Raw genomic sequence first — 288358 nt, forward strand, 5'->3', positions numbered from 1 at the left:
CCTTTTCTCTTCATTTCCTCTCCCCTTCGCCAAAGACAGATCATTACAAGAGCGGGAATGTGTTGCTTGAGCATGGTATCCAGCAAACCGCTCTTTAACCCCAAAATTAGATTCTGATGACCATGGAGATGAAGATGTAGAGCGGGAGGAAGACGATATACACTCTTTATAGTACTTATCTTTAATTCCATCCCAGCCACCTTCCTCCTTTGTCCTATTCTTGACTGTTCTGTGGCCAGTAGAATGGGGCAGTGGTGTAAAAAACTTCTCCATAACCTCAAGCTTCCCAGCTGCTACCTCAGCACTGCTCTGATCTTCCCAGGATGTCCTGGTTTCTGAAAGTCTGATTCTTCTGGCTATTTGATAACTGTTCATGGTCTCTCAAATACACGGTGACTCCACCAGAAACCAAATATGTTCCCCCTCCTCTACAGTGTCTCAATAGGAGTAGAGAGCTAAAGTGTGTTGACGCAGAGAATGTGTTTGATAAAGGCACAAGGGTGGAAAATGTAACTCAGCACAGTGAATAATATTGACTCGTTCCGAAAAATAGACCTTCAGCTATAGCTAAACTAAGACAAAATCTATAACATTAACAAGAGCAACACAAAACGCAACCGACTGTGAATGTCCAAACTGGCATTTAATCAATTAACCATGGACCAAGAGTGTGTAACAAGCAGTTATATAATGCCTCATATGATGATTATTGTGTGGTGGAAGTTTTTAGCAGGAGAAATCATTATTCAGTATAGTTGTAACGTTGTGGGCTCAGCACTAGCACTACAAATTAAAGGAACGTTGACCCAATTTAAAAAAAAAATCCATAATAGGGTTATAATAATACATTTATGTGCATATTATACAAAAGAGCTTTAAAAAAAAAATTTGTTTGTGGATGCAAAGGGAGAGGGCAGGGGAGCAGAAGGAACATTATAGCCAGTTACGTGTGGAAAAAACAAAGGCAGGTTTATTTAATAATGTGCAAGGTGTCATTTTTTATGTTTAACCATAATAATCAGCGATTTCATATCTTAATCTAATTTGCACTAAACCGATAACAATGGCACAGATTAGCACATTTTAGTAAAGAAAATAATACGGTCATTAGGTCGACATGGGTCTAGGCCATGGGTCCTCAAACTGCGGCCCTCCAGATGTTGTGAAACTACAAATCCCAGCATGCCTTGCCACAGTTTTAACACTCCCTTATAGGAAAACTGTGGCAAGGCATGCTGGGATTTGTAGTTTCACAACATCTGGAGGGCCGCAGTTTGAGGACCCATGGTCTAGGCCGACAAGACGTTGGGTCGACACAAGCATTAGGTCGACATGGGCAAGGTCGACACTCAAAAAGTCGACATGGGGTTTTTCAATGTTTTTTGAGCCAACGTGCCGAAAGGCGTTACTTCATGACCTACCATCCACTAGGGCGGTGCTACGTTTTAGTGTTCATGTCGACTGTGTCAAAATTCAGGAAAAATAAAACTGTGAAAAACTCCATGTTGACCTAATGCTTGTGTCGACCTAATGACTTGTCAATCTAGACCCATGTTGACCTAATGGTGTTGACCCAATGCTTGTCGACCGTTCTCTTGTAGACCTAATGATCCATACCCATCTTCACAGTAGTCTTTTTAAACTGAACCAAACATATTTTTTGCAGTTACTTGTGGTCACATAACATAAATGATGTAAAACGGATGATATAATCCCTTTAATCTATATTATCAAAATTGAGTCCATCATCCCTATTAAGCATATTAATAGAAAAACTGTCATACTTTTTTTATTTATAAGTTTTATAAAGGAAATACACACGACCTGTCCACCGGATTAGCTGCAGTCTTTTAATTAGTTACTTGTGTAGCCAGTTAATTAGACATAAATATGGCTGACAGTCACTCAGACCATGTCATTAGTAAATGAGTTGCTGGGGGAGTAACACTAACTCCCATACAGGATAGAGTCACTAGGTCGACACTATGAAGGTCGACCACTAAAGGTCGACAGGGCTTAGGTCGACACATGCAATAGGTTGACATGGCACACTATTACATTATCCCTCCACACCCTAGTGGATGGTAGGGTATGAAATACAGCCTGTTTTGGTAAAAGTAAATGTTAAAAACCTCATGTCGACCTGTTGACTGTTGACCTTCCCATTGTCGACCTAATGCGTGTATTGACTTTCCGACCCTGTCGACCTTAGCCATGTCAGCCTAATTTATGTGTCGACCTTTAGTGGTCTACCTAATGTATGTCGACATTCATAGTGTTGACCCTATGACTCATACCCCTCCCATACTATAGCAGACACAGGTAATGGACCATGAAGGTTCTGTTATATGGCAGCACTAGGGTGGCCAATCCTGGGATCGGCAGGATCCTGGGATTTGGCCCCAAAATGTCTGGGTATCCAACCTGGGATTTCAGATTAGACTGCACATGCGCAGTCTAATGCCGGGCAGCGTCTGAGCACTTGCTCAGACGCTGCCTGGCTGTTCCCGACCCCGGCGTGCGGCCAGCGCAGCGTGATTAGGTCATAGGTCACGCTGTACTACCGAAGCCACCAGAACCCTCTTGCAGCCCACTACCGTCTTCACATAAGGAGCTCAGCCGCCCGTTGCAACATCCACCCACTGCCTCCACATGACCCACCCACTGCCTCCAGCTGCTCCCCCCATGTAAGTTAGTGTGGGGGATGAGGAGCATTTTTCTATTAGGGATGCCAATCCCGGGATCCCTCAAATCCCAGGATTGAGCAATTTCAATCCCAATTCCCGGGATTGAAAAAAATGCCCCGGGATTGGCTACGCTAGGCAGCACTTCAAATTTATTCATTTAGAACTTGGAGAAAATGTAAGTGCACATTTTAATTGCTAAACAAGGCTAATCAGAATAATTATAATACAATCTGCCATATAAAAATCAATTTGAGGTGCTTAGCATAATATTGCCCACAAAAAAAGGGTGGGTCCCTAACACTAAGGTTCAAATCCATGGCACCCTTAGGCAGGGCCGGCCTTAGGCATAGGCAAATTAGGAAATTGCCTAGGGCATTTGGAATGCCTAGAGGCATCAGCAGCTTCTGCTGATTAAAATGATATGCAGCATGCCTATATTCTGTGTGTGAGTGAGGCTGCATCTGCATAGGAAATAGTGTATTCATGGAAATCACTGTAACATAGCATTCCGTATGCAGGTACAGCCACAGTCACACACAGAATATAGGCATGCCACATATCATTTTAATCATCGGAAGCTCCTTGTGTGTACTGGTGATATAACAATGCAAATAAGACGAATTTTCAGCAAAAAAAGGCACCCAACATTAGCAGAACTGGCCAGGAGCTGCATGGTCTATTGAGTCCAGATGTATGAGGAAACATCTGTATCCAAGCAGAGGCAGAGGTCACAGTGTTAGTGGCTGTGTGAGTGCTGTCTGTGGGTGGGTTGGTTGTGCAATAGTGTTCGGCATATGTGTAAGGGGCATTATGTGTGTCATGTATAAATGCATTAATAATGTGCGACATATGTGTAACAGGCATTATGTGTGTCGTGTATAAGGGCATTAATAATGTGCAACATATGTGTAATGGGCATTATGTGTGTCATGTGTATAAGGGCATTAATAATGTGCAACATATGTGTAAGGGGCATTATGTGTGTCATTATATGTATGAAGGGCATTAATAAAGGTTGGCATATGTGTAAGGGGCATTATGGTTATAAGGACATTAATAATGTGTGTCATGTGTAAGGGGCATTACTGTGTGGTATTATCAGGGGTGCCAAGAGAAAGGGGTAGGGGGTACAAATTACCCAGGCCAAAGTCTGATGGGAGGGCCCAGTGGGGGCCCCGAGCCCCTTCCCCTTAAGTGACAGTAGCAGCTGCAGCTCTTCTCCTATGCCCAGCACACACTGCTTTGTGCTGGGTTGCAGTGTGGCCATGGAGGTGGTTAAAATACAATATTTTTTTTAGAATATTTTTCTAAGGGTATAATGTGAATAATGTGAGGAGTAATGTATATAAGGTAAAGTGGTACTACAGTGTGATGTAACGTGAATAAGGGACACCATCGCATGATATAATGTGAATAAAGTTGCACTACTGTGTGGCATAATTTGAATTGGGGGTAAAATTGTTTGGCCATGGCCCTTCCCAGCAAGAACACACCCCTGTTTGGGCTGCACACCAAATGTGTGCACTGTTTCTATTTAAAATATTGCGGGTAGGAGCACCAAAATGATGACTGCTATGATGAGGGTTGATGGTGCTGAGAAAGGGGAGCAGGGTCAGAGGCAGAACTAGTGGCGGTTCTAGGGGGCACCAGACAAAATCTTGCCTAGGGTGTCATTTAGGCTAGGGCCGGTTTTGCCCTCAGGCCAGCACATGCCAACCGCCCCATGACATTACAACAGTACTCTTGAAGGCAGAGACTACTACAGCTTGGAATAGCATCATTCCCACCTGACCAAGATGTCTGGCATATGCAGACTGCATACTGGAAAATGCGCTATGGATATATTTGGTACTTATGTAGTAACTGGGCTGCCGATTTAAAAATCGGGTCCATCGCATGCGATGCGATCGATGCGATAGACCCGATTTTTTCCATAGGATTCAATGTTAAAATGGACTGAGTCCATTTTAACATGGAATTCAATGGGAAAAAGGGGTCCTTTTCATACCCCTACTATCCAAGTGGGCATGGAGTTGGATATAAACCTGTGGCGAGTGGACACAGAATACCGTCCCCTCGTGGGGCTTGCTTCGCTCGCCACGCTTCGGGCTCGGTGGCTCGCTACGCTCGCCACAGGTTTATATCCAACTCCATGCCCACTTGGATAGTAGGGGTATGAAAAGGACCCCTTTTTCCCATTGAATTCCATGTTAAAATGGACTCAGTCCATTTTAACATTGAATCCTATGGAAAAATCGGGTCCATCGCATCGATCGCATCGCATGCGATTTTGGTCGCATGCGATGGACCCGATTTAAAAATCGGCAGCCCAGATACTACATAAGTACCATATATTTGGGGCGTGGCCTGACCGGGATAGAGAGCAGACGCATCTTGCTGAAGCTCCGCTACTCCATAGCTCCAAACAGCCACTTTGGGGTGTTTCATACCCCCTTCTTGCATACCAGCCGACCTCCCTCACCCCACAGAAGCAGCGGGCATCGAGCGGGCAGCGCAGCGGAGCCGGGGGACGTTATATAACGTCCTTGCGGGTTGCGGCCTACCCGCCGGAAAAGCCGGGGCCTCAATTTTCACAGGCAGCCGGGACGCGGATACCGCGGAAACGATCGCGGGCTTGGAAACCCGCTGGAGGTGACCAGCCTGCCTCCCACACCCTGTACTACCCCTCCTGCCTCCGTGGACGCTCCCAGCAGACACCTGCAGCAGTCTGCGTGAACTGGAGGGACAGGAGACGCCGCTGAAAGCCTTTCACTTCCACAGGCTGGCAGCCATTTTACATACTGCAGTGTCTCACAGAGAAGCCTCATTATAAAACAGTGAGTACAACCCTGCCTATGCTGAACAGCCCCAGCACATCTGATCTCTAAACATACCTGATTATTACTACCCCTCAACTATCAGACAAAAGCTCTACATATCTATTACTGGCAGCTAACAGACTTTCCCCAGCTTTTTGGTGCAGTTTCACACTAATACTCTGCCCCTGCTCCCTGTCCGGTCTGCAGCCACAGGTGGAAGTTTCCATCTATCCTCCATCACCCCCCAAGAAAAGACCTCTATGGCCTTTTGCTGAAACTATATGCTACCCACCTGAAGACAAGTTTTCTTACATAAAGGATTGCAGACATGCTGGTCGTTCTGCTACCCATAACCTACAACTAGCTACCTCCATTTGAATCTCACTTGCAGCTGATTTTGTCTATTTTATTTTTTTATGCTGTTTGCCATGGTCATATACTGAACACTCCTTAAATGAGCCTCACCTAGTCCTCTGTCTCTGATACGCTCTGATACAGACACCGATTATATATACTTCTCTGCTCTGACCCACATACTTCTAAAATATCTTTCATAAACAATCCCCCTGTGCCCGCCGCCACCATGCAGTCCCTCCCGCAGCGTCAGGAGAAGAGACGAGCAGAACCAAATACGACAACCGACTCTGAGAGTCAAGATCAATCACCTGTCCATAAAAAAGCGGTGGCAGCTCAAGACTCTTATGTTACATACAATGTAGTAGTAGATGCAATTACAGCTACTATGGGTCCACTATTATCCAAAGCGGTAGCAGACATCACAGCTCAGCTACATCACCTCACCCACAGAGTTGAGGAAACCGAACACAGAGTCGGTGAAATCTTCCAAGATGTCTCCCGCCTGAAAAGGGATGTACCACGACTAGATAAAAGCAATTACCAGCTCTGGAATAAAGTGGATGATCTCGAAAATAGGTCACGACGGAACAATATCCGCCTGGTAGGCCTTCCAGAAACAATTAAGGGCCCAGCACTAGCTCACTTCGTCCGGAACACCTTGCCCTCCCTTTTAGGCATAGAGGCGGACTGTCGAGACATGGTAATCGAAAGAGTCCACAGGGTGGGTCAAAATCCCACATCCACATCCAACCGCCCTCGAGTGGTCCTGTTTCGTTGCCTCAACTATCTCCACAAACAAGCCATCTGGTCAGCCTCCCGGAGCAAAAAAGAAATTCTCTGGGAATCCTCTAAACTATTTCTATTTCAAGACTTTTCCGTGGAACTGTCTCGTGCCCGGAAAGCTTTTTCCCCGATCTGCTCCCGTCTGGTGATGGAACAGAAAAAATTTGCAATGATCTACCCAGCCAAATTGAGAATCTTTGACGGGACTTCCTTCAAAGACTTCAACACCCCACAGGATGCCGAGTCGTTTCTCAAGGAGGAAAGACAGCACATTGATCATTCGCCAGATATATCTGACCCTCCACCAGGACATGGATGAACTTCACAGGTTCCCCATATCTAGCGAGGCCTAACGGCATAGCCTAATGTGTATAAACAGTTGTTATGTGTTCATTTAAAAAACGCAACTTAATATGTTAGGTTACTTTCACAATAAGTTCATAGCCAGTTTTCAGAGGCCTATATGATTCTTTAATTGTGTTGAATGCCACAAAATTGCTCTTATTGATTTGCATTATCATAGAGTTAAACTAGTGTCAGAGCGTATTTAAAAATTTAAAAGTTTCAAAATTTAAAAATTTAAATTTCATTCTATATGTATCAATTACTCAAAGTGATTAGGTTCGAGGTTCATAACTTTAACACCCCTCACTAGAGTAATTATGTTTGGTTTTATAGCAAGGGTAAATGGTATAGTCATGCTCAGTTGCTTACTTCAGATTATTCAAATTGGGCCACCGTGCCCTTCGTTAACTTTGTTTTCTTACGTGTTGTATTGTCCCCCCTTGTATGTCTCTCACCTCCCTCCTGTTCTGTCCCACCCCCCCCCCCTCTTATAAACCGAAATCTTCTAGGTTTAGTATTTTTATCTTACACTGGTGCGATTGCAACCCTCCTATTACTTAAATGTCTTTAAAAATTGGAACCTGGAACGTGGGAGGTATTAACTCCCCGGCCAAAAGAAGGAAAATTATTACCTATATTGCCAGGTTGGGATTGGATGTGGCTTGCCTCCAGGAGACGCATCTGACTGCAGCTGAACATCTCAAATTACAGATGATGGGCTGGAAATTACTGGCGGCCGCCCCATTCAATTCCAAATCTCGTGGTGTGGCTATTCTTGTTAAACGCTGTTTAAATGTCTCCATCACCAAGACCGATATTGACCCCGAGGGTCGATACCTTATAGTTGACATATCAATTGACAATGTTCCTTATGTTCTCTGTACGGTATATGCCCCAAATGTATACAAAAAAGCTTTTTTCACATCCCTAATTGCTAGACTGCTCCCGTATGACCCCTCCACTCTAATATTACTGGGGGACCTCAATTTAATATCCTCGCCCATCCTGGACAGATCCTCCTCACAAAGAACCCCCATTGCATTACCAAAATTAGGTGTACCTGCCCTAGCCAAACAACTCCAACTTATAGATGCGTGGAGGGCAATTAACCCTATAGAAAGGGACTACACTTGCCTCTCTTCCGCCCATCAAACTCTATCTAGAATAGATTATATCTTGCTGGCCTCCTCACTTTTCCCTAATATCCAAGAAACTGTCATCGAACCAATTTGCTTATCCGATCATGCCCTAATGTGGATATCCCTCCACACCAACACTAACAAAGGCTCTTTTAGACTATGGAAATTCCCAAACTATCTCTCCCAATCTATCTCTTTTCGAAATAAATTAGACGCAGCCTGGATGGATTTCCAACACACAAATGCAGAAAGCGCGAAATCAAACCCAGCTTTGTTCTGGCAATCAGGTAAGGCTGTCATGCGCGGAGTAGTTATCTCCTACGTTGCAGCTGAAAATAAAAAAATGGCCAAAGCCTACCTTGATTTGCAGACAAATCTCACAAACTCATTCCAGGCATTTAAATCAACCCCATCCCCTAGCAATAAAATAGCCTACGACACGGCTAAAATTCATTTCGATGAATATCTAAAATCAAAAAGTGATAGGTATATGTTCTCATCTAATTTCAAATTTCACCGCTATGGAAATAAAACGGGCAAACTCCTATCTAATATATTAAGAGGCTCACAACCAACCACATTAGTACACCCTCTACGTAACACAGATGGAACTATGGCATCGTCAAGCAGCCAGATAACCGATGTGATGAGGACTTTTTACTCTCAGATATATGCAGAACCACCCCAGAATATAAATGAAACCCCGAGAGAGCCATCCCCCTCCTCCTGGGTGTTCCCAACCCTCCCCCAATACCCTGAAGAATATGCTGATAGGTTGGAAGCCCCAATCACACTAGACGAGGTCACGAGAGTGATCCAACAGTCTAAACCTTCGAAAGCCCCTGGTCCGGATGGCATGTCCGCGGAATTCTACAAGATTCTCCTGCCACGGCTTGGCGACTATTTGGTTAAATTCTATAATCATATCATCACTACTCAATCCATTCCGCTATATTTCAATTCTGCGGTTATTAGGCTGCTCCCCAAGCCGGGCAGAGATCCAGCTCAGCCGGGATCCTACAGACCCATTTCACTACTTAACTTTGACTATAAAGTATTTACGAAAATCTTGGCAGATCGATTAAAATTCCATTTACCGCGGATCATCCATCCGGACCAGACAGGGTTCATAGTGGGCAGACACTCCGTAATAAATGTTAGGAAGTTGCTAGGAACTATCCATCAAATGTCAAACACACCCTCTTCATCCCACAAACTAATTGTTTCCTTCGACGCCGAGAAGGCATTTGATTTAGTTAATTGGGAATATCTTTTTACAACACTACATCATTTTGGTTTTACTCCTGGATTCATTAATATCTTACGCACTTTATATACCTCCCCAGTATCTCAAATATCATGTAATGGCTCTATCTCCTCAGCCTTTACAGTGTCAAGGGGCACCAGGCAAGGCTGCCCATTATCCCCTCTCCTATTTGCCATCGCCATAGAGCCCTTAGCGATCGCGATCCGTAATTCCTCCCTAATCGAGGGGATCTCTGTCCAAGATTATGTACTCAAAGTATCCTTGTATGCTGATGATATGATTTTGTTCCTTTCTAACCCATCTACATCTCTTCCCGCAGTACTAGAATTGATAGATATTTTTGGCCGGGTCTCGGGATATAAAGTGAATTTAAGCAAATCAGAGGTCCTCCCGATTCAGGGTACACCATTATACTTCCAAACATTACCGTCACTCCAACCCTTCCACATCTCTTTCACTTCCATTAGATATTTAGGCATTAATGTTCCCTCGAACCTTGCTGACCTATATAAAACAAATTTTACCCCAATAATTGAAAAAATCAAGAAGTACTTAGATAGTTGGATGGCCTTGCCCATCTCCCTTTTAGGACGAATGGCGGCGATCAAAAGCGTACTGTTCCCCAAAATTTTTTATATAATGCAGATGCTACCCATAACACTCCAACCCAAAGATATAAAGATCCTTAACTCTCTTTTCTCTCGCTTCTTGTGGCAAGGGAAAAGACCCCGAATAGCCCTCGCCAAACTGCGCCTACCCCGTAACAAAGGAGGACTGGGTTTTCCAGACCTGACACAATACTCCAACGCCATATTTTTCAGATATATTGGTGATTGGCTGCTTGACAACAGTTCATATACAGATACCCATCTAGATTCCGCTCTCTTTGCCCCGTTCTCCCCAAATGGCCTGCTTCACACTAAATGGTCGGAACTCCCAACCTTTATTAAAGAACATCCTTTATTTACTGATACATACAGAGCCTGGATAAATATCTCAAAGAAATTTCATGGTAATCCCTTATACTCCCCGTATATCTCTTTATGGGGCAATCCAGCATTTCCCCCGTCACTATCTAACTCCACCTTCTCCCAATGGAAAATGAAGGGCCTGGCCTCTATTAATAAAGTGTTTGACCCCGGAGGGGAATTGCTTTCATTTGCCGAACTCCAATCGCGATACCAACTCCCCTCCCAAAATTTTTTCATGTACCTTCAAGTGAGGCACTATGTCCAATCACTCCCTAAACCTAATAATTCCGATAATCTGACATGCCTTTTCCAATCCCTTCTCAAACTTATCCCCTCTGTCCCATACAGAATTAGCTCCTTGTATGTACCATTAACCTCTTTAACAGCGTCCTCTAGTTGGTCTACAACCCTACAAAAATGGTCCACAGATACTCCAAATATTTCCGCACTGCCCGATCTTCTGTCCCAATATGACTCTACCCTCAAGTATCTACACTCCTCCTATTTACAGGAAGTCCATATCAGAATGATCCACAGAGCATACATCTCTCCTGCCCAGAGGAGACACATGACAGATTTAGAGACAGGGGCGTGTGTCAAATGCACATCATCGCACGCAGATTTCTTCCACTGCATTTGGGGATGTGGGAAGATACGGAAATTCTGGAACAAAGTGATACAATTTATTAATTCCATGCTCTCCCTGCACCTGACCCCTGACCCATTGGCGTGTATCTGCGGAAATTTTAAAAATTGGAATTTAGGATCCGATACACAAAATAAACAATATAAAATTCGACTACTAGCCACAATAATCACGGTAGCAAAAAAAATTATCCTTATTCATTGGACTACCCGGTCTGCCCCTTCACTTATAGAAGTTAAACAGAAATTGATCCAAATTTTATACTGTGACAGACGTTCTACGATTCCTGATATAGAGACAGGTGTAGAGAAATTCTACAAAAAATGGGTGTACTTTATTAATACTCTAGATACCCAATCTCAAGATCACATTATGAGGCTGTTTGAAAATACCTCCTGGAGTCTGCTGCGTCGGATTGCGACTGGCAATTGAAATTCCTGATTATGTATGATATTTACTATTTGTATTTTATTACTGCATCACCAGATTTGCTGACCTTGATTTCTCATTCTACACTCCCCTACACAGTCTTCCTAATGTGTGTCCCCCCCCTGTATGTCTGTATTCCCCCCCCACACAGCTCTTTTGTTTTCAAGAATGGGTTTATCTCATTCTAATTTATTTTTGTATTTTTTCTTAGACCAGATATAAGTATATATTTTTTTTTTTTTAGGATCTCCATTATATTATTTCTATTGAATTAGAGTAATGTTATTTGTGTGTGACGCTGTCAGATAGGACTGTTGTATACCTTGTCTCTGTACCATGATCCTGCCATGTCACGCTTATATCTCATCGGTCATTTGTTTGACAATTGTTTCTTTACTTTGTATTGAAAAAACCCAATAAAATATATTCAAAAAAAAAAAAAAAAAAAAAAAAGTACCATATATTTATACAATTTGTCGCTTTTCGGGATTTAAAGGTGTGGGTTTGGTGTGGATGCTTTGGGGCATCATATTGTAACACTTAATCAAGCACCTTTTTTAGAGACAAATAATCTTTTCCCATTGTAACGTTTATTAACACTCTTATTATTACTAACCTATGTAACATTCTCAACATGGTATGTGGGCATTAGGTCGATTGTCTAGGTCAACACACAAGAGGTGGACACATGAAAATGGTTGACATGCTTTAGTTCAACATGAGCAACAGGTCAACACAAGCAAAAGTTTGACATATAAATGGTCGACATGGGAAAAAGGTAGAGATGACTTTTTCGTGATTTTTTTTGTTTAAACTGATTTGTGCATACTTCACCATCCAAGTGAGCATAGAGGGAGAATATAAAAGTGGGCCAGGCACAGCTAGGCACTGTGCTCGAAGCATGGCGAGAGCAGCGGTACATTTATACGGTGCCAATATCAACTTAGACACCCAAAGATTAGGTCAACTGGCTGCGGTTGGTGGACCCATATTTTTTTGACAGAATTATGCATACGCCTCAAATATGATGCATTATTGTTTTGTACGTCAGTGAAATACACGATACAGGTAAATAAACCGTGGGTAAGAGATTGGCTTGGCATCAATTAATTGAAATAAGTGCCAGACAAGGAATAAGAAGTCTCTAAATGCTCCAATTCCCTAATACCCAGATCTAGGGTTTGCATATGGAGGAAACAGCATCTTCACTCAAGGTGAAGCCTAGCCATGACCGCAAACAGTTGGAAGACACCCACTCAAGGTAAGCCCCTAAATCAGGGATGGGGAACCTTTGGCCCTCCAGTTGTTGTTGAACTACACATCCCAACATGCCCTGCAACAGTTTTAGGATTGCCAAATAGCTAAAGTGTAGCAAGGCATGCTGGGATGTGTAGTTAAACAACAGCTGGAGGGCCGAAGGTTCCCCATCCCTGCCTTAAATTAAAGATGTTTATCATAGGCTCATACATCAGGAAGCTTTCCCAGTTGCTGAAAGAAAAACTTGGGCATCCTCAAGGGGACATTATCGCAAAACTGGAAAGCCCAATTGTCCAAAGTGTAGATGCATTGTCAATCCTTTGGTGATCCATGTGTATTTCCTTCCCTTGCATTCTGAGAAAGATAAATGAAAAAGGGAAATGTAGAAGTTATATCAATACAACCATTTTGACAACAGTGGCTGTGGTTCTTGATCGCCTGTTACTCAGTTTAGTCCTTAATGGGCTGATGAATGCACCATTTGAACCAGTCGCTTTGGGATTTTACTATACATTAAGAAACCCATCTCTCCTAATCCATTTATTAATCACTGGCCATCCTCTTTTGGGAGTATCACAGAGCACCAGTAAGCTCTCCATTTATGGAATACTTCATCAAGAATGTCCAGAGCATCCCTCCTTGTCAGAAGATGAGCTGTTAAACAGCCGGAATCATACAATTCTGGTTAAGATGAAACTGAGAGATGACCTTGGCTGAAAAGATCTGTAGTGCAGAACCACCCTGTCTTAGTGAAAAACAACGATTTTTTTTTGCAAAATCGGGCATTTTCCGAAAATCGCATATTTTATAGGGTGCAATTCGCACATATTGAAGTGGCGATTTTTAGTCACACTTCAATTCGCATCCAGATGTTTTCCCATTGGAAAGCATCTAACACGCACATGTAATAGGGTGCGATTTTTGGTAAAGGTTACCATTTATAAAGGTTACCAAAAATCGCCAAAAAATGAGACCAGGTTCTGGCTGGCGAATTTGACAGAACCATGCACAAATCATCGTGATTTGTGCATGGTTCTGTCCAAATAAAAGGGTTAAAAAAAAAACGGGGAAAAAAACTGCGTGGGGTCCTCCCTCCTGAGCATAACCGAGCTGAAAGAGCCGGTCCTGGTTTCATAAAATCACAGGAACAAACAAGTTGGGGTTCCGTGGATTTTATAAAACCAGCACCAGGCTCAAGGGCCGGTCCTGGTTCCCAAAATACGGGGGACAAAATGACTAGGGGTCCCCCGTATTTAAAGAACCAGCACCGGGCCCAACCAGCCAGCAGGGTAATGCCACAGCCGGGGGGAGACTTTTTATACAAGTCCCCCCGACAAAGCATTCATACCCCTGACCGGTCAGCACGGGGGAGTGGGGATTTCCCCAAAGAAGGGGTCCCCCCCCTCCAGAATTTACCTGCCCATGCTGAAGCTCGGGCTGTTCTCGATGCCCCTGGGCGGTGGGCATCGAACTGATTTTGTGTTAAAAAAAAAATAGATGATAAACTATTCTCTTATACCGTGGAACTATGAGTCCCAGCAAGCCTCCCCCGCATGCTGGGACATGGAGAACCACAAGTCCCAGCATGCGGGGCATTAAAGGGCCTGCTGGCACTTGTAGTTCCACAGTAAAATAAATAGTTAAATAAACACACTGACACACACTGAAAATAAAACTTTAATACATACAAAGCCCATACATACTGATACTTACCTATCTTAAGCCCGTCGGTAGGTCCCAGGGTCCGGTTCCAGTGCCTTGGTTCCGGTGCTGGTCCGGGGCTCCAGGGCTCCAGGGCTAAAGAGTCCGGGGTCCTGGATCCGAAGAAATCCATGGGGGACCTGTGGAAGGAAATCCTACTCACCCAGGTCCTCTGGCGAAGATCCCCTCATGTTCTCCGTCTCCGCCTAGAAAGTCGGCTCCTGATTGGCCACTAGGCGGGCAATAGAATCATTCGGATGAGAGGCGCGGAAGATGAAACATCTCTGCGCCTCTCAAAGTTCGATGGGTACCGGCAGCTGACTACGGCGGAGAGGACCTGGGTGAGTAGGATTTCCTTCCACAGGTCCCCCATGGATTTCTTTAGATCCAAAACCCCGGACTCTTCACCCCTTGAGCCCCGGAACCAAGGCACTGGAACCAGACCCTGGGACCTACCGACGGGCTCAAGATAGGGAAGTATCAGTATGTATGGGTTTTGTATGTATTAAAGTTTTATTTTCAGTGTGTGTCAGTGTGTTTATTTAACTATTTATTTTACTGTGGAACTACAAGTGCCAGTGGGCCCTTTAATGCCCCGCATGCTGGGACTTGTGGTTCTCCAAGTCCCAGCATGCAGGGGAGAGTTGCTGGGACTCATAGTTCCTCACTCACCGGGGACAGCACCATGCTTCAGCCTGGTCAGGTAAGTCCTGGAGGGGGGACACCCCTTTATTGGGGGGTGGGGGTCCCCACTCCCCCAGGGCCCCTGGCCATGCTGACCGGTCAGGGGGTTAATGCTTTGGACGGGGGGACTTGTATAAAAAGTGTCCCCCTGGCTGTGGCATTACCCTGCTCGCTGGTTTGGCCTGGGGCTGGTTCTTAAAATAAGGGGGACCCCTACTCATTTTGTCCCCCGTATTTTGGGAACCAGGACCGGCCCTTGACTTGTTTGTTCCTGTGATTTTATGAAACCAGGACCGGCTCTTTCAGCCCGGGGCTGGTTATGCGCAGGAGGGGGGACCCCACGCAGTTTTTTTCCCTTCCACAAAATCGCATGTTTTAAAATGTGCACATTTTCATAAAATCGCCCGAAATCGCACTTTTTGCCGCAAATTCGCATCTCACTACATATGCAATTTTTTTTTTTATGTGCGATTTGTTTCTTACGGAAAAAATCGCACCCTATTACATTTCGCCCCTGGTCTGTCACTGTAACTTTCTAAGTTCTGCAACAGAGCACACCATGTTGGCCGACTCCATATCTCAATCAATGAGAGACAGTGCTGATTGCCTTTCCAGCCGTGGCCATGGAGCCTCAGTCTATTGCACCCACAATCTTGTGACCCCTCACACTAGATCAGTGACCAGGGAAGACCATCTGGGATTCCAAGTTTACCGGTTCAGGCAGAGAACCCACTGAAGAAAATCACGTTGCTTGGACACTGTATGATTTACTGAAGTTCCTTATCATCATTCTCATCCAGCAGGCATAATACCAAAGGGGTTGATGCTTATGGATGGCTTGGCATTTTTAATGTTACTTGTATTTTGTCAACATGTGGGTGATTTAATTGTAATGAATTACTCCATGTTTTCGAGTCGCACTATTGTACACCCGTTTTTGTTTTCCCATATCTGAGAAAAGTGACCAATGGTGAGACTAGACAACGTCAAGGATGGAATGATCACAATACGATTTGAAGTAAAGATGGAGCATTCAAAAGGGGATCTCCATCTATTAAGTAGGCTAAAGGGTCTCTGAACATTCCCATAAGGGTGTATGGATGAAAATGGACTACACCACAGGTTCTCATACTAGTTCCTCAGGACCCCACAAAATTCTTGTTATCCAGGTCACCTGTGGATTTTTAAAATGGGAGTGATACTCAGGGCACCTACCAGGTTACCTGGAAAAATGGGACAGTGATACACAGTGCACCTACCAGGTTACCTGGAAAACATGGACTATGCAAGGTCCTGATGACCTTGCTGCTGTGTGAATTTGCCAACGTCTGCAATCCAGTCACCGCCCAGGAAGAGTAAAGACCTGCCCTGTGCAAGTCTGCAAATGACTTACGAAAATATCGTAATGATTTTCTCAGTCTGAGCAAATGACTCTGACCCTTCCACAACTATGCGACAGATACAGGCTGATTGAGGTCAGAGCTGACGTCACATGCCCTTCCTTAAAATGCTAGGGAATGTCTGCGTTTTTCCTTACACTCACAGAAAATATTAGATTACCACCCACAAACGGCAGCTTCCTGTACGTCAAGTTGCGAGGGGATTGCGGAAAAAAGTAATCGCTGTTTGTCTCACGCATGGATACCGCAATCTGTATGCATGCGCCATCTTTCAATGACCGCTTGCGAATTCAAACAAAAGCAATCCAAGTTTGAGAACCACTGGACTAGACGGTTTGTTTTGAGCTTTAGAACTTTCCCCGTGCATTGAAGAACACATGTAATTTGAAAAAGAGCCATAGCAAAATTACACAAATATGTATAAACTAGTAAGCCTGCTTCAAGCAAATGCTTCGAAAGCTAGTCAGCTACCTTGTGTTTGTGTGACAGAGATGTGGTTTCACTCGCTGCCAATAGATGGCAGTGTTTCAGAGACACACACAAACACTAGACATATATAGATGATAATCCTATTAGGGAAGTAAGGAGAACCTATCTTATTGTTTTTTTCTGTCATATTTTTGTTTCATTGAGTGCGCTTATATTATTTTTACATTGTTATTTCACATTGTGCTGTAGTAATCTTCAGCTACAGAAACAGCCATTGGTTTAGAAAGTAGTTAATAAATGTACCCCCAAGTCTCACCTACAGTATAATTCATTGCAGAGTTGGGAAAATCAATCACACAGAATCTTCATATACCCGCGTCTTTCACAAGCGTCACCAAGTGTGTAAGAACTTGCCGATGACAGGTCCCCGCTGACATCGTACGCACTGGGTGTCACCCAGTCCCGGGTGTACGCACCACGAGTTGTATATTGCTTACAGATGAAGGTCATTTCCTCAATGACACTTTAGTATTTCCATGATCTGCATTTCATAAAAAGCTTTTTCGGTACTCTTTACCTAGAAGGGCGCCCGTCGCGGGCATCGCGGGTACATTTATGTCTGGCCGCGACGCGACCGACGCGATGCCCGCGATTTCCCATTGAAACCCATGTTAAACATGGAAATCGTGTCGGTCGCGTCACGGCCATAAATGTACCCGCGATGCCCGCGACGCTCCCGATTTCCCATAGGAATCAATGTTAAAAGGCGCGATGGACCCGATTTTACTGTTAAATGGCTCAATGGATCCGATTTGGCCATAGAAATCAATGTTAAATGGGCCACAGAGCCCATTAACCCTTAAATGTCCCCCCCAATTTTTAACGCCACCCCACGATCCACGCGAACCCGAAGCGTGGCGAGCGCAGCGAGCCCGCGAGGGGCGGCGGTACGCGTCCTCCGACCTTTTCATGCCCTACTATCCACTAGGGCGTGGAGTGAGAATATAATAGTGTGGCGAGCGCAGCGAGCCCGAAGCGTGGCGAGCCCCGCGAGGGGACGTGGATACCTTCACAGGTAGACGCGTCCCCTCGCGGGCTTCACAGGTGTCGGCGTCGCCACGGACACCTGTGAAGCCCGCGAGGGGACGCGTATAACTGTGAAGGTATCCGCGTCCCCTCGCGGGGCTCGCTGCGCTCGCCACACTATTATATTCTCACTCCACGCCCTAGTGGATAGTAGGGCATGAAAAGGTCGGAGGACGCGTACCGCTGCGCTCGCCACGCTTCGGGTTCGCGTGGATCGTGGGGTGGCGTTAAAAATTGGGGGGGACATTTAAGGGTTAATTGTGCTTATTTGGGCTCTGTGGCCCATTTAACATTGATTCCTAGGGCCAAATCAGGTCCATTGAGGCATTTAACAGTCAAATCGCGGTCAATCAGCCTTTTTAACATTGTTCCCTATAGGAAAATCGCTGGCGCCCTTCTAGGTAAAGAGTACCGCTTTTTCTATATTTCATGTTGCTGTACTGTGTAAGATTCATTCTTCTAAGCTCCTTGAATCCTATTTAAGAAAATAGGACTCAAGGAGCAATATATAAATAATTGTTACAGTATTAGGAATAGATTTATTTTGCACTGAACGGTGGACAGAAAAATACATCAAGAAAAGGGTCTGTGCCTCTGCGGTGTTTTGCCAGCATATTAATCAGATCACTCCATGGCATCAAGGAACCTTGTGATTGAAACAATCGTTTCTTTATCACCATAAAATGTACATTTTTAATCATTTTCATGCTTAAATGACAGAATTGCATAAGAACATATTTTCATTTAAACATGAGAAACCTTAAATAATTCCCCCCCAAAAAAGCACCTACATTTCTACCTTTTGTTATAATAGGTGGAAAACAGCAGCCCAGCAGGGATAGAGCAAATAGGTGAGAGTGCGCTCCATTCCCACCAACCACCACCTTGCCCAGACCTCAGCCTGGTGTCACAAGGAACACTCATAGGTTTGGTATATGGCTGTAGAGACTGTAGTTGTGTGAAAAGGAACATGTACAGATCTTCAATCATGAGACCTGAGTTAAGAGCAGTGTTGATAGTAGACTTGTCCTAAGGACAAGTCGGACCTAATTCCCCCTGAGGACATCGGCAGCTCCCCGGCAGGGCTCACTTAGGATTTGGGAATTGCTGTTTTGTCTTACGCATCCATTCAAAAGAACGGGCTGACAACTTCAAGCATCACTGGTTACATAAATAACTTATCAATTTATGCTCACAACACTGACATTTATCCTCAATGTGATTTACCAGAGATGATTGACATTTGATTTCATATTATTATAGGTCTCTCAGCTACAAAAACACAGATCTAGCATTATGTCTCAGCAACTAAATCAATAAACTTCAGTTTGTTCTAACATTGTCAATTGCAAAAACAATCTGTACCAGGCAAGCAGATGGTACTTTGAAGGCACACAAACAAAAGTGTGTAGCAACGCTGAATATAAAATAGGAAGCTATTGATTGATACTCGCCATATAAAGCCCCCCCCCTCGCTGACAGACCCCTATGTATATATTCTGCACCACGTGTATTCTAGTACTATACACACTGTAGTACCATGAAATGGCTTTAGTATGTGTTCACATGGATGCAGTACGGTAGAATACTATGGGGGTTATTCTAGTTCATTCTTTCTGACAAAATCCTTCTTAGATGGACAAAACCATGTGCACTGCAGGTGGGGCAGATGTAACATGTGCAGAGAGAATTAGATTTGGGTGGGGTTTTTCTTCAGAGTGAGATTTATATTGCAGTGTAAAATAATGCAGTCAGTATTTTCCCTGCACAGAAACAAAATAACTCACCCAAATCTAATTCTCTCTGCACATGTTACATCTGCCCCCCCTGCAGTGCACATGGTTTTGTCCATCTAAGAAGGATTTTGTCAGAAAGAATGAACTAGAATAAACCCCTATATTCTAATTAGACCATTTTATTACACACTGACAATTGCCTTCTAGGAAAGACCTGCTGATAACATCACTCACATACAGATGCCTCCTTGTTGCAATGCAAGGATATTATGACATAGCAGAGAGCGGCCATTTTCATGCTCCCGTTATACCACTTAAGTAAATGTGTCCACCTCCCATTCAATAGAACCCATCAGTGATGCGAAGGAGTGTGGCATGTCGCGCTGCATTCGCATCAATGTAGTGGGACACATCTCTATATATGTAAACATTCCCATACCGTTTGCTGAGTTATAGGCAACTAAATAGCTATACTTCTTGCCATCAGCCGCTTCTACGTGTCAGGGTCAAACGTCTGGCAGCTCATACAATGAGCAAAAACACAAACAATACGATATAGGAGATTAAAAAAAATAGTTGACAGACTTTTATATAATAAAGTAAAATTTCATAGCACGGATTTACTATCCTCATTGAAAAGCATATAAGCTGGTCACAGATGGCGGACAGTCACTCCTGCTGCTGGGACACTGCTAACCAACACTTCCCTACATTATAGAAGCCTAAAATACAATATACCCCCTCCTCCAGCATGAGACACATAATAAGAACAAAAAGGAAAACATTTCTTGTCCAACTGCCTAACTTTTGCTTGGATGACTTCCCTTGCATGTTGTCTCCTTTATAAAGACCAGTAACAAATCTTTAACATTAAACATTTAATAAACTCTATTCTCAAATAACCCGATAATAATTCATTTCACAAGATATGACCTTATTAATATAGCTTTCGGCTAGAACTTTTTTTTTTTACCCCAAAATGGGAGAGAATGATTACATATTGTACATAAAAACAACCAGACACTACTTAGTATAAAATACATAAAAAGGTGACAGCAATAGAAGGAGCAGGACAGTAAGTCTATATACAAGTAGCCATTCTTGGGTGGTTTAGTCCACAGGTTGGTCACTCCACTAGAAGATCAAATTTTTCTGCCTCTTCAAACTCTGCATTCATGGTCGCCGCCCAATCGTCCAGGTCGCATTTCTGAGGAAGGACAAAAAGAGAAATAAAAACGTAGCCTAGTTTTTTGTCAACTCGTTTTACTTGGCAGTACAATGGTTGTAAAGCAGTGACTTACAGTGTGAGGTGTTAGGTAACATATTACATGTATGGATTACCATTGTACAAGCAGAAGATGGGTATGGGGGTCATTTGGTTGACCGCATGAAGGTCAACATGGCTACATCTAAGTGTACCGCGCCCCGTCGCAACTATCGCTGGTTTAAACCAAATATTTTTATTATTATTATTATTATTATTATGCTGTGACTTCTTGAAAAAAAAATTCTACTAAAAGAAAAAACCCTAGTAATTATTCAAAATGTTTAATGTCAGTGGCATCTGAAGTGCTAACTCTTAATCCCTCTTTTTGTCCGCATGTGTGTTTCTCTGAAAAGTGCTTTTGCATTTTTTTATATTCCAAAAACATGCATTTATACATGGTTGGTCAAGGTTTCGAACACATGAATCAAATTTATTTTTAATTGTATCTTTTAGTTCACCGACAACTCGATTCCACTAGTGTAGTGGTTCTCAAACTCTGTCATCTGGACCCCACACAGTTCACATTTTTCAGGTCACCAAACAGGTACCCTCTTTATGGACTGACACATTTTAAATTATTTTACTTGATTCTGTGCGAAGACCTGAAAAGCATGCACTGTGTGGGGTCCTGAGGACCGACTATGAGAACCTGTGCATTAGTGGGATAGAAGACTATATCAGTAACTTCATGCTATTTCTTGTCCAACACTAAGGGGGGGTATTCAATGTTTAGGTCACGGCGGTCAAGCTTGCTCGACCGCCGTGACCCTGTCCCGTTCTTGGTCAGCTCGACAGAACATGCAGGCGGGATTCAATGTCCCGCCTGCTGGGGAGCGAGAGGGGGCGTGGCCGCGAGTTGCAGCCGGGAAGAGGCGAACTGCAGCCTGCAGCTCGTCACTTCCGGGCTGTTCTCGGCAGAACGAGCCAGACAGCTAATGAAGTCGGCCTCGTTCCGCTGAGAAACCCTGCTCAATGCGGTCGGGGAAGACAGCATTGAATAGGGCCCAGAGACCATCTCCCCTGTAAGGAGATGGTCGCCGGCGATTGAATACCCCCCTTAGAGGGCCTACACACGTAGCAATGCCCCTACATCGCTCCATGTTTAGGGGTATAACAATAGCGATGCTTGGCCCCGTTCGTCATGCACTGGCCCTGAAAGATCGCTCAGCACACAGCGCTGACACAGATGTGTGCTGAGTGATTTACCATGGCTCAAAACACTCAGCAGGGTCGCTACATGTGTAGGCCCCTTTAATGCTCTGGTTTCAGCTTAACTTACAATCTGATTAGGGGTACATTTCTGTATAGTCAGGGAGGATGGTGTCTGTCCTGCTTTTGGCTTGATCTATCGGAGGCCCTATGAAGGGACTTAACCCTTTTGAAAAATCTACATGCACACAATGAGGGATTGTTGCCATCCTGTGGCTGCCTGTACTGCTCAGATGTACATTAACCTACAGTGTGCATTTGGTTATTCATAGACGGGCAATGCCAATGTTGTCATACATAGCGTGTAGTACTAGCTTTATGACATGTAGTAAATTCCATGAGGTCACCGACTTAAAAGCCACAGGTACAGTTTAACAGACCTGCAGTGGAATGTTCCATTATCCTGAACAATCTTTATTTTCATGGCTGAAATGTTATTTTGAGGTTTAATGGTTCTCTCACTTTACGGCAAAGGCTGTTTGAAGAAAAACTAGAAGATGATGTATCTGCAATGAACATTACAGTAGCTTACTAGCATTTCTGTTGGGTACAGATTGGGCCGGCAGATCACCTACATCACTGTGTATAGGCGATACGCTTCCATGGGACTATATAAGGGTGATGCGCTGCACATCAAATCACTAGGGACACCGTGCATGTTAATGGAGGCCAGGAAAGTGAACGTTCAATCCTTCATTAGCATTGCTCCAGTGTGTACGGAAATGGGCAATCCGGGCAGATGGGGGCTCGTTTGGATGTCAGAACAAATTTACATTCATCCACTGTATATCAAGCTTAACAGCACAGAGTTAACCTGGTTTAAAAAAGGAGTACACTATGATGCACGATTGTTAACAGATATTATCTGTTGACCCCGTGCAATAATATATACATTACAAGCAACAGAAACTTAAGGGAAAGGGTCATTCAGATCTTCACCACTATTCGCTTTCCCCGTAAAATATTGTGCAAACTTATATTTCAATAAAAAAACAAAACAAAAAAAAACCATTCTCCAGCTGCTGAAAGCAATAAAGCATTAAAGTCTGGGGCTGTGGCAGCAGGAAAAGTGTACTGTGCCTTACTGGTCTACCCATATACACTACAACACATTTTCAGTTTGCACTAAGTGCTTATTTTATTAGAAAATCATAGGTATAATCCTAAAATGATTGTTTTGAAAAGGAAAACGGATAAAAAATCTTTCATTTAGGGCAGGCATGTCCAAACTATGACCCTCCAGCTGTTGTGAAACTACAAGTGCCATCATGCCTTGCCACAGTTTTACTATTAGGGAATGCTAAAACTATGGCAAGGCATGCTGGGATGTGTAGTTTCACAACAGCTGGAAGGCCACAGTTTGGACAGGTCTGATTTAGGGTAATTTATTATTTATTAACAGTTTCTTATATAGCGCACACATATTCTGCAGCGCTTTACAGAGAATATTTGAACATTCACATCAGTCCCTGCCCCAGTGGAGCTTACATTCTATATTCCCTACCACATGTCCGCGCACACACACAGACATTCTAGGGTTAATTTGTTGGGAGCCAATTAGCCTACCAGTATATTTTTGGATTGTGCGAGGAAAACGGAGTACCGGAGGAAACCCACGCAAGTACAGTATTCAGCACTGTGAGGCAGTAATGCTAACCATTACACCATCCGTACTGCCCAATGGGTAATGTGTGGGGTTGTCTCTGCCCACAACATATTTGCAGCTCATTCTTGCAATACTGATAGAATAAGCCACTAGGCTTGACTGTTATGACAAGCTCTTGAGAATAAAGGCATTTATGGGCATTATAAGTTATGAACACACAGTGCGATTTGGGCTATCGATTGTAACTATAGTGTCAAAATCAATAACAAGTTAGTGCAAATGAACCATGTTTGCCCGCATCCGATCCCAATGCAGGGCATCGGAGTCGAAAGTAGGTATAGACTGTGCAATACAGTCTCTCTCGTTCCAAGATACTTTCCCTGACAGCCAAAGCTGGAACCTCCCAAAATTGGCCCATGTGTACACACCAAAACTCTTTAGAAGAAAAAATACAAATGCCTCACACACCCGTCAGAAGGTGATTCAATAGTCCCCCTTCCCCCCCCCCACCCCTTTTCACTGTCTGAGGGGCAATGAAAGAGCATGTGAGGTGGTGTATAGAAGTCGGTATATTTTGGTTGGGGACTACAGCCTGGCTTCTAGGTTTTAGAAAGATGTGTTAAGCCCTGGTGTAAGGGGTGTGGTATCCTCAGTCTGTAATTAAGCCCTGGTGTAAGGGGTGTGGTATCCTCAGTCTGTAACAAAGCTGGAGGTTTGCGTCTTATAGGGACACTGAATATACTTGGGTATAGTGCGCTGTGACAGCAGCATGGGAACTTCAGATTTACCAGCAACCATTAAAGTCCCAATGAGTGCTGCCTCCCCCCATTCTCCATCCCTGCAATGCTATTCCGCCAGCGGACAATATATTATGGCTTCTATCCAATAGGTGGATTTATATGGAGTAGACGTTCTATACATATGAACACTACAGAAAATGCGAAGTAATTATGGATATACGCACACTGGCACGGCCATTTTATTTTTTTTACGCCCACCTCCCTTTATATAAATGTTGTTATCACCAAAGTTCCCGCTTTTCCTAATAAATAACGTGTAATAAGTATTCTTACCTTAATTTGTACTTGTTTAGGTTTCCTCCGCTTCTGTTTGACCAGGGTCACCCCAGGAATATTATGATCCGGCTCCTCCACAGAGAGTTTTATTGTTTTGCCACTTGTGCTTTCATTATTTGTATGGCTAGTCTCCACATTTTTCACTGTCCATATTTCTTCTTGTGCTTCGGAGTGAAGAAGGTTATCAAACCCAAATAGTGTCTTCCGGCCTGTTTTTGGGAGGACCTGTGGTGTGGAAGTATCCGATGAATCCTTATTTCTGGTGGGACTGTATAGAAGAGAGCTTCCATTCAATGACATTTCTAATCGGCTGTAGGAGCGACGCACTTTCTGAGACATGACTTTTTCTCTGTCATCGAAGGTAGGCGACTGAGGGATGTTCAGCGGGATGGGAGACAGGATGTCTATTTTGGAGGGTGTGCATTGGTTGGTTTCGCCTTTAGTGACAACCTGGGACTTCTGTACTGCATTCTCTTTTTCTGAGTTTGGTGAAACCTGAAGAGATTGCTGAAAAAAATAAAATAAAAAGTTAAACCTAAACGTTGCCAAATATTGTAGCCAATGTATAAGTACTCACGTTACGGTGTGTTCACACGGTGCGATTTTGCTTGCGATTCAATCCGGATCAACATCACACAGCAAGCAAAACGCATTCGATTTGGACTATATAGTCTTGTCTGCCCAGTCTATTTTACTGTTAGATTTATACTAAACAGAAGTATGAACCTGGATAGGCTGAAAACTGTTAAATGTCCATTCGATTTGATTTTGTCTATAATATAGTCAAAATCGACCACAAAATCTCACCGTGTGTACACACCATAGATACAGAATTAGTAGGTCTTTCCACAGTTTTTTTCAGGTTCTTAAGCCGGGTACATAATACGGTGTGTACTCAGCAATTTGGTGGTAGGGACGCAGCGCAATGCCAGCATTGGCAAGCGCATACACAGGGGACAAAGATGGGAGCAGGGGCCGTTAACTGTGCACACCCTTGTGTGTATCACCTTTGCCAATCCAATACCTAACATGCACGGATTCTTTAAATACAATTTGCATTTGTGTGCATGTAAACAGGTACGGAGCACCTTTACTTTAAAGGATAGTGTAGAATAGGCATGTCCAACGTTGGCCCTCCAGATGTTGTGAAACTACACATCCCAGCATGCTTTGCCACAGTTTTGCTATTAGAGAATGCTAAAACTATTGCAAAGCATGCTGGGATGTGTTGTTTCACAACATCTGGAGGGCCAACGTTGGTGTAGAACCTCTGGTAAGTCCCTCCCATTTAACCATTTAAGACATTTGCATTTTGAGTTGCATTTCTCTAACAATGTCAGTGATCTGGGACATGTACATGACGGTGTTACATTGGTGGGAATGAAGTTTATGATCTTGAAAGAAGAAATGTTCATTCCAAGTTTTAACAAACTTGTATAAAACAGCAGTCTATATGGTCCTGCTATCTCAGCTGTCATTTTTTGGGGTTCAGGATAGTTTCCCCACTTTCTCATGCCACCAATACTATGAATTGCCATTTCTAATTGGATCTCACATTTTCGTGTGCTCACGTTCGTGCCGTGTATAAAATGTTCCATGAAAAACTTTTCCAAGCTCAAAGTGGATTATCCCTTAAAATATTGAAAAGGAACTGACTTCAGTATGGAAGTCCCAATGGACTAAAGCACAGGTCTTCAACCTGTGGCCCTCCAGATGTTGTGGAACTACATGTCCCAGCATGCCCTGAGGTTTTTGGGCATGCTCTTATAGGAAAAAATGTGGCAATGCATGTTGGAACATGTAGTTTCACAACATCTGGAGGGCCACAGGTTGAAGACCCATGGACTAAAGGATAATTCACTGGTGGCCTAAATGTGTCATAACCTTTAAGGTTGGGTCATCTGCTTGGCTTTCCTGCCATGGCGCTAGCAGCCTGAAGTCAGATGTGCTATCTAAGAAAGGGGTGCCGAAAGATGTGCTGGAAGTGGACTCAGGACCACACTTCACACTAGTAAGGCGCAGGGGGACAGATGCACTAAGCCTCCAAAGTGATAAAATGGAGGGTTAAAGATCCAGCAAATCAGCTCCTAACTGCCATGTCAGTGTTTGAAAAAATGTCAGTTCAGGAGCTAATTGTTTGGTTGTTTATCACTTTCCATTTTATCACTTTTGCTGAAAAATTAAGTGCTTAGGGCCAGATGCGCTAAATTGTCTATTGGGTCATTAACAATGTGCAGGAGTATATTGTTAATGATATGGAGTGGAAACACTAGGTGACATTGCTTGCATTGTGATTAGGCGATATTGTTCACAGACAGACGATAGAAATCGCTGCTGATTAGATCAGCTTTGTGCTGGAGCTGCCAATTATTAACCTTTCACAAAGATAATGAAGACAGTGGTAATTGCCAAGTGGTAAAGTGACTGCCCTCACACCAAGAACAAGAGACCAACTCAGTACAGCTGCTGGATCCACAGTGTTTCAGTATCATGGCTGCTAGCCATCTCTGTTCCCTCTCAGGTGAGGTCAGCCACCTCCTTGCTGGCATCAGCAGAAACCATAAATCGGAAAAGATAAGGAAGTGTATTGGATCTGGGTCCAGCACATTGCAGGATGCCAAAATGATATTCTCCAGCTTGCAGCAGCTGTGTACAACTACAAGAGTACTATGCAAACTAAAGCAGAACATTTGCCAAAAATCAGGGAAAGGATCAATTTAATATAAATAGTGAAGGATGATGTTCTACTGGCAACCATCACCTGCTTAAGTTTGCTACAATGACTGGCTGACAATGCTCCTGCATTACAGCAAATGCATACTTTCCCCGATGATGGCTATAGCCTGTCTAATCAACACAAAAACCACAGAGACAAACATGACCAACCCATATATAACAACATTTGTGTGGTTTAACTTACCCTTGAACTTCTTCGAAGAATGGCTGTAAACTGTGAAACCTAAAAATGAAAAAGTATGTACTATTAAAATAGATTCAGAAGAGTTATTTCCTATTATGCACAATTTACTTCTGCAATGGTGTAAAATCTCCAGCAGTGACCCCCCCTCAGTCGCACCCTGGACTATTGGATTTCGCATACAGCGCTATAGGACTGAACGCAAGTCAGCAGGTATAGAGGTACCATAAGTACAGCATGCATCTGCAATTAAGCCGAGGGATTCGCAGCCGCTAGATTAAAACCAAAGTCACTGATCAATTAAAGGTTGCTTTAAGTCAAAACATCATTTTTTATATGCAGACTAAGCCTGAAGATATTATATTGGTACTTACCATGAAAACTAATTTCACATAATGGGAAAAAAATAAATCTATGCGGATTTTATTTCATTTTAATAAAAATGTTTAGTGTTTAAATTAAATCTCTGGATTTGCCCAGATTTTCCTCCACCCATTAAACAGGTATTTGACAGTTTGAATCAAATAAAGATGGTGCACGTGATTTAAATGCTTAGAAATGGCTAAAATATAACAAAGCTGGCTTAGCTACACAAGTGTAGAAGGTGAAAAGTATGTGCAACAACTTCGTTGCACATACATGGCCAGTGTAAATGTACAACACTGGATCTATGTGCATTTCATTTGTTCTCGTCTAGTACTGGCAATGTTATTTATTAGACATGTTACCAAATGCTGGATAACAGCATCCCAGCATTAACTATAATTACCAAGTAAAAACTCTATTAATAAAGGGCTGGATGTAATAAGGTGCAAGTCTGGTGTCCAGGAGGGATGCAAGACCCTTTTTTTGTTTTTTAAAGGGGCAATCAATTACAAGGCATGGTTTTGCCTTGTAAATGATTGTCTCTTTATTCAAAATGGGACATTCCGCACTGCATTACATCCTGACCAGTCTCTGAAAACCATCGCAGTGAAAAGCAGGAAACAGCATCAACTTCTTCCTTGACTTGCCAGAAGCACATTCCAAGCTTAACATCAAAGACAGAAAGATATGTCACTATGCGGTGCACCAAAGAGGATTTATATTAAAATGTAACCTTTATTATTATTGGTTAAAAATAGCGAAATAAAAGGACACAAAACATGAAAATACACATAGACGCTTATTTAAAAAAGGATATAAATTACCCTTACAACGTGGGACCCCTTACTCCTTGTATATGATTAATACTGTAATAGGTTCCTATGATCAGTCTAGTTCTGGGTTAAGTGAAACAGATAATCTGATATGCGGCGGTATGGTGAGCTGATGGGACTTCACACAAGTCACTTTAGTCACTTTCACATAAAGGGTGAATCTTGCGGGTACTGGTGCGACCCTAATAGTAGTGCACTAGGCTCACTGAGGGTGCATTAGGTGGCGCACGGTTAGGGTGAATAGATAAGTGATCAATTTCACCACTGTGGGTGGCGTATGCACCAGAGATTGCTGTATTTGGGTAACAGCAGCTCTCTGTGCAAAACCCTCACACGTTAAACGGCGTTCCAATGCTGCCGCTCACCTCCGAGTGTCCCGGAGCACGGTGCGCCTGGTAATGACACGCCGTCTCACAATGCAGGACACGGAGGCAGCGGTCTCGCGCTCACGACTGGCAGGGTGCACAACACAGCCAACGGGCTGCGAGCTACACGCACCGCTAGGTATTAATACGTTTAAACTAGACAGATCAAAATCAATACATTTCAATAAGGGTAGGGGAGTTGGGGTAGCCCACGAAGTGTACGGTCGGCGTACGCTTCGCTAATGAGCTTCGTCAGGTCCTGATGAAGCTCATTAGCGAAGCGTACGCCGACCGTACACCTAATGCACCCTCAGTGAGCAATGTGAAAGGGACTAAAGTGACTTGTGTGAAGTCCCATCAGCTCACCATACCGCCGCATATCAGATTATCTGTTTCACTTAACCCAGAACTAGACTTATCATAGGAACCTATTACAGTATTAATCATATACAAGGAGTAAGGGGTCCCACGTTGTAAGGGTAATTTATATCCTTTTCTAAATAAGCGTCTATGTGTATTTTCATGTTTTGTGTCCTTTTATTTCGCTATTTTTAACCAATTATAATAAAGGTTACATTTTAATATAAATCCTCTTTGGTGCACCGCATAGTGACATATCTTTCTGTCTTTGATGTTCAGTATAAAACTGATGTCCCGTGGTAGCACACCCTCAGCCAGATACGTGAATTCACAACACTATATTTATTGAGGGGTCAGCTGTTAATTAGACTCAATTCCCTGTGCGATTGCCAGTCCTTTCCCCTCCACCCTCTCTTTTTTGTACATTCCAAGCTTAATGCAGGAGTGTACTAAGTGAAGAGTGTTCCCATAAACTCCAGTGTAATTTACATAGCAGTAATGCCTCTCTACATTGCAAGCAATGTTATCATTAACAAATAACAGCAGAAAGCAAGCATCCACTTACAATAAAACACAAGTCCTTGCAAAGCGGATGATTAATGTGAATACAAACAGCTAGGGGGGGGGGGACGGGGGACAGAAGGTTACAGTAGGTGACAGGATTTGGCAATTTACACACGATCGGAGAGATGCTATATTTCCACTGACTAATTGGTCACCGTGGGGTAGATGTATAAAGCAGCGATAAGCCTGGAGAAGTGAGCAAGTGCAGAAGTTGCCCATGGCAACCAAGCAGCGGCTTTGTATAATTTTATATTATGCAAATTATAGAGGTTACTTCAGTGCTTATTGGTTAACATGGGCAACTTCTCCTCTGGCTCACTTCACCTCCCTTATCACTGCTTCATACATCTGCTTCATCAGGGTTCGTAAATACTCGTTATAGTGAGTATTTTACCCGCTTTTGAGCACTAGGGACTCAGTTTAGGTTTATGGCTGCGTACACTGGGATGCGCTCTGCCCATATTGGCGTGCCTGCTGTCTTAATTGTATCTTGGACAGAAGGTAATGTTGTTATGCGGCCGCAGAGGTGAGAGCGTGCTGGCTACGTCACCTATAAGCCGTGCGCGACCGCCAGGGGGAACTCAGACTGAAGCTCGCAAGGAGAAAATCCTTGCGCAGTGTGTCCAAGTGGCTCTAGCTGGTGTAGTGTGTATAAGTGGCACTATTGTGTGGTGTAATGTGAATTGGTACTTATATGTGGCCTCGCCCCTTCCCCACAAAGCCATGCCCTAAATTTTTGCCACTAGCCTTAAAATGTGCATTGTCCCCATTTTATGATTATGGGCCAGATGCACAGCTTCAAAAGTGATAAAATGGGGAGTGATCAACAACCAATCAGCTCCTGTCTGTGACATGGCCGGTAGGAGCTGATTGGCTGGTGGTTTATCACTCTGTACTTCACTTTTGAAGCTTAGTGCATTTGGCCCTATCCCTTTTCTAGTATACGTGTTTCTTGCTTTATGCGCGCCAATTGATACTTCCCACCCAACCCACAATGAGAGGCGCTCAAATCTATGTTTGCTTACCACAAAAAGTCTTGGATCGGCCCTCGGCTCAGGGTATATGCCATGTGGGGGAGAGGAGGCTTTTGTATGTGCCATGCTGGGGGGAAGGCGAGAGGAAGCTTTATATCATTGGGACCTAGAAAAGGTGGGGTAGGATGTCAATTTTTTTTAAGTGGGGGGTCCCACTATTTGTTTGGGTTTTTCGGGATCGCTGCCTATTGTTGCATGTAGTTAAACTTGCAAACCTTGTTCTGCCCGAGCCATCCAGAGAAAACAAGAGATAAGCATAAAGCACACCTACAGCCCTATTCGTAGTCTATATTTTACATATCAAACTGTAGATCACAATGTGGAACTTACAGTAGGGGTAGACTCGGCTGCAGCAGAGGTAGTGTTGGGTTGAGCTGCAGCAGAGGACAAGGCAGGCTGAGATTCAGCAGAGACAAGCGCTGCCTGCAAAAGAAAAATACAATTAGATTATTTAAGATGTTGTTTTCGCTCACACAAAAATTTCCATAAGTCTCCTTTTCATATGGATAAGAAGCCGGATGCCGAGTGCCTTAGGGATATGGTTGCTAGGTCGACATACATTAGGTTGACCACTAAAGGTAGACAGGGCTTAGGTTGACACATTAAATAGGTCAACAATGGGACGTCAACAGTCAGGTCGACATGTGTAGTGTTCATTCTAGCACCCGCCATATTTGATAACCCATGCAGTTTCTCTTCCCTGCCCGGGGTGTTGCTGTCTGCTGTGGTGTTTCTAGCAGTGTGGTCTGTATATCAGCACTGATATGCAAACCAGACCTGTGCTAGAAACACCACAGCAGACAGCGACACCCCGGGCAGGGAAGAGGAACTGCATGGGTTATCAAATATGGCGGGTGCTAGAATGAACCCTACATGTGGTATTTCATACCCTACCATCCACTAGGGCGTATGGGCATGTGTAATGAAGGCATCGAGGCACCACGTCTGAAGCATGGCTAGCGCAGCAAGCCATGCAAGGGGACGGAGTACACCAATACGGTGTCCATGTTGACTGAACAATTCGGGACAAAAAAAAAAAAAAATCATGTCGACATATTTCATGTGTCAGCCTTTAGTGGCCAACCTAATGTACATCGACCTTCATAGTGTCGACCATTTGACCAATATCCGTGCCGTACAGGCTGGTATAGGATTACTTGTGACAGGTCCACAATTAAAGTGACCCTGCCACTGACAGTTTTGCTGGACTGACCCAGTGGTCACAAGAATCCTGCATATCCATATACTAGGAATCTACACCTCATAAATGTTACATGCATTTCTCACAACATGATAGGCTGCACATTGGCCCAGCCCACAGTATGGCTTACCCACTAAACAGGTTCCCCGTAGTCAGATTTCAGCCTTTACTGCACACAACACATCACTTTACAAATTCCATTTACCCATATATACAACAGATTTCGGCATATAAATGCAATATGGTACACAAACCCATTAAGAAACATAGCATGGATCATTCCCTAACTCCAAAGCTCCTGGGGTAGATGGACTCCCGATCGAACTATATAAAACTCACATAGGTTATTTTGCCCCGAAGTTACTCCTGCTTTTTAACTGTCTTCTGCAGCAGGGCTCCCTTCCCCCGTCCATGTCGGAGGCTCTGATAGTGCTAATTCCTAAACCTGGGAAGGACCCGATATATCCGGACTCCTACCGGCCTATATCTTTATTGTCCACAGATATCAAGGTGTTGGCTAAGCTTTTGGCCACACGGCTAAATGCGGTGGTGTTGGAGCTCGTACATGCTGACCAAACCGGCTTCATGCCAGGGAGGTCAACGGCTCTTAGCCTGCGCCGCTTATTCACCTATCTGCAGTGGGCCGGTGAGGGAATGGAGGATGCGGTGATTGTCTCCCTGGATGCAGCTCGCGCCTTTGACTCGGTGGAGTGGGGTTATCTATGGGCGGTGTTGATTAAGTTTGGGATTGGGCCGAATTTTCTAGCCTGGGTTAAACTGTTATATTCAAATCCGGCAGCCAGACTTAGGATCAATGGTTATACAACAGGTTCATTTGCCCTGGGCAGGGGTACCAGGCAGGGATGTCCCCTGTCCCCTTTGCTATTTGCCCTCGCGGTGGAACCACTGGCATGTCACATTAGAGCTTCCCCCCAGGTGGGTGGCCTCTTGATTGAGGGTAGAGAGGAAAAGATTGGGTTATATGCCGATGATATGATACTTTACCTGGCCAACATGACATCTACACTCCCCTTTCTCCTTACTCTAATGTCAGAATTTGCCCGCTTCTCTGGGGTGGGCATTAATTGGGATAAATCTGTGGTGTTTCCCTTGTTGCCCGGTGTCCCGAAGCCCTCTGCCTATGACTACCCGCTTCGATGGTGCACTCAATTTAAGTACTTGGGCATCCAGGTCTCCCACTCCCCAACGGAATTTATGACCCTAAACTTGATGCCGCAGATAGATGCACTGAGACAGCGAACTCGGATCTGGCAGACGCTTCCCCTATCGGTTACTGGTAGGGTGAATTTGGTCAAAATGATTGTCCAACCCAAATTCCTGTATATTTTGCAAAATTCCCCAGTATATATCCCTGCCTCTAGATTTCGCCTTATTATGAGCTGTATAGCTACCTTTGTCTGGGGCGGGAGGCGAGCCCGTATTGCAGTCAAGACTCTGTGTAGGTCCCGGTGGGATGGGGGGCTGGCGCTGCCTGATCTGAGACTATATTATCTGGCCACTCAGCTCGCTCAGTTGGTGGAGTGGGTGGAGCCGGCTAACTATGGCTATTTACCTACTGCACTGCTGGCCAAGGCGGGAATGACTTTTTCACCCTTGCAGTTTTTATTGGCCAAAGCACCCTTGGCGACCCTCTCCCCTCTCCTGCAGCAGGCTCGTAGGGTCTGGTTGGCGGCGGGGGTGGTGAGGGGCGGTCAGGTCACGGACTCCAGATCGCCCATATGGCGTAACAGGGATTTCCCTGAACTCTGCAAGTTGGGAACGGGTAGGGAATGGGTGGAGTATGGGGTCACTGAAATTGGACACATTTATCGGGAGGGTGTGCTATGCTCCTTTGAACAGATACAAAACTCGCACGGTATCCCAAGACATTTTTTCTATAAATACCTACAGTTGAGGCATGCGGTAAACACACAGTGGAGGGGTACTGCCCCTGACCTAGCTGACAGCCCGGTTCACACGCTGGTCCGTGAGCTCCCAGACCGGAGACGGGTCTCTGCTCTATACTCCATTCTCCTCACCTTTGCCGGGGTTGGCCAGCTAGATGCTCTGAGGGGTAGATGGGAGGCAGATCTGGGACCCTTGGATGACGAGGACTGGTCACATATGTGCGGGTCACCTAGGCGAGCCACGGCATATGCCAGATTCCAGCAGATCCAAATGTATATTTTGCATCGAGTCTATTGGACCCCACATAGGCTGCTTCAGCTGGGGGGTGCTGCAAGCTGTGAGTGTCCCAAATGCGGGGAGGAGGGGGCGAATTTCTGGCACCTTCTCTGGAGCTGTCCACAATTACAGATTTACTGGAGTCAGGTACTTGATAAGATCAGAGGTACAGAGGTGCAAATACCTACCCTAGACCCCCGTCTGTTTATCTTTGAGTTAGGAATGGAGGAGACTTTCCCCAAATTTCAGAGGATTTATCTGAATAATCTCTTCATGCTCGCCCGGGTGTGTATTGCGAGGGCATGGATGAGTCCTAATGCACCCTCTATACAAATGTGGATAGCGCTTGTTAACACTACTATCTCACATGAAAAATTCATGTATAAGAAGCGTAAATGCCCAGCTAAATTTGAAAAGGTCTGGCATCCCTGGACGTCTTCTCCGTTATATATTCAAGAATCTAGCACATAGCCTGTCATACCTTATACAACGGGGTTTATTTACTGTAATAAGGGCTTGTTTCAATGCTTGTCTTATTAATGTTTGCCATGATGATACTCCCACGGATCATATTATTTATGTTTGTCATTGCTATTACCTACTAATATATATGACATGATCTGCTGCCGTGATTGTAGAGATTCCACACACACTTGAACCTTATTTGTTTTCTTTGCTTTACTGTATTGTCTTGTGTTTTATTTTATTTTTTATTGTTTAATGAAAAACTTAATAAAAATTCACGATTCAAAAAAAAAAAAAGAAACATAGCATGGGAATTACAATAGCTGCTCAGGAACAATTGAATTCCCCCAATCATCTGTAGCCACAAGTCTATTTGTGGCACAATAAAGAGCAGACATATACTGTACTTACAGACTAACAGATTTTTGTTCCCATCCCCATCATGCTATGTGCAAAGACCTGCAAGGCCTAGGACCAGGCCAGGATGGAGAAGAGTTGTGGTGCCATTACCAGCATTTCAACAGCAAACTTGCTCCTACTAGGATCCATCCCCAAGTACCACTTTGTAGAAGATATGAATTTATAAGCATTTAAAAAATGTGTGATAGTTATTCAACACAGAAACATTAACCCCTCAACAGGACCTTAATCCTGTGTCTTCATGCTGCAGCTCTGCACTCCATCCCACACAACTTAAATCAGGAAGTGAATTCAAGATCACTTTATGCCTGACCACTGTGGGGGAGGGGCTGTCAGATTTAAAAAATACTCTTGCCAACAGTGTGACCTTTGCTTTGTGCAAAAAAAGGTCATGAAGTTTTTAATGTATCCAAAGCTTTTGAAAAAGGAATTTGTTCCGAAAAGCGTTTGCTGCTGGCCTGGTATCCTTTGTCTCCTCCACTGGACATGACGCTGTAAGAGGACTCGAACATTTAGTGCCTACCATCAGCCTGCTGCATTTTGATATATCCATCATGCGATTTTATTTGTCGTTATAATATTAGTGAAGTCTTTTATTAAATACATGTTGGTTAAGGAGTTATTTGCACTTTTCAGTTTTCTTAATCTCCCAGGGCGCCGTTGCACGGGGAAGCGTAAGGGGGTGGACCAGGCTCGCTGACGTCGCTATTTTGGGCGGGCCTGGGCTGCCAACGTCACAAAAGGGGCGGCCCCGGCCCCTGGCATCACTGTAGGGGCCGGGCCCGGCCACCCCGAAGGCTCTACACTGCTGGGGAAGCGCCGGGCATCGCTATCTACAGCGGCGCCAGGCTTCCCTGGTCACACCAGAGGGGTCGGAGACAGGCTGTTTTAGCGGGGCGCTGCCAGAGGGGCAGGGCGCATTTTGCCCTTTCAAAATCGGGCATGGCACAGCGCCCCGCTTAAACAGCCTAGAGGGAACACTAACTTTGGGAGATTATTTCATGCAGGTAATCCAAATATTCAACCTACTGTGATTTGGGAAGTTTCCCATATATCTGAGGCAGATCCATGAGAATTGGGACGCTCATTCAATAGCACTACTCCTCAAGGAAGGACTTTGAAGATATGTAGCATTAGATGGTTATATCTGTGCACACATGTGTCTGTGCCCTTTTTTCATGTAACGTGGAAGCCAGCTGCTCCTGTCAGTCCAGAAGAAGCCATTTGGGGGTCACAAGGCTGCGTAGGTGGTGCTCCACTTTGCACCTAGTCTTGCTACTAAGATTCAGCTAAAATTGTGCACTAAATGAAATGTACAAGCAGTAAATGATCTCTTCAATATATCCCTTATTAAATGCATACTTGCAGCCCATGTCACTTCTATATAATGAAAAATAATAGTTGGGTGTTATAAAGGTAGGGGATGTGGCTGGGTATAGTGAGATATGATCGGTATATTCCTGAAAGATACATTAGCAGATTAATGAGCAAGCACCCCAGGAGGCTATACTTACCAGTGTCTTCCTAGGCATTATTTTCTTAGCGGTGATTGATCGTTTCATGACTTGTACAGGTATCTAAAATGAAAAATAGACTTGATAATCTCATTTTTTTTAAAAAACGTTTCAATTCAAATATGTCTACGAAATAAATCCCCCCCCCCCCCCCCCCCCAAAAAAAAAAAAAACACACACCCTTCCTCAGATATCATCCAACAGTGAGCTCTGCCACAGACAGCACACATTCACCATCAGCAGGTTACACCCCATATCCTGCAATGCCAGACAATATGACAGCTCTATTTAGCCACTCATCCACCGTTCTACACATTACACAAGTAGACAGGATTTCATTCACTTTGACTTCTTTCGAGTCTCACTACAGGATGGCCATTGTCAAGGCCTGACAATGTGCAGATCATCGGATGCAATGATATTTATGAGACGTATTAACAATTTCTATTAAGGTGCTTTTTGAACTCTACTACTAACAGGATACGTCACTAGGTCGACATACTGCAAGGTCAACATGGGACATGGTTGACAGGTCATTAGGTCGACAGTCAAAAGATCGACATGGGGCTTTTCACTGTTTTTTGAGTAGACATGTGCCGACGGACGGTATTTCATGCCCTACCATCCAGTAGGCGTGGTGGGAGAATAACGTGAGGGGAAGCGGCGAACTTGATACTGTGTCCATGTCGACATTCAGGTAAAAGAACAGTGAAAAACCCCATGTCGACCTAATGCATGTGTCGACCATACAATCCATACCCCTACTAACGCCTTATCTGTAATTGGCAACTTTGTACAAATGTGTCTATTGTAGCAGCAATGTGGTAACATTGTGCTTTTGTATAAGTGCACAGACATTAAGATGTGGGATAGCTACAATTGTTACCATCACTATGCTACTGGTGCAATACATTCCCACTGTATGACTTGGGACTGTAATAATATTCTGTGGGCAGTGGAATCTCATTACCATGTGCTGCTCTTACTTGAGGAGAAAATAATTCTACATTTTGTTTCAACAATCACAATCCCTAGAATACAAAGTAGAGCAATTGAAAGAGCCCATTACATAAACCTATATTATATTGCAGAATTATCGAATGCCATTTAAGGTCTGATGTGTGTGTATTTCTCCTTATTATTGAAGGAAGATACATAATCATTTTTTAAAAATAATTAAAAAGGATTAAACATAACTGACTGATGTGAATGACAAATAGTCTATACAGTATGTGTGCGCTATATAAATGGCTTAAATATAAGTAAATTAAGAGCTAAAAGAATGTCAGCTGTGGCTCCATATTTAATGTTCACTGAAAAAAAGGAGCAGGGTGTCTAATATGACACTTATATGTGTCTGTGAAAACGGGGAGTGGCCTTGTGACAGTCCTGATCTATCACTCTTGGGGGCCTGCCCAGCACTTATGGAGATGTCCAGCTTTCCCAAGCTCTCCTCATTCTGTTAATACATGCTGGACAGCAGCAGACAGGCAGGGTGCATTTGTCATGTTAACCCTTTGCAGTCCAAATTATTATTATTATTATTATTTTCATAATCAAACAGTTTGGTTTAAATGTTCAAATTAATTATCTTTTTTTTTTTTATTATTATTAAAAAATGGTCTACATTGAATGTTGAGTGATGTTAATGTTCTTATTTTAAAGTGGCCCACCATTGGATCTGCTACTAGAGCTAGGGCTGTTGAGCCTGACTAGACGTTGGCCCTGAAAGGGTTATGCTGAAACAGCCTAGAGCAGGCATGTCCAAACTGTGGCCCTACAGCTGTTGTGAAACTACACATCCCAGCATGCCTTGCCATAGTTTTAGCATTACCTATTAGCAAAACTGTGGCAAGGCATGCTGGGATGTGTAGTTTCACAACAGCTGGAGGGCCATAGCTTGGACATGCCTGGCCTAGAGGGAAGGCAAATAGGTCAGAGTTTAATCCCTGCTCCAACAGCAGACAAATGAAAATTGTATGGTAGGATTTGCTGTTTGGATAGAACTCACTGCTGACTATAGGACCACTAGGTTTTGAAAGAGTGGTAGGCTTTGGATTATACTCTATTTATGCTACGGTATTGTAGATTCATGTAAGCCTGCACTGCCATCCAAACCATGGGTGGATAAAAAATAAATCCATGAACATACAATAGCAGTTAGTGTGCTTCGTTCATGCTGTCTACAAATTATAATGTGACGTACTGGACTGCCTGCGGACTTGCTTGAGGAGGCAGAGTTTCTCTGAGATCTTCTGGCTGGTGGTGTGGAGAGTCCTGCAAAAGAAGGAAAAATTATTGTACTGCAAATCACCACCAGGGAAGGTAGCATGTGACAATTCCGGTATCTGTTCGAAAGGCTGTCAGAAATAGGGAGCGACACAAGCAAAGGGTCGGCATGTCACTGGTCAACACGAGTGTTCAATGAATTTGTTTTTTAAGCGACTTGTTACTTCATGATCCAAGCGAGCATAGAGGAAGAAGTGAATAGTGTGTTGAGCGCAGAGGCACCGTGCCCAAAACATGGAGTGCATTGAGCTACGTGGTACACTAATACAGTGTCCATGTCGGCATAGACCCCTAAAACCTGAAATAAAACTCATGTCGACCTTTTCCTGCGTCAACCATTTCCAGGACAACCTTTTTCACTTGTCGACCTAAAAATCGATTATGCGATATGGCAGCTTCGGCCTGCGATGTGAGTGTATTAGTACTTAGTAGCATGCCCGCAGTACTCACCTTCCCTCCTCCAGGTGACCGCGGCCCCCTTGCTGCCCCTCTTCTTCCGATCAGACATGGCTGCGGATCTCCAGGCCCGGACTCCCGGTCTCCCCGTTAAGCAGTGACGGTACCGCGCTCGATTTGTCTGACAACGTGCACTATAAATGCTGCTACATAACAGGATAGGCTGCAGAACAGGCCTCTGATGATGATAATGCAGCAACTTCCTAATGCCCGGCACAGATCTCCATACCACCCGGATAACCTATAGCGCCGCTACCGCAGCTTCTCCCCGGGCGAATCCGAGAACACCCAAGGAAATTGTTCAAACGTCCCGCGCCCGCTTTCTCCCCGGAACCGGAAGTGAGGCGTCATCAGTTCGCCAGTCGCCATGTTGGGAGTGGCGGAAGTGACGGTCCTGACGCTGCGCGGTGAGATTGGTGCTGTCAGTGTCACCCGGAAGAGACGTGGCAGGCAGCGCTTAGGCAGGAAGAGCAGAGAAATGCAATGAGAGTAAAAGGACGAGTATAACTTATTGGCACAGATTCGTCTTATACATACACACATAAGGCGGGGCGAAGTACAGACAAGAGGGATCCTGGCAGGAAGGTAGGTACATGGCCACCCTGATAAGTTATATATGTGTTGTGTGGCGGATACATAACGTATGTCACTGGGTGGTTTCCAAACACTGACAAAAAGAAAAGACAATGGTCGGTCAGAAGATTTGGCTAAATCCATTTTATTTACCAAACTTACTCTGAATAATTGTTTTTGCCCATTTCCCAGCGTTTGGGCACAAATGGTTGATTGTCATTACCAGATATTTGTTATCACCAGATAAATCTGTAGGTGTGTACCCAGCTATAAAGATCACTATATACAGTATATTATATACTAGAATCTTATTGGATGTTATGGGCAACATCTCCACTTCTAAAAATCTACACCTTAGTAAATACACCGTTTAAAGGTGCATGCACACGATGTGAATTTGGGTATGGACTATTTTGACTGTACTAGAAATAGATTGTATGGTACTTCCTCAACTTTGCAGCAACAGCTACGCCAGTTACGTTAGCCGCTACCAGAATGGTACTTCCTCAACTTTGCAGCAACAGCTACGCCAGTTACGTTAGCCGCTACCAGAATGGTACTTCCTCATCTTTGCAGCAACAGCTACGCCAGTTACGGGGGGGGGGCGCTGTGCATGTGGGGGGCGCCGGAGGCTGCGGTGCTATAGTTAAACCCCCCCCCAATCCCCCGCAGACTTACCTATCTCGCTGGTCCCGGCGGCTCCATTCTGCTGAGGACCACCACAAAATGGCCGCCCCCATATAGCACACAGTTCTCTGAAACTGTCTGCTGTATGGGGGCGGCCATTTTCTGGTGGTCCTCCGCAGAAGAACGGAGCCGCCGGGACCAGCGCGATAGGTAAGGCTGTGGGGGATTGAGGGGGGGTAGGGGTGCTTGGCGGGGGAGGGCGCCCAAAACGTAGCTACGTCACTGCAGTTACGTTAGCCGCTACCAGAATGGTACTTCCTCATCTTTGCAGCAACTGCTACGCCAGTTACGTTAGCCGCTACCAGAATGGTACTTCCTCATCTTTGTTGCGTTAGTTACGTTAGCCGCTACTTAACCGCTACGAAAGGATTTGCAGCATCATCATCATCATCATCCAACAGGCCAGAACAAAGGTTGCAGCACTCCAGGTGGGCAATGGCCATTGATGAGTTTTGGAGGCATCCAAATAATTGTCTCAAGGTGGACATTATCACTCTAAAATGAATATTGTACCCAAACCATGTAAAGTAAATGTGTTCCACCACATAACCGATTGACCAGAATCATTCACAGTGTGAAACAAGCGCTTGTGGATGTATTCTTCTGTAGGTGGTGCCAAACATGTAACTTTTGGTTTGTTTAGAGCATGGGTCTTCACAATTTATAGCGATCCCTTCACAATTTAGCAAGCAGTGTTTTCTCTTTCTTTCTGGGTGGCAGCTTTCTCCTCACAGTCCTCTTCGAGTTCTCACATTGCTGATTCATGCTGAATTAGGCCCCTTGTCTCCAAGCTGTCACACTGGTTACCAGAGCTCAGTAATTTAATAAAACAGCTGGTCCCCTCCCTGTATATTTTTAGTTTACACTTATCAGTTCCACTTTTTCCAAGGTTGGTTAATTACCTGAAACGGAATGCTTCTAATTTGTTGGCATAGCAGTACATGTCCTGCAGGTTGGAAAGATCTGATGAATAAAGTCAATGGGCCAGCAGGACCACGTGTCAAGTATGATTTTTTTACATCCATACTTTGTAGGTCCACCAGGTGTTGTGATTACTGCAGACACCCTTCTTGGCAAACTGCCCACAAGTTCCTGGACAACAGCAGGTGGTATGTTTTGCCATTCCAGCTTAAGTATAGTGACCACTTGTGATGCTGAAGAAAGGCCAATTGGTCTAGACAGCACCAGTCATTCTTCCTATAGGTTCTCAGTGAGGTTAAGAACTGGACTTTGATCTGGCCAGTCCATCTGGGTTACCAAATTTTAATGTAGAACCAGCTGAAACAGCGCCACAGCTTAACGCCACCTCCTCCATGATTTACTGTATCTACTGTACACTCTTGCATCAGACGTACTCCTGGAAATCTCCAAACCCAAAGGCATCAGTCTGAAGTTTTATACCTTTTGAATGTCTTTGTAGATGCCAGGAAAACATCTCATGTTCATGCTGTTCCTCATGTAGTCCTAATGTTGTGTGTGCCCTATCTTTTCTGCAGGTGTCTCTGTCATCATGGGTCTCTGCAAATGTCCCAAGAGGAAAGTGACAAATTTATTCTGCTTTGAACATCGTGTCAATGTGTGTGAGCATTGTCTGGTAGCCAATCATGCAAAGGTGAGGATTGTGGGTGGCAGTTGGAATTCTAATAGCACCTCCTTGCTTATAAAAGGAAGTGTGTAGTAAGATTTACTTTTGTTACCTGATGTTCTGTGACTTTAAATTTTCTTTTCTATGTTCTACCGCTGTCATTCTTTTCATATGTGTATACAATATCGATGTTCTCTCTGTTTCAGTGTATTGTCCAGTCATACCTGCAGTGGCTTCAGGACAGTGATTACAACCCAAACTGCCGTCTCTGTAACACTCTCTTGTCCTCTAAGGAGACTGCACGCCTTGTGTGTTATGGTATGATATTTTGCACCTCTTTGTCAGAAAGAACAAATTGCTTTCTTTGCTTCTATTGGGCATTTCTTGTTAGACAAAATTCAACCTTGGAAGCCCCAGATTGATTCAGTTGTCTGCTTTATTTCTGGGAATTGACTCCATATTTTTCTTTACTGTGTTGCATCAGATTTATTTCACTGGTCCTGTTTGAATGACCTGGCTTCACAGCTACCACCAAACACAGCACCTGCTGGCTACCAATGCCCAAGCTGCCAGGGTCCCATCTTTCCCCCCAGCAATCTGGTCAGCCCTGTGGCCTCTACGCTGCGGGAGAAACTCTCTACTGTCAACTGGGCAAGAGCTGGGCTGGGCCTCCCTTTGGTAAGTGACTATTAAGTATAGACAGGGAATATGTATGTATGCATTGTACCAAAACCATGCTTCTCTCTTTTACTGATTGTGTCTGTTATATTATTATCCCTTTATTTAAAAACATTCACATTGAGTTCTTTCTTTCTTGGTTTTTTTTTTTTTCTCATCATGTATTTCCTTCTGTGTGTTTTCCATTTATCCTCCTAAACTTTCATATTCCAGTTTGTGCTCCTAAAGGCCCATACACACTGGGCAACTTTGAGTTGAAAATAGCTTAGTAGACTCATTTGAGCTGCTTTCAGCTTGAAAGCCGCCCAGTGTATACGGTAACACCATCAGATTAGCGGCCGGGCCAGCGATGATCGACGCGGTGGTCGGCTTTCCTTGGCGTCCTGCCATGGAAAGTTATTCACGCCCAGGAAAATCACTAAAATGGGTAAAAAAAGCTCAATGTGTATTCACTGAGCATTTTTCAGCAAAGCGATTTCATCGGTCAGCATACACGCTGGGCAACGTCGCTCAGTGTGTATGGACCATTACTTTTAATGTTTTTCTTCTTTCCATTTTCCACTTTGATTTCTTTGCTACTTTACAAGTATTGCTCTTGTATGACGCTGTTTTTCGGCCTAGATTGAAGAACAGGAGTCTGCAGATACGGTCACACAACATGATGTCACAGATTACAGGGACTGGACAGTAGTTAATTGTGAGTTTTGTCACATTTGTATTGAGTCGTGACATCATCGTTTTATACCTACATGTTTACGTGTGTGTGCTTATATATTCTGTTTATAGCTTCCTCTGATAACCTATCTGAAAGCCCAGAAGCATTGCAGCAGACAGGGTATCTGTATGCTTCTGCCCCCACTTCGCCCGCACAGCATGGGATGTCACAAGATCATGCTGTGATGATTGGAGACACGGAAGCTGATAGTGTTACCATCAATGCAGGTGAGATTGATGTGAAGATCTGAACAAGGGGGCACAAGGGTTAATATAATATATGGATGATCTTGGAATACAGCGGGTTATTTTAGACAGGACACTGAGGGGTAGATGTATGAAGCGGTGATAAGGGAGGAGAAGTGATAAAGTGTCTGGTCTGGCCAATCAGCTCCTGACTGTTAAGTAACAGGCTGGGTTTAAAAAGGGACAGTTAGAATCTGATTGGCCGGTGATAAAGTACCAGTCACTTTATTACTTCTCCTCCCTTATCACTGCTTCATACATCTATCCCTGAGGGTCCTTGTATAGCAGATATTTATTTACTTCTGTCCTACACTATTGGATCACAGAGAATCACTGGCTGAAGATGTCCAGGTATTCCGGTTACGGAATTGCACCACAATCAGGTTACTATTGTAGCCCAAACAGCGACCTCTACTTTAAGAAAGGGAAGAGTATAGGTCACAACAAGCGACCTCCAATTATTGACATAATCAGAGCAGTAAGGACAGAGACATCGCATGCTCATGGCAATTGATGTGGTTAAAATGGACAAAGTAGAAAGTTCAGGATGAAACTGATTTTTACTCCTTTTTAGCCTCAACCCCTAGAAAAGTGTATGACACTCGAGATGTTGCTGGTTCCCAAGACACATTGATTGACTTTGATGATGACAAATACAGGAGGAGACCCACTTTGAGCTGGTTGGCGAGGATACTCCGGTTAGTTCTGTAATGTGTTATATCGCCGTATTTTGCTAATCTGTATACATGTATGGCTAATGTTTGACCTCTATTGGCCCTGTGGTAGAACTGGTATCATGGTAATAGCCACTGTTACAAAAAAATAAAGGGGTTTTACAGCATATTCAAATACGCTAAAGCCAGCAGTATACGCTATAGAAGCCCACCGGCTTCTCTCCGCAGCGCTGTTTAAGGGATCCATCACTGACCCGTGTGGCCGGTTCTGTCACTCTGCACATGCTCAGAGGGACTCCCGGGGCTCAGACCTGGAAGTCCGGAGCCGCCTCGTAAAAGACAGGTCTTATCGGAAGAGCTGTTCCTGCATTAATAATTGCATATGCAATGTGTTCGTGCATATGTGATTATCAACAATACGGTACCCGGCAATGTGGGGCAGCAGATGTTAGTACATCCCCCTCCTTAAGCCACTGTTTGAATAATAAGATGGCTGCTGGAAAGAGGAGGAGGAGGTGGTACCAAGCCTCTGTGATGCCGACCCGCCGAATAGTCTGCAGGTATCACTAGTAATTGTAGCAATGATGCAGGCGTCCCCAACCACGGTCCTCCAGGCACACTAACAGAGCAGGTTTTCCTGATATCCAGACTTTACCACATCAAGTTAGATCAAAATAACTGAGGTACTAATTCAGCCACCTGCGCTTTAGTGGATAGCACTAAAACCAGGACTGTTTAGGGTTAGGGATTTTACTATCACATTCTAGAAGATAAAAGCTAGAATATGATTGGTCGCTTTGGGCAACACCTCCACTTCAATATCCTTGAGTACTGATGTGTGGAATGCCTGGTATAGAGGCTTGAGGGGAATGTAGTTTCTCATTAACATATAAATGTGTGGCGTTCTTCCCCCGATAAGGAATTAGGGAATGATTATGCTACTGGTGTAATGTACTACTAAATCATACATTTAAGCCTCTTTAAAGGGAAAAAGTTGTTACTAAATTATTCAAGTCCCATTTACCCATCCCCCACTACACCAAATTAAATGTGTTCCATTTTATTACAGCAACCGCACCGGCTCGAAATCCCAGCCAGCTTCCAGCACACAACGGTTCCTGGTCATCCTAATTATCGGTGTCTTGGGTTTTCTAACCCTCATTTTACTCATGTCAAAATGGGGCAGAGCATCAGCTGACAATGACCCGAACCTTGACCCGCTTTTCAACCCTCACATTCGAGTTGGGCAGGAGTAGATTGCTACACCATTCCAGGGGAGAGTAGACGATTTGAACTGTCTCCCCGTTGCAATTTCAGACTTTCTCATAAGGTCTAAGACATCCAGATGTACCAGGTAGAGCAGTAATTTGATGGCCTCACTTGTTTAATCAACATTATTTACTCAAAGCCCCTGTGATGTATGCGCTGTGAAAAACAGAAGTAAGTTGGGCCACTTGAGATGGCTGTGGTGTGATTAGTTGACCGGAGAAGAGATTGGACTTATGGATACAAGAGCCGGTGCATTGGCTAAGGGGTCCTTGTGCCTTTTAGAAATTACATAAACAGCAATCTGCCACTTCTACAGTATATGTGTTGTGTACATACATAGTCTTTATTTCTAAATTTCATTTAACCGTAATGGTTTTCTATGTTTAGAGGAACACTCAGATTTGTAAATGGAGAATAACTAACTTAACATAAACTAGAGTTATGACTCGTTGTAAATGTCTGGTTTTTAGTGACAATCTTACAACATTTCCCAGTGTGTTTTTTACATTAATTTGCTCACATCTTCAAAAGTACTAAATTATCCCCAATTTGAGTATATATATATATATATATATATATATATATATATATATATATATATATATATATATATATATATATATATATATATATACACATGGTGGGCAAGCGTTGCATGGTTTTTGTAACTTGAAAACTTTGTGCTCTGGATCGAAATGTAACCGTGATGTAAAAATATTCTGGAGCATAGCGTCACTATTCTGAGAGGAAGTTAGGTGAACAATTATATTAAAATAGAAATGATCTCATTCTACAAACCCTACTGGTATGGCTCATACACACAACTGACGTCTTGGAGCCGAAAGCAGCACAGTTTATTCATTTGAGAAAGCCGCCAAGTGTGTATGGGGCAGCGGTGAGCGCTTCCGCATCATCACTGGCCCGGCCAATCCTCTTCTGGCATTACGAGCAGATGAGGGACAGAGTGGGTGGCTTTCCATTGCAGGCTGCTATGGAAAGCCGCCCACCCTGCGGAAAATCGCTTAAACAGGCAAAAAAAGGCTCAGTGTGTATGTGCTGAGCGTTTTTCATCCCAGCGATCTTCCCCATCATCGTCGTCCATACACGCTGGGCAAAATCCCCCAGTGTGTATAAACCTTTAGTTTCCAAATGCATAGTGCTGCATAGTTTGCAGGTAAGACCTTGCTTACTTTCAATGTGTCAGTTGCACGATTTACCGTTATTCTCCTAAAACGGCCTTCTATTTTAATTTATAATAATTAAAACTTGGTGCCAAAAACACCACCTGGATTCCGATGTTAATATGATCCAGTGTGCACTCTGGGAACTTCGATTGCACTGCTTGGCTTTTGCCAAGCTTATTCCTGCAGTGTGGACAGGCTGGTTTGCTAGAAGCAGAAATTCCCACTATGCCTGCTGCACACTCCCTGCATCTGCTGACCTGGGTTATTCTGTACATGCACACTGCCAGCAGGACTGAGCTGACCACTGCAGAGCAAATACAAGATACAGTATAATGGGGAATACCAGATAAGTAAATCTTTGACAATTGATTCTAACTGAGGTCTTCCATCCAAAACAGATCTTTCAGTTTTGAGTGAGTTATCCTAATATGTGTGTTCTCCCCTGGTGTAGGGTTTATCCTGCTGTGCTGCTGTTCCATAGGTGTTCCTTCTCTTAAGCAGGGGACAAGGGGACCACTGCTTGTCTACTGATGGAATATGGTGGGATTGTCTTAAAAAAAAAAAAAAAACTTTTTTTAAACATGTTATATGGAGTTAAAAACTTTAATTTGTTTCATCATAACACTTCATATTTATTGTATTTATTGTTGTGCTAAGATGTATCTTTCTTTACTACTTATTTTTACAAAGTATCTGGATGATAAGTCTGCAATGTCTAGGAAGCCAGTCAATAGGTTCACAAGTACAAAACAATAAAGTGCAAAACATCGACATGATAATTGTCAACACATTTTTTTTTTCACTCTTATACCATCATTTGGTTTATTTACTCTCCACATGAAACCGTAACATTCGGCAAGCACAGCGAGCCACCTTGTATGAAGCGTGGCGAGCAGGGTGATGCTTCAAGCAAGGGGATGGTGGTCACATAATCTAGAATAAACAAAAAACTTGTTAACCATTGTTGAGTCGACCACTGCCATATCGACCGAAACCACTGTCGATCTTTTTTTTTTTGTCGAGCTCTTGTGGCAATCCTAATGCTTCTCAACCTATTGACTGCCTACCTAGATGTAGATTTGTTATACCACATCGTAGTTGTCTGAGAAATGGTTGGTTCACCTGTGACCAACTCTCACCATAGATGGCAAAGATCCACAGTGGAGAACATCGGAAGAGTATATTTGTATGATCTTCTAATTGCTCATTTACTTTACACAATATACAAAAAATAAGAGTATTTTGGTGATATTTTTTTAGGCAAGTTTTCATGCATACGTGCTTTTAAATATTGGAAATACGAGTGAAAATTGGGTTGTGGGGCTTTAAATCCAACTTCATGAAAACAGTTCATTGTACCTGTTTTTATTCCCTACTAAATCAGTAGATTTTACTTCACCCACATTTTCTAATAAAACTAACATGACACTGTTAATAAAAACTGTAATCCACTTTATGAGTTACATAATAGATTCACAAAACACTAACAGTTGGACCCTTTCATAAATAATACTGTTTTGTAAATACAATGACTCACTCATTGAAATGTACTGCACAGTTATTTGATTAAATCTATTTCATACATTTAAATCTAAAGAAAATCTGCAGCTTATATGGGTAATTGGCGTTCCCATTGTTACGGAACTGGCATACAGGACATTGGCAGTTTTGATTCTGCAACAACCAGAGAAACACGGGCTGTCTGCCTCTTCCGTGCAGTGCGTAGTATATGATTTATGTTGGAGGTTATAAGCAACTAATAAGCATCTGGCAGCACTTGCAGGCAGACAGTTTGGCTTATTATAATTAAACAAATTTGTAATATTTATTTTATTTGATTTAATAAAACTTGATCAAAAACGTGTTGAATGTGTTTAAAGGAATTTAATTAACAAATTACACTTCAGGTTGAGATCAGCTGTGTCAATCTGGTGAATACTGGATGTAGCGCTTGAAGCAATGTGACCTGGTTCTTTTGTTATAAAAATCAATCAGTGCTGTCAAATAGCAGTGACATAATTAATGGCTCATTCGTCCTAGGGAAAAGTGACCTAATGACATCTTCGGGATAAAAGGCAGGGATCAGTATGGGTTATCGACAATTACTTGACCGACACTGTTATACCGGCAGGGTGTAAATACCTACGGTCAATATACCGACACATACATAATACCGACTGATGAAATGCCTACAGTCAATATACCAACATGGTCATAATGCCGAATATATTAAAATACCGACACAGTTATAATGACACCATATAAGTGTAGCGCTACGCTTGGGGCGTTATTATATTCTGTCTGGGATGGTAAAGTATGAATGTCAGTTTTGAGAGAAAATCAAGAAAAACTATTCGGTATTATTTTGGCTGTCGGCGTTGTGTCAGTGTTTTACTTGACAGGATTTCGATTGTCGGTGGTCTGTATGTGTTGGTATATTGTCAATTGACATTTGGTTGTGGGGATTCTGTCAATCTGTATTCCGTCCATTGGCCGTGTTTAGTTGTTTTGGACATTCTGTTGCATATTTTGAAATCTTGCTGGGTTTGCATTTGCATTTGACTACTTGCTTCAATTTCAATAAAAATTGGAAAAATATAAGGTAAAATAGTGCTCATATAAGCTAGAATAGTTCTCATCCTAGTACTACTCATAGTCCTATAGCAGTACTCGTATTAGTGAATCATATATCAACAGTGATATCTATAGTAGTGTTCATAGTAATACATGTATACTCATATACTGTGGTACTCATTTCTCTTTGTAGCGCACTTTAAATTCTCCTTATTTATATTGTATCAATTCAAAATATCCTAACACATGAGAGAAGAAAGAAAATAAATGAAACCAAACTTTTTAACACAGTTCATTATATACAAAATACTCCTCTCCCTTAATGGGCCTTCTGAGACTTGTAGTTCTACAGCATGACCAATGTACAAATAATTGCACACATACACCCAGTACAGTACAGTACAACTTTAATATCATTCATGCATACATGCACATTGATGCACCATACATACATACTCACCTTGCCCTGCTCCTCCGCAGGCCAGTCCCCTTCTCTTGTAGTAATCCATGGTTTGAAGAGTTACTTGTGTGTATACTCACAGGCAGCTCTTTCCCAAAGCTGAAGGAAACCCAGTAACGTCACTCTCACTCACTGGGACTCCCCTCAATCAGGGCTGACAGCTACATCTCTTACGGCTGATTTTCCTCCGTATCGGGGAAGAGCCGCTTGTAGGTATACACACAAGCGGCTCTTCGTGCATTGGGACGGGAAATGTTTTTTTTTTTTTTTGGTACTTGTTTAGTTTCAAGGCTGCAGCGTGTGCCGCTCTAGCTATGAATCTTGGCAGCTTGCCAGACTGCCTTAAGCTACGTTATCAGCGTGGCGCCTGTTTTAATCCTAGCAGCTCGCCAGCTGTCTTCTGTAATGTACATTATCAGCGTCCTACGCTGACTCCGTGGCAGCCCAACGCTGCTACTCCTAAGCTCCTGTCAATTATAGTGAGCGCCTCTCACACAGCGCTGGCGCCCACATGATATCCTCTCTTCTGTGGAGAGGGGATCATGCGGGCACCGGCGGAGAGGCGCTCCATCTGTGTGATGCGTAGGAGCGTCTCTGTCGCTCCAGCAATGAGACGCTCCTGCCTCTGACCTCTGAGAAGGTATTGCTCAGATGTATGATATGGCAGGTGTGAATGTGTTCCTGAAACACCCCCACTATCCAAGGCAGCCCGAAGCGTGACGCGTCCTCCCGACCTTTTCATACCCCCACCATCCACGTCGGCGTGGATTTGATTTTGTATAGTGTGGCGAGCCACCGAGCCCGAAGCGTGGCGAGGGGACGCGGATAACGTTGCATGTATTCTGCATCCCCTCGCTGAGCTCGCCACACTATATAAAATCAACTTCACGCCGACGTGAATGGTGGTGGTATGCTGACAAGGGGGGAAATGCTGACAAGGGGGGGGGGGGGTGGATCGCCCCCCCCCCCCCCCCCCTTCCCCCCCATGCGGGCTCACACTTGCCACAAATTTGCACAGGGACTGATGTTTTGCGTATATGCTGGGTGCGTGTGAATTCGGCGAGAAGTCTGGTTACCAAGTGCACGCTCCTAGCCTTACGAGCGGGAGGTGGAGAGGGGCGTGGGGTGCTGGGCTTGGGCATTAGCATATGTGTACGCCCTGCGTTTCATGGGCGTACATATGCTAATGCGGTCGTGACGCACGTGCAGGGGGTGGACAGCTGACGGATGTAAGCTGCCCACCCAATTCCCTGCATTTCTTTGCTCATATGTATGAGTGAACTGGGCCACCCTTACATATGTGGGCGCCTTCGCCATCATTCGATGGTCGGGACCATTGAAAGATGGGGGAGGTTCCCACTGGCATGCGAATGGATGTTCATGTAAAACATCCATTCTCAAGCCTTGCAAACGAATTTTGCGTGCAAATGGGTGGAGCGGGCTAACTATTCGCAAGGTAGGGTTTAGTTCATTCGCAAGGATGCGTGCACGTTTCAGACCTAGCACTGGTAATTGCAGAGCACATTAGAGGTATGAGCCGCTGAGACCAGCTGTACATCTACCACACACGTCAGTACTGTTGTCTGTGTTACAACAAGGAAAAGGATTCTAGAGAGCGCACATGTGACACTAATACTTTCCAAAATTCAAAAATTTATTACAATATTTTTCACACACAAAATACACAATCAAATTTAAATATATGCATATACATCAAGAGATGTTAGTAAAAAGCATAAAAAAACTGTGGACCATTATCAACCCTTCTTTTGGTTAATATGATTGCAAGTCCCATAGGCTTTTTCCACTGTGTATGGACACAGGATATAGATTGGTTCATTTTTATATATTCCAGTGTAGCCACAATTAGGTTGTTCTAAGCTTAGGAAGTTTCCGAATCTGTTTCACCCTAAGAGTGATTGGTTGTATAATTTCAGGACCAATGTCCAGACCCTATAGCACTTGCTGTTTAATAGCAGGGATGCAAACAGTTAAAGTGCTTGAGACACATTCCATTAGCTCCCTGTAGCAGCAGCATGATGAGAGGACAGAGGGCTCCCTAACCTGAGTGCACTGCAGGGTATAATAGTTCCTTGCCCCTTGCAAGGAACAGAAAGTAACACTACTAGTAGGTAACAGTAGTGTTTGGCAGCTTGTGTGGACGGGCTCTGGATGCTGTCAGTGTGTGAGCAGGGCAGGCATACTGCCTGTATGCTCTGCTCGGAAGGAGGGATGGACGGACGGGACTTCAGGCTGCCAGCGCTGCTGCCCAGAGAGGGACAGGGAAAGGTACAGTGGCAACCGACAGCAGCGCACAGGCACAGCTGTGGGGATGCAGGGAGGCTAGAGAGCTCCTCCCTGCACTGAGGAGCGGCGGCGAGCGGCCGCTCTGTAAAAGTCAGTTAGACTGACAAACCGAGTGAGGACATGCCTGGCAGCTGCCGCCCTTGATAAGTGCCGCCCCTAGCCCCGTGCCTCACGGGCCTAGTGACAAATCCGGCCCTGACTACAGCAGTGAGCCGTCAACACTCCCTCAGCTGGGGGCAGACACTCGTAGGAGAGGAAGACTTACGGCTGTGTAAGTTTCCCGGTGATACACTTTGAGTGGTTACTTGAAGGACCAATCGTGTTTTTTGTACTGTTGTCTGTGTATCTGATTACATACTGTAGCACACTGGATTTTCTATTATATCTTTTGGACAAGCCACTGAATCCACCACTCGCCATCGGCGGTTAATGGGAGTTAAGGTCTAAGTCCACATACAGATGGAGCAGGCCTCTTCATTGCAGGGGATGGCGAAAGTATCGCCAGCCTCTGCCATCGGTCCCCCTCACCGCCCTGACACATCCTCCCCTAACCCTGCCCCGCTCCCTGAAGCGGAGACGAGCAGCGACCCGCAGCGCTGCCGTTGAGAGACTGGTACATGCGTGCGTGAGAGTTCAGTGTAGCCCCTGATTGCCGGCACTCACCAGAGGGGAGGTTCTGGTGAGCCCCGGCCAAGGATGACAGGGACGCTATCTGTAATAGTAAAATATGGTTTGCGGCATAAACATAATTTATTATTGCAGTTCTGCAAACTTCCGTTCTTCTATAGGAACTTATATGTTGTTTTACATATACAGGGTATGATGTTATGATGCCCTAGTTTGGAGGCCATGCAGAATGCCTTGTCTTGTATGTGATTGCCCCTTTCAGCTGGCATCCTGCACATCCGATGAACTTGGGCTTCATTACATCTGGCCCATAGCAGTAGAATAAAAATTTTAAGGTGAGAAGCCTATGTGTTGTATTATACAAGCAGTAATGTTTTTCTTTAGATCTGTTTTATTGGGTATTTTTGTATTTCTATTGGATGGAGTTGAATAGCTAATCGACTATTTCCAAAGATCTGCACATGTGGGGGACGGCGATGATGATGAGTAGTGAATGTGTGTGTGTTGGGGGGGGGGGGGGGGAGGGGCATCAACGGTAACTCAGTTTGTTTACAGCATGATGGTCGACATGGGTCTAGATCGACATGGGTCTAGGTCAAAAGGTAATTTGTTTGACAGGTCATTAGTTCGACAGTGTCTAGGTTGACAGTCAAAAAGTCGACATGGGGGTTTTCACTGTTTTTTGAGCTGACATGTGCCGCCAGGGAATAAAATAGTGTGCCAAGTGTAGCGAGGACCTTTACCCGAAGCATGGCGAGCGCAACGAGCCATGAGAGGGAATGAGGTGCACTTTGACCATGTCGACTGTGTTGACATTCGGGTAAAACAAAAAAGTGAAAAACCCCATGTCGACCTTTTGACTGTCGACCTGTCAAACTAATGACCTTCCCACCTACAACCATGTCGACCTGTTTCCATGTCAACGTTTGTCCATGTTGACCTACAGATGGGGCAGGTCTCATTATTGCAGGGGATGGCGATGGCGACACCAGCCGCCATCCTCCGCCATCGGCCATGTGTACAGCGAAAGGGGACGCGCGCGCGTCCCCTTCCGACGGGGACCCCACCGCCTCCCCGCACACCCCCTAACCCTGTCCGTCTCCCTGAAGTGGAGACGGACAGGGTTCCCGTCGCCCCGCGTCTCAGTCAGATGGCGAGCCGGGCTGCTGGCGAATCACCAGCGGTGACGTTCTGGCGATTCGCCAGCAAAGAAGAGCCTGGCCCCATCTGTAATTGTGTCACTCACTAGGTCGACAGTGAGTAGGTCAACACATATGAATGGTCAACATACCGAAGGTCAACATAGACAGAAGGCATCAGGTCAACCATGGGAAGGTCGGCATTTAAAAGGTCGACACAAGTGTTTTTCACTTTTTCTTTAGCCAACATGTGATGACAGACGGTATTTCATGCCCTACCATCCGCTAGGGTGTGTGTGGGAGAATAAAAAAGTGTGCTCAAAGCATGGCAAGTGCAGTGGCACACTTAAGCTGGGTACACATCTATACAATCCCTGTTTTCTTGCGACCCTTGTACTGTACTTTATTTGTACTTTTCATCTTAATTTCCAATAAATAATTCAATGTGTGTAATCGGTGTACTTACTGTGCCAGAGAGGGTTTCCTCAGGAACTTCAGGGGTGCGTGGTGTGGCGCATGGGGCAGCCTGTGCCGCAGCCATATTGCCGATGGAGTCCCTCGGCAGCTTTTGGTTCACTGTGAATGCCAGCAGATCATAGTACCAGAGCTTGGGCACATAAACTTGGTCTGTACCAGCCCCTAATTTCTTGGATCCCTCGACCTTGTTCAGCTCCTATTTGAACACTGTCCTCATGTTGGCAATCCTTCCCCGCACCCAATCAATGTTAGTGGTGGGGTAGTAAGGGTGGCAGACCTTCACCAACTCCTCCAGCGTGACAGCTCTCTTCTGCCTATTCGAGTAATCTCTGGATTTACTATTCCAGAGACAACTTTGGTCTCTGTAGGCCTCAATGAACTCCTTCATAAACTCCACGTTCTACTCTGCCATTCTCGAAATGTCTGTTCAAAAATAAAACATAATGGACATTACTTTCATGATACACACAACATACATCAATAAAGCATTTGTCATAACAACAATAAACTGTGGTTGAGTACTCACCAAATGAAAGCGTGAAAGGAAGAGTGTGTATTCTGTTGTTCACGTCCATGTATTTCTCCAGAGTGAAGATTCTTTTGTGTCGCACGCATAGAAAACCTGTTGCACGCGTGCAGAGAAAACTGTGTGATTAGTTAATAAAGCTCAAATGTCCTGCCCATGCACGTGTTCAGTGGCACAAACAATGTGCCTTGAAGGAGCCATGTACTGCTCTCACATCACAAAACTGGCTTTTGACCCTGTATTTGAAAACCACTATAAAGATGGGGTACACGACAGCCGGCAAGGTGACTATGGACAGATACGGCAAACTGACTGTAGTCGCGTACCCCATCTTTATAGCAGTTTGCCGTATCTGTCCATAGTCACCCTGCCTATAGCAGCCGGCAGGGTGACAAGGGACAGATACGGCGAACTGCTATAAAGATGGGGTGCATGTATATTATGATTATTTATTTAATTATACATGGGGACAGGTGAACACTTCTTGTGCTGTAGGAGACATTATGCAGCTATGGAACGCCCACATGGGCTTTGGCAGTATAGTCGCAAGAACGGGCAGCATATGGATGGAACGTGCGACTGCATTTTTGTTCCAATATGGGCCCGTCCTGTCAGATGAATATTAAAAAGCACTGAACCTTCTGACCGACCGAGTATGGATGGACAAGACTGTTTTAGGACGTTTATCGCACGTATAGAGGGAGTCGGGAAAGCGTCCGCACCTATACAATCTGGACGGCCGTCCCTCTGTCCCAGAACGGATTGTACACATCTATACAATCGTCGGGCCATTCTTCCGTTCTGGGAACCCCACGTATAATTAAATAAATAATCATAATATACATGCACCCCATATTTATAGCAGGTCGCCGTATCTCTCCCTAGTCACCCTGCCGGCTGCTATAAAGACGGGGGAAATCGGCAGGGTGACTATGGACAGATACGGCAAACTGTTATAAAGATGGGGTACGCGACTACAGTCAGTTTGCCGTATCTGTCCATAGTCACCCTGCCGGCTGTCGCGTACCCCGTCTTTATAGTGGTTTTCAAATACAGGGTCAAAAGCCAGTTTTGTGATGTGAGAGCAGTACATGGCTCCTTCAAGGCACGTTGTTTGTGGCACTGAACACGTGCATGGGCAGGACATTCAAACGCTATTAACCAATCACACAGTTTTCTCTGCACGCGTGCGACATGTTTTCGATGCTTGTGACACAAAAGAATCTTCATTCTGGAGAAATACGTGGCCGTAAACAACAGAATACACACTCTTCCTTTCACGCTTTCATTTGGTGAGTACTCAACCACAGTTTATTGTTGTTATGACAAATGCTTTATTGATGTATGTTGTGTGTATCATAAAAGTAATGTCCATTATGTTTTATTTTTGAACAGACATTTCAAGAATGGCAGAGAAGAACGTGGAGTTTATGAAGGAGTTCATTGAGGCCTACAGAGACCAGAGTTGTCTCTGGAATAGTAAATCCAGAGATTACTCGAATAGGCAGAAGAGAGCTGTCACGCTGGAGGAGTTGGTGAAGGTCAGCCACCCTTACTACCCCACCACTAACATTGATTGGGTGCTGGGAAGGATTGCCAACATGAGGACAGTATTCAAAAAGGAGCTAAACAAGGTAGAGGGATCCAAGAAATCAGGGGCTGGTACAGACCAAGTTTATGTGCCCAAGCTCTGGTACTATGATCTGCTGGCATTCACAGTGGACCAAGAGCTGCCGAGGGACTCCATCGGCAAAATGGCTGCGGCCCAGGCTGCCCCATGTGCCACAGCACGCACTCTGAAGTTCCTGAGGAAACCCTCTCTGGCACAGTAAGTACACAGATTACACACACTGAATTATTTATTGGAAATTAAGATGAAAAGTACAAATAAAGTACAGTACAAGGGTAGCATGTCATAACAATTTAGCAGATCATGTAATCATGCCAATCCACTGCGCCTACACCATTAAAGTACTGCAAGTACTCCTCTTTGGTCAATTTTGCACGCATAGTAGCATTTCTTGTATTTAGATTGGTCTCCAAACATGTTAATCCTACTGGCTCCTCAACTATTTCACTGTCATCCATGCTTGAAACATTGGGGTGTGCAGACTGTGTTTTTCTGCGTAGATAGTTGTGCAGCACACAACAGGCCATAACTACCTTGTCTATTTTATCTAGCTGCAGATTTATGGCACTATGAAAAATCCTAAACTTATTGCTTAGTATGCCAAATGTATTTTCAGACGGTAATTAAAAATTCTGTGTCCGCTCTGGTAAATGAAGTCCATTGCTTTTAAGTTTGTCATGGAACATGGTCTTTTCCAAAGCCCCGCCATCAGACACCCTGCCATTTTTGCCAATGTCCACAAAGATGAATTCATATTTGGCATTGGCAATAGCCATTAAAACAATGCTAAAGAAGCCCTTATAATTGTAGAAAAAAAGATCCACTATTAGGTGGGTGCATGATGCGGATATGCTTTCCATCGATGGTACCACCACAATTGGGGAAATTCCAAAGATCCTTGAAATCTTAGGCAATAGCTTGCCACTCCTCAGTAGTCGTAGGGAACTGAAATATAGAAGTAAAGAGGTTTTAAAAAACAAATCAGTGATTTTGTTGTTACATTATGTTTTACAGCCTTCTCTATTGTGGAAGAGGAGTGTGCACAAACACTAGATGTGGCATTACAGCTGCCTTCACCCATCCATTGCTCTACGCCTACACCCACATCCAGCACTCAGCAAGCCATACAGCAGCCTGGAGGTCCATCGTGGAAAGGCCGTAAAAGACCAAGGCAGACTGCGGATACGTCTGCAGGGGCAAACGCAGGATTTTCAGACGGGGGTTTCCAGAGAGAGGCGGAGCAAAGCACGGAGATGGACACTTAGGTGACCCAGTATATGCAGAGTCAGTTAAAGTATTATAGATAGACCAAATGTATATAAATAATATATATATATATATATATATATATATATATATATATATATATATTTAACAGCAGTGTAGACCCCTGGGCATAGCAATGTATTGGGGCCCCTACCAATCCTCCAGCGGTAGGGGGTGCTATGAGTGGAAGCTTTGATGTCACGCAGGTGGTAGGGGGTATTATATCAACCGCTCAGCATGTAGGGCCTGGATCAGTAATTTCCACTAATTACCCCTTTACTGCACAGATGGTGGAAGATGGGGTGGAAGAAGGGGGCATTGGGCTGAATGAAGGGGCCCTGATACATAACTTCCAGGGTGGGAAAGGATGTTTAATACGCAGAGGAGGGATGTATAGTGGAGTGAGCTCATTATTCAGAATTTTTTGGTGGGAGAACAGCTTGCATCACTGCAGATATCTCCAGTTCCTGGAACTAAATTTCTTAGCTTTTAATGGAACTAAAAACTAGAGGATCCCACCTACCAAATGGTACTGGGGACTAGGGGATCAGAGTTCAGGAGGCAGAGCAATCTTCCAACGAGTATATAAAACTACATACCAGGTGTGTGGAGCTGGAGCAGTAACCAGCTGCTGGAAAGCTGATATCTCTGGTTCTGGGAACAGTAGAGACAAGCTTCTAGTGTTCCTCAAAGAGGGAGAGTCCCAGCTTTTGGAATATACCCTCAGAAAAACTCTAAGTCAGACAGAACCTGAAATATCTGACTGGGAAGAGCAATTAACAGGCTTGGATGGGGATCACTCCTTTGAAGTCAGATAGCTCCAGTTCCCCAGAGCCGATTTTAAAAATTCTTGTACCCATGAAAATAGGGGACCCTCAGCTTTCAGACTAGGGCACTTAGATTCCTGGGGGGGTTTCTGGGTACTCAGAACACCCCCCCCCCTGCGTGCGCTACTGGTCTGAGGTCATGACTCTGCAGATTCTGGGGTCTGACAATCGACTCATGGCATTGTACTGGGCCAGTGTCGGGACCCTTACCCGACAAACTCGCCTAACAGATGACCCCCCTATGCCATTGCAACCCACCAACCCTGCCCCAGTACCACACCACCAAATGTACCAGCCAGGTCATTATCCCCACTATCCCCAGTATCACACTTCTGGGCAACCATGGCAGCAACAAACTGGAGTACCACCAGTTTCATCCAGTGGTCCCTTCCACGGTTTGGGGGAAATACCATCTCCCTCCCAAACAGTAATGGATACAGATACTCCCCTCCATTACCAGCCACTTTAAGAAAATGTGATAGTTTGTAGTTGTTTTTCTATATTTATTATAAAGTTTTTATATTTATATTCTAAATATTTCAAAGTTTGTCAAGTTTACAATAAAAGATGTTACTTTAAAAATATTATTTGGTGTTCGTGTCTAAAATCCAGCCGGCAGGGTGACTATGGTCAGATACGGGTGGTAAGCATCTAAATTGTACTCAACCGTCTGTCTGTTGTTACCCAGTTTGTTTTATCACTGTCTATTATTGTAAAGCGCAACGGAATCTGCTGCGCTATATAAGAAACTGTAAATAAATAAAATCACATCGCAGATCAAATCGTATGCAAATATAGCATATGATTTGCATGCGATCAGCTGGGAAGTGCTGCTGTGAAACTACACAAGTACCGTAATTCTAAAATGGATAAATATAAGTAGTATTTTATATGAATTTGCAGTGATTACTCTGTAATAATAATAAATTCTTCAGAGTGGTAAAAGTCCATACACAATGGGCGATTATGTACAGCGATGACCTCTATCATCGCTGGGGGGAAAGCTGCTCACACTGAGCGGCTTTCTCCCCTGCCCGGAGCTGTTAGCGGTGGAGGGGGATGGGGCAACTACTCTACGCAGGGCCAGATCATAAAAATAAGTGACTTGCTGATAAGTGCCTCACATGTGCATTGGCCTCCAAGGAATCTTCCCTGTAAAGTCTATGGCCAATCCGCCCCTGGCTGGTCAGATTGGGGAACGCGGGGAACGCAGAGTCTGCATGCTGCAGATGGCTGAATATTGGGGTATGGGTAAAAACCGGACCAGACAGTACCCTGGAATACCGGACTGGCTCCATTTATCAATATCTGTCATTCTGGAACTTGTAGTGTCCGGTTCGGGGGTGCATTAGCGGGGGTGTCCTGTCCGGTGGGGCTACTGTGACACCTGTCACCAGGGAGAGGAGAACCTGGAGAATACAGCCTCCCTGCATGTTCCGGGGGAATAATCCGGACCACACGGGGAGGTTGTATTCTCCCCTTCCCCATGTTCCTGGTGAAAGTTCATGGACACCCCTGGACTGGACACTACAAGCTCCGGAATGCAGAATTTGATGTCCGTTCCGGTTTTTACTTAGTCACTGAATCTTGTGGGTCTGACCTGGACTTCCCAGCCAATTTACTGTAGGCTCCAGACCCTATAAACCAGGCATGTCCAAACTGTGGCCCTCCAGCTGAAACTACACATCCCAGCATGCCTTGCCATAGTTTTAGCCTTCCCTAATAGCAAAACTGTGGCAAGGCATGATGGGACTTGTAGTTTCACAACAGCTGGTGGGCCATAGTTTGGACATGCTTGCTATAAACTATCTGAGATCTGAGAGCGCTATATATATAAATCTGTAAGTTGTTTTTAGGATTCAAGCAACCAATAGTTTCTTTAAATTTAATCAGACGTCATGGCCTGGTTTACCACTGCTATGCAGATGATACACAACTATACCTGCCCTTTGGTCCAGTCACTGAGAACCCAATACCAACACTAAATGGCTGTCTAGCTGAGCTACAGGAGTGGATGAGTGCCAGTTGGCTGCGACTGAACCCTGATAAAACAGAGGTGCTTATTATAGGTCACAGGACAAGACTGCAGAAGAGCCAACCAACAGGACTCACGCTTGGGGGTGCAGAACTTCAAATCAGCCTCGCTCCAGCCACATAACACAGATTCTGTACTCCCTTCACTGGCTGCCTATAAGATGGTGAATCATTTTCAAGATTGGCTTACTCACTTTCAAGGCCCTACATGACCAGGGTCCAAGGTACCTGCAGCAGCTTCTGATCCCTTATTGTCCCACTCGATTACTGCGATCGGTTGATGAAGGACACCTCTCTGGGCACCCTCATCAGCTCCTATGGTTTTCATTACCACCTTTATGCTGATGATACCCTAATCTATCTCTCCTCCCCCGACTTATCCCCATCACTCCTGTCCAAGGTCTCCGAATGCCTCACGGCCATCTCAGCCTGGATGACCCAACACTTCCTGAAACTAAACATGGCTAAAACTGAACTTCTAGTCTTCCATCCCCCGAACATCCCCTCTTCTCCCACTATCTCCATCAGCATTGGTGAAACCGAGATCACGTCCACCGACCAAACGCGCTGCCTCTGTGTCATCATTGACTCCTCCCTCTCTTTCACCCCCCACATTCGTGCTCTCTCACAGTCTTGCCGCTTTCACCTACGCAACATCTCACGCATCAGACCATTCCTCTCCACTGACGCGACCAAAATTCTCATTCACTCTCTTGTCATCTCCCGCCTTGACTACTGCAACATCCTTCTCTCTGGGCTACCTCTCACCCACCTCGCACCTCTCCAATCCATTCTTAACGCTGCTGCTAGGCTCATCTTCCTCTCCCGCTGCTCTACCTCCGCCTCCCCCCTCTGTTTATCTCTTCACTGGCTCCCCATTCCTTTCCGAGTTCTCTTTAAACTCCTCACCACCACCTACAAGGCTCTCTCCTCCTCCACAGCTCCCTACCTCTCTTCACTGATCTCTATCCACACTCCCTCCCGTCCTCTTCGCTCCATCGCTGACCGCCGACTGACCTCTCACCTAATCACCTCCTCCCACTCCCGTGTCCAAGATTTCTCTCGCGCTGCCCCCCTGCACTGGAACAACCTCCCGCCACCCATCAGGCTATCTGATTCCCTTACCTCCTTCAAGCGCTCCCTCAAAACCCACTTTTTTCGACTAGCCTATCCCTCCTCCTAACCTCTTTTGATCCTCCTATCCTGCCTCCGTTCCCCTCTGTTCCTACTTATCCTATTGTATTTCGTTCGTCCACCCACCTATTTTTAGTATGTTAACTCTTATGAGCAGGGCCCTCCTTCCTCACGAACTCACCCTACCTCATTACCTTACCTGTGCTCCTGTCCTGTTCTTCCCTTCCTCTACTTCATCTTCAGTCTCCTTGACAATTTTGACACCTACTTCTGAACTGATGCTGATTTTAGTTCTACCAGCTATACCCCTATTTATACTGTATCTTTCAACACACCCTGTACGTTACCTTGTAATTTGTTTTTTTTTGTTTGCTATGTACGGCGCTGCGGACACTTTGCGGCGCCTTATAAATAAACGTACTACTACTACAGTACCAACAGTACCCAGAATTGCCCTGATTTCATCTGGGGGGTCGAGCTTTCAGCACTGTGGCTCCAACTCTATGGAACTCACTTCCCCGCTCAGTTGAGAAGCTTCCACTCTGAAAACATTACAAAAACAGACTCAAGACTTTCCTGTTCACCCAAGCATTTCACTAATGTCCCTTGTTAAGTTTGTTTTGTATTTTGAGCTGTAAAAGGCTAATGCAAGCACTTTGAGTCCTATTAGGAGAAAAGTGCTATATAAATAACATTATTATTATTATTATTATTATTATAAATTAATTTATGAGACCCAATATAAAGAAAATATCATAGAAAATTAGGTACTTACAGGGGCGTAACTAGAACTCTCTGGGCCCCATAGCAAAATTTGGAAAGGGCCCCCCTTTGTACAGGTTGACACACAGACACACATGGGTAGTGTGGGGATAAAAAGGTGGTACAGGGGGTCACACATAGGAAGGATGTAGAGTGGGGGGATGAGGGTGGAAGAGGAGACAAGGTGCTATACATGGGAATAGGGGGTGCAGGAGGTAATACACCAGGTATGATTGAGGGTTGAGGGGGGTCACACACACGCACAGAGGAAGAGGGTCGGTTGGTCATAAGATTTCATGCACACACAAGTGATCACACGGGGTACAGGGCTCCATAGGCACTTACCAAGGAAGGGAGGCCCGTGGATTCAAACATAGGGTGAAGGGGAAACCAGGCTGGACTGACCTATGCTAAACAGCTGCACTTCATGATGGTGGCCCTATACGGAGGCACAGTGTCATCCCTGTGCGGGAACTGGAGGCAGCCCCAGCGCTGCATCCCCAGCGCTGCATCCCCTCATGGTGCGGCTGCTGGTACTGGAGGAGGCCGGGAGCTGCAGGTTCTGCTAGGCGGGGAGGGGGCGGCGCAACCTCTCTGACGTCTGGGGAAGAGGGCGGCGCAGGTCACAGACGGTGAGGCTTACTTCTCCGGCGTCTGGTTTGGGGAGAAGAGGGTGGCTGACATCCCGGCGTCCGGGGGGGGGGGGGGGGGGGAGAGGACGACCACGACTCACACATCTTCTGTGGGGGCTGCAGCTGCCGCTGCCTCTGCACACAGTCATAGTGTGGTGTAATTGGGTGCAGAGGGAGCAGCGGGCCCTACCGACAGCTCGGGCCCCATAGCAGCTGCACCCCCTGCACCCTCGGTAGTTCCGCCACTGGGTATTTATGTAGTTTCATGGCAGCAGTTACGTAGTCAGCGTAGTGTCCCTGTCAAAATCAGCAGCCAGCGTAGTCAGCTTGTGTCTGAGACTGTGTGTACAATCGCGCCTATCCGGAGCTTACGCAGTTAGCGTAGTCAGTCAGCATTGTGTCAGCGCTTATTACATTGTGTGGGAACCATTGACAATTTTTCACCTGCCTGACATGACAGGTGTGAATGTGTTCCTGAAACACCCCCACTATCCACGCCAGCCTGAAGCGTGGCGAGCGCACGCGTTCTCCCGACCTGTTCATACCCCCACTATCCCCATCGGCGTGGAGTTGATCTTATAAAGTGTGGCGAGTGCAGCGAGGGGACACGGATTACTTGTATTCCGCATCCTTTCTCCACGCTTCTGGCTCATTTTACGCGTCCGCTTGCCAGGCTTCAGGCTCAGTGGCTTGCTGCTCTCGCCACTCTTTGTAAAATCAACTCCACACCGACGTGGTAGTGGGCAGGGCCGGTGCTAGGGTGTCCGGCGCCCTCCTGCAAACCATACATTTTGCGCCCTTTCACATTGCCATTGCAACAAGCTGCAGCCTGATTGTGGGAGTGTATGCAACATGCGATCCTATGGAGGATCTCGGGTGCATGTACATGTATGCATGCACCATCTCAGTGCTGTGTCCGCAAAATGTTGCAGGCACTAAAGGTCCCCATACACGGTGCGAGAATCGCATACGTTATGGGCTAGATCGCATCGCACGGCATACATGCAATGTGTGTGCGATGCGATCCTAAAGCAGTACAAGTATGTGCAGCACTCGTGAATGAGGGGGAAAGGAGGGGAGAGAAGGAGGAGATGGAAGAGGGGAGGAGATAGAGGGAGCGGAGTGTTGAGGACTGGCAGTGGCACTGGCACAGCACACTGAGAAGAGGGAAGGAAGGGGAGGCGGCGCTGCTGCCTGTTCGTCATTTGATTGACAGCTGACAGGTGCAGGGAGCAATGGGTAGGGGGCGGATCCGGACATGACATGTCATCCAGGCATTTACAGACAGCGCTACATGCCTCAGCGCAAGTGTCCATGAGGAAGAGGGGGCAGGTCGCAGGAGGAGGACAGTGTGTGCAGGGAGCTGCTCAGCCTCTCCATACTGCCGCCTGCTGTCAGACAGGTGCTGCGGGCGGTGTGCAGGAGGCAGTGACAGTGAGGGCTGGGAGGGAGGGAGCGCCTTTTCAGCATGGCGCCTCCCTGCTTTGCAGGAGCTGCTGAGTGTGTAGCGCCGGCCCTGGTAGTGGGGGTATGAGGTTGGGAGGATGCGTACTGTGTACCTTCGCCACGCTTCGGGCTGACGTGGATAGTGGGGGTTTGAAATGGAGGCATTTGGCAGTATGTAATATGGAGCACTTGCAAATGTGTCCTTTATTGTGCATGAGACGCACTTGCGCACCGCACCCCCCTGTGTGCATAAGACGCACGCGCTACTGAACCCCAAACCCTGACAGTCTCCTTGAAGCAGACACGGGCAGGGTTTCTGTACCCTGCCGCAGAAATTACTGAGACGCACAAGCGTATGAGACCCTCGTGCGTCTCAGGCAGATGAAGCACCTCTCTGGCGGCGCCCGCATGATCGCCTCTCCGCCGGCGTCCGCCAGCGCAGGGGATCTGGCGGTTACCGGCGCTGTGTGTGAGGCGCTCATGGGACACCGAGAACAGAGCTGCAGCTCCCGGGGACAGTCAGGTGACTACGCTGCCTGACCGGGACACTACGCAGGGCCGTTGCCTGCCGCCATGGAACTGCACAAGTACCTAAAATTATTTTATTCTAAACAAAATAGGAAAGGATATAGAGAGAAATAAAAAAAATATGAACTAATTAAATATTCTAATAATTCTTTAAAATGTCCAATAAAATGTACTAAAAGGAAACAGCATATATATATATATATATATATATATATATATATATATATATATATATATATATATATATATATATATATATACACACACATACTGTACAGAGGGAGGCAGCAAAAGTTGCCCAACACTTCCCCAGCAGTGAACCATTCCCTCACCAGCGTGCCAGAATACTTTACTTAAATGTTGCCAACTATATATCATAAGTGCCAGCCTATAATCAAAGCATCAGGACAGATCTAGAACGCTATATTAATTACCACGTGACTTTTGTTATGCAGTAATTAACTAAATTTTAGTATGCTGCAATAACTGTCAATCACAGTGGAAAGAAGGTGGGCTTCCAGGTGTGCACGACCGGGCGTGCCAGTGCTGCCCGTAGCTACGCCCACTCCAGTGTCTGGGCGTGGCCTACACAGGTGAGGACAGAAGCAACCGATTGCAGCAACTACAGGAAGGGATCAGCCTGCGCCAGAGCACTATAGGTGCACGATAGCACTCACATCTGCGGGATATATAACTTACATACATACATACATGCAGTATAGGAAGGAACATGGTAGAGCATAGCTGCGTATTACATGCATGATGAGGGGACACACAAAACACACTGCTGGAAGAATCGTTTGCTTTTAAGGAGGTGAGTGATTGAGTCAGTGAGTGAGAGTCAGTGAGTGTGTGCTATGGAAGCATTGCTGGGAACTACTGTGTTTTAGTTTGTGTGACAAAGTGATAGTTTGTAGCTATATATTCTGTAAAAAGAGCCACCATAATCTTCACTGACTTTGTGGGATGTTCACACTGTGTGACATGTAAGGGAAGCTCATTGTGTCATTATGAGCTTGTGTCAATCACAAAGCACTGGTGCCACTGTATGTCAGTGTTACAGTCTGTATGCATTGTGCATTGTATGCATGACGCCTGGGGAGAGTGCTGCTGGGTGTATGGGTGACACATAAGGTATGTCTTTCTGTTGCTACAAATGGCTGCTGTTTACAATAGAGAGATAATAATAAATACAGTACTTTTGTATGTGCAGATGCTTTGGAAAGTGTATGTGACTTTCACATTGCACCCACAATTTACACATTAAGTCAGTTGTATAAAGGGTCGCACATTTAAATCTAAAGCATTAAAAAAAATCTAATATTTGCACAAAGCTACATCCATGTCATTGTAGGTAAACAGCACTTTGTAAGTGAACATACAATAGAAATTATACGTATTACTTGCTGGAAAACATTTCCAACATTTCAAGTCCGCTGCTAATTTTTCCACTACTATTTATATATTCAATTGTATTGGGGGCTAGCATTCTGGAGACACCTTTTTAAGGTTGAGAAGATTCAAAGACACTTCAGAGGAGCATTACTCCATCTTTAAGACTTGATACTCTCCCAGTGTCCTTGCATGTAGGGGATACCCACTTCTTCTGGGGTACAATCAGCTGGTACATTCCCAGTTCTGAAAAAAACAATTGGTAAAGTCCAGCTCTCAGGATGTCTGTGGAGAAGAGACTGAAGGAACTTGAGGACATGTTTCTCAGAGGCCCGTACGGAACTGGTTGTGACTCTTTAAGTATGGAGACCCTTCTAGATGTACTCATCTGCCTGTGTCAGGAATGCAATGCAGCACCTCTCCGGCGGGACAAGAACGTGACCGAATTCCTGTCCTGGGGTAAGAGATTGCATTCAGGCCTATTCCTTGTTGTTCAGTATCACCTGTGTGTAGATGACATGGCTTATTATAGACAACTGGATAATGTTGACATTACTCGGGAACCTTTTTTGGATAATATCAAAATAATTTCTGAACAAACATGCGACAGTGTTAGGGTTGGGTGTTGTCTATTAATATATAACCTTTTGTAAACTCAGGGCTTCAGGGAAGAAAAAAAAAGCATAGAAAAGCTGAAAGCACTCATTTGGATATGTAATGAAATTAGAACTGGTCACTACACATATCACAGTGGTAAGAGTGTCACCTTTTTAGATTTTGTTATTTTTGGCAATTCCGATGGAAATTGCCTTTACAATACAGGGTCAATCTTTATATTATCCAGAGTTACCCAAATAATGCCAATCTGGTGACATATTTCGTTAGTCAGTGCATGTAATAAATGAGGTTTTGTTTGACAAGGTTTTCTCTCCATTTAGGGATACGATCATTGGGTCACAAGCATGATGGTTGACATGGGTTTGGTCGACGGGGTCATTAGGTTGACATGGATTGTGTCGAGAGTCAAAAGGTTGACATGGGGTTTTTCACAAATTTGGCATGGTGGGAGAATAAAATAGTGTGCCCGACGCATGGCGTGCGCAGCGGGCCATGCGCTGGGTTGTGGTGCTTCGTTTCAATGTCCATGTTGACTGTGTTGACATTCGGGACAAACAAATGAGAAAAACCCCATGTTGACCTTTCACTGTCGACCTAACCCATGTTGAGTGAGACTCGTGTTGACCTAGACTCATGTCGACCAACATTGTTGTGACCTAATGGTCCATACCACTTATTTATTACTGTATATAACACAGGGATTATTTTCTACAGATACTTGTCTTTTGTTGATCATTTAAAACAAGAAACTCTCTTATTGAATATTCCTTTTGTTATAGTATCAATCTAGCACGATCGTGTGCAGGTACAGTAGCTTACCCTGTGCCCACACTTTCACATTGCGCTGTCTATTATCAGTGCATAGAGCAGCACTGCACCAGTTTAAAAGTAATGTATTGTTTTTCTGTAATGTCTCAGCTTACTAAGGGGTAAATCAAAGTAGCCGATAGGGTGTGACATTATGTCACCATGTGACATCATTGTCACCCAACCTATCTCCCGACCACAGCTTCTTGGGATCGGTATCTTTGAAATTCCCTTTGGTTTAGACCTGTCTATCTGGCTTCTTACACCTTGTAATTGTTTCTCATGCTTGTTCCTCTTGGTTTGGCGCCGCTTCCTGAGTCTCGCATCAGGATACCAATTTTATGTGTGTGGAAATATTTCAGAATTATTTCTTTGTAATCTGTTTATGCTACTTAGCAGGGCCGGCGCTACCCACTCAGCAGCTCCTGCAAAGCAGGGAGGCGCCATGCTGAAAAGGCGCTGTCTCCCTCCCTGCTCTGCTAAAGCTGCCTCAACCCTCACTGTCACTGCTCCTGCATGCTGCCCGCAGCGCCTGTCTGACAGCGGGCAGGCGGAAGTATAAAGAGCTGCTCCCTGCACCGTGAGTACACACAGCCTGCACGCCGCCTGCAGTGCCTGTCTGACAGCGGGTGGCAGTTTGGACACAGTCACTTGCGCTGAGGCATGTAGCGCTGTCTGTGAATGCCTGGATGACCTGTCATGTCTGGATCCACCCCCTACCCTGTGCCTGTCAGCTGTCAATCAAATGACGAACAGGCAGCAGCGCCGCCTCCCCTTCCTTCCCTCTTCTCAGTGTGCTGTGCCAGTGCCACTGCCAGTCCTCAACACTCCGGCCCCTCTATCTCATCCCCTCTTCATCCTGTGTCCATCTCTCCCCTACTTTCCCCCTCAGTCACGAGAGGGGTGGCCATACACGCTGCAATAGCAGCGTGCGATGCGATGTGCACTCCTGCGGGCATCGCACAGTACAAAGAGTATGTGCTGCACATACTTTTTGTACTGCTTTCGGATCGCATCACACACACATTGCATGCATGCCGTGCGATGCGATCTAGCCCATAACGTATGTGATTCTCGCAGCGTGTATGGGCACCTTTAGTGCCTGCAACATTTTGCGGACACAGCACTGAGATGGTGTATGCATACATGTACATGCACCCGAGATCCTCCATAGGATCGCATGTTGCATACGCTCCCACAATCGGGTTGCAGCTTGTTGCAATGGCAATGTGAAAGGGCGCAAAATGTATGGTTTGCAGGAGGGCGCCGGACACCCTAGCACCGGCCCTGCTACTTAGAAATGGCTTTAAAGTAATACAGGTAGGGGGCAATAAAATGATTTTGTTAATATTTTCTTTAATAATATCTCACTCAATGCGCTCAGATGTTTACAGCTGTCAAATTGATATTACAAAAATGATTCTAACTGTCTCGGCAAAGGCCCGCCATCCACTAGTGGGAGGTATCCCATACGATGTATCATAAGGGCTACAAGGTGCAACAAATATTTATGACAGCCCGTCTTATCTGCGATTGTGAGGTGCACAGGAACCCTGCATCACAACTGCATGAAAGGACCCACGACATGACACTTTTCATGCGATCCGTCGCAACAATACATCCTGGCGATCAGCGAAAAAGGGGGCGTGTCCAGGTAAACGACATGGATTGTCGACGTTTGGCCGTGTTCGCGACAATTCATGGCCGTTATCGACAAAACAGTCCTGACCGCTTTTAAAGTAGGGCCTATTCTGAGGATCTGCCTCTTCAATAATGTCGGGCAAGGTCAGCATTGAATAGGCGCCTGCCGCTATTTCCCCTGTCGGAAGGGATTGAATACCCACCTTAATCTATCTGTACACACCTGTCTAATCTGCATATGCTGAACAATCTGATGAAAGGATTGTGCCACAGCACACACTTCTAAATTGGTCTGGTGATTGGCTATTTAGTCTGACTTCTTTTTTTTTTTTTTTTTCTGCAGGTTTTAAAAATCTTTTCACAAAACCAATTTATAATTGAATGAGACCAGAGGTTGTGTGATCATTACTCCAATGTCTGACCAGTAGGTCAGTCAGAGGCTGCACTGAATGAGAATTGGACAAGTGTGTACCCAGCTGCACTGTCGTTAGAGCTAATTAAATAACCCAATTGCGAAGAGCCCATAACATACAATCTCAAATGAGTGTGGATTTGTCTAATTACCATTAGACAATGGAAGTAAATATCTGATTGACTAGCCTTGTTATCTAGCCAGATGTCGGAGGCAGAACAATATTTGGTCTGTGACCTGCACTGACAGAGTACTCATCCGAAAGAAGCCATGATAAATCTTCCTTAACCATGCAAAATACCTATTTTACTGCAAGGAAAAGTGGAACCTCTTTCTGGGTATTCCATAATGCTATATATTGTTACAGTTCCCATGGAGACAGAACGGAACCACCAGAGGGGGCATGCCTGATCCATGTAGTTGGTGATGTCACATAGTATGCAAGCCATGATCCCCCTCTGTAGTACCTTCCTCATCCCAGCGATAGACTTCCCATTAGATCAGGCATGTCCAATTATGGCCCTCCAGCTGTTGTGAAACTATAATTCCCATCATGCCTTGCCACATTTTTCCTATTATCGATTGCTAAAACTATAGCAAGGCATGCTGGGATGTGTAGTTTCACAGCAGCTGGAGGGCCACAGTTTGGGCATGCCTGCACTAGATACATGAGGCAGGTGTCTAGGGGCTGCTGAGCCTGCAGCTCACCCATACCCTCACTAGAGCCAATAATCCAGTTTGGTTTTCCATGTAGCAGTAGCAAGGGAAGGTAGGGAGGTCAGATTGTGATTTGCATGCAGCTGTGGGAAAAGTTGGGGCTACCCGCCTAATGGCGAAAGAGAAACGCTTCTGAGCACAACAGTGACGCTGTGCGGAGCCGCCAGTCACAGCTGCTGGGCAGCTCTGCGGCTGTCCTTCACTGCTGTTATCACATAGGCTGAGAGTTGTGTTCTGCATACCTACCAACGTTCTGGGTGTCCCACTGATCGTGAGCCATGTCTTCCATCTGCCATCACTGTGGGGGCATGCCCAGAACTCTGTGAGCTGCTGGCCATGCCCCCAGTCCCTCTTTCCCATGATTAGACTCTGTGCACATACTTAGCAGAGCAACGAGTATCTGGGAGTTTCCCAACTGCTCCAATCCCGTTTTTTGGAGGACTGTCCCACGTCCCAGCCATTGCCGACAGCATCTACTCCCAGAGGCAGGGGGACAGTGGACATCAGCACTGGCCAAGCTCCCAACAGCTATGAAAATGGGGGCATGGCCTTGCAATTGCGGCATTCCCGTGAGGCCATGCCCCCTTTCCGGGAGCTCTGTCTGGAGATGGTAAAATATTTGGAGGTATGCCAACTTGGGGGAGGGGTTTGATGTGTCTTGGGGATGGTCTGATCCCCAGATTTGCCTTCTGCCTTACCCTCGTAATACATTTTTTCCCCCCTCTCACATATGCAGTAACAAGTGTTAAATCTGCCTACTTTTTATAGCAACCATTTTTTCACCCAATACAACCCTTGTAGTTTTTTATTTTATCTCCCTCCTGCTCACCCCTATGGCAACACGTTTATCCTGCTCACCCCTATAGGAGCACATTTATCATCCTTCAGGGGCATGTTTCTCACCCCTACAGAAACAAATTCCTCTCTGATAGGAGCCCATTTCTGTCTGCTGCTTGGCCCTGGAGTAACAAAGTTTTCTCCCCTGAGCACCCTTATAGTACAGGTTGAGTATCCCGTATCCAAAATGCTCATGACCAGGAGAATTTTGGATAACGGATTATTCCGTATTTCGGAATATTTTAATATTTCAATGATGTATTTTGAAGTATCTTGCATTTATGCTGTATAAACACATAATATACACACAAATATATTTTATTACCACATAAAATACACACAAACATATTTTAATTGTTCAAAAAACAAGGTTTCAAAACGTGAAACAAAATGTGTACTATCTCAGCACTGAATTTGAATGCCAAGCAATCATTGTCTTGCACATATATAGTGCCAGTTACATATCATGTCCCCAGTGATGCTGTTACATATGTCCCCAGTCAGTGAGTTTTTAGCAAAAAAAAAATTTTTTTTCACTTTCTGGAATGTCCATAATTCGGATAACGGATATTCGGATACGGGATACTCGACCTGTAATACTTAACAGACCCCCACCGTCTCCCCATAACCCTGTAGCTCCACATTTATTCTTGGTGAGTCATGCATGTACCATAGACTGGAAGCCCTAATAGAATCAGATGATTTTATTAAAAAAAAAACATACATGTGGTCTGTAGGACCAAGGATTGGGGCAGTACCAAAACTATGCTAGTTACCACATGTCTGCTATTTTCATAGCACTTTGTAATGGCCTTAAGGTATTCATCTGTATGGTCGGTCTCTGCAGATTAATGTTCCTCCTATACAAATTCTTCTAGACTGGGCAGAATTCTACGCTTTGCAATTAATGGTTGAGCACTGATTATTACATTTGAATAAAATGATGGGACTAAATGGTTTAGCCCTAGATAAACAGGAGCGGTCATGCATCAATAGAGGCCACGGTATAGCATGGCTTGTTCATAATTGTACCACTATAATGAAATGAGCTATGTGCTCTGTTGCTTAAAATTGGCTTGTACATGCCATCAAAAATGTTCCTCCCTCTGTAGTTCTCAAGTTTGTTCCTTTGAAAACAAAATGAGGTTTCTGCTGCCTGTCCTGCGTGTGATCCGCCAGAGCTTGTTTTTCAGGTAGAACATGTCCATGCAAAACCCTGGAGAATGTTTAGTTCTCAGACAAACTTCTTGAGGCCCTAATGAAAAATGTTTTGGATTTATGGCTGTGTGACTGTTGTAGATCAGATGCATGACACTGGCTCTTGCAGCTTCACTGTCTTTATAGCTAGATCCCTGCTTAAGGTAGCCATTGTTAAAGGAATATCCCAGCATCCCTGTTTCATCATATATAGGGGGTTATGCAATCCCGGATCACGGCTGTCTGTCCCTCCAGCCGGCCGTGATCCTGGCCCGTTTGCGGTTTGCCTGAGCAGATCGGCAGGTGGTATTCAGTGTCCGAAAAAAGGGGCGTATGTTAGCATAAATGGGCGTGAATTGACAATATAAGGCCGGGATTGCGACAATTGTCAGAACAGGCCTGATGGCTTTTAAACTCGGACTCGTTCTGCCGTGATCCCTCTTCAATGCTCCCCCTTCTAAAATAGCAACGGATGGTTGCATATCCCCATGATTTCTACCTTTTAAAATGTCCTTTTCCTCTAACTTTTTTTTTTTTGCCTACAGTACATGGTACAAAATGATGTAAAATGATTGCCTACTTCTGGATTCTCCCTTTCTGTGAGAAACAGGAGGATCTGTAGCTTCCACTTATTCACCCCCCCCCCCCCCCCCCCCTCTAAATATGTGATTCATCGTGCCCTATACACAGGGATATTTTTCAGTAGGCTCCAGCAGGATCTGAGGCCCTTATTCTAGTTCACTCTTTCTGACAAAATATTTCTTAGATGGACAAAACCATGTGCACTGCAGGTGAGGCAGGTGTAAAACCCCACCCAAATCTAATTATCTCTGCACAAGTAACACCTGCCTCACCTGCAGTGCACATGGTTTTGTCCATCTAAGAAATATTTTGTCAGAAAGAGTGGTACTTGTATACCTTCACGGCTCCCATCGCATGCCATATGTAGTGGCATGCGATGCGATTTTTTTCCTGTGTTTTTTATGCATTTGTTATAAAAATCACATGCCATGCGATGGCAGGCGATTCTGATCACAAATGCATCCAAATGCATTTAAAGTAGTAGCAAACATGTTAAATGCATTTCAAATGTCATTTTTCACACTGTACCACCCCCACTATCAACGCCAAACCAAAGCGTGGCGAGCGAAGCGTGGCGAGCGGGCGGCGGTACGCGTCCTACGACCTTTTCATACCCCCACTATCCACGTTGGCGTGGAGTTGAGAATAGAAAGTGTGGCGAGCGGACGCGGATACCTTCACAGCTATCCGTGTCCCCACGCGGGGCTTGCTGCGCTCGCCACGCTTCGGGCTCGGTGGCTCGCAGCGAGCCACCGAGCCCGAAGCGTGGCGAGCGCAGCAAGCCCCGCGTGGGGACACGGATAGCTGTGAAGGTATCCGCGTCCGCTCGCCACACTTTCTATTCTCAACTCCACGCCAACGTGGATAGTGGGGGTATGAAAAGGTCGTAGGACGCGTACTGCCGCCCGCTCGCCACGCTTCGGTTTGGCGTTGATAGTGGGGGTGGTACAGTGTGAAAAATGACATTTGGAATGCATTTAACATGTTTGCTACTACTTTAAATGCAGCGCTCACCACACTTTCTGTTCTCAACTCCACGCCGACGTGGATAGTGGGGGTATGAAAAGTTTGTAGGACGCGTACCGCGGCCTCGCTGCGCTCGCCACGCTTCGGGTTGGCGTTCATAGTGGGGGTGGTACAGTAACAAATGCCCTTTGGGGTGCATTTAACATGATTTTAACACGTCAATGATTTCTGTGAAAAATGACATCGCATCACATCGCATGCGATGGCATGCAATGCGATTTTTTTCCTATACGATCCCCCATCGTGGGAGCCGTGATACTACACAAGTACCGAAAGAGTGAACTAGAATAAGGGCCTCAGAAGGGCCTCAGTTCCTGCTGGAGCCTACTGAAAAATAGCCCTGCCTATACAAATGTTTGCATAGCCAGCAGCCACTAGAGGGCACCCAATGGAGCTACAGTATCTGCTATTCAAATGGCGCTCCATTCCGGTGCATCCGGCTGATTGCACCAGCGTTTTAGCTCACACCCCACACGGGTTGTGAGCTAAAGTTTGCGAAAAGTCATATGTTTGAATGCTGAAACGGGAGCTTTCACGACACACTCATTAGTTTGTTTGTGTTTAGCCTCTATGCGCGATCAGCACAGAAAAAACATCAGTTGCATATCCCCCCCGTGATCTCTTGTTGCTTAAGATGGACGATCGGGTGCGATATTACCATTTAATATGCCCATTGTATTTTATCCCTCATCTTGCCCACTAGGAAATGATTGGAATGCGGGAGAGCCACCCACTGTAATAGGGGAGTCTTCCACACCTAGGGTTCGGTTTTGGGGCCCATTTTGTTTAACATTTTTATTAACGATATTGGGATAGGGTTACTCAGCAATGTATCCATCTTTGCGGACGATACAAAACTTAGCAAAGTCATCAAATCATCAGAAGATGTCACCATGCTTCAAAATGATCTTGCAATTCTAGATGAGTGGGCAAAAAAATGGAAGATGAGGTTCAATGTAGATAAATGTAAGGTTATGCACCTTGGGAGACACAACCAGTGTGCAAGTTACAACCTTAGCGGAGAGGAACTGGGTAATTCCATACTTGAAAAGGATCTAGGAGTCCAAATAGACAGCAAACTGGGATGTAGTGCCCATTGTAATTAGCTACAAAAAAGGCCAGCAAAATTCTGGCATGTATTAAGAGGGGGAGGGGAATGGAAACTAGGGACTCAAGGGTAATTATGCCACTATATAAAGCATTGGTGAGACCTCACCTCGAGTACGGAGTACAGTTCTGGGCCCCACACTATAAAAAGGACATCATAGAATTAGAAAAAGTCCAGGCGAGCAACAAAGCTTATTAAGGGAATGGAGAATTTAAGCTACGGTGAGAGATTAAGCAATGTGGGACTATTTACATTAGAAAAGAGACGTTTAAGGGGGGACATGCTCAACATGTACAAGTATATCAAGGGCCAATATAAGGAACTGTCACACACCCTCTTTTCTACTAGAAAGGAATCTAGGACACGAGTATATATTAGAAGAAAAAAGATTTCATTCAGCTAGTAGAAAGAATTTCTTTACGGTCAGAACAGTCAAACTCTGGAACTCTCTTCCCAGAGAGGTGGTAACGGCTGGCTCATTAAATGCATTCAAGGCAAAGTTGGACAAACATTTACTGGAGAAAAACATCCATGGGTACAAATAAGAAATATAATTTGTCTGTAAAATATCAGAACCTACCAAATCAGCAATGGATATCTATACCAGGTTGAACTAGATGGACGCAAGTCTTTTTTCGGCCTTACCTACTGTGTAACTGTATATACGCACACATTTATGTAAAAAAAAAAAAAGGCATAAAGGACACTGGGGAATGCAGATATTGGATGTATTAGATGGCAAATACAACATTAAGCTGCCCATTTACGGTTTATAGGGGCTTAGACTCGATAAACAGAAATTCTTAATGCTGCTATTAATACCGCATCCAGGAACATCCCTACAATGTGTAGACATCATGTTGCAGACCTACTGCACATGCGTGGCCATTAGACAGTTCATGCACCTTGTATGCATTCTAGCACCCGCCATCTTTGAAAACCCATGCAGTTCCTCCTCCCTGCCTGCGGTGTCTCACTGCCTGCTGTGGTGTTTCTAGCACAGGTCTGGTTTGCATATCAGTGCTGATATACAGACCACACTGTGCTAGAAGCACTACAGCAGACAGCGACACCCCAGACAGGGAAGACGAACTGCATGGGATTTCAAATCTGGCGGGTGCTAGAATGAACACTACATGCACCAGTGGCGGTTACCGGGGAGGGATCCTGACAATCCCTCTCCAGGTAAATTGTGCAATATGTAGCCCATAGACTAAAATGGCTAATGCCATCGCTTTTGTGATGGTACATACGAAAAGTGCAGCTGATATATCCCCCCCCCCCCCCCCCCTCTTCTTTGGACTTTTTCCAGTTCTGTGATGTCCTTTTTTTATAGTGCAGGGCACAGAATTGCACTCCATATTCTTGATGTGGTCTAACCAATGCTTTGTGCAGTGGCATAATTACATTTGAGTTCCTAGTCTCCATTTCCCTTTTTATGCATGCCAGTATCCTGTTTGCCTTATTTGTTGCTATATGACATTGAGCACTACACCCCAGTTTGTTATCTATATGGACTCCTAGATCCTTTTCAAGTTCTGAATTACCCAGTGCCTCCCCGCTTAGGTTATAGCTAGCACACTGGTTATGTTTCCCAAGGTGCATAACCTTGCATTTATCCACATTGAACCTCATTTTCCACTTTTCTGCCCACTTGTCTAATTTATTAAGACCGCTCTGAAGCGCGGAGATATCCTCGGTTGATCTAATTACTCTGCTCAGTTTTGTGTCATCAGCAAAGGTGGAAACATTGCTGAGTATACCCACCCCAATATCCTTAATAAATATATTCAATAAAAGGGGCCCTAGCACCGACCCCGGTACTTCTGTAGTTTCACGGCGCCGGAAGTGCAGAGGCTCGCGTGCCGCTCTAGCTATGAAACTTGGCAGCCTGCCAGAGGCTCTGTTTCACTGTGCGCGTGCCGCTGTAGCTGTACGTAAACAGCGTAGCGGCCGGCCAGCAGCAGCAGCAGCAGCGCTGCCCAGGCGCTGACAGGTCAATGTCACTGCCGCTCTAGCTCTGTCTGACTGAGCTCATGCCGCTGTAGTTGTACGTAAACAGCGTAGCGGCCGGCCAGCAGCAGCGCTGCCCAGGCGCTGACAGGTCAATGTCACTGTGGTACTTGTAGTTCCACAGTGAAATAGGCAGCACCTGGGCACCGCTGACAAGGGGGGTATGTTAAAGTGGACACCCCGGCACAGCGATGCCGGGGCTTCTAAACTGTACGCGAGATTCAGACGCAACTGCGTCTGAATCTCGAGCCGCTAAGAAGCCTGAAACCCACCCTCAGTGCCACTAGTGGACGCCACAGCTGTGGACCGTGTAAATCCCACTATCCACGCCCACCTGAAGCGTGGCGGTACGCGTCCTACGACCTTTTCATACCCCCACTATCCACGTCGGCGTGGAGTTGAGAATAGATTAGTGTGGCGAGCGCAGCGAGCCACTGAGCCCGAAGCGTGGTGAGCGGACGCGGATACCTTCACAGCTATCCGCGTCCCCTGGCGGGCTTCACAGGTGTCAGCGTCTGCTCGCCACGCTTCGGGCTCGGTGCGTGGCCAGCGGACGCTGACACCTGTGAAGCCCGCCAGGGGATGCGGATAGCTGTGAAGGTATCCGCTTCCCGTCGCGGGGCTCGCTGCGCTCGCCATGCTTCGGGCTCGGTGGCTCGCTGCGCTCGCCACACTAATCTATTCTCAACTCCACGCCGACGTGGATAGTGGGGGTATGAAAAGGTCGTAGGACGCGTACCGCCGCCCCTCGCGGGGCTCGCTGCGCTCGCCACGCTTCGGGTGGGCGTGGATAGTGGGATTTACACGGTCCACAGCTGTGGCGTCCACTAGTGGCACTGAGGGTGGGTTTCAATAGTGTTCCCATAGGGCCACGTCGGGAATCCAGGCTTTCCGGCTTCTTAGCGGCTATCTATGTGACTCAAGATTCAGACGCAGTTGCGTCTGAATCTTGCGTACAGTTTAGTGCCGGGGTGTCCACTTTAACATACCCCCGTTGTCAGCGGTGCCCAGGTGCTGCCTAATTCACTGTGGAACTACAAGTGACACTGACCTGTCAGCGCCTGGGCAGCGCTGCTGCTGCTGCTGGCCGGCCGCTACGCTGTTTACGTACAGCTAGAGCGGCACGAGCTTAGTCAGACAGAGCGAGAGCGGCACGCGCACAGTGAAACAGAGCCTCTGGCAGGCTGCCAAGTTTCATAGCGGCACGCGAGCCTCTGCACTTCCGGCGCCGTGAAATTACAGAAGTACCCCGACCCCTGTTGCACTCCACTTAGTACTGGTATCATATACTGCTCCGTTTATAGCCACTCTCTGTTCTCTATTACGCAGCCAGTTCCTTACCCATTTACAAATTCTTACCCCTAATCCCAGATCTTCCATTTTATTTATCAACCTCTTATGCTGAACCGTCTCAGAAGCCTTAGCAAAATCTAGGAAGACCACGTCTACTGCATTTCCATTATCAAGGTTGTTGCTGACATTCTCATAAAAGCCTACAGATGGAGCCCCTCCCATTACCGGCGCTCACCAGAGCATCCCCACTGGCGAGCGCTGGTGGAGAGGGACTCCAATAGGCATCTCACACACACGCGCGTCCCAGTCAGTCGGTGGCTTCAGGGAGACGGGCAGGCTTAGGGGGGTTTCGAGGAGGCGGTGGATAGCGGCAGGGAGCTCTGTTGCTTCCTGCTGGCGGGGCTGGTGATTCTATCGCCAGCATGAGAGGGACTCCATCTGTAGCTCACACCATAGCTGATACAGTGTATGGAAGCAAGGTAATAACACACGCATTTCACTGTCCTGTGCCGTGAGCAGTTCTGGAGTGTGCAGTCGGAGCCAGAGATTCTTTTTTAACACCCTGGGGCACTTCATATTGAAAACAGTTGGCATACGGTATCTCCTGTGTTCTGGCAATGACTCTGTAAGGTACTTTACTGTGATTTATATTTGTGCTCCACTGGGGACCGTGTAAATTATTCTTTTTTTTTTTTATGTGGGCGCAAATGTATTTTTATTTATTTTCCTGTAGGGGCCAGTGTCTGATTTATTTTTTTATTTTCTTGTGGGGAACTGATGGTGTACCTTGGCAATTTTAAAAAATCTTGTTGGTGTGCCGTGAGTTGAAAATCGCTGCTTTTACTGGTTACATTTTCAGCTAATACCCCTTTCACACCAGCCTAAATTCCCGGGTTGAGTCTGGGAACAACCCGGTACTACCTCTGGTGTGAAAGGTACCCGGGACAAATTACCGGGCTAATTTGCCGGCAGTCCAACCCTGCTATGAAGCAGGGTTGTTTCCGGGTTCAACCTGGCTGGTGTGAATGGGTTAGGGTATATTTACCCGGGTTGCCGGGTCCTCAGTGTCCTGTCCAGCGGGGATTTGATGCAGGCGGCGGGCGCAAATGACGGGACAGCCAGTGGATGATGACGCAGCTCTCTGGAGAACTGGGTCATATTCATCCGCCGCCTGTCCCGTCATTTGCGACGCCGCCTGTGTGGATCTCTGGCCTGTGCGGAGGACCAGCAACCGGGGTGAGTGTTCTGCCAACCTCCGCTGACTGCCTGACGCCATCCCGCCTCCTCCCCACCTCCTGCCGGCCTCCTTCCCACCCCCTTCACACACCAGAAAATGCAGGGACTTTTCTGGTGTGAATGGGTCCAAACCCGGGAACTGAATTCCCGGGTTTGTCTCTGCATTTCTGGTGTGAAAGGGGTATAAGTGAGCTGAAATGGGGGGAAGTCGGGGGGGGGGGGGGTTCTGTGAGGGAAGCGGAGGGAGGACAGAGGTGGGAGAGGAACATATGAAGTGGGAGGTGAGAAGTGCACACGGTTGGTTTCAAAGCAGAAGCCAGCCCAAAGTAACTAGCCACACACTGTAGGTTGGACTTGGGAACAGTGAGGTGAGTAGGGAGGCAGGCCAGGCAGAGAAGGGCTGTGGGGAGGGAGCAGTTGGAAAGGAGATTATACTGTATCAATGGTTGAGCAGTGATTACTACAATATTTAAATAGCAGAATTCTACGATGGAAAGGAGGAACCAAGGCAAATGGGGTGCCGGATGACGCTCCGATAGTGGGGATCCTGACTCACAGGGGCTATTCTCCCTTGTGGGGGTCCACGACCACCATAGAGGGAGAATAGAACCTGTGGCGATCGCAGCGAGCCACCGTGCCCGCAGCGTGGCGAGCAAAGCGAGCCCACAAGGGGCTGCTTTGCGCTCACCCCCCTTTTGGAGCACCAAAGGTGCTGCACGATTATATTTTTCTGTGGTCTATTTCCCTGCGGAGGGACAAAGACCGCTTTCCTGTCATTTCAGGAAATTCTTCAAACAAGTATTGGTCCCCAGTACAAACGAAGGGGAATCCTGTTGTCCCTGTTTTGTCATTTTATTACAATTGTGGTGACCTAAACTTTGAGGGAACTAAAGGGAAAGCTCCATCTGGTTCACATACATTTCTTGTAAACTATTGTTATCTATGTAGCAGTGACAGTAACGCTAATTTTTGGTATCTGGCTGCATGTACTGGTAGTGCTATCTTCAAGAGATAATTCTGTGTATCTATATACTGCATGCAGTCAAAATCTAGTCGGCGATAGCAACGTACGGGACTGCACACACGGTCATACACACTGCCAAAAAGTCATGGGATAGCAGTAGGGTGGCCAATCCCGGGATTTAAATCCCGTGATCGGAGTCTCCAATCTCATGATTTTGGGATTAGACTGCGCATGCATGCATGCGCAGTCTAATAACGGGCAGCGTCTGAGCACTCGCTCAGGCACTGCCAGACTGTTCCTGACCCTTTCAATTCGGAATTGCCTACCCCGCTACCTGGCCGCACCGCGTGCTGTACCGACCGAACATGTAAGTAATAGTGCACGGCGGTTGGTTTGGGGCGGGGTTTTTCTTTTTTTTTTTTTTATTAGGGGTGCCAATTAGAGCATTTTTCAATCCTGGGATTGCATAAATGCCCCAGGATTGGCATCCCTAGTGTCAGACTGGGGCTTGAAGGGCACATCGGGGGAATACATTAGTAGGGGCCCATGTCTTCAGCGACCTCATTGGTTTATATTTATATAGTAAATAGTGGTAGTGCATGCCTGATGGTGTGTACCAGATTAGCTCTGCAAAAAAATACGCCCTATTTTTTTGCAGCATTATGAAACCTATGGATAATGTAACTGATGTGAGCAGGAGGTGGGCCCCCAGGTAATGGGATCCACTGTGGGGTTTCGGTACTTGTGTAGTACCACGGCGCCAACCAAGCAATTTGTATTGCATCGGATCACACCCAGTGTATGGTGCCGTGCGATCCGATGCTCCTTTAGTTAATATTAAGTGCACTCCTGCCCAAGGAGAGACTCGCATCTGATCGCACGGCACCATACACTGGGTGCGATGCAATATTTCATTGTATAAGCACCCATGCTATGAGATATGATGGGTGCTTCATTTTGAAAGCACCCATGCCATTTTTGGCGTTTTATTTTGCACCCCCCCCACTATCCACGCCACCCCGAAGCGTGGCGAGGAAATGCGGAACGCGTCCTCCCGACCTTTTCATACCCCACTATCCACGCCGGCGTGGAGTTTATTTTATACAGTGTGTCGAGGGGACGCGGAATACATGTAAATAATCCGCGGGGCTCCCTGTGTTTACCACACTTTATAAAATCGACTCCACGCTGACGTGGATAGTGGGGGTATGAAAAGGTCGGCAGGACGCATTCCGCATTTCCTCGCCACGCTTTGGGTTGGCGTGGGTAGTGGGGGTGTTTTAGGAACACATTCACACCTGCCAAATCATACATCTGACACAGTAATGGCGACGTGTGTAACGAATTTACTTAATAATTCAGAACATGAATAATGACCATTAATAACGAAATAAAACATTAATAACAAAGTCACACTTCACACTGTGCAGTGGCCTTAGAAAGCAGCGTAAGTGCATGCAGAATACGGAGAAACGCATTATCAGAGTTTTCCACCACATAAATTCCTGCAGGTTGGAGTCTAAATGTTTGCGTGACGTGCCTCTTTGGCGCTTGTTGCGGCATTTACATGCCCCCCACAGGTGCTCAATGTTCTGGGTGTGAACACCTGTCTCTGGGTCAACAAAGTTAAATCTATGCTTCACACGAGCATGTTCATATCCGGCCTGCTCAAGCTGCTCCGTATTGTAGGCCCGCCAGGAATCAGAGTATATCATTGTTCCTGGTTCCACAAATTAATTGATTGGCGGCCATCAATGTAGTGGCATCACGCTTCTGGACTGGGATCACAAAGCAGTCACCAGTCTCCCTGCAAATCCCTCTAAATATCCACTGCTGAGATGCAGCATCCGTCCCACATGGCTTTTACGTTTCACAAACAGGCTCTCGTCCACTTCCATGATCTAACCGAGACCGCCAAAAATCCTTTATTTATTTTTTTTTCTCTCTCTATAAGATGATTCCTTTCATTAGGATGGCTCTATTTCAGCTGGTTCTCATATGTGCATAAAGGAGAACCGTCTGACATGGAGAGGTGTGAACACGTTGTAACGCCTTGAGCCACATCTCCAATTTGTTCCAACTTGCACCGTTAAGAGAGAAAACCAGATTTCCATCCATCCCAATCCGAACCAGTTCATCAATTCATCAATTGGATCCTACAATCTCAGACCACTTTGTGGTGACGGGTATTCACTATACCATCAAGTCTGCATATACCTACATTTCTGAGTGAATTTGGATCCTTCACTGGGTAATCACCGGGACTTTCTATACTACCATTCTCAAGCAAAGAGATCCTACCATTCTCACCCACTTTATCTGGTAACTATACAATCTATTGGTGCAATGGATATGTATTTAATCCTCTCCATGGACCCATCATGCTAGCAGGAATTATTCCCCATTCTTAAGCTTTTTTTATTATTTTTTTATTTTATTTAGAGAATTAATTCTCTGATCACTTTATTATTGTATGTCAATATAATTTATTAAATGTATATTCAGTCAAACCCAAGCGCTGTATATACCTTTTTTTTCTTTGTAAATTACCCATAGTAACCACATTTGTAGCTAGCATTTATCAAATGCATTCTATAAAAGTATATATTATTGGTTGTTATGGGCAACATTTCAGTCCATATTCAAATGTTTAAAGTGACGGGAGATCGCGGCACAGTATTCAAATTATTGTTTTTATTGTGCTCAATAAGGTCCGGTTTAGCCGTGCGTAGCGGCTAAACACAACCAAACTAATGGACGCGGCACAAAAAATCCTGTTTGAGCGCTCAACTGAGCTAGCCACGCCAGGGGGATGCAAGCTGAAATGCTGAGGCCGGCAGCCATACCTGCCTGAACGGGGCCACATTTAAATAGTTCCGTTGGGTGCTCTCTAGTGGCTGCCTGCCCTAAAACATTTGGATATGGCCCGTTGTCTCCTTCACTCTTGATACAGCGTGTACATCTTTGAATGGTGTCCTTTTAAAACTTGCTAATGAGTACAGAGTCTGTTGTGTGTTATTAGTCATGACCTACTGAGTTGATATAAGTGAACTGGCCAGATCTTGCTTTGCTGGGTTCAGGTATAGCTAGGCGTGCCTAGGCTATATTTTATTGCTGCTGACACTGGCAGTTTGTAATGAAAATGTTTCTATGATGATGCACATGCTACATTTGTGACCTTATTCCAATTGCTTTGGTCCCCTGTGCGTTCGGGGGACTGATGATGTGCGTCTGCGCATATTCAAATGCAGGGAGCATGCACCCTACACAGCGGGCAGGGACTCCGGGCATCCCCGTATGGGAACGCCCAGCGTTGAGGCCATGATGCGGGGGGGCGGCCATGATGCGCGGGGGGGGGGCGGGGCGGGCAGCTGATGTCAGTGGATGTCAGCTGCATGCCCTGTCCTCGCACAGGGCGCAGGCAGTTTAGAGACACCATATAGTTATGTCCGAACTGCAAGCGCTGGAGAAATCATTGGATGGTCGCAGAATGGATGTCAATCATTAATTTGCAGAGAGAGGGACAGGGCCCGGGGGCCATGCTGATACATAGCCCTTTGTTAAGGAGGTCCTTTCTCTTCTGAGGGGTCATTGAGGATGCACGGGCCTGCACATCGTGGATGGGGTGTGTGTGTGTGTGTGTGTGTGTGTGTGTGTGTGTGTACAGTGCCTGAGCGATTTCTGATACTTTCTTGTATTGTGTGTTTGGGGCAAAAAGCAGCAATGAGAAATTATAAAACCATAAATTGATAAATTATGTCCCAAAATCTAATTACTGGAAATGGTCTTCTCCCGGAATTCTCATGTCTTTTAGTTTGACTATTTCAACTGTATAGGTCTCTATTGGTCTATTTTTTTTAAAGATTAATTTAGTTAAAAAATGTATCATAATGACATTTATGAGCTTCCAAAATTGTAATCTGTCCCATATAGTAATTGTTTACGGAACAAACAGGGAATTCAATAAATGTAACCACCAGGGCCATTGTCAGTGGCTGATGATGCTAGTTGCAAATGGATTAGACCAATATACCAAATAGATTAGAGCATGATCTTATTGGATGGGCTGCTCTATCCACTAGCGTATCTATGATGGGTCCAGGGGGCCTGCACCTTATTAATTATACTCCTCTCTCTGGTTTGGTGCTGGCGGCACATATAACAAAATCTCTTGCAAAATGGGCATACATTTTCTGGTGATTCGTCAATGTGCAATAGAGATGTCCCCGGGAATGCACCTTAGGCGACATGATCTCAAATCTGCGCAGAAGCCACTGGCAGAGTACCTGAACAGGAACCCCCTCCTTTCTTAAACGACCTCTATTCATTGGTCAGCACCTAGATGCAAATGTCTGTCCCTCTTGTCATAATGTGCAGTATATGTTTAGATGGCCTTGTAATGTTCCCTCTAGGGAGTGCAGTTTTGCGTTTAACAATAAAAAAGGATTCCATTATCCAACTGAAATGTCCCACGTAAAGTCACCTAAATAATGGCTATGGGCGGTATGTAATGAAGTGGCTGGATGCCGGGTCAGACTTTTTTTTTTTTTTTCCAGAGGGGTAACCATTTACAAAGAAAAACCATGCTTTGTAAATGATTGCCCCTTTAAAAAAAAAAAAAAAAACCTCTGAGTTTGGACAGCCTTCATTACAACTCACACAATGGGGCAGATGTATGAATCTGCCCATAACATTTATCAAATAACGGGTCCCGCTTCTCCAGCAGAACGTGGAGAAGAGGGCACTCGTTATGGGCAGATGTATGATTCCCTCTCTCCCCCCCCCCCCCCCCCCCCCCCCAAAAGCCGATAAGGAGAGCCATTATGTTCAGAGTTTACAGCTCTCCTTATCGGCTCCAAACCCCCCCCCCCCCCCGATACACTGCACATGCGCAGTGCGCTTTCCCTTCGCTTTCCTCGCTAAAACTGCAAGATCTCCAGCGCAGGGCTAGCGTTCCCCCCACAGTGGGGGATAGGTCAACGCTAGCCCTGAGTTGGCGAAGTAGCCGTGGTGAATTAACGCCTGGGCGGCTGTTAATACATCGCCCTGGCCGCTAAACACTGGGGGGGATTGCAGGGGACAGCCCCACCTAGCGTAACTCGATGGGCTGTCACTAGCGCACATTGGGTGCGGTAGTAATACATTGGGGAAATTGTAATCCCCCCCCCCAGTTAACCAGCGTTGAGTGCATTTCTGCACTTAACGCTGGTTCATACATCTGCCCCATTGTGCCCAATCCTCACTAATAGCAGCCTCTCTTTCCCATAAAGCTTTATGTGCTGTCTTGCATACAGTTGCCCACAGGTTTTGCCTGCTTTCCTGTAATGGCCAGGATGCTCCAAAATGTGGGATCTAATGGAGAGCAGATCACTACCCCACATCTTGCCTACTTCCTAGTAATTTGTGTTGGAAAGTATGTGGTGATGTGCGTCTCTGCAAGCCACATCATCATCATTCCAACCCATCTGTCTGATGTGATTTGGGACTGTTTATCACAGGGGTTGAACCGTAAGACCTGGCTTTTCTGCCACACAGTGGTCACCTGCATTCTCTGAAAATTTTTAGGAATGGCCATCGTTGCCTTTGACATCGATGGCAAAAGTGCGACTGACCATCGATGGTGTATAAGTATGCAATGGATGACCATCAATGTTTTTACATATCGATGGTCATCCTTTTGCTTTGAAAGATTGGCCTGTGGGCCAATCAAAATATGGGGGTGGGGCTTCACGGACGTTGGGGCGGAGATATGCTTCCTGTCCCGGACCCTTGATGAAAAATGAAACTATTCAGCAGTGTTCGCGAAAACCACCCAAAAAAGTGGGTCCCGGGGACCCTTCACTTCTAAAAATCGGGGTCCTACCTGACCTTTTCTGGGTCCCAACGGAATAAAGCCTCCTCTCCCCAGCATGGCACATGTGGGTCGGGGGGATGTATCAATTGGCCCACTCCCATAAAGATACATATATACTAGAAACTATATAAACCTGAAAACTAAACAAGTCACAAGCACACACAAACACAACACAGAATCAGAAATAAAATGAATGAAATAATTTCCAAATAATATCCATATCAATCCACACAGCTGTAGTACAGAAAGCTCACAGCCCACATTAACGTCAGGTCGGCTATAGACCCATTACACAGCCCAAAATACTCTATGGTCTGCCAGGGCCCCATTACACAGCCCATGTTACCCTGCAGTCTTCCAAAGCCCGTTACACAGCGGCACACCCCACTACATATCATACGGTACCCCGTGGTCTACCATAGTCCTACTACACAGCCCACATTACCCTGACGTCTGCCATAGCCCCATTACAAAGCCCACATTGGAACAAGGTCTATCATAGCCCCATAACGCAGCCCACAATACCCTGAGGTCTGCCATACTCCCATAACACAGCCCAAATTACCCTAAGGTCTGCCATAGCCCCATTATACTACCCAAGTTACCCTTTATTTTACCAAAGCCTCATTAGCCTGCCCATGTTACCCTGCAGTCTTCCATAGACTCATTACACAGCCCTCATTATCCTGCGGTATGTTATAGCCCCACTACACAGCACAAGATACCCCATGGTCTGCTATAGCCCCAGCACACACCTGCCATAGTCCCATTAAACAGGGCACATTACCCTAAGATCTCCCATAACCCCATTCGGTAGCCCACATTAGTCCAAGGTCTGCCATAGCCCCATTACACCTCCGCCTCCCCATATAGAATGACACATGAAGTATTATGGGGGTAACCTGATAACTCCACTTCTAATCACATATAGCCCATGGCAGTGACCTATAAGGCTATCCCGCTCCCAGCCTGCAGCGCTCATTCATACAGCGCGGCCTCCCTCACACCCAGTAGTCCTCTCCCATGGACATACTAAAAGGAATGACAGTCTGGTCTGCTGATAAGGAATGCCAATTCAGTATAATGGGAGACAATGTCATTTATATGTATGTCATTTTCTCCCATTATAGTCAATTGGCATTCCTTATCTGCAGACAACACTGTCATTCCACTCATTCCTTTTAGTACATCCCCTCTCCCATCATTGCTGGTGCCCAGCCTCCTCTCTGCGCGGGGCCTCTTGTTCCGTCCACCACCCCGCCCGTACACACAGCCGCAGCCCGGGCTAGATGTGACTCACCCATGTTGCTTGCGGTGCTGTGTAGCCGTTACTCGCTGTGTGCGCGTCTCCGTGCTCCCCCTCTGTCTGTCTCACTGACACAGCCCCGGGAGGCTGCCGTACAGCGCGTACGGCAGTGTCCCGGGGCTGTGTCAGTGAGACAGACAGAGGGAGAGCACGGAGACGCGCACACCGCGAGTAACGGCTACACAGCACCAGAAGGAAGCGGCGACTTCTGCCCACACTCTGCCGTCACAGTATGGGAGGGGCGCTCTGGCCTGATGTGCTGTGCTCGGCTCCAGAGTGGGAGGTTAGTGGGGGAGGTTCTTCAGCCCACACTGCACTACAGCAATCATCACAAGAGTGACAGCCAAACACGGCGTCGCCTCATAGGTTCAGCACAGCGCGTCCTCGGGGACCCCTTTAGTTTTAAAAACTGAGTCCCCGGGGACCGGTTTAGGGTAAAATACGCGCTATAGCGCGTTTTTGCGAACCCTGATTCAGTTAAGCTTGACATCGATGGTGGGAAACCATCTGGTTCTCCCCCATTGATGTCAAAACTATTCGACATTGGCCATAAACCATGATTAGAAATAATAGAAATGAAAAGATGATCTGCGATATTCTTAATTTACGGTCTATGCGCCCTGAGCCACAAGTACCCATACTTTTTGTGTGAATGGAACAACCAAGAAAAGGGCCAACACTGGATCCAAAAAATAATGAACGAGTATCGCTGATTTACAACATGGATACAAAAATGTTATCAGAGAAAGTTAGGTTGAATGTAATTGATTTTAGGGAAGTTTTTGGGAAACTTCAACAATTCTAGCTACTAGCAAACAAAGCAGAACGTGATGTAAAAAAACACAAAGCATCACCTTGAAAGTGCTCTTTCTGAATGATCACTTGGAATATTTTTCTGAAAACCTTGGAGTATATAATACCCCTTTTACCCCAGAGCCTCGACCCGGGTTATTGCTGCTCCAGTCTGGGCCTGGGCTTGGTGTAAAAGGGGTAAAAAATTAAATAACCCGAGACCTGGTTGGACACGGGGCTTCCCTAAGTCGGGGGTTGTATAAATGGGTAACCTAGGGACCCATTTCCACCAATAGGGGATCCACATCCTCCGGATCGCATTGTCCCCACGGTCAGTCCGGAGGTTGGGCAGGGGCGCCGCGTACAGCCTCAGATGCTGTCTGCACTACTATGCAGACATCAATGGAGGCAGGGAGGAGGTGAATGGATGCCTGTGTGCAGCTTCCATTCACCTCATGGACAGAGGCTGGGGGCGCATGGAGGCATAATGCGAAGGGGACTCCGGGACGCATCTGGGTCCAAAACCCGGGTGCAACCCGTCAGTTCTGGTGTAAAAGTTGTGTAATATGATCAGTAGAGCTGCCACCACATCATGCCGTGTAAGTGACATAGCAGAGCTGCTGCACATGCCTACTGTACCAGCTTCTACCACATACTGTATGTGTGGATCTGAACAAACAATGCAATGGACCAGAGAGTACCTGCCAAGAGGAAGAGACAGGAGCCTTACCATGAAGTGAGAGATTGTGAGCTTATAAAGTGCAGCACTGGTTCTATTATGTTTGTGTATTTATTATATGTTTAAACATTATCTGACCACTGTAATTGTTTGAAACAACAGCCATCTGTACTGTTAAATATTAATACCGTATTCCATACAGTATCCAGTGTATAAAAATACCAATTTTCAGGGCTGTTACCACTCCCCTAAACTCCCGTAATTGCTCCATGTGCTGCCGAATGTGGATTACATTTGGAAAGCCCCCCTCCAAAAATCCTGAGTTTGTCACTGAGATGGAAGGAAAAATATTCCACCAAGAAATAAAGGGATAGATTGACAATACCTTTCTTCTATTGGACCAGATGTACTAAGCTTGAAAAGTGATAAAATGGAGAGATAAACCACCAGTCAATTAGCTCTTAGCTGCCATGTTACAGTCTGTTTGAAAAATGACATGTAGGAGCTGTCAAGTTGTATCAATTTTCAAGGCTTAAGGCCCATACATACTGGGCGACTTTGAGAGGCTTTCAGCTCAAAGCTGCCCAGTGTGTATGCCTGAGCGGTGAGCGCTGCTGCGCGCTCCCGCATCATCGCCAGGAAAGCCGCTCATCTGCTGGTTATCTCAGCAGATGAGCGGCGTTGAGGACGGCTTTGCATAGCTCTGTGCTATGCACCGCCGTCCTTCCCCCTCCGTCGGCGCCGGGCAGGGGGAAAGCCGCTCAGTGTGTATGCACTGAGCGGCTTTCCCCGCAGTGATAATTGACATCATCGCTGTCCATACACGCTGGGCATAGTCGCCCTGTGTATATGGACCTTTAGTACATCTTGCCCTTTGTGAGACATTCAGTCATGAGAACAAGCATTCTTTGACTTAAGTGCTTGCCGCAATGCTCTTTACACTGCGCCAAAGGCAGCACAAGATGCAATGTATTTCTGTATGCACCCTCTGCATTAATTGGATAGCTCCGGGATTTCCTTCCTGGTGATATTCATATTGCACTGTCTTAATTTGACCCCATTAAGACTTGAGAAATAAGGACAAAGCAAATGTCCACTTTCTGGTTTAAACTCCGCCTCTTTGGGGGTTTGCTAATTGGGATAGAATGAGGGTATGCTTTCATGTACAGTTCAGGTTCACATACAGTGAAACAGGCTGCACAGTGTAATGTTAAGCTCCTATTTATCTGAGGAAAGTTTAGCAATGTCACGGTAACCAGTGTAAATAAACAGTAGAAACCGATTGAGAAGCCCTAGAGCTCCTTAATCTGACACTGTTTCGGTCCCAGTCTCTGTTTACAATCCTGTCCGGGAGCCATGAGAATACAGGGTTGTGCATCACTGTGTATGATCCACAGAGTTCTAGGTAATGTGGTGTAGATTTCCCGGTCTTTAGAATAATGTACAGGGCTGTCTGGGAAGGAGGATGGGTGGTAGAGGTAGAAAATTTGTAGGGAGGAAAAAAGACAAAAAGCATATACCGTAATCTGATCAAATGTAATGCAGTACACTATGCCAACAGTGAATCACTATCTAAAGGCCCCCATACACTAGGGCGACTTGTCCTTGAGCTTCCCCGGCTGCTCCCCGGGGGAGCTTGATTAGATTGGCACTTGATGTGCCATTTTTTACATGTGATAAATTGTCTCGATTTATCACATGTAAAAAAACTCGGGGAGCAGAAGGGGGGGGGGCTACAGAGCAGGGCTGCTGGTGGGAGCAGGGGGGGCTGGGGACGCTGCGGGGGACACAGGCGGCATAGAGCCGGGCAGAGGGAGCCGGGAGCTGTCAGTGCTAAAAAAAAATATGCCGCCTGTGTCCCCCGCAGCATCCCCAGCCCCCCCTGCTCCCTCCACCGCCGCGCCACCCCACTAGGTCCCAAGTCGGGTGGTCGGACGTGCAGCAGGTCCGACCACCCGACGCAGATCCGATGCGCACGGGACCGCGCATCAGATCTGAGGGGACATCAAAACTAGCCGATTTTGGTCCGATTTCGGCCAGATCCGACTGATCTGGCCGAAATCTGACCAAAATCGGCTAGTGTATGGGGGCCTTAAGGCAGTGGCGTAAGTTCATCTCAGTAGTCCGGAGGAAAGATAAATATTGGTGCCCCCCCAAATAGCTCAATAATGCTGCTTTCTGGCCGCATAACTGGCATTGACCCTGTATTTGAAAACGTTTCCAAAAACGGGTCTGCTAGGTAAAACCCCTTTCACACCGCATCTCTTAAACGGTAATATAACGTTTAAGTGCTGTTTTTTGACACTGGCAGACCCGTTTTTTGAAACTTTCCAAATACAGGGTCAAAGCAAGTGCAGTCTTCAGCGCGCCACCCCCCCCCCCCCCAGCGGGTTAACCCCCCCCCGCACTGTTGTTAGCCCTGGGGGGGGGGGGGGGTGTTGTTAGCCCTGTGGGGGAGGTGTGTTAACCCACGCGCGGGTGGGCGGGGGGTTCCAGGGGGTGAAGCGCAGTGAATATTTAATGATCACTCATTAAATATTTACTGCACTGGGTCCGCTCATTGGCTGGGTCACAAATACCGTTTCAGACCCGATTTTGATGCCAAAATACCGGGCCTGAAACGAGTAGGACCCTCCATTTTAACCGTTTTAAAACAACTGCTTTTTTAAAACGGTTAAATGGTTCTGCACCTTTCAGACCGCACAGATTACCGTTTTGAAACGGTTAAAAATCGTCAAAATACCGTTTTTTAAGTGCGGTCTGAAAGAGGGCATCAGTAAGGTGTCTGTCTTCATTAAGACAGGTCATGGGTTCGAATCATAGGCGGATATAGGGGGTGGTCCGGGGGTGCCCAGTCTTGTGTCTCTAGCCCCCTGGGAACCGGAGATACTGCCAGGCAAAGCTGGAATGTTTTCCCTATAGGATAACATGGGACCCTCTAATTCCGACCCTCACCCAGTTCACCGGCTGCCAGTTCCCCCTTCGGCATCACTGAAGCTCGAGGTTGATCTCAGTCGAACCCAAAGCGCTGGGCCTTCAATCTGATACCAGGCTGGATCCATATGGGTTAATTGGTTTCAGGGATATTGAGGTTAAACAGTTTTTTTTTTTTCATTTCTTAAATGTAATTTCATGACTGTTTATGTTCTTTGAGGGCAGATTTATCTGGAACCAAACAGCCCAGATTCACGGGACCAAAATCATTTGAAGCCAACTCAAAAGATGTTCAATATGATACTGGTCTCATGTAAATGGGTCAGTTGGTTCCGAAGATATAGCTGTTTGGTTAAAGGGGGGTAGAGAGAGGGGAGTGGTTGTCTCTCCCCCTCACACCAGAAAATGCAGGGACTAGGCTGGTGTATAAGGGGTCAGCCTGGGAATGTCCCGGCATGATCCTGGGACCATATTCCTGGGTAAATCCCTGCATTTTCTGTTGTGAAAGGGGTATTATTTCAAACAGCCGTGACCTGCATTGGTCTGAATACAGCCGGGCAGCCCCCTGCTCTCTGCCCAGCTGTCAACGACTGTCACCCCTGCAGCTTCTGCTCCAATTCTTCTCCCCCCTTTCATCTCAGCCCCCCCCCCCCCTTTAATCATGTGGTGCCGGTGCCCGGCGTGCTCCCCCGACGCCACGCACAACAACAGCGTGCACAATATTTCACATGTCCACTCGGCTAGAGGAGACACCAGGAGGGGAGTGGGAGCGTGCTCTGCGCCTCTCCCCATAGAAGCAGCTGCACCGCTCTCCATCTCTCCCTGCAGCAGCAGCGAAGGCTCATATAAAAATTTACAGTAAGTGGCACTTTTGGGGGCATTGCTTAAGGGACGCTACAAGTGTCGGTATGTGTGGGCATTACACATAATGTGTGGCTTAATGTGTAAGGGGCATTACCAGTGGCGTAGCTACGTTTTGGGCGCCCCCCCGCCGTTAGGGGGGGCGCCCATACCCACCCCCCGCCGCCGCCCCGTCGAGCACCCCCGCCGCCCCGCCGCCTATGCTAACCCCCTCCCCCGCAGTCTTACCTATCGCGCTGGTCCCGGCGGCTCCGTCCGTTCATCTGCTGAGGACCACCACAAAATGGCCGCCCCCGTACAGCAGACCGTTTCAGAGAACGGTTTGCTATATGAGGGCGGCCATTTTGTTGTGGTCCTCATCAGAAGAACGGAGCCGCCGGGACCAGCAAGATACGTAAGTTTGGGGGGGGGGGGAAACTATAGCACCGCAGCCCCCGGCGCCCCCACATGCACAGCGCCCCCCCCCCGCGGTGGCGGGGGCTGCGGTGCTATAGTTACGCCCCTGGGCATTACAGTGTGCAGCATCATATGTAAGGGGCATTACAGTGTTCAGCATCATGTGTAAGGGGCATTATGTGTGCAGCATCATCTGTAATGGGTACTATGGTGCACGGCATCATGTGTAATGGGTACTATGGTATGCGGCATCATGTGTAATGGGTACTATGGTGTGCGGCATCATGTGTAATTGGTACTATGGTGTGCGGCATTATGTGTAATGGGTACTATGGTGCCATCAAGCAAGAACCCCCTAGCAATGAGCACGTATGTAGGTAAGCAGCACTTATGTGGCAAATATGTAATGGGCATTACGGTTTGTTATATGTAATGGGCATCATGATGTGTGGCACAATGTGTAATGGGCATTATGGTGTGTGGCCTTATGTGTAATGGGTATTACGGAGTTTGCTAAAATGTGTAATGGGCATTACTGTGTATGGTCTAAAGTGTAATACCACACCCCTTTTTGCAATGCCACACCTCCTTCCCATGAGGCCATGCCCCCTTTTTCACATGCGGCTACGCCGCGCAAAGGTCCCCCTGCTATTATGTCTGGATCTGGGACCACCCATTACCATAATTCTAGATTCGCCTATGGTTCGAATACAGGGTGTGGCACTTACAAAAATGATGTTAGGAGGGGAGTCAGTCATATTGATAGCATTCAATTAAGTGATTCAAACTGGCAGGGGAGGAGAGGTGCACCTTTGGGAGCAGGAGCCCGGCAGCAGATGACTCTGTTGTCTCCCAGAGGTGCAACTGCCTCTGATCCAAGGTGAAAGTTCTTTAGGGAAGGGGCTGGAAGGGTATCTGATCGCCAGATCTACGATGTCTAGATCGACTGTTATGGTCTAACCTGTCTAGGTAAAACTTAAAAACAAATTACCAACAAGATAATGAGAGAGCGCACCAATGATACTATAGTATCTGTTACTTTAATAATTAATTTATTCACACATTAGTGATCATAATATAAATGATTTAAAACATTTCCTTAAAAAACGAATTGGTAGACAGGTCAATGGTACCCTTCCAGGGACAGTAGTATTATGAACAGAATTTTGAAAAGTATTTTGTATTCCAAAGGCATCTGTCCCAGACCTCTCAAAGGTCAATCAGTACCGGTGGTTTTTAGTGGAGATTATTACTCCTACCCGTTTGCCTTGGTTGAGCAATTTTATAAGTCCACCAGCACTTTATTAATACAGTTCGGATTTGCCCTCCATAGAATATTTACACTCGCTGTTCATAATTTATGTGGCAGATGCCCCAGTTGTGGCTAAACAGTTCACATCAAGCGAAACAACCGGTTGTTAATACTCCTTACTGAACCTCAGTCGGGAGCTGCGGCATATGGAGATAGCCGTTCAGATGACAGCTCTCAGATGTTAGCTGGCTTCGCTTATTCTACGGCTGCTCACACGTGCACGGCTGGAGCAACTATAGGATAAGCGAAGCCGACTTTACTTGTGATAAATTGTGGGGCGGGCATCGGCGGCACTCAAATGAGTGGCCGGCGGGTGCAGCGGGGGTGCCGGTGAGGAAGCACTCTCCGCCAATCAGCGGCCTCCCTCCCGATGGGCGCTGATTGGCTGAGTGGCGGGCGGGTGCAGCGGGGGTGCCGGTGAGGAAGCGCACTCCGCCAATCATTGGCCTCCCTCCCGGTGGGCGCTGATTGGCTGAGTGGCCGGCGGGTGCAGCGGGGTGCCGGTGAGGAAGCACTCTCCGCCAATCATTGGCCTCCCTCCCGGTGGGCGCTGATTGGCTGAGAGTGCTCTATCTCAGCCAATCAGAACCTGGACAGTCATTTGACACATTATTTTAAAGTTGTAATAGCCGCTGCTGCCCGCCTGCTGCACAGCACACTGATGATCGCTGCTGCCCGCCCCACTGTTCTGATCACCGCTGCGGCTGGACTGCTTCCTCACTGTCACCCCCAGCTGCACCTGCCGGCCACTAATTTGAGAGCTGCCATTGTTCGTCTGCTGCAGGAGGTCAGACGTCATTGTACATGCTGCACGGCTGACCTCCTGATCCGGTCCGATGCGCACAGGACTGCGCACCGGATCTGATCAAATGTCACACACATACGTTTTTAAGCCGATTTCACGCAATTTATCGGCCCAAGTGCCAAATCGCGTGGAATCGCAAAATCGCATAGTGTATGGGGGCCTTAAGGGTGGTTGACCAAAACATGGCAACTTCTATCCGTTATACCATAAGCGTTGGAAGTATTATTCTCCACATTTATAGGCTCAAACTTTTCTGACAAAAATTTGAAATAATAATATTATGTATTCATTTTTTAAATCATCGCAGAACTAAGGAAGCTGAATAGGATTAAGCCCCATACACATTACCTGACTGCGTTCGACACAGTTAACCATATCGGCTGTGTATCGTTAATGATATAAAGTGTCCACATTGAGTGTTAACAATATCGCCTAGTGTGTATGTGGCTTTACCTGCTAGATCACCCTCAGTAATGATATTTGATACATTGTTATCCTTGCAAATAAATCCTATTACTTGTAATACTATAATAAGGAGAAATGTTTAGGTAATACGAACTGTTACTATTGATACAAGCTGTTAATAGACAAAAATAGGTACAAAGAACCCCAGGCATATTCCATTAAAGACTATTGCGGTGTACACACCAGGACGACCCGCTCACGATGCACATTGTGAGCGGGTCGTCAGTGTTTCTTCCGACCCGCTCACGATGATACGGGGGGGGGGGGGGCACGACCCGCTCACAATGTGCACGGTGAACGGGTCCGATCCGATGGCAACCCGCACCTGGGAGTGGTCGTTTCCAGATCCTACCTGCTGCAGGTAGGATCTGAATAACGACCGACCCATGGGACCGCGCATCGGATCGGTATCGGTCCACACCAGGACAGAAAAGGGCCCAATCACCACACAATCTACATCCAATCGGTCGGAATTGGATCTAGATTGATGGGATCAGACCCTTGTCATCCTGGTGTGTACCCAGCATATGTTTATGCATGTAAGCAGCTTCCTCACAATAAGGATACATTTCGATTTGTAGATTTAGCTAAAGCTTAATATTCAATTATATCTTTTATACTGTGCTCATACTAGTTGTCATGGAGACTTTTGTTATATCGTCTTGCAGCGGCTATTTTTTTTTATTAGTTTTGCATGTATAAGTGTATTTAATGCGCGATGGACTCCTCAATTCTTTTATATTTTCTATTGGTACTCTTTACCTAGAACGGCGCCCATCGCGGTGATCGCGACATCGCGGGCAGTACATAAACGGCCGCGACGCGATGCCCGCGATCACCGCGATTTTCCCATAGGGAACAATGTTAAAAAGCCTGATTGACCGCGATTTTGCATTCAATGCCTCAATGCCCGCGATTTTCACATAGGAATCAATGTTAAATGGGCTACAGAGCCCAAATAGGCAGAATTAACCCTTAAATGTCCCCCCAATTTTTGTACGCCACCCCACGATCCACGCCAACCCGAAGCGTGGCGAGCGCAGCGGTACGCGTCCTCCGACCTTTTCATGCCCTACTATCCACGTCGGCGTGGAGTTGAGAATAGAATAGTGTGGCGAGCGTAGCGAGCCACCGAGCCCGAAGCGTGGCGAGGGGACGCGGATACCTTCACAGGTAAACGCGTCCCCTCGCGGGCTTCACAGGTGTCCGCTTTTCGCCACGGATACCTGTGAAGCCCGCGAGGGGACGCGTATAACTGTGAAGGTATCCGCGTCCCCTCGCGGGGCTCGCCACGCTTCGGGCTCGGTGGCTCGCTGCGCTCGCCACACTATTCTATTCTCAACTCCACGCCGACGTGGATAGTAGGGCATGAAAAGGTCGGAGGACGCGTACCGCCGCCCCTCGCGGGCTCGCTGCGCTCGCCACGCTTCGGGTTGGCGTGGATCGTGGGGTGGCGTACAAAAATTGGGGTGACATTTAAGGGTTAATTGTGCCTATTTGGGCTCTGTAGCCCATTTAACATTGATTCCTATGTGAAAATCGCGGGCATTGAGGCATTTTAAAGTAAAACCGCGGTCAATCAGGCTTTTTAACATTGTTCCCTATGGGAAAATCGCGGTGATCGCGGGTACACGATTTTTATGTACCCGCGATGACCGCGATTTTTTACCCCCGAGGCCCGCGATTCTAATCGCGGGCGCCGTTCTAGGTAAAGAGTACCTTTCTATTTTCTTAACATCTTTTTGAAGCTGCAGTCAGTGTCACTACACCTTAGGTAATTCTTCAATATCAATAAGCACTTGAATATTGGTCTGGTTTGGCTGTTAACAAGACAACCATCAGGTGTTCTCTGTTTTACTTGGTTTGTGCTGGACTCTTTGTGACCTGATTTATTGAATGACTCCATTATGGTGGTATTCAATTGTTATATCATGCCTGATCCCCCAGGCTTAAGTGACTGAAGATCGTAGGGTGATTATTCTATTAGATTTAAAAAAAAAAAATTATATTAAGTATATCATGCTCGCTATGGTTGTATTGAGCTTCACAAAAGTTCTGCTTGAGGTTGAAACGGGTCACTCTTCACACATTTCAGCTCGCCACCCACAGGGGAGCAACAATTGAATAGCTCCATTGAGCAACATCAAGTGGCTACCGGAGTAAAAAAAAATAAAAAGAGCAGTATATGTGATTCAAATGAGGCTGTACTAACATTTAGTTCAACACTTTATTCTACGCTTCTATGCTTGCTTATAGGAGTGCTATCCTCTAGTATCCCATGCGTCTGCAAATTGGTATGGCATCACCCAGGTAGGTTGTTGCTATCCATAATTCTTCCAGTGGTTGTTCAGTATTAAGATTTATCCTTTCTTAATAAGGACTTGCTGTGTTAACGTTAGTTGTGTACAGTGTCGTTGCAGGGCACCAGAGCACCCCAGGCGGGTGGTGGGTGGGGTGGGGAGTGTTTAACCCATCGGGGGGGTTAATGCGGCCGCCGGGGGTTATGCGGCCACCACTACGCTCCGTCGGTGGGTGTTTGATGGAGGGAGATGCGGGAGCGGTTAGAGCTACAGGGGGGTCAGTGCGGGCTCCAGGGGCGGGGGTAGGTTAACTCACCTGCTTCCTCCTGCTCTCCTTGGCGCCGGGACCCTTCCTCCTACTGCTGCTCCTCCAGGCAGCTCATTACCGCCCTCCAGTGGCCGGCACCCTAGGCAAATGCCTAGAGCTGCCTAGTAGTGGTGACGGCCCTGGTTGTGTATAAACCGTTCAATTTAAGTGAGACTAGTAATGCCGTCAATTAAGTGAGACTTCATCAGTGTGGGTAACTAGTCCATTTTTTACTGTGTGACCCAATTAAGAGAGAGGGAGGGATACAATATACTTGGTTGTGCATCAAAATACCCGCTAGGCATAGATTTGGTTGGGTAGACAGCAACAAGGTCAACAAGCATTAGGTCGACATGGGGTTTTTCATTTGTTTTCTTTTTCCAAAAACTATTTCATTGATCGAAGACCAACTTATCCTAATAGTGACTATGGGCCTGATTCAGACCTATTCTCAGGGCTGTGGATGATAATCGAACGACTGTGCATGTGCACAGTACGCAGGGTTTTGGTCACAAAAATGCCGTAATTTAAATCCCAGGATTGGAGTTTCCAATTTTTGTATGCGCACCGATTCAGACACTGCCCGGCTTCTCCCGTCCCCGGCTGTGCGGCTCTGCACCGCATGATGTGGTCAGAGGTCACACTGCGCAGGCCACACACCCGCTCCGCCCAGCTGGCTCCTGTCTGCCCGGTTCCCAGCTGTACTGCTTACCCTCTGTCTGGCTCCCGCACCCGCCTGCCTCCCGGCTGCACCGGCATATGGTAAGAAAATATACAGGGCATTTTTTTTATTAGGGAAGCCAAGCCTGGGATTGAGGATTTTTCAAAACCCGAATCCCGGTATTGGGAAAAATCCCTCGGGATTGGCTTCCCTTGATAACAGTACCTGTGCAGTGGATGTTTAGTTGGTGTGACTGGAGGAGGCTTTGGTTGGAGTGACAGGACTTCTGCTTGCTGTGATAAAATCTAATAATTGAACAGTTGGTAATAGTTGGGTATTGAGGCAATGAGGCCACTTGTTCTGTTTATTCCATAGTTGCCTTCCCCTGCTGCATTCTGCAGGAGACTCCCTGAAATAACAGCAATCTCCCTCTCTCCCTCATTAGGCTAGAAATATCCCTCATTTCAACCTAGCCCCCATTACACTGTTACATTTTTTGGGGAAAAAGGAATGAGAGATAGATACATTTACATTGAATCATCAGCACCATTTCCCAGCACTTTACCAAGTATAGTGTCTCTTACTAACGGCTTTGGGGCTCACATACATTTGGATATAAGTCATTCCTCTCAGATGTAGCAGTACACACCCACGCTTCACAATTTATTTTCACAATCTCTCGATATATGGAACTCGACACGCCCTTTGGTGGAGCGTGACACGCCCCCTCAATGGGGACGCTGTGCAAAATTCTGCTACCAACTATAGTCTCCTTGAAACTAGTTTTCAAAAATAGGCAAGTATGGTTTATTCCCTTCCATGCAACGTTTCATACGGTGTATTTGTTGCAGTTTCCATCACTATAGGTTTGGAAGATTGTTCCATCAAGGTGTCCGTTATAGGCTGACAATTCTTATTATCTTTTCTAATGTCAAACACACATTTGTAACCAAGTAGCGTCTGATCCATTCACTGACTATTACAATATTACAGCGAGTTCACTGATCCTTTATTTAGAGTTGGCATTATATGACCGTTACTGGATGGGCAACTTATGCATATAAAAACATATTTCTGCAGCTGTGAGGTCCCAGATCTGCCCCCAGTAGCTGCAAATAATGGGTTAAATATACTAAGATGTGAAATACACTTCACAGGTCATGTTGCTATGGGCAACCAATCACATCCGGTCTACTATCTTCTAGAGCAGGGCTGGGCAACACCGGCCCTCCAGATGTTAATGAACTACACATCCCAGCATGCCTTGGATTCAGCATGGCCACATAGCAAGCATCCTGGGATGTGTAGTTCATTAACATCTGGAGGGCCGGTGTTGCCCAGCCCTGGTCTAGAGGGTGGTAAATAAATAAGAAATAGCGGTACTTGTGTAATATCTGGGCGCCCAATTTTTTTTAAACGCATGCCTTAACTTATTGGGCCAATGTTAAATGCCCCCCACACCCGATTTTTCATTGTATACCCACCCTGATGGTTAATTATTAGGTCAAATGCCCCCCCCATTGTTAACGCCACCCCACGATCAACGCCAACCCGAAGCGTAGCAAGCCCGCGAGGGGCGGCGGTACACGTCCTCCAACCTTTTCATACCCCCACTATCCACGTCGGCGTGGAGTTGATTTTATTTAGTGCGGCGAGCCACCGAGCCCGAAGTGTGGCGAGTGGACGCGGAATACGAGCCCGAAGCGTGGCGAGCGCACGTGGATTACTTAACATGTATTCCGCGTCCGCTCGCCACGCTTTGGGCTCGTATTCCGCATCCCCTCGTGGGGCTCCAGATATTACACAAGTACATTAGTAGCTTCTGATTGGTTGCCGTTAGCACATGACCTGTGATGTGTTTTAAGCTATTGAGATGATATGAAATGCTAGTTCACTTATTTATTAAAACATTTTTGCACGCAGTGGAGTTTATTTACTAATATGGGAGTTCTGTTTCAGATGGGATGTTGCTATGGGCAACCAATCAGAATATACTTATTAATTTCGCACCTTCTAGAACCATGATGGCTAACCTTGACACTCCGGATGTTGTTGAACTACACATCCCAGCATGCCCTGCATCAGTTTTAGTATGGCCAAATATCAAAACTGTAGCAGGGCATGCTGGGATGTGTAGTTCAACAACATCTGGAGTGTCAAGGTTAGCCATCACTGTTCTAGAACATAAATCTGATTGGTTGCCCAAACCACATCCCACTGAAATAAAACTCGCATCCGATTCAGATGTGATCATAGATGCTGTTGCGTGAGGTAGTGATAGCACTAATATGGTAACATAGCAGGAAGTGTCACGCCTCCTGCAGCGGCATTACTGATGCATACCTTGTTCTAGGACACTGTATCTGATGATCTACAACACCATCTGCCCCAAGGGGTTCCGCACGCCATCTGGCGTGAGTCCTACCTATAGGCTAGGAATCTCAATTCTATGACTGAGATCCTGGGCTTGTTCTGAAATGCAATCCACAGTTGGCTTGTTTCTGCTTAGCGCAAGAGAGTGAGAGCAAGTGTCAGGTTTATTTTCTACCATGTCATTGGAACCTAATTATAATAATGGCCGCCTTCTTTGCTGAAGCCCACTTGATCCCTGGTAGAAAAGATCTGCCTGAAAACATGCAACATATGCTGCTTTCAGACCGCAAAACTGGCTTTGACCCTGTATTTGAAAACGTTTCCAAAAACGGGTCTGCCAGGTAAAACCCCTTTCACACCGCATCTCTTAAACGGTATATTACCGTTTAAGTGCGTTTTTTTGGACACTGGCAGACCCATTTTTGGAAACTTTCCAAATACAGGGTCAAAGCCAGTCTTCAGAGCGCCCCCCCCCCCCCCGTGGGTTAACACACACAACACCCCCCCACCCCTAGGACTAACAACCCCCCAATGTGTTTACCCCCCCCCTGCAGTCGGTACCTCCTGAGGATCCCGGCAGTATGGACGGCTGGCTGCGCTTATGAAAAAAAAGGGACTTTCGGAAAATGGCTGCCCCAGAGGAAAACTAGTTTAAAAAACCTTTCTAAAAAGTCTTTCGTATGGGGGCAGCCATTTTCCGAAAGTCCCTTTTTTTTCATAAGCGCATCCGTCCATACAGTACTGCGGGGATCTGCAAACTCAGGAGGTACCGGCTTCACGGAGAGGGGGGTTCTTAAACACAATGCGGGGCGGGGGGGGGGGTCGGAGATGTTAACCCGGGGGGGGGGGGGGGGGAGGTGGCGGCGGCGGGGGGCTCCAGTGCAATTAATATTTAATGAGCTCATTAAATATTCACTGCGCTGAATTTAGGACCCAGCTTATTGGCTGGGTCCTAAATACCATTCCAGACCCGATTTTGATGCCAAAATACCGGGTCTGAAACGGGTAGGACCCTCCATTTAACCATTTTACAAAAAACGGCTTTTGTAAAGTGGTCCTGCACCTTTCAGACCACACAGATTACAGTTTTAAAATGGTAAAAAATCGGCAAAATACTGTTTTTTAAGTGCGGTCTGAAAGGGGCAATAGAGTCCACACTTGCCTATCCTCCCAGAATGGCCTGGAAGCTCCCAACAATTGGGTGGACTGTTTTTCTTGATCTTCTGGAGTAAAGCATATATGTAGACCTTGCTGGATCTTTCGACAATCGTAAAATCATCACTTTGATTGAATAGGTCGACTGTAAATTAAATTCAACCTAAAAATTATGAAAAGTGCAGATTTTTGACGGTCGGAAAATCCATCATGGATTTGAATGCCTACCATAGTCTACTTCATAAGGAAACCTGAAGTGTGAGGTATGTTTTAATCCCACAGCTGGGATGGTTTACAGACACTAGGATGTACCTGTAAATACTTGGCTGAGAAGGCAGATGGTTATAAATACATATTGTGGGTGTTTTCAGACATGCAGATTACTGTTTATCTTCTAATTAGTGGTGTCCTTGCTTGCAAATCACTTGTTGGGATATATTTCTCTGTAGAAGAAGCTGCTTATTAAACACAAACATACAAACTGGTTTAATTATATGTCTGTGTGTAAATATTGTGTATTGCACCTAGTGTATAATTCATATATGGGTGTGTGTATATGTAATAAGAAATAATATATATTTTTTTATTACATATAAGTGTGTGTAGGTATATACATGGTTCAGCATTCATGCAACAGGTTTTGGTGAAAGTAAGGGCAGTTCAACTACAGTAATTATACTGCCGGTTATGCTGAACTTGCTTTTCTCTCACTTGTGCTGCTCTCACATCGCAAAATGAAGGTTTGCGGGGGTGTGGCAGGGAGTCGGCGTGTCATTGGGGGCGGGGGAGGAGGCAGTGCTTAGAGCTGGTGCTGCCTCCTCAATAGTGTGAACGGAAAACGGGTCGCATCAACCCATTTAACCCATTTAACCCATTCACACCGCCAAGCAACACTGCAACGATACAGTAAGAACTGCTTTTTTACTGATTTGTGTTGCTACTTGTTTAAGGGACACGGTAACCCCTTTCACATTGCACTAATTACCGGGTCAAAATGGCTTGTACCCGGTAATTAGTTGCCATGCAAAAGGGGTATTGGATTGGTATTACAGAAAAAGAGCAACGCTCTCTGTGATACATTACTTCCCCCATTTTTCATCACTATCATCCTGCTTGGTAGTATTTTGCCCCTCACTAAAACGGATTCAGTATGAAATCCCGGCGGTCGGGATCCCGGCGTTCAAAATCCCGACGTGGATCGCCCCCCCTTGCGGGCTCGCTGCGCTCGCCACGGTGCCTCGCTACGTTCGGCACGCTAATTTATTCTCCCTCCAGGGGTGTCGTGGACACCCATGGAGGGAGAAAGTGTCGGGATTTCGGCGGTCAGGATTTTAACTGCATCCCACTTAAACAACACAAATAAGGTAGGGATGGGAACCTTCAGCCAGTTATTGTTAAACTACATATCCCAGCATGCCCTGCAACAGTTTTAGCATGGCCAAATAGCAAAACTGTAGCAGAGCATGCTGGGATATGTAGATAATGCAGGGGTGGGGAACTTTCGGCTCTCCAGCTGTTTTTTTAGAGGTACATTTACTACAGCTTCTAAAACAAAAACAAAAAAAAGTCATGTTGCTTATAGCAACCAATCAATTAATAACTCTGGTTCTAATGAAATCAACGAGCAATAATGTGTTCGCTATGTAAATGTGTAGCACAGTTGTTTCAAACTTTTTTTGTATTATGGCACCCTCGATTATTAGAATCTTTTTCACTGCGCCCATGGGCCGTAAGTTTCTATTGAGAAATTAAAATAAATAAATATTAAACTAAGTAAATTGTGTTTAGAGACCCCGAATGCTGTATAAGCAATGAGGCTGACCTAAACCACGCAGGGTTCCAGCAGGCTGCACTTGCTGGATGTCACATGTTATGTTGATGAGGATGGGCACAAGGCCTATCAGAGCCAGGGGGAGGGATTAGCAGGCTTAGAATTGATCACGAGTTAGTGTGATCCTCCTCTGTCTCAGGAAGCCCCGCCCGCCCGTCCCTATTTTCTCTTCTTCGGCGGCGGTAAAAAAACGGTCATCTTTAATAGATCTGTGTGTAGTAGATAGTGGGGTGCACTCTCCCTTGACAACGATTGTCATGGGCCACGCTTCTGCACGGGGGATGGCCATTTACCATCTGCCTCGATGGTTGTGTAGGGAGAGTAATCCCAGCGATGGTATGCATGAACATCTTTAAACCCCACTTTCCTATAATGACCGTTCTTTGGTGCCGCCACCATTTTATAGTTATACCTAGTTGCTTGTCAAAATAAATTTTGACAGTCTGTTTGAAACGCCAGCACTTGTGTCCGTGTTTTTTTTTTAGATAAGTTTATAGATAACTTAAGCTAAGTTATGGTTTTTATGTGATGGTCTTGGGGTGTGGCCTGTGGGGATACCCGCTAGTGAGTTTAATATATGTTTGTCTAGGTTCAGTTATATGGGGCCTTATTCTAGTTTACTCTTTCTGACAAAATCCTTCTTAGATGGAGAAAACCATGTGGACTGCAGGTGGGGCAGATGTAACTTGTGCAACACTGCTCATAGCTGGGCCATAAACACCAAGTTTTAGCGGCTATCAGCTCAAAATTGCCCAGTGTGTATGGGCCTTAAGTCCCAGCAAGACAGAACATCTTGATACATGTTTATAATTAGCACCTGCCATCTTTGAAAACCCATGCAGTTCCTGTTCCCGTGCCTGGGTGGTGTTTGTAGCACAGTTCTTGTTTTTATCCTCACTGATATGCACAGACCACACTGTGCTAGAGAAGCACTACAGCAGGCAGCGACACCCCAGGCAGGGAAGCGGAACTGCATGGGTTTTCAAAGATGGCAAATACTAGATTACACACTACCTACACAGAGATATAGTGTTCACATAGCAGTCTTTTGTCATACCTCCCAACTGTCCCGATTTTTGCGGGAACGTATGTGCACAGCGTCTATTCCCAAAAGCAGAGGTGCTGGGGGCATGGCCGGAAGCTCACAGGGCCTCTGGCCATGCCCCACAGCGGCAAATAGGGTTGTGGCTTTGCATCCCGCTGCCAATTCATTGAAAGTTGGGAGGTATACTTTTGTAATTATAAATGTGTGTGTGTGTGTGTGTGTGTGAGAGAGAATTATTTTGTCAACTTATTTTGTCAACTTATATGTAACATTTAAATAAAGAAATGTTGCACTATTTGTTTAAAAGTACTTTTAGATTCCACGCGTTAGATTAGACCGCTGTCCCATGCAGGTCACCTGCACACCATACCTAGTTTTTTAACTCAACCAGCGCACACCATACCTAGTTTTTTAACTCAACCAGCATGATTGTGTTGTGAATATTGGTACTTGTGTAATAGCACGGTGCCTGTTACGTAGTTAATGTAGCATCCTTGTCAGAATCAGTGTAGTGTTCGCGCTTCCAGTGTAGTCAGTCAGAAGTAGCGTAATGTTCCCGTGGCCGCTAAGTGTAGTCAGCGTCCCTGTCAGAAGAAGCATAGTTTTTCTGCGGCCAGCGTAGTCAGCGTCCCTGTCAGATTCAGCGTAGTGTTCCCGCGGTCAGCGTAGTCAGTCAGCATTACGCAGTTACCGAAGTCAGTCAGAGGTGAAGGTGAACTGACTGCATTATTTCTGACACTGTTAATTTGGAATGGCTGCAGAACCTCTCAGTATGTTTAACCTGCCGCAGACAGAGGAGGAGTCAATGGCATTTTTTCAGCAGCACCGTTTGCTGCCACTGACACAAACCTGTGTTAATGGACACCCAATGCGCTTGAGTATGAAGGAGTGCATGTGGCGCTGCCACATTAAGACCTGCTGAAAGAAGATAAGTCTCCATGCGGCACATTGGCTTCCGGGGTGTCGTATCCCATTTCTTACCCTCATCCGTTTTATTTATTCATGGGCAGAGGAGTTTACAAGCATTTCGTTTTGTGTGACAACTAAAGTTGTCGAACAAAACCACTGTGCTATACAATACTATTATGCGGGAGGCCTGCACCGTGGACTTAATGTCGCATCCAGGGCCGGTGCAAGGCACCGGAGCGCCCCGGTGCCTACGGGGGGGGGGGGGGGTACCTGCGGCGCTGTGTGATCTGGCGGCGGGGTCCCTGCAGTGATGCGCGCTATCAGGCAGCCAGGCGGCGGCGTGGGAACCGCTGATGGGTTTGAAAACTCGCCGCACGCTGATTGGCTGAATCGCAGTCAATCAGCATGCGGAATGTTTTCAAACCCAGCAGCGCATGGCGGTTAGCGCGCATCACTGCATGGACCCCGCCGCCAGATCACACAGTGCCGCAGGTACCCGGCATGGACACCCCTGCAGCCTCCATGCGAGAGGCGAGGGGCGAAGTGCCGCCCTCCAGTTGCTGGCACCCTAGGCAAATGCCTAGATTTGCCTAGTGGTGGCGCCGGCCCTGGTCGCATCCCCAGCGCCAGCGCTGGATTGGCGGTCCGGGAAAAATAGTTGAGGGAGACGAGAGTCTGTTTGTACAGGGAAAAAGTCATGTCAGACGCATGCTGCCTCAACAGTGGTTGTATGGAGGCATATCCAGAGACACCGGTGAGTGTTTTATAACACCAGTGGACAGACGTGACGCCAGCACCCTGGTGGCAAATATATAGACCTGGGGACGACTATATATTCGGATTGCTGGCGTGCATATAACACTCAACAGCTGGAGCAGGCAGGGTACCACCATGCACGGGTAAACCACCGCTATGATTTTGTTGATCCAGAGACTCTGGTTCATACCCAAAACATTGAACCGCTTTGGGGATCTTGTAAGTGGCATAACAAAAGGCAAAGGGGTACTGCATGCCAAAATCTGGTCTCCTATCTTCAGGAATTCATTTGGTGCAAATCTGTTGGCGCAGAAAACGCTTTCCAGCGGATTCTATATGCCCTAACTCTGCTCCCAAAGGCTGACAAAGCAGACGACACAGATGCAGACACAACTGCGTCAACTTCAGCTGCAGTTTCCATGAATGCAGAAACTGAAGAATAACTGTTTTATTATTTTCTTTGTCTTGTTATTTAATATTATTGTACTTTAAGTGTTTTTTCTTCTTTATTATTCACTAAAATCCAGTTATCACATGTCGTCATTACTGTCTCAGATGTATGATATGGCTGGTGTGAATGTGTTCCTGAAACACCCCCACAGTCCACGCCAGCCCGAAGCGTGGCGAGGGGACGCTTTATGCATCCCCCCCCCCTGACGTATTCATACCCCCACTATCCACTGTTGGCGTGGAGTTGATTTTATAAAGTGTGTCGAGCGCAGCGCGCCACCAAGCCCGAAGCGTGGCGAGCGCAGCAAACCCCGTGAGGGGACGCGGATTACTATATATATATATATATATATATATATATATATATATATATATATATATATATATATATATATATATATATATATATATATATATATATATATATATATAGTGCGCTCGCCACACTTTATTAAATCAACTCCACGCTGACGTGGAGTGAGGGGGTTTGAAAAGGAGGCATTTGCCAGTATGTGACATGGAGCACTGGCAAATGCCTCCTTTATTGTGCAGACGCACTTGCGCCCACATAACCCCTTGTGTGAGACGCAGGAGCGTATGAGACGCACATGCGTCTCAGACAGGTGGAGCGCATCTCCGCCGGCGCCCGCATGATCCCCTCTCCGCCGGCGTCCACCAGCACAGGGGATCTGACGGTTACCGGTGCTGTGTGAGAGGCGCTCACTAGGCTTGCCGGGGTAGAGCCGGGCTGCTGCAGAGTCACTATGCTAACTACGCTAGGCATCTGTTGGGCTGTCACCTGCTAAATACGCTAGGTTAAAAACCACATGCGATTGCTCTTACAATTCGATAGATCTTATTCGCTGCACATAATATCTATCGACGCGACATTCGATGGCGTGCCCGCACATCGCATCAAAATGTCCCTTTTAAAAAAGGCATACAATCATTCGATATGGTCGAAATCGAATGATTGTATACAATATCTCACAAGTGTATGGGCATCGTTAAATTTAAGAAGAAATCTGGCTAGTTTTTGTACACTTATCAAACCGTGATTGTGAAAGGTCCATGCGGTCTCTGGCTGCTGATCAGAGACTAGGAGTATTCTAGCCCCCAGGATTACACCCCGGGGTGTGCAAGGTTTCTGGGTGATAGATCTGCAATGTCTATATAAGGAGTGAATAGGTCAACACCATTATGTCCACAGGTGCAAAAGCTCAACATGACAGCGATCAACACTTTTTTTTCACATCTCACCAACATTTGCTTAATTTACTATACACATGAATTTCCTCCCACAATCCAAAAATATACTGGTAGGTTAATTGGCTCCCAACAAATTAAACCTAGAATGTCTGTGTGCGCGTGTACATGTGGTAGGGAATATAGATTGTAAGCTCCATTGGGGCAGGGACTGATGTGAATGTTCAAATATTCTCTGTAAAGCGCTACGGAATATGTGTGCGCTATATAAGAAACTGTAAATAAATAAATATCTATTGGGGGAAATGCTTTGTATGGCTGGTGGTCATATAAAATGGAATGTTTCATGACTGACATGGACCTGTGGCCCTATATGTGGTTATGGGTCATAGGGTGGACACTATGAAGGTCTACATACATTATGTCGACCACTAAAGGTCAACATGGCTTAGGTTGACACATGAGATATGAAGACATGGCTAAGGTTCACAGTGTCGGCAGGTCAACAGAAGCATTAAGTTGACAATGGACAGTGTAAAGCTCACCATAAGTTTTTAAGTTTAAAAAAGTTTTTTTTTTACCCAAATTTCAACATAAGTCAGCACGGACACCGTATAAGTGTACCACGTGCCCTGATTCGGCCGCTCTTGTATTCTCCTTTCAAGGATATAAAATCCCACCAGGCGGCCCAAGTCTATTTAAAAAATAAAATAAAAAGTTAAAAACTCATGTCGACCTAATGATTGTATCAGCCTTCCTCCCCTGTTGACCTAATGATTGTATCAGCCTTCCTCCCCTGTTGACCTAATGATTGTATCAGCCTTCCTCCCCTGTTGACCTAATGCTTGTATCGACCTTCCTCCCCTGTTGACCTAATGCTTGTATCGACCTTCCGGCCCTGTTGACCTAATGCTTGTATCGACCTTCCGGCCCTGTTGACCTAATGCTTGTATCGACCTTCCGGCCCTGTTGACCTAATGCTTGTATCGACCTTCCGGCCCTGTTGACCTAATGCTTGTATCGACCTTCCGGCCCTGTTGACCTAATGCTTGTATCGATCTTCCGACCCTGTTGACCTAATGCCTGTATCGACCTTCCTCCCCTGTTGACCTAATGCTTGTATCGACCTTCCTCCCCTGTTGACCTAATGCTTGTATTGACCTTTCGGCCCTGTTGACCTAATGCTTGTATCGATCTTCCGACCCTGTTGACCTAATGCTTGTATCGACCTTCCGGCCCTGTTGACCTAATGCTTGTATCGACCTTCCGGCCCTGTTGACCTAATGCTTGTATCGACCTTCCGGCCCTGTTGACCTAATGCTTGTATCGACCTTCCGGCCCTGTTGACCTAATGCTTGTATCGACCTTCCGGCCCTGTTGACCTAATGCTTGTATCGATCTTCCGACCCTGTTGACCTAATGCCTGTATCGACCTTCCTCCCCTGTTGACCTAATGCTTGTATCGACCTTCCTCCCCTGTTGACCTAATGCTTGTATTGACCTTTCGGCCCTGTTGACCTAATGCTTGTATCGATCTTCCGACCCTGTTGACCTAATGCTTGTATCGACCTTCCGGCCCTGTTGACCTAATGCTTGTATCGACCTTCCTCCCCTGTTGACCTAATGCCTGTGTCGGCCTTCCGGCCCTGTTGACCTAATGCTTGTATCGATCTTCCGACCCTGTTGACCTAATGCTTGTATCGACCTTCCTCCCCTGTTGACCTAATGCTTGTATTGACCTTTCGGCCCTGTTGACCTAATGCTTGTATCGATCTTCCGACCCTGTTGACCTAATGCTTGTATCGACCTTCCGGCCCTGTTGACCTAATGCTTGTATCGACCTTCCTCCCCTGTTGACCTAATGCCTGTGTCGGCCTTCCGGCCCTGTTGACCTAATGCCTGTATCGACCTTCCTCCCCTGTTGACCTAATGCTTGTATTGACCTTCCTCCCCTGTTGACCTAATGCTTGTATTGACCTTTCGGCCCTGTTGACCTAATGCTTGTATCGACCTTCCGGCCCTGTTGACCTAATGCTTGTATCGACCTTCCTCCCCTGTTGACCTAATGCCTGTGTCGACCTTCCGGCCCTGTTAACCTAATGCTTGTATCGACCTTCCGACCCTGTTGACCTAATGCCTGTGTCGGCCTTCCGACCCTGTTGACCTAATGTATGTCGACCTTCACAGTGTGTCCCGGGCGACTGTATCCTCTATATGCAGGCCTATCTATATGACTGGGATCTGTGGCCCTATATGCAGGCCTATCCGTCTGACTGACTGGGATCTGTGGCCCTATATGCAGGCCTATCCGTCTGACTGACTGGGATCTGTGGCCCTATATGCAGGCCTATCCATCTGACTGACGGGGATCTGTGGCCCTATATGCAGGCATATCTATCTGACAGGGATCTGTGGCCCTATAATAAGGCCTGTCCGTTCAATCTGCTCTATATTTGTGGTGGTATGCACACTGTAACATCTACAAATGGATTGTTATGGAGAATGAAGCTAAATCCTTACCCAGTTTCATTGAGGTATGGTATGGCCGGCATTCAAGTATTTTGTCTCAGTGACTCATCAGAGATTTTGTTTCACCTGTGAAAATTGGACATTTTCCTAGCAAAAACACGCAGGTTTCACTGTTTTCGGGTGACTATTTTTTTTTGGGGGGGGGGGGGGGGGGGCAAAACCTAGGGAAGAACTGTGAAAAACTTTTTTCTCAAATGATTGGGAAAGATATTTGACACATTTCTTCTTGCAGAGCCTGTTGCTCATAGAAACCCCCTACAATATTCCCATTACATTCAGTGAGATGTGGCTGGTCTCCACTTTCTGCATCTCCCATTAGGTGAGAATGTCCTAGTACCCTGGCATCCTGGACAGCCTTAATAAAGATTACAAAAGAGGGTCTTCTCTGTTTTTGTTCTTTTTGTTTCTATCCTATTATTCTTCCTTTTCCCACCTTTTTTTTTTGTTCCCTTCATTTAATGAATAATTTTGATAGACTTATTCAAGTTATTCACATTGGTGTTGTTGGAGTCAAGATATTGGTGCACTGCGCTCTTGTTAGTCAGTGTGTTTGTAGGCACTGCTATGCCTTAAGGGTGTCCCAAACCCTTTTGGTTCATATGCAATATTGGTTAATGGGCATAAGCGCTGCCTGTGTTCAGGTGAGTGCTCAAGTTTTGAGGTGTTAAATCATTAAGTAAGCTGAGATTGAGTATGTTCTAAAAATTACTAATTTATTAATGGGGTGTGCACATATGTAATTGGCAAAAATAAAAATATTTTGGGGTGGGCTTGGGTTTGCACTGTATAATTGTGCGGGGGTCAGTTGCGTGGGGTCTGCAGTTGGGGGAGGGGGGTATGGGTGGGGGTCTTTCGATGACCCGATTGATGGACTTATTTGGTGTTTCATTACACCTATATGGGGTCTCCAGTGTATGGGAAATTTTCTTTGAAGTGTCACTGGCGGGAGATTCCCAACGGGGTTCAGGCGCTCTTTTAGGGACCCCTTTACAATCCCGTAGGTCCCTACTGTTGGGGCCTACATTGGTGTTGTTGGTTTATCCCCTTTGTAACTTAATAAACATTGACGACAATTTAACTTAAAAAAATAATCTGCAATTTAACATGGGGTAAATTATGTTAGAATTATGGTTTGCAGTCCAGCCTCCCCATGTAAAAAAATTCTGCACCATGGCTCTTGCTAGTTATATCCTCCATTGCCCTACATGTATAGTACAAAAGAAGATATCACTAAGGACCCACAGGAGCGTGCATCGGTAATGATATATACTGCATACACTCTAGATCAGTAGTAGCCAACCCTAGCCCTCGAGAGCTACCAACAGTTCACATTTTCCAGACAACCTAGCTGCTGCACAGCTGCACTCTAATCACTGACACATTTTAAAAGATACACAGATGGAGCTAATTAGCTCACTTGTGATTCTGTGAGGAGACCTGTAAAACATGCACTGTTGGTAGCTCTCAAGGACTAGGGTTGGCTACCCCAGATATAGATGATATGCACGAAAATATCTATGAGCAATGGTCATTATCATGCACCTCGTTAACAATGTCTAGTGTGTACGTACCTTTTTAGAAGCTGATTGGTTAGTGCTTTATAACTCTCCATGTATTGATCATTGTCTGTTATTAGTCATTAGCAAAACTTGAATTTTTAATTACCTGAATAAATTAAAAATGATCATTTCTGCCCACTGAACTCTGCTACAATCAGGTCTATAAAACTGACATTAATTTGTGTGAACTAATGGGGAAGTTATCTGTTGCTTCACAGCGATGGGAGTAGTACGTGTGTGTGTGTGTTAGACACGCAATGTAAACATACTCTTGAATGTTTTGGTGATTTGGATGCAAAAAAGTGGGAGGACAAGGACTAGTGTAGCAATATTATTCACACGCTATTTGGCAAATCAATATCGGCTATGTTCTGTTTATCAAACAACTTGCTCACATCTCTTAAAAGGTAGTGATTATAGAAGTCAATGAGGAAATGATAGACCCTTATTCAGATCTGATCGCAGTACAACTTTGTTCTCAAAATGGTCAAAACCATGTGCACTGCAGGTGGGGCAAATGTAACATGTGCACAGAGTGTTAAATTTGGGTGGGGTGTGTTGAAACTGAAATCTAAATTGCAGTGTAAAAATAATGCAGCTAGTATTTACCCTGCACAGAAACAAAATAACTCACACAAATCTAACTCTGTCTATACATGTTACATCTGCCCCACCTGCAGTGCACATGGGTTTGCCCATTTTGAGAACAAATTTATTCTGCAATCAGATCTGAATAAGGCCCATAGTGTATCAGTTTTTCAGTGTGCACATAAGTTGACTTATTACCATACAAAATCACCATTTAGAAATGCCAAATCAGGTTGCCCAACCAAGCCCCCCCCCCCTATAATGTTGGTTTTCAACATTATGGCTCTTCTAAAATTGATCACGTGTTTGACTTTCCAAATCATACAGCTTTGCTTCTATATTTCATAACTTGGTGTGCTGATTTAAATCCACTTTTCTTTTGATTAGCTAAAATCGATAACTGAATCATTGAAATCGATATTTATTTTTTTAAATCACATTTAGGCCCGTATTCATTGTTGCCGGCGAGGGGGTTAAACTGCGGGGATTACCGAAAACAAGCAATCCTCGCTGTTCAACCCCCGCGCCGGCCGCTGACCCTATTCTACGTTCCGGGGGAATCCTCGCTGTCAGAGGATGCCAAGGTTTCCCCCAAACAGCAAGGCTCGTGGCCCGCTGCACTTTGCCACGAGTCTCGCTGTTTTTAAGGCTCCATACGCAGATTTTTCAAAAACAGAGCGAGGGGGAATCAGCGTATGCAGGAGGTCAGTTGAATACTGACCCTGCGAGCTGTGACAGTGAGCAGGCAGCCCTGCTCGCTGTCACAGCTCGCCCCACAGCATTGAATACTGGCCTTATTGTGGTGGTGGTTTTAACTGCAGAAGTTAGAAGCTCTTAAGTTTGCCAAATAAATATCTTTATATTTCATTACTAAATATTTATTTTCTATCAACACTAATCTAGTTTCAAGCAAAAACAACCCCCCATTTAGTGAGCTCTTGTTTAAAGCTGGGTACACAAAAAAAGATTTATCTGTCTGGTGGGAACAAAAATCTGGAAATGTTTGGGAGTCTGTCAATTGCTCCCAAACACTGAAAAATGTATAAAGATTATTGTTTAGTTCAATTTGATAAATCAAATGACTTGAAAGAATTTATCTGAATTACTGATTGAGTCTCATTTACTCAAATACATTGCCAGGTTTATGTTTCCACCAGATAGATTGGACAGATAAATCTGTAAGTGTGTGCCCAGCCGTGGCATAAACAAATTGGTGGAAAATGCACATTGGTAATGAAAAGACAGTATTATGGTATCAGTAGTGCAATTGCTAAGAGCTGCAGCATTATCTGCTTTAGTAGGGAGATTTTTTTTCCTCATTTGGGGGGAGATTCTCTAAGCTAAAAATGCGGTAAAAACCCCGTTATCTGGGTTTTCACCGCATTTTGAGATGCATCGCCAGAAAAATCTGGCGATGCCCCATAGAAGCCAATGGGCTTCTACCGCATCCCACCGCCGCCCTGCAACGACCCCCCCGCCGCCCCGTATCGCCCCCTCAGCTGTGTCCGGGCAGCACAGAGCTGTGCTGCCCAGACCTGTGACCTCCTCCCTGCACTATGATCCTCTTCCGGGTGCAGGGAGGAGGAGAGCCCGGCGCAGCAGCGCCGGGTGTGGGAGGAAGGGAGGGGGGAGCCGCTGGGACCCGGTGACTCTCACCGCAAAGGACAGCTCTTAACGCAAGAGCTCTGCTTTGCTATAATTATCGCATATGTTAGTGCATATGCGGTAATTATAATTGCGAAGGGGGGGCGGAGATTCTTAGAGAATCTCCCCCTTGGTTTGGTTCCGTCAAAACTGAGAAACCACGTGGATACTGACAAACTGCAAAGCTTCTGTGTTTTTTTGTTTTTTTTAAAGGCATTAAACAAACGTAATGTGTACACTTATACCCCTTTTACGCCCAAATCCTGGTATTTGGAACACTGTTCAAATTCAGGTCAGATCCAGGATTTTTTCACGTCTACACTGAGTGCCGACACGCAGGGGGGGGGTTGGCGCTTGGAGGTGACATCTTCTCCAAGCAACGGATCGCCGATGGTTGTGCTTGGGTCAAGCCCAGCATCAAGGTATGCTGCTGGGCTACCCCAAGCCTCCGTGCACAGCTAGCCACCCCCCCCCCCTCTCCTATCTGCAATAAATGTGTGTGTGTGTGTGTGTGTGTGCATAGATAGATAGATAGATAGATAGATAGATAGATGAGCTCTGAGCACCTGAAAGTGATAAAAACAGGAGTCGCAGTGCTAGGCCACAACCCCTTTACCTGAGTCCACGCCCACCTGCCCATTAGCTGTGCCCCATTTTCAAGCTGGGGTTTAACAAAGTTGGGCGGTATTGAAATAGGCACTATGAAAGGTAGGACATGGATTACGGTATATCTCCATATTAGGGCTGTTCGGGGGCCTCCTGATGAGGTCACATGGCCATGGTAGATTGGCTCATATTTTTGCCCGGCCGTTTCACTCCGTGTTAAATTGTAGAGTTTATTATACTTGTTCCATTTATGAGTGGTATTAGTGTTCCAAGCATGGACCTGATTTTTCTTCTTTTCTTTTTTCGGTGTAGAATAAACATAAAGATCAACAAATCGCTATCATTTCTTATCCTCTCCTTCAGACTGACATCTGGCCCTCACAAGCTGTCCTGCTCATAAACCTGATGGCCTTCTATTTTATTAGGATCACACTGAGTGACCAGTGTATTTGTGAAGCGTATTGGGTCTTCAACACTGGACCAAAGGCCCTTACACACTGGGTGACTTTCAGCTGAAAGCCGTTCAGTTTACTAGATTGAGCGTCTTTTCAGCTTGAAAGCCGCCTAGTGTGTACAGGGCAGCGATGAGCGCTGATGTGCGCTGCCACATCATTGCTGGCCCGGCCGCTGATCTTCTGGTATTACCAGCAGAGGAGTGAGGGAGTGGATGAGCCATGCACCCCAGGCATAGGCGAATCTAGAATCATAGTAATGGGTGGTCCTAGATCTAGACATAAAAGTAGGGGGACCTTTGCGCGGCCCAGCAAAGGGGTCGTGGCCTCACGGGAAGGAGGCGTGGCATCACAAAAAGGGGTGTGGTATTACACTTTAGACCTGGGGTAGCCAACCCTAGTACTCGAGAGCTACCAACAGTGCATGTTTTGCAGGTCTCCTCACAGAATCACAAGTGAGCTAATTAGCTCCATCTGTGTATCTTTTAAAATGTATCAGTGATTAATGAGTGCAGCTGTGCAGCAGCTAGGTTGTCTAGAAAATGTGAACTGTTGGTAGCTCTCGAGGGCTAGGGTTGGCTACCACTGCTTTAAACCATACACAGTAATGCCCATTACACATTTTAGCAAACTCCGTAATACCCATTACACATAAAGCCACACGGCGTAATGCCAATTACACATAAGGCCACACACCATAATGCCCATTACACATTGTGCCACACATCATGATGCCCATTACATACTATATAACAAACCGTAATGCCCGTTACATATTTGCCACATAAGTGCTGCTTACCTACGTGCTCATTGCTAGGGGGTTCTTGCTTGATGGCACCATAGTACCCATTACACATGATGCCGCACACCATAGTACCCATTATACATGATGCTGCATACATAATGTCCCTTACACATAATGCTGCACACATAAGGCCCTTACACATGATGCTGCACACATAATGCCCCTTACACATGATGCTGCACACATAATGCCCCTTACACATGATGCTGCACACCGTAATGCCCCTTACACATTAAGCCACACATTATGCGTAATGCAAATACAGCTACTTGTAGCTTCCCTTAAACAATGCCCCCAAAAGTGCAACTTACTGTGAATTTTTATATGAGCCTTCGCTGCTGCTGCAGGGAGAGATGGAGAGCGGTGCAGCTGCTTCTATGGGGAGAGGACCAGAGCGCAGCGCAGAGCACACTCCCACTGTTGTTGTGCGTGACGTCGGGGGAGCACGCCGGGCGCCGGCACCACATGATTAAAGGGGGGCGGGCTGAGGTGAAAGCGGGGAGAAGAATTGGAGCGGAAGCTGCAGGGGTGACAGTCATTGACAGCTGGGCAGAGAGCAGGGGGCTGCCCGGCTGTATTTAGAGCACTGCAGGTCACGGCTGTTTGAAATAATACCACTTTCACAACAGAAAATGCAGTGATTTACCCGGGAATATGGTCCCAGGATCATGCAGGGACATTCCCAGGCTGACCCCTTATACAGCAGCCTAGTCCCTGCATTTTCTGGTGTGAGGGGGAGAGACAACCACTCCCCTCTCCCTACCCCCCTTTAACCAACCAGCTATATCTTCGGAACCAACTGACCCATTTACATGAGACAGTATCATATTGAAGAACTTTTGAGTTGGCTTCAAATGATTTTGGTCCCGTGAAATTGGGCTGTTTGGTTCCAGAGAAATCTGCCCTCAAAGAACATAAACAGTCATGAAATTACATTTAAGAAATGAAAAAAAAAAATGGTTTAACCTCAATATCCCTAGAAACAATTAACCCATATGGATCCAGCCTGGTATCAGATTGAAGGCCCAGCGATTTGTGTTCGACTGAGATCAACCTCGAGCTTCAGTGATGCCGAAAGGAGAACTGGCAGCCGTTGAATTGGGTGTTGGTCGGAATTAGCGGGTTCCATATTATCCTATAAGGAAAACGTTCCAGCTTTGCCTGGCAGTATCTCTGGTTCCCAGGGGGCTAGAGACACTGGGCTGGGCTCGTTGGAAAGCCCTATCCCTCAGCTACAAAATGGGCTAATGGGTGGTCCTGTGCACCCCCGGACCACCCCCTAGATTCGCCTATGACCCCAGGGGAAAACCGCTAAAACGGGCTAAATGCTCTGTATGTATGTATGTATGTAGCCTTTTTTAGCCCGGCTATTTTGCCCATAATAGTTTTCCATACATGCTGGGCAAAAACGGCCAATGTGTATGGACCTTAAATCTGTGTGGGGGCAGGGTTAGATCCTCAGTACTAGACAGCTGCCATGCCTTCTGGGCCCTGAAACCAAGATTAAAGTAGTATTAATAGATTCATGTATTTTCTTTTTTTCAGTCCTTTGACATAGCTCTGCCCTTACTTTATATGGCTCTTTAATGTATGACAGGTTTGTCAGGTTTTCCCTGTCCAAACAACAGCCACCTTGAAAAAAAAAGCATGGTTTTATTGCTCATTTAATATTTTACTGCCTGAATTGTTTAGTTGTAGTGCACATTACATGTTTTTTTGCTGGATTTTCCCATGTTTTTTCCCCCCTTTGCTAAAGTTCATTATATCATAGCATGAAAAAACAATTGGTCTCTATCAATCCAGTGCTGGATTAAAGGTCCATACACACTGGGTGACTATGCCCTGCGTGTATGGACAGCGATTATGACCATCACAGCTGCGGGGAAAGCCGCTCAGTGCATACACACTGAGCGGCTTTCCCCCTGCCCGGTGCCAATGGAGGGGGGAGGACGGGGTTGCATAGCGCAGAGCTATGCAAAGCCGCCCTCAAAGCCGCTCATCTGCTTATATTACCAGCAGATGAGCGGCTTTACCGGCAATAATGCGGGAGCGCTCACCGCTCATCGCGGGGAAATGCACACTGAGCGGCTTTCAGCTCAAAGTCGCCCAGTGTGTGTCGGCCTTAAGGTTCTAATGGGCGTGGGGTTTAAAATGTTTAAGGGCCTATTATGAGAAATGGAGGATGTGAGGCCAATGACATGTAGAGCCCATACACTATACACCACAATGTTTACCTAAAAAAAAAAAAATATATATATATATATATATATATATATATATATATATATATATATATATATATATTTGCATAAATGTGTAAAATAGGAATGCACTTTTAATACTTGTGATTTATGGCTCACAATGTGACCAGCTGGAGATTATGTTGTCATGGTGATGGGCCTATTTTTATGTGGAGGCCTGGAGCTGCAGCTCCATCCGCCCCATTGGTAATCTGGCCCCGCACACTTGTGAGCTTGGTGTGGTGTATATTCTGGTCAGCAGTGTTGATACAGCCGTATGTTGCGCTATATGTGTAGTGCTGGTATGAATGGCACAATGTCGGTAAGATGAGAGCACCCAATATGAAATAATCTTGCTTATTTATTGTAACAATGTAATATATAATAACATTATATAATAACATCACATGACTACTATGTAGCATAGACCAAACACAATGATTGGTCTTTATGATGAAATAAAACAATAAATGTGACAGACTAAATTAAGATGACATTTTATTTGACTTTTATATAGGAGTCTGATCCTAGAGCGTGACTGTGGGAATCTGGTAGGCCGTTGTAGTCACATGACTGAATCCAGGATGGAGGCTCTAATGCTCCTCAGCTAAAGTACTACCAGATGGAATTTTTAGACCCACATGCAGGTGTTATACCAGGCATGTCTGCATAGGTGTGCGCACATTGAGTGTTAGGGGTGCACAGGCACCCCCAAATGCTGTGCCCACCCTTATGAACAACTCCCTGCCGCTAGCAATACCTTTTACCAAAGTTTTTTGCTTTTTAGACCTGTATTCCATTAAAATTAGTGCCCATCAATCAATTGTGTGTTTTGCATTGTTACTAGTACTAGACCGTTGTCATATCACTACATACCTGCATAATCCATATATATATTTTTTTTACTTTATATGCATGTACTGTTATACAGAGTAATAAGAATATTAAAACTGAAATAGGCCGGTGATTATGTTCTGGCTGAGAGACATTTTATTTTTTAGCGAGTACCAATAGATGATGGTAAACATGCATGATTGGCAGTGTTAGACACACCCAATGGGCAATGTTAGACACACCCCTTTGACGGTGCACCCCCTAATAAAATGGGCTGCCTATGCATGTCTGGGAGGGGCACTGAGGGTGATGACATGTGGGCGGCCATTAGGGTGTTACATGGTGTTTCATTTCCTGGACCTCTTTGATGTTGATGGCATCACCTCTTCGCCTGGTGCAGGTGTCCGCTGCCTTTTTGTGCCTATAAAACATAAAAAAGTATCCATTAGAAACTAGTGTACTGTGGGCCAGATTCAGACCAGTTTGCTAGGCTGAGTATGTTCACAGCATAGTGAACAGGTAATCACCACCTGCCCCTGATGAGAGGCTGCGCCCCCCCCCCCCCCCCTCCCCACTGTGTGAGTGATTTCTGCAGCCTTCAGTATGAAAAGTCAGTCAATACTTTTCAGATAGCCGCTGATCGCTGAACTGGGGTCAGGGAACGCCCAGCATTTTTATGTGAACGTCTCAGTGAGGGCCAGAGGCACTGAGCTTCAAAAGTGATAAAATGGAGAGTCATAAACAGCCAGCCAATCAGCTCCTACCTGCCATATCACAGACTGTGTATAAAAAATGTCAGGCAGGAGCTGATTGGTTGTTTTTTTTTATCACTCTCTATTTTATAACTTTTGAAGCTTAGTGCATCTGCTCCTGAGTGCGATACTTGCCAAAGGCTTTCCCACAGGGTGTTTGTGCATGCATGTATTCGCAGACCCTCCACCATCGAAAATGGTCTGAATCTGCCACTGCATCCGGACACTGCGGAATGTACAGTGGTCCCACTGAGGTGAGCGCATAGAGCGTAGTTGGCGGAGTCTCAGAAGAAGCGTTATTGTCCTTACCTTGGCAGGGGGGCTCCCTCACTTTGCGGATTACTCCGTCACACTGCTCTTCATGGACTGCCCACCATTTGGAGGTAGTAGAAGGAGCGTGATAAACCATATTCTTCTGAAAACAGAGGCACCTGTCGCACTGCACCAGTGGGTCCTCCGAGTCCTCAAATGTGGTCTAATTAGATAGTAGAAATAACATAAATCATAGATCCCAATCTCCACATTATACATTGATTGCATGATAGATCTCCTTAAAGTCTTCCATCCTACTGTACATACATGATAGGGATATGCAGAATACTACAGAATGTGTGGAGTACAGACACCTGAGTAACATACTAGAATGGCAGGGAGGCTCACGAAAATCAGATCCCCCACCTTGCACCTCCCCCCTGCCATTCATTTACCAAGATAGTAGACCCACAAATCACTATTTGCTTCACTGGGGTGGGGACGGGGCTTCGTGATGGTAAGAACCACCCCCCCCCCCCTTTCCTAGCCCCCAAGTGCAGCTGACGGAGGAGAGGAGACACAAAAGTAGGCAAGTAGTGTGCTGAGTAATCCACCCTCAGCCAGGGGCGAATCCAGGAAAAAATTACAGGGGGGGTTTTAGTGGTGCCAGTGTGGGGGAGAGAGAGGCCTACCTTGGCGTTAATAGTGAAGTATGTAGTTGTGCTTGTGCCGAAAAAGGGGGTGGGGCCACTCAAAAGGGGGCGTAATCTTGAGTGTAGTGTACCACACCATATACCACTTCTACACATTATGCAACAAAATAGTAGACCTCATTATACCCGCCACTTACACATGATGCAACACAGATGGAGCCAAAATTCACATAATGCTACACAGATTACGCCAATATGTCCATTACGTATTATGCCAAACACCATAATGCCAATTACAAATTATGCTACATAAGTGCTGCTTACCTTCATGCTCGTTGCCAGGGGTTCCATGCTCGTTTCCATGTGGGATTCCATGCTCATTGCCATGTGGGATTCCATGCTTGTTGCCATGTGGGAAATTTAGTTTTTTTGTCCCGGCCAATGATGCTTATGCATAAAAGAATAGTGGGTCCTGGACTCCTGGTGAGTGTGTGTGTGCGGTGGTGGGGACACTGGCACCCAGTATTGGTGCAGCATAGTGGGCACAGGGGGCACCCAGTATTAGTGCAGCATAGTGGGCACCCAGTATTTGTGCAGCATAGCGGGCACAGGGGCAGAGAACAGATGGATTGCTAGATCAGTGCTGTTAGCAGTGAATAGCTGGAGTAGCCACAAGTGCCCCTTTGTTCCCTGCTGCTGCAGGTGGGTGGCTTATAGCTAAACGTTATCTTTCCCCCGCAGTGGTGTCCGGCTCCATTAGAGGCTGCACAGTGCAATGCCCCAGCAGGTGCCACATTCTAATGGTGTGACTATACAGCAATGTTTCGTATGGTTGCCTACATGGTGTACAGGCAGCATTGCTACTGTCTGCTCATCATCATAACGGTCCCCACAGAGGAACCTAGTTCTTTTGTCAATGCAGTGAGAGGTGTGGAGGGCAGGGTGTGGGGAATGAGGGGTGTAAGGGGCACAGTGTGTGGGGAGTTAGGGGTGTGTAGGTTGTGGGGGCGCAGGGTGAGGGGTTCAGGCTGTGGGGGGATGCAGGGGCCGCGCACAGTAGTAGAATTTTTGCCTAGGGCTGGGGACGGGTGCTAATAAATCTTCCACATGCCCTGCCTGTGCTAGTGTCTTCACAGCCGGGCAGAGAGCAGAGAGCTGCCCGGCTGTATTGTCAAGATCAAGAGGACACTGCAGCAACCCTAGGTCCCGTCCTCCTGACTCCCGGCTATTTTAAAACTTGCGCTGCTGCAGCTGCCTGCCGGGTCCGCAAGCCAATTGTAGCACGCTTGTGGTCCGACAGCCAATCAGGAGTGGTGTCTCCTGATTGGCTGCCAGACCCCGAACGAGGTCCGATTGGCTTGCGGACCCGACAGGCTGCTGCAGCAGCGCAAGTTTTAAAATAGCCGGGAGTCAGGAGGATGGGACCTAGGGCTGCTGCAGTGTCCTCTTGATCTTGACAATACAGCCGGGCAGCTCTCTGCCCAGCTGTAAATGCTCTCTGGCAGCGGGCGGGAGTTAAAGTTAAAAAAAAATGTCAGGAATGACAGGGGGGGGCACGTGCCCGGGTGCCCCCCCCCCCCCTAAATCCGCACATGCCCTAGCGCACCGTCCTAATTAAGCATATACAGTGACTGACCGGCCTCTCGGTGTCAGCCTTCCTTCTCCTCCCAAAGATCAATAACTAGTATGTTGGCCATGACTCCCACATAAATTTGCCCTAAATGACTGATTATATAAAGTGTTCTTGCTGCCTAAATTGGCCATGTAATTATTTATCTGCCGCTCACCATGACTGATGGGCTTTGGGGGAAGGATCCAGAGCAGAATCTAATGTCTACTGTTCACATGTTCCATATTGTAATAAATACTCCCGTTACATTAATTGTGTTGTATTAATCACACATCGAATTATAGTTTATGGGTATTTTTATCTGTAAGTTCTTTCGGTATTCTCACGTTTGGTGGTTGCAGCACTAATCCGGGTTGTATTAAAGCCATGTACACATGGGGTGACGGGAGCCTCGGAGTGAATAAGGGCAGATCTTTCAGCACACCTGCGATGCACCTGCGATGCACCTGCGATGTGCGCTGAGCGATCTGTGCTGAGCAGTGTTTGGCCTATGCTTATAGCCAAACACTGCGATCTAAGCAAGATAGACCTCTGCCCGCGATGGCGACACGTGAGACTGCGCAATGCCATCGCTATAGGGTGTACACACAGAACGATCTGTGCTTCATTAGGGCTATAATCGCCCCTTGTGTATGCCCCTTAACCAAGGAGGGGACCTGCACTTGCAGCTGAACAAACCACTGGACCCCCAGGCCACTACTTGTGGGAGATATAGCACTATTAGAAATAAAGATGTCTCTGTACCTTGGTGACCCTCCCCCTGATTGTGCACTGGAATTTACTTTTTCCACATGATTTCCATACTTTTAAGTTTTTACCTCATTTAGAAAAAAATCCTTCCTTCCAGAATGTATGGGTCATTAGGATGAAATAAGTAAAAGGTAGACCTGGTCGAAAGGTCGACATGGTGAAAGGCCAACATAAGTTTTAAAGTTTTGGTATCAAGATTCGTGCACACTATTTTATTCTCCCTCTATGCCCACTGGGACAGTAAAGTATGCCCAAATCGGTAAAAAAAAAAAAAAAAGAATCGTGAAAAAACTCATATCAACCTTTTCCCATGTTGACCTTTTGACATGCATGTTAATTTTTTTTCATATGTCGACCTAATGACAGACAACCTGACTGGGACACTGCAGGTACTGTATTTATTGGCTTACCAAATATCATCAGAACACACTAATGTAATGCTCAGTGTGTACTCCCCTTTGACCTCTTGAGCAGGATCGGTTGAATCGGGTGCACAGCTCATAAGATGGGACTGCTCCATCTGATCATGTGCCGGAGCGATTGAAGCATTTAGAGTGTTTGATACCGCTGCACAGTCACTGCGCTTCCATGCTGGAACATTGATTAGCACATATACAGTGGACACTTCAAAAGAATGAAGTGCGAGAGGCACTGAACCCACATCCCGATGGTTACCCCTGCACTACGCAGATAGAAATTGTATGGTGATCCATGCAATTTCGATAGGCACTTCTGGGTGTTGACTGATGCTGCTTTCAGATCACCGTGCCGGCTACATCTCTGGTCTGGCACTTTTGCAGGTTGCCCGTTATACAGAGGGTGACCGGGTTTAACCCTTCTTATAGCCTGAGTCGAATTTCCAGGTTGGTAGACACAAGTTATTAGATGTGGGTCTTTGACACCGCAGCTTGAAAGGGGTATGAGAAGGGTGGCAGATGTTAACGGTAAAGCAACAGCAGTTGTTATGCCACTCGGATACTCTGCTCTTTCCATAGGCAGGTGCAATGTCCAATGGCCTTGCTGATGATTTACCGATAGAGTGTCTTCGAAAGCACATGAGCGGACTAGCGATTCAGCCGGTGTGTATCTTAATAGGGCACCCATCAGCTGCAGCATTAGCATAAACCCACAATAGCACAATAAAAGTCACAGCATCTACTTATATGGCATCCACTTCTGAATCACCCCCCCAGCATGGGAGCCATATTTAGGAATACAAATAATTTTGGCAGCTCCAGAGGAGGGGTTGCAGAACAGTAAAGAATTTGAATAGGGCAGCTGCACAAACTGCCGGTGAGTCAGTTTGAAATGGCAGTTGGTGGCAGTTGCTGCACCTCCTCTATTTGGATTTTGAACTGTGCTGCAGCCTCTGTAGAGCTCCCTGGAGTCTCCCTGCTAATAAACCAGTCTTTCCCAACAGTTCAGCTTTTAAGGATATCCACGGGTAAGCACTGATGGTTAAATCAAATTAGCTGAAGTCACCTGTGCTCAAGCATAAAGCCTGGACCATTCGTATTGAGGATCAAGTTTGTAAACCTCTAAAATAGACAGTTTGACAATCCAGTAAAACATTCAAACGATATAAATTCATGTATTACATATTAATTTGCAAATACAAGTATGATAAAAAATCAACTGGGCCCAAATAAAGATACAGTATCGGCTTCTAACCTACACAGTGGAATGCGAAGCCCAGCATAATAATCCACAATCCTATATAACAGAGTTTCCCAAACTCTGCCATTACAGTCCAGGATTTAAGGATAGCTATGCTTGAGTCTAAATGGTTAAATCAAAATGGCTAAGGTGCTAATTTAGTCAGCTGTGCTCAAGAAAGGATATCTTTAAAACCTGGCTCACAATGGCAGAGTTTGAGAAACTCTGAGGCAGTGAGTTGGAGTCATGGTTTTGCTGCAATTGCATCTGCAACTTGATGCAAATGTACTACCATGCCAGGGAGAGGCAGTGACAGACAGAGGGTGATGGAGGGAAGCAGTGCATTACAGGGAAAGGCAGTATGTAATAAGGGTGACAGAGACAAGTAGTGAGAAACTGGGAGAGGGTGATACACGGAGACTGCTCATGGGCCCATTAATTATTAAAATGCCCCTGATTGCATTTATATTTGGCATGCAAGGAAAATCATTACAAATACACGTATCTATGAACATGTAATGATTTCTATGATAAACGTTTAATATTCAGCCAATTACCTGTATTCCTGTCCGGTAGCAGATGGTACACTGACAAAGTAGTTCTTAGCCCTCTTTTTCTTCCGTAATGACTGCATCATTCTCATAGAAAACAATGGGACCTTCATTGAGGAGGAGGGGGGGGGATCAACAATTTATATATTAGTTTTCAATACATATATACAATGTTGTACAATAACTACCTGCCCATCAAAATGCCGAAACTGCTGGGAGCCATGTCCTGCTGAGATGTGGGCGTGTGTGCCCGTGACAGAGCGGAGATGCGGCAGGCGCTGTCTAGTGTCTCCATCGCGGGAGCAAATGCAGGATTTCTAGAGGTGGATTGTCAAATGTCTAGTTTTACAGCTACTGTTGCCAGCCCATGAAGGAAGCATTATGATTATTATGTAACAAACTGATCTTTAGAGCGGACTATATATCATGTAATCCAGTACTTCATACATATGCTGGCCCAATTATCACAATAAAGCCCCATAGACATTTGATGACCCCGATATAGTAAATGGACGTATTGAGTATACATATTGAACTATATTGTATGTATATATTGTGGTATTAGAGTGTTAGATGACCTTTATATGTGAGGAAATCACTCAGATTAAAAACTTGTACCATTGGCGTTCTACCTTTATGTGACTCCTTTTGTAGTTGTTAATTTAGAGTGCCACGACTGGCATCTAAACCTGCGTGGGGGGGAATGGAAAGCTGGAGCCACTTCATCAAGGGCTGTTTCAGGAGTCTGGTACAAGTGAGAAACAGCGGAGTCAGGAGAGAGAAGTGTAGAAATTGGTGAGAGCTGTTGTTGCAGAGGGGGAAAGTTGTGGAAAATTAATAGCATTAGTATTTCTGTAAGTTAAAGTAGGCTTTCATGATTTCAGTGTCCGTGAGCTTGAGGTAATGGAGGAAAGCGAGAGGGTAATGAGATTGTTATTAGAGAGAGGGAAGGGAGTGTTAGTCAAATCACAGACTGAGCATAGCCTGGTGAAAACAAGGTCAAGCAGTGGCCTTCCTCATGAGTAGAGGAATCGGACAACTGGGAGAGGTCGAGAGAGGAGGTTAGAGCGAGGAGCTTGGAAGCATGCAGAGATTGTGGACTGTCTATAGCGATATTGAAGTCACCCAGGATGTTGGTGGAGATGTCAGAGGATAAGAAGTGGGGGAGCCAGGCAGATAAATCTTCCAGAAATTGAGTTTTGGGAAGCCCAGGTGGGCGATATATAGCAGCAACACGCAGAGAGAGAGGGGAAAAAAAATCCTAATAGAGTGAACTTCAAATGATGTGAATGTGAGCTAAGGAACTGGTGGTAGAACACAGTATGTTAAGGATTGGGACAGTAACATACAGATGAAGTGCCTGTCAGCCAGCCTGAACCATTGCCAGATCTCCTGAGCTGGCGCAGGCTGGCGAACGAGTCCTCATCAGCACAGGGGCGGGGAGCAGATTCCCTGCCCATCTCTACTTCAGAGAGACGGGCAGGACCAGTGGGGGGTGCGGGGTGCCAGCAGAGGGTGGCGGCGGGCTCCATCAAAACGGGGCGTGTGAGCGCATTGTGCGCATGTGCCCCCTTCTAGCAGCGGCTGGCAAATGGCGATAAAATTGCCAGGAGCAGCCCCAATGTGAGCTGCTACATCTGTACCTACCACACCTCCTTTACAGTTCCCAACCACCATTTGACAGTGCTGCAGACGAGGCTGAGTTTGATTGTGTGAGCCAGGTTTCTGTATTAGCCAGCAGGCTGAAGTTGTGAGAGATGAAGTCGTGGATGGATGTTAATTTGTTGCGAACAGAACATGCATTCAATAGAGCACATTTAAGTTTCTTGATGGATGGTGGGAGGCATGTGTGATACTTATAAAGTTAGCAGATTTTCTATATGGCATGGAACCAGTTAAATCTAGTGGAACAGGTGGTTGGGGCCTGGGTTTGGTGATATGTCACCAGCTAATAAGATTGGAAAAGAGATATAGATATAGGTGGATGTTTGTAGTTTTTTTATATTGGCCGGTCAGATGTGGATGTGAAAGTACAAGTAGAAAAGTAAGCAATAAGCTCATCTGTGTTTAGTAGAGGGGAGTGGATAATAGCAGATGATGATGTAAAAAATGCACAGCAATACAATTAGGCGGCACTCATGGGACTCCTTGGGGGGGGGGGGGGGAATTTACTAAGATGGGAGTTCTATTTCACATGGGATGTTGTTATGGGAAACCAATCAGATATTGTCTATTATCTCCTAGAAGGTGCTGAATAAATTCTGATTTGTTCCATCTTAGTAAACTATCTCCCCCAGTATCTAGTATATGTGTACAGCAAAAGGTCACAGTTTCTCCATCACAATTTAGAAAGATAGTGATAAGAATGGCTACATCTTTACCCTGACTGCCCAGTGGCAAAGGCAGGTTTTTTAGAGGGGGGTTTCCAAATGCAATCCAAATCTCCCACTCTGCAGCGCATTGAAGTAAGTACGCAAGTCTGAGGGATCAGTAACAGACCTGAAAATTAATCTTTTAAAACACTAGATACTGAATGGAATACAGTATTATTATTTTACAGTACAGATGGTCTATAGTATAGGCGGTTTCAAACCTTTAAATAAGATAAGTGGTCAGGAAAAGGTTAAACATATAATAAATACATTTTACAAACATAATAGAAACAGTACTGCACATTCTAAGCTCACAATCTCCCACTTCATGGTAAGGATCCTGTTGCTTCCTCCTGGCAGCTGCTCTCTGGTCCATTGCAATATGTTTGAGGGTTCAGACCCACACATACAGTAAATCTGGTATAAGAAGCTGGTACACTAAGCATGTGCAGCAGCTCTGTACCTTACATTGCATGATGTGGTGGCAGCTCTATTGATAATATTATATACCAGCTATTGTTTAACAATTTAAGAGACTTGCCAAGAGGAGGAAGGCGGTTAGGAGGAGGTTGCCAAAAGCATGGAAGGAGGTTAGGCCACGTAGATAAAGCAGAGTTTTATGCCCAAAAGAGCAATAATACTCTAATCTAAAATTTGCATTCCTAACTATATGGTCTGCTGTTTATTTCTATATTGTTTGCTATTAATGTCTATTTTATTCTGTCTTATATATCTGACCCATCCAATATATTTATCTGACTTCCTGCCAATCAGCCATTGGAGTAGGACGTGTATACTGCCATTTTATTTGAGATTAATATTCTTTGCACCCGGCCCCTGGCTGTGTACACTATAGATTGGATTTAAAATTGTCCATTTTTTTGGCCCAGATAAATGGCAGAATATTTCCATCATTTGTTATGTTGTAAATATATTTTTGAGCTATTGATTTAGGGGGCGTGGCCTATACTCGCTGCTCTCTCGCGAGGCCACGCCCCCATGTTGCCACTACGGGGGCATGACCCAGAGGCTCTGTGAGCCTCTAGCCATGCCCCCGGGCTGTGGGAATAGACGCTGTGTGCATGCGCACAGCGTTTATTCCCCGCTGCATAGCAGCCGACAGGGGGGACTCCCAACAGCCCCCCCTCACCGCGGGACACTGCCGCCCGCGGGTGGGACAGCGGGACAAGCCCTAATAATCGGGACTGTCCCGCTAAAATAGGGACTGTTGGGAGGTATGATATATGTCTGTTACCTGGATTACAGTTTTTCCACCCCACCTTTTTTATATTTTTTTTATCAAAATCTACATATGGATCAAATGTTTCTGGCTGACCAGCGGAAAACTAGTTGTGGCTGCCATATTTTATCACATGGTTTGAGTACTTGTTTTTTTTTTTGTTTTTTTATGTTCTTAAATGATTTGATGATAATGTTCATTTGTATAGGTCTTGTATGATAAATAGAGAGCACATATTACAGGGTATCAAAAGATGACATAATTTGCATACACTTCAATACTAAGTGAACAAGCAGACACAAGTACTGTAGGACCCTACTGCAATAGTGAAAACATGTGTCCTCTTCCTCCATAGAATAGTTAGATATTGTTGTGCAGAATAACAAGACTCCTATATAATCACTATAAATATTAACACACGACGAGACATGTTCCAGGGCCTCTGGGTACCATAGCCAGCCTATCTTGCCTGAGGTCACCCAGTGGATTCAGTAAAAATGACAGCAAGTAACTTACAGCACATGCACAACGCTAAGCGCATTATACCTGAAACGCTTTGTATGGGTATTCGTTTAGTTATAGAAAACACATTATAGGAGCTGAACATGCAACCAAATGATTATCTGACCAAGGTAAATGACCATGGACTAGGGATGGCCATCATTGCCATCGATGGTACTAAACTATGCAATGGATGACCAATATTTTTATATATCGATGGTCATCCATTATGTTTGACTGATTGGCCTGTGGGTCAATCAAAACAAGGGGGCGGGGCTATGCTCCGTGTCCCTGCACTTTGAAAAAAAAAAAGCAAAACATTGTTTTGCTGTGCCATCGATGGAGGGAAACCATTAGGCTCTGCACCATCAATGGCAAAAGTATTCTATATTATCCATAAACCATCAATGATTTTGAATCATCGATGGTCGTTGGCCAGCCCTACCATGGACTTGGCTCCATAGACTCTCTAACTTTTTCATGAGACCTACCCGATTTTCAGTCTCGAAAAGCCATTTTTGTCAAATTTTTTCTTCCTGTACACTTAACAGATAATTATTTCACTGTTCGCTGAATTGGGAGGGTTTACGCATGGGCTCCTCACATATTTTTTTCCTTTTGATCAGCAATAGGTTTGGTTAGAAACAAAGGGGTTTATTTACTAAGACGGGGGTTCTGTTGCAGATGGGATGTTTCCCATAACAGACAATCAGAAGCTACTTTTAATTTTTTTTTATATAATTCCGCACCTTTGAGAATCTAATTCTCAACATCCCATCTTCAATAGAACTCTCATCTTAGTAAATAAACCCAATAGAGGGGACCAAAAATAATAGTGCTGGTTACCCTGAAAGCCCCTGATATTTGGTAGAAATGGGCCTTTTGGATCAGTTAAGTATTACCCCTTTCACACCGCACAAAGTCAACCCGGGTCAGCCTGCGGTGTGAAAGGGCCATTTAGGTCCAGCAACCTGGCAATTCGACCTGGGATAAAAGTTTTATTCCCGGGTCGGACTCAGGTTGCTGGGCAGTGTGAATGGGTAAGAACAACAGAGTTGTGTGTTGCGCAATTATCAGCAGCTGGCACGGGGTAGTCACTCCCCTAACAATATTGTATTCAAGGAAAAAGGGAAGTGTGCCAGCGCTGGCTGACTGATTTAAAAGATGGTTTAAAAATTAAGTAACCCTCTGGCTTCCTCAGGATCATACATTTGCTCCTAAGGAAGCTGGAGTGTTACATCCGGGGAAACGCATTGAGCATTTTCTAAATCACCCCCAACTGGTAACCATCGTCCACTGGCGGTTTTTCTGAGAACTCACCATCTTTAACTGGGCTTTGCATCTGGGACATTTGCCTTGCCCCTAATTATCCATTATATCAAGCTGCAGTTTCTCAAGGACTCCAGAATTCCTGACAATCCAAAGTGCACTTTATATGAGGATACAAGGGACATGTTTGCAGATGTGGGACGGTCCATTTCCCATCTCCTCCAGCCTCTATTATTTCTTCTACCATCATGGAATCAGTCCATGAGCCTATACCCATTATTGTGGATTGGTAATATAATTGTTCAAATATATATCCAGTGTGAATGGGTAACCTGGGTCGAACAACCCAGGTCCCGCTCACTTCTATGGAGGAGGCAGCAGCGTCAACGCAGTGCTGCCACCCGGATGATGTCTTATTGCCGGGTCGCTGTGAGCAGCTAAACACTGCAAATGCCGGGTCGCTCCCAGGATGGCTCCATGTCCATATTATGGATGCAAACTGCTGGAATGTGTGTTTTTTACATTGTTGCCTTTATTTCTCGCTATCAAAAGAAATCATTTGCCACCATACACTGTACAGTTGTTGTTCCAACTTGCTGTTTAGTTGACCAGGTGGAATAATTGTGCAGTGAATAACCAGGTAGACCACTAGGTGATTCATCACACCCTACAGGCGCTCTTCATACCGTCATAAGGGGCTCTGCCCCTTAACCTGTGATCGTTGCCTGGAGTATGTACCTATGGCAGTCTGCCATAGGTACATACTCCAGGCAATGATCACAGGTTAAGGGGCAGAGTGGCAGTATATACCTAGACACCTATATTATATACAGTAAGTATACACATCTATAAATGGCAGCATATGAGAGCATGATACATAATAAAAGGCACATGCAGGTTAGTAGGTCATGATTGTGGCCAACTAGTGGGGGCTTTTAGGCATGGGGAGACAAAGGTAGAGACATGGGAAGAGGGGCAGAGAGGCATGTGGAGACAGAAAGGCATGGAGAGAGGGGCAGAGAGACATGGGAGGAGGGGTAGGGAGATAGAGATGGATAGAGAGAGAGAGGGGGAGAGATATGGGTTGGGAGAGGCAGAGAGACATGGAGAGTGAAGGGAAAGGGGCATAGAGACCTGGGGGGAGAGAGGCAGAGAGGCATGGGGAGAGAGGGCAGTGGAAGTGCACTCTGGCAATTATTAAAGATGCACCTGTCCACCCCTCCCCCGCACTGGCAGCGGTGGCAGGCAAGACACAAATGCGCTGCAGACTGGAGTCTCACCCTGACAGCTTTGGCTGTGTACCATGCCACATACAGCATTCATTCAGAGAAGCTGCGTGCTGCAGTTCCCCCACATAAAGTAAATAAAGCCTGCAGCTCGCTTGATTAATTGGGAGTGTAGAGCGAAGGAGGGAGCGAGGTTTCTAATCAGGACAGGGGTTTTGCGGGTGATTGGGGGGGGGGGGTAAGACTTGCCTTTTAGCAGGTGTATAGTGGCTGGCGAGGTGAGTGATTGGCGGGTGGCTGTGAGGGCGTGAGCAGGGGAGCTTGTAGTAGGCATATGACATGAGGTGTTCAATTGGGTGGCGGCTCCTAGCAGGAGCGTGAGCGGGTAAACTTCTTGCGGCGGGTCTCTCCTCACATTGCTCCTCTGCTGGGCTTATCGACAATCACAGCCCAAGACCCGCCCCTTCTCTGGCCCGGCTGTCCAATGACAGGCCAGGGGAAGCGCCCTCTCCCTGTGAGTGGCAGCACTGTAATCCTGGGCACCCATCAGGCCATACCATACATGCTGCTATGCCCCACTTATTGAACATACGTAAGCTAACCCTAAACACAACTGCCTATCTCTCCTATATTTTAGCCCAGATTTGTGTATATAACGCTGGGCGGAGTTTCACTCTGACTCCACCCAGCGTTATACACACACTCACAGATTGACAGTTCTGGGCTATTATATAATCAGGTGTAGACCATGAGTAGCAATGTTGGGGAACTTTTGTGCAAAGTAAAATAAATAAATTCACATTATACTTCTGTTCCATTGTGTAATCGGATTTTATTAGGTGTGTAAAAGCAGCCATAGATTTAGAACATGGTTACTCGGTAGCAAAGTTTTATGTTTAGAACAAAAAGGATGGGAGTTAGCGTTTTCTAATAGGTAATATGTTAATGGAAGAGAGCTTGGAGACTGCAACTCTAAATAATTACATTTTCTTTTTCTCATTAGCTGAACCAGTTACATCAAAAATCAAACAGATGAGGCTGAAAAGAGAAGACTTTGAAATTTTAAAAGTGATCGGGAGAGGGGCATTTGGTGAGGTAAGTTCAGAATCCAGCCGTACTAAACACAATCCTAGGAAAGTCTTCAGTGCTTGCTATAATTCCCTAGTACGTGTGTGGTATATTTAATACACACCTAGTATCAAAGCCTATTTCCCTATAAATTGTAAGCTTGCGAGCAGGGCCCTCATACTTCTTTGTCTACTGGTACCCAGTCTTTATTTGTTACTGTATGGATTTACCTATTCAGTAACCGTATGTAGTACATCTAAAATGGCTGTCTTAGCTGGATCCTTCATGGATTTTATGATCCTTGATGGTGCCTGTCCTTGTGTCTCCCTCCTATATCCCTATAGATTGTAAGCTTGCAGCAGAGCTCTCCTACCTCCAAGTCTGTCTGTTGTTACCCAGTTTGTTTTATCACTGTCTACCATTGTAAAGCGCAACGGAATCTGCTGCACTATATAAGAAACTGTAAATAAATAAATCCTTGCAAATGATGCTCCAAAATGGCTGCCACTACTTTTGTATTATCTTCATGGTTTTTATATTTTTCATAATTTTTTTTTTACCTCTGTGTTAGGTGCATAGTATCCGCCCTGAGTGTTATTGGAAAAAAGTGCTTTATAAATAACATTATTATGTATTATAATTATAATTATTATTATTATTACATTTTGCATTTCAACATTGTGAACTTGACGACATTCTGCAGGTGATAACGTAATTAGTTTAAACATTTCAAAAATATCTGCATTGTGTTGTCAGCATTGTTTTACAACTCCATATCTCTGGGTACCTAGTTGGCATTACTAAAAGGTTTAAAAGGCACAGACTAAATCTGCTGTCAAATCCTGTTTTATTTTATTATGATTTTGTTTTTGATATTAAATGTTCTTACGTTATCTTTTTCAAGGTAGCTGTGGTGAAAATGAAAGGCAATGGTAAGATCTTTGCCATGAAAATCCTACATAAATGGGAAATGCTGAAACGTGCTGAGGTAATTTTAATATTCAATATATGTCTAATTACACGTGCACTCACTCATTGGTCACCTTATTAGGTATGCCTGCACATATCTAATCAGCAAATCATGCATAGCAACTATGTTCGAACAGTATATGGAAGAAAAGTGATCCAAGTGACGTTGACCAAAAAATAATTGAATGTCTTAAACTGCTCATTTCTCTTTCATGCAAAACAGTTTCTAGAGAAGGACGCACATATACAAATTGAGTTTTTATGTACTCTCCCAGGTTATTTCTTTTGCATTTGCAATGATAATATTCGCTCCTTAGTGTGCATTGTTACATAATTTTCCTTTAGGATCTCATTGCTGTTAAACTCCTGGCACCTTCCCTGCTCTGGCTCAGCTAACAGGGAGGGCTGGAGAATACCCAGCAACTGCAGCCTTGAACATATTACTTTATTCCAGTTAGTAACACCTTTCTGACATTTGGCGCACACTCAACCAACTGTTCAATGCCTGTGGCACACAGCAGGACAGTAATAACATCCACGGTGTCTCTCTCATTTCCTCATCGCTAGTTTACAACCTGAGAATTTTTGAAGCTCCCACCCTTACCAGGGAACCAGTTATATAGGAGAGAGTCTCCATAGATTTGATAATTATTTTTTATTTTAACATCATTTCAAGAGGTCTCTCCCCTTATTTGATACTTACCTAAAAATTTTCGCCTTGTATTTTATTTTATTTCAATAGACCGTATTGTGATGGTCACCAGCCAATATTCTGCCACTGGCATATTCACTTTAAACCTGGGTCTCAATAGTTCAGCCATCTAAACTTGTGATTGACAGGATAAAATATCCATACTATTGTAATAACAAATATGATCTGACTGTTAAAAAAAAAAAAAAAAAGCTTATACTTCTAACAATATTTATACCTTGATTTTTTTTTTGTTGTGTGACTTGTTACTGTAAATATTATTATATGTGTTAAACAAAAAGAGAAAGTAGACTCTTGGTTTTGGGGCACTCTTGGATTCTGTACATAACAATTTTTTTAAGTTTTCTAAACCCCTTGCCTCCTGGGTGAACCACCAGCTTCTTCACAAGCCCTCACTTTGGCATATTTGATCCATGTTGGTTCCTTAGATATTCTCCAGAGATAGATTAGCCACTATCTAGGAGACGGGTACAGTGCGGAATAAAAAACTCTGTTTTCAACATGCGCTTCAGTCTGTACCCAGCATTACAGCCTGAAAAATGGCAGTGAGAAACTGATTGATTTCTGAAATGTGGCAAGAAAAAAATCTGGAGCAATCCCTCAAGCTGTACAATTGGCCAGATGTACTAAGCCATGGAAAATGGAGAGTGATCACGTACCAGCCAATCAACTGCTAAAAGTCATGTTACTTGATGTGTTTTGTAGTTTCACTCTCTTATCAGTTTTTCAAGGCTTAGGGTGGTATTTAATGTGAATACCGGCGACGTGCAGCGAACCCTGTTTAGGATTCGCTGCACATTCGCCACTGCTCGCTGCGTTCCGGAGCCGTATTCAACGAGTCAGCCCCTGATTGGCGAATTTGAGCTCCTGTGGCGGACGCCGCAGGGAGCCTGAGGTCGGCGGCAGGCACGGAGATGGAAGTCTCCATGCTTGCCCAGAACGTTTGTGGGGGGGGGGGGGGGAGGGGGGGAGGGGGGGAGGTGGGCTCCCCGGGAGCCAGGCAGCACAGGCTGCCCCCCGGGGGTGCCAGCAGGGGACCGGGTATATTCACTACACCCGATCATGAATATGTAATGATCGGGTGAAGTGAATATATGAATATCTAATGAGCGGCTCGGCTCCGGCCCCCTGCTGGCTGGTCTGTGTAAAAAAAAAAAAAAAAAAATTTAAATTTAATATATTGGGCGGTATTCAATGTGAATACCGGCGATGTGCAGCGAATCCTGTTTAGGATTCGCTGCACATTCGCCACTGGTCGCCGCGTTCCGGAGCCTCGCCGGCTCCGGTATTCAACGAGTCAGGGGCTCGCTGCCCCTGACCGGCGAATATGAGCTCCTGCGGCGAACGCCACAGGGAGCCTGAGGACGGTGGCAGGCAGGGAGATGGAAGTCTCCCTGCCTGCCCCAGAACGTTTGTGGGGGGGAGGTGGGCTCCCCGGGAGCCAGGCAGCACAGGCTGCCCCCCGGGGGTGCCAGCATGGGACCGGGTATATTCACTACACCCGATCATGAATATGTAATGATCGGGTGAAGTGAATATATGAATATCTAATGAGCGGCTCGGCTCCGGCCCCCTGCTGGCTGGTCTGTGTAAAAAAAAATAAAAAAATGTAAATTTAATATATTGGGCGGTATTCAATGTGAATACCGGCGATGTGCAGCGAATCCTGTGCAGCGAATCCTGTCCTGACCACAGGTCGCCTCCTTATGGAATACGCAATTTTATGTGTTTTTTAAAAAAAACGTTTTAATAACATGTGGAGTATGTTTTGTTCTAGCAGTGATGATGGGGTTCCCCACCCAGTGGTTTACGTGCACATACACACTTGCCAGTGATTTAAATGATGAAAATAATATAAAAGCCATTTCCGTATTAGAAATGGAACGCATAGCGTGAATAGAGCGTTATTTCCTGGTTTAAGCTGGAACGCACGTGGCGTCATGCCCGGCGTCAGCCATGTGACCGGGCGTCGCTCACCTCCCAGCCTACCGTAACCACTTCCTGTACGGTGGAACGCACGCTGGCCGGAAGTGAAGGCAGCGGTGCTTACAGACTGTGGAACGCACGCCGGATAACTGTGACCGGCGGGAGTTTGTTTGATACGGTATGGTTATATTTATGTCATTCAGCTGGTAGAGGTTATATTGTTAATAGCTAGCACCACCCAATTGGTTAAGATTAGCCCTGATGGGCGGAGTGTGTAGCATTTAAAACCGGGTGGGGAGGCCTCAATACATCACTGTCAGCAGGAGACTGGGCTGTATCGAGGTCTTGAAAAAGAGTCCTGTTGTGACTCGAAACGTCGACCACTATGTTGGATTTTAAAAGGATGGAATAAACTTGAAAGTTTTAAACTGTATCGACTGGTGAGTGCGCTCTGTGGAATAATTGTTCCCAAAACTTGGATATGTATTGGCATACATAGGACTCTACCTGTGAAGCCTGGGCTTACTGGCACCCCAGCAAGAATTTATATGAATATTGAGAGTGCTGCTTTACAAATCTGGATATATATATATATATATATATATATATATATATATATATATATATATATATATATATATATATATATATATATATATATATATATATATATATATATATATATATATATATATATTTTAATTAAATATATATTCATGTGCTTACAATAAAATTCCTGATTTTTTTTACACCAATTGTAAAACACAAAACACTTTATTTTAAAAGTTCACCTTCCACTTCACCATAAAAAAATAGCGATTGCTACTCGGTGAATCATGGCGAAAAAAAACCTTGAAATGTATTCGCCATCTGGTCATTGAATAGGGTGATTCACCGTTTTAGTCAGAAATTCACCTTACAGCACAAAATCGCCATAAAAACCTGGCGAATCAGCCTCATTGAATACCGCCCATGTGTTCCTTTATACAGCTACATCTGCACCATGAGATGCCTGGTGGGAGTTAGCCTGCAGTTCCCTGGAAACTGCTAACGTAGGGATATTATTATTTTATTTTTTCCTTTTCTTTTTTTTTGCCAGTAATTAATCTTGGGCAAATAGGATGCACAAGCTTCTGCTGATTCAAATTATATGCTGCATGCAAAATGCCACATTAGTACAGCACAGTGCTTTCCTTAACACTGTAAATGTTACATTTCGTAATAAGATACAGCCACCCTTTAACATAGCATAAAATAATAGCAATAAAATAAAACACATGTCGCACAGATTTATTTTAATTAGCAGATGCTGCTTGTGTGTTCTGTTCACATAGCGATGCCACTAAGACCACATGTTAACAGAAAAAGTTGTAGACTTTACTTGACTGCACCAAAGATGTAGGAGGACACATCTCTACATCTGACCCAATAATTGGAATAAACCCCCGGAATGGAATGGAATGGAATGGAATGAAACGGAAAAAAATATAATAATAATAATTTCACAAATACCAAAACTTGGTACTTTTAGATACGTAAGAAATGTACTTAAACACAATGACCGTTGTCAGTACTTCTCCTACGGTCAATAATTGTTTCTTTCAAGCCCACTTGGTATATGCTTCTATGCTGGTTGTCTGTTCTTTAAGATTCCCTGAGATTTAAGTATTTTAAACTTGACATTTAAACATACTACAATATATTCCTCCTGGTATCCTGTATTTTTTTTTTTTTTTTAACACACATAACCACTGAACCGTGGGCCACATCACTGACAATAGGTGTGTTAGAGGGACTCAAAGGAATTCATCACACTGATAATGGACATCTGTGGGGGACGATCGATCTTTGTCCATACATTGTCTTATGTTCCTAAAGAATGTTTTAAGGAACCAGGTTTTGAAATTCATATATTTTAATGGCTGCAGTCTTTACATCTGCACCCAATAGAGTACCATTGTAATGTGGTGGTACTGGAGATTTACAGCATGATTATGAAGCCAAAAAATCTGCAGCAACTGCATGATGTATCATGGTCATATGGACCAGTATCTGTAAGGAATGCTTCCAGCGCCTTGTTGACTGTATGCCATGAAGAAGCCATCCTGTTCTGGGAGGATACATACAGTATGTACAAGGGGGTTTCATAAAGTCTTCATTATTACCATGAAATGAATGAGTGAGAAACTTAAATGTTGGTATGTTGAACTTAAGTCTTCTTCATGTAGTTGCCCTTCACAGCCATGTATTCTGGACCTTCCGCTGCAACCCATCATTCTAGTAGTCCGCAATCTCCTCAAGACCCACTGATCCACTTCCAGAATGACAATATGTGTGTGGTCAAATCACCTACCCCCAAGAAGCATCTTCATCTCAGTGTAGAGAAAGAAGTCTCTTCTGTCTGTCTGCTTCTATAGCGGATGCTTGGGCACAATGTTTGGCTGCATTGTCCGCTAGGGGACAAATGTCTTTGCTTATCATACAAAGGTATTTTTATTTAACAGCATCTCAAGGTGCCCTGTCGTAAGCCCTGGTGGTAGTCTGACCCTTCAGAAGGTAATTGGATAGGATTACACCAACACAGTCACAAAAAATAATTAACATCATGAACTTCTGCATCTTGGTTCTTTGGTCTCCTGATTGTACAGGGAGATCATCCATATCATGAGGTGTACAAAAACCTGCTCCGACAGTCAACATCCGCTGCAAACATTCACATTGGGCTTGCTTGTGAAACGGGGTCAGCAAGCAGGGAAACCATTGTGATGACATTTCCGACCTGTGCAGTTGCTCATACATGGGGCCTGATTCTGGTTCACTCGCAAAAGCAAATTCTCTCTCTAATGGACAAACCATGTGAACTGGAGTTGGGTTTCTACTTCAAACTGATAACTTGATTGCAGTGTAAAAATAAAGCAGCCAGTATTTACTCTGCACAGAAACAAAATAACTCACTCAAATCTAACTCTCTCTGCACTTTGTCCATTAGAGAGATAATTTGCTTTTGCAAGTGAACCAGAATCAGGCCCATAATCTTCCACACACTTCCAGAACTAAAGGATATCGAATGGCACAGCGCTAATTTGAGGAGGAATAAATTCTCTATTCTGGGATATAATATACAAATGTGTATTAAAAATATACTTTAAAATATAAAAGTGTGTCTTTAGGAATAATCAACATTTGTATATTATATCCCATGGTGTTTAGTAGAATTGATTCCTCCTCAAATTGCCATTCTATATTCTTTTGTTCTTACTACAGTGGGACTAACTACCCCCACTTTAGCACAACGGCTGGGACTTCAACCCATACCAGCGCCTGTTTTTCCCGTAGAGGACAATCACCCTTGGTCTCACTTCCATAACTAAAACCAATTTTTTTCATGATCACTTCAATTGTAAAGTCATAAAAGTCCAGAACCTCTACTTTCTTCACTCTGTCAAGATTATCTGTGATAGGTTTCCTGGATCAAGGCTCTTCTGAGAGGGACATGTGTCCAGTTTGAAATTCCATTTCTACCTTCCAACAGTATCCTATAATCCATGCCAGATTAAGGTCTAAATGGGCCTGGATCTGAAAATGATCATGGGCCTATTATGCGCAGTAATAGGAGTTGTGGCCAGCACCTAATAATGTGGGGGGCGTGACATGTGTTACACGCACACACAATATCTTCCCCCGGCACTCCAGTGATCCAAATCTGGGTTACCCCCTTAGGGGTGAGTCCATTCTATACGGTCGCAGGAAAGTAGGCGGCACACATAAGGCTCCAAATTTATTGAGAAAAGTGCTGGTGCAGTTTAATGCATATAAATATATATAAATAATATATTGCAAATTCTGACACTTACAGGATGCAGGGAGATATATTGCCGGGTGCCCTCCAAAGGTGAACCCGCAGGATGCTGATGTCCCCCTTTTATCCGGCTATATGGTTTAACCGGCTATATCTTCGGAACCAACTGACCAATTTACATGAAACCAGTATCATACTGAAGAACTTTTGGTACTGGTTTCCTAGAACGGCCACAATCGGCGGTAATCGTGTACCTTAACTTAAGGTACACGATTACCCCCGATGGACCCGATTTCCTTTGAAATCAGGTCCATTTTGCCGGCAAAGGCAAAATCGGGTCCATTGCGTCGGTCGGGTGCATTAACATGGCATGCGATGGACCCGATTTTGCCATAGGGTTCAATGTTAAAATATTTTTAACATTGTAATCCGGGAAAAAATGGGAAATGCCCCAATATGGGCCATTTCTCATTGTATATGCCCCCCCCCCCCATTGTGAACGTCACCCCACGATTGACGCCAACCCGAAGTGTGGCGAGCATAGCGAGCCCGCGAGGGGCGGCGGTACGCGGCCTCCGACCTTTTCATACCCCTACTATCCACGTCGGCGTGGAGTTGAGAATATAAAGTGTGGCGAGCGCAGCGAGCCCGAAGCGTGGCGAGCGGACGCATATACCTGTGAAGTTATACGCGTCCCCTCGCGGGGCTCGTCACGCTTCGGGCTCGCTGCGCTCGCCAAACTTTATATTCTCAACTCCACGCCGCCGTGGATAGTAGGGGTATGAAAAGGTCGGAGGACGCGTACCGCCGCCCCTCGCGGGCTCGCTACGCTCGCCACGCTTCGGGTTCGCGACAATCGTGGGGTGCCGTTGAGGGAGTTAAAATTGGGGTCTGGGGAGAATTTTACATTGAATCCAATGTAAAATAGGGTCCCAGGGACCCTATTCACATCTCAATCAATGTAAAAATTGGGGCCATCGCGTCAGTCGATGCGATGCGATCGACGCGATGCGACCGACCCGATCAAAATCGGTGTGGCCGTTCTAGGAAACAAGTACCGAACTTTTAAGTGGGCTTTGAATGATTTTGAAACTGGGCCATTTGCTTCCAGACAAATCTGCCCTCAAAGAGCAACAGCCATGAAATTACATTTCAGAAATAAAAAAATTGGTTTACCCCCAATATCTCTGGAACCAATTAACCCATATGAACCAGCCTGGTATCAGATTGAAGGCCCGGCGATTTGGGTTCGAATGAGCTTCTGTGATGCCAGGGGGGAAACTGGCAGCTGTCAGAACTGGGTGGGGGTTAGAATTAGTTGGTCCCATGTTATCCTATGGGGAAAATGTTCCAGCTTTGCCCGGCGGTATCTCTGGGACACGGGGCTGGGCTAGTTGGAAAGCCCCAGTCCTCATCTACAAAAATTGTTTGGAGAGTGGGCCTGGAGCTGTGGCTCCTTCAGGCCCATTGTTAATCTGGCCCTGCCTATGATGGAATTTCCTCACTTAAAGGGCCATCATTTCATCATGGATTTGGCTTGCACATGGGGGCTTACATTTTGTCCATAATGCAGTTTATTGATCATTTCCCGCTCCAGAAACAAAAACCAGTTGTCGTAAGTAGCTGTAATATACAACAACATGCAAATAAGGATCAATGTTTATGTTGATCAAATTACATCCAGATATCACAATAGCTTCATGGTAATAATTAAAGCTTTGAAGTCCCCTTATGTGTAAATGTTTGGAATTGAAAAATACTTTGGAAACCCTCTTGTGTCAGGTTGCTAGTCACTTTGTGCATGTTGCTGAATCGAAATCCAGCAAAGGCGCCTCAGACCATCACACTTCATCCCTTAACACTGACAATTGGTAACGCCAGGGTTTATTTACTGAAGTGGCAGTACTTTTTTGTAAGATGATTTGCTATTAATCGCATTGAATTCTCACATTGGATGAGATGTACTAAGCATTGAAAAGTGAGAAAGCAGGGCGAGTTAAAGTACTAGCCAATCAGCTTCTAGCTGCCATGTTTACAACCTGCATTAGAAAAATGATCATTTGAAGCTGATTGGTTGGTTGTTTTTGCTCTCCACTTAACCTCTCTCCTAGTCAAAGTACATCTGCCCTATTTTGGGCTTAAACAGCAGGGAAGAAGTTTTTAAGCTGCCACTTAGTGTATAAACCCTACACCGTGAAAATCCATCTTTTTACCTACTTGAGGGCTTACATGTCTATGTCCATGGCTATACAGATGATATAGTGTGAGTGCACGACTCATTTTGAAAAACATCAATGTAAACGATACAGAAACCCGTTCTGAGTAGGGTATGTTTTTCCTTTAATTGGCAATAGGATTACATCCTTTGAAGTGAAATGGGGAAAGGGAGGATACAGTTTACTGAATACACACTTCTATAGATTATAGACTTGCTAATGAATCACCCGCTTTACTTCACTTTCAGCTTAAGACCGGAAACAGTCGTTTTTTTTATGTCATTTTACTTGACACTTCTGACACAGCCCCTGTATGAAGTACACTGCAAAACTAAATTGGTCTGTATTGAGAGAAAGCTTTGTAGAAATGCATGCTGCGAAATTGTAATGTTATACACTACAGTATACTGTGGAAAGGACGTAAGCAAATGCTAATTGTCTTGCAGTATGAAATACTGCAAATCCAAGGACAATTATAGGGCAGACGCAGTTCGGTGTCTTCACCTATTTAAGTATTCTGCCCACAGAGAGGGTGAATGCAGAGTTGCTTGATTAGTAGACTAGAGCGTAGAAATAAGAGGGTTGGGATTTCCTTCCTTTATTTTTTATTTTTTTAACTCTGATGGGTCTCAAAAATGGCATCTTATTGGCTATCTACGGTCACATGTTTTGAATCTGAACGTACGCTAGTTTGGTGAAAAGTAGTTGTTATCTCTATTCGAGCTTCCTTATGGTTAAGGAGGGGAATCGCACAAGGACAGGGCATGTAAGTGCAGGCCGATCATTGGCACAGGCTTTGCAGTGTGTAAATTCAGATATAACAATTTAAAAGTAAATAAATACACTCCAGAGTGTGCCCAATAGCAGGGCTCTTTTTAGCAGCAAAATCAGGGGAACTGGCAGTGTAGTGTTGCAGAAAAATGTAATTGCTAGGCTGTACTAGTGTAGAATGGGCTAAACCTGTCATAATGTCAGCCAGTCCTCATCTGTTCAGCATGTGTGGAGCATCATCGGTCTTGGATTTGCAGTGTCTATACAACAAAATGAATGGGAACTCCTGGCATGTGAGCGGTACAGAGCCTGACCTTCTATTCCCCCCCAGGTTATGTCAAACTGGAATGCCAAGATATGTCACTGTTCCTATTCACGGACATGCCTGGTATGCCTTCCAGATCACCGACAAGTACAGACAGGCGTCTCCGCTCATAGTGCAGCTTTTGTATTCCTATGTGATTATATAGTTCCATATTCTATGTGAGCTATGTGATATTTTTCTTGTGCCTTTATCGACATTAGTGTAATGCAGTTATGATTAACCTGGCATCGTTGGATTATGACAAATTATACCAGATATGAATATTTTCATGGCAATTAGCGGTTTGGTGCATGCAATAATTATACAGAAAGTGTGACTCATATAGTGGGAACCAAAGGTCATTATGGTGCGTACACACTAGACGGTCTATTAAATAATGATATTTTTATGCATATTTACACACTATGGGGGGTATTCAATCCCGGCGGCGGCGCCCTATTTAATGCTGTCTTTCCTGACAGCATTGAACAGGGACCTCAGCAGAATGGGCTTGACTTTAGAAGCAGTTGGGCCCTTTCTGCCGAGAACGGCCGTGAATTGCCGAGCTCCCGGCCTCAGCTCGACGATCCACAGCAGTATATCGCAGCCACGCCCCCTTTTTGGCAGGTGAGACATTGACTCCCGTCTGCCAATTCTTCATCGAGCCAGTCAAGAACGGGACAGGGTCACGACTGTCGGGCCAGCCCAAAAGTCGTGACCCGGGATTGAATATCCCCTATATATCATTAATGGTGCGCACTCCAGCGAGTTGTTGGTGATGTCCTCCGTTGTCTGTGCATGCACGATGACTAAGAATCTTTGTATCAAGAGCCGTGTTGTGGAATGCAGCATGGCCCGCCTTCCACCCCAACATCGCTCATTCCACCAGTCATCGACAAGTTTGTATGTACTTGTCAATGATGGCTACCCCACCAGGTCCCTTGGCTCCTGATTTCATACTGCTGCTGGGTACATATAGTGTCTGATGTGTACCCTACTTAAGAGATTTTAAACTCTGTAAGTAAAGCCTCGTCCATATGGGGTGACTGCTGCCTCCACGCTGAGCAATGGCTTAAGCCCGATTGCTCAGCACATCGTGTGTCACTTTAGCGGTGAACCCTGCAATGCTGTGTGCTGAGCAGTCATGCTGAGCGGGGTTTTAGTCTTCACTCATTCTCGAGTACAATCTAAAAGTCTTCAACAAAACGGATTGAGAATATTTTCATGGTGGTATTCACTTAGAGTACTATTATAATTAGATGCTTGGTAATGCTTGTATTATCCAACTACTTCCTGCTGCAGAAAGTGATGGACAAATAAATCAAAGATGATCCATAAAAATACAATATGTTGATGACACGGAGTGATATCAGGCAGCTGCACATAGACTTTGAAGCTTGTTGTTTCTAACTTGGCATACCTTCCTATAAGAGCCTGGAGCTCCCTGTTGGTCCGGACTTGAATGACAGTCTGTTGGCTTTCTGTGCAGGTGCTAATGTAGTAACGTGGTTTAGAAGATTAGCATTACACAACTCTTATAGGGCTGCGTACTCTACCAGAGTACACGTTATTAATGTTGGCTTTTAGATTTTAAAGTGAAGACTGAATATTACAGGCACACAAGGTGCTTGAAAATAATTTGATCAGGCGAATGGGATGGTGGTAGGGGCAAACAGAGGATTTGCAGGGGGGGGGGTCTCCAGAGAAGGGTGGAGTGACGCATGGGGTAAAGACTGAGGTGAATAGTTATATACCTGGTCCATCAAACAAGTGTAAATAGATACACAAATTATATACATAATATCTGGGTGGTGTGACTGGCCCACAGTCGTGATCTTGACGGTCAGTATACCAACATAGGAATCCCAGTCGCCGGTACTCTGACAGAGGGGCGAGTTCAAAACAGCCCCTTGCGGGCTTGGTGGCTCGCTACGCTTGCCACAGTTTCTATTCTGCCTCTGCGGGGGATCATGGAACCCCACGGGGTAGAATAGCCCCTGTTGGTTGGGATCCCGACAGTCAGTCATCCCGCACACCAATATTTATCTATCTAACTAGTCTATTTACCAGATAGATTGATAAAAAAACAGCACTCCAAAATTAATAAAGACCATTTAAAGCAGCATCATGGGGTCAACGTTTCAGCACTGTTACTCTGAGGGCCATACTAGTGTGTGTGTGTGTGTGTGTGTGTGTGTGTGTGTATATATGTATATGTATGTATATATGACCTGCAGTTGGTTGATACTTGTCTGCTGTTCCACATATCGAGGAACTGGCTTGAAGAGAACCTCTCAAGACCTGTTTTTTAAGCGGTACATATGGAAATTGTTGCAGCTGGATATCAGCATTGAGATCTCCAAGGGATCCATTTGCATACTTTTATACAGCTTGTCAGTAAGACCGCTATCCGGAGTGAACACTTACATTCACTGTCCATTTACCTAAGGAAAGTTACCCCTGAGGAAGTCATTTTTTGACGAAACGCGTTGGGTGTTTTTCTTGATTATATCGATTCGACTAACTGACTGCACACAAGCCAAAATGTTTTTATTTTGTTTTTAAACGAATTGTATTAAATACTGTTGTACAGTGACTTGTCGGTATATTATGTTGATCCTTCTGGTGGTGGATCTCCTTAAATAGGGGCGCGCAGAGGCGTAACTAGATATTCGTGGGCCCCATAGCAAAAGTTTGTAAGGGCCCCTTATATATCAACTGATGGTGATAAATGTATGCAAAACATATTAGTTTGACAGCAAAGATGGGCCCCCTTCAGCTCTGGGCCCCATAGCAGCTGCACCCCTTGCACCTATGGTAGTTACGCCCCTGGTGGCGCGCTCTGTCTTCTATCTTTTTCTCCTATTCCCCACTTCCCCCGCTAACAGGGGGGACTAACAGAGTGCTGCCCAATTTACTTAATCTAGCGCATTATAAGGGCACCCCTCTTTTTGTTCTATATGTGTGTGTGTGTATGTATGTATATGTGTGTGTGTGTGTGTGTGTGTGTATATGTGTGTGTATATATATATATATATATATATATATATATATATATATATATATATATATATATATATATATATATATATATATACTAAATTCAAACCTTTATTAAAACATAAATTATAGATACAATGACTACTTGTGGCTGGAGTAAGTCTTGATGTTAAAAGTTGTTTGTAATCACAGATGTAGCAAAACCAATGTGTTTTGTCTTAAACAAAAGACAGGGGTAAAATGATCTCTTGGATACGTCTGTCTAAGAGATCAGGGTATTCCGGATCTTCTATATTGACCGATACAGGGGAATTATATCCTAATGACTTCCTAACTGAGAGTTTGTAAGGAAGTTAATTCTGGAATTTATTCCTTGATATTTCCCTTGATGGGTCGCCTTCAGTTATTTCATGAGGTTTTTAACTAATTAATAATTAGTGAGTAATTAAAGATAATAAAAATTCCATATTAACGAGAAAACAAATCTATATCCACCTCCCTTAGATCATAAATGGGAATTGGATGGAAATGTTCCTAGTTCTAATCAAACGTGTGTGTCCTCCAATTTCCAGCTCACAAGTGTGAGGACACTTGTGAGCTGGACATTGGAGGTCACACCCGTTTATCTTCACAACCTGTGATTTGTGGGTCTTTGAAAAGGAGGTGGAGATAATTCCTGGGGTGGGCCTTAATCAATGTCCGCGGGGAAAATGTGGCAGCTAATGTGTCAGGGGCAATGCAGGATTTGTGAAGGGGGGTTTCCAGATATGTGTATGTGTGCACTATAAATATTATAGTCGATGATCAACTCTCTCTAAAACAGCCTGCCTACGACCCCTCTGATGTGACCGGGGAAGCCCGGTGCCGCTGTACGTAGCGATGCCCGATGCTTCCTCGACAGTGTAGAGCCTTCGGGTGTCCGAGCCCGCCCCTTTTGTGACGTTGGCGGCCCGGGACCACCCAAAACAGTGATGTCGGCGGGCCCGGTCCACCCCCATGTAGCGGCGCCCTGCCCGCCCTAGATCCTAGAAGGAATATATATATACAGTATATCTCTCTCACACACACACACACACACACACACACACACACACACCTTGTGCCATCCCAGATAAATGTAGTCAGGGGTAGGTGAGCAGCACTCTTGGTTTTATAATTATGAAGCAGTGACACTGAACTTCCATGTTTCGGCTTTATTTATTTAAAAACCTTCGTCAGGAATCAGTCCCTACACAGATTAGAAGGAATTGCAACATTGCATTGCTATACATTTCTTGGATCATACAGTGTACAGGACTTGCACACAGGCACCACCAGCCAGCAGGGCAGTAGGAATGACTGACATATACATCCATCCATCCATCCATCATACATACATACATGCATATATATGCATACATCACATATACATGCATTCAGAGTGAGGTACCAGTGGTGAGCACCACATCCTGCCCATGGTGCGTACAACACACAGGCATCAGTAAGTCACATAACCCCCTGTTCCCTGCGCTTATGCGCTGCCGCTTTCTCCCAGACCCGGTGAGCCTCTGTATTCGGAATTCGCCGCTCTCTCCCCAGCCTGGTTCATGATCACCTCCTGGGAGTATCTCTCCACCTAACCCCCCCGGCTCTGTCCATGATGCCGGCAGCAGGGAGAGGTAGAGGCCAGGTCCACACGTAGTGGAGAGCGGCCGGTGCAGGCAGATGAGAGCAGGGGCGGATCTTTCTATGGCCCCCCTCTGTATCCGTCCTGCCTGGACTGTGCACTGGCGGCTTCTGCAGTGCCGAGGTCTCCTCTGTGTTGCTCCTAGAGCAGCTGACTTCTACCCTTCCCCACCGCAAATTGATAGCGCTCACCTTTCCCGCTGCAGAGTGCCTGCCTCTGCATGCAGGCGTCCCACCGCTGCTGCTTTTAAGTGGCCACTGCTGGTCAGTCCCTGGTTTGCAAAGGAGCCGCCAGGCACTCGGACACAGCAGCGGCATGAGGTTGCAGCCGATGAAAAAAAAAATGGCCTATCAGTGGAGTTTCTGTGCAACCAGAAACCTCCCATGCGTGCACCACTGTGTGTGCACTCCTTATGTTCATACTTTATATCTCTTGACTATTTAGTGAGTTTTTGTGTAGAGTACATGGCACAAAATAAAGGTTTCCTATATTTAAGTGCAGACTTTTGTTTTTGCAGACAGCTTGTTTCCGTGAAGAGAGGGATGTTTTAGTGAAAGGAGACACCCAGTGGATTCCAAGCTTGCATTATGCGTTTCATGATGACAACTACTTGGTAAGATATTGATTGTAGATTTGAAAATTGCTGGATGTTTGCAGGATCTGATTTAACAAGACCGGAAGTCACAATGTTTTTCAGTAATTCCTGTCCGACTGAGTAACAGAGGACTGGGGTTGGGTTGCTCTACAATTCGGCAATGTATCCCGCCACACATTGTGGGGTTTTGCATTGTTAATAATCACATATGCACTAACATATGCGATTATTAATGCAAAGCTGTGCTTTGCAACGCGCCCCACAGTCACTGGATTTCCAGTCCCGGGAGTCCCTCTGGGTCACGTCGGTGTCCGTGGGGCATGCTGGGAGAGACCTGTGATTGATCCCTTAACCAGCGCTGTGAAGTGAAGCCCATAGGTTTCTATAGGGGAACAACAGCTTTTGCTGACGTTACCCTCTGCACCGAAACCTCAATGCATGGGGCTTAGTGTATCGGGAAATGTGGTTAAACCACAAACTTTTTACCACTTTTTTCATTTAGTGCATCTGGGAGCCCCATAATTCTTGTGCCCTGCGACGGTTTAATTCTTCTGTCTAATAGCAGCCAATAAATAGTTTTTTACTATATTGTTTTGTATTCGGATTCTTCTGTTGAGCAAAGTAATGCATGAACACTTTTTATGTAAATAAATGATAATAGTACTACACAGCAATACTGAGATTCAGAGATCTTCCTCGGAGACTTTCTTCAGTTCAGGTGTTTTAGCCTTAACTCTTTGAGTGCCAACGATGCTGTGAGAGATCCTCAAAAGATCCGCTAAAAATGCCAGTGCCGCTCACAGCGACTGTTCTTTTAGTATAAATAAATACAAATCTAGTCAATTAATCAAAGTTTGGTTAAATATTGCACCCAAAAAAGAACAGTAGCTGTGCGTGACACTGGAATTTCTTTTTGCGGATATTTTGGGGATCTCACAACAACGTTGGCACTGATAGTTTAGGCACCTATACACTGGGCAATTCACATACAATCAATTGCAGGAAAAGAGCCCAAATTGCATGTGACTGCCGATGCGATGCGTGGTCCTGTGCGCATTGCGCTGTTTGCAAAAGCCGGGCAGGCTTGGTTGGGTCACATGCAATATCGCATGCAAAAGGACTGCATGTGATCCTGCCCCCCCCAGGAAGGTCCCAGGCGGCTCAAGGGAGTATCGCTGGTGACTTCTCAGAGGGGTGAAGTCACTGTAGTGCATGGCCAGCTTTATGAATCCTGTTATGCATCCATAGTTCACATATATTTGAGTTTATTTTGTATTTTTTAATACATATGTGCTAGTGATATAAAATTGACGATACTTTTTTATTTAAAGTACCTAGTAATGGATTACTATGTTGGGGGAGATCTGTTAACTCTTCTTAGCAAGTTTGAAGACCGACTTCCAGAAGACATGTCCCGATTTTATTTGGCTGAAATGGTGTTAGCAATAGACTCCATACATCAACTGAACTACGTGCATAGGTAAGACTGAGTGCCAGCGACTTGATGTGTTGTGAAGAAAGGGTGTGTTCAGCTCCATCCATAGACCTTGTACAAACTATGGCGCCGGTACCTACGGAATACTCCGACATTTGATGTAATGTCACCGCTAAACTTACACCGTTTTAGAACTCAGCCAATGTAATAGGATGCCACAAACATGCAAACTCTAATGTGTACTCACTCCCGCAACTCGATCTTTACAAACTCTCATCCAGATGGAAATCAGCCAATGTAATAGGGGGCGGTTTGTAAACTTACACTCAAAAACTTGCCTTCAAATAAACTATTTGAGCTGCTCCCAATTTAAAAAGTACAGGGGGAATATTGTGTAGAGTTCCCATGTATTAATACCAGCACCAGGATCTTGGAAAGGGTAACCACCAGTGTAACTATAGCTGCTGTATCGGGAGGGTGTAAGACTCCCAAAAGGTACAAAGGTAAATAATATAGAATATGATACAGCGCTCGGGTTATTCTGAATTTATTTCAATATTAAAACATGATTATGAACAATACATTGCATATGAGAATTCTCAAAGATCAAAAATAAAAAAAAACTGATAAAAATGTTATTAAAAGGGTTTAGCCACTAGCATTCAATAAATGTGTGTTGAGTGTCCTGAGTCAGAACCAGGGTGTATAATTACCATACGTGGTAGATGGCCTTGTGGAGAATAGATGTTCAAAGTCCCGGAGATTTCCCAGTGGTGGATTCCTGTACCTCTCACAATGGAGGTGGTGATGTGGCAGTCCTTAAGGTACGGCTGGTACCAAGAAGAAATCGCTGCGGGTCCCAGGGCATCCAAAGTGATAAAGGAAGCAAAACTGGTCCGGGTATGGTGTCCTCTGCAATTGCAAGGGGTGAAAGTGGAGCTGTGTTGGAGCTGGATGGCTGTCCAATGGAATGCTAGAGCAAGGGTATGGGCTCAACGCATTTCAGCGTGTTCACACGCCTTCATCAGGAGCTGGAATTCCATTGGGAAAGTATAACTTTAATAAGCACTCTTGCACACTCACTCATACTTACTTATTGTACACTCCCTGTAGTCATTCTCTTGTCCAGTAGTATCCATGTAACCTGAAAATAAGTAGGCATGTTAGGGGTTAAAATAATAAAAATATAAAAAAAGAATCAATACAGACATGAGGAAGTGTATGCGTTGACGCAATTCCTCTACGTCAGGGGTGGCCAAACCTGTCCTCAAGATCTACCAACAGTTCATGTTTTTCAGGCAACCTGTGGATCTATAGTAGGAATGAGTGCAGCAGGTTTGAAAATGTGACAGTTAGTATTGACTAGAGCTGTGCAGCAGCTAGGTGATCTGGAAAATGTGGACCGTTGGTAGATCTCGAGGACCGGTTCGGCCACCCCTGCTCTACGTGAATGAGCGGAGCTCGGGTGACTCATGTCTTAAGAGCCACCAGCCAATCAGCGTGTTCCTCCATAGAAGCAGTGTAATTAAATTTTCTTATTTATTTTGAACTATTTCTTCACTAATGGTAACCTGCACGGATCTGACGGATCTGCGCATGCTTCTGCCAAACTTTTACCTTGTAAGGAAACTGAGTTACGAAGTGTGAGTTTACATACAAAAAGCACACACTTGCAAAATGTGCATGTGGGGGGGGGGGGGGTGGTGGTACCTGTGTAAAAAACTTGCGGCGCTGGCATACCTGCAGTGCTGGAGCGGGCAGGGGTGTCCGTGCCGCGGGGGTACCTGTGGCGATGTCATTGTGTATAAAACTGGCGGCGGCCGGCGGGTTCCCTGCAGTGAATAGAAAATAACTAGCGCTATGCGCGCGGCGGAAGCGCTAGTTATTTTCTATTCACTGCAGGGACCCCGCCGGCCGCCGCCAGCTTTATACACAATGGCAGCGCCGCAGGTACCCCCGCGGCACGGACACCCCTGCCCGCTCCAGCACTGCAGGGACACCGGCGCCACAAGCTTTTTACACAGTTCGCTAACCCTCCATGCTGGGGGTGAGGGGCGAACTGCCGCCCTCCAGGTGCCGGCGCCCTAGGCAAATGCCTAGAGCTGCCTAGTGGTGGCGCCGGCCCTGGTTGTGGGTCAAATTCGGATTCAAATGTGCGAGAAGGTGCTGGTTTATCGGGCATAATAAACTACTCCGTTTATCCCATGATGTCTAACAATTTCTTAAAGTGGCTCTGATTCATTAATATGACAGATTCATAGTTTGTAGTGTCGCTTTTTTTAAATGCAAACTTAAGAAATAAATACTAATGATTTAATTGAATGAATGTTTCCACAGAGATATCAAGCCCGATAATATTCTCATTGACATGAAAGGCCATATCCGACTTGCAGACTTTGGCTCCTGTCTGAAGATGAGGCCGGATGGCCTGGTAAGTGTGCACATGGGATACATGGGATCGTTATGTTAAATATGAGCGAAAAACCTGAAAATTATCCAGAATTATATTTTTATGATGTTACAAGAAACAGATTTCATGTAATTTTTTATATTTAATATAATTGTTTGTTTAGAATATTAGTTAGAGCAGTGGTTCCCAAACTGTGTGCCGCCCTGGGGTGCCTCAGGAGACTTGCAGGGGTGCCCTGGGTTGGTGGTCCAGGACAAATTCAAATTATTTATGGTCAATATACCAGGCAAAACCAGTGCTTGTGGCTGCCAATCGTAACATATGTGGACAAACAATAGCAAGTCCGGTCCCTCACAGCGTAATTGACCCAAAGGATCACATATAAAACAATTTACTTTATTTAATATTGTTTTTGGAATTTCTCAATAACAAAACATTCAGCCTAGGGGTGCTATGAAATTTTTTTGATGCTCTAGGGCGCAGTGATTCAAAAAAGTGTGGGAACCACGGAGCTAGTGTGTATGCACCTTTATGCAATTTTCAGGCATAATAAACCTTTACAATGACCAGTTTCCCCACATTACACATTATTAATGCCAGTGTGTTTTTAAGATCCAAGTAAAAGTTACTCAACCTGTAGCACCAAAAGTGTTACAGGTTGAGTATCCCTTATCCAAAATGCTCGGGACCAGAAGCATTTTGGATAATCGATTATTCCATATTTCTGAATATTTTTATATTTGAATGAGGTATCTTGTGGTATCTTGCATTTACTGTATGTTGTATAAACACATGAAATATGCACAGATATATTTTATTTGTGCATGAAACAAGGTTTTAAAACATGAAACAAAGTTTGTGTACAATGTAAGGCACTGAATGTTAATGGCAAACAATTATTTTATTGTACTTCTTTAGTGCCAGTTACATATTGTGTCCTCAGCAGTGCTATTACAGATGACCCCAGTAATGCCAGTTACAGATGTACCCAGTAGTTTTTTAGCAAAAAAAAAATTGCATTCTGGAGATTATAGTTTTTAGAATAATTTGGATAAGGGATATTTGGATAACGGATACTCAACCTGAATTGGCTTTGGTACTTATATGTTACTTGGGCGCCCACTAGGCTATTTGCTTAGTTTTATGCGTCCCCTCGCGGGGCTCGCTACACTCGCCACACTGCAGGTTCGCTGCACTCGCCACACTATATAACATAAACTCGATGCCAACATGGATGTGGGGGTATGAGCGTACTAACTATAGTGGGCGCCCAACTAACATATAAGTACCAATCTTTGCCTTTATAAGGTGGTATACATGGTCTGCAACTATTGACTACAATACACTACAGGACTCTGGGTTACAAACCCACTGAGCCAGCCAAGGGCTTTTTCTTCATTGTATTTATAATATTGTGTGCAGCAGTATAACATGCTTTGTTCTAATACAACATTATACTGTTGTTGTTGTTTTTTTTGGTCTAAAACTTTGGAGGAGATGTATCAAGCTGTATAGAAATACAATAAAGCATGTGGCCACAGCAACCAATCAGCTTATGACATTTCAAGGACTGTGGGCCTGATTTGCAGATGTTCTTAAACACAATGGTGTATGTAGCTTTCCAATGGTGGAAAGTCTGCGCATGTGCAAAACGGGCCCTGCGTGGTCAGCGGTCACATATAGAGCCCCCAAGCTGCAAGTTCAGACATTTGGGGGTGGGCAGAGCTGGGCACACATTTTGAAACCAGTAAAGTGTCTTCTGCAGGGGGGGGGGGGGGGGGGGGGGGGGGGGGGGCTGAAGTCCAAGGTTGCGAACCAATGCATTAAGGGCCTTATTTTGGTTCACTCTTTCTGACAAAATACTTCTTAGATGGACAAAACCATGTGCACTGCAGGGGGGCAGATGTAACATGTGCAGAGAGAATTAGATTTGGGTGAGTAATTTTGTTTCTGTGCAGGGAAAATACTGGCTGCTTCCTTTTTACACTTCAATATAGATCTCACTTTGAAGTAAAACCCCACCCAAATCTAACTCTCTCTGCACATTTTGCATATGCTCCCCTGCAGTGCACATGGTTTTGTCCATCTAAGAAGGATTTTGTCAGAAAGAGTGAACCAAAATAAGGCCCTAAGTTCTGTTCAAGAAGATACAAGAGTCTGCATGGTCAGGGCACCTAATTCCCAGTGTCCCCTATGATCTCTTCAAACCGTGCTGCATTATCTGATAACTGAGCCTGGTTGTCCCAGAATAAGGTAAAATGATACCTTGTTGTCCTCTTTGTTTGTAAGGTGGAGTCCTCAGTTGCTGTCGGCACCCCGGATTATATTTCACCAGAAATACTACAGGCCATGGAGGATGGCAAGGGGAAGTATGGCACAGAGTGCGACTGGTGGTCTCTTGGTGTCTCCATGTATGAACTTCTCTTCGGGGAGACTCCTTTCTATGCGGAATCTCTGGTAGAGACGTATGGAAAAATAATGAATCATGAGGTAAACCAAATGTGGTCTTGGTCCGATAAAGGTCTCCCTTAAATAAGCAAAACTTCTAAAGATTGCAAAATTTGTCCATCGTATCCAATCGGCTTCTAGCTAGCAATTATACAAATGATCAAGTACGTGCTCTAAAATGACAGTTGGAAGCTGCCTAATGTAGGTGTAACAGATACAATAGGAAGTGGATGTCCTAACCTAAAGAATACATGTGGTGGCTTGCATAGATTCTGCGCTCGTGGCAGATTGTAGCTTTCAGAAGTCTTCATGCTGCCTCCTTCCTGCTATGTGGTTTTGTGTGGCCTGCGCTATGATTAGTGACCACTTTAGTCATATTGGCTCTTTGCTTTCACATTCTTTCTCCTTCTCCTCACAATAGGCTGCGCTGCTTGTATGACTTATAAAATTGCTGACCTACACATTGGGGGTTATTCGGATGTGGTTTGAAAGGGGTCTGGTACTTTGTGCAGGGCCTGTTATGTGCAGTGCAATTGGGTCCTGCGACGCAGGACGGCATCAGACTTTCAAAGATTGACATGGGGGCAGGGGGAGGGACATGGCCATGTTCTGTCAGAAGATGGAGATTCACTGGCCTCTGCAATGAATGGCTTGCCAGAGAAGATGCAATACTGCATTATACGCAGCTCGGATCAGTAATTCAGCTGGATTTATAATGCATTTGATTGCATTACCATATTAACTCCAACCACATCTGAATCAAGCCCATAATGTACTGCCAATCTCCTGGTTGTAGTAACCGTGAAATGAATGTGCGGGTAAACTATACAGTATATATCTGTATCTAGGCTGTCAGAATGCCATCTCTATAGGGTTTATGCTGTAGAACTCGCTTGCCTGCTGCTTGCATATGGAACTGTGACTCGTTGATGTTAATCAGCCCATGAAGACATAATGAATAAAGACAATTAGGGCGATATGAGGGGTAAATGAAGGGAAGCCACAGCGTGTGGAAAGGATAAGGGGGGGGTTGATCGCAAGGGAGAGTACAGTAAATGGGTAAGGAGTGTAATAGAGAGTACACACAGTGAGATATGCACTATTTTGCTTATAGAAGTATGATATCGAAATGGAATGCAGATTCGATCCCAATGCGCACTCCTGTTTAGTGTAAATCGAACAGAAAAGACTATATAGTACAGATCTGTACTGCATGGCAAAATCTAATGCGTTTTGCTCGCCGATCATTTAAATCCTGATTCGGATCGAATCACAAGCAAAATTGCACCATGTACCCACTATTAAGGTGCCCATACACTGAGCGATGTGCTCCATACTTTTTGTACTAGATCGCATCGTATCTAGCACAAAAAGCATGCGATGTGCTACAGCATTGTGTGTTTTGTACTAGATACAATGTACATGCCATACATACTTTATGCAATGTGCATGGGAGCACACATCGCAACACACAGGCAAAATGAACCATGTACGGGCACCTTTAGATTTGGGAGTTCATTTTCCTGTCTATTTTGTTATTTGTAAGTTACTACTATAAATATGAGGCTTATTTGATCTGACATTTTATTTGACATGAGATATATAAACTCTGCTACATATTTCACATTCTATTGGCACATATTTCTGTACACATTTTGCAGCATGATGCAGATACAGTATGACCGTGTAAACATGACCCCTGTACAAGAAAAGGGCTGTCTGCTTATGACTAAAGCTTGCTACCAACACTGGCGTACTCACCTCATCATAAGTGAGGCGACTGATATAAGGCTGACACTTTAGTCACGTCAGCTATTATATATAAAGGTAACAATGAGGGAATGCAATAAGTATTAGAAAGGAGTGAATAAAACGATGAACTGCACATGAGATGTATGAAAGACGAAGCAAACGAGAAAGTGGAGCTATTTGGTAATGGATTGCAGAGGGAGGACATGTCACAGGCTAGTTGCTGGGTGAGACGTGAGTTGAAGGGTAGTGGATGAGATGTTTTGGAGAATAGATAATGGAGAAAATAAAGTGAAGTTCCAGTAGAGGAAAACAAAATGAGATCTAGCAGGGTAACGGTACATGGGGTGGAGCAGGGTATGCAGTAGGGAAGAGTAAAGTAAAAAGCAGGTAGGAAAGGAAAGGAGTACAGCAGATGCTGAGGAACAGAGTATGGGATAGTGAAGGACTCGCTTTGCTCGCCACAACTTTACTAAAGGTGGCGTGGACACAGAAGGTGGTGTGAAATTACCTTTTACATGTTGGAATCCACGCCACCAGTCTTTTACTAAAAAAAAAAAAAATGCCTCTAGAACAGATTTGTAATGTTCCCTCGACAAAAATCCTTACAAAGCAGTTAAGATGAGGAAGTACCTTCAATTTTCTATTATGTGTTGTAGGGTTTAGTGTTAGGCAATTCTAAACATGGAAAAACTATCCTAATTTAATCCTTTACTGTCTCGGTACAGGAACATCTGCATTTCCCATCTGATATCACAGATGTCTCAGATGATGCCAAGGATCTCATTAAGTGTCTTATTTGCCGACAAGAAAAGCGCCTTGGAAGAGGAGGAGTCGATGACTTCAAGAAACATCCCTTCTTTAGCGGAATAGATTGGGATAACATACATAAAGCTGTACCGCCCTACATCCCAGAAGTGGACAGCCCGTCAGATACCTCAAACTTTGATGTGGATGATGAGTCCTTGAAACATTCGGTAGGTAGTTTTGAGCTATGTAATCATGAAGTGGATCACGTGAAACCAGACCTTAGCCTGTCTTTTTATAGGATTTGTCCTAAAGTCAAAAGATATGTTCCATTGTAATCGTGAGTAGGTCCATCAGTATACATTTATGTGTAATGTCCAGCTGTTGTTTTATCCAAAGCAGGCATTCAGCTATTGTGGAAAGCGGGTCATGGGGCCACAGCTGAGTAGGTTGGCCCCGAATGGTTTTCAGGTGCAGACTGAGGACATTATTCAGGTCCATTCGCAGGGCCGTGTTCATTCGCATAGGCCGATGTTTGTTGTTTGCGCATGCATCCCTTGCGGCTGGTGGGAGGGGCCCATTAACATATGGGAATGTTTCATGGGCGTTCCCATGAGAACGCTGGGCATTCTCATGCTAATTGACTGATGTCAACTGCCCATCCACTTCCCTCAGAATGTGCACGCAGAACTAAGGTTGCTCACCTTAGATCTGCGTGCACGTTCCACATCATTCGATGGTCGCCAACCATCGAATAATGTGGGTGTTACCCCGCAGGCTGTGAATGGATATTTATGTAAAACATCCATTCACAGCCAGTGCAGGTGAACACATGCTGCAAATGGGTGGCGGACATACTCACCAACTGGTTACCTGGGTGTAGGGTGCATGGCGCCGGTCTGGTCCAGGTGTTGTAGCTAGCTGAGATCAGCAGCTAGGTGTTAGTCAGTGCCTGAGTGCTTGTCATAAAGGTTCCCTGGGAACAAGGTTCAGGACACCTGATGCTGAACAAAATGGCCAGACGATAGACCAGGTGGTAGTGGGTTAAGTGTCAGGGTGTGAGGACCAGGACGGTCCACTGTTCGTGTGTACATTGGCTGTGGCTGAAGGGGTGAAACCCCACTGGTGTGATTGTTTTTCCTAAGACCTGGACCAGGAAGACCTGTGCAGCCGCTTCTGAGATGCAACTAATGAAAACCTCCTACTTTTACCGCACCGGCTGGACATGGTTCTTACAAGTGTCACAATATGCTTAGATAAAGCGTTACCTGCTTTATTTAGTTACGGTATCTGCATTACTGCTTTTGGGGTTTTGCTCTTTCATTATAATTTGTGTTTTCTTTTTCCCATAGGAAACATTACCTCCAAATAACCACAATGGCTTTGCTGCACATCTCCTTCCTTTTGTGGGATTTACATTTACTTCCAACTGGTGGGTGTATTGAATCGTTATCACATTTATTAGAGTACATAGATTGTCTATTTCCTCCCCATACCCACCCACCCACATGTCTGTCTAATCAAGTTCATTAACTATTATATTGTGTTATAGGACATAGGATAACTGAAAAATCAGAGTTAAGTGTTCTATGTCAATGGCCATGGTATGACTGGAACAGAGCCTGAATAAAGGATCCAGGTGCCGTAGACTAATACACATGTAGCTCCCCTTGTAATGGTGTTAATCACACGTGTATGGGCGCTCAGAGACTTGCCAGTCACACAGCCCATGTGCATGTAATGAAGGTTATACAACTGGCATGTAGGATCTATTGCTTGTGGCGTGTGAAGGCGACTTTAGCATTAGGCTGCCCAACTGGCGTTGTAGCACAATGTACATAAAGTAATAGTAAGTTACATTGGCACAGCCCTCTGGCAGTCACCTTAATAACTATATTCCCAACAGGACTTCGGGACGGGTGATGGCTAACAAGCATGGTATAAATGATGCCATAATTTTATTCCTCGGGGCTGTCACCTGTAAGGCGCCAGTCCTGGTGCTATAGGCTTCAGCCTAATCAGGCACTGGATTGTAATATTGTTGACACCTGTGTTGTTAGTAGAGATAAAGGGTGAGATTTAATAGGATGAGAGATTCAGAAAGTGAGAGATTTGGGAGGAAATCTCCAGTTTTTTAAAGCGGCAATCATTTACACTTCAGAATCAAACTGGTTTTGCAGTGTAAATGATTGCTGCTTTAAAAAAAAACCAGGAGATTTCTTCCCAAATCTCTCACTTTCTGAATCTCTCATCCTATTAAATCTCACCCTAAATCATTTTGTAGAATTAGTGTGATGCACTGGAGGTAATAACAAGTAAAATGCTTTCTGTATTTGCTTTCCATTCTTCTTGTATGTATAAGACTCTTGTGTGTGTGTTATGTAATTCTAGCTCGTTATCAGACAGAGGGTCACTGATGAGCTGCATAGTCAATAATGGCATAGGGAACAAGCTGGGACAAGAAACAGAACATATTAAAGGTAAACCACTCTTATGATGCATGGGTTTCTGATTAATACACCTAATGTACAAAAACATTGAGTGCGTCCTTCTTATAGACATTGTGCAGAAGCCCCATATTTCATACCCGGACATTGCTGCCAAAGACAACGAGATTCAGAGCATGAAGGCAGAAATGGAAGTTCTGAAGAAGAAATTAGCAGGTGTGTGTGTGTGTGTGTGTGTGTGTGTGTGTGTGTGTGTATGGCATTTGTTCAAAATTCTAAGACTGACCGGATTTGAAGTGTTGCATTCAGATATTTTTGGCCACATACTGTTGTAGCCTATGCATTTTGGAACCTTAAATTGATCCATACATACCAGGGTAGCCTACCCTCCCAATATGGCTCGGAGGGTCCCGGAAATCGGGTCAACCTCCCGGACCCCCAGAGAGGTAGACAAGCCTCCCAGAATCCGGACAGCCTCCTGTAGGGGGGGGTGGGGGGTGTCCGTGGGAGCAGATGTCACAATTTTCATCTTTGTAGGCCTTGTGTTAGGATTGTCCTGTCTAGGCCACTTACTAGTCACACAGTTATTGGAAATATAAAGGTTTATGCTGTCTCCTTAGAAAAGTCCACAGAACAGGATTCCAGATCTGGAGTGCAAATTCAGTCCCTTGAGAAGCAGATCAGGAACCTCGGGCAAGAGAAAGATCGATGCACCAAGGTAAGGAGACATACAAGCTTTATTTACTGCCTTACCAGTGTAGTGGTGTTTAGGGTTTGACATCCCTTGACATACATGCAGTCATTTGCTTTTAAAAGTACAAAGGCCTGATCATTATTATGTACAATTCTGGATGGTTTCATTCACTCTGCATTGTTTTCTTAGGAGCTATCTGAAGTGATGGGGAAGCTGAAATTACAAGGAGAGGAAATGAAGGTGGCGCTAGAAAAACAGAGGAGCGTACAGGAGGAGTTGCGTGGGGTGGAGGAGAGATGTGAAGGCCTAAACTCTCAAAATGGGCGTCTGTCTCGTAGAATGAAAGACAAAGAAGATGAGACTGAGGCACTGGCAGAGAAAGTGAGGTTACTGAGGAAGGACCTGCATAAGGCAGAGGCCAGCAGAAGGGAGGTAAGAAATACGTTTTCATTAGAACCCAAAAAATGCATCAGTAGATCTTGATCCCAATTGTCAGGTAGATGAGGTAACATAGTTAAAAAACCAGAAGTACTTCTTTTGTAGTGTTTTCGCTCAAATAAACAAAGTACTCAGTGAATATAAAATACTCCAGTGTATATAAAAAGAAAGGAAAAAGAGAATACAGTGTGATCTTGTTTAACAATAAAATCAATTTGTTCTCTCACACACATAAGTCTATAATAATAATGAAAAGGAAAATAATAAATAAAATATAGATATATAAAATAGCAACTGGAAATTATGTTGTTATTGGGTACTTCCAATTGACGTTTTTGGAGATGGAAGTTCAACCAAAGGGATCTTTGTGGCTTTATTCACACTTGCACTAACCTTCTGAAGAAGAGCCTAGTCCTCAAAACCTGGTAGCACTACCAAGGACCGCTGATGCGGTTATGGATCATTAGGTCACCAGCATTATGGTCAACATGCAGGAACATTAGGTTGACATGGGTACGGTCAACATTGAAAATGTCGACAAATACTAATGTCTATTACTAAAATGTAGCACCGCATCCCCTCACTACGCTCGCCATGCTTCGGGCACGGTGCCTCACTACGCTTGGCAGACTATTTTATTCTCCCACTACGCCCTAGTGGATGGTAGGGCATGAAATACTGCCTGTCGACACATGCCGTGTTGACATGGACACCGAAACGTAGCACCGTGTCTCTTCGCGTGGTTCACTACGCTCGCCATGCTTTGGCCATGGTGTTTTGCTAAGCTCGGCACACTATTTTATTCTCACACTACGCCTAGGGGATGGTAGGGCATGAAATACCGCCTGTCGGCACATGTTGGCTCAAAAAACAGTAAAAAGAAACATGTCGGGGGGCGCGTGGCCTGAAGGACTGGGATTAAGACGTGTCTGCTGGCTCTCCCGTCTGACATCCTGAATTTTATACCCTTTGCGGCTATATTAACCACTGATACAGGCATATTGCGCCAGTGGAGTGTCTCCTGCACCCCAGGCAGTGAACAGACGTCGCCACTTTCCAGCCTCCTACCACTTTTGGCGTGGAGTTCTCCCCGGTCGGGCCCGGGGATTATCCTGCATCGGGAGCTGTGTCCGGCGGCTGTGTTCCTCCTCAGACGGCGCGGTGGCTGTTGTCTCCTGCCTCTAAGGCAGGATGAGTAGATTTATTCTCCTCTGGCTGTTTGCCGGTCCCTTGCCACTGTGCCCGGAGTCTGGGCACGTCCAGCAGCCATTTTGGATCTGCCTGTAGCACTATTTCACTTGGTAAGAGTGAAGCACTCGCGGCCACCTACACCAAATCTCCTGTACAACTGAGCTATCTACCTCAAGTCCTGGTGTCCATACTTTCTGGCCTGTATTATTGCAAAAATACTGACTGCACGCCTATTGTGTCCTATTGGTAACTATTCTATGACGCAGCACTGCTCAGCTTCTTGGCCTCACTGTTAAGGGATCCAGGTACGCCTCAGTTGGGGGTGGGTAGTACAGGGTGGGGGGTTATAGGGGAGGATTGTTTTGGGTCGTTTGAGTGGGTTTGTTAATTTTTTGCTTTTTAGGACATCGATATGTAATTATTTTCTGATACTAGTACACGTTGGAACTCCCCATTGTGCGAATACTGCACTTATTAAATCCTGTTAACCTCTGACCTGAGGTACCTGAGTGGTGCCCTCGGGTGCCTGTGCATTTCTACCATGTCACAGTAGAATATTGTATGTTCTGTCTTTCATACACACTTTGCAACCAACCGTGTACTGTACTAAGCACTGCTTCGTTGAGATATATATACGGGTGGTGTTCATTTGTATACACCTGTTAAGCTTTATCTTTTTGTTTGTGGGCATTTACATAAAAAATTTAATAAAATGATTGAATAATAAAAAAAAAAAACATGTCGACCTAATGACCCTGTTGACCTAATGACCCATGTCAATCCGGGATGCAGTTTAAATCCCGGCTTTCGGGATCCCGGCGTTCAGAATCCCGACGCTGGAATCCCGACCGCCGAAATCCCGACACTTTCTCCCTCCGTGGGTGTCCACGACACCCCTAGAGGGAGAATAAATTAGCGTGCCGAGTGTAGGGAGGCACCGGGCCCGCTGCGTGGCGAGCGCATCCACGTCTCCCCTCTTCTCGGGATTTCGGCGGTCGGGATTCCGGCGGGATTTCATACTGAATCCGTCAATCCAACCCATGTCGACCTTAAGTCATGTCAACCTTCCTGCATGTAGACCTTAAGTCATGGCGACCTAAATGCATGCTGACCATCATGCTAGTGATTAATGCTTGGTGACCAGCGCTCAGGCACTAATGTAGATATGGTGTGATATGTGGGTATTGTTAACGTGCTGTAACAGACAAGTCTGTGAGCCAGTGTTAAAATGCAATAATATTTATTGGAGCGGAGTACACAAATGACTGCACCGTTGTGATCTGTGTTGCAGCAGCTGTTGATAGCCGGGGCAGGGCTAAAGGACACAGCGTGCTGGTGGCACAGTCACCTGTATGGAAATGCTGTCAATCAGAGTGGTTGTGTAATCAGCTGATTGCACGGAGTTCTGTGTCAGTTTTTTCTTTCTGTGCAGCGAAAGTCTCAATGCATAGTGTGCATATATTGTTATATTGGTCATTATCCCCTTTGGGGATGCTGTTCTGTTATGGTGATTACCCTGTGGGTGATGCCATATATCATCTGGAGACTGTCCCCAGATTGAAGTCTATGTTAAGCCCTTTAGGTGCTAATGTCTGTAGTTGGAAAATCCAAAATAATTCCCTTCTGTCAAGTTGTTGGGCAAAGTCCCCTCCCCTCCAATTTTTCTTTGGTGCTTCTATAATGGTGAATTGCAATCCCTTGGGATTGCAGTGATGTTTGGCTTTGAAATGTGAGGACACACTATGTTGATCAAAACCTCTTTTTATATTCCTCACATGCTCATATAGTCTGGCACTCAAAGACCTGACGGTTCTCCCCACATATTCTAGATTGCAGGGACATCTCAAAAGGTATATGACACCTGTGGTATTGCATGTGAAATGTTCCCTATGTGCGAATGTCCTGTCTATTGTTGTGGAATGCCCACCCTGCTCCACCAACCAGCTCACACTTCCGATTACGCGATCCCCGCAGAACCCGGAAGTGCGGCTGTTTGCTGTAGAAGCGGCGTGGATCGACAGCCGGCGTCCTCCCCTGAAGCAGACGCCGGTACAGTCTCCAAGCCGTGGACAACGCCGAGGACCCTCCAGACGGGAGAAGATCAAGCGGGTATCAGGTACGTGCACGGTGCACCGCCGGAGGTGCTTGGGACGCCAGCCTTCGACGACACCCTGCCACCTTCCTTGACCCAGGACTGTACTCCCCCCGTTGTGGGCATCCAGCGTTTTCACTCCTGCAAATTCAGTCCGGGACTATCTGGGCACCGCCCAACCCAGTATCACCGCACTGTTCTTCCCCGACCCCCCCACTTGCCCCCACCCATCATCAACCCCCCCTCCTCACCCAGACTGTGCATTTCCATACAGGTGACTGTGCCACCAGCACGCTGTGTCCTTTAGCCCTGCCCCGGCTATCAACAGCTGCTGCAACACAGATCACAACGGTGCAGTCATTTGTGTACTCCGCTCCAATAAATATTATTGCATTTTAACACTGGCTCACAGACTTGTCTGTTACAGCACGTTAACAATACCCACATATCACACCATATCTACATTAGTGCCTGAGCGCTGGTCACCAAGCATTAAATACTATTCTCTGAGTTGGGACCCACTCGACACAGCAGCCGGCAAATCCAGGTTTGAGCGCCACCATCAACCATTATTAGCATCATGCTGGTGACCCAATGACCATATCCTGCTGATGCACTTTGCTGTGTGAGTAGGCTGATAAGTGGCGTGTTTTTAAAGTTCTAAGTCCCTCATGGGTGGAAATCCAGTATGTAGCTGTAAATACCTGTTTTGGGACATATCCTCATAATGCACCTATCCCATAAAAAGGATTTCACCTGGTAAGCCGGATAATTACCTACAGGGTACGGCATGAAAGTCTGTCTCCCAGGGTTAATATCTCTGTGTTCTTTCTATGTGTGAATCTGAAGTGTTAATATATTTATTTATTGATCCTGCATTAGTCTGTGCTCAATTTTTTATTGATCAGAGATGTGTGTTTCTTCTACGATCCCCATGGCAGCCAAGACCTTGGGATTTCATCCCTCTCCTACTAGTTAGACAGGCTGTTTTTTCCTTAGGACCTCCCTCTTCCAGTATAAATCCCAGCTCCTCCCCATCCACCTTGTCTTTTTTTCCTGTCTCCTTTTGTTTAGTTAGAGAGGCAGAGCAGGTTTGTTTTTTTCTAGGGAGCTTACCTTAAGATATAGGGAGCACTCTGGGGGACAGAGCGGCATGGGAGCGTGGACCTGCGGTCTCCTGCCCATGAGAAAACGACCTGGAAGCGTGGCCAGCATTGAGTCCTGTCCAGGGCTGCTGGAAACTCGGAGCTCCGGCGGGGGTAAGTCTCCTGGAGCATTTTACAAGCCGGCTACAGCGGCTGGCAGCGTGTCCGAGACTTCCGGATGCGTGGTCGCGGACTACAGTTCCCAGAAGTCAGAGCGTTACAGACGCGACTTCCGGGAATGGCTTATAGAGGCAGTCGGTGTGGACTACATTGCCCATAAGTCTTGGCGCGTGACGCACTTCCGGTGCAGGCGCAGCGGGAAGAGTTCAGCATACAGGCTATTTAAATCCCTGTACGCTCTAGCAGCAGTATGCAGTTGGCTGCTGGTGAGAGAAGTTGCTGCATCTGGTGTTCTATACTGCTGGATAAGGTAAGAGTGGACTGCTGCTGCGGTTAGCTCCTGGAGTGGTGTCTGTTGGACATGTTTTAATTCAATATATCCGTTATAGGACTGCGTGTTTATTTCTACTAAAATGGATTCGCCTTCCCCCCCCAAAAGACAGATAGTGCCCCTGTGAGGTAAGCTCCGGTATTACAGGTTAGGTAGGAAGATTTATTTTTTATTATGATAGTGACAGGCTTTTTACTGTTTTGTAGTGTGCCTGCCAATCCTGTGGTTCCCAAGAAGAAAATAGCAAAAAAGAAAAATATTGATAAAAGCTGTATGGTCTGCGATAAAGTATTCTCCGGACCTCAGACTAAATCAGTATGCGATAAATGTGATGTTCAGCAAGTTCCTACTCCTGAGCAACCAAAAATCCTGATGGATTTAAAGGAATGGATGAGAAGTTCTTTTGTTTCCAAAGAAGAATATTTGGGAGCACAGAGTAAGAGATCTAGGGATCAGGCCGGATTCGATGATAATGATGATGAAGATGATGATGCTGCATCAGGGGGAATTCCGGATCCAGACTATGTGTCCTCTGAGGAATCTGGAGAAATCAAAGAGGAGGCTAGGAGCTTCAGTTTTGAGAAAGTAGAGAGTGTTTTGAAAGCTATATACAAAACCATGAACTATAAAGAACCGGTTAGTACGGAAACAGGGGAGAACATTCTGTTTGAAGATAGATCCAAAGAGAACCGACATTTTCCAATTCATAAAGTAATGAAAGATCTAATTACAAAGGAGTGGTCTAACTTGGACAAGAGACAGGGTAAACTGTCCAGAATAGACAGAATGTATCCGGTCAAAGATGAGGTGTTCTTAAACTGGTGTTCCCTACCCAAGGTAGACGCGGCAGTAGCAGAACTTACTTCCCGAACCACTCTCCCGCTTGAAGATGGGGCGTCATTCAAGGAGCCTATGGATAAGAGAATGGAGGGAGCCTTCAGGAAACTTCATTTCTCATCTGCGGTGTCCCTTAAAGCAGGAGTTTCAGTGGCATCAGTCTCTAGGGCACTGAGATTATGGGGAACAGAGTTACATTCAGATATTGAAGAGAGAATCTCCAAGCAATATTTATTGAAGAAATTAGAGACCATGCAGAAGGCGACTGAATTTGTCTGTGAGGCCTCACTAGACATTGTATCTTTTGCAGCCAGGTCTATGGCGGCAGGCGTAACAGCGAGGAGGGCGCTCTGGCTGAGATCGTGGGCCGCCGACGCTAACTCGAAGAACAGATTAGTAGCACTTCCGTTCGAAGGCTCCCACTTGTTCGGAACAAAGTTGGATGCATTGATCCATAGGCTGACGGGAGGAAAATCACTAAGACTACCTCAGGATAAAAGGAACAAGTTTCCATATCCAGCCTCGTCTAGACAACAATACAGAGAGGCTAAGTCCTACAGGCCGGGAAGACCATACGGACAGAGGGGCTCCTTTCCCTTATCAAGACAGTCCTTTTGGCAGTCTGCAAGAAGAGGAGGTCGGCAATGACAGCCACAGAATACCAGAGGTGGAAGCACGGCTACTGTCTTTTGCCAACCTCTGGAAAGATCTGATACAAGACAAATGGGTGATAGACATTGTAGAAAGGGGATATGCGATAGAGTTTCTAAGACGCCCCACAAGAGATGTCTTTTGGGAATCCAGAAGACCCAAAATAGCGCTGGAAAGGATGGAGCTAAGAAAACTTTTAAAACAGCTGAAGGAGATAAAAGCAGTGGAGTCAGTTCCAGTCCGGCAGGAAAAGAAGGGTTTTTACTCGAACATATTTTTAGTGAAGAAGAGTACGGGAAGCTTTCGAATTATCTTAGATCTGAAAAGATTAAACGGCTTTATAGATGTGAGAAGATTCAGGATGGAGACCCTGAAGACTATTCTGGCGGGGATAGAAGAGGGAGACTTTATGGTCTCGCTAGATCTAAAAGACGCGTATTACCATGTGCCAGTCAAGATCCAGGACAGAAGGTTTCTGAGATTTTTTGTGATGAAAGAGCACCTCCAGTTCACATGCCTGCCTTTTGGCCTAGCCACGTCTCCCCGAGTCTTTACGAAGGTTCTAGTTACAATAATTGCCGTCCTAAGAAGAAGAAAGGTTCGTATTTGGCCCTATCTAGACGACTTGTTGATAGCGGCGTCCTCAAAGAAGAAAGTAATGGAAGACTTGAAGCTGGTGATAGATATGCTTCAAGGCTTAGGATGGATAATAAACTTCCAAAAGAGTCAATTAACACCAGCAAGATCGATCCAGTTTCTAGGGGTTCTGATAGACTCAGAAAGATTCGAGACTAGTCTTTCAAAAGAAAGATGTCAGAAGATCAGAAATTTGGCAGAAGATATTATGGGAATGGAATCCTCACAGCTGAGGTTATGTCTTCAACTTCTCGGCATGATGATGTCTACCATCGGCACAATCCCATGGGCTCATTGGAGATTAAGGAAATTCCAGTGGGCGCTTCTTCCCTTCATAAAGAGAAAATGGCCACTCACAAAGGTCATCAGAGTGGAGAAAGCAGTAAGAGACTCTCTGTTATGGTGGACAGATCGAGAGATGGAGTACAGGGCAGTGTCTCTAAATCTTCCTCGATTCTCGGTGTTAACTACAGATGCAAGTGCCTCAGGCTGGGGGGCCCATATGGAAGATCAAAATATCCAAGGGTCATGGTCAGAGGAAGAGAGCAGAAAGTCTTCCAACTGGAGGGAGGCGGAAGCGGTTTGGAGAGCCTTGATAGGCCTAAAGCACAGAGTCAGAAGAAAGCATGTCAGAGTTTTTTCAGACAATATGACAGTAGTCTCGCATGTCAATCACAAGGCGGCACCAGGAGTCGGGCACTGATGTCAGTTATGTCGAATATCCTGATGTGGGCAGAGGAGAATGTTCTTTCCATTACGGCGGTTCATGTGCCAGGGAAAGAGAACGTGTTGGCAGACTTCCTGAGCAGGAGCGAAATCCTCCCCGGCGAATGGGAGCTGAATGGAGAGGTGTTCCAACAGATAGTCAAGTCTTTCGGGGTCCCAGATATAGACCTGATGGCTACAAATGTCAACAGGAAGGTGAGGAAATACTTCTCAAGGTACTATCTACCCCAAACATCAGCAGTGGATGCTTTTTCGATTCCATGGAAATGTCGTCTAGGATACATCTTTCCTCCATTCCCGTTGATCCACAGAGTGCTAAAAAAGATAATACAGGAAGAAGTGACAGTCATCATAATACTTCCTTTCTGGCCAAGAAGATCTTGGTTCTCGACGGTTCTGAAGCTGGCAGTGCAGGAACCATTGACTCTCCCGGTCATTCCAAACCTTCTATCTCAGGGGCCTGTAAGTCATCCAAATCCAGAGATGTTATCTCTAAAGGCTTGGAAATTGAGAGGAAGCTGCTGAGAGAAGAGTGTCTTTCAGAACAGGTTACCTCCTTGTTACTGAAAGCTAGGAAAGAAGTTTCTTCGCTTGCATACTACAGAGTATGGCAGGCGTTTATTCACTGGAAGGGCTCAGAAGAAAGGGTTGAGCGAGCCTCCAATCCCGAAGTGCTTCAGTTTCTATTTAATGGCTATGCAGCTGGCTTGGCCTTATCGACATTGAAAGTGCAAATTTCTGCTTTAAGTATCTTACTTGACAGAAAACTGGCAGAGGAAAGTCTCATAAAGAGGTTCTGCAATGCGGTTAAAAGAATTAGACCCTCAGTAAGGTCGTTGGTTGCTCCATGGGACCTAAACCTGGTCTTGAATGCTCTTATGAGAGAACCATTTGAGCCATTAACAGAGACTCCTTTAAAACTGCTCACCTGGAAGATAGTATTCCTAGTCGCAATCACTTCCGCTAGGAGGGTCAGTGAACTTCAGGCTCTGTATATTGAGAAGCCTTATCTAAGAATATTTGCTGATCGGGTAGTCTTGAGGACACACCCGGATTTTCTGCCGAAGGTAATCAGTTCGTTCCATCTTAACCAGGAAATCACACTTCCAGCCTTTCATCCTGAACCAAAGGATAGGAAGGAGGAGGAATGGCACACATTGGATTTGGTGAGAGGAATCACCATCTACCTAGACCGACTTAAGGACATAAGGAAGTCAAAGAATTTATTTATTATCCCAGAAGGGGTGAGAAAGGGTCTGTCACCTTCTAAACAAACGATGGCGAGGTGGATCAGAGAACTGATCATATTCATCTATCAGCGGGAAGACAAAGAAGTTCCCGGTGTTATAAAGGCACACTCCACCAGGGCTATGGCGACCTCATGGGCAAGGAAGGCTCAAGCCTCGGTTAAGGATATCTGCGGTGCGGCAACTTGGTCATCCCTTCATACATTTGCAAAGCATTATGCTCTTAATGTATCAAAGTCTTGTTTTGGGGATCAAGTGCTTCAAAGTGTCCTTGAGGATTAAAATTATTTTTTGGCATTGATTTAGTTTCCCTCCCTTTTGTTCTTGCTTTGGTATTATCCCAAGGTCTTGGCTGCCATGGGGATCGTAGAAGAAAACTGCGGATTATACTTACCGATAATTCCTTTTCTTCCTAGAGATCCCATGGCAGCCATTAGTTTTCCCTCCCCTTGTGGTGTTTTTTCCAGGACTGAGTAAAGGAGACACTAAAAAGACAAGGTGGATGGGGAGGAGCTGGGATTTATACTGGAAGAGGGAGGTCCTAAGGAAAAAACAGCCTGTCTAACTAGTAGGAGAGGGATGAAATCCCAAGGTCTTGGCTGCCATGGGATCTCTAGGAAGAAAAGGAATTATCGGTAAGTATAATCCGCAGTTATCTACCTTATGTGTATTTAGATTTTAATTAAATCTTGTGATGGCTACAGTATAGACTATTGATGTATGGTAGGGTCCTGTTGTCATCTCCCATATGTAATTGGTGAATGTCCATCATTTGTGGTCAGGAGTGTGTCTTTTGGAAATTCTTTTAAAGCTCTATCTTATTATCTTTGTAGGCTGAATCGTTAGTAGAGGATTTAACCATAGAAGTGGAGAGACAGAAAAAAATGCTAGGGAGAAGCGAGGCATTGGCCACACAGACTTTGGAGGACCTGGTAACCGTAAAGGTAATCCCATATTCTGTTCATGCGATAGTCTTCAGCTCTACATGAGCAATTTTACCTAAGGAATAAGATGTAGTTCTATCCGCTTCATGGTGCACAGACGTCTGACCCATATGTCATTTGGAACTTCACTTTGATCATTGTCAGGCACAGCAGGCTGTGGCATCTCCGGTCATCAGTGGCTCACTGCATACTTCTGAAATGATTCTGCAGAGAGGAGAATTTGAGAGGCGCGGTCAACAAATGGAAGCAGACCTTACCCAACTGAGAGAAGAGTTTGCCCGGCGGGAGGCAGAACATGCAAATGAGACCAAATTGCTGCGCAGAGAACTTGGAGAGAAGGAAGAGGAGCTAATAGCACTGAAGCATGAGATGGAGGGAATGCAGGAGGCCATTGGTAAAACAAGGAATGAAAGGTGGCTATAATCAACTTTTAATTGTACAATTTTTATCTTGTGCTGCATTCATTTCTTAGGTCTTTAGTGTATGCTTCAAATGCCCAGTAATCTGGATAAAACCTTCCACCACTGATGAAGCCAGCCATGAAAGTCTAAGGCTCCCAGCTCTATGCCAGAAGCACAGAGCTTGCCCAAAATCCCCAGAAGCCCAGAGTTGACTTGGAGAGCACTTCATTAGCCACTGGGCCTGACGAAGCAGTGGCCCATATATGTAGCCTGCACATCACAAAAAAAGAGGAGGAATAAAGTGATAAATTACCTGGCAAAATGACTGACTTTTACATTCAGATAGAAATTTGGTCTGTAACAGTCCTTATTGAGCAGGAGGCTAGGACAGCCAGTCCCACTATACTTTAAAATATGTCCCACGATTAAGACCATTAAAGAGCGGTGTCACCGCGCAGGGCTTTGGTAGTGGCAGTATTGCTGCCCTATGGCCTCTGTCACTGCTGCAGAGCTGCATTTGGATGTATCTACACCCACTTACCAGAGCTGCATGGACATCATGGGCTCGGGGGCGGGGCCCTGCACTCGGCTCTTTGATACCCTGTTCTGGCTCTAAGACCAATAATTTTTTTCTTTAGTATCTCCAGATTAGAAACATTGTAACTAATTCTGAGACACATGTAATGAGAAAATTCCATACACCTGCTTTACAACTATCCCCATATTCCTATGAGTCTCTGGGATTGCACGGCCAATAGCTCACCGGCAGCAAGAGCAGTTGTCACTGACAACAGCACTTACCCCATACTTGGTGTGGAAGATATGACTGCAAAATGGATGGCGCAATCCATACACCTAACTCCGAATAGCTAAACATCAGTGCTGTGCCTCCCATTGTCTCAGAGTAGCGCTCTTTGAACCACCAGTGAGAATCCCTTGTGCAGTAGTTGCTCCAAGTTGTGCATGTTGGCCTCAATGCACGTGCAGTTTTTGTTAAACATTGTGAGATGTGGCCACAATCTGACTTGTGTATGACTCTGAATCAGCTCTAGCTGGAAAGTTATGTGATTTATCTTCATTTGAACTGATTTGTATCCATTACATTGTGATAATATCCTATCTATATCATGCCACGTATATAGCTCCAAGGGGCATCATGAAAGACTTAGAGAATCACTTTCCTTATAGTTTCTTCACCATTCACAGTGACTTCTCTAAAATTATTTCACCACGATATTTGAGTAACCTTGATTTTCTCTTGCTCGGTGCCTCCTTCCCTGTGTCCTCACCGCAAGCAAAGTGCCGGTATATCGGTCTGCATTATGAGCAATTAAGGGCCCAATTCAGACCAGCTCGCTAGGTTGCATATATTTGCTGCCTAGCGATCAGGTAAACTCCGCCCCACCGAGCGCACAACATACCCTACCACCCAGATTCCCGCTGTACGCTGCGAGCGGATGTGTACGCTTACACATCCGCTCGTATGCGGCTGCACACACGAAAAATCATTTGATGGTTACTCACTATCGAATGATTTTTCCTCTGTTCGTTATCATGACTAAGCCAGGACTTTCCATTTGAAGGCTTCCCGACGAATTGGGGATGGGCTCTGACATCATGTAATGTCAGCCATCCACCCGAGCAGCCGGGGACTCGGCTGCGAATCACCGGGTGCCCACCCCAGATCGCCCCCATCTGTTAATCAGGCAGCGAATCCGGCAAATGCAATATAGTCTTCAATGCTAGAAATGTGACCTCTCCTTTTTCATTCAGTGCTCGAGAGCAAGAGGAGGAACTTGAGGAAATCCAGAAGGCAAATGATCGAGAGAAAAATCAGCTCAAGGAAGAGAACAAGAAACTTAAGGAGGAACTCGATAGGGTAAGATGACGCGTTAAAGAGCATTTTTAATATTCGTCTCAATGTTGTCAATCTCAGTTTTCAGGACCAGACTTTGATGGATTTTGTCCTGACATGGCATGAACATTTTCTTTATTTAGATAACTGCAGCCTCAGAAAAGATCTCCATCTCTCAGAAGCGTCTGGAAGAAGAAGTTCGATTACTGGAAGAAAAGAGAGAGACTTTGGCCAACTGGGAAGCCCAGATCACAGACATTCTTCAGTGGTGAGCAGTCTTATGTGCACTGTCCATTTGTCAGTGGATCCTTGCGCTTTATAATCCAATATAATCTAAAATAACATTTCAAATGGGTACCTGTGGATTGGCCAATTTTGCTTTTAAAAGTTATTTTATAGAGAGGTTACTTTATTTTAGACAATCTCTTTTAAGAGATACTTTGGAATCATTGCTCATTAGTGGCCCAGGACATCTTCTCAATACCAAACATGTTTTTTCTCCAATGATACAAAGTTATTACTCCATAATCCGCATAAAACAAATGCCCCAGAATAAAAACCTATATAGGAAAAATAGGGATTCCCCACTTCCCTAAGAATTCCAGGCAAGTGGGGACCAGTTGAGGGCTGGATGACGCCACGCTGTGTGCCCCACTGACATAACATCAGCTGCCCTGCCTTATTCAGCCTAGTGTTGGTTACTGTAGAATAGGGGGACCTCACACCCCTCCCCTCCCATTTTTCAATACCAGCCCAGACTAAGGGACCAAGGGTAGCTTGTGTTATACAGTTTGTCATTTTACCCCTATTATAATCATCAAAGCCTGCATACTAATCTGTATAGCACTTTATATTCACTGAGAATTTGCATCCTATTTGTGGGGAAGGGTTTGAAATTCATTATGTATTGACAGTGGATAAAACCCAATTAATAGTAAATACTGGTTGTTGTTTTTTTAAATGTTGATGCTCATTCATTTTAAAATGACAGTCAGATGAAACTCAGTAAATTTACCCTCTGGTGTTCCTCCAAGTGCCCTTCAGGTAAAGCATACAAGAAGAGTTCTTAAGTTTATTGGTAGTTGGAAAAATCTTAATAGGAAAAGGGAAAAGTGTGAACATCACATCAAAGTGTATTCTTCCTACTAAGAATGACCCCTTACATTATTAAACTTACCTGTGTGCGTTCTCTTAAATTACCAGTAGGCTTATCCTCCATTCTGTTTTTTAAATCAATCAAAAAAAGTAAAGGTACATTTGGACTCCCAACTGCCTGTACAATGTTTCACTTACTGTAGGTGGTGTTTTTTTTTTGGTTTGTTTTTTAACCTTGTGCAGAAGGCAAATAGAAATTACCCTTTCAGTCAATTGAATTGAAAGTTGAAACATTTTTCCCAATAAAATTGTAGGAAGATACCTGATCTGTATCAATTTGTGCTTTAGCAAAGTGGAATTGGCAGTGTAACTCTCTATATTAGGAATGTAACACACAATTGGGGTAATTCAGTTGCTCACTAGGCTGCATTTATTCAAAGTGTAGCGAGCAGGTGCAAGCGAAAAACAATAATTCCTTGGTTACTCACCATCGAATGAAGGATGCAGCTGAAGGATACTGTAGCTCAAGACTTTTTAGCTGCACGGTTTTCTCCATATTGGGGGTGGGCGCTGACATCTTGTGAAATCAACCGCTCACCCTAAGCAGGCAGGAGAATCAATTACGTTCCCTGGAGCGTGCCCAGTGTTTTCATAGGTGGGCCCACCATTTTTGTGGTCACGCCCATGTAATGCCGGGTGTCCACCCTGAAATGCCTCCTGCCTGTCAGTCATGCAGCGAGTGCCATGGCGTTTAAAAATATTACCACCACCACAATTAGTATTTTAGGACAATTACCAAATTGCCAGATTGAGTGTGTTCCTTGCCACTGGTAGAAACTTCTCCCCAGCAGTTGCCTCTATCTAGACCTATACATGTTTTCAGAAATCTAACAGAACTAGGTACACTGTACAACCAAGGGGGATCTTATGCAGCACATTGATCTTTCGAAATAAAACTTACATAGGGTCATCAGTGTCCTCTTTGTTTTAGGGTGAATGATGAAAAGCAGTCCCGTATTTATCTACAAGCTTTATCGGTGAGGATGACCGAAGAGCTGGAGTCACTGAAGAGTTCCGGTGGGCAAACCCCAACCAGCAAGACCGTGGTGAGAACCTTGGGGGTGGGGTAGGAAAATGACACTAAAAGCACTACTGTTGTGATGATCTGTCTTACGGAATGTTTGAGGCAGCCACGGTTGTAGTATTCCCTTTAACTACTTCACTGGGCCTAGGGCATAATCATTTATCACTTACGTAGATTGTCCATAATACTATCTACGAAGAGTCTAATTTAAAAAAACTTTTTTTTTTTCATTCTCATTTTCTAGGAAAACCAATGGAAAGCTCGCAGGCTGCAGAAACTAGAGGCTTCAGGGCGCCTGGAGCTTCAGTCTGCCCTTGAGGCTGAGATAAGAGCTAAACAAACCATTCAGGAGGAACTGAACAGACTCAAGTCGGAAAGCCTGGATACTGACAGGTGCTGTATATGAAGTTTGAAAACAATTTCCCCTTTAACACAATTCTTTCCAATCCAATCTGGCCTCTAGTACGTCGAGTCTAGGTGTTTATTGGATTATTGTGGTGGTCTGAATATCAAGATTACCCTCTCACAAAAGCTAGAAGACCTACAACTTTCAAGTAATTGAACAGATGGCCAGGAGACACTATGGGGGGTTTTCAATCCCGTATCCTGACTGTCGGGAAGTCTTGACAGTCGGAATTCTGGACGTTTCTGCGGATTGTCAGAAAACGGCCATGAATTCGACAATCCGTGGCTGTTTCCGACAAAACAGATCCCAAAAAATATCTGACAGCCTTCAATGCTGCCAGTTACGGCAGTATTGAATAGGTGAATGCCAATATTTCCCCTGTGGAGAATACACCCCTAATGTTGGAAAATATTTCAGCATGGATACCTACTGTCTTGGGGGGCTATGTATCAAAGTTTGGTGAGAGATAAAGTGCCAGCCAGTTAGCTCTTGTTATTTTACAGGCTGTGTTTAAAAGTGACAGGCGCTGATTGGTTGGAACTTTCGCGCTCTCCTCTTTATCTCTTGCCTCTCAGTAGAATGAAATAGTAGATAGTATGTTAAAGCCTCACTGGTTATTTGCTCTAGCTCCAGTAGGTTCACTTATAACGTGTCAGAGGTACCTCCTATAATCCCTCAGTGTTTGCTCGTCATAAATGAGTTATAAAGCATGAGATTTGAATGGCATTGCATGTTTTATGGCTTCAGTTTCTATATTAAAATAGGAAGCTGCTGGAAGCAGACGACGTAAACAAGAAGTTACGAGCAGAATTGGAGAAGTTACGAGAGGAAGCGAAATCAAAGGGGACAGGTAATAGTCGGGAATGGTTTGTGATAAAATGGTGGTTGTGGGGAAAACTGAGACTTTTGAATGGAGGTCAATTCCTTCTCATGCTGTCCATTGGGGGACACTGGATTAGATTTTGTACAGTATGGTGACAGAAGCTGGGGCACTTTAAAGTTACTGGTAAAGAGCTAATACAGGTTTGGCTATCCACCATTTGTGCAGCATCTTCCATGAATTCTTACTGGTCTTGGTCTGAAAATGTCCAGTAAAAGCATGTTTATACAATTGTGTCCTATGCATAATATACAAATCAGAAATACTCCTTTCAGAGACCACCAAATCAGCCTGGGTTATTGCCGTGTTAACCCTGGCTGATCTGCAGTCTTAAAGCCCCACATCACCAATTCCCAGGTCGAGCAACCTGACATTTCAACCCTGGTCACGACCAGGGTGTTGAATACTGTTCTGATCCGGGTTGAGGTTCAGTGTAAACGGGTAACTCGGGTCAAGCGGCCCGGGTCCCAATCACACTATGTAGGAGGCAGCGCTTAAAGACATTGTTGGCTCTAAGCTCTGCCTCCTCCCCCGACCCTCGATAACGCTCCACCAGCCTCCGGGTGACATCAGCAACCAGGCAATAAGCCGGGTCGCACCAGGCATGTCTAGAAGTGCGCACAGCTCTGCGCATGTAGGAAAAGAAGCCTATTTTGCTCCCAGCGTCAGGACATTATGCCCAAAACTGACCTCTGTAAAAAAGTATTCTACCGAGGACGTTCCGAGGTCATCTGCATAAACCCTAGGGACATGTTCGGGAATGATGAGCGCCCACATCATCTGCCAATTTATGGATCCATTATTGGCTGAAAAATGGTTTAATTCTAGTTTGGAAACAGTCCGGTCTTCCTTGAAGATGAGGAGATGTGACCACTAAGATGAAACAATTATCAGAAGAGACCGCAAATGGTTCTTCCAGGCAATGACCTTGAAAGTAGCGTTCTACAACGCTATCGGCACCTGATTGAGGTCCCATAGAGCTACTGGAAGGATATGTAGAGGCTGCACATTAGTCTCTCCCTATAAGAAGGGTAAAGAAAATAAGAACCCAACCCCCCCCCCCCCCCTTGCCTCCAAACTGTTTTCTCGGAAAGTAAACAAAACGGTCTGAGATCTGGAGCCTCAAGGAGCTGTGTTTTTCAAGCATCCTTCCAAGAATGATTGGAGAAAGAGCAGTAAAGTGGTCCGAGTGAAGAGAAGAGGTGCGAAACCACTTTGTGTCACGCCAGGCGATGTTTCCAAACCATGTGCTAATTCTTGAACCACAAAGCCTCAAAAGCTTATACCCCTAAGCATAGCAAAGCATAGCTTTTAGCTGTAAGGATCATGGCTCCATCATAGACATTATTCATGCCAGCTGTTGTAAACTCTGGTGATTGTTATTTTGGTCACTATCGGCTGGAGCAGAGACCGATTCCCCCAATAGGTAATCACCCCGCTGAGTGAGGCCAGTGGAGATTGCTAAAATTAGAAAATTATAAACCCGGTTGGGGGAAAAAAAAAAGCAGGAGCCGCCATGTAACAAGCACTAACAACATAAACTCCAGCCAACCAATGGGGTACCGAGGAAGAGGAAATGTTTGAGAGTTTTTATGGTAATTTAGTTTTGGAACTTCCTGTCACCAGGTAATACAGCATTGCCCAAAGGATGAACAGAAGTATGTCTCTGTAGTCATGCCTCACATGTCCTCATCTTGAATTTTCTGTGTTTCAGAAAACAAGCCACAGCGTTCCCTCATCCCTTTCCTGTCATTCCGCTCTGAGGTATTAATGGCCAGGATTCTCTTTACAATGTGACACTATTTATCTCTGATGTGGGAATCATTATATAATAATTAAGTATTCAGAGTGACTCCTTGCACGAATTACTGCAGGGGAACATTTGTTTTGTGAATCCTTTTGCCTAAATGTTTCTTGCTTTGCCTGCTCCTACAGAAGGATTTGGTCACTGCAGACAACTCGGACCAACTCCAGTCGCTAAACCATGTCAGCATGAGACGGGGAGATAGAACTGAGGTAAGTCTGATATATGCTGACCAATGTCTGCAATGTATGTTTTGCATATTGCAGAGACTGTTTGGCTTTTTATGATGTCTGATGCAATCAGTTTGGAAATTGACTATTTAATAGCACGAGACTTCTTTAACATTTTAGCAATTTTTTTGGGGGGAGGGTCAAAAAAATGTAGCATGTATTCTATAAACAGGATTTTTTCCCCCCTCAACAAAACCTGTCCCTGAACTAGAGCATTTAGGGGGTGATTCAGGGTTACTTCAGTATGTGGACCGATGTTGCGGGTTTGCGAATCGGTGTAAATTCGCATGTGCAGACCTGCTGTGTGAACGCCTTCAGCGAGTATCACACTCACCAAGGTATTCGCATAGAGAGGGATAAGGGGCAGGAAGCTGTCTTATGGGAACGCCCATCGCTTCCTGGGCGTGCCCACAAAAATGCTGGGTTCGACCAGAAAACCACTGGGCGTCTCCATGAGAACGCAGGCCGTCAAAGCCTGCACGCAGCGGGAGGCTGATGTCACATGATATCAATGCCCACCCCATACCATGTGGTGTAATGTGAATAAGGAGCCATACGGTGCTGTGCAATGTGATTAAGGAGAGGTACGGTGCGATGTAATGTGCAATAAGGAGAGATACAGTGCACTTTAATGTGTAATAAGGTGTTATGGAATGTAAGTAAGTAGCAATATGCGGTAGTATAATGTAAGTAAGGAGGAATATGTGGTAGTATAATGTGAATAAGGAGTAATATGGGGTAGTATGTACTGTAACTTGTATTACGGACACTACTGTGTGACATAATGGGGAGAGGTACAGGGCCAAAGGTGGAACTAGCAGCGGTGCTAGGGGCCACCTGCCAATATTTTGCATCAAATTTGTTAGGGCCGTCTCTGCTTCCTTTGTTGTGTGGGAAACTTTCCCTCCACTGACCGTAGGAGAGTTACCATTGCTGTTCTAGAGACCCAACATCACTTTTTTACATGTTAGGTATTCAAGTACTTAAATACAATAATATGACCAATACACTGCATAATATTGACTTTTACTCTTTTTCGGTCTAGTCTATCAAAAACAAAGCCAACAGGAGGTCGGCAGGAGTCATAGAAGAGGTGTCTGACAAGGTAGATACATCACAACAACTGCACTGGTGGTTTTCTTTTACAGAAAAGTATCACTATATGGATTATATATGCACCAGAAATCCAAGCATAGCCTAATGTACATTTTGTTAATTTAGCAAATATTTTCTTGCTAGAATTACAAATGGTTTGAAATCCATGTTCGGCCACTGCTTTTGTACCTGATAATTTTCAAGATATTCTGTAACCGTTAAGGGGGGAGATTCTCTAAGCTAAGCTAAAAATGCGGTAAAAACCCCGTTATCGGGGTTTTTACCGCATTTTGGGATGCTGTAAGCATCCCCCGCCGGGTTACCGCGACGGGGGGCATCGCCAGAAAAATCCAATGGGCTTCTATCGCAACCCTCCGCCGCCCCGCGCCGACCCCCCGCCGCCCCGCATCGCCCCTCCCCCCTCACCTGTGTCCGGGCAGCACAGCGCAGTGCTGCCCGGACCTGTGACCTCCTCCCTGCACTGATCCTCTTCCGGGTTCAGGGAGGAGGAAAGCCCGGCGCAGCAGCAGCGCCGGGTGTGGGAGGGAGGGGAGAGCAGCCGGGACCTGCTGGGACCCGGCGACTCTCACCGCAAAGGACAGCTCTTAAGGCAAGAGCTGTCCTTTGCCTTAATTATCGCATATGTTACAGCATATGCGATAATTAAATATGCGATGGGCGGCGAAGGGGGGCGGAGATTCTTAGAGAATCTCCCCCAAAATCTGTAACAGTCAGATTCCATGTCCTGTTCTATCTCCTTGTAAGCAAATATCAACTTGCATTTTCCCTTTTACTGGTGGTATTTGTATTACCTATTACCCCCCCCCCCCCCCCTCTGGCTTCTGTGTTTTAAAGGTAGAAATAAAATTCTTCTAGCCACATTTATGGCTTTGCTGTTTGTGCTGTTTGTGCAGGGGCATTTTTTGGCAAAGCCTGCAGTACACTGCTGTGTAGTCCTAGATATACCAGTAAAAAGTGATCTTACTTGCGATCAGTGTAAATGTTTTTGTTTTATTTTAAAATAATTTTTCCAGATTCATTAATTTCCTCTGTGGTTTTGTTGCAACAGCCCAAGTCGCACACATTCAAAGTGAAAAACTTTACGTCACCGACAAAATGTATGCGCTGCACATCTGTTATGGTTGGACTGGCCCGGCAGGGAGTGTGCTGCGAAGGTGAGGGTCTTTTACTATCTGTTGCTGCCTTTTTTATTTGGAAGGGTGCAGAAACAATGAGGTGTTTCTTTTTTTTTTCTGTAGTGTGTGACTACGCCTGTCATGTGCACTGCTGCGAGGGTGCCAATATCTGTCCATCCCCTCCTAGCCAGCATAAGAAGATTCTTGGTGTGGACCCTGTCACTGGCAGTGGCACAGCTCTAGAAGGCTACTTATCGGTTGGTGTATTATCTCCAGTGATGACTTATTATTCTAATGCATTTTAGTTATCAAATGGAGTTCTAATCCATAGTCTGTTGCAAAGATGAATTACATTTTGAGCTCTCAATACGGAACAGTTACTATGATTGTTTGGTTGTTTTTATTTGATTGGTCCAAACCATTCCTCTCTTCTCCAGTCACTTAATGGTGATGACTGAAATGATCTGGCAATTCACATGAATATTTTTTCCATCAAAACAAAGGTGCAATTTTGCAATCAATATTGGAGACAAGATCAATTACCTCCCATATCAATGATATAAGAGAAGATAAATTATGCTTTTAGAATGGAGATAAATGATGTTATAGAAAATATAAAATTAAGTAAAAAATGGGAGGTCTGGAAACAATATATAGAACGCAAAGGGGATACCTGCTGGGAAGCTATGATCAAAATATAACACAAGTGACATGGAAAAAGTTAAGGTCCTAATAACTTGATCCCCCCTTAAGTAACAAGCAAAAAGTTAACCATAGAGACCCTTCGGAAAGATACCAAACTCTGAACTGACATAATATAATTACAAAGTATGTATGTAAGTAGGGAGAATGCTAGATAATAGTTAGGTGAGAGAGAACTTTATCTAGGTATAAAAGGTGAATGTGAGATGAAATATGTTCTATGTGTTATGTGAGAGATAACGATGTCTATTGTCCTTATATGGTATGTCAAATGTTTTAATGTACAGATATGTAAGAAACTATCATATCTGATGTATGTTTATTCAAATAAAAAAAAACAAAAAACAAATAAAAACAAAGGTGCAATTGAAGTTAATGTGCACAATATCTCTATAGGATGTTTGACTATTCTGGCCAGTGCATTATTTCCCCCTCTTTACATGCAAATGAGCGGCCATGCTTGGTATGTGCACTACAGCTTCGCCTGCGCTGGAGGTAGAGAGACCAAGGGACAATTTGTCCCCGTCCCATGCACAACCCGAGGTAGAATATGACTGGCGAGTTTAACACTTGCCGTGCCGTTCACCCTGCTAAGAGAGGGCTGGGGGTGGGCAGCGGGTGGGTGCAGGGGTATGCCCAGCATGTCATGGGCATGACCATAACAAATGGTGGGTGGGCCTATTAAAACTCTGGGCATACCCTTGTGAACACAGGCGGGTCGATGCCTGCTTGGGGCTGATGTCACATGATGTCAGCGCCCGTCCCAAATGTACCCATCTCCGGGCCATCTAATGATTTCTCTTCCGTTCGGCCGCATGAGAGGGGATGTGTTTGCAAACCCATCCACTGACATGCTAGCGGGCATTTGGCAGGTCGGTGTTTACCTGTTCGCTAGGCTTCAAGTTTACACATCCTAGCGAACAGGTCTAAAGAATAAATGATTTTGAGTTTTTATTACTATAAACCATTGAAGTCCTAGTCACTGATGTGTTACGCTTAATATTATGAGGCCCAGCATGAAGGGAAGATTTCAGAAGACCGTTTTACCACAGGAAAGAGATCATATCTATTACATGTGGTGCTTGTGTGGATATATTTATATATGCATTAATAGCTTACAATGATTAGAAACTATTCTCTCTTGGAAGTATTAGATCTGTATGTTGTGTCACCTGTACTTAAGCGGTATAAAATATGCTCTCAGATCCCCAAGCCAGCTGGAGTGAAGAAGGGCTGGCAGCGGGCTTATGTGATTATAAGTGACTTCAAGATCCTTGTGTATGACGCCAGCCCCCCGAGTAATGCAGCGATCATACAGGCCATTGATATGAGGTATGTGTCCACACACTGCAGAACCCTGGCCTCATTTCACATGGCTATTACATGGAAATGACTGTAGTGTTTTGTTCTCTTCCCAGGGATCGGCATTTCTCAGTTACTTCTGTCCTAGAGTCTGATGTCATTCATGCCAACCCAAAGGATGTTCCTTGTATATTCCGGGTAAGCCATGTATATACCTGAGAAGCATAGGCATTTCTATAGTGGGTGCGATGTGAGCGGTACACACTGCACCCATACATTATACTTACCACTCTGGGGTCCAAGGCCCGCCGTGGCTATTTCTAAGTCATTTCCGCATGCACACTGGATATGTCCTCAGGAACTTGGTGCAGGCGCCATGTTTCCGGAGACCTGCACATGTGCAGTAGACTCTGGCATAATGCCAGAGTCTACTCCCTGTCAGAGCAGCGGAGGCTGCATGTGGGTGCTCTACTCTCTTGAAACGCCCCTGTCGAGAAGCGAAAAACAAATACAGATTTCACCTTCTTACGTGTTCTGTTCTTCAGTACTTAAACTATTGCCAAACTTTGACATCTGTCCTTTAAATTTGTATTTGTATTGATTGCGTTCAATGTATTGTATTTCACTTTAAACAAAGGGGGGGTTTGTTTTTTTTTTCGTTTGTGCGGATTGCAAAAATAATAACAATGTAGCCAACAGAAGATGTTCTGTGTATTGAGGTTTCTGATTGATCCTGTGCTTGGTGCATTTGGTTCCTTTGTAGGTGACGTTCTCCCAGCTCAGTTCCCCGCTCACCACGCCTTCTCAGCTAATGCTGGCAGACACCGCAGAGGAAATGCAGAAATGGCTGCAGGTGCTGAAAGAGCTTCAGTCACTCCTGCGGGAACAGGGACCGCACGACTGCACAGTGCGAGTGTTGAAGGAAGCCTACGACAGTGCATTGCCCCTCATCCGTACGGCGCTGTGTGCAGCTATCATAGGTAATGTACTGTACCGTATTACTGTAGAGTAGACCTACCAACAAAATGCAATCGGGACCTAGAGGCAGATTTATTAAGCTTGGTGAAGTGATAAAGTGTCTGTTTTTTATCACCGGCCAATCAGCTCCTACCTGTGAAGTTACAGGCTTGGTTTGAAAAATAACAGGTAGGAGCTGATTGGCCGGTGATAAAAACCAGACACTTTATGACTTCACCGAGCTTAATAAATCTACCCCATAGACACGATTACCATACAAAAGAGACCACAGAAAAAGTGAAATACCGATATAATAAGCTAACGTTGCCCCTCACCTCTATGGGGGAATTAATGTGTTGTGCGTGCCAGCGTCCACTAGATGGCGTCCGTTGGAGCTCTATTTGTCCGACCTGGCACTGACATTACTGTTATGATGAGCTGTCATTTTGACAAGATGATTACTAGTTTTATGTTCATTCTCACACAAAATTAGCCCATTTTGCCCTTTGGAGATTTATTTATGAAGGGATTGTTAGAGGAAGAATGCTTGTGAGGAAAGGAGGGGTACAAGAAGAAGGAAACATACTCTTGTTTTTGTGGGGGCACTACTGTTATTATTTAAAGCTTAACTATTAATTTCAACTAAAATAAAAAACTGGGATCACTATCTGTTTTACACCAGAACAAAACATTAAACAACAATGATATTCATGGACAAGACCATAAACCCAAATATTACATGAAAACGCACGTTTAGTACTGCAGGGTATTTACACTCAGCATATAGTTAGAATATTTCAGAATTTGTTACTTTACTTGCCAGTGGTAGTTGGGTTGCATCTATATAGTATAGACACAGAGTTAAACCCTATACACACTAGACGAGAAATGTGAAGATATCGTCTACACTCAATATAGTTAAAGATGGCCATGAATTCGACAATCTGCGGCCATTTCCAACAAAACAGATCCGACTTTTTTTTTAAAGTTGGATCTGTTTTGTCGGAATCCGCCTTCAATGCTGTCAGTAACGGCAGCATTAAATAGGCGGAGGCCACTATTTTCCCCGGCAGAAAAAACGTCCATACCCCCCATCATTTTTTTCTTTTTTTTTTTTTTATAACAAAACATTTTTTATTTGGATTTATATAACAAATCTGAGCGACGGTGGCATTTTTTGTGGATATTTTGCGCATCTCTCACAGATGTTGCCACTCAAGGGGTTAATGAGACCCCCTTCCTTGTCTGCTGAACATGAAGGTCACCTTCAACAACCCACATATTCAGCAGATCCTGGTGATATCATTTACTAATATCATTCAGTGTTTACACTCAATATCGTTTGAGGATAGTTTACTACATCGACTTACTATTACGTCTTGTGTGTATTGGACTTTACTGTATTCCAAGGGAAGAAACTTTCCCTTATATAATCAGTATGGTCACCAATCATTGGTAAGACAGACACTTAAAACTGAGATCATTATTTGATCTTAATTTACAACATAAAGGGTTACAAATGCCTGGCAACTTTTTATTTTTGGGGGGTGTTACCATTATTGGTTGCCCATTTATATGTCTCAGTGACTATTGGCCTACACTCCATTTTGCACATGTGCATTTCTAGTCTCGCTACACACATTGGCCGCATGTAAAAGTAGTCCTGACCAATGAAAGCCGCAACTGAGGCTAAACTGAGCTGTATTGTAAATGCGTAAGGAACAGTTTATTTTACTGTAAGGGGTCATTGGAAAGAGAGGCTTCTCCGGTGGACTTCTGATGAAGGGTGGGAAAGCATGTGCCTTGCAGTCAGTGCGTGGATCACCAAAAAGCTCTGATGCAAAACCCAGGGGTTGTTTGCTTCATAAAAAGTTTTCTGTAATTATGTATCATTATTGTCATAGATGCTGTATTATCAATGGTCTAATTGTGGTAAAATGATTTTACAGATCAGGAAAGAATAGCATTGGGTACAGAGGATGGACTTTACCTGTTGCACATGAATCAAAATGGTAAGTCTTACTGTATTTAATTCCTCCCCTAAGCTCTTTGTATACTTATAGTCACCGTACTGGGCACTGAGCGTCTTTGTAAGCTGCCTGCACGTTTTGTGTGCCATAAACCCCACTACCATCAACTTTTACTACAGGGATGGGGAACTTTTGGCCCACCAGCTGTTGTTGACCTACACATCCCAGCATGCCCTGCTACAGTTTTGCTATTTGGCCATGCTAAAATAGTTTCAGTGCATGCTGGGATGTGTAGTTCAACAACAGCTGGAGGGCCAGAGTTTCACCATCCCTGTTTTACTGTATTCACTGGAATAAAATCTGTCCCACGGAGAACAAAACCTGTATATGTTGGAATTTCAAAAAAAAGTTTGTTTACTGCAACTCAGCAGCCTGAATCGTTGTCATACAGAACAGCAAGCGGGGCCCCTACTGTGACCTTAAGTCTCATATATTACCAATACCAGAGTGATTTAAATATAAAAAGTATAAAATAGAAATTAAGAGTGGGATCATGGCCAATGTTACATCTACTTTTGACCTTGGCCTATCGTAATAATAAATATATTTTAATAAAGTTTGAAATTTTGAATTATGTTGAATGTTAGGTTGTGTCCATGTGCACTGTTACTGTTGAGGAACTTGCCTTCTTTACAATTTAAATGTTACTGATATAGTTCAGCGGCAGCACCCCCTGCAGAACATGTAACAAGGATATAGAGGGGTATTCAATGCCCCTGGCGGCTAGCAGAACCGATAGCTTGCCATCTGAGTATTCAACGCCCTCCCCTTCACTCACTGTTTCCACCTTGCTGGTTCCATTTGGCGAGGTGGAAACATCAAGTGCGGTAATGGCAGCGCTCGCCACAAAATGCAGCGGATTCACTGCATTTGTGGCAAGCCTCACCATTTAAGTGGATGATGGCGAGGTTTCTGACAAATCAGGGGGTTGGGTGGCAAGGATGGCCTTTCCTTGCTGAAAATAAGCCATCCTCGCCTTACAACCCCCCCCCCCCCCTCACCATCCCACGCCGCAGCATTGAATACACCGAATAGTTGTAGGTCAGTGTGAGTTCATGGTTTTGACATTATTTATAACATTGGAATAGCCTAATGCTTTTTTTTTTATTTGTTGCAATTATACTTCATATCAGTGACAGATTTAAAAAAAATATCCTTAACTATGGCAATGTCTGTACATAATGGCTGCATTAGAGTTAAGCATTTTCTTTCTTATGTCCTGAACTGCATAAGTGAATCTCATAATTTCCTAAACACATACTGTAATTTATTTACTACTGCTTGCTATTTCATTTGTATACTGCTCTTAGATGCGGTCATCTTGATAGTCTGTAATATGTCATAATCCATATCTTGTCCTATCTAGAAATCACCCAGCTGGGGGACTGCAAACGAGTTCTGTCCCTACGCGCCGTTCCTGAAGTCCAGCAGTTGGTTGTGCTTTGTGGGAAGAGCCATAGTGTCCGCCTATTTCCCTGGGACCTCAACCCAGACTCTGCTGGAGTAAAAATCCCTGAGGCAAAGAGTTGTCAGGCCATTACGACTGGTTTGGTGTGCCAAGGATCATCAGTTGTTCTTTGTTCTGCTTCTAAACGCCAAGTTGGTTGTTTCCTACTAACAAACCGCAAAGGTCTCCCACGTCGGATCAAAGAGTTTCAGGCAGCGGGAGTGGTACAGTGCATGGACATCTTGGGGGAACGACTTTGTGTTGGATACACTTCTGGATTTTCTCTATATCCTCTCCTTAATGAGGGTGCCCCATTAAACTTACCCCATCCAGATGACCCCAAGTTAAGCTTCCTGACTCAAGCTGCCCCTGATGCACTCTGTGCAGCAAGACTCACACTTAGTGAATATCTACTATGCTTTTCCACATTTGGAATCTTTGTGAATGCAGAGGGGAAGAAAACCCGTTCTCAGGAGATCATGTGGCCTGCACCTCCACTAGCATGCTGTGAGTTCTAGAAATGTTATTGTTTGTAAATTATACATCATAAATAATAAATATGGAGACACTTGCGCTATTAATACATGCGAACATTTTCACTTTGACTCAAAAAAACAAGGTAAACATTGAATACATAATTATAATGGTTATGCTTACTGTGATCTTATTAAAATGATTTTATAAGAACACATTGTAAAAGCCATGGGAGGGTATTCAGTCCGGAAATTCTGGAAACCTGGACCGTTTCGTCCAACTCGACAGTTGGAATTCAATGTTCCAACTGTCAAGTGCTGGAAAGTCTGTGAATCGGGAAAAACTGACGCAGATTGGGGGGTCTCCGTCACATTCCTGGGCACCACCTCAATACCCCCACCTCCCCCGCAGCTGGAAGGACCTCCGGCTGTGTTGCTAGGGGGAGGTGGATTTTACCCTCCGGGTCCAGGGCCAGGCTTCCTGGAGCCTAGGAAGGTAAGCCAGGGGGAGAGGGGTCTGCATCTGCAGCGGGTTGCGGCGATAGAAGCCCATAGGCTTCTATATGGTATCGCCACCCAAAGGTGGCGATACCCTTCCCGGCAAAGACGTGGCGGCCGGGTCTTAGTACATTTGAAAATGCAGTAAAACCCCCTTAGTACATCCCTGCCCTGAATGTGAACCTGCAAACTACATAGTAGAAACCTTCTAAGAAGCAGTGTTCTTTTTAAACATTCGTCACTTTAGAGGAGTAAATACAAAGGAATAATAAACATTCCTTTATCTATTAAGAATATATGTAATTTATGTTCTTTTCTTAGATTTTATTTCAGGGTATAACTACAATTTATTTCAAAGCAAATGTATTGAATGGATAGGGTGGTTCAGCGATAACTGCAAAGCCAGGATGTTTGGCAAAATAATTAAAGACTAGTGTCTCACTTATGGATTCTGAGTAATTAAGACGTGTTTATCTCTGCAGCATACACCTCTCCTCACCTCACGGCTTACAGTGAAAATGCAATAGACATCTTTGATGTCCGAAAAAGTGAGTGGATCCAGACTGTCCATCTGAAAAAAGTACGTTCCTCCTTCATTTATCTGTGATTTTTGTTGATTTTCTTTTCATTGTCTGTACATTTATTATACAGTATCCGGACTGATCATAGACTGACTCATGATAGACAGTCATATGGACGACCACTAATGGTCGACAGTCAAAAGGTCGACAGGGTTTAAAGGTCGACACACTGTCGACAGGGTCTAATGGTCAACATGGTCAAAAGGTTGACATGAAAAAGTTAGATATGCTTTTTTTTTTACAAAATTTTCAGCCAACATGTGCCGACAGGCGGTATTTCATGCCCTACCATCCACTAGGGCGCGGAGGGAGAAAAAAGTAGTGTACCGAGCCCGAAGCGTGGCGAGCGCAGCGGTACACTTAGACAGTGTCCATGTCGACCTATGTCGACATAGACACCCTGAAAACATAAAAAACTCACGTCGACCTGTTGTCTGTCGACCTTTTGACCATGTCGACAGTTTTCATGGCGACCTTTTACCTGCCGGCCTTTAGACCCTGTCGACCTTGGGACTGTCTAATATTAGTGGTCGACCATATGACTGTCTATCATGAGTGGATGTTTTATACCATAACCTTATTATACTATACACCATTTTGTCTTTTTAAAAGGTGACATTACTCGAAAAATAAAAGTGTAATAAGTGTTCTTACACTTCAAATAGAGGACAGAGAAACAAGTTATGAATTGGGCATAGTTAGAACAAGCCAATAAGGGGGAAATTTATCAAAGTTTGTAAAGATCTAAAGTACCAATCAATCAGTTCCTGTCCTTTCTCACCGCCTGTAAAATTCTAGCTCTAACCTGATTGGACGGTATTGTACTTTTCTAAAAACTTTTATAATTGTGCCCCTTAGCGTGATTCTGTTTCAACTACATATATTTTTTGTAAGGAAACTTTATGTAGGTGGAGCTTGGTCAATGTGCAAGCCAATCAGAGGATCTAACTGTCAATAAAACCAGTAACTGAATAATGATGGGAATTTAAAGCCATTTTGGAGTTGACTGAATTGTTAAAAGCAAGTCTTTATAAAAACAGAGTTACACTGAGTAGCACATTTTGATTACTAGAAAAGTGGAATTGTGTTAGCCAGTCACCTTAAGCAGATAGTGGGTTATGTTTAGATCTAGAAAGGGGCCACATAAAAATATAACAGGCTCTTTACCCTAGGGCAGGGGTGGGTAACCTTTATTGTGCCAAGGGCCGTTTGTATGGGGAAAAAAAATCCTTCTGGGGCCATATGTAAACATTTCGCTGAATAGGACTGACAGTCTCCGGCTGCTGTTGATTAAGAGGAATCTCGCGAGAACTACCCTGTACTTGACTCCCGGCAAAGCTGCCGGGCAGGTGGGTGGGCCCGAGGTTCCCCACCCCTGCCCTAGTCCATATCATCCCATTTCTACCCTGTTCCCCAATGCCCTATAGGTGTATACATGTGAAACTCTAATAATTAAAATATTGTGCAAAAGTTCATTTAAATCAGTAGTTCAACTTTAAAAGGTGAAAGTAATATATTATATAGACTCATTGCATGTAAAGTGAGCGATTTCAAGCCTTTGTTAGAATTTTGATTACGGCTTACAGTTTATGAAAACCCCAAATCCAAAATCTCAGAAAATTTAGAAAATTACATGAAATCAATAAAATAAAAATGTAAACACAGAAATGTCGGCCCTCTGAAAAGTATAACCCTGCATATGTACTCAGTGTGGGGAACATCTCTGAAGTTTGTTATTTCCCTGAGGATGGTGCAAGGATAATTCTCATCTGAATGTTGGGACACCCAGGTCTGGTTAAATGTGGCAGATGGGAGTATGTTACACTAATTTGAGCACACCATTGTATGAATAGTGAAGGACATGACAACTAGGGGTCCATCACTTTTTTGGAGACACCTGCTCATATTTGCCTACTTTAACAAAAAAAAAAAAAAGCATGTCACGGAGATTGTGAAGGTGACCCCTAGAATCAACAACATATTTATCTCCAATTTCATTTGTTCTGAAAGAAAACGGTGCAGTAGCTGCGGCATAATGTGGGTTAGGTGAAATCAGGGAGATTTCTAAGCTCTTCAGGGAGGTGAGGAAGTTGCTGCTATTTCAGGGAGTCTCCTGCAGAATGCATTAGGGTAGGCGGCTGAGGATTATTAGATAGATAGTGAAAAGCTCGCCCCAAACAGCCGATATGCAAAGGTCGACTGGGTCCGAAGGTCGACATGAAAAAGTTAGACACATGAAAGGTCGACATGAGGTTTTTTCTTTCTTCAAAAAATTGTTATTTATGTCAACATGAATCTCCAATTAGTGTATTGGGTACCCCTCGGATACCCCTCGCATGGCTCACCGCTATTCAGGCTCGGTGCCTTGCTATGCTCGGGCCACTATTATATTCTGCATCTATGCCAACATGGATGGTGAACTAAGACCAAAGCGGTTTAAATGTTTTTTTTTGTTGTTTTTTTTAAATCATGAAACACTTGAAAAAATATCAAACTTTTGATACAGGTCGAGTATCCCTTATCCGAAATGCTCGGGACCACAAGTGATTTTTAAGTTTTTGGGATATTTTTTTTTACATACTTACCTGGTTCCCTGGAGTCCAAGGTGGCCTTCCGGATCTTCTTCAGAGGTCCCAGGGGTGCATTGAACGAGTTTGCTGGCGCGCACGCCGGTGACATCACCGGCGCGTCTGCGCACTTGCGCAATGCACCCCTGGGACCGGACATACCGTAGAAGAGGATCCTGAAGCTCGCTGTGGACGCCGGGGGTCGTGGTATCAAAAAGAGGAGTGGGTGGGGGTGGGCAAACAAACTTTCTGAAAAACCACGGTTTTTGAATATTTAGGTTTTTGAATATTTGGATCTCAACCTGTATGTGTCTGCCTATTGCATATCGGCCTTTTGGGGTAGCCCTATTTGACCGTCTATCTAGACACTGTAGATCTACCAAGCGGAACCAGGGTAGGTAACTATGCACCTGCTTATTTAAAAACCTAATACACTATATTAGCTTTGTTTCATTTTATGTATTGCATTGGTATTATCCTTGGAGGATGTACGTTACACAATTACCTTTTGACAAGCAGGATAGGCCAGCACTACACATTACGGGCAGGGGAATTCTGTATTTGGACTTTGACGCATACGTACTGTATACACCTTCCTTTATGTATTAGTGTGCACTATTACTAACTGTTCCTTTTTTGCGTGTAAAGTATTGCATTTGTATGTTGGGTGATATATCATGTACGTAGTCTGAACTGCTGCTCCTAGTGTGCACAGTATATAATACTCTTGTGATGTATATATTTTATTTGTTCAATACAGGTTCGTCCCTTGAATGATGAGGGATCGCTCTGTATCTTCGGGACAGAGAAAGTCCGGTTGGTCTATATACGAAATAAGTTGGCTGGTTAGTATTCATATTCAAACCATTGATTTACTGTATATTGTTATACCAATGAGTGACAATCCTTGCATAGTCATAAACTTACGTTGCATGATGGTTTGGAAAAAAGAAAACTATACTGAAAAGGAGCATGGAAAACTAAAGGCAACTTTAGTTCATACCCCGTTATGTGCCTGTTGCCACCCTTTTTTTTCACTGCCTGTGCATTTCTCCCTCTCTGCTCCTGTGTTACCTGCCTGTGCATTTCTCCCTCTCTGCTCCTGTGTTCCCTGTCTGTGCATTTCTCCCTCTCTGCTCCGGTATTTTCTGTCTGTGCATTTCTCCCTCTCTGCTCCTGTGTTCCCTGCCTGTGCATTTCTCCCACTCTGCTCTTGTGTTCCCTGCCTGTGCATTTCTCCCGCTCTGCTCCTGTGTTACCTGCCTGTGCATTTCTCCCTCTCTGCTCCTGTGTTCCCTGTCTGTGCATTTCTCCCTCTCTGCTCCGGTATTTTCTGTCTGTGCATTTCTCCCTCTCTGCTCCTGTGTTCCCTGCCTGTGCATTTCTCCCGCTCTGCTCCTGTGTTCCCTGCCTGTGCATTTCTCCCGCTCTGCTCCTGTGTTCCCTGCCTGTGCATTTCTCCCGCTCTGCTCCTGTGTTACCTGCCTGTGCATTTCTCCCTCTCTGCTCCTGTGTTCCCTGTCTGTGCATTTCTCCCTCTCAGCTCCTGCGTTTGCTGACTGTGCATTTCGCCTCCTGTGCTCACTGCATTCCTGTTTCAATCCTATTTATAGCAGATTCTTCACTTATTCTGTATGTATTAGAATTCTGCTACCTGTGTAATATGTCTGTGTATGTATATATTTTGCATTTATTTGTGGGTTTACAATAGGAGTGTTACAGTAAGTAAAATGCAGATGTTTTTCCAAAATTGCTCCCTTGCTACTTCACAGATCAAGATGAGTTTGAAGTTCCAGAGACGTCAGACAACAGCCGACGGCAATTGCTTAAGACGAAAAGCAAAAGACATTTTTCCTTCCGAATCTCAGATGAGGAACGGCAACAGCAGAGGAGGTAGAGCAGCAAAGATGGTTTTTATACAGTATAAAGGTTTTAGCTCAGAATTAGAGGAGGTTTGTGTTTGATGTTAATATTTAAAATCAAATCATAAATCATTTTCCTTTTAATGTGCAAAGAAACATTGCCATAGAGTTGCTCATATAAAAATGAAATATGAGTGATGGCCTATATAACTGTGCCCAGATGGAGCTTGGAGCATGACCCAATTAAGGAATGTCTGAATCTGTCAAATGTACCTGATCTGGCTGTTCAGTGTAAAGTCCAATTCGAACCAGTGTTATTGGTCAGGTATACTTGATATACATAGATATACATAGCACATACAGGTATATGCTAGATCAGTGGTGGCCAACCTGTGGCTCTTGAGCCTCATGCGGCTCTCCCCCTTGTAAAGTGCGGCTCCTGCTCCCACTGCTGCCCGCCGCCCACCGTCTGTCCCAGTCCCCCCTGCTGCCGGTTCCCTGAATCCCTTCTCCTTCTGAGGGGAGGAGAGCTCGCATTGCGCATCTCTCCTACCCCTTACTGTGCATCCTTGTGACTGGGCCGTCCGCCAATCAGAGCTCGTGGGCCAGCAGCCAATCCGGAGCCGGCCAGTGAGCTTTGATTGGTGGGCGGCCCAGTCACAGGGAAGTGAGGGGGAAGGAGACGCGCGGTGTGCTGTGCTCTCCTCCCATCGGTGACATGACAGGAGGACTGTAGGGGGACACCAGACTGTCCTCTCCCTGCCTGGCAGCAGCAACAACGGTGAGTGCTGCTGCTGGGGGAAATTTGCACTGTGGGGGCATAGCAGTTTGTGGCACTGTGGGGGCATAGCAGTTTGTGGCACTGTGGGGGCATAGCAGTTTGTGGCACTGTGGGGGCATAGCAGTTTGTGGCACTGTGGGGGCATAGCAGTTTGTGGCACTGTGGGGGCATAGCAGTTTGTGGCACTGTGGGGGCATACCAGCTTTTTGGCACTGTGGGGGCATACCAGCTTTTTGGCACCGTGTGGTGCATACCCGGCACCGTGGGGGGCATATGTGTATCTGGCACTATTGGGGGCATATGTATATATGGCACTGCACTATTGGAGGCATATTTGTATCACACCCACCCAAGGGGTCAAAATAGACTACGCCCCTTTTTTTGGCGCATGCGCCTTCGGCGCGCGCATGATGTCGGCTCTTTAGCTTGACATCCGATATTTTTCGGCTCTTTACCTCTGACCGGTTGGCCACCCCTGCGCTAGATGTACTGTGGGAGGGTGATGGACATGTACAGTTATAGAAACAGGGAACATATATTCTGAGCTGAGCAGCGCCTAGGACCTAGGTAGCCGTTGGCGGCACCACATGGTCATTGCAACAGCCAGGTAGGTAATAAATAAGCAGAGACAGTAAAGTTATAGGTTGCTATACAGTGTGGGAGACACGGGGGTACATATGGCTGGGTGGCATAGTTCCTAAGCACCCATTAGCGGAGCCATCTTGTTCATGCTACTCACAGGCAGCAGTAGAAGGGCTGTACAGCACACCACAGGATAGATCATAAGGCTGACTCTTGATAGGATATTGGAGATATCACAAGGAGAGAAAGGTATTTCAGCACTTAATGAGCCTGTACCAACGATGGGTGAGCGAAGTCAGTGTCACGGTGTCCTGGTTGCAAGGATAGCGGTGCTGTAGACCAGCATGAGGAATGAGGGCCCTGTTTGTGAGCGCTTACATGATAGAGTGGAATGAGGGCCCTGCACACAATTATCTGCTGGGTTGCTCAGTAACTGTGCTTATTGAGATGGTAGCAAACTGTTTTTTTCTATAGTGTGTAATTAATTACTCTTAGCGGTTTCCAATGTTTGCATTATTTCAAGGAAATAAAAAACAGACCACAGAAAAATGTACATCATGTGATAATGCCACTTCCACAAGCATTGTGTGTACCACACAATGCTTGTGGAAGTGGCATTATCACATGATGTACATTTTTCTGTGGTCTGTTTTTTTTTTTCCTTGAAATAATGCAAACATTGATTTAGTTTAGTTTCTGCTTGTTTTGGGTGTAGTGTTGTTTGAGTGTTTCACCCTAAGTAGACATTCAGTAGGTTCACTACTCTGGAACCTCTTTCCTTACAGTTACCACTAAATAAACACTGGTGCTGTGTTTTTTAGTACTCCAGCAGCGCTTGAATGGTTTACAAATGGGTTTCGGAGGGAGCTCACTTCCTGCTGATATTTCATACCAGCTGGCTCCACTTCTGTCTATTGAGCCCAGAAAATGAAGGCACCCCTCTACACTAGTACTCTGCTTCCTAATCCCCCTACATACATAGTGATGGGAGCTTTGTGCTGAGCGACACTGAATCGCTCAGCATACAGCGCTGTACCAGCGATGTGTGAAAGATCTAGCCCGGCGATACTGATATGCATCGCTATGGGCCCTACACAGCGATTTCTGCTTATTTTCTAAGCAATCTAGTCCACTATCTTAGAAAATAGGCAAAAATTGCTTTGTGTGTAGGTCCTATTAGGGGTATAATTTGAAGGTCAGTTCTTTTTCAAGTCAGTTTATGATATGAGGCATGTCATAACCTGTCTTTATGTACTTTACAGAGTAATGATGAAAGACCCTCAGATGAGATCAAAACTTATATCCAATCCTAAGAATTTTAATCATTTGGTCCATGTTGGGCCTGGCGATGGAAAGCATCAGCTGAAAGATCTGCCAGCGGTAAGTCCTGATAAGGAGAAGTACAACCATCTTGGAACAGGCGGAACTCAGACACTGCATCGTTCTACACAATGATGCTTGATCTCAGATTACTCATTGGACATAAAACAAAAGCAAATCTTCTGTAATCTAGTCCTTACATTTGAGGTGTAAATGCAAGTTACAGACCATTGCATTCATAGAATAGATTGTGTATGGCAGGAACTTGCGTTGCCAACTATTAGAACAAAGATGGTGTGTGTGTAAGCTTCAAGTTATATGAACAGGTATATAAAGCTCCAGTGAGTTTCTAGCCTACAAAATTGCTAAAACTACCAACTCCTGAAGACCAATGAGGCTATAACATTACTTCATTTCTCTACCAGGCACAGGAAGAAACGCAAAGGAGCAGTGGGCAAGAGGTGGAGGTGACCGGGAGACCTCTCTCTTCCAGTAGTGACACTGGTAAATACCTAAAGTTGTCAATAGTGTAGATTTCAAAGTTGAACAGCATTGCGTATTTACAAAAATAGCATTTCACTTGCAAAATGTTCACTCATACATATCTGTCACATAGAGCTAATTTCCTCATCAATGGTTCCATGTGGCGTTGTAATGGGTAGCTTCCACATTCAGTGCTAGATATAACTGCTCCTAGACTTTGGGGGGTATTCAATGTCAGGGGCACGGCTGTCGAGCAAGCTCGATAGCCGAGCCCCTGTCCCGTTCTCGCTTTGCTCGACTTGAGCTCGACGGCCGTGCCCCTGTCCCGGCCACCGAGTGGCGAGAAAGGGGCGTGGCCGTGAGTTGAGGGCGGAAATAGACGAGCTCCGGCTTTTCTCGGCAGAACGAACCCGACAGCTTGTGATGTCGGGGAAGACAGCATTGAATAGGGCCCTGCGGCCATCTCCCCCGTCGAGAGATGGCTGCGGGAGTACGACAAAGATTGAATACCCCCCTTTATCTATATAATAGCAGACTTATGAGTTTGTTTTAAATTTATGTTGCAAAATGTCCTACAATGCATCATGTTCTGTGCCCCTATTGGGTGACCGTGAACAGTTGACCTGCTGGGAGATCTGGAAACTCAGAAGTTGAATTTCAGAAAATTCCAGTTTACTAATTGTGTGAAAAAGGCACATAGGCCAATTTATATATATATATATAATCCTCTGAGCGTCTGTGCACACTCCTAATTAGGAGGGGGGGGGGAGGGGTGCTCAAGCCACAAAAATGGTAGTATATGGAGCAATTAGAAGCAAGCACACCAGTCTTTGATAGAAGATGAAAAAACTTTATATGAAAAAGGGCATCAATCCAACTTGCAGTACAAGGCAATGAATGTTGCAGGAGCATACATAGCAGAAATCCATACTTTACATGTAGTTTAAAGACTGCAAGGACGCCATGTTCGAGCTCTACAGCTGTTTCGGTGCAGGTATCACCGTCATCAGGAGCACACTGAACTGGCACACAATGCACCTCTTTATAGCAGCCAACATAAGAACCAAATTGATCTCACCTGTTTGAAGACACGTGGGATTTCTTAAGCGTGTAACACGCCATCATACTGGCACAGTTCCTGTTGCCGTGCGTCCCGGAAGTGACGTGACGCGACCACGGCAACAAGCCGAGGTACGCGTCAGTCACCATAGGAACTGCTAGCGGCATCGCCGGAAGTGACGTGACGCGGGACACTGCAACAGCCGGACACCCCGTCATCACCTAGGCAACGCTAGACAGCGTAGCGCTTGTCCTGTCCTCGCTCCCAAACAATGATTCAGGAGCAGTCTACAAAGATAGCACTCTGTAGCCATCCAGTAAAAGGATCGACTTGGGAAACGGAGATCAGTCCTGCTCCCAGGACATCATCCCCTTCCCCAAAACCAGAGCCAATCACCATAGCGGGGGAACATGAAAGCAGACTAAAAACTAAATAAATATAGAGAATAGGTTCCATGTTGGCCACCACAAGACATGCATTATGTATACAACAATAAATGTATCAACGTTTTTGCAACAATTCACATCAGCTGAGTACTTAGAAATATTTCATAGATGTGTACAACAATAAATTGAAAAAAGCAATGAGCAAAAAGAAAAAGGCAATAAACAAAACATTTTATGACACTTTATAGAAAGCAATGAAAAGACAGATCCTCATTAAGACCATTTGGTGAAATGCAGTTCAATTGATGAATCCAAAAGCTCTCCTTTTGTAAGATAATCTTTCCTCTATCTCCACCTCTACGCAAGGGAGGTATGTGATCAATGGGGATAAAGCAGAAGTCTCTTAATCGATGATCACATTGGACAAAGTGCCTTGCAACAGGAGGAGTATTTGAATCCATGATTGTGTGCTTTTTTTTTTTATAGAGGAGCGGTGCATTGCTATTCTCTCTTTGAGAGTCCGAATAGTTTTACCAATATATACACGGGGACAAGGACAGATGATTGCATAGACTATATAACGACTATCACAGTCTAGATGATATTTTATTTCATATTGCTGCGATGTTATAGGATCCGTGAAATGAGTTCCTGTTTTGATGAATTGACAATTGACGCAATGTGAACACTTGAAGCTACCCTTTTTAGGGGATAGCCAAGAGGATTTCATCATGGGTTCCAGATCTGATTTAGCCACAATATCTTTTACATTTTGACTTTTTTTGTAGCAGAACAAGGGAGCCTCCTTGCAGAATTTTCCCATGATGTCATCTGTTTGTAATATATGCCAATTTTTGAGTATCGCCTCGCGGATTTTGTTTGAAGCAATAGAATAAGTCGTGATGAAGGTTAAGCGTTCCGGGGTAGATGTTTTTTGTTTTGGTGCCAGTGTTGTTTCTTGTGACATATCCATACATTTATTAATGGCTTCATCTATCTCACTAACTGGATAACCACGTTCTATAAATTTATTACCCATCAAACGCAAAAGCATCCTGCAATTTATCAACATCTGAGGTGATTCTTACTACCCGCAGTAGCTGTGACAGCGGGAGCCCCCTCTTTAGTGGCTTAGGATGGAAACTATCGTATAGTTATAGTTATATAGATAGTTTCCATCCTAAGCCACTTTGGATGATCTGTATGCTAGGCTAAAACTCAGACAAGCATGGAAGATGTATAGGACCAGTCAAAAACATAATCTGGAATTTTAGAGGACTTCCCTACATCTAGAATCTGAATAGTGTATAAATCTTGTTAAAACATGCATGCAAGTCCCTGGGGACAAATTAGAAACATTTCTGAGCCCTCATGAATGTTGTCATCTAAGGACTGCAGTCATAAAAGAGTCATCTGTTACAGCAGGTGCTAAGGGATTGAATCCAGGAATTGACAAAGACAAAAGTGTTATTCTTAGGGCCTATACTGGACTCTTGGGCACAAAATAATATGCAAATGCTATTTTCAGCCTGCAAATAGGCATCACTTTGCCTGTCCAGTTCTGATAGCAGCACTCTAGTATGTAATAGCACATTTGTCTCTTGTTCCTTGCAGTAAAACGAAGTTCGTGCAGTTCCCAGTCAGAGGATTCTCTGTCCCCAACTTACAGTATGATCCACTCATCAGACCTCCTCACGGAGGTAAGAAAAAAATTCTATGTATTTCTAATTGTAAATGTATTTGTTTACCCTAGATCAGTGAACGTTATAATTTAACAGTGACTAAATGATGTGTAATCAAAAATAGACAAAAGGATTTCACTAGTATAAGATACTGGGGTATAAAATGCATGGACAAGAGCTCAAGTTACTTCCCTGCACCAGAAGTACATAACAAATGTGAGACGAGGAACACAAATATAATCTAAAAAAACACTCCTAACAAAAGACTCAAAAACATACAGCGAACGAGAATAGAAATAAAGGGTATTGAGGGAAGGGTTCCAGTGTGCTGAATAGGCCTCAGGGGGGGGAGGGGAAATGTGCATTTTAAAATACACTAGCCACCATCATAGCACTTTTCATTGAAATCCAAATGAATCTCTAGTGCACAGCAAGTATGATCACACTTTGAAGCAATGAAATGATGACTAATACCCCTTTCACACTGACAAATATTTCACAGAATATTGCACATAAACGCGCAGCAACCCGGGAAACTGGTCAGTGTGAAATATTGTCCCCGGTCCAATGTTCTGGGATTTCATCCTGGGTCTTGACTAGGGTTGGACTCGGGACAGCCACAGGTCCAGGGGCAGTGTGAACAGGTATCCTGTGTTGATGCGACCCGGGTTTCGTTCACTGCACTGTAAATGTAGTGCTGGGAAATGCTGACATCTCCCAGTGCCGCCCCGGCTTTGCCTCCCGATTTAAGTCACCCACCCAGATTTATTGCTGGGTCTAATGGCTAGTGTGAAAGCGCTTGCAATTGCTTTCCAGTGTGAAATGGGTATAATGCCACTAGTCAATTATAACAATACAGGGGCATTGTCACCCAACTGACAACTTCAGATTCTTAGGTTACCTGCGGCACACTGCAGGAGAGGGTAGTGTCTGACCCAGTGAACAGTGAGGAGAGAGGTGTCATCAGTAGGTAAAACAATCATCGCTGACCTCGCTTGGCTGGTGAAATGGTTTATTAGTAATATTGTTAATTATGTTTAAAATGTCACATATGTATAGTATAAATTAACCAGTTGATTTACTAACAATTACTTTTTTTCCCCATCTAGATTTCTGATCACACCGGCCTTTTAAACTTCTCCAACAGTACGCCCTAAAGCCAGACTGTACTTTTTTTATTTCACTATTGTTGGTTTTATGTCACTGCCAGAAATACTGCCCAAAATACAGCAATGAAAATGAAGTCCAACCATGGTGAAAACCATTGTAAATCCTACAATAGAGCGTTCTATGTGTAAGTCTAGCATATCAGGTCAGCATGTGCCAAGTTGTCTTCCAGTGTCATTCCTTGGTGCATGATTTGTATACCATGTTAACTGCAGTATTGTTCAGCTTCAATTTTGTCTTCTTAAAAATTGTAAAAGCCTCTCACATTTAATTTATAAACACTGGTTTCGTCAGGCCCTAATCAATCGTAATCATGAAGGGTAGGTTTTTTGTGTATGTTTTATGGTCACCTAGTGTTCATTCTAGCACCCGTCATCTTTGAAAACCCATGCAGTTCCTCTTCCCTGCTGTGGTGTTTCTAGCACAGGTTTGGTTTGCATATCAGTGCTGATATACAGACCACACTGTGCTAGAAGCACTACAGCAGGCAGGGAAGAGGAACTGCATGGGTTTTCAAAGATGGCGGGTGCTAGAATGAACACTAGTCGCCATAAAAACTCACTTATGTTGACTGAATTTTTACATTGTTTTCTAAATATTGGCATGAATTAAAAAAAAAATAAACTTTACTTTGTTGCTGGATTGATACAGAGGAAGAAAGCTGCCCAAATTCTATATAGCGACCCCGTTACCACCACTTTTCTTCACATATATATATATATATATCCCTTCATTTCTAGACATGCGTCATTTGTACAATAAAACAGCAGAAGCCAATGTCTGTTACTCACCTGACCTCTACATAGAAATTGTATTAAAATGATTTTAACTGAAAAGAAGCATCTACGACCCATTGAGCCATATAGTTTTGTATGGAGTTTATTATATATGTACATGGAATTACAGACGTGTTTAAAGAAATTCTCTTTTTGGAAAATGTCCTTTTATTCTTTGGCTGTGAAATATACAGCACTGTGTGTAAGATAAAAATGTATACAGCATAAATATTATGAAATCTCTGACCTCGTCCATTCTTTATTTACCGAAAGTGTCACAGCTTGTCGCAGGTGGTTTCTGCCCTGTGTAATAAAACATTTGTATAAAACAAAGTTACCTACTGAAACAAGTAACCACAAATTATACTGATGTATGATTGGTTAGTGTATATCAAATGTTCTCTTTTTTTTTTTTTTACCTCAGAACCTGTTACTTTAATACTGTACCCCAAACTCCCCTCTGTCATAGCACAACAGTACTAGCTCTCCCAATTCCTGTCCCACTTAAGATTTTATTCTGGTCCACGTGCAACGCTGTGAAATTCGCAGCGTTGCGTGTTGACTAAACACCAGCCGCCACCAGTAGTGCTGCCAGCCCCCCACACCCACGTCTCTGGGCGATTTGCATGGGAACGCCCAGCGTGCCCCCAGCCGCCGACCCATGCCCTCTCCCACACTGCTAGCGGGACTGCGAACATGTAGTTCGCCTTGCTTGCTTGCTTGCACCCTGCATTTGAGCATGTGCAGATAAGCGTCTGTCTCCCATGCCAAAGACATTAGATTAACCCCCATAGTGTGTAGGCCCCTGACTGCTGAGCGATCGGTCTGGCCCTGAACGGCGATTAACCACTTGAGTGGTATGCCCGGAAAATTTCTCGGGCTCAGCTGCGCTGCCGCAGCGGGCTGTCCTGTAAAATTTCCGGCCATACTACTAAAATGCACCACTGGCGCATCACCTGTCCGGTGATGTTTAACCCCCCCCCCAGTGGCCGCTCTGTCTCCTCCCCTTCCCTCAATCCCCCTCACCCCTGGCGATTGTATGCCGGAGCTCCCCTGCCCCCGCCGCCATTAGTTCTATTGATTGACAGGCGGCAGGGGATGTTAGGGGTGACTCGGGAGAGTTCAGGCACCCGAGTCTTCCCGAGCCGCCGCGAAACAGCCCCGAGTCTACCGCCTGTCTGGTGACGGACACGGGAGCTCTGTAGCAAGGGGGGGGGGGATTGGTGGCGGCTTCTTATGATTTGTGGTGGGTTTTGCTGGGGCAGGACAAACCTGCCCTTGTAGGTTTGTCCTGCCCCAGCCAAACCCACCACTCAAGAGGTTAAGTAGAAATTAATGTCCAGCATTCTGCGACTATAACTATGGCCCCTATACACAGAGCAATGTAGGGCATCTGTGAGATTGCTTAGAAAATGCCTTGGAATTGGCCCGTGTTTAGGTGCCATTACAGGAATCTTCTGACTTACGGAGGGCTTGTGGAAGTTTTATAGATTAAAGAAAATGAAGAAATCTAGAACTAAAACAGTGTAAATGATAAAAGTTACCCTCAAAAGGAACCAGCATTTGAAGATATTTAAAAAATATATATTTGACAATATAAAAATTTGCATTCATACATATGGGAATTAAATGGTACCCCCTTTTACACCAAAAATCCCGAATCTGACCCAGCATTTGGAAGAAGGATCCAATCCGGGTCAGATCTGGGATTTACACTGCAGTAGACTGAGGTGGTACTTGGAGATGACCTCTCCAAGCGCCGGAACCGCGGTGATCCCCGCCGGAAACACCGATCGCCATGCTGGGGGCAGCCCAGCACCAAGGTAAGCTGCTGGGCTTGCCCCCGTCCTCTGGGAGGTGAATGGATGCTGCACACAGGCATTCATTCACCTACTCTGCCACTGGCTGAAGAGTATAGCAGAAAGTAGCACAGGCTGTCTGCGGTCCGCAGGTTGCACATCCCCCACTGATTTAAATGGGAGCCGGGTCGGATGACCCAGCGTACCCATTTACACAGTCCTCTACCCAGGACCTGGGTAGAAGCCGGTGTAAAGGGACACAGCATGTCCCATTTACACTGCCTCTGACCCGGGGTTTTGCGGCAGTGTAAAAGGGGTATAGGTTATATTTTCATTTAAATTAAATTTTAGCAGAGCCAACTGGTTTCTTGAGTGCACCTACTGTATAGTTCTCATCTCCCTTTACACCCCACCACCGTTTTGTTTGACCAGATACTGTAGATTGAGACTGGTGGCTCAATCTCACTTAATATAAGGGAGAATCATAAAAGAAAGAAACCGATAAGACTTACAGTATGTGCTGAACCATCCCTTTCTTTCTATGCCCAGTCCTGGCACCCTGCTAGCATTGGGTGGGGGGGTGGGAAGTGCTGCTCAGTGCATACACACTGAGTGGCTTTCCCCCTGCCTGACGCCGTCAGCAGGGAGAGTGCGGCTTTGCATAGCGCAGCTCTATGCAAAGCCGTCCTTAAAGCTGCTCATCTACTGTTAATACCAGCAGATGAACGCCTTTCCCAGCGTTGATGCGGGAGCGCACAGCACTGCTCATAGCCGGGGCATACACACTGGGCGGCATTGAGCTGAAAGCCGCTCAAACCTACAAAGTCGCCCAGGGTGTATGTGCTTTAAGTCGCAGCCGGATGTGACTAGGACTATGTTTATTAATTGATATGCAAGACTTTTATATAATGCTTTGTATAGAAACTCAGTGACACACAACGGCAATTGTATTTTGTAAAAACATTGTAGCACTTTGCCGGATGTCAATGGAGATTATAGAAAGAAAAGGGATAGTACTGTAACAGCAACCACTGGTGTCAGAATGTGGGAAGAGAGGTTATATAGTCAAAATACAGTATTAACCCTTTGGGTGCCAAGTGAATTTGTCAATATAGGTGTGATAATTGTCAGGAAAACGTTTTTATTCATCATAATGTCCTGTAATGTTTACCTTATATAGGCTTTTTTCACACAACATTTTAATCTATATAACAAATGTTCGTCACACTGGCATTTTAGTGTATATTTTGCACAGATGTTGACACTCAAAGGGTTAATAAAGACAAGGAGGGGTTGCACTAAGATTATATATAGTCAGGTAAAATTAGAAAAATATGTAAATGGAAAAAAATATATATTGAAGGGAATGCGACGTCTTTTACACAAAGCAGATCAATTAGCGCTAGTAGGATAACTACAGGCAGGGATGAGGGACAAGCCGGAAAGCCATCATCAACAGGGGATGACCTGGAACAATTGTTTTGCTACTTCTGGGGCTATTGTATGGGATGCTGGCTCCTGCAGGGGGGTTTGGATCACTAGGTCACCAGCATGTTGGTCGACATGGGGTTCTTCACATTTTCTTACCCGAATGTTGACACAGTCAATATGGACACTGAAATGTAGCACTGCATCCCCTATCTTCGGGCATGGTGCCTCGCTGCGCTCAGCACACTGTTTTATTCTCCCCTAGTGCAGGGCTGGGCAATTGCGGCCCTCCAGATGTTGAGGAACTACACATCCCAGGATGCTTTACATTAGTTTTGCTATGTGGCCATGCTGAAACTGCTGCAAGGCATGCTGGGATGTGTAGTTCCTCAACATCTGGAGGGCCGCAATTGCCCAGCCCTGCCCTAGTGGATGATAGGGCATGAAATACCATGTCGGCTCCAAAAAAGTGTGAAAAACCGCATGTCAACCTTCCTGCATATCGACCTAGACTCATGTCGACCTTCAGTGGTGGGCTTGCTTTTTTTTTCGGGAGTGCTCCCCACAGGGTAGGTTTATTTGGAGAGCGCTCTCTAAAAACAAAACAAAAAAAACGGTACTTGTTTCCTAGCACGGCCACAATCGCATTGATCTTGTGCCCTTAATAGTGGTATGCGATGTCCCCCGACGCGATGGACCCGATTTCCCATTGAAATGCATTGAAAAGTTAAAAAATCGCGTCGGTCGCGTCGCATGCGGCTAAATAAGCATTAAAAGGTCCCGACGCGATGCCCCCGATTTCCCATAGGGAACAATGTTAAATGGCTCAATTTACCCAAATCAACAGGGAACAATATTAAATGGTCCAGAAACCCCCAAAAACACCCCTGAACAGTGAAATGGCCCCCCAAAATTAATTAACGCCACCCCACGATCAACGTGAACCCGAAGCGTGGCGAGCGGCGGCGGTACGCGTCCTCCGACCTTTTCATACCCCCACTATCCACGTCGGCGTGGAGTTGAGAATAGAATAGTGTGGCGAGCCCCGCGGATACCTTCACAGGTAAACGCGTCCCCTCGCGGGCTTCACAGGTGTCCGCGTCGCCATGGACACCTGTGAAGCCCGCGAGGGGACGCGTATAACTGTGAAGGTATCCGCGTCCGCTCGCCACGCTTCGGGCGCGCTGCGCTCGCCACACTATTCTATTCTCAACTCCACGACGACGTGGATAGTGGGGGTATGAAAAGGTCGGAGGACGCGTACCACCGCCGCTCGCCACGCTTCGGGTTCACGTTGATCGTGGGGTGGCGTTAACTAATTTTGGGGGGCCATTTCACTGTTCTGGGGTGTTTTTGGGGGTTTCTGGACCATTTAACATTCTTCCCTATTCATTTGGGTAAATTGAGGCATTTAACATTGTTCCCTATGGGAAATCGGGGGCATCGCATGCGATTTTTTTAGCACGCATGCGATGCGACCGATCAGATTTTTTACCTGCGATGCACAAGATTAGAATCGGTGTGGCCGTGCTAGGAAACAAGTACCAAAAAAACCTGCTGTGTCTTCCAGGGCCGGGCAGCGCTGCTGTGCACTATATCATACGCTCCCCGGCAACGTGCGGCATGACGTTAGCAAGTTTACGCAGCACACAGCCAGGAGGAAGGAGCCGGAGACATTGGCAATCATGGAAATTTTCCAGGAATGCCAGTGTTATCACTGAAGCATCACCCAGAAAATTTACGGGATTGCCAGTGAAGGGGATAATTCCCAAAATAGAATCAGACCTACAATTCAATACACAGTCAAAAGCAGGTAAACTTGAACTGTGCAATATTGAGCTGGCACAACCAGCTTTAAGACCATTAGTCTCTAACATAAATAAGTGGAAAAGGAGCATGTATACATCAGATGTGGCCATGATCAGGGAAGTGGTAAACACAAACCCCTAGATCAGGCATGTCCAAACTATGGCCATCCAGCTGTTGTGAAACTACACATCCCAGCATGCCTTGCCATAGTTTTAGCATTCCCTAATAGCAAAACTGTGGCAAGGCATGATGGGAATTATATGTTCACAACAGCTGGAGGGCCATAGTTTGGATATGCCTGCCCTAGAGGAATACTTAAGCTGGGTACACACTAATCGGGCAGAGTGTTCTCCATTCACACTGTCCGATCAGTCTGAACTGACATCACAAGTGCGTCGCGCACTGAGCTGTCAATCACCAGTGGCTCCCAGCATGTCTGTATGGGTGGTTGGCAGATCGTCCATACACACAGCATGATGCGCCGATATATCAGGCATCGGATGTGTTGCAGAGCCGACGCAATATATCTGAACGACGCTGATCGGATATATCGCTCGTACACACTGGCTGATGGTGCATAGATAAATCAGCCGTTCAATCAAACTGGTGCCGGACGGGGTCCCGACAGGCATTCACCCGACGTCGGGATCCTGACTTTCAAAACACAGACAGCCGGGTTCCCGACGACTGTCGGCTATTTTCCCTCGTGGGGGTCCACGACCCCCATAGAGGGAGAATAGAATAGGTGGCAAGGGGCTTTGTTGCGCTCGCCATGCTGTCTAGGTCCGGCCAGTCGGGATCCCGCCGTCGATATGACTGTGGGTATCCGGACTGTCGGACGCCTATACCACACCCAATGAAACGGCTGATATTTTGGCCAGTGTGTTCGCACCTTTACTGCCACAGAATCTGGCCACATCCTAAACATATGTAATTTGTGCACATCAATCCCTCTTTTAGAACCCAATGTGTCTACAGGGCAGAATACATATTCTCCACATGAGTATGAGAACCTCAGCAATAGGTCATGAATAATTTGTATACATGTGTAGGACTGAGCGGTTCAAATTTGACTGGAGTTGAGCCAGATGTTTTGAGTCTGCCTGTTATTAAAATGCTCCCACTGGATGCCAATGGAGGGAAGGGGGAGGGGAGGTGGGCATATTTTTTTTAAGTTTATTTTGTTATGTGTATTAAAACATAAAAAAAAAAAAGGTACTCTTTACCTAGAAGGGCGCCCGTCGTGGTGATCGCGGGTACATTTATGTCTGGCCGCGACGCGACCGACGCGATGCCCGCGATTTCCCATTGAAACCCATGTTAAACATGGAAATCGCGTCGGTCGCGTCGCGGCCGTCCATAAATGTACCCGCGATGCGATGCACCCAATTTCCCATAGGAATCAATGTTAAATGTCCCGACCGACGCGATTTTACTGTTAAATGGCTCAATGGACCCGATTTGGCCATAGGAATCAATGTTAAATGGGCCACAGAGCCCAAATAGGCACAATTAACCCAAAAATGTCCCCCTAAATTTTTAACGCCACCCCACGATCCACGGCAACCCGAAGCGTGGCGAGCGCAGCGAGCCCGCGAGGGGCGGCGGTACGCGTCCTCCGACCTTTTCATGCCCTACTATCCACTAGGGCGTGGAGTGAGAATAGAATAGTGTGGCGAGCGCACCGAGCCCGAAGCGTGGCGAGCGCACGCGGATACCTTCACAGTTATACGCGTCCCCTCGCGGCCTTCACAGGTGTCCGTGGCGACACGCTTCGGGCTCGCTTCGGGCTCGGTGGCTCGCTCGCGCTCGCCACACTATTCTATTCTCACTCCACGCCCTAGTGGATAGTAGGGCATGAAAAGGTCGGAGGACGCGTACCGCTGCGCTCGCCACGCTTCGGGTTGGCGTGGATCGTGGGGTGGCGTTAAAAATTTAGGGGGACATTTAAGGGTTAATTGTGCCTATTTGGGCTCTGTAGCCCATTTAACATTGATTCCTATGGCCAAATCGCGGGCATTGAGGCATTTTACATGAAAATCGCGCTCAGCCTTTTTAACATTGTTCCCTATGGGAAAATCGCGGTCATCGCGGGTAGCAGATTTTTATGTCCCCGCGATTTACCCGCGATTTTTACCCCCGACGCCCGCGATTTCAATCGCTGGCGCCCTTCTAGGTAAAGAGTACCAAAAAAAAAAACACACATACCCTCCAATCTCGTCTTTAGTCTCTGCTCAATCTAGTTTTCGCACTCCGAGTTTTAGGGGTCCCTTGGCAGCTCTCTTTTCTGCTCTCTTGGCTTCCATCTCTCGCTGACGTTCCTCTCTCTTTCTCCTGGCAATTTCAGCTTTGCTGAGACCTGCTATTTCAAAAAACTAACACTTTAACACAAGACTTAACACGCAGGCTAAAGAACCTGACTATATAGAGTGGTATAAAGCAATTCACTTCTTTCCCTTGTAAACTCACCTTGATCCGCTTCCACAGACTCCCAGTTGTCCTCTCCACCCCAGTCTCCACCGCCCTCTAAATTCAGATCATCATCTTGTTGCTGTAGAACAAATAGTTCTTGAAGTTACTATACATTCATTCCTGATTATACTATTCCCTGTTACTGACTACTACTGAGTGATAAAAGGGACTAAACAGTACACTTTGGGTTTGTGGATTTCACATTCCCTGTTATAAAGGCTAACATTGGGCCTAGTTGAGATCTAATTGCAGGGATTGGGTCGACATGCATTGTACTGAAGGTCGACAAGAATTAGGTTAACATGGGGTTTCACTTTTGTTTTGAGGTATGTGTTTTTCCTTATAACATATATTTGTATTTATTCTACACCTATATTAGCATCCAGTGTGTACTATTAATTGAACAATACATAAAAATGTATACTGTATATTGAAGTTTGCTTGTATCTTTAATATGAGTGAAATCTATTAAGTCATCTTCAAAGTACAGTATCTACCAAACCGCAATGTTCCCTCCCAAGTCCACACTACCACAGCAGTGGGATAAAAATAGCCCTACAGCTGCTGATGAACTACACAACCCAGCATGGAACATGGCACAGCATGGTAGAATGTTTAGTCCCACAGCAGCTGTTGGTCTGTGTACTGGCAACCTCTGCCCTACAGGCATATTTACATGTACCACTCAGGGATTCCTTAAATGTAGAAACTATTTGGTACTTGTGTATTTGCCGGGCGCCCAATTAGCATACGTATGCAGGCGTAGGATAAGCTACGCTGTTAGCGTAGTCCAATGGCAGCGTAGTGACTCCACGGCAGCCTAGCGTAGTGACTCCACGGCAGCCTAGCTCTGTCCCCGGCGTCCATGCCAAGCCTAGTGAGCGCCTCTCATACAGCGCCGGTAACTGCCAGATCCCCTGTGCTGGCGGACGCCGGGGGAGAGGCGTGCCAGCTGTCTAAGACGCAGGTGCATCTCGGTAATTATTAACACATGCGCCTCATGCATAAATTGCATCCTATGTACAATAAAATAAATTTTCAAACCCGCAGTATCCACACCAACCTGAAGCCTGGCGAGCGCACGCGTTACGCGTCCTCCCGACCTGTTCATACCCCCACTATCCACGTCGGCATGAAGTTGAATTTAAAAAGTGTGGCAAGCGCAGCGAACATTGTTGTCACATGTTCCACATGTGAAGTAATCCGCGTCCACTCGCCACACTATTTAAAATTAACTCCATGCCGACGTAGGTAGTGGGGGTATGAACAGGTCGGGAGGACGCATAATGCTTGCAACGCTTCGGGCTGGCTTGGATACTGGGGTTTGAAAATGCCTCCTTTATTGTGCATAGGACGCACGTGCTGATTCGGACAGGGATGCTCGCGGGAACACTACGCTACTTCCGACTGACTACGCTGGCTGCAGGAACACTACGCTGATTCTGACAGCGCCGCTACGCTAACTACATACTGTTTTGTACTGGTCACTGCATGACTGTACTGTACAGGGGCCAGATGCACTAAGCGTCAAAAGTGATACAATGGAGAGTGATAAACAGCCAGCCAATCAGCTCCTACCAGCCAGGTCACAGACTGTGTTTGAAAAATGACAGGTAAGAGCTGATTGATTGGTTGGTTGTTTATCACTCTCCATGTTATCACTTTTTAAGTTTAGTGCATCTGACCCCACGACAGTTAGGAGACATATCTGAAGTGCTTTCATTGAATATTGATTACTACATCAGTTATCAGTAAACAGGCTTTACATTACCTGGGTGGCTTTCTCTGAAGCAACTGAGAAGAAGTCCACATTTTTTCCGCCACCCCCTGCACTGCCCCAGTTGTATTCACTGGCTGGTCTGGTGCCTTCTGGATGGGAGACTTTTGATGGTGTTTTGCTTTTGTTGTCAGAAATAGTCTGAAAAGCATCATCCCATCCCCAACTGTCTTCAGAGGGTGAGGTCCTGGTATCAGCAATCCTCTGGCTTGTCCCACTATGTGGTTTGTTTCTGGAGGACGAATTTGAAACCTTAATTAGGAAGAAACGAAGACAGTTAAACTAGAATGACTTTACTGAAAGTAAAAAGTCAATGACGGAAGGCAACAAACACTGTATGTACCAAAACTATTTGCCAAACCTGTTATTTGTTGAATTCAGGCATTTTACCTGTTGCCACAGGTTTTTAAAAAAAAAAAAAACAAGCACCTAGCCCTGCAGTCTCCATTTGCAAACATATTTGATTCAGGTACTCATGGACACATTTTAAAAGATGCAAATGTGGAGCTAATTATTTCACTTGTGATTCTGTGAGACCTGCAAAACATGCAGCTCAGCAATCAAACCTACTAAAGCCTGAGCACACGTAGGTTCCGCAATGGCAGACACAGTGGTCACCGGAACATGCACAGCATTGAGCACACATTGTAAAACATGGCTATTCAAAGGTATACTGTAGGTCTACCAGAAATGGAGTGTCCAAAACAGGTTTTCTAGCCAGAAGCAATGTGTACACCACTCTGTATACAAATCATTAGCCACAAAGATCAAAGCCGCACGGTTACATCGGCCAAGTTAAGCTGAAGCGAAAGAGGGGTCCAGACTAAACAGCCCTGGGGCCAAATGTAATAGGGTGAGAGTTTCAGAAAGTCAGAGATTTTGGGCGAGTTTACCCATTTTTTTTAAAGCAGCAATCAATTACACTGCAAAACCAGGTTTATTTGGTCATGTAAATGATTGCTGCTTTAAAAAAAAAAAAGGGAAAACTCTCCCAAAATCTTGGACATACCAACTATGGCAGTTTGTTGCTACCCAAATTCACCCTCTCAACTTTTTTGTGCGCTCACAGACTCACTACCAAAAGGTACAAGTAGATCCAAAGGAAGTACCATGGCATGGTATGACATGTGCCACAAATTCTTGGAGTCTCTGGTACGGTCTTGATAGTCCAATAGGCCGACGGTCTCTGGTACCGCACCTTTGAGTGTCACCTTCAGTGTGCAGTCTACTGCCTAGAGGTTCCCATACCACAAAAGTTCCGGGTGTGGTATGGGGCTCAGGCAGTGGGGATCCCAACTCACAGGGGCTAGTCTCCCTTGTGAGAGTCCACGACCCCTATAGAGGGAGAATATAACCTGTAGCGAGCCACCGGGCCCGCAGCATGGTGAGCGCAGCCCCGCAAGGGGCTTCTTTGTGCTGTCAGGATCCCCACTGTCGGAGCGTCATCCATCCCATCTGGAGATGATACCATGTTGGGAGCAGGTAGGTGGCAGAAAGCTACCTTCACTGCCCACTCCAGGCATCCCTTACTGATGCATCTATGTGAGTGGCAATAAAGAAGAGTCTTCTTATCTTTTGATAAATTAGGCTTTAAAATAAACCTGATTTCTTAAAGATCCCAAATTTCTATTATTGACAGATTACATTTTTTTGTGACAATGGGTGACCTGTATACGCCATAAAAGTCTAAACATAGCCAGTGCCACCAGAATTCACTTACACAGCTTACAAATGGAGGTACTTAGAGTATAAAAGGGGGAAGCATGAGCTTTTGGCTTTAAACTCTAAAAAGTGATCAGACTCCTTCACACTCTATACAACGTATCCAGTGTCTGCAGAGGACGAATGATACCCCTTTTACACCCAAAACCGACCTGGTATTTGAAACACTGTTCCCGCACTGTAAACCGGGGCGACACTTGGAGATGACATCATCTCCAAGTGCCTGGACCGCCGATCACCCTGCTGGGACCGCAGATCGCCAAGCTGGGGGCAAGCCCAGCACCAAGGTAAGCTGCTGGGCTGCACCCAGCCCCTGTCCACAAGGTGAATGGATGCCGCACACAAGTATCCATTCACCTCCTCCCTGCCTCCGCTGCCATCTGCAGTACGCTGTGGTCTGGAGGTTGGGCTTCCCCATTGATGTAAACAGGAGCTGGGTCGGATGACCCGGCATACCCATTTACACTGCCCTCTACCCAGGTCCTGCCTGTGTTCAACCCAGGTCAGGACCCGGGTAGAAGTCCTGTGTAAAGGGATACGGGTTAACCCCTTTTAACCTGGGTCCACGAGAGAAAAACCTGGGTTTTTGCGGCTGTATAAAAGGGGTATAACCATATACACAATCTAGCCAACATAAATAACATTTTAATCTTAGATTTTCTAGGTACAAAACACAAGATTTAAGTCTCTAATGAAGCGGTTCTCTTAGCCCCACAACAATTAATATATTCTTCTGTATGTAACGTGTGTGGAAGGCAGAAACAAATCACGCTTGAATAGGGCGTCCATTAGCCACTTTCCCTACCTTCTCCTGTGTCTTCTTACTAGCATTCTGGCTCCAGGCTGTGTCCCAGTCATCACTCTCTGCATGTCCTTTGCTCTGTTCTGAATCCTACATATAAAGTTGAATGGATTTATACTTTGGGCAACAAATACAAAAGCTGAAATCCTGATTTGGATTGCTGTATAATCACTACAAGAGGTTTTAGAAAGAGCACTCTTTACCTCAAGACTTCCCCAGTCTTCATCATCCCACCGATCTAAAGGATTATCATCAGCCTCCTCTTCTTCAGGCTCAGTACGGGGAATTTCAGATGAGGTAGCACTGGGAACCGATGCAGGAACAGCATCTTAAATCAGATAATGTCCTACTGAGTAACAGACTACAAATATCTGTGCATCACATTTAAAAATACCTCTGCAGCCCTTTCTGGGTTACGCAACTGGTTAATATCGTATACACGTCGCTGTTAGATTGCATGTCACAAGCAAATGAAGTAGTGGAAGCAAACCATCATGTACGCAAAGCTGTGTATCCAAGAGCTGGAGCAGTAGGATAAAACTCACCCGGTTTGCTGACCTCTGCTGGTGCTTTAGTTGTGGGTACTGAAGGCTCTGCACTTGGGGCAGTTTCCTGTCCCCCTGCTGCACTCGTCCGGATGAATTTAGAGGTCAAGGAAGAGACTCCCGTGACAGCCCAACCAGCCCATCCACCTACAACACCCGGGTTCACTGATGCTGCATGTACATCTTTTTCTAAAATAAAAAGAAACAGCAAAATTAGTTCAAACACAAGTGATAAACAGGAGATTGTTACAAATTCCACTAAATTCTGGAATTGTGATTTCCATAGGTCAGTGGCAGCCAACTCCAGTCCTTGAGAGCTACCAACAGTTCATGTTTTCCAGCTCACCTCACAGGTACACAGGTGCACTCATTACTCACCAACACATTTTAAAAGATCCACAGGTGGAGCTAATTACCTCACTTGTGATTCTATGAGGAGATCTGGGAAACATTAACTGTTGGTAGCTCTCGAGGACTGCAGTTGGCTACCCCTGCTATAGCTTTTAACCACTGGTTGAAAAAACCTATAACCTATAAAATGTGATGTACACAGTTACATATATGACATTTCATACAGGATACAGGTTTTTCCATAAGTTTTCCTTTTTGCTGAACCAAAACTTTTAAACCCATGATGCAGGGATGCATTTTTTGTACCCAGGCCTAGCAGGACAGAAACATACACAAAGCACAGGGTAAGAAATAAGACAATCTCTGAAGAAATAAAATTGAATACAAAACCGTGAGTGCATAATCCATGTGAATGGGCAGTGTCAGCTCATGGATTTAGAAATACACTGGTCTGACCAGTCGGACCAGATTGGCCTTAAGAGACTCCCGGCAGCTCCCCGGGAGGCTCGCTCACGATTGGGCACTTGATTTGAATCGCATGTCATTTATTGCATGTAATATCTCCTGGGGAGCTGCTGCAGCATGGTGGGGTGCGGGCGGTGGCTGGGAGCTTGTAGCGGCATTTGCCGGGCGTCGGGACAAAAAGCGGCTACTGAATTTGAAAAAATATTTTGAAAGATTGGCCAGTCGGTTATTGGCGGAGAGAATTCTCTCAGCCTATCAATGGCCTCCCATCTGATTGACTGAGAGAATTCTCTCAGTCAATCAGCGTCTGGCCAGTCTTTTCAAATTCACGAGCCGCTTCCAGTCCCACTGGCTGACAAATGCCGCTACCAGCTCCCAGCTGCTGCTCTGACCCAGCTGCTGCACATAGGTGTGTGCCAGCGGTGCTTCACCGCTGACACACACCTACGGATCAGACCAGACACATCGCGGGTGCCTCGATGTGCCACTGATGGGTCCAATTGCGAGACATCTCATACCCGCTGGTACGACCACAGGGTCCGAGTCCGATGTGCACGGGACCACGCATCAGACCCGATGGCATGTCACATACAGCAGATTTCATGGTCCGATCCGTCGGAATCAACGGAAATTGGACCAAATCGGCCCAATGTATGGGGGCCTTAACATAGGGACGTGTCAAAGCTGCCCTTTGAGCTGGATAAGATCAGATAAGTTGTGGCAGGGCGCTATGGAAAGCGGTCCACCCCATCACTCATCTGCTGGTAATACCAGCCGGGCCAGAGATTATGCTTTTAGTTTAAAGTCACCCAGTGTGTATGGGCCTTAAAACAGCTGTTCAGCTGAAGAACAGTGTAGCCTTGATTATCAGATGATCATAGTTACCTTACTAGCTAATGTTGGTTGAGTTAAGGGGTGTACACATGGCAGGCAGGCAAAGCAATTTTGGCTAAGCCTATGAGCGATTTTGACTAAGCCCATAAGTGATTTTGATTATGCCAAATACACTGTGTGCGCGGCTTAGTCAAAAGTGCTTTGCCTACCCGTGGGGGTCGCCCATCAGTACGCAATTGAACTGTGCACACGATGTGCGGTGCTGCGGGTCGAGTGGACGGTCCTCAGATGAAACATGCTGCAAGTCTGATCCATCTGTTTCTACTGTTGACGTAAGTGGACCGTATGTTCTTTGCTCGTTCAACCGCACTTAGGACGTGCATACGGTCATATGCAGGTAGTTCTGGTGTATAGGGGTTTATAGGCTGAAAAGATGATTTCATCCAAAAAAAACAGCGATATCCTCATAAAAAAAAGAGGATAAGGACACAGAATCAAGTGACTGTTTTGGTACTGGTGCTTTAAGGTGCTTTAGGACACCTAGAAGCCATTTGTATAATATTGCATTTACTAGCGGGCAATGGGGAAGTAACAGATATCTTCTTCTAAGGTAGGGTGTTGTAAAGCCTTCAACCATAAATGAAGTCCCAAAGTACTATTGTTGGACAAAATGGTTGCCACAGATGCATAATTTGTGGAAATATGTTTAAGTTGTGTATAACTGACAACTTCTTCCAATAAAAGAACCCAAGACCACAAATCGGAGCCTTCAAGGAACTCGTTTTTAAAGGTCGGTTTGGATAAATAGTAAAAACTAAGTGTAAGTCGGCTAAAAGGCAGAACTATGTTGAAGCTTTCCAGATCCTATGCTAATATGGTCGGAAACATTGGATAAGAGAACCCCTTTTACCCATCTCCCCTGCTCTAACAAGTAAGTCCAAGCAGCTTATTCTGACAAGCACTGTATACTATATACAGTTTTTTTATCTTCTCATCTTAACCATGGTCTGAAGGACCTGGTTAGAGAAGCTCAGAAGACTATGGGGCACATTTATCAATGATCGCATTTGCAATGCGATCTGGGCGGAATATTTGCGCCCAGGATCGCATTGTAAAATGCGATCACATCACTGGGATGTATCATCCTGGCACTGAAGGGACAGGGCTCCGAAAGGAGCCCGTCCCTGCGAAGTGCTAAACCGGAAGCCGGGAGGTCAGCGCATGCGCGGTTATGCGCTGACCCCCGCCGATCCCTCTTACCACACTGCCCGAGCAGGGCAGTGCAATGTGTAGCCGTAGGCTACAATGGGCTATCGCCATCCCAGAATGGCGATAGCCCAGGGGTGCGAAGCCGGGCTGCCCGATGTTGATACATCGGGCAGCTTCGCATCCCTCATAGAAACATATGGGGGATGCGGCCAGCAGCGCTGCAGGGGGGAATCGCAGCAGGGATCGGAGATCCCTACTGCGGTCCCCCTTTAATAAATTTAGGTGAAACTTATTATTTGCGGTTAATCCGATTTAGCCACAAATATTAGTTGATAAATGGGCCCCTATGGCTTAAAAAGTCAACCAATCAAAGCCACCAGAGTACTGATGAAAAAATTGTCCCTGGCTGTCATTTTGGATGGTTTTATAGTCGTAAAGGATAATCCACCGCCATATTGAGTATGCCGGTGTGCCATAACTGATTTGGCCAGTTTAGGGCCAATTGATTGACTTTAAGGTGAGTGCCACACCTGCACATGCCATAAATTTCAGTCTAGTCTCTTACTTACCAAGCTCAACTATCTGTGCTGGATCCTCTGATATACATTCCAGTTTATCCAAAAAACTTCTGATTGCCTTGAAAGCCTAAAATGAATAAAGCAACAAATGACATGTGCTAGTTCTCTCCCACACTGGCACAATGACCAGGTAAGTATGTTTCGCTTCAGCATTTTGATACAGTAATCATAACAGATATTCTTGAATTCCTCTTACCTGATCCCGAACACTTTTCTCTTGATCCATGGTGACCCCACATAGCACAGGTAGGATTTTACCAGCACAGTCAATCATTGAGTAGAAGTTGTGTGTAGCAGCAAAACCAAGAACACCGGCTGCACGTGAGGGGGAAAACGGATCTTTTGTCGCTCGACTGAAGGCCGATAGTAAGACCCTTTGTCGTGTCTGAGAAGGATAAACAGAAGCTTTACGGACTGCACTCCTACTAACTGCGAATACAGTCAAGCAGTCACTAACTGGATTACCTGGAACATAACAATAAGGCTTGCTCTGCCAAAATGGGATTATAGGTAATATCCATTATATGCTGCCAACTTTTGTTAAGATTTATGGGTTTTCTGCTTCAGACTCCTTTATTTTCCTCTAGCTGTGGAAGCCTGTCATGTGACAATCACTATTTCCCACTATAGTGATGCTTGTTCCATCACACAGTTGACTAGTGTACAATGATAAACTATAGAGTTTGTCAAATAATCAGGATATTGGGGGTTATTCACTCCTGATTGCAAAGCACATTTTTTTAACAAATGGACAAAACCATGTGCACTGCAGGTGGGGCAAATGTAACAATGCGCAGAGTTAGATTTTGAGAAATGCATAAACTTTTGCCCGTCCGTTGGGCCTTAAGACTAGCCTAAATATAATTCCAATATTACACAACAACTCAAATTATCTCTGTAGGATCATTGAACACTGAGTTTGCCTTTACTTAAATGAAGACATCTTGAACACCCTAAATTTCCTTCTACTTTACGTTATTACATAATCATTTTGGTTTTATAGAACTAGGATATATTAAAAGCCACAACACGGTCTCTATGTGCACCTATCTGGCTTACATATATTATATGACAGTACATAAAAGTACAGTATAAATATAGCCAATTTTGTGGCACAGTTTTTACTCACAGCAGGGTTCAAATAAGGGGCAATTTTGCCCAAACACACAGTTGTGTTACATCGAATGGGTCCCTGGTCATCCCGTGCCTGTAGCCGAGCGAAATGCTTCATCAACTCCACATTGAGGTTATTTTCATTTAACTTGGGAGCCAGGAGCAACATGGACTGAATCAAAGAAAGCAGAATGTCAGAGCGCCAACTGCCTGCCACAGAATTACCCCAGTAAGGTGGCATGCAAAAAGTAATTCTGACAATATTATATCACCATATCGACACATGCAGTCTGTATAGAACAGGAAGTGTGACATGGACACCTCTTAAAACCAGGACTTGATACCTAATACAAAACCATTTCTCTGAATCCACTGGGGGCTACTTGACCATAGGGTATAGAGGTTTCAGACACGTAAAACATTTTTTTAACAAAACTTTATTCCTACCTAGTCTACAATGAGCTCAGGTGAGAGAGAAAAACGATCATCTCTGAAAAAAGAACATTAAAAAAAGTTTCAAAAGAAAGAGAGAAACCAAAGGAAGCTTCGGGTTTGCCCTCACTGGCATTCCTTTTAGATTTTCTATATACGTAATGGCCCTCAAAGTAACAGCTGTGATTCCCCAACCCACCGGCACAGCCCAGTATCAGGGACTTGGATTTGATTAAAATGTTTAATATTCCTGTTTCCCCAATCAGGTTGTTAAGGAATTGGGACAATGCAGTAATTTACTGGTGGTCTATGGGAGCCATACAAAAGTCAATCCTGGTGTATCCAGAGTTTGAGATTATGAGACAGCCGTAAACTGTAGACTGCTGCTGGACAGACCACATATTGGAGGAGAACAGGTGGTTATTTTGCATCAAGTTCTGAAAAAATGATGGACAAAATCCTCAACTGCGTGGATATGAGAATATATAGCATGAAATATATTAAATGTGGGTACTTGTTTCGTTTCACGGCAGCCGATATATCGGATGCGATATTGGCCGATCCAATGCGATTTTGTACCTGTTCATAACCCCACTATCCACTACGCATGGAGTTGATTTTATATAGTGTGGCGAGCTCAGTAATCCGCGTCCGCTCGCCATGCTTCGGGCTCGCTGCGCTCGCCACACTATATAAAGTGAACTCCATGCGTAGTGGATAGTGGGGTTATGAACAGGTAAAAAAATCGTATCGGATGATATATCGACCGATATCACATCCGATATATCGGCCGCCGTGAAACTAAACAAGTACCTAAATGTGTACTTAACAACTTGAGTTTACTATGAGGTAATAAATTGATATAAATAGATTATACACACACAGTACTTAGAACACAGCTAACTTCTTAGAAAGTGCACTAGATGCGCCTTGGTTTTTCAACAGAAACTCCTAGATATTCTGCCCAGGCGTATATATACAGTATGTACTAAAATGATGGTTTAAGTGAAAAGGTTGCTAAATAGAGGCTTATAGCACCATTAAATTATTTTTTTCCATGTTTTGTGCTTCATATTACGATTACCTTCACTGTTTGTTCACGGATAGCAGGGTTTGTATCCATAAATCCATGGACGACGTGTGGGAAAATCTGTGAGTTGACTGTTGGCTCATTCAGATACTGGATGAAATTCTCCATCTGCCTCATGTATTAAGCAAAAAAAAAAGTTAACAATGCCACTAATTATACATCTGTTACAAAAACAAATACCAAAAATAGAAGGGAAAAAATGCTGAACGTATTTAGTTAAATTTGACTTCGTACTCAAATTTTCAAAATTGAAATGACTGCAATATTTATTCTAATAACAGTAATCAATATTCAAATGTTCCATAGGACAAAACAAGATCTGCAAGTAGTTGGTTCCAAACTAGAGTGCCAACTGCCGACAACATCACAACCGGTCGGGCAAATTGAAATACCCATCCATTTGTGATTTGTGGCTAGACATACTGAGTGGCAGATTGGTAAATATGTATGGATCAATAAGCCAGTTAGTCGGTTAAGTGGGTACCCAGCATTACAGTCTTAAACAAGGAAAAAACCCTTCTGCTTGGTCGCCTGTATGTGTTCATAGAAATGGACATATCACTATGAGAAGACGAGGAGCCCTATGGCTAAATAAGGCATGGGGAGACTTCCCTAAAGCCCCATACACACTAGTTGATTTTGAGCTGAAAGCAGCTAACTTTAAGTGGCTTTCAGCTCAAAACCGCAGTAGTGTGTATGGCCGGGCGATGAGTGGTGAGCACTGATGCGCGATCCTGCATCATCATTGGCCGTCGTCATCCATCGTCCTGTTTGACAGGACAAGCAAACGGCTTTCTATAGGGTCCTACAGTGGGAAATCATTCACCTCCGTGTAAATCGCTCAATGTGTACACCCGGAGCATTTTTTTCGGCCAGCAATTTGCAATTTATCGCTGGCCATACACGCTAGGCAAAAACGCCCAGTGTGTATGGACCTTAAGAGAGTTAGGTAGCATTAGTACCCACCTGCTGAAGGAGTCGTATTCTCATGGCCCGGTCAGTGGAAGAGAACATTTTAACAATGATTGGGATGATCTTTTGTTGATATTCTTCTGCATTCAGGAATTTACCAATCTGTAACAGAGGTATTAGAAGACTTTATATGGTTATTAACAGGACAAAGAAGTTCAAATATGATCTACACCCCCTGCAGTGGCGTAACAATAACCACGCAGACCCCGTGGTCGCGGGGAGGCGCTGAGTAAGTGTGGGCGCTGGGAGTCTGCAGGGCTATCGATGGACTGCACTGCTGCTGGGACCAGCCTTCCTTACTCCTCTGCTTGGCCTCCTCTAGCATCCTCAGAAACGGTCTGCTGTTAGGGGCAGCCATTTTGTGATGGTACATTTTCATTAAAAGAGCCAGTCAGGAGGAGCGCCGGGACCACAGACAAGTATATCTGCGGGTCCGCACATTTTATAGTTACGACACTGACCCCCTGCAAAGTAGTGACTTGATGCATGTAACAACACAGACGCTCACTGTACTGTACTGTAGTATACTATACCTACAATGAAAACAAACTACAGTAAATACAGTAAGTTAAAATAAAGTATCTGCCTTTTTGGAAATAATTATCCGCTACCAAGAAAAAGAACCAGAGATAGAAGGTTTTACACCATTGTATCCACAGTACAAAGCAGCCATATGTAAAGTACAATCTTCTCATACAGAACATCCCATGTTATATACAGCACAGCTACACAACCAGAGCAGCTTCCCTGATGTAGAGAAATGCATCTGATATCCGATATTACCAAGCTGTCCACCATTGAACATTACATAGTATGTTAAGCAATCTTTAGTTATATTTTTGCCTCACCTATACGAACACCTCGTGTTATAATCGTGGTGTTCATTCGCCACAGGTCTGGAGGCACAATGCAGAAAACCGAATCAACCCCATAGCATACAGAGAGAAGCTGTAGTGTCAAGGTTCATGCAAAGCTTACTTTAAATAATGGTGTTAGGATGACAGCGCCTGCACTGCCGAACTCAAACGCTGTCAGCAGCTGGGGAAGGATTTTATGACGACAGAAATCTTCAGGAAAAGAGTCCAGGTTTTCACTAAGCTGCTCAAAAAATGTCTGACGCTCAGCTGGGTCTTTTATCTGTGGCAAAGAAAGAAAATATTTTACAACTCCCCCAAAAATAAAATATTCCTTCCTCCAATTTTAAAATGAGATGCTGAATGTGAAGCGGAGCATCCAAGATAGGAGTAGAGAAAGAGAAAGCAACACAAAAATTACTATAAATGAATTAAGTTTAATGACAGTCAAAAAAGAAAAGAAAAGGAACACAGCGAGGTATATTCAATGCTGATCAGGCGAGCTATGACTGCGGGCAATGTCTATTGCTCGCCATCATAGCCCGCCCTCAGTATTTAACTGACCCCCTGCACTTGCCGTTTTCACCTCACTATTTCTAAAAAGCGAGGTCGAAACTGCGAGTGCGGCCATGAAAACGGCAATGCTCGAGGCCATATGCAGTGTGCTCGCCGCTCAGGGGGAATCCTCGCCGTCAGAGGACGGTGAGGATTCCCCCGGAACATAGAATAGGGCGAGCGGGTCGAACGGTGAGGATGGCTTGTTTTCGCTGATCCTCGCCACAAAAACCCCCTCGCCAGCCGCATTGAATACACCCAAGTATCTGTTCAAATAATAAAATGGAATAATAAATAAATAATATTACTAGTACAAGAGCAAACTGTACATTGGAAACTGCAAGACAAACAGCAACGGACCTGAATCTCTTCTAAGAACAGGTTGGTCTCGACAAAACTATTGCAGAGAAATCCTCCAGGTGCACGGCAGTTCTGTAGGAATCGGGCAGGGTTGGGACGGATTTTAGGGTTGGCACCAACAAGCTCACAGTAATGAGGGATCAGCGATTTGGGGATCTGATTTATACAAGAAGAAAATCATTACTGATGCATGCAAAAAAACAAACAAAATAAAAACGCTGTTGATGTATGTCAGCTAAGGTTGCCAATATATCCCAGATGCACACAATGATAAAAAATAATCCTCTAGAATCCAAATATATTGCTCAATAAAACCAAATAAGCTAATTAAAACAAAAGTTACTAAACAATGTAATTATCATACAATTAAAATTAAAAAATGTGTGCGTCACAGTGGCGCTGCTGGCAGTGAACCACCACCCCTTGAACAGAAATATTACATTCCTGTTCTGTTTATGGGCAGCAGCCTAAAGGTCCATACACACTGGGCGACTATGCCCAGCGTGTAAGGACAGTGATGATCGCGTTCATCGCTGCAGGGAAAGCCCTCAGTGCATATACACTGCACTGCGGAGCGCTATGCAAAGCAGTCCTGAAAGACGCTCATCTGTTGGTATAACCAGCAGATGAACAGCTTTCCCGGCGATGATGCAGGAGCGCGCAGCAGCTCTCACCGCTCATTGCCGGGCCATACACACTGGGCGGCTTTGAGCTGAAAGCCGCTCAAACCTGCTGTTTTGAGCGACTTTCAGCTCAGTCACCCAGTGTGTACAGGCCTTAAGGGTGTACACATTTGTAAACAAAAAAAATTAAAATGACTTGGCATTAGGGTGGCTAAGCCCAGGATCGGCGGGCTGTGCAGGCCCTCATGCTGGGCGTGCTGCCCTCCCACTGTGTCTTTTGTGTCCTGCCTGGCTCCAGCACAAGCAGCCCTCCCAGCCGGCTTCTGGCAGCATTTCGGCTCCTGTCTCCATTGCCCGCCCACCCACCTCCATCAACCGCCTGTAAGTAAATATGCGGGGCGGCCAGAACAGGGTTTTTTTAAATTAGGGAAGCCAATTCCGGGATCCTGGGAATCCCGGGATTGGGCATTTTTCAATCCAGAATTCTGAGATTGAAAATATGCCTCGGGAGTGGCATCCTCATTCATATAAGGTAAGGACATTTCATCAAAAATATATTTGCGAACGTTACAGTGAGCTTACACCCACCCTAGTTTGCATACCTTTCCGAGTGAGCGAAGAGCAGTAGGGCGAGGGAGAGGGCCATTAAAAACCTCCCAGATCAGGCAGCCAAGACACCACATGTCAGCTGACCTAGCATATAGAGATCACTAATTATACAACAATACTGTGAAATAAGAGTAGAGAATATTTAGAAGACAGAGAGACCAAAATAAATATTTAGATCAATCTAACATACCATTTGTCCCCAGATACTTTAGTGCGGTCCGACCTTTCAGGAGGATTGTACTTCTCTAGTTCAGGACCTTTCATGGGGGCACTTTGCTCGCTACCAGCTGGGTACATATAATCAAGACCCCCCAATTTCCACTCCCCTGCACGGTCCACAAAAACCGCTGACATATAGACATTATTGTGAATGAGGTTCCCATCATTCACCAGGAAGCTGAGTGCTTTCTAGACCAGAAGAGAGCAAATGGAAAGTCTGTAAATGTCACAAGATACAATAACATACGTATTGAGGCAAATGTATAAAGTGATGGTACACTCACCACAATCTGGTGAATACCCCAGGAGACCTCCAACTCACTGAGTCCTCCACTGTCACTCCTAGATTTGATGTAAGTCCCCAGAGAGGTTACTGGCTCCGTCACTATATATAAGCATTTGTCAGTCTGTAGCAATAGGAAAGAAATGAAGTGGCATCAGCAGGATGGGAAGCCCAGCACAGACTGACTTTATTCCCTGTCTTGCACTCATATATCCCTTTCAGATCGCAAAAAATAACCCAGGTGATTGCCAGGTCAAGTTGAGGTGTGAAAGCACCACACCTAATAAACCTGGTTGACCAACCAAGCCTTTCGATCCGGGTTATAAGAAGAAGAGTTAAACCCGGGTCTCCCTCTGTATAATAGGCGCCCTGAGTTAAGTGTGAAAATGACGGACTCAGGATCTAAATGTCGAATCTGACCTGGAATTGCGATTTGAAAACGGTAACAAAGACATCAAATCATGCAAGACAAGGGTAATTTCTCTAGCCTGCATCGATCAGCATCCCCCTTCAGAACTATGGATTATTTATATTTTAAGCATTAAAACATCTTTGATCGAGGTTTCTAATACATAGTATCGTTTTACAGTATTAAGCATTGACGAGCAGGGCCCTCTTCCCTCATGTGCTTTTTCTTCATGTACTTAAACAATCTTCTATGGCACCAAATATTAACTGATACAAAGGAAAAAAAAAAACCTTGTGTAAACCAATAAATAAAAAATTGTTAAAAATAAAATGTATGAATCAGCGATAAGGGAGAAGTGAGCCAGAGGAGAAGTGGCCCATGGCAACCAATCAGCTGTTCTGTATAATTTTACATTATGCAAATTATAGATGTTACTTCAGTGCTGATTGGTTGACATGGGCCACTTCTCCTCTGGCTCACTTCTCCCCCCTTATCCCCTAAAGCTACAAATAACCTATATGGATATCCCCAAATCATTGTTTTGCAGATTATTCTGAGAGCTATGTCACATTACAATCACATGTTTGAGAACACCAACAATTGCGATACTCTTGCACACTTTCCTGTGCACCTTTATTTGGGAATACTGCAACCTCATCTGGCTTTTCTGGCTTCTAACTTTATCCATTCCATTCATTAGGTTGACAGTCAATAAGGTGGCATGCAAAATGTTGACACAAAAAGGGTCAACATGTAATATGTCGACATGGATAAAAGGTCAAGGAAATGGTCAACACAAGTTGACATATATCAACATCGACTCCCCCCACTTAGTGTAACGCACCCGCTCACCATGCGGGCACTATTATATTCTCCCTCCACGCCAACATGGAGAAGCAAGAACAATAAAATAAAATAAAAATTTAACTCATGTCAACATTTGCGTGTGTTGACCTTTTTAATTTAGAGCTACTTTCAGCTCAAAACCACCTAGTGCGTTTGGCCTGGCATGAGCAATAAGCACTGATGCGCACACGCATCATCACCGGCTACCACCATCCACCTGCTGGTTTTACCAGCAGACTGAACCACTTTCCACAGTCTTCGCTGTCAGTGTTTATGCACTGAGCGATTTTCACATCATCGCTAGCCATACACGCTGGTCAAAAACGCCCAGTGTGTATGGACCTTAAGAAAACATTTTTTTTGTTCTAGAACACTGACTCACCTATTTGTGTCCATCATTCCTTGACCTCCTTATGAAAGGGTTCGGTTAGGGTTAGGCTGCTGGAGAAGATATTTAGGGTTAGGCTGGGGGGGGGGGGGGTGCTGGGGTTAGGCTGCAGAAGGGACAGTTAAGGTAAAATTACTTAACGTAATTAACCATTGGGATCCCATCTGCCAGGATTAAGTAACAAACCTGTGCTCTGTACTATAAATAAAGGCTGATTATAATTATTATTATAGAGCACAAAGGAAAATGTGAGATGTTAGTGCATACAAAAACAGTTGCAAGGCCAGCACATTACAGCCAATTGAATGGACAACCATTGCTATTTAGGGTCACCTATCCTACCTTCCACAAAACCTCCACCGTTACAGAATTGCAACAGAGCATGGGCAGCTGAAAGAACAGACGCTGTAAGTAATGGAAGAAGAACCTATGCAGTAGATCAAACAGCCAATGAGTACACTTTTGGTGAATGCAGCTACTGATTAGACAAGCTCTGTGTCCAACAAAAGCAGCTCTGCACCTTATTTTATTATTGATGCTTCAATTGTTAGGACAAATATATATTATAAATTAATGCTTGCCAGGACTTAAAACAAATAACTTCAATACTTATAATAGTGAAGTACACATTTCTTTGAAGCTGGGAACACACTGGATCAATCTCAGCCATACATCTCATTTCTGGCAGAACCGGAACATCATATCAGCCAGATTGTTTAGCATATATGGCCTATCCATGCACTCACACGATAGTTAGCGATATAGTCAGCCATGCTGCACAACCGGTATATCAACCGGATAATGTCACATACAGCACAGTTAAGTGTTATGAAGATGTTGGTTTGGCCTTCATTACATCATTCTGATGTGGACACAGGGTACAATATGTCATATCGTCTGGGTACACTTTGTTACAAGTGACTACAGTGAATGTTCATGATTAATAAAACAATTGGGGAAAAAAAAGAGAGCAGTGAAACAATCAGTACAGAATTCATTGGACAAGTTACCTCCAAACCATCTACATATGATAAGATATTTGGATGTCGCAAAGTCTTGATTCTTTTCAACGCAGATTTGGCTGCTTGTGTCTGATCGTCTGCCCCAGGACGGATTTCATAAGTAAACACGGACACCTGGTCACTATTAACCTGATATATATATAAATATTATTTTAGTATAAAGTTAATTTGCAATGCAAATAGCATAAGAATATTTACAACATATAAAATGGACAAATAAAAACGCTTTGTATTGGAAAGTCCAAAATAATTATAAATTATGTTATGAAACACTAACTGGCAGCTTCGCAACTCTTCACTTTTAAAGTTACCATCTTACCATATCCAGAAAAAAAAAAAAAATTAAACGTCAACACCAAAACAAAGTTTTAATAAGACTGATGGACCGCATTATACTGAAATTTGGACTGAACATTGGCGCAAATGTATTAAGCATGGTGAAATAATAAACTGGAAGGTGATAATGCACCAGCCAATCAGCTATGTTTATAAAAAAATTACACTTAGGAGCTGATTGGCTGCTGCGCTATCACCTTTCACTTTATCAGGCTTAATATCGGCCCCATAGAGGACTATACAGGGTATGGGTGAAACCGGAACCGGGTGTCCTGTATGGTGGAGCTGGTGTGACCCCTGTCATTAGGGAGAGGAGGAGAATAAAGCCTCCTTATTGTATGGTCCGGGGATGTATTAAAAACACAGAACTTTCCGGACCACACAAGGGGGCTGTAATCTTCCCTTCAACCCCCCAACCTGCGGACCGGACACTTGCAAGCTGCAGAATACAGGGTTTGATGGTCCAGTCTTGCAGTTCTCACTTAGGCCCCTATACCATGCATCACTCAAAATAGGAATATTTTTTAAGGTAACATGAAAAATAGGCATTGGGACCCAAACAATGAGCATTAGGTTCGTGTCAGTGCTTTAATTGCAGCCATGTCAGATAACCCAATCTATTTACCAAAACCATGTCTGTCCCAGCATGATCCCCTGTACATATTACTTAGTGGAATCCTGTGGGGAAAGGTTACCAAGGAAGAAATACCCCCATTGCCTTTTCATGTCATATAGCTAAGCCTGCTGCCATGTCCCACCCAGGACCATTCATGCCATGTCGTACCGTTTACACCTGCTTAAACCATAGTGACCTTAGCATCTTCCATCTCCCTTACCTTCTTCTTGCCTTTTTGGATCCCCCATCCGCCCGGCAATTCCTCTCTTTCCCCGGTGACGTCATATGGAAAATCACGGGCCGGGTCCCGGGACCAGAACCACATCTTTACACCGGGAAGAAACACGTCACGGTGACGTTGACTAAACGTGGGCGGGCTTACAGGCCACGTCACCAGCAGGTAACGTGATTGCGAGGACACAACATACGTCATCAACCTGCCTCACGTGATCGGCCCTGACTGAGGCTGATCACGTGATTCTAAAAATCTTTATTGACACCTTGGTTTTTTGACAGAAGATTCTTTAACGCGTCTGAACCAATTAAAGTGCTGATGTTACCGAGACGTTTCTGATATAAATGTGGTGATCTGCTGTATGAATGTTATGTCCCGACACCTCACAGCATGTTAAGTAGGCAAAAAGGGGGCGCTTCAGCCGGGTCTGGCCTGCCTGTGCCAAGCAATTACTAAAGGCACTGACTTGAACGGTGTGTAGATTATATTGATATATGTTGTTTGTAGGAAATATCGGTACTTATATGTGGGAGCCTTTGCTTAGTGGGCTATTCTGCGTAGGGAAATCACATCGCATCGCATGGGCCATTTTAGGGCCATGCGATGTGCGATGCAATTTTCCTAAGTAATTTATTCACTGCTCTCTCAGCACCGGGCCATTGCATCGCACCTCCCGCAAAATCGCATGTGATCACATGCCATTTTATAGGGTGTGCGATGCCATGACATTAGGTATACAATATTATGACAGACATTTTTAAATGGTCTGTACCGGCTAAATCTAACTGTACCGAATGTACCGATTTCTGAGGTGGCTTCTGGAACTCTGGGAAATGTAGTCTTCACCTGCCAACTGCCCTTTGTGTAGTATGAGGCTTAGACTACATTTCCCAGGTTGCACTACAGGGGGCCTCAGCCGGACTCCAGTCCTCACCATGATTAGAGATTTCTCCCTGGAACCCCTGCACCTCCTCTCCGTTCCCAGGGGATTGTAAAGCCAGTGCACCCCAGGCCCAAAATGCACAGGTGCGCCCCCTGATACCGTATTTGAGCTTATGGGCGGGCGGCTGAGGACGAGGAGACCCCGGGGGGCACAGAAAGCAGGGTGAGTGCTACTATGATACCTGGGGCCCCGGGTATATGATCTTCTTAACCCCTTCACGACATTTGACGTATATATACGTCATGGTCGGGAAGTACTTCCCGACACATGACGTATATATACGTCATGACTTCTAACTGTCACTGCGTCTAGAGACGCAGTGACAGTTAGGTGATGTCTGCTGTCCGTGACAGCAGACATCCCCCCTCGCCGCCCAGGGGGGGCAGGGGTGCCCCCCCCGGTCGGCGATCGCTGTGATTGGCTGTTCAAATCTGAACAGCCATTCACAGCGTTTCCTGTGTTACCGGCGGCTAAGCCGCTCGGTAACACAGGGATTCACTGGTGATCGGTGCTGTCAAGTACAGCACCGATCACCACCGATGTGCAGCCCCCCCTCGAACCCACCGGGCACTCACCCGGCAGCAGCAGCAGCTCCCCCGGCTCCCCCGGAGCGTCTGGAGCGCACGCAGCGCTGCCCTCCTCCCCCCTCCCCCCCGCAGCAGCAGCATCAAGCTGCAGAAAAAGTAAAAAATTAAATATATGCACTGAAAAAATATATTTATATATATATATATATATATATATATATATACACACACACATATATATATATATATATATATATGTGTGTGTATATATATGTGTGTGTATATATATGTATATATATATATATATATATATATACACACATATATATATATATATGTGTGTGTGTATATACCGCACCGATTACCACCGATCGCCAGCCCCCCCCCCCCTCCCACCCGGCAGCCCCCCTCCCTCCCACCCACCCGGCTGCCGCAGCGCCAGCACCCCTCCCACCCCCCCGCCAGCCGCAGCGCCAGCCCCCCTCCCAAAGCTGGTGACTAAAATGGGGTCACTTGTGGGGGGGTTCCACTGTATTGGTGCTTCGGGGGTCTTGCTAATGCGACATAGCACCCACCATTCATTCCACCACCAAAAATCACTCCTTCCCTTCTGAGTCCTGCCATGCACCCAACTGGTATTTTTTGGTCACACGTGAGGCATTGCCGTACTCGGGAGAAATTGGGGCACAGATTTTGGGGTGCTTTGTCTCCTTCATTCCTTGTGAAAATAAAAAATTTTGAGCCAGAACTGCATTTTTCTGTAAAAAATTACATTTTTTTACACAAAAATGCAGATCTGGCTCAAAATTTTTCATTTTCACAAGGAATGAAGGAGACAAAGCACCCCAAAATCTGTGCCCCAATTTCTCCCGAGTACGGCAATGCCTCATGTGTGACCAAAAAATACCAGTTGGGTGCATGGCAGGACTCAGAAGGGAAGGAGTGATTTTTGGATTTTGCAGCACAGATTCTGGTTGAATGACCCCCGAAACACCCATACAGTGGAACCCCCCCACAAGTGACCCCATTTTGCAAACTACACCCTTCAGGGAATTCATCAAGGGGTATAGTGTACATTTCAAACCCCCCGGGGTTTCACCAATTTTGATACAACTGAGCTGTGAAAATGAAAAATTAATTTTTTTCATTTTCACTGCCCAGTTGTACCACAATTGGTGAAACCCCTGGGGGTTTGAAATGTACACTATACCCCTAGATGAATTCCCTGAAGGGTGTAGTTTGCAAAATGGGGTCACTTGTGGGGGGGTACCTAACTTTTAGCATCTTATGGTGCCTAGAAACCTACATGGTGCCTAAAAAATAATCTCATAAAAAGGAGGCTCCAAAATCAAGTAGGTGCTCCTTCTATTATGAAGCCTGTGGTTTGGTCACCGTGCACACTAGGGCCACATATAGGATATTTATGAAAACCAAAGAATTGGGGGAATCAATTTTTAGTCACATTTCTCTAGTAAAATCTACTGTGTTCCTTAGAAAAATGTATTAAAATTGCAAATCTGCAAAAAAAATGAAATTTTGAAATTTCACCTACACTTTCTTTTAATTCCTGTGAAACACCTAAAGGGTTAACAAACTTCCAAAATGCTGTTTTGAATACTGTGAGGGGTGCAGTTTTTGAAATGGCATCATTTATGGGGGTGTCTCACATACAAGTCACTCAAAGTCACATCATAACTGACCTGGTCCCTAAAAAAATCAGAGTTTGAAATTTTCTTGAAAATTTGAGAATTTGCTATTCATATTTGAAGCCTCCTAGTGTCCAAAAAAATGAAAATGAGGTTGAAATAATGATGGCAACATAAAGTAGACATATGGTCTATGTTAGTTATTCACTATTTTGAGTGGTAAGATTATTTGTCTCACAAGCAGAAAATTTAACATTTTGCAAATCGCAAAATTTTCCATTTTTTTACGACATTTTGGTATTTTTCACAAAAAAACACAGACTGTATCGACGAAAATTTACCACTAACTTGAAGTACAATGTGTCACGAGAAAACAATCTCAAAATCACTGGGATAAGTAAAAGCAAAAAAAAGTTATCCCCACTTAAGTGATACATGCCAGATTTGAAAAAAAGGGCTCTGTCAGGAAGGCAAAAACTGGCTCTGTCATGAAGGGGTTAAATGACGCCAATACACCTTCGAAAAGGGGATTTGGCCACACCTCCCTTTTCCACTGAACACGCCCATTTGGCCACGCCCCCTTTCCGAATGTGCACCGATTTCGTCCCTCCAGATGTTGGAGGGTATGGACAGGGTTGCCGACCCTCCCAGAATTCCCGGGAGTCTCCCGAAAATCGGGTCCCCCTCTCGACCCCCCGGAAGGGTGGGCAACCCTCCCGGAATCTGGGGGACCCCCCTGAGCCCCCCGAATCGCGGCATGTAAATGCCGCAATCCGCGGGTCTCAGAGGAGGGGGCGGAGCTATAATGGCACATTCGTGCCATTTTAGCCCCACCCCCTCCATGGAGATCAGTCATTTCTCCTATTTCCCGTAATGGGGGTGGGGCTTAATGACGTCACAGTCAAGCCCCGCCCCCCGATCGGGTAACGAAAGTCTCCTCTCCGGGCTTCTCCTGGAGAGGAGCATTTATAAGTCGGCAACCCTGTAATATGATTGTATGTCCTAAAAATGATTGTATGTCCCAAAAAAAGGTTTATCAACGTGGAGCTCAAATTAAAAATGACGTCATCAGGAACGGCGTTCTGGAACCTGCTCCAGGCCGCCCAGCACCCGCATCGCCTGCCCGCTCCCCGCACCCCTGCCCACTGTTTATGGAGTCCAGTCCAGGAGAGAGACGTGCAGCAGTAACATTCAAGTCTCACGCTGGACTGCTAGCCAATGGGCGCTTGCGGTCCAGCAGCCAATCAACTGGTGCAGTGGCGTAACTATAAATTGTGCCCCCCCCCCCACCCCCAGAATGTCATGTCCGCTAGCCCATGGCGTGGCTAGCGGATGTAGACATGCTGACGTTAAATGCTTGACTCCCGGTGTGGGAGGCCGATTTTGCTACTGGCGCACGTGACACTGTGCCGAAGGTTTCTGAAAGCACCAACAATCGAGACATTAGGCAAACTGCATCTTATTTTAGATGTATTTGTGTACTATTAAAAGTGTTACCTTTCACTTAAATTGACTGCACCCCTGGACTGACTACTATGGACAATCTGCAAATTTGAAAGTTTCAATATATGTAAGTATATATACATATAATATACACACATACAAATGATATGGCGTTGGAAAAGTTAAAAGCACACTTGCAGCTGCTAACTGTAAATATCCAGGTGAGAAAGGGTTACATCTGTTGGCTCCCACAGTGCAGCAGCATGTAGAGGCCGGGGGAGGTCCCAGTAATCAGAGTGTCCAGACGGTGTCGTAGACAAAGCATGAGAAGCCTGCCTTGCTGTACTTTCTGCCAGCCTGTGCGGACAGACATTTAGGGCAGGTTGTATGTGCAGAAACCTCTCCGCTGTCCGTCCAGCCTGTGCTTCTGGCAGGGGGGAGGGAGGGACAGTCAGAGGAGATAAGCTGGTGCGGACAGGGCTTCAGGGCAGGAAGCAGCTCCGGAGGGAAGGAGACTCTCGTCTCATCCACGGCTCCCTCCTCCCTGCTGCTCTATGTCTGCCAGCCACTGCCAGCGGCTCCTCAGTCAGGCACAGTGCAGCGGCAGCCTAGTACTAAGCACCTAGAAACTAGGACACAGAGGGGAGCACCGAGCCGCTGCTGATCGGTGCTTCCCTCTAGTTAAGGATTCAGCAGCTGTCAATCACATGGCAGCAAAGGAACCGGGAGCGCCGCACTGCCTATCCCTGCAGCAGCGCAGCACAGCTTGTTTTACACTTCGCCCTGCACGCAGTCCCAGTCGGCTGGCTCCCCCAAGCCACCGCGGTGGCTGCCTCACTATTGTTACGCCACTGAACTGGTGGCTGCTGTACCGCGAGCGCCTTTTGGCTAGCGGTCCAGCGGGAGATATGAATTTTAGCAGCACGTCTCTCTCCTGGAGTCCGGGGAGCTGGGCCGGGTCCCGCACCCCTCTCTGTGGCCAGAGGCATAGGGAGGGTGGTATCCGTGAAGCCCGCTCCCCCAATCTCTCCCCCGCCTATTCTCCGCCAGCCAGGGAGAAGTGACAGCCGGGCGGAGAGCCCGGCTGTCCTCAGAGCAGGTCCGTGACCACCCTCCACACGCCGCCCCCCCATCTGATCTGAGAGCGGGGTCGCAGACTCCTTGATCCGCTCCACCCTCCTTGTAGGCGCTGCTCTGCTCTCTCAGCGCTGCTGCAGATGTGAAAGGCAGTGCAGCGCCTGTCAGGCGGCAGAGACAGGGAGAGTTGCTCTGGTGGAGCAGCATGAGCTTCCGGGAGCCGAAGGGTTAGAGGGAGCACTGTGCGCCGCCGCAGACAGCGCCCGGCAACCCATGAACAATGATGCCTGTCTATTACAGCCTTCAGGCCAGCATCAGCAACCCAGGAGGGAGCAGGAGCGTCAAGTGGGCCACTGGTGAGCTCTACTTTATTTTTTATTCTTTTGGTGGGAGTATTGGCTGCAGAGGGTGATGTCTGCTTTGTCAGACCCTGCGTTTGCATCTCTCTACTCCCTCCCAAAGACTTTGTCCCCTCCCTACCACCCTGTGTCTCTCTACCCCCTCTGTGCCATTCCACAGCTCTCTACTCCCTCTGTGCCCCCTCCCTACGTCTGTGTCCCCGGTACTTGTTTCCTAGCACGGCCACACCGATTAAGATCGGGGTGGTCGTGCTGAAAAAAATCGGGTCGATCGCATCGCATGCGATTTGGTCGCATGCGATGCGATCGACGCGACCGACCGATTTTTGACCCGATTTTTTTCATTGAATCCAATGTAAATTGGGTCCCTGGGACCCAATTTTACATTGGATTCAATGAAAAAAATTTCCAACACCCCCAAATTGAAGCGCGTAAACAGCAGCCCACGATAGACGCATACCCGAAGCGTGGCGAGCGCAGCGAGCCCGCGAGGGGCGGCGGTACGCGTCCTCTGACCTTTTCATGCCCTACTATCCACTAGGGCGTGGAGTGAGAATAGAATAGTGTGGCGAGCGCAGCGAGCCACCGAGCCCGAAGCGTGGCGAGCGCAGCGAGCCCCGCAAGGGGACGCGGATACCTTCACAGGTAAACGCGTCCCTTCGCGGGCTTCACAGGTGTCCGCGTCGCCACGGACACCTGTGAAGCCCGCAAGGGGACGCGTATAACTGTGAAGGTATCCGCGTCCCCTCGCAGGGCTCGCTGCGCTCGCCACGCTTCGGGCTCGGTGGCTCGCTGCGCTCGCCACACTATTCTATTCTCACTCCACGCCCTAGTGGATAGTAGGGCATGAAAAGGTTGGAGGACGCGTACCGCCGCCCCTCGCGGGCTCGCTGCGCACGCCACGCTTCGGGTTGACGTCTATCGTGGGGCGACGACGGGGACATCTAGAATGTGAAATGGGTCATATGGACCCATTTCACATTTTTTGACATTTTTACACCATTTCAATGTTAAAAATTTTTTTAACATTGAATCCTATGCAAAAATCGGGTGCATCGCGTCGCATCGCGTCGGGACCAATGTTAATGGTCCCGACCGACGCAATGCCCCCGATATTTTACCTTTCCCGACAAGATTTCAATGTTAAAATATTTTTTAACATTGAAGTCTATGGAAATATCGGGGGCATCGCGTCGGTCGCGTCGGGACCAATGTTAATGGTCCCGACCGACGCGATGCCCCCGATATTTTATCCTAGCCGGCAAAATGGACCTGATTTCAAAAGAAATCGGGTCCATCGTGGGTAATCGTGTCCCTTAAGTAAGGGACACGATTACTCACGATTGTGGCCGTGCTAGGAAACAAGTACCGTGTCCCCTCCCTGCTACCCTGTGTGTCTCTCTACCCCCTCTATGCCATTCCACAGCTCTCTACCCCCTCTGTGCCACCCTGCGCCTCTCAACCCCCTCTGTGCCATTACCCATCTCTCTAACCCCTCTGTTCCGCCCTGCATCTCTCTACCCCCTCCATGCCATTACCCATCTCTCTATACCCCCTCTGTGCCACCCCCATCTCTCTAGCCCCTCTGTGCCGCCCTGCATCTCTCTACCCCCTCCCTACGTCTGTGTCCCCTCCCTACCACCCTGTGTGTCTTTACCCCCTCTATGCCATTCCACAGCTCTCTACCCCCTCTGTGCCACCCTGCACCTCTCTACCCCCTCTGTGCCATTACCCATCTCTTTAACCCCTCTGTGCCACCCTGCACTTCTCTACCCCCTCCATGCCATTACCCATTTCTCTACCCCCTCTGTTCTGCCCTGCGCTCTCTACCCCCTGTGCCACCCTGCACCTCTCTACTCCCTCCATGCATATGTATAATGGCCATCACGGTGTGTGGCATATGTATAATGGCCATCACGGTGTGTGGCATATGTATAATGGCCATCACGGTGTGTGGCATATGTATAATGGTCATCACGGTGTGTGGCATATGTATAATGGGCATCTCGGTGTGGGCCATATGTATAATGGGCATCTGTATGTGGCATATGTATAATGGGCATCACGGTGTGTGGCATATGTATAATGGGCATCACGGTGTGTGGCATATGTATAATGGGCATCACGGTGTGTGGCATATGTATAATGGAGCATCACGTGTGGGGCATATGTATAATGGGAATCTCTGTGTGTGGCATATGTATAAGCGTGATGGAGTGAGGAATTATGTTCTTTTTTTATGTAATGCCCTGCTCCTTTTGTAGCTCCTCCCACATAACCGCCCACTTTCTGCCCCCGCCCACTGTTCCTGAACCTATTTTCCTACAAAAATAGCACTGGTGGCGAGCCACCGAGCCCGAAGCGTGGGGAGGGGACGCGGAATACATGTAAAGTAATCCATGTCCGCTCGCCATGCTTCGGGCTCGGTGGCTCGCCACACTATATATAATCAACTCCATGCCGACTTGGATAGTGGGGGTATGAGAAGGTCGGAGGACGCGTTCCGCCGCCACTCGCCACGCTTAGGGATCACGTCGATACTGGGGGGGGCCTTGATAAATTACATGATATGTAATTTAATGCTATAGTACATTAAATGCCATTATAAGCATCAAAATCGCATCGCATTCCATAGCATGCCATACCATAATGCGATGCGATTTCACTACATTTGCGTACGTAGTAAAATCGGGCGCCGTGCTAATACACAAGTACCAAAAATTAATTTCCGAAACGGGTTGATGTCGCATTAGCCCACTCACCATCAGACGGATGCACCTGTCAGGAGGTTGGAGCCAACTATCGGGAACCGGGGATGAATATTTCAGCCCGCCACGTCTGCAGCGCTGACGGCCTGGAACATCTCATACCTCCATCGGGTTCCCTCCAGCCGGATTCGGCATGAAAAGCCGGCGGTCGGGATCCCGGCGTTCAAAATCCCGACGCCGGAATCCCGAACGCCGAAATCCCGACAAGGGGGGGACGTGGATCGCCCCCTCCCTTGCGGGCTCGCTGCGCTCGCCACGCAGCGGGCCCGGTGCCTCGCTACCCTCGGCACACTAATTTATTCTCCCTCCGAGGGTGTCGTGGACACCCACGGGGGGGAGAAAGTGTCCGGATTTCGGCGTTCGGAATTCCGGCGTCAGTATTTTGAACGCCGGGATCCCGACCGCTGGGATTTAAACTGCATCCCCTCCAGCCCCTTAACAGTGGTTCTGATTTTAGGTGAATACTTTTTTATGTGACTTTGTGGATATTAAATGTTTTATACTTTCAAACATTGGGATCGCGCTTTCCAAAAAGAACCTGCTACGGGAACGAGAGATTGAATTTATAAGTAAGTGTCAACATATTACACCTGTCTGGTTTTGAATAAAAAATATCACCAGTCAAAAAGAAACTGCTACAGGCGTGCGGGACTGAACTTTTAAGTAAGTGTCGTATACAATAAAATACCAGTTGCCCTTTGACTTGTGATATTTCGCTAAAGAAACTGCTACGTGAATGCGAGTTTGAACTAAAAAGTAACTGTGGTTCTAACAGACAGAGAAGCCACTCAGAACTCATAAGATTTTCACAGCTGAGCAATTAAAGAACACAGCGCTGGTTTTTCATTCCTTTCTTTGTGTTGCTATTATATGGGAGGTGATGGCTTCCTAAATAGAGAGACCAGCTGCTTTTATTGAATTAATACGTCATAACGTATTAATTCAGTGTTTTTCCATTTGGTACTTGTTTCCTAGCACGGCGCCCATCGGATCCCATCGCATACCTTAACTTAAAGTATGCTATGGGACCCGACGGACCCGATTTTTGGGCTTTTTTTGAGGTTTTCCGACAAATGTAAAATCGGGTCCATCGCATGCCATTATAATGGCATACAATGCGACCAATGCAATGGCCCCAAATTTACATAGGAACCAATGTAAAATGGCCCCTCATACCCAATTTTTGATTGTATACCCACCCTTATGGGTAATTTCTATGTCAAATGCCCCCCCATTGTTAACGTCACCCCGCGATGAACACCAACCCGAAGCGTGGCGAGCGTAGCGAGCCAGCGGTACACGTCCTCCGACCTTTTCATACCTCCACTATCCATGGAGTGGATTTTATATAGTGTGGCGAGTGCAGCGAGCCACCAAGCCCGAAGACGTGGCGAGGGGACGCGTAATACGTCTGAAGTAATGCGCGTTCGCTCGCCACGCTTCGGGCTCGGTGGCTCGCTGCACTCGCCACACTATATAAAATCAACTCCACGCCGACGTGGATTGTGGGGGTATGAAGAGGTCGGAGGACACGTACCGCCGCCCCTCGCGGGCTTGCTGTGCTCGCTACGCTTCGGGTTCACGTTGATCGTGGCGTGGCGTTAACAATGGGGGGGCATACAATGAAAAATGGGGTCTGGGGGCATTTAACATTGGGGCCAATGTAAAATCGGGTCTCAGGGACCATTTAACATTGGTTCCAATGTAAAAAATCAGGTCGGTCGGGTCAATCGCATCGCATGCAATTTGGTTGCATGCGATGCGATTGACCCGATTTTTGCATCCCGATTGCATACAATTAAAATCGGTGGCGCCGTGCTAGGAAACAAGTACCTACCTCCTAACTGTCCCGAAAAATCTCATGAACGTCCCTTTTTTTGGGACGTTCCCGCATCCCTCCCAGTGCTGGCAGTGTCCCACGGCAGGGGGGCAATAAGGAGTCCACCCGTTTTAACCTGTCCCCCCTCCACAGATACATTATTCTGACGGTCAGCACCATGAAGTCATGACCCCATACTGAGGTTACACTTTGAGGTCTGGACCCACACTTTGAGAACCGCTGCTCTACCAGCTCCGTCTGTGAAGCAGTTTTTTGGCAAGAAGGAGAAAAGAGTTATAATGTGCATAATATAATAAGAAATAAATTGTAGCATCAGTCTCTTGTATATTACTAATGTTTCAAAACTCAGTAAAAGACATATGCTGTAACTACTAAACCAGAGACATCTTTTTAGTGTTACTTTCCACTGCTGAGCTCTTTTTAGTTTATCCCTAATTTTCAGGGTCTATAATGGGGATACATATGATATCCAGGCAGTTAAAAGACCAACACCGCCATCTGGATAAGGATTATCCTGACAGGGGCTCCTGTATGTAAACTAACCCTCTCCCTTGCAATAATCTAACCCTCCCCATAGTCTACCCTTAACTCCCCATTGTAAGCGCCTAGCCCTCCACACAGCCTAACCCTAAACTTCCCCTTACTACAGCCCAACACTAAGACAAGTGTCTAAATATAAACCACCCATCTAAGGCCGCACACTAGCCCACCCCACATATTCACCGATTGGAATGCCTTCTGTCAGTATTCCAGTGCTGGGATCCTGATCCTGTTCAGGTGCCGGTGTTCTGACGATGATTGTATAATGTATGATGTCTACCAATTTATTTTCTGGTTCTTTCACTATAATTCAGTCACATGAATTCAAGAATAGAACAATGAGTTATTTTGTGTGTGATGTACTCAGGTCATTGTAAAGGAATTAAAATGAGAAAACATAGTATCTGGATGATAGATTTACAATGTAATGGTCAACAGTCAATAGGTTGATTAGGACTTCAACACTATAAGAAGATGTAAACCACACCTTCACTGCACGTTGAATCCTGATTTTACTCTGGGTTATTACAATCTATCAAAGGGGATCAGAACCGAGGTTCTGTGGCAGTGCTAAATAGGGATGATTATGAAAAAAGTGTATTTGAAGATTGGATGATCTTTACAAACGGTTTGATTAAATGGTTAAATAACCTATATATATTTTTTGGTAAAATCAAAAATACAAAAAATGGTATGTACATGAACAATAAAATATGTATAATAAAACATATATAATATGCTGGATCTTATGTGGTACCTCTGGATGAAACAGTACTGTGCAATTGGATGTATAATATAATTACCACTCCTTAGGTGTTGGTATACGGCACTGAGCTCAGGAGTCTTCCTGCCGTAAATGGGTTGGAGTGTGCGGTGTCCAATGAATCCGGAAGGTACTCCCAAATATTGGGGGAGAGGAAATGTTGGGCCCTGATGGGCTGTTGTATGGCTGTTTAACCATTTAATAAAACCGTTTGTAAAGATCATCCAATCTTCAAATACACTTTTTTCATAATCATCCCTATTTAGCGCTGCCACAGAACCTTGGTTCTGATCCCCTTTGCTTTCTTGTTTTCAACGGGTACAACTAACCCGCCAGTGCAGCTGCCCGTACTCATCTCCAGTGCCCCTTGGTGGACATTCCCACACAGTGCCCACCTATTCTTGATTACAATCTATGCCCTCTGTTATGGTGCCCACGGAGACCTAGGGTACTGCCGCTGGTGATAAATGCAGGAGGTCAGGCGTGAGCCCGCAGCCGGGACCGCCGGTTAGGACGGCCACAGCGGATGCTACTCTAACTCTGTTGAGCCCCTGAGGCAGATGGTAAACCCCTGCAGAGCTAGGCTTCACCTGTGGCCGCCGCGTCCGAAGGAGCGAGTTAGGCCCGCTCCAACCCCGATGCAGCTAGGTCTTATGTTATGGACAAAGGGTAGACGATCGCCACAGGGTACTCAAAAGGACTGCTAACTACTGGGCCTAGCTGGGAGATAAGCCCCTGGCTGCTGGCACCTGGCCAAACCGGGAAGCGACCGAGTCGCAGACACAAGTGGGCCAGAGGAGGAGTCCCCAGCAGAAGCACAACAGGGAGGTCGACTCCTCAAAACACAGAAGACCAACCGGAAGGTACCCTGCCTAAAGTATCCTAATAGGAGGTACAGATGTAGAGACCCGGGGGGATGAATACTACAGCACCCACGGAGGGGTACGGCCACGGCGGGCCACGAGAATATGCTGGACAATGGATGCTGAGCCCACGGAGGGACTAGACCACGGCGGGCCACCGACTTCAAGAGAAAGAGACCCAGGCTCCACAGGAGCACTTACGTGACCCACGAGAGATGGAAGCTGAGGGCCGACCGTAAGCGCCCACTGAGGCTGGATCCAGGAAGAACAAGGACACCGGAGCTCTGGATACTGATGAGCCGGCTACTGGAAGGCTGACAAGGAAAACCGGCACACAGGAGGAGTGACAATGACAACAGGGACAGTGGAGATGGGACAATGACAACAATGATCGCTGGGCACAGGATAGAACGCTCCAAGACCTAGGGAGCCTAGGGGACCGGGTAAGTGAACAGGGCACAGAGCAATAAACTCTGGGCTAGAGGATATTCTGTACACTTGCGCAAATCTAGCTGCTTGGACAAATGATAAAGAAGTATACACCAAACTTCAACCAGATATAGACTTGTGATGCTTTTTTTCAATAAACTCTGGGCGTCTAAGTCTATAACCGGCGTCTGTGCCCAGCAGACGCCGGCTATTTATTTAAAACTCGCGCCGCCTGACTGACGTCAGGCGCGCGCGCTTGCGTCCGAGAGACGGGCGCTCGGGGACGTTGCCTAGCAACGTCCCGACGCCTAGTACCAGAGCGAGGCCTGGAACGCTGCCCGGCAGCGTCCACGGCCGCCTCGCTCTGACTGACATCCGCCGTCCGTCCGGGTGTACTGTAGCCCGGACGGCGGCATGTAACACCCTCTATGTCCTTTGAGTGTGAGCTCTGCAGAGATTTACATTTTGTTTGCAAAAAGGGTGGCACCAAGATGACGTTTGACTTTAGTAGCTGTTGCCATAAGAAAGTTCTCCTATCTCCGACCCTTTCTCACCCATTACTTGAAGAACTTCTGAGAAAAGATGCCTACTCTGAAAAGTACCATTTCTTAGACGTCAGAAAAATAAAAAATGCTATGTTATCTGGTTCTTTTGTTGCAAAATGTAGCTTTCTTGTAAAAAGTGGCCCATATACTTTCATGATCAATTGCCAGCTCCATGAAAAAGTTGGCCCTTTGCATCCTCAGAGCTCAAAATATTGTCTTTACTGAAGTCCTAAAATTAATTTGTAACATTTTTCGCCACTCAAATAAAGTTTACATTTGTTGCTTGTTCAGTTTATTCTTTTCAAAAAATAAATGTTGATTTTGATGAGTTTCCATCAGTTGTATTTATTTCTGATATGTTTAATGGTAATTCTGTGACTATCATACATTTATATATCAATCTGACATGTTGTTTACAGAGTTGGATTGGGTGCCGGATCACCTCCCGACAGTAGGAAATCCGAGAATCAGTACACCCAACATCGGAATCACGACTGTTAAATCCCTGACAGTTGGGATCCCGACTTACAGGGGCTATTCTCCCTTGTGGGTGTCCATGACCCCCATAGAGGTCTAATAGAACTGTGGCTAGCTACTAAGCCTGCAAGGGGATTCAATGTGCTTGCCTCCCTGTCGGAGTACCGGCAGTCGGAATTTTGATGTCGTATACTGACCATCGGCATCCCAATTGACGGCCCGCTCTACCATACCCAGTAGGATTGACCTACTGTACAAGGGGCTGATTACAGGCCAAATTTGTTCTCAAAATGGGCAAAACCATACTGCACTGCAGGTGGTACGAATGTAACAGGTGCAGAGTTTCTGTGCAGAGTTAATACTGGCTGCTTTATTTTTATATTGCAATTTAGATTTCAGTTTCAACACACCGCACTCAAATCTAACTCTTTAATTTGCCCCACCTGCAGAGAATCAATTATGTGCTTCACTCCATCATCTAGGGGTAGGTTCCACATCCCTTAAGCATGTGCTACTGCATTCCCCTAGTAGGTCCTTCAGGCCGAATTCAGATGTGGTTGGCATTTCCTTGGAAGCAGCAGTGATAGAGCAGTTTTTTCCCCAAGCAATTTCCCCAATAATCTCAATGGACGGTCATCCCACCCTGGTGGGTCATCTGCAACTAAAAGTTGACACATGTACCTAGCAACCAGAATGCCCTCCCCCACGTTTATCGTTCCTGTTTGGTATTAGTCTGTTATGTATGTATACTGTATGGGAGCTATTGGAAACAAATTCCTTGTGTATTGTGTATTTGTGTGCACTGATATACTTGGCAATAAAGTGATTCTAATTATGGTAATACAGACTCCTTATGTTGCAGTAGTGGTCGACATGCATTGTGGAGTGCCCAGTGGCATAGCCACCGTGCGGCAGACCCCGCGGCGGCTTGGAGGAGCGACCGCCAGCGGGGTCTGTGGAGGGTGCCGGAGGAGCAGATGATGTGACGCCCTGATGCCCGGCGCTCCCTCCATCTGACCCAGGCCTCTTCTGCCTGGCAGTCCCTCCCCACTGCCTGGCACTCCCCTCCCTCCATGTAACCCAGGCCGCTGCTGCCCGGTGCTCCCTCCCCACTGCCCGGCGCTCAGTTAGCATATAGAGAGTCAGGCAGAGGCAGTGGCATAATAATGATCCTGTGGCTGCCAGCGCCGGCGGAGTCTGCATGGAACACCAGGATGCCGGCACCTGTGTGGATCCAGAGCCGCGGCTGCACATCCCGCAGCATCTCACATTGCTGCTGAAGCCAGACACACCATGCTCCTCCAAGTGAAGGCCTCCATCAAGCCCTGGTCCCGGCCTGCTCAGCAATTCAGGTGACTAAGCAGGGTAAAGCTACGGAGGTGCATGTAGGCAGATTAGCATACCTACTGAGGTCTTGCTGTTTGTCCCTTCTGCGTTCTGTCCTTATGTCCCCCCACTTTTTTGTTCTGTACCCGTCACACCCCCCCCTTCTTCATTCTGGCCATGTGTCACCCCCACCCCTCCTGTGTTCTGTACCTATGTCACTTAACCTTGTGTTCTGTCCCTTTGTTCTTTCCCAGCCATTATGTCACCCCTGTGTTCTGTCCCACTTATTGCCCCACCCCCCCGTGTGAGTTACACCATGATCTGTCACTGTTTGAAACCCCATTGTCACTCCCCCTCTGTGTTATGTCACTGTTTTGCACCCCCTCTGTGTTTTGTCCCAGCCACTGTGTAAACCCAGGGCTGGTGTAAGGCTTTTCAGCACCCTAGGCAAAACTTCAACCTACTCCCCCCCATGTGGTCATCCAATCCCGTGACCTTCTCCCCCTGGGAAGGTGGCCAAGTCCCTTGCTTTTTCTGGAGGTCCTCTGCACCCTCCCCTTTGCCACCCACAACAGAGTACAAGGAGGAGGGGGCAACAATGTAGGAAGTATGACTCAAGGAAAATTATAGAGGTGAGGTCTTATAAGTTCCACAGCCGCCACCTGCATTAAGTACAACAAGGATACTCATAGACATCCTTGATTTTTTGATTTGCAGACTTAGTGGCGCCCCCCCAGATCCCGGCGCCCTAGGCAGCTGCCTAAAGTTGCCTAGTGGTAGAGCCGGCCCTGTTTAAACCCCCCTCTGTGTATTGTCCCAAATGCCACCCTACTGTGTGACCCCCCCCCCCCCCATTGTGTTCTGTAAATATCTGCATTACTTTGTGTGGCATTATGTGTAAGGGGAATTGCGATGTGTGACATAATATGAAAAGGCATCACGATGTGTGTGGCATAATGTGTCATGGGCATTATTTTGTGTGACTTATTGTGCAGTGGACATTAAGTTGTGGCATAATGTGTAATGGACAGTATCATGTGTGGCATAATGTATAACGGGCAATAACGGTGCTGCGCATATTGTGTAATGGGCATTACAGTGAGTGGCATGAAGTGTAAGGGGCATTATGATGTGTAGCATAATGTGCAAAGAGCATTACAACAAGAAAAATAATTACAAAAAATTGCCATGAATTAGGCATTTTTTCTTCTTGTGGGGGCCAAAGTCTCAGTGTGCAGGTTGCAAAACTGGGGTATAGGTAGTCTTTTCCTGCAAGCCACACCCCTTGAAGCAAGGCCCCGCACCCTTTTAGGAATGTTAGCGCCAGAGGTGCGTTCAAATTCTTCATTTTCAAAATAGCTATGGGGGTAGGGTTACATTTTTACTGGAAGCCATATTGCCTAGAAATGTCCCTGCTTGTTTTACCAATATGCTATGTATCTGCAAACATCTAACCATTTTGCGGTAATCATTATATTGTATTATATAAACTGGTAAGTGCACTTTTGCTGCTTATTGTTTTTGACATATGGGGTGGATATGTGTGCTGGTAGAGAAGCCAGGGCCATGTGCTCATGTTCGCCCCCCAGACTGAATGTCGCCAGCCAGCCCCTGCCAGTGCTCCCTCCCCATCCTCCTCCAGGAGTCCCACCATTGCAGCCTCCATGCGACCCGTTGCCTCAGCCTCCTCCAGGGGACCCGCTGCCTCATCCTCCAAGGGAGCCCCAGCCTCCATGCGACCCGCAGCCTCATCCTCCTCCACAGGACCCGCTGCTGCCCGGCACTGACCATCAGAACACCTGCTGCTGCTTGCTACCTTGGGTACTGTACACCTCGTGTATATAAGTGACATTACGGTGTGTGGCATAAAGAGTCAGGGGCATTGTGGTGTGCGGCGTATAGTGTAAGGGACATTACAGTGTGTGGGGTAATGTGTAAGTGGCATTATGGTTTGTGTCATATAGTGTCATTTGTAATGGGCATTACGGTGTGTCACATATTGTGTAATAGGCATTGTGGTGTGTGGCATATTGTGCAATGGGCATTGCAGTGAGTGGCATATTGTGTAATGGGCATTGCAGTGAGTGGCATATTGTGTAATGGGCATTACAGTGTGTGGCATATGTAATGGGAATTGCGGTGTGTGGCAAATTGTGTAATGGGCATTGCGGTGTGTAGCATAATGTGTAATGGGTGTGGAAGTCTAGTTGCACACACGCCATTTTAGGATAGTATGGCCGCCATTTTGGTTCGCAGAGTTGCGCAAATAAAGTTTCCATACCCGAGTATGTGTGACAAAGTGGACCAGAAGAGTAGCCATACTATCACACATAAATTCATAATAACACACTTACACTAAATGAAATATAGTTAAAGGTTTAGAACGCCACACATAGCTTAGTTAGCCCTGCACACATCTGTCTGTATCATGTTTAGTATCGTTCCGTTCCGTTCATTGTGCGAAGTATTCCGGTCATTGCGAATATTTCGCAATATACACGGCTCGATAGTTATGGACATAATCCATATTCCAGGGACAGTTTCTGTTGAAAGAATGTAACAAAGGAATCTAGATGAAACCAGTTCTTATCACTACTGACGCCGAAACCACCAAACAAAGGACTCTTAAAGTTCACTCCCCTGGACCTAGCCAAACCAGGTGTATCATCTTACCCCCCAATCACAGCTGACCTGACATACGACCTCTGACCAATGAGAACGGCCTTTGACCTCCCCTTTCTGACCCTATAAGATAGGCGACCCAGAGCAGCCAAAGTCTCTTCGGCACATCTACCTTTCCCTGACTGTCTACCGGACTATAGTTCAGCCCTGAACGATAGTGAGCTCTGACCGGACTGCGCTTCGCATATTTGATGAGACGGGTAACGGTTGCATTCACGGTATTTATTCTTATTGTATTGTTGGCTGGTTGTGTCTTGTATCTGTATTCTTTCCCCTTAGCAGAGCCTGTTTAGTATTCATTGTTAGCATATTGTATCACTTGTTAAACCTGTATTTTCTATTCCTGTAACCCCCCTTTTGTCCATTAGGGACTTAAATACAACCTCTTTATGGAGTTCTTATCTCCTTACTTCTATACTGTGGTTTGTGTCTGTTATTCGCATTTAGCGATAAAGGTATATTACGGACACTGTCCATAAAGGTATATTCGCAGATTAGAGACAAAGTACTGCGAAGGAATCTCTGATTAAGGTATTGGTTCTTGGTGTACATAATACAATAAAAGGTACGCTACGCTGCGCTACGCTTTGTTCGCACGTAGTTAGGTATAAAGGATACGTTGGTTGCGGACTTATTACGTAACCAACGCTTTTCACTTATTGTCTCTCTGGTCATATTATATCGCCATTAACATGGGCATTACAGTGTGTCATTGTGCAATGGTCATTGCGATGTGTGGCATAATGTGTAACAGACATTACGGTGTGTGGCATAATGTTTAAGGGACATTATGATGGGTGACATATTGTTAATGGGAATTGTAGTGTGTGGCATTTTTGTAAACGCCATTACCCCTTGAAGGGAGGCCGCACATACTTTTTGAAATGTGCACATACTTTATTTTTAAAATATGTGTTGGTGCGGCACATTTTGACTATTAAAACTGGGGGCCATATTGTCTAGAAACATAGCTGTTTGTTTCACCAGAATGCAGAAACTTTTTTGGCTTGAGCGAGCAAATTTTATAGTTACGCCACTGGGTGTGCCACATCCATGGTGCCACGCAAGTCTCCCATTGCAGAGGCGAAGAAATCTCTCTCCCCTGAGGAGATTCCTGGCCTCTTCTCACCCATTAAACAGTCGCTTAATCACCCCCTTCATGTCGGAGACTGTTTATAGCTTCTTTTATCTATACACATCAACACTTATTCCATAAGGGAGCTCAAGATTTAATGCGGCAGTTTGATATGATGTCTAGAAATATCTATCTTTCCTGTAGCTGTCAAATTTTACATGAATTCCTGTTGAGAATGTATTCTTCTGCCCCCTTTTATTAGGCCTGCCCTATTAATCTTGATAATAGGAATATCATTGGTTCATAAATGCATTGGTCAGCACCCCACTTCTCTGCTCCGCAGCCCCACTCTGGGTCTCCCATTGCCCTTTTAGAATGCAAGATTGTGAGCAGGGCCCTCTCTCCTGAGGTCTTGTTCTGTAATTAGGCATTCTGCCTCGTAATTATGTATCTTTTTGTCAATTTGTTTACTGGAGGTATATTGTTTACTGTATATGAATCTTCTCGAATCTTGTATGTTTGTGTCTGTGTCTGACATTGTATTTATTAGGTGCCATTCTTTTTGTCTAATATTGGGGTTACTCAGGGAAGAATACTCACCAAGGGCTTTCATAGATGCGGGCTATCTAAGGGGTGTCGGGAAAAAGGGTCATGGTATTTCCAAATGGACTACAATTAATATTAATTGAATATCATTTACTATAGACAACATTATTACCTGTAATAGCACAAATGTTATTTATGTTGTTGAATGCGCCTGCCACTTATTCTATATAGGACGCACCTCAAGACCTTAAAGGAGTGCATTGGAGAGCATTTAAACAACATAAAGAAGGGTCTAGAATCAACATTTTTACCACACCATTTTAAGCTTAAACATAACTCCTCTTGCAGCCATATTATTAGTTTTTTTTGGTATCAAACAGATATCTGGTAATATAAGAAATATGAATCTAGCAAGCACTTTAGCTAGAGTGGAAATGCGATCCATCTATTATTTTAATCCTTTAACACCAGGGGGCCTCAATTTGAACTTTGAGGTAAAATGTTTTTCATAATCCCCTTTTAATTTTCCTCTTTCTACCTATTTATATCTTTTAATTATTAATGTCATTAAAGTTTGTTATTGTACCATTTTTATACTTGATGTGGAATCCTACACCAAACTGACAAATGACCCCACATATATGTATATAGGGGAATTACAACTTCTTCTAAAACAGGGTCTTACTGATAAACTTATTAATAAAGATGAATTCAAATATCTTTTTAATACAACCCCCAACTTTGCAACCTTCTACCATTTGCCAAAGGTGCATAAAAATAGGACTGCTCCCCCTGGCCGTCCCATTGTGGCGGGGGTGGGCTCTCTTACTTCACGCATCTCCGAATACGTGGACTCATTTATCAAAATATATGTACCCAGTTTAGATACATACATTAGAGACTCATCTCTTACAAATGGTAAAAGATTTTCATTGGGATAATGATGTGTTTTGCCACGATCGCTGTCCAAACACTCTATACTTGAATCCCCCATGAAAAGGGGATCCAGGCAGTTAGATCTTGTCTTGGGCAGGACACCGCAATGACCTCTGAGAACATAGGGCATTAGCCCTTGGTAAGTCACTTTCCATTGGGTCCCCCGCTGAGGAGACCAGGCTATTACACCGTATTTATTTGTGCAGGAGGAAGCAGGCGTACTAAAGATACCTTAATGTGCACATAGGGCACTGGCTTAAGGTCAGTCATCAGGGTCTTTCTATTAACTACCAGACAAGGAGTTATCAGACAAGAATTTGGTACACCAGACCAATCAATTAAAGAACACAGCGCCTATGATTCTCCTATTTTGTGTATTGTAACTGTTTGGGATTTGAGGAGTCTCTTGGTTAATCAAGGGCTGCAGTGTTCAGGCGCAGTCAATATTCCTCAATTGTATTTTTATCTGAGAGGATACAGTTTATCTGTGACGGTTTAGTTTTGTTTTAAAGCATAATTATTTTGAGTTTCTGGGTGAATGGTACCTACAAACATGCGGGACGGCGATGGGGACAATTTGCGCCCCAAGTTTGGCCAATATTTATATGGGCCAATGGGAATAGTCACCGGCCAACTCAGAAGCAATGTGGTGCTGTTTAAGTGCTACATTAATGGTATTATTATCATATGGAGGGGTGACGAATTATTGTTCAATAATTTTCTCAGTGTACTGAATGTGAATACATTTAACTTCAAATTCACTTCAAATTTTCAGAAATCCAGAATTGAGCTACTGGATATTGTTCTCAGTACAGCGAATTTTCCAGAAATAACCACAATTGAGACTTCAACATTTTTTAAGGCTGTAGATTCTAATAGCTACCTTCATTACAGCAGTTGCCACTACGGACCGTGGAAGGACAATATCCCCTTCCCTCAATTTTTGAGGCGTAGGAGGAATTGTTTGAATATAGACAAATTTAATGAACAATCGTCTGTCTATATTAATAAAATTTAAAGAGAAGGGATATCCTTCTGGGATTGTACAAGGGGCATTGAATAAAGCTAAAATTCGTGACAGAGAGAATCTTTTGAAAACAAAGGATTTAGATCCTATTTCTGATAAAGATAAAGTACTCTTTATTACGAAATAGAATAACAAGGAGAAGGAGATAAATTCCATCTTCTGAAAACATTGGAATGTGTTAAAACTAGGGATTAAGGGATGCTATCCCTGTAATAGTTGTAAAGTATGCCCTTATGTAAATAAAGGACCTTCTATTGCTGATTTAGCCTTTAAGGTTAGATAATTTATTAATTGTAATTCTAACTTTGTAATTTACTTGTTAACTTGTGGCTGTGGTCTTAAGTATGTTGGCAAGACCAAAAGATGTCTCAAGATTCGTATTCTTGAACATCTAAGACAGGGGTCTTCAACCTTTAAGACAGTGTGGGCCACATTAAAAAATTCAACGAAGCCTGAGGGCCACTAAGCTCTACTGTGGTATTTAGCACAGCTCTTAATAGATAGACATCACAGCCCCCGCATAGATAGTTGGCACAGCTGCCCATACACATAAACCCTGCCCCCAATATATAGTCTGCACCAGGGCTATTTCTAAACAATTAGGGTCCCAGTACGAACAGAATAAAAATGCAGCCCCCCTATACATAATTTGGTATTTAAGAAATTGCGCGCGCCTGTGGCGCGCTCTCCCAAAATGGGGTGTGGTCTAATTATAAGAGTGTGAACTAGCAGGAAAAAAAATACCTGACATCTCACTTTTGCAACCTGCATGACCAGACATTGGTTACCGCAGGAATGGTTGTTGTCCTTCAGCGCTTAAGTTGGCTGTCTAAAGGCGGCACAGTGACATATAAACATGAAGGCCCATTACACCATGATGCCCATTACACATTATGCCACTCACCATGATGCCCATTACACAATATGCCACACACCGTGATGCCCATTGCACATTATGCCACACACCGGGATGCCCATTGCACATTATGCCACACACCGTGACACCCATTGCACATTATGCCTCACATCATGATGCCCATTGCACCTTGAACTATAAGGCCCCCAATACTCCTGCTTATGCATATGATGCCCCCAGCAGTGTCCCTCATAAAATGCCACCAGTAGTGTCCCTCACAAAATGCCCTAGTATTGCCCTCCATAGTCAGCACTGCATTTCGCAGCATGCCAGCCCTCCCTTAGTCAGCACCACATTGCACTGCCAGCCCCCCTCCCCCATAGTCAGCACCCTCGCCATACACAAGGCCACATTGCACTGCCAGCCCCCCTCCCCCATAGTCAGCACCCTCCCCATACACAGGCCACATTGCACTGCCAGCCCCCCTCCCCCATAGTCAGCACCCTCCCCATACACAGGGCCACATTGCACTGCCAGCCCCCCTCCCCCCTAGTCAGCACCGCAGTAGCTAGCCACCATCACCCTCTCATGAGACACTTGCCTTAGTGTCCCTAACAGAGGTCTCCTTCAGAGGGCCGCTGCTGCTGCTGGCGGCATCGGCTGCCTTAACAGCCAAGGAGCAGGCAGGGACAGGTGCGCGGCAGCCGGCGGTTGTCACACTCACTCAGTCTCCCGGCTGTCTGAAAGGGCACAGGCGGGACGGGTGCGTGGCGTCAGGAAGTACACAATGCGCATGTTCGCGCACAGTCCAGCCCGCCCCAGCCAGCACATCCACCTCCGTCGCGTCCCACTGCTAAGGGGACAGCTCGCAAAAGGATTTTAAGGGGACAGCGCGTGGAAGGATTTTTTTTTTTAATCAGCACGGCATTTAATTAAAAAAACGCAATTCACTGGCGGGCCACCTAAAACAACTCGGCGGGCCACTTGTGGCCCGCGGGCCATGGGTTGAAGACCCCTGATCTAAGAGATATCAAGCATGGTGTAGCAAACCATAGTGTCTCTCACCATTTCAGTAAGAGTCACAACTGTAACCCCTCCAGTCTTACCTTTAAGGGCATAGAGATAGTCCAACAGGGTTAAGGTGTCCATACACTTTACAATTATTGTATACAATATTGTATGCAATATCGCATTTCTTCGCATCTCGGTTTTGCGATGAGATGAGATCTAGTACAATAAGTATGTGCTGCACATACTTATTGTACTAGATCTCATCTCATCGCAAAACTGAGATGCGATGAGACGCGATATTGTATACAATAATTGTAACGTGTATGGGCACCTTAAGAGAGGAGGAGATGGAGAAAAAGCACTTCTGATAAGGGAAACCTTTTGGATACTGAAATTTAATACATTGTTCCCTTTAGGACTTAATGAAGGTTCTGAAATCACACTTTTTATTAATTAATATGGTTTTCTTTTTATCTTAATTTTTTTCATGTTTTTCATGTTTTTTTATATGGTACTGTTCCTTTAAGAGGACATTTTTATGTAAATTTTGTATAAATTGTATTTGTATTGCTTGTAAGACGTGACATATATTCTCGCGGCTTGTATAAAATTAATATCTATGAAACTTGTTCTTATCAGTTGCCCTAAGTGGCATAAAGCTGGACTTTTTATTTTATATCATTGACCTCCCTTTTAATTAAAATTACACCTGTTATGGGTTGTGTTAATACCCCATGAGCTGACGGCATGTGATTGACAGTCTCTGCCTATAAAGAATATGTGAGTATGTGCGGTGGCCACACCCTATGACGTCAGCGCACCCTCCGCGTCAGCGCATGGCTAACCGCACTCACCGGCTCGCTACTCCTGTGGTTCTCTGCCCGAACCCGGTCTCCTCCAGACGTCTGCCCGCAATCCAGCGGGGGGCGTGTATAAGGTACTCGCTTCTTCGGGACCAGGATGGCCCAGCTGTTTAGCCTTAGTTGATATAAATGCCATGTGGCAGTGGCATAACTATAGAGGGAGCAGGGGATGCAGCTGCTATGGGGCCCAGTGGCTTGGGGGGCCCGAGGCCCCAGCAAGCTATCCCCTGCACCCTTTAAAAATGTTTTCCTCATTTTTTATTTATAATAATCACCCAGATTTACGTCGCGCAAAGCCACACTTACACAGAGGGAGAGGGGAGGAGGGAACCGTCTTCTGCTGCATATTCTGTCAGTTTGTGTAGCTGAGCCTGCAGTAGCGGAGCCGGGGCTGCCACTGTATCAGTCAGTGTCCGTCATCCAAGCAGCCCTGGCTCCGCTACTGCAGGCTCAGCTACACTGACAGAATCTGCAGAAGACGCGGCTCCCGCCTCCCTCCCCGTACACTGCCATGTAGCCAGCCCTGTGCAGCCTGTATCCCCATTAAACAAAGCAGACGTTCCTGATGAGGCTTCCTCCTTTCGTCTACCTCCATGTAAGTACAATGAGGCTGTGTGGGACGTAAATCCGGTGATTATTACCAATAAAAAGTCAGTAAAACTTTTCATTAGAGGGTGCAGGGGATTGCTTGCTGGGGCCTCAGCCCCCCCCCCCCCCCCCCCAAGTTACACCCTTTATTATTATGCCACTGCCCATCACTGCTGCTTTCACTGCCCCAATAAGTCCTATCATTACCCCTTCACTGCTGCTATTACTGCCCCTATCACTAGCCCCATCACTGCCACTATTACTACCCCCATCACTTTCCCTATTACTACCCCATCACTTCCCCTGTTACTATCCCCCATCACAGTCACTATCACTTCCCCTATCACTTCCCCTATCACAGCCGCTATCACTGCTGCCATCACTAACCCTGCCACTGCCCCATCACTGCCCCCATCATTGCTGTTATTTATTTATTATTTATTTACAGTTTCTTATATAGCGCAGCAGATTCCGTTGCTGTTATCACTACCCCCATCACTGCCGCTATTACTACCCCCATTACTGTCACTGTAACTGCCACCATCACTACCCCTGTCACAACCCCATCACTTCCGCTATCACTGCCACAAACACTGCTGCTATCATTGCTACCATCACTACCTCGGTCACTGCCCCTATTACTACTGCTATTATTGCCCCTATGCAGCCATGTAGTATAATTATATATATATATATATATATATATATATATATATACATACATACATACATACATACACATACATACACACACACACACACACACACACACACACACACACTGTATATATACAAATATAAATATTAGTACTGTATAACTGACACCTCCATGTTTACCCTCCACTGTCATGCCTCGCCCCCTATATACTGTTCTGAAACCCATCACCTCAATCCCCACTATTGCGAAGCACAGGGGGCCCCATTCAGAAATTTTGCAATGGGGCTCATAAAGGTCTAGTTACGCCCCTGCCATGTGGTATCCATGGTTAGTGGTTGGGTGAAGCCATTTATTGTCAAACAACTGTGTTTTAAATCATAATGACAACAGAAACTACCCAGATGACCCTGATCAAAAGTTTAAATACCCTGGAGGTTTTGACCTGATAACATGCAAACAAGTTCACACAAACAGGTTTGAATGGCCACTAAAGGTAACCATCCTCACCTGTGATCTGTTTGCTTTTAATGTGTGTGTGTGTGTGTGTGTGTGTGTGTGTGTGTGTGTGTGTGTGTGTGTGTGTGTGTGTGTGTGTGTGTGTGTGTGTGTGTGTGTGTGTGTGTGTGTGTGTGTGTGTGTGTGTAAAAGGTCAGTGAGTTTCTGGTCTCCTGAAAGTCCCTTGCATCTTTCATCCAGTGCTGCACTGACGTGTCTGGATTCTAAGTCATGGGGAAAGCAAAAGAATTATCAAAGGATCTGCGGGAATAGGTAATTGAACTGTATAAAACAGGAAAGGGATATAAAAAGATAGCCAAACAATTGAGAATGCCAATCAGCAGTGTTCAAACTCTAATTAAGAAGTGGAAAATAAGGGTTTCTGTGGAAATCAAAGCATGGTCAGGTAGACCAACAAAAATTTCAGCCACAACCGCCAGGAAAATAGTTTGGGATGCAAAAAAAAATCCACAAATAATTTCAGCTAAAATACAGGACTCTCTGAAAAAAAGTGGTGTGCTCGTTTCAAGATGCACAATAAGGAGGCATTTGAAGAAAAATGAGCTGCATGGTCGTGACGCCAGAAGAAAGCAATTACTACACAAATGCCACAAAGCATGCTGCTTACAATACTCCAAACAGAGAAACGGGGGAGATTTTGTCAGTCGCACAAGACTATATAATGTTGGGTGGACCCCTATAAATTACTCTTGTATGGTTAGTATCACATACATAGGATCAGGGGTGTGCTACCATAGGACATATATTGAATACAGGTATAGAGAAAGAAAAGAATGTCCATATGAGACGGTGCACCTAAGAGAGATTATAATAGAAATAATATATAACTTTTATTAGGTATATTCTAAAAGGCTGCGAACAAATTTTAAAAGACATATAATAACATTTACAGGGTGGGGTAACGTATGTTTAAAACAAAGGTGGCAGGCAGACTGTTGCTTTATTGTTGTAAGTACTTCATGTGTGGATTGAGTCGCCCTTGTCTGTACAGTGGAAAAATTATCTCAACTGTCAGATCTCAAAGGGGGGTGCTTCACAGTAGGTAAACGATGATAAGATCCAGGGTGTTCAGGAGATATGGAATAAGCTCCTGTCACCTGGGTTCTAATCCGAGCTCACTCGCACTTGGTTGTGTGAGTTAGTACATATACATATACCTATCTATATGGATGTGTACAACTGAGTTCCTCATTAGGTACACATAGGGGTCTAATTGTATAAATACTTAATAGACTCAACCTAAATGCCACCACGGCTGGGACTTCTAGGGGGTGTCCCGTGGATAGGACTAGCACCCCTAGTGGTCGCCTTGAGGTGTGGCGAATGCGCGCCCAGTGGTGAATCAGTGTACAACAAAGATTCTGGGACTCAGGAGTTAGAGCCCTTAAAAGGACTAAGTGAATTTCGCACCGTGTCAACACAAATCAAAATACATATATATGAAAAATAATAAACAGTAGCAACAGCCTGCTTGCGCACCGCTAGCCAGTAATTTGGTGCTTTGCAAATTCCTTTTGCACAAAAAAATTAACAATGGCAGGCTGCAATTTACATGATATAGTTATTGTCGTTACATACTGTAAGTTACAAAGAACGTTTTTATTTTCGCAAGAGTAAATTTTCCACTTCAGGTAAAAATCCTTAATTTAGGGAAAGAGTACTTACTTTACAGAAAGAGTTCTTGGATTAAATTCGCAGGAGGAGATATGATCAGATATACATGTCATTGGTATAGATTGCTACTGTATAAATATGGAATCCATGCTAACCTTTACTTTTTTTTTAAATGCAATATTTTTTTTTTTTTTTTTTTCATTTTTTAATCAATAAAGCAATTTGGTGCTTTGCAAATTCCTTTTGCACAAAAAAAAATAACAATGACAGGCTGCAATGTACATGAATACAGGTATAGAGAAAGAAAAGAATGTCCATATGAGACGGTGCACCTAAGAGAGATTATAATAGAAATAATATATAACTTTTATTAGGTATATTCTAAAAGGCTGCGAACAAATTTTAAAAGACATATAATAACATTTACAGGGTGGGGTAACGTATGTTTAAAACAAAGGTGGCAGGCAGACTGTTGCTTTATTGTTGTAAGTACTTCATGTGTGGATTGAGTCGCCCTTGTCTGTACAGTGGAAAAATTATCTCAACTGTCAGATCTCAAAGGGGGGTGCTTCACAGTAGGTAAACGATGATAAGATCCAGGGTGTTCAGGAGATATGGAATAAGCTCCTGTCACCTGGGTTCTAATCCGAGCTCACTCGCACTTGGTTGTGTGAGTTAGTACATATACATATACCTATCTATATGGATGTGTACAACTGAGTTCCTCATTAGGTACACATAGGGGTCTAATTGTATAAATACTTAATAGACTCAACCTAAATGCCACCACGGCTGGGACTTCTAGGGGGTGTCCCGTGGATAGGACTAGCACCCCTAGTGGTCGCCTTGAGGTGTGGCGAATGCGCGCCCAGTGGTGAATCAGTGTACAACAAAGATTCTGGGACTCAGGAGTTAGAGCCCTTAAAAGGACTAAGTGAATTTCGCACCGTGTCAACACAAATCAAAATACATATATATGAAAAATAATAAACAGTAGCAACAGCCTGCTTGCGCACCGCTAGCCGGCACGCGCTTCGCAGGTCAGCTTCTTCAGGGCCAACCTGACTGTACCCCTGGAGGGGTTTAAGTACCTAATTCATATATCGATGGACCAATCCCTGTACTAGGATTGCGGCGTGCCCCCGGGGCTAAGCCCGCGAAAATGCGCATCCTATCATGGGTGTCCGCTCTCCCTAACAGCACAGAGACAAGCCTCAAAACTTCTGGAACCAAGTCATTTGGAGTGAGGAGACCAAAATTTAACTTTTTGGCCACAACCATAAACGTTACATTTGGAGAGGAGTCAACAAGGCATATGATGAAAGGTACACATTTCCTACTGTGAAACACAGAGGTGGATCAATGATGTTTTGGGGATGTGTGAGCTACAAAGGCACTGGAGACGGTCAAAATTAATAGCAAGATAGCAGCATGTTATTAGAAAATACTGGAGGAAAATTTGTACTCATCATCCCAGAAGCTGTGCATGGGATGCACTCGGACGTTCCAACATGACAATGATCCAAAACACAAAGCCAAGTCGACCTGTCACTGGCTACAGCAGAATAAAATGAAGGTTCATGAGTGCCCATCTCAGTTTCCTGACCTCAATATCATTGAGCCAATCTGGGGAGATCTCAAACGTGCAGTTCATGCAAGACAGCACAAGAATTTACAGGAAGTGGAGGCTTTTTGCCAAGAAGAATGGGCAGCTTTACCATCTGAGAGAATAAAGAGTGTTACGATCCGCCTCCAGCGGATCGGTGGAATGTGCTGTTCACATTTTCTGTGTGGAATTTGCTTGTTTTCCCTGGATTCTGCTCCCTGGGTTTCTCAGCTTCTGTTATGTTTACTCTCTGGTGGCCTCCAGTGGTCAGCCTGTGCCATTGCAGCTCACTCAATAATGTGTCAGTTGGGCACAGGTGTGTCATCATCAGGCTGCTAGCTTGGAGTGCACAGCTGCGCTAATTACCAGAAGCCTTGATAAAGGATCTGGACCTGTGTAGCCCTGCCAGTTATACTGAAAAAAAGAGAGGGTGTTGCAGTGCTCATGTGTTTTAATGAGTCAACCAATCAGTAAATAAAAAAACATTATTTAATTAATACAAATGACATAGTGGTATTCACATTAAAAACAACAAGTGGACCAATGGTTATAACCTGCTCTGGTAGACCTCAACAAGTAGGAGATTAAAATAAGGCACTGGAGTCCAATCGTGTAGTCCCAATATGTCGCTGGAGGTGTCCCGGCCCAAATTAGAACTGATATGCTTGTAGGGATCCTCTCTAAAGTGCATTGTTGGTATTAATGGGATGAGGTACTCCATTAAAGTTCCAAAGAGCCACTGCAGTTACCCCAATCCAGAATTTGTGTGGGGGGGCTCCTTTTGTAAAGAGCACTGTGCCAATAATAGATACTTCTGGATGTACAATTTGTAGATAGGGTCCCAGAGAAGTAAGCAGGTGAAGGGCAATGTCAGCAAAGGTCCAGCTTGGTACCAACGCATTTTGCTGTCACTAAGGGGCAGCTTTATCAAGGTGACTTGTGTTTGCTCAGGGCCAGGTATATATACCCCAGTTAATTAGTCCTGGTTGACCTCATGACATGGAAATAATACCAATTAAGATTAAAAAATGGAAAAACATAGTCAAAAATAATTAGGCATATTAGAAATACTCAGAGACAGACTTACAACCAATAAAAATTTGGTACTCTTTACCTAGATGGGCGCCCGTCGCGGGCATCGCGGGTACATTTATGTCTGGCCGCGACGCGATGCCCGCGATGCCCGCGATTTCCCATTGAAACCAATGTTAAACATGGAAATCGTGTCGGTCGCGTCGCGGCCGGCTATAAATGTACCCGCGATGCCCGCGACGCGATGCTCACGATTTACCATAGGAATCAATGTTAAAACGCACGATGGACCCGATTTTACTGTTAAATGGCTCAATCCACCCGATTTGGCCATAGGAATCAATGTTAAATGGGCCACAGAGCCCATTAACCCTTAAATGTCCCCCCAAATTTTTAACGCCACCCCACGATCCACGCCAACCCGAAGCGTGGCGAGCGCAGCGAGCCCGCGAGGGGCGGCGGTACGCGTCCTCCGACCTTTTCATGCCCTACTATCCACTAGGGCGTGGTGTGAGAATATAATAGTGTGGCGAGCGGACGCGGATACCTTCACAGATATGCGCGTCCCCTCGCGGGCTTCACAGGTGTCCGTGGCGAGGCGGACACCTGTGAAGCCCGCGAGGGGACGCGTCTACCTGTGAAGGTATCCGCGTCCCCTCGCGGGGCTCGCCACGCTTCGGGCTCGGTGGCTCGCTGCGCTCGCCACACTATTATATTCTCACACCACGCCCTAGTGGATAGTAGGGCATGAAAAGGTCGGAGGACGCGTACCGCCGACCCTCGCGGGCTCGCTGCGCTCGCCACGCTTCGGGTTGGCGTGGATCGTGGGGTGGCGTTAAAAATTTGGGGGGACATTTAAGGGTTAATTTGGCCAATTTGGCCCCAAATCGGGTCCATTGAGGCATTTAACAGTAAAATCGCGGTCAATCAGCCGTTTTAACATTGTTCCCTATGGGAAAATCGCGGTGATCGCGGTCATCGCGGGCATCCCGATTTACCCGCGATGACCGCGATCACCGCGATTTTTACCCCCGACGCCCGCGATTTCAATCGCTGGCGCCCAACTAAGTAAAGAGTACCAAAAATTTTACTTTAAAATATCATTTAACCTATAATTCATAAGTCGTTCTCTGCCGTTAAGGCGGCAGCAGGGGTCTGCGATGTGATGGTTGAAGACAGCGGGTGTAGCAGGATACTGGATAGAGTCTCTGGAACTAGAAGTAGCAGCGCTACCAGCAGCAAGGAGAGTCAGATGCCTAGCATAAGGACATCATTGTACTGACTGCTGGTTTAGCCCAGCAAGTCAGTATTTGAAGGGAGAGCTGCACTGTGATTGGTTGTATGGAAATTGGCAGTGCAGCCTGATTGGAGAAACCAACAAGATGGCCGCCACCAGGGGGGGGGGGGGGGGGACACAGGTTTCTGAAGCAGGAAGTGTGCAGCATGCACCAGCCAGCGTGTCCAGCCAGGCCCAGACAGGACACAGAACACTATGGCAACTCAGGCTCCACGCCGTGCAAGCCACGCATGTCACCGGCGCGCACGCTATCACTGTCACCATGAGATGACAGCGTGACATCATGCAACCCAGGAACAAGGGGACTGATAGCGGAGGTGAGTGCCAGAGTCTGAACTACCCTGTTAGGAACCCCAGGGGCAGCCATGGCATGGGAGGCGTGAGTGGCAGACATGGTGGTCGTGACATCACACACCTGACCACTTATATAATTTTTTCTATAAAACCACTTCCTGTTTCTTCCCTTTATCAAGGTGTACCATAAACATGACCTTACAAGAAAGATGTTTCAGAGAAACTTTATCTAGCAGTTCAAAAGGTTGCTTCATTAGTGTGGAAAGGACAAAATTCAAGTCCCAGGGGCTACCAAGGACTTCACAGCAGCCATAATCTTTTGATGGCCTTGCAAAATGTCTTAATCAGTTTTTCCTCTGCTAGATTCCTGTCCAGCAATACACTCAGTTCTGAAATTTGGCACTTAATGGTAGCCACCACTAAAGCTAAGTTAAACCCCTCATACAGACACTGAAGGGCCTTCGCAGTCAAAGTTACTCTGAAATCCTCCATAGGATCAGTCCATGCAATGAATTTCCTCCATCCCCTGTAGTATGCTAGCGAGGACACTGCTTTTCTTTCTTTCAGCAACACCTGATTTGAGACGCCTGGTTGTCACAGCAACTGCCGCTCAATTTCCACGCTTTAAGACATAGGGGATTATTCTGGTTCACTCCTTCTGGCATCCCGCATGGAGATCACACCCTGTAGTTAGCTGACCAATGCCGCATGTCCCTGGTTTTCATTGTGACCTTAACAATAAATACAATATGTTTGTATATCTATAGATAAAATACTAAAAGAAGTACATCCTACTCTGCAACACTTATACTGTATGTACTTTCACAACACTCCAAGCTAGGGATTTGAATATTGAACCTATTATACCATATTCATACACTTATATTGTGAGCTATTAGCATGGGTTAAAGTGAGGGGGAACGTGGTGGAACTGAGGGGGTTATTTTGGTTCACTCTTTCTGACAAATTCCTTCTTAAATGGACAAAACCATGTGCACTGCAGGGGGATGATGTAAAATGTGCAGAGATAATTCGATTTGGGTGAGTTATTTTGTTTCTGTGCAGGGAAAATACTGAATGCTTCATTTTTACACTGCAATTTAGATATCACTTTGAAGTAAATCCCCACCCAAACCTAACCCTCTCTTCACAAGTAACCCCTAATCTACCCCACCTGCAGTGCACATGGTTTTATCCATTTGAGAAGGAATTTGCCAGGAGTGAACCAGAATAACCCTTTAATCACATTGGGTCTGGATGGAGAATTGGCCACTGGTGCAGAAGGTCTACTCTGGCTGGTAGTGGCCAGGGATCTTGAACCGCCATCCTTAACACATTTATGTACCACACCCTTCATGGCCAAGAGGGCAGAATCAATAGTACTTCTACTTCCATGATTTTCTTCAGCACCAAGCCTAGCATTGGAAATGGAGGAAACACATATACAAGGCTGAACCATCAACGGATCGAAAGTAGAAGTTTTGCACCTTTTTGTTGGTATACATTGCCATTAAATCTATCTCTGAGTCACCAAACCTGCACACAATTGTTCTGAACACTTCTGTATTCAGCTCCCATTCACCCGGCAGGAGTTCTTTTCGGCTCAGGAAATCTGCTACGGTACTCTGTATACCTGGAACATGAACCACTGTTATTGACAGTAAATTCTTCTCTGCAGAGGTCATAATCTTCTGTGTCACCATCAACAAAGTTCTGCTCCTGGTTCCACCTTGAGGGTTTATGTGTACCACTACTGTCCTGTTGTCCGACATGACCCTGAGATGAGAATTGGGTATGACCATTGCCCTCCAAATGGCTTCTTACTCTCTCACATTGGAGAGCATCAGACTTTCCTTGCAGGACCAGTTCCCTTGAACAATCAACATGGGCCCCCAAACAGACATACTCGTATCTGTTTTGAGAATTAGAATCTCAGCAGGGCTGGACTTGAAAACCTGGTCTGCACATCCTTTGACTACCACTGGAGAGATCTCTTTGTCTTCCAGTCCAATTCCACCAAGGCATGTCTGCTGCACTTTCTCTTTATAAAGGGGCAGAAGTCACCACTGAAGGGTTCTCATATGCCATTGCACCCAAGGGATTACACAAATGGTCGATGCCATCATACCCAACAACTGTAGACTTGCATTTAGAGGAAACTTTCCCTTCTGCTGCAGGGCTGTAACCAAATTCTGAATCTTCAGACACCTCTCTGCAGACAGTGCAATTGTGAAACTATGGGTATTTATTCTGACCCCCAGGAACTGGATGCTCTGAGTTGGTAACAAGTGGCATTTTTTCTATTATCACCACCCAACCGTGATCCTGAATAGTGAATCATATGCTTTCCTGGACTTCCTCTGGCGAATCTCCTGCCACTAGTAGGTCATCCAGATAAGGCCAAATCTGAATCTTTTGTGTTCTTAACTGGGTAATCAGTGTAATGCAGTGGCGTTATTTCATCCCAGTTGCCCGGAGGCAAGGTAAGTACTGGTGCCCCCCCCCCCCCAATAGCTCATTCAGTAAGGTGTCTGTCTCCAGTAAGGTCGTGGGTCTAATACAGGGTGTGACACTTGCAAAAATAATGTTAGAAGGGGGAGTAAGCCACATTAGCAATATTAACTGCTTTCAATTAACTGATTCAAACTCAAAGGGAAGGAGAGGTGCCCCCTTGGGAGCAGGAGACTGGCGGCAGATGACTCCATTGCCTCCCAGAGTTCGGCCCTTGGTATAACGAGTACTTTTGTAAACACTCTGGGGGATGTTTTGAGTCTGAATGGCAAGGATGTGAAGTGCAAATGCACTCCTAAAAGGGGCAAACCTCAGAAATGTTCTATTTCCCTTTTCTATGGCTATATGGTAGTACACATCTTTCAGGTGTATAGCAGTGGTGTGCAGTGGGGTGAGGCAGAGCCTTTTACTGTCATACTAGCGCATATGCCAGAATTTTTTTTGTTTATAAAGTAAATAAAAAATACAAAGAATATATTTAAAAAAAATATTTTTATTATTCTAATACTTTTTTATAGTCAAACCTCTGGAGTAAAAAGTCTACGACAGGTGAGGCAGTGGCTACCTGTTCTGCACATCTCATTTAAAAAACTCATTAGTGAATCTCCAGCCGTATATACTGTTGCATCTGTGTATAATGCCTCAGATGGAGGAACTCTCCTCTCTTGATTCCTGTCACAATAGATGACATTGTTTCCATCCTGAACTTTCTTGTTCCAGTACTTGATTTCTAGCACGGCGCCACTGATTTCAATTGTATGAAATCGGGTCGCAAAAATCGGGTCCATCACATGCAACCAAATCGCATGCGATGCGATGGACCCGATTTTTACTTTGGCCCCAATGTTAAATGCCCCCCAGACCCCATTTTTCATTGTATGTCCCCCCATTGTTAATGCCATGCCACGATCAACGTCAACCTGAAGTGCAGCGAGGCCGCGAGGGGCGGCGGTACGCGTCCTCCGACCTTTTCATACCCCCACTATCCACGTCGGCGTGGAGATATTTTATATAGTGTTGCGAGCCACCGAGCTCAAAGCGTGGAGAGCCCCGCGAGGGGACGCGCATTACTTCAGACGTATTACGCGTCCCCTAGCGGGGCTCGCCATGCTTCGGGCTCAGTGGCTTGCTGCGCTCCCCACACTATATAAAATCAACTCCATGCCGATGTGGATAGTGGGGGTATGAAAAGGTCAGAGCGCTTACCACGCTTTGGGTTGACGTTGATCGTGGCATTGCGTTAACAATGTGGGGCATTTGACATAATTAAACATCAGGGTGGGTTTACAATTAAAAATTGGGTCTGGGGGGCATTTAACATTGGGTCCAATGTAAAATCGGGTCTCGGACCATTTTTACATTGGTTCCAATGTAAAAATCGGGTCGGTCGCATCGCATGCCATTATAATGGCATGCGATGCGACCGATTTTCAAAGTGCGTTAAAAACGTCATTAAAGCCTGAAAATCTGGTCGGTCGGGTGCCATCGCATACCTTAAGTTAAGGTATGCGATGGCACCCGACGGGCGCCGTGCTAGGAAACAAGTACCCTTGTTCCCTCAAGTCAAGAATAGTTCTGTAGCCTCCAGTACTCTTCTCCACCAGAAAGAGATATGAATAGAAGCCTCTCCTGTGTTGCTCTTCCAGAACCAATTCTACTGCATTGGTATTCAACAGCTGATGAACCTTTTGTAAAATGACTCTTCGGAACTCTTGACTCGATAAATCTGTCCCCCTTGGGTAACGTCTGAAATTATATTCTTTATCCCTCCATGATGATTCTGGCCACCCCTCTGTCCTTTACCAACTCCCAGATATCAGAAAAGATGAACAGATGGGCTCCAATCTTCACCTTAGCGGCATTGGGGGCAGTACGGATGGTGTAATGGTTAACATTACTGCCTCCCAACACTGAGGTCATGGGTTCCATTGCCACCATGGCTCTAACTGTGCAGAGTTTGTATATTCTCCAAGTACTTGCATGGGTTTCCTTCGGGTACTCCGGTTTTCTCCCACAATCCAAAATTATACTGGTAGGCTAATTGGCTCCCAACAAATTAACCCTAGAATGTCTGTGTGCATGTGGTAAGGAATATAGACTGTAAGCTCCACTGGGGCAGGGACTGATGTGAATGTTCAACTATTATAACTATTCTCTGTAAAGCGCTGCGGAATATATAGGGTAAATCCGCTGTGTAGCCTTATAGATGTGAAGTATTATAGTGTAAAGTATTCAAACTATATCAATATAACTTCGGATATATACAGAAGATGCTTCAGCTGATGTGACCCCTTCTTCTCTCTCTTCTCAGGTATGGGCTTTAACCTGCTGCACGATATTATCTCTCTACTGTATCCCCCCCACATGACTACTGAATTCTGTTAGGTATTGACAATATAACAAACCTTGGTTCTATTATTCCCTTTGGAATATATAGTAAAAAGGAAATGTCTGCGTGTTAGTGGGGGCAGTGGTCTGAAATTGATCACTAGTGGGGATCAGGGCCGGCTCTACCACTAGGCAGCTTTAGGCATCTGCCTAGGGTGCCAGGATCTGGGGGGTGCCACAGAGTCTGAATCCTGGAGTAAAGCCAGTTAACTATGTGGCTGCGCTGCAGGGCTCAAGTGGAAGAGCAGCGGTCACACTTGGATCCCGCTGTGAACCGCACAGGTGCTGCGGTCCATGCATTTGACCCTCCAGTGCTGCTAGTCCAGAGGATGGTGTCTCCATTGCCTCTGGGAGTTTGTCCCTGAAAGGGCAGTAGGTTGATGTTTTGCCTATGGTGCCAAGAAACCTTACACCGGCCCTGGTGGGGATCACTAGGATCTGTACTGCTACTTAATCAATATATTTCTGGCTGTGTAGCCTTTAGACGTGTAGCCTTATAGATGCAAAGTATTATAGTGTAAAGTATGCAAACTATATAACATAACATCGGAGATATACAGGAGATGAATAGGAGGGAAACAAGAGGGGAAACAGGAGGACAGAGAACACTTCATCCTCCACTGACACTCCAGCAATCAACATACTGCAGCCAGTGCCAGATTAAGGTCTAAATGGGGCTGGAGCTGAAAATGATCAAGGGCCTATTATGCGCAATAATAGGGGGCGTGACCAGTGTTCTGGTTGGGTGGTCTGCTCATGGGTGTGCCTGTATTTGTGTTAATACTTTCAACTAATTATATATGTCTGGAAAAGGCAGGGGGCTGGCATAGGAAATATGCAAGGAGATATATTGGCGGGTGCCCTCCAAAGGTGCACCCGCAGGATGCCGATGTCCTAAGATACTTGCGGGGTGAGGCAGCACTACAGTCAAAAAAAATACAGAAAGCCGAAACTTGGTAGACAACATTTCAGCACCTTTTATGTGGTCACCTAAGTTTACCACAGCATATACCCCTTATACAAATCATGCAACACAATAGTAACCCCCTTATACTGTACTTGCCTCTTACACATTATGCCACATGGAATGAGCCAAAATTCACACCGACTGAGCCAAAATTCACATTATGGCACACAGATTGAGTCAAAATTCACGTTATGCCACACATATTAAGGCAAAATTCACATTTTGCCACATGGATTGAGCCAAAATCCACACTATATCAAACAGATTGAGCAATAATACACAATATGCTTCATAAACAGGGACATTGCATGCCAAAAGCGCGCATTACAAATTTACACCATAATGCCCATTACATGTTAAGCCACACACCATAATGTCCATTACGTATTATGCCAAACACCATAATGCCTATTCAAAATTATGCTACATAAGTGCTGCTTACCTACATGCTCATTGCCAGGGGTTCCATGCTCATTGCCAGGGGTTCCATGCTCATTGCCAGAGTTTCCATGCTCATTGCCATGTGGGAATACATGCTCGCAGTAACTGGGGGACAGCCGCCGCCGGGCAGAAATTACAGCCATTGACAGCTGGACAGAGAGCAGGGGGATGTCCAGCTGTATTCAGGGCACTGCTGGTCCCGGCTATTTGAAATAATACTCCTTTCACACCAGAAAATGCAGGGACTTACCCAGGAATATGGTCCCAGGATCATGCAGGGACATTCCTGGGCTGGCCCCTTTTACACCAGCCTAGTCCCTGCATTTTCTGGTGTGAAGGGGAGAGAAAACACCCCCCCCCCCCTTTAAACCACCAGCTATATTTTCGGAACTAACTGACCCATTTACATGTGGGCTTTGAATGATTTTGGTCCCGTGAAACTGGGCCGTTTGGTTTCATAGAAATCTGTCCTCAAACAACATGAACAGCCATGAAATTACATTTCAGAAGTGAAAAAATCAGTTTGCCCGCAATATCTCTAGAACCAATGAACCCATATGGACTAGCCTGGTATCAGATTGAAGGCCCAGCAATTTGGGTTCGACTGAGATCAACCTCGACCTTCTGTGATGCCGGAGGGGGAACTGGCAGCCGTGGAATTAGCGAGTCCCATGTTATCCTATGGGGAAAACATTCCAGCTTTGCCTGGTGGTATCTCCGGTTCCCAGGGGGCTAGTGACGCGGGGCTGGGCTCGTTGGAAAGCCCTGACCCTCAGCTACAAAATGTAGCTCCATCAGGCCCATTGTTAATCCTGCCCTGACTGCAGTGAGTTGCCTGTCCCAGCATCACCTACAGTTTTCACAACCTGGACACTGAACTCCATGCTGAACTAAATGCCATCATGCACTGCTTCTGTCTCACTTATACACTAACTATATTTTCATTAGGCTCTCCACGCTTCCAGTACATCACCTTCTCACTGCTCCTTCTAGGCCACACCAACCTTATTCTGTATCACTACTCTGAACAACTTTGTACTGAAATATGGCTCCTTGATCTGGTCCCATACCAGTCCTCACTGTCAGGTCTCACCCCCTCTCAACTTCCACACTTCTCACACGCACCCACAACCCACACAACCTAATCCTCTCACCTGTCCCCTCCCTTCTTTTCTTCTGTGCTCTCTGGAATGCTAGATCAATCTGCAACAAGCTCCCAACTATCCATGACCTCTTTATCTTCCACTTTTTTAACCTTCTCGCCATCACTGAAACCTGGTTCTCCGCCTCTGACACTACCTCCCCTGATGCCCTCTCTTATGGAGGCCTCTCCTTCACACACTCGGTCAAACCTGGTGGCCGCCAGGGTGGAGGAGTGGGCATCCTCCTCTCCCCCAACTGCACCTTCCGTGTCATTCCACCTGAGCCCTCCCTCACATTCTCCACTTTTGAGGTACACACTATCTCTAGCCTCTTGTGCACCATTCACCTCCTTGTAGCTGTAATCTACCGCCCCCCTGGCCCCTGCTGCCCTTTCCTTGATAACTTTGCTGCATGGCTTCCATACTTTCTTGCCTCCGACCTCCCCTCTATCATCCTCGGTGACTTTAACATTCCTATTGATATCAATAATGCTGCCTCCCCTAATCTTCTTGACTTCTCCACCTCCTTTGGACTTTCTCAATGGACCTCCACCCCCACTCATAATCTCGGACACTCCCTTGACCTAGTCTTCACCCACCATTGTAATCTCTCTGATTTCTCTAATTCTTCCTTCTCACTCTCTGACCACAATTTGCTCTCTTTCATCCTCTCATCCTCCCCTCTCCCCTAATCGCCCAGACCCAGTGTCACCAGACGCAACCTCGGGTCTCTTGACCCTGCTGTCCTGTCTTCCCTGGAGACTTTCCTCTCTCCTCTTTTCACAATGACCTGCCCCAACCAGGCTGCCTTTTTCTATTACTCTTCTCTCACCGCTGCTCTCGACCTGTAGCCCCCCTCCACAAAGTCCCCTTCCGACGCTCTAAACCCCAACCCTGGCACAACAAACTAACACGATTCTTGCAAAAATGTGCAGGCTCTGCTGAACGCTTCTGGAGGAAATCTCACTCTCTGGCAGATTTCCTCCATTTCAAGTTTATTCTCTCCTCCTACAGCGCTGATCTATCCTTTGCCAAACAAACTTTTTTTCAAATCGCTCATCTCTTCTCATTCCTCCAGTCCCCGCCGTCTCTTTGAAACTTTCAACACTCTACTTCACCCTGCTCCACCCCTCACTGCCACTGACTTTGCCTCCTTCTTCCTCTCTAAAATTGAGATAATCAGACATGATATCTCCTCCCATACCCCCTCTGCTGCCTACCCACCCCAATCATGCTCCCCGCCCAACTACCCAACTCTGTCATCCTTCTGCCTTACTACAGTTGAGGAAGTCCGCTCCCTCATATCATCCTCTCCCCCCTCTACCTGTCGCTTGGACCCTCTCCCCTCCCGTCTCCTCTGTTCCCTCTCCCCCACTGGCTGCTCCCACCTTGCTTACCTCTTTACCCTATCCCTTTCTACTGGCATCTTTCCCTCACCCTTCAAACATGCTCTGGTCTCACCTATTATTAAAAAAACAAACCTGGACCCTTTATCTCCCACAAGCTACCGCCCTATCTCTTTTCTCCCATTTGCCTCTAAAATACGTGAACGTCTGGTTTACAGGCGTCTCACCAGCTACCTGTCTGACCACTCCAATCTGGCTTTCGTCCACTTCACTCCACTGAGACTGCCCTAGTGAAAGTCACCAATAACCTGCTGTCAGCCAAATCCAGGGGTCACTTTTCCCTGCTTATCCTTTTGGACCTCTCTGCTGCCTTTGACACTGTGGATCACCCTCTCCTCCTCCACACACTCCAAAACATTGGCCTCTCTGGCACGGTTTTCGACTGGTTTTCCTCTTACCTCTCCAACCGTTCCTTCTACGTCTCTGCCTCTAACACACCACCTTCCATCCTTCCTGTTGGGGTCCCTCAGGGTTCCGTCCTTGGCCTCCCTGGGTTCCGTCCTTGGTGCACTCATTAACTCCTTTGGCTTCCAATATCACCTCTATGCTGAGGACACCCAAATCTACCTATACTCTCCTGATCTGTCCCCCACTGTTCTCTCTCAGGTTTCTGACTGCCTCTCTGCCATCTCCTCCTGGATGTCTGAGCAATTTCTGAAGCTGAATATGGACAAAACCGAACTTCTTATCTTTTCTCCACCCAGAACTATTCCTCCTACTAAATACTAATATCTCTATCACTGTTAGCACCACCATCATCATCTCCCCCGTTCCCCAACTTCGCTGCCTTGGTTGTCACTCTCGATTCCTCCCTCTCCTTTGCACCCCACATCCAAGCCCTGGCCCATTCTTGTCAGTTCCAGTTACACAACATTGCTCGCATCAGGCCTTTTCTCTCACAGAGTGCAACTAAGCTTATCATCCACTCACTTGTCTCGGCTTGAGTATTGCAATGTTTTCCTCACCGGCCTAGCTCGATCCCAACTGGCTCCTCTCCAATCGGTCCTCAACTCTGCAGCCAGGCTTATCTTCCTCTCCTGCTGCTCTAATTCTGCCACTCCCCTTCAACAAAATTTGCACTGGCTCCCATTCCCCTACAAAATCCTCTTCAAACACCTCACACTCACATACATGGCCATCTCTAGTTCCATTGCTCCTTATATCTCTAACCTCATCTCCATTCATAGATCCTCCCGCCCTCTACGGTCGGAAAAACGACTGTCGTCTCTCTTCCACCCTGATCACCGCTTCCCATGCTAGAGAACAGGACTTTGCGAGTGCTGCACCCCTTCAGTGGAACGCACTCCCTCGCTCCATTAGACTCTCCCCGACCTTGCAAAGTTTCAGACGGGCACTGAAAACTCACCTATTCATCAAAGCATACCCTTCCACTGAATAAACTAGTCCTGCATCAACTAGCTGGTTCTCAGACCCCTTGCCTGTTTACATCCTGCTATCTAGCCACCACCCACTTGCTTGCACCTCCTGTAATCTGTCTGTCTCCCCTTCCTAGTAGAATGTAAGCTCCTCCGAGCAGGGCCCTCTTCGCTCCTGTTGTTTAAGCCCTCTTGTCTTCACATTTCACTCACAGTTCTCCTATACTCAAACACTCAGTGACCACCTTTGTTTGCATACTCATCTCCATCATTGGCCACAAGCCTCTAGTTGTATGTTGATTGAGTCCTCACTACTTATATTTAAGCTGTAATGTGTATTGAACTGTGGCGCTCTTTATTTGTAGTCTATTTTTGTTTATTTATTCAATGTAATGCCAAGTTTTGTCTCCCTGTACTGTTCCTTTGTACGGCGCTGCGAAACACTTGTGGCGCCTTATAAATAAAATAATAAAATAATAATAATAATAATAATAATAATAATAATAATAATGTGCTATATAAGAAACTGTTAATAAATAAAATAAATAGTCATTAAAAGTCATCAAATAAAAGTCTTGACCCTCTCCTGAAAGATTGGTGAAATGACTGACGTGAGATTCCAGGGGCTCCTCTCCTATAATACTGCCAACCTGGCTTGTAGGTTCTAGCTTCCTTAACCTGTGCCTTGGAAAAGAGCGTTATGGGAAAACGATTCCTCCTGTTATCGGTAATTTAACCGATCTTCCCCAGAGATTCTCTGAATCATTGCATCTAATTTCTGACCAAACAAAAAGAAACCTTCAAATGGCAGGGTTGCTAACCTATTCTTTGAATGTGCATCCGCATTCCACACCTTTAGCCACAAGGATCTTCTTGCAGTTACCCAAGCAACCATGGATCTAGCAGAAAAAGTAACTGTATCCAGTGAGGCTTCGCATATATACTCAAGCGCCTTCTGCATAATCTGTAGGCTCCTAAACCGAGGACTTTGCACCAATTAAAGAACTGGTCATCCCTGAAGGGATACATTTTCTCAGTTCTTGTAAGTCTCCCTTGACGCTTATCCATATTAACCCATTCCTTAGATATCATGTCACCATCTGGACTGGGAAACATCTCCCCTTCCTAGCTCTGTCTTCAAAGAGCAAATCACGTAACATATATGTAACTTTATAAATATTCGGTACTCTTTACCTAGAACGGCGCCCGCGATTAGAATCGCGGGCGTCGGAGGTAAAAAATCGCGGTCATCGCGGGCATCGCGGGTAAATCGCGGGTACATAAAAATCGTGTACCCGCGATCACCGCGATTTTCCCATAGGGAACAATGTTAAAAAGCCTGATTGACCGCGATTTTACTTTAAAATGCCTCAATGCCCGCGATTTTCACATAGGAATCAATGTTAAATGGGCTACAGAGCCCAAATAGTCACAATTAACCCTTAAATGTCACCCCAATTTTTGTACGCCACCCCACGATCCACGCCAACCCGAAGCGTGGCGAGCGCAGCGAGCCCGCGAGGGGCGGCGGTACGCGTCCTCCGACCTTTTCATGCCCTACTATCCACGTCGGCGTGGAGTTGAGAATAGAATAGTGTGGCGAGCGCAGCGAGCCACCGAGCCCGAAGCGTGGCGAGCGCAGCGAGCCCCGCGAGGGGACGCGGATACCTTCACAGTTATACGCGTCCCCTCGCGGGCTTCACAGGTATCCGTGGCGAAAAGCGGACACCTGTGAAGCCCGCGAGGGGACGCGTTTACCTGTGAAGGTATCCGCTGCGCTCGCCACGCTTCGGGCTCGCCACACTATTCTATTCTCAACTCCACGCCGACGTGGATAGTAGGGCATGAAAAGGTCGGAGGACGCGTACCGCCGCCCCTCGCGGGCTCGCTGCGCTCGCCACGCTTCGGGTTCGCGTGGATCGTGGGGTGGCGTACAAAAATTGGGGGGACATTTAAGGGTTAATTCTGCCTATTTGGGCTCTGTAGCCCATTTAACATTGATTCCTATGTGAAAATCGCGGGCATTGAGGCATTGAATGCAAAATCGCGGTCAATCTGGCTTTTTAACATTGTTCCCTATGGGAAAATTACGGTGATCGCGGGCATCGCGTCGCGGCCGTTTATGTACTGCCCGCGATGTCGCGATCACCGCGATGGGCGCCGTTCTAGGTAAAGAGTACCAAATATTCTTCAACATACTCTCCACCAACTCAAGATTAAATGTTCTATTTTGTGATTTCACAATCATCACATAACAACTTCTTCTGTGAGCTAGCAAACTTCTTGTCACATGCCATGCAAGTAGCGTATATATATATATATATATATATATATATATATATATATATATATATACCGTATATACTCGAGTATAAGCCGAGTTTTTCAGCCTTCTTTTTAGCTGAAAAAGCCCCCACTCGGGTCAGTGCGTCCAGCCATCCATTTCAATGCCCCGGCTCCACTTTGAACACAGGCGCGGCTACGGCAACATGGCCGCTGGCCTCCTACACTATACATGTCTTTAGTGCAGGAGGCCGGCGGCCATGTTGCCGTAGCCGCGCCTTTGTTCAAAGTGGAGCCGGGCAGCGAAGTGGACGGCAGGGCAATGGCGGCGGCCGTGTACCAGTGGAGCAGTCAGCGGCGCACACCAAACCCCCTGGAATCGGAAGCTGGAGGAGGTAAGGGGCGGTTGCTCCCTCCCCCCTCCGTGTGTGGTGTCCCAGGGGTGAGCAGGGGGATCAGCCTGTGGTGTCCCAGCCTGAGCAGCCTGTGTTGTCCCAGCCTGAGGTGTATTGTGCAGGGGGAGCCACCTGTGGTGTCCTGCTATTAGGCAGGGGGAGCTGCCTGTGGTGTCCCAGCCTGAGCAGCCTGTGTTGTCCCAAGGTGTATTGTGCAGGGAGAGCCACCTGTGGTGTCCTGCTATTAGGCAGGGGGAGCTGCCTGTGGTGTCCTGCTATTAGGCAGGGGGAGCAGCCTGTGGTGTCCTGCTATTAGGCAGGGGGAGCAGCCTGTGGTGTCCTGCTATTAGGCAGGGGGAGCAGCCTGTGGTGTCCTGCTATTAGGCAGGGGGAGCAGCCTGTGGTGTCCTGCTATTAGGCAGGGGGAGCAGCCTGTGGTGTCCTGCTATTAGGCAGGGGGAGCAGCCTGTGGTGTCATGCTATTATTATACAGGGAAATGTACCATTGCTGCATTTCCCACCCTAGGCTTATACTCGGGTCAATAAGTTTTCCCAGCTTTTTGTGGTAAAATTAGGTGCCTCGGCTTATATTCGGGTCGGCTTATACTCGAGTATATACGGTATATATATATATATATATATATATATATAAAAAATTTTAAGAGATCTTCTTCTTAGGCAGAGAAGAAGCACACTAAAATTAAAGGAAGCCTATCACGCATTTATATAAAAATCATATAATCTATTACCTTAAAATGAGAGCTTACCTTACAGGTGATATGGCTCTGCCCGTGCTGCCACAATGACTGACCTCTGCAATATGTATCTGGCACCTGGCAGCCTCCTGGCACCTTTAACTCTTTGTTTTGCAGCCCACAATCCAGGATGGCCAAGCTGAACCAATCTCCTGCCCGCATGTTTCCCGGACGACAGAGATACCTGCGGGCGCCTGGCAGAAGTACCGATCTGAGCACCTCCAGCCCCGCCAACATGATTGCTGCCACACCGCTGACGCTCCAGCTGCTCTGGACCTGGTCCACAGTGCATCTCCAGCCCCGCCAGGCCACACAATATGGCCAACCAGATGCCGCTTCGCCACCCCTGCTTCCTGCAGTACCAGCTCAGCCTGGGGCAATTAGACAGTCCTGGGAACATACATCCAGTATTTTGAAAACAGTGGAAGGATTTTATAAAGGCCCACTGTACCCTTCTTTTCCCCGGGGAGCCACCCCAACAGTACTACGTAAATCAAATCTAGGAATTTACAGATGAAACCAATTAAGTGACAAAATGTTGAATTTAGAGGTATTGGTAGAACCCGAATTGTGGCAGAGAATGTGTTTCCCACAATTCTAAGAAACATTGTGGTGCAAATCTACCAAGGAAATGGTGAAAAGGTGTGATACCAGGTGCTGACCAGAGAAAGACCATGTGAGGGGAATGTCCTGGGAGAAAAGAGGGATTAAACCACAGAGGTGTTTGAGGTCAGAAGTGATTAGAAAGAGCAAGTTTATAATCAAGAGAATGCCAAAGGAATGCACAGTAGGTATAAAACAGAAGGAATTTTGCTAAGGCTGGGGCCACACATTGCGGATTAACAGGCCCCATTTAACAGGACATGTTTGGCAGGAAGGAGCCAACACATGTTGGCCTATGCAGCCAACTACAAATATACTGCCGAACCACAGACACCAGATGCAACCGCATGCTTCAGTTTAGCAGGATGATAGGACAGCCAGATGACAGGTACAACATACGTGTGTAGAAAGACATTTATGTGTAGTGTGGTTGTACCACAAACCCAGAGACTGTTGCCCCCTCCCCTCCAGATCACCCCTTACCCCACCGGTGCCTACGATCATTATGTTTATGCCCCCCTACTAATACTCACTGCCATCATGTTCCTCACCCGCCCCGCTGTCATCTGCGATCAGAGGAGAGAAAACTCCAGGCAGCAGCCCTCTAGTGAGTGAACTCTCCAGGAAACCCTGCTGCAAGATGAGTGGAGAGCATGAGCTGCACCTGAGGCATTGCAGCTGTATCCCAGCTGGGGAGAGCACGCAGCCTCTTGTCAACATTACAGATGGAGTGAACCCCCAGACCTCGAGTCCTTGTTTGTCTGGTCTGAGCCTCGGGGCAGCCAGTCAATTCTTTCTCAAATTCAAAATGGCCATTCTGAGCTTATCGTGGCCAACTGCATCGTCACCCCATCCCCTTGAGTTGACAATAATAGCCAGCGCAAGACAGGGGGCAGCCAGTCCAACAGCAGAGAACATCTCCTGAAGAAGGGAAGTCTTGGGGAGGCGGTGGCCATGCAAAAAGACCACCGCCGCCCGCTGATGAAGAAACCAGAGTATGCCAGAGGAAGCCCTGGGAAAGCATGGCCATGCAAAAGAGCTTAAGGATCCCCAGATGAAGGTGCAGAGAAATAAAATATTACACAATCTGTGTTTTGTGATTATTTTATTATTGACTATAGGGACCAGCGGGTACACATGCTGGTACTTGTGGTTCTACAAATACCAGCATGTGGTGCAGGCTTGCTGGGAACTGTAGACCCACTGTAAAGGACAATGAGGGTCATTCTGGTTCTAAGCAGCTGTATTTTGAATGCCCCCCTCCCCTCATGCGAGCACCATAGAGACTATTCAAGTCTCCAAAGGCACCAGCACAGAAGTCCTGCACATGCACATAAGTGAACAGGTACATGCACAGTGCTTCAACATGTGAACATGCTGGGGGCCGTGCCAATCAGAATCAGGCCCAATATAATACCCCTTTCACATTGCAAATGCTGGGTCACACCCGGGATTCGGACACAGGTCCATCTCGCTGACTTCAGAAAGGAGGCAGGTGGACCTTGTGCACCTAACTGCCATTTTACATGCTGTGTTTTTAATGTCAGTTGGGAGCTGATCTTGTAGAATCCTGTAATACCCCTTTCAAATTGCAAATGATGTGTCGCACCTTGGAATTGGACATGGGTCAGTCCCAGGAACAACCCTGCATTTGTAAGGTGAGCCCCCACCACAGCTTCCCAGGAATAAGCCGGGTTGCTGACGTCAGAAAGGGGGTGGCACGTCATCGTGGAGCAGGGGAAGAGCTGATGATGCCTCCTTCCTATAGTGCGAAATGGACCTGGGTCGCTCGACTCGGGTAACCCACACTGCACAGCAGCCCGGGTCTGACCCGGGCTTGACCCTTCTTTAAACCTGGGTCAGAATGCCGGGTTGCTGGACCCGGGTAATCTAAAAAGGACCTTTCACACCATGCATTGACTTTGGTCGACCCAGCAATAATGTGAAAAGGGGTATTACTTTATGTACAAGCCATCAACCCCACACCCACTGCCTAGAGGTGCGGGGGATAGCCCTAGGCTTCAGCCCAGGATGCCCTGGAGAGTGGGGACCCCTCAACCCCCGGCGTGAGCTGAGCTGGAGCTCCATCAGGCCCATTATCAGTCTCTAGCCCACCATCTACTGAGCCCAGTGATTACACACACACACACCTATGTATGTACCCACTAACTGCTTTATGTTCTCTTTTAAAATAACCTTTATCTACCACCAACCACCACAACCAACCATGTTACCTGGAGCTAGTGATGGCAGCTATGAGAGCAGAATGGAGCCAGGTGCAGTGTGAATACACTAGGAGCCTGGGAGGAGGAGAGGAGTGGGATACTGAAGGGATGTTAATTGGAGAGAAGGGGCCAGCAGGCGACAAGCACAGAGATTATTGGTAGCTGGTCACAGAGGAGGGGCCAGCAACAGTAATGTTACTAAAAGACTGTCAAGAGTCTCTCTCTCGTTCTTAAAAAAAAAAAAAAACTCTATGGCAGGACTGCCGTGTGAGCAGCACTGGGCAGTGAGAGCCTAAAGCAAGCTTCAAGCCCTATCTTACTTGCCACAGCCACTTCATTAGAGATGGCCAAAACGGATCACTTAGCCGAGCCGGGATCCAACGGTTCCGTTAGCGAAAAGATCCGGATCATTCACGCGACTCTCCGGTTCACTTTGAAAAAGGGTTAATTTTATTTTAACAAAGCATAAAATCTCGCGAGAGGTCGATAGCTCTCGCGAGATTTCACCTGTACTTAATTTCGTTCCTATCAACCGGGAGGGAGGGTGGGTATTTTCATCTCTAAAGACAGACGGCTCACCTTTTTGGGATCCGCGGATCACTCATTCTTTAAAGGGATCCGTTCAAAAGATCCGCTTCGTTCAGGAACGACCCATCTCTACACTTCATCACAATGACATACAAGCTGACTGTGACCCATTTGGCTCCACCTCCCCTCATTGTCAATGCCTCTGCGCTGTTTGTCTCAGAGTGGCCAAAAGCGTGCCTTACAGGTCTCCCGGGCCCACGTTAATGCACATATACATAATGTTTGCCTACCTGACCCTCTCCTTCAGGGAGAAAATACTCTGTTCCTAGACTTCCTGGTAATGTATGATTGCCAGCACCTGTGGGAAGCTAGGTAATTGATAAAAAAAAAAAAAAGGTGTTTCACCACAGGTGATGGCAATCCTACATTACCTGGAAAGTGCAGGAACAGAGCATTTTCTCTCTGAAGGAAAGGGCCATGATATACATTGCAGCTGCGGCCACAAACATCTCCATTGTACTGGCCCTGGTTCATGTGACACCCTGCCCAGCCAACCACTGATTAGGTCCTCATTGCTTCTAGTGTTATCAGGAGTTTGACGTGATAGTACAAAACCTACCTCTGGGGTAGCCAACCCTAGTCCTCGAGAGCTACCAAAAGTGCATGTTTTGCAGGTCTCCTCACAGAATCACAAGTGAGCTAATTAGCTCCATCTGTGGATCTTTTAAAATCTGTCAGTGATTAATGAGTGTAGCTGTGCAGCAGCTAGGTTGTCTGGAAAATGTGAACTGTTGGTAGCTCTCGAGGGCTAGGGTTGGCTACCACTGACCTACCTGATCAGGGTGGACATGTATATTAGTTTTTTTATAATAAAATAAGTATATTTAATTTATATTACCCTGCATTATCTATTGAAAATATTGAATTCCTAACAGTCTCCATATAGGACAGGGGTGGCCAAACCGGTCCTCGAGATCTACCAACGGTCCACGTTTTCCAGATCACCGAGCAGGGGCACAGCTGTAGTCATTACTAACTGACACATTTTAAAATGCTGCATTCATTCAAAAACTGGTCAATCGAGGCAAAAACAAAGCTTCAGGCCTGCTTCGACTGCACTGACTGGATGGTGTTCGAAGCCTCTGCCTCTGACATAGATGAACTAGCGGATGCAGTCACATCCTACATCAGCTTCTGCGAGGACTTATGTGTACCAACCAAGCAAATCCGATCCTTTAACAACAACAAGCCATGGTTCGGTAGCCAGCTCAGGAAACTCCGCCAAGCCAAGGAGGAGGCATACAGCAGTGGGGACAGGACACAGTACAAAGAAGCCAGGAGCTCCTTGACTCGGGGTATCAAACTCGCAAAAAGGGAATATACAAACAAGCTGACACACAACCTCACAGCAAAGGACCCTGCGGCAGTATGGAAGGGCATGCAAAACATCACAAATTACAAGAAAGCCCAAACACAGTCTGAAACCAGCCATGAACTTGCAGAAGACCTGAACAAGTTCTACTGCAGATTTGAGCAGACCGTACCTCCCCCACTCCATCCCAAAGACCACCACACCCAGGCCCTCCACGTGGACCAAGGTGAGGTAGAAGCAGTACTCAAAAGAATAAAACCTAAGAAGGCTGCAGGACCGGATGGTATGTCGCCATCCAGCCTTAGGACCTGTGCAGCTCAGCTCGCCCTCATTTTCACAACGATATTCAACTCCTCCCTGGACTTGTGCAAGGTTCCTGCCCGCTTCAAACGCTCTATCATCATCATCCCGGTCCCTAAGAAAACATCCACGAAGGACCTAAATGACTTCAGGCCAATTGCACTAACCTCAGTGGCCATGAAAGCATTTGAAAGACTAGTACTGAAGCACCTGAGAGAAGTGACAAACTCTCACCTTGACCCCATGCAGTTTGCCTACCGGGCGAACAGAAGTGTAGAGGATGCGGTCAACCTCGGGCTGCACCATATTTTACAACACCTCGACCACCAAGGCACCTATGCAAGAGTTCTATTCGTGGACTTCAGCTCAGCATTTAATACTATCGTTCCCGGCATCCTGCAGCCAAAACTCCTCTCCTTAGGAGTCCCAGGATCAACATGCTCATGGATAGTGGACTTTCTAACAGCAAGGGAACAGGTGGGCAAAGCCGGCGCCTTCTCGTCCAGCACACAAACAATCAGTACTGGAGCCCCCCAAGGATGCGTCCTCTCCCCTCTGCTCTTCTCTCTCTACACGAATGATTGCACCTCAGCTGAGCAGTCAGTGAAAATCATCAAATTCGCAAATGACACCACTATCATCGGCCTAATCAAGGATGGTGACACAGTGGTGCAGCAGCAACAACCTCGATCTAAACCCCACCAAAACAGTTGAGATGGTGGTCGACTACAGGAAAAAACCAAATGCACTAGCCCCGCTAACAATAGCCAACGCAGTGGTGTCACGGGTTGATTCCTTCAAATTCCTAGGGACAACCATGTCCAGTGACCTAAGATGGGGATTAAACATAACCACAAACATCAAAAAGGCCCAACAGCGCCTGTTCTTCCTGAGGCAACTCAGGAAATTCAACATCCCACAGGAGCTGCTGTGCGTATTCTACACCGCCATCGTGGAGTCTGTCTTATGTTCCTCGATTACAATCTGGTACGGTGGCGCAAGCGAGAACGACAAACAAAAACTGCAGAGGGTAGTGAAGACTGCGGAAAGAATCATAGGGACCGACCTCCCCCCGATAAGGGATCTGTTCTCATCCAGGGTAAGGAAACGTGCTGAGAAGATCGCAAACGACAAGCTGCATCCTGGTCACAACCTGTTCGACATCCTACCATCCAGAAGACGGTTCAGGTCCATCCCCGTCAAAACGTCCAGATCCGCAAGAAGCTTCTTTCCGTTAGCCGTCCATCACCTGAACAATCCAATCAAAGTGAATGCAATCCCAATATCAACAGCCAAACAACGTGTCCCTACTTGGCGACCTCACCACCATAGTCGTAGCTAGAAATAAAATGCTTGTAATGTCTTTATGTAATATATGTAATGTCTCCCTCCCCCCTTTTCATCCCTGCTTGATGCTGCACTGTAATCCACAAAAAATTCCTAGTGTGCGCAAGCACACATGGCCAATAAAGTTGATTCTATTCTATTCTATTCCTACTATAGATCCACAGGCTGCCTGGAAAACATGCACCGTTGGTAGATCTTGAGGACAGGTTTGGCCACCCCTGATATAGGGTAATAAAGTCTGTATACTGTATGTAATTCAGTAAAAAAAACATGAATGCATATGTCATCCAATCAGAATCAAGGGTGGGGTATTTTAATCTTTCTGAGCAGGCAAATGGGTTGATGCCTTGACAAAGCTTAGGTGAAACGATCGTAGGCTTGTGATGGCCACTGCCTGAATAGAATGCATTATGCAATGTTATATAAATGCAGTGTTCGTAGAATGATAGAACAGTACCCATCGTCTAACAATAGTTGTTCCAGAGGGGGTTATAATAGGTGATGAATTGTTACAACACGGTTCTGGGGGTTATTTATCCCATCTAAGCTTGACTCAAATCCCTCTGTGACAGCTTTTTGTGTTGTGGTCAGGGGGCACTGCCCCAGTGTGATAGTATCAATTAGCTTTAGTGGTGCACAGATGAGAAGAAGGCAGCGGTACTAGCATGTCTTGCAATTAAATTTGCCACCTGGTTCACACACATTAACTGTCCCAGCACTGATCACAAGCTGCTGCTACAGAACAGTGTGTGCATGTCCAGCAATCAGACCTTTGGCAGGTGAACGCACTAACGGTCTTCAAGCAACATGCACACTGGCTCCAGGGGTTGTTAAGTCCTCTGGATCCTTGTAATAAGTGAATGTATTTGCAGTCTTGGCTGCCACTGCAGCATTGATAAATGGACAGTCAGCTTGATAGTGATATCCACTTGTAAAGGATACCAGCACTTTTACAAATCGCTGCTTTGAAATCAAATTATGGTACTAAGCCTTGGCATAAACTGTCATATCCATGATATGTGACAGACTCATATAGTGGCCGTTAGGATTACCAAAGCAAAAAATATAATTATGGTACTTATGTAGTAGCCAGACGCCCACTAAGCAATTTGCTTAGTGGGCTATTCTGCGTAAGGAAATCGCATCGCATGACCCGTTTTCATACCTCCCAACATGACCCTCTCCAGGAGGGACACATTGCTCTGCTACTGTAGTTCCCTCTTAATTCATAATTACCATCACCTGTGTTCAAGCAGCTTTCTTAGCAATTTACCTTTTTAACACAGGTGATGATAATCATACATTATGAAGAAAGTCCAGGAGCAGAGCATTGTGTCCCTCCTGGAGAAGATCAGGTTGGGAGGTATGGGTCTTAGTGTCATAGGATGCGTGCGATCTTACTAATTTATTCACTGCACTTTTTCCTCTGGCTTTTAGGGTGCAATGTGATATTACTAAGCAATTTATTCACTGCTCTTTTGCCGTGGGCTTATCGCATCGCATGCCATTGTACCTCATGCAAAATCACATGCGATTGCATGCGAGTTTTTAGGGTACAATGGCATTAACTGTACTACAATTTTTTAGCCCCCCCCCCCCCCACCCCACTATACACGCCACTCCGAAGCACGGCGACGGAATGTGTCCTCCCAGCCTTTTCATACCCCCACTATCCACGTCGGCGTGGAGTTTATTTTATATAGCGTGGCGAGCCCCGCGAGGGGACATGGAAAACATGTAAAGTAAACCGTGTGCGCTCGCCACACTATATAAAATCAACTCCACACCGACGTGGATAGTGGGGTTATGAAAAGGGCAGGAGGATGCATAATGCATCCGCCCGCCATGCTTCGGTGCGGCGTGGATAGTGGGGGGGGGGGGGGTAATTAGTTATATATGTAACTAATTACATATATAAACGATAATCAATATAAATAACAATAATAATAATAAAGATAATGAAAGATAATGAAAGATGAAAAAATAACAGTCACTGAAATCGCTTTTTGTAGGAGGGTCAGAGCGTACAAAATATGGCCAAAGGGATTGTCAGCGCCCAAACTCTTCCTCCACATGAATTCTTGGAGGTACGACTCCAAGTGTTGTCTGGAGGTTCCTCTGTGCCATTGGTTCCTACATTTGCAGGCCCCCCACAGCCGCCCTATGTTTTGGTTATGTACCCCTGAGTCTGGGTCGACAAAATTGTATCTATGATTGCCTGCTGTAGTTGGTCTGAATTGTATGGCCTCCAACAATCGGAATAAATGACAGACCTGGGAGCAACGGGAAACGGTCATCTGTCAGATCAGACTTAGGTCGACCCTGGAAGGTCGACTGGCCCCAAGGTCGACAGTGTCAAAGGTCAACATGGGTCAAGGTCGACATGACTTAAGGTCGACTTGACTTAAGGTCAACATGGGTTTAGGTCGACAGTCATTAGGTCGACATGAGTTTTTCACTTTTTTTTGAGCCGACAGGTGGTATTTTATGCCCTACCATCCACTAGGGCAGGGGTGGCCAACTGGTCAGAGGTAAAGAGCCGAAAAATATCGGTAGTCAAGCTAAAGAGCCGACATCATGCACGCGCCAAAGGCGCATGCGCCAAAAAAAGGGGCATAGTCTATTTTGACCCCTTGGGTGGGTGTGATACAAATATGCCTCCAATAGTGCAGTGCCATATATACATATGCCCCCAATAGTGCTAGATACACATATGCCCCCCACGGTGCCAGGTATGCACCACACGGTGCCGGGTATGCCCCCACAGTGCCAAAAAGCTGGTATGCCCCCACAGTGCCACAAACTGCTATGCCCCCACAGTGCCACAAACTGCTATGCCCCCACAGTGCAAATTTCCCAGCAGCAGCACTCACTGTTGTAGCTGCTGCTGCCAGGCGGGGAGAGGACAGTCTGGTGTCCCCCTGCAGTCCTCCTGTCATGTCACCGATGGGAGGAGAGCACAGCACACCGCGCGTCTCCTTTCCCCTCACTTCCCTGTGACTGGGCCACCCACCAATCAAAGCTCGCTGGCCGGCTCCTGATTGGCTGCTGGCTCACGAGCTCTGATTGGCGGACGGCCCAGTCATAAGGATGCACAGTAAGGGGTAGGAGAGATGCGCGATGCGCGCTCTCCTCCCCTCAGAAGGAGAAGGGATTCAGGGAACCGGCAGCAGGAGCCACACTTTACAAGGGGGAGAGCCGCATGAGGCTCAAGAGCCACAGGTTGGCCACCACTGCACTAGGGCGTTGTGGGAGAATAAAATAGTATGCCAAGCGTAGCGAGGCACTGTGCCCGAAGCATTGGGGCTGCGGGTCAACTCCATCTGTGTCGACATTCGGGTCAAAAAACAGTGAAAAACTCATGTCGACCTAAATCCATGTCGACCTTTAACCCTGTCGACCTTGGGGCCAGTCGACCTTCCGGGGTCGACCTAGTGACTGTAGACCTAAGTCTGTTCTGACAGATGTACCGCTTCCGGAGCAACATGTACGTTGATTGCAGCATTCAGCGTAGTGGCGTCTCTCCTTTCCACTGCAGTTAGAAAGCAGGCGCCTGTCTCCCTGCACATACCGCCGAACACCCATTGCTGAGGCAGCATCCTCCCAACTTCATCCTCCCAACTTTGTATTTTCTCTTGACGAAGAGGCTCTCGTCAACCTCCTCCACCACCATGCCAGGGCCGTCAATTTGCCTCTGCGGCTGGGACAGCAAATTCATGGCACAGGAGTATATGAAGCGGACCAGAGTCACAAAGGGTAACTGGCACACCGGAAACCAGTGGTCCGCTCGAAGACTGACCTTTCTCCTGCATGACTTTATGTGGCAGCGCCACGTGCTTTCCTTCATGGACAGCCACATTGGATGGCCATTGACGCAATTCTGCGTGACTGGCAGCAACCCGTGTCGCTGAAAAAACAGCACAGCCTCTTCCTCAGAATTAGGCAAGGTGAACATGGTCAGTTGTTCGCCTGCCACGTCTGTCACATTCGGAGAACTCAGAGAAGCAGCCATCACTCTCAGATATTACCTCAGACTGAATCTGACAGTGACCGGGATCACTTACGGAAGTTCTGACTGACTACACTATTTCCGTAGCTTAAGCTTATTCTGAAAGCATAGCGTCCATCCATACTACATCCATATAAACTACTGAGATCGTATTGCATCGCACGGCACTAAAACGGGACATGCAATGCGATTTCCTTGCGCAAGCGTACGTATGTTAATTCTGCGCCCAGCTACTACATAAGTACCATAATTATAACCACTTTACACAATTAGTATAACTGCTTGGTTATTGAATACTTTAAACAGGCATCCTTTATAATAAAGATTGTGTAAAAAGCATACTGGATGCTCATACTGATATTGAATGACTCATGATATAGTCTCCTCCGGAATAGAACAATAAGCTGAAATACTTACCGAACATTCCACAGAGTGCTACAACAAGCTCTAATATAAGGACAGAAGATACTACTCAAACATAAAAATGGAACTATGAACTGGCATTGATTTTCTCTGGTTGGAAAGGAAGTAGGTTCATATTGATACAAAAAAAATACACTTATACTGTTTGCTTAAACCATTTATTTTTAAATCCAGATACAAAACTGATACAATATGTGGATTCATTAAAGTATCTAGTTGTGGTTAATAACAAGCAAACAGGAATATAACAATAATGGCATGAATAATTTGAAACATACTAATAATGGAGGATACATATAAAGCATATAGGGGTAGATTATCCTAGGTTAAGCCTGATATTTACATTGTACAGGAAATGTCCACAAATATGTCAAACACTTTATTGTCACTTACTATATTTTAATATTTCACCGATTTTATGACTAAACAAATAAAGGTTATATTTTATGATTATTGCAACCACAATAATATTTACTTTTTTGTGTTGGTGATTTATACAAGTTGAGTATCCCTTATCCAAAATGCTCGGGGACCAGAAGAATTTTGGATAACGGATTATTCCATATTTCAGAATATTTTTATATTTCAATGATGTATCTTGAGGTATCTTACATTTATGTTGTAGAAACACATCAACCACATGAAATACGCACAAATATATTTTATTTGTGCATAAAACAAGGTTTCAAAACATGTAATAAAGTTTGTATACTATCTTAGGCACTGAATTCCAAGCAATCATTTCCCTGCACATTTAGTGCCAGTTACATATCATGTCCCCAGTAGTGCCAAATACAGATGTCCCCAGTAGTGCTATTTACATAGCCTGTCCCCAGTAGTG

General features: G+C 45.4%; 4 protein-coding genes and 1 long non-coding RNA gene across 6 annotated transcripts in view; 2 read left to right on the forward strand and 3 right to left on the reverse strand.

The window, feature by feature from the left end:
• Positions 1 to 18473: 18473 nt before the first annotated feature.
• CDCA5 (cell division cycle associated 5) lies at positions 18474 to 40268 on the reverse strand. Its single transcript, XM_083165169.1, has 7 exons — positions 39857 to 40268; positions 39324 to 39394; positions 37118 to 37180; positions 31664 to 31756; positions 27815 to 27853; positions 24892 to 25401; positions 18474 to 20943 (listed from the first exon to the last, which is right to left on the reverse strand). Exons 1-7 carry the CDS (start codon positions 39912 to 39914, stop codon positions 20863 to 20865), a joined length of 915 nt encoding a protein of 304 aa, XP_083021295.1. The 5' UTR covers positions 39915 to 40268; the 3' UTR covers positions 18474 to 20862.
• ZFPL1 (zinc finger protein like 1) lies at positions 40244 to 49336 on the forward strand. The gene is made up of 8 exons (XM_083165168.1): positions 40244 to 40447; positions 42619 to 42734; positions 42914 to 43025; positions 43192 to 43385; positions 44007 to 44082; positions 44172 to 44327; positions 44920 to 45043; positions 46089 to 49336. Exons 2-8 carry the CDS (start codon positions 42633 to 42635, stop codon positions 46273 to 46275), a joined length of 951 nt encoding a protein of 316 aa, XP_083021294.1. The 5' UTR covers positions 40244 to 40447; positions 42619 to 42632; the 3' UTR covers positions 46276 to 49336.
• Positions 49337 to 66414: 17078 nt separating this feature from the next.
• Positions 66415 to 203800, forward strand: CDC42BPG (CDC42 binding protein kinase gamma). The gene is made up of 37 exons (XM_083165171.1): positions 66415 to 67692; positions 135194 to 135285; positions 136163 to 136246; positions 151139 to 151234; positions 152548 to 152696; positions 154989 to 155082; positions 157351 to 157551; positions 159987 to 160235; positions 161358 to 161437; positions 162397 to 162485; positions 162564 to 162668; positions 163073 to 163170; positions 163336 to 163578; positions 173394 to 173504; positions 173649 to 173917; positions 175679 to 175784; positions 175904 to 176028; positions 177847 to 177961; positions 178184 to 178332; positions 179110 to 179195; positions 180940 to 180989; positions 181161 to 181241; positions 182305 to 182364; positions 183424 to 183529; positions 183614 to 183747; positions 185397 to 185524; positions 185611 to 185692; positions 186258 to 186474; positions 188401 to 188463; positions 189848 to 190435; positions 191382 to 191479; positions 194808 to 194892; positions 195820 to 195940; positions 198535 to 198652; positions 199018 to 199096; positions 202136 to 202221; positions 203313 to 203800. Exons 1-37 carry the CDS (start codon positions 67515 to 67517, stop codon positions 203358 to 203360), a joined length of 4863 nt encoding a protein of 1620 aa, XP_083021297.1. The 5' UTR covers positions 66415 to 67514; the 3' UTR covers positions 203361 to 203800.
• A 433-nt stretch (positions 203801 to 204233) lies between these two features.
• Positions 204234 to 231058, reverse strand: SCYL1 (SCY1 like pseudokinase 1). Of its 2 annotated transcripts, none has more exons than XM_083165173.1 (19): positions 230885 to 231058; positions 229701 to 229841; positions 227049 to 227171; positions 226736 to 226953; positions 226539 to 226629; positions 225314 to 225469; positions 224523 to 224681; positions 223539 to 223646; positions 222567 to 222680; positions 221067 to 221222; positions 220134 to 220322; positions 219929 to 220004; positions 216501 to 216689; positions 216159 to 216283; positions 215959 to 216045; positions 213426 to 213683; positions 211652 to 211733; positions 211391 to 211541; positions 204234 to 204449 (listed from the first exon to the last, which is right to left on the reverse strand). In XM_083165173.1, the coding sequence occupies exons 1-18, from the start codon at positions 230987 to 230989 to the stop codon at positions 211417 to 211419; spliced, it is 2502 nt and encodes an 833-aa protein (XP_083021299.1). In that variant the 5' UTR covers positions 230990 to 231058; the 3' UTR covers positions 204234 to 204449; positions 211391 to 211416. The 2 variants fall into 2 exon arrangements, with proteins under 2 accessions (XP_083021299.1, XP_083021298.1); XM_083165172.1 differs by having other exon boundaries at positions 211391 to 211544.
• A 56600-nt stretch (positions 231059 to 287658) lies between these two features.
• The window catches only part of LOC146046015 (uncharacterized), a 7555-nt gene continuing 6855 nt past the window's right edge, over positions 287659 to 288358 (reverse strand). The window contains exon 2 of the long non-coding RNA XR_014465720.1: positions 287659 to 288358. This exon is cut by the window's right edge and continues 1509 nt beyond it. This is a non-coding gene — a long non-coding RNA (uncharacterized LOC146046015).

This window comes from Crinia signifera, chromosome 11 (genome assembly GCF_055691185.1).
Source record: "Crinia signifera chromosome 11, ASM5569118v1, whole genome shotgun sequence".
Classification (NCBI taxonomy): Eukaryota; Metazoa; Chordata; class Amphibia; order Anura; family Myobatrachidae; genus Crinia; species Crinia signifera.

What these genes read in the sequence shown, in the direction of transcription:
- CDCA5 (XM_083165169.1), bottom strand. Translation starts at nt 39,914, where the DNA reads ATGTCTGATCGGAAGAAGAGGGGCAGCAAGGGGGCCGCGGTCACCTGG. An exon ending in TAATGCCTAGGAAGACACTG is followed by an intron (nt 31,757 to 37,117) that starts GTAAGTATAGCC and finishes TTTCTTTTGCAG; the next exon opens with GCAGCGCTTGTCTCTGCTGA. An exon ending in CAGCCGAGTCTACCCCTACT is followed by an intron (nt 27,854 to 31,663) that starts GTAAGTTCCACA and finishes TTTCATTTTTAG; the next exon opens with GTTTCACAGTTTACAGCCAT.
- ZFPL1 (XM_083165168.1), top strand. Translation starts at nt 42,633, where the DNA reads ATGGGTCTCTGCAAATGTCCCAAGAGGAAAGTGACAAATTTATTCTGC. An exon ending in TGCACGCCTTGTGTGTTATG is followed by an intron (nt 43,026 to 43,191) that starts GTATGATATTTT and finishes GTGTTGCATCAG; the next exon opens with ATTTATTTCACTGGTCCTGT. An exon ending in GGACTGGACAGTAGTTAATT is followed by an intron (nt 44,083 to 44,171) that starts GTGAGTTTTGTC and finishes TTCTGTTTATAG; the next exon opens with CTTCCTCTGATAACCTATCT.
- SCYL1 (XM_083165172.1), bottom strand. Translation starts at nt 230,989, where the DNA reads ATGTGGTTCTGGTCCCGGGACCCGGCCCGTGATTTTCCATATGACGTC. An exon ending in TCCTAACACCATTATTTAAA is followed by an intron (nt 223,647 to 224,522) that starts GTAAGCTTTGCA and finishes CCTCTGTTACAG; the next exon opens with ATTGGTAAATTCCTGAATGC. An exon ending in GAATACGACTCCTTCAGCAG is followed by an intron (nt 222,681 to 223,538) that starts GTGGGTACTAAT and finishes TACATGAGGCAG; the next exon opens with ATGGAGAATTTCATCCAGTA.
- CDC42BPG (XM_083165171.1), top strand. Translation starts at nt 67,515, where the DNA reads ATGTCTGTGGAGAAGAGACTGAAGGAACTTGAGGACATGTTTCTCAGA. An exon ending in GAAAAATAATGAATCATGAG is followed by an intron (nt 157,552 to 159,986) that starts GTAAACCAAATG and finishes GTCTCGGTACAG; the next exon opens with GAACATCTGCATTTCCCATC. An exon ending in GCTGTGTGCAGCTATCATAG is followed by an intron (nt 186,475 to 188,400) that starts GTAATGTACTGT and finishes ATGATTTTACAG; the next exon opens with ATCAGGAAAGAATAGCATTG.